General features: G+C 47.6%; 1 protein-coding gene, 1 long non-coding RNA gene and 1 pseudogene across 27 annotated transcripts; 2 read left to right on the forward strand and 1 right to left on the reverse strand.

The window, feature by feature from the left end:
• Nucleotides 1-16,734: 16,734 nt before the first annotated feature.
• On the reverse strand, nucleotides 16,735-26,434 carry LOC114680177 (uncharacterized). The gene is made up of 3 exons (XR_003732253.2): nucleotides 26,329-26,434; nucleotides 22,741-25,541; nucleotides 16,735-17,376 (listed from the first exon to the last, which is right to left on the reverse strand). It is a non-coding gene; the product is annotated as an uncharacterized LOC114680177 (long non-coding RNA).
• Nucleotides 25,757-226,584, forward strand: NFASC (neurofascin). 26 transcript variants are annotated; one of them, XM_015119315.3, is made up of 33 exons: nucleotides 25,757-25,887; nucleotides 118,290-118,398; nucleotides 142,106-142,286; nucleotides 148,477-148,494; nucleotides 149,935-150,040; nucleotides 151,798-151,994; nucleotides 152,441-152,563; nucleotides 161,874-162,044; nucleotides 166,323-166,373; nucleotides 172,455-172,566; nucleotides 173,004-173,188; nucleotides 174,803-174,934; nucleotides 177,421-177,564; nucleotides 178,261-178,372; nucleotides 178,739-178,905; nucleotides 179,354-179,501; nucleotides 180,749-180,873; nucleotides 181,757-181,801; nucleotides 183,065-183,166; nucleotides 183,460-183,657; nucleotides 184,465-184,535; nucleotides 185,893-186,115; nucleotides 188,126-188,241; nucleotides 190,036-190,240; nucleotides 191,548-191,670; nucleotides 192,768-192,941; nucleotides 195,377-195,391; nucleotides 201,574-201,804; nucleotides 205,574-205,690; nucleotides 206,996-207,148; nucleotides 213,938-214,069; nucleotides 217,185-217,254; nucleotides 220,649-226,584. In XM_015119315.3, the coding sequence occupies exons 1-33, from the start codon at nucleotides 25,781-25,783 to the stop codon at nucleotides 220,878-220,880; spliced, it is 4,395 nt and encodes a 1,464-aa protein (XP_014974801.1). In that variant the 5' UTR covers nucleotides 25,757-25,780; the 3' UTR covers nucleotides 220,881-226,584. The 26 variants fall into 26 exon arrangements, with proteins under 26 accessions (XP_014974801.1, XP_014974878.1, XP_077860027.1 ...); XM_015119392.3 differs by lacking the exons at nucleotides 166,323-166,373; nucleotides 188,126-188,241; nucleotides 190,036-190,240; XM_078003901.1 differs by lacking the exons at nucleotides 166,323-166,373; nucleotides 188,126-188,241; nucleotides 190,036-190,240; nucleotides 195,377-195,391.
• Nucleotides 144,399-145,245, forward strand: LOC144341255 (large ribosomal subunit protein uL13 pseudogene; annotated as a pseudogene).
• Nucleotides 226,585-244,469: the final 17,885 nt, after the last annotated feature.

Consider the following 244,469-nt stretch of genomic DNA (forward strand, 5'->3'; position numbering starts at 1 on the left):
TGGGAAATTTGCCAGGATATAGTTACAGAATGCATTGTGTGGTGTGACCGTGAGTGTTCTGGGAGGTCAGGGAAGACAGGAATGACTCTTTACCAAAGGCAGATGGCATTCTTGGTGATAGAAAGAAGTACAGCACAATTCTAATGGTAGATGTAGAGAAGCAACCAAGGCACAGAGCAGCAAAAAAAGAAAAGAAGAAAGGAAGGACAAAAAAGGAAAAAAGGCAAGAAGCAGGAAGAAAGCAAAGAAAAAATAAAAAGAAAGAAAGAAAAGAAAGAAAGAAAAGAAAGGAAAGAAGGAAGGAAAGAAAGAAAGAAAGAAAGAGAGAGAGAGAAAGAAAGAAAGAAAGAAAGAAAGAAAGAAAGAAAGAAAGAAAGAAAGAAAGAAAGAAAGAAAGAGAGAGAGAGAAAGGGAAAGAAGGAAGCAAGGGAGAGAGGGAAAGAGGGAGGGAGGGAAGGAAAATTCCACAAGCTACATGTTGACAGCAGGGAGAGGCCACCGCTACAGGCTTGACAGAAGGAGTCAGAAGCTTGAACGAGCCTTGAAGAAAAGAAAGTATTTAATTAGGGAGAGAAGTGCAGAAGCAGCAGGGCAGATCCAAAGATATGTGGTTCACTGAAGGAAGAGATGGGAATGTGGGTGCTTGGTCAGTGCCTAGAGACTTGCCGCCCTGTCAATGAATTTTTTGAAGAGTTGGAGTTAATGCATGCACAACATAAAGAATTAAAATAGTGTAAAAATAGTATTGATTGAAAATCTAAGCTCCCTCCCAGCCTGACTCTTGGCCCACAGTTCCCTTCTCATGTTAAATTGGTACCTGTCTCATGGGTTATCTTTCCAGATATTTCTAGGGATATAAAATCTTGTATTTTAATGCAAATGGCCACATACTACACACAGTGTTCTATATCTTGTTGGTTTTTTTTTAAAGAGATGGAGTCTTGCTATGTTGCTCAGACTGTAGCACAGTGGCTATTCACAAGTGCAATCATAGGACACTGTGGCCTTAAACACTTGGCCTCAAGCAATCCTCCCATCTTGGCCTCCCCAGTAGCTTGGACTATAGGTATGTGCCACAACACCCAGCTTGTTGATCTTTTCCTTATTGATTGGTAGGAGCTTTTATTTATTAAAGTAACCTTTTGTTCATAATGTTGCAAATAGTTTCTCACTCTGTCATTCATGCTTTTACTTTTTTACGGTAGTTTTTGCTACCATAGTAGAAATGTGTGATCTGAGCTTATCAGTTTTTTTCTTATATGACTTCAGGGTTTGAACCATACTTAGATTGTGCACACAAGATTATGAAAATATGCTCCCAGATTTTCTTTCAGTACTTGTATAGGTTTAATTTTATTTTAAAATATTTGATTAGTGATCTAGTACTAGTTTTTCTTTTTGATTTTTGCTTTTTAAAATTTTTTATTTAATCCTAAATTTATTTTTAATTATTATGGATACATAGTAGTTGTACCTATTTAGTAGTTTCAATTTTAGGAATGACTCTACTTTTTTAAGTTACAATGTATCTTGGATTTCATCCTTACCATTTTATGAAAGTCATCTCATTCTCTTAGTTACTGTATCACATGGACTTACTATAATTTATTAAATGTGGTGACTCGTGACTGTAATCCCAGCATTTAGGGAGGATCACTTGAGGCTAGGAGTTTGAGGTCAGCCTAGGCAACATTAAGACCCCCATCTCTAAAAAAAAAAAGAAAATAAATTAACCAGGAGTGGTGGCACATGCCGTAGTCCCAGCTACTCAGGAGACTGAGGCAGGAGGATCACCTGAGTCCAGGAGTTTTTTAGTGAGTTATGATCGTGCCACCGTGCTCCAACCTGAACAACACAGCGAGACCCCACCTGTAAAAAAAAAAAAAAAAAAAAAAAAGAGAGAGAGAGAGAATAAGGCTGGAAACATCACACTATCTGACTACACTACAAATGTAAAATGCACTACAAAGCAATAGCAATCAAAACAGCATGGTACTTTCTGGCAGAAAAACAGACACACCAAACAACAGAACGGAATAGAGAGACCAAGAATAAATCTATGCTCTTACAGCCAACTGATTTTCAACAAAGGCATCAAGAAAACACACTGGGCAAAGGCCAATCTCTCCAACAAAGGGTGCTGGGAAAACTGGATATTCATATGCAGAAAAATGAAACCAGACTCCCTATCTCTCACCACAGCCAAAAATCAAATAGAGATGGATTAAAAATCAATGTAAGGCCCAAAACTATGAAACTACTAGAAGAAAATAGGGGAACCCCTTCATGACATTGGTCTGGGCAAGGATTTTTTGAATAAGACCAAAAAAGCACAGGCAACAAAAGCAAAAGCAGGAAAATAGAATTCCATTAAACTAACAAGCTTCTGCACCACAAAGGAAATGATCAGCAGAGTGAAGTGACAACCTACAGAATGGGAGAGAACATTCCCACATTTCGCATCTGACAAGGGGTTAATATCCAGGACACACACGGAACTCAAAGAATTGTAAGTCTTAAACGATGGCTTTAAACAAACGGCTTGCAAATTTTTTGAAAATTTAACCATCAGGTCTGGTGATCCCGTACCAGCCAGCTCCAGGACACCACTGGGAGAGTACCTGTTTTGGAAGTTGGACTTCCTCCTCCTGGAGCCCTCAGAGAGAGCAAGAGAGGCTGCTCTGTTCTGGAGGCTCTGTGCCCCTGAGGCCTTTGACTCCTTTACCCGCGTTCCTCCCCGTGAAGCCTGGCCCCACTCTCCCAACACCAGTGTTCTGCTGCCCCCTAATGGCAGCTTCTGCCATCTGCGGCTGTCCGGGAGCTAGAGCCACCGCAGAGCCCACCAGCTCCGCGCCAGGATCGGAGACCCCTAAGCAGGTGAAACAATCTTCCCCTTCCACTCCAGACTTTTGAAACCCAAGAAGGGCCAGGTCAGAGTACCCCGGACCTCAAGCCCCGCTGCCCCTTGTCCATCCCAGAATCGTGGGTTCCCACTGCTCTCTGCAGTGCCTGCGGCGTAGTGATGAGCCTGGTACTGTGGCGCCACCTAGTGCCTCTGCCGCGTCAGTGGCACTTGCACCTGCACTGCCAGCCCCCGCTGCTGGGCACCCGTGAGAATTCCGACTCAAGAATTGTAGTTTGTTGTGTGTTGTTTTTGCTTTGGGGCTCAGTGGGAAACTCTCACCAGTCACCTGCATTAGAGCTTGGGGCTTCCTGTCACTTTAGAGCAGGTAAGAAGAGGAGAGAAAGAGAAGACCTCAGCAGCACAGCACCAGACCTTCCTCCACTTGGTGGGGCCTTCTCACCGCGAATAGTGAATCATCCAACTAACCACTAGCTCCAGCTAGGAGGACCCTGGAGCTCCCCTGAGCCTGCGGCCTTCAAACGGTACTGACCAAGCCCATCAGTAAGCAGTGCATTTTACAACGCAACAGCCCAGGACACCCCTGCGTTGAAAAGGCTCAGGAAGCAATACTTACCTTTATTATGCGTAGCGTATTTTGACACTTCCATTATTTTCGCTTCTTTCTTAAAAGAAAGAAAGAAACTTGCCACAACTTAATGACTAGAATTCACAGTTCATTAATGGGTCACCACCTACAGTTTGCAAAACAATAGTCTAGCACTCAGTTCACTGAGAAGAAACAGAGGACAAAGAAAGAACAAATTTGCCCGATAGCAAATTAGGGGCAGATTCAGATCTAGGATCTAGAATCCAGGTCTCTGATGCCCAGTCTCATCACTTCAAGGCCTCCTCTGGGCTCTGTACCAAGTTCCTTTTGCACTGAAGCACAGAGCTCTGTCTCGCTCTGTGGCCCAGATCTATATAGGGCAGACTGTCAGGATCTGACTGCAGGCACCTCTGTGCCCTGGAAGTAAGGGGTTGTCAATTGCTGTTTCTCTTATAACGAACTTCTCCTGTTCCAGCACAAGGCGGCAGCAAAGAGAAGCAAACGGCCTTCATAGTTGGGAGGAAAAAGGAGAAAGTAGGCTCTGGACAGTTCCAAACGGTAACCTAATAAGTAAATGAGTAACATTAGCGTTTTGCTTGAGATCAAAAGCCAAAGGGCAGTATTTTGTCAAAGACCTTTGAAACTTAATTTTAAAAGTTAAGGAGGGCCAAGCGTGGTGGCACACACCTGTAATCTTAGCACTTTGGGAGGCCGAGGCAGGTGGATTCCTTAAGTCCAGGAGTTTGAGACCAGCCTGACAACATAGCCAGATCGTGTCTCTACAAATAAAAAACAAAAAATTAGCTGAGTGTGGTGGTGCACATCTGTGGTCCCAGCTTCTTAAGAGGCTGAGGCACAAGGATGCCTTGAGCCCAGGAGGTCGAGGCTACAGTGGGCTGTATTCACACTGCTGCACTCCAGCCTGGGTGACAGAGCAAGACCCTGTCTCAAAATAAATAATGGCTAAAGGGTGTTGGGGATACTCTAGTCTAAACAATACCTGATGCACCGTTTCTTGCATGAGTGTTAATTGATAAAAATATAAATCCATATAATCTTCCTAAAAAGTATATGCATTTTATTTTAAATTTTTTAAATATTCAAACCCACTGATCCAGAAATTCCACTAAAAAGAATACATAAAGTGCTGATTTTATACATACAAAGTTGGTCACCACAGCATTTTATATTTTTTGACAGAAAGAGCTAAATAACATCAACATGGAATTAGTTTTAAATCTTGTGTACACCAAAACCAAAAATGTAATACTATGCAGCCAGTAGGTAGGATGATGTAGAATGTGAAAAGCAGTTTACAAAATACTGTGTGTAGTATGCTCCCATTTGTGTAAAGTGCCCAGGGATTCTCTAGGTACTGGGGTGAAGGTGGGGTGCCTCTCTGAAGAATGGAGTCATCATTCAGAATCACCTGGGGAGATTTTATAAACCACAGTCTTCCCCAACCACTCACCCCAGGAAAGTGTGATATGCCCCTTTGGGAGATGTGGTTACATTTGAGAATCATTTCAGGAAGCGAAAAGGTTAGAGAACTGCTGGAGGTGTACACATATCCATTTGTGTGTATATGCGTGTGAGATGACAGTGGGATGCTCACCAGAATGACAGCATCGGTCTTCTCTGAGTGGTGAGATTTTCAAATGTTTTTCAAGATTTCGATAATAATAATAATAATACTTGTAATAATCATGATAAAATAGTTTGTTTAATCATCTACCTGTTGAAGGATATCTGGGCTATTTTGAATTTTCACCTATTACAAATAAAGCTGCCATGAACACTTGTGTACAGGTTTTGGTGTGAACGTGAGTTTTTATTTCTCAGACATAAATGCCCAAGAGTGCAATAAAGGCTTGTTTTATGGCCTAGCATATGGCCTATCCCAGATGTTCCATGTGCACTTGAGAAGGATGTATATTCTGTTGTTAGATAGAATATCTATGTTTCATAGATGGCTGTCAGGTCCAGTTGGTTCACAGTGTTGTTACAGTTTTCTACTTCCTTGTTGATCTTCTGTCCAGTGGTTCTGTCTATTTTTGAAAGTGGGATGTTGAAGTCTCCAACTGTTACTGTTGAATTGTCTATTTAATTTCTGTCAGGTTTTTCTTCATGTATTTTGGTGCTCTGATATTAGGTGCATATATGTTTATAATTGTTACATCTTTCTGATGAATTGAATTTTTGTCATTATAAAATGCCCCTGTTTGTCTCTAGGAACATTTTTTATTTTGAAGTGTGTTTTGTTTTATATCAGTCAGTATTGCTGCCCCAGCTTTCTTGTGGTTGCTGTTTCCATAATATACATTTTTTCTACTTTTCTACTTCCTATTTGTATCTTTAAATAAAAAGCATGTGAGATAATCTCTGTCTCTAGGAACAGGAAAAGATTTCATGATGAAGACGCTGAAAGCAATTGCAGCAAAAGCAAAAATTGACAAATGGGATCTAATTAAACTAAAGTATTTCAGTGCAGCAAAAGAAACTATCAACAGATTAAACAGACAACCTACAGAATGGGAGAAAATTTTTGCAAACTATGCATCAAAGATCTAATATCCAGCATCTACAAGGAACTTAAATTTGACCTTTGTCTAATATCCAGCATCTATATATAAGTTCCTTATAGATACTCATTGTATAAAGGAATTCTCTAGGTCATGCACATGTACCCCTGAACTTAAAATAAAAGTAAAAAAAAAAACAAAAAACATCTACTGTAGACAACATATAGAGTTAGATGATGTGTTTTTTTCCCCCAGTCAGATAATCTGTCTTTTGATTGAACTGTTTAATCTATTCATACGTATTGATATGGTTGGATTTACATCTGCCATTTTACTTTTTGTTTTCTATGTCTCATGTCTTTTCTGTTGCCCCATTACAAAGTGGGTAAAACATGAACAGACACTTTTCAAAAGAAGACATACATGTGGCTAACAAGCATATGAAAAAAAGCTCTACATCCTTGATCATTAGAGAAATGTAAGTCAAAGCCACAATGAGATACCATCTCATACCAGTCAGAATGGATATATTAAAAAGTTGCCGACAAGGTTGCAGAGAAAAAGGAATATTTATACCAAGTTTGTCCAACCTGCGACCCCAAGCCACATACAGCCCAGGATGGCTTTGAATGTGGCCCTACACAAATTTATAAACTTTCTTAAAACATGAGAGATTTTTTTTTTTTTTGCAATTGTTTTTAGCTCATGAGCTACTGTTAGTGTTTTGGGTTTTTTTGGGGTTTTTTTGTTTTTTTTTTTTTTGAGACGGAGTCTTGCTCTGTCATCAGGCTGGAGTGCAGTGGCGCAATTTTGGCTCACTGCAACCTCCGCCTCCTGGGTTCAAGCGATTCTCCTGTCTCAGCCTCCCAAGTAGCTGGGACTACAGGCACATGCCACCACGCCTGGCTAATTTTTTGTATTTTTAGTAGAGACAGGGTTTCACCATATTAGCCAGGATGATCTCAATCTCCTGACCTCGTGATCTGCGCACCTCGGCCTCCCAAAGTGCTGGGATTACAGGCGTGAGCCACCGCGCCTGGCTAGTGTTTAGTGTTCTTTATGTGTGGGCCAAGACAATTCTTCTTCCAATGTGGCCCAGGGAAGCCAAAAGATTGGACACCCCTGGCTTATACACTGTTGGTAGGAGTTTAAATTAGTTCAGCCATTGTGGAAAACAGTGTGGCTATTCCTCAAACACAGCTACCATTTGACCCAGCAATCCCATTACTGGGTACTTACCCAAAGAAATATAAATCATTCTGCCATAAAGACATATGCACGTGAATGCTCATTGCAGCACTGTTCACAATAGCAAAGACATGGAAACAACATAAATGCCCATCAATGGTAGACAGGATAAAGAAAACGCGGCACATACACAGCATGGAATACCATGCAGCCATAAAAAGAATGAGATCATGTCCTTTGCAGGAACATGGATGGAGCTGGAAGTCATTGTCCTTAGCAAACCAAGGCAGAAACAGAAAACCAAACACCGTATGTTCTCACTTATAAGTGAGAGTTAAATGATAAGAACACATGGATACATAGAGGGGAATAACACACACTGGGGCCTCTCTGCGAGTGGAGGGTGTGAGGAGGGAGTGGATCAGGAAAAATAACTAATAGGTACTAGGCTTAATACCTGGATGATGAAATAATCTGCACAACAGACCCCCATGATACAAATCTACCTTTATAACAAACCTGCACATGTACCCTTGAACTTAAAAGTTAAAAATAAGGATGTCTTTTGTAAACAGCGTGTATAGTTAGATCGTGTTTCTTTTCCCAGTTGGATAACCTGTTTTTTGACTGAATTGTTTAATCTCTTCACATTTATTGATATGGTTGGATCTACATCTGCCATTTTACTTTTTGTTTTCTGTGTCTTGTGTCTTTTTTTCTTTTGCACTAAGTGCATCTTTCTGATGTAGCATTTTAATTTCTTTTCTTTTTTTAGGAGCCACAAGCCAAGGAAATATTTTAATTTATTAATAATTTTTTTCACTGTATTTTTGTGCTATTGTTTTAGTGGTTATTCTAGGATTTGCCATACACTCTTTTTATTTTTTATTTATTTATTTTTTTTGAGATGGAGTCTCGCTCTGTTGCCCAGGCTGGAGTGCAGTGGCCGGATCTCAGCTCACTGCAAGCTCCGCCTCCCAGGTTTACGCCATTCTCCTGCCTCAGCCTCCCGAGTAGCTGGGACTACAGGTGCCCGCCACCTCGCCCGGCTAGTTTTTTTGTATTTTTTAGTAGAGACGGGGTTTCACCGTGTTAGCCAGGATGGTCTCGATCTCCTGACCTCGTGATCCGCCCATCTCGGCCTCCCAAAGTGCTGGGATTACAGGCTTGAGCCACCGCGCCCGGTCTTTTTTTTTTTTTTTTTTTTTAAGGAGTCTCACTCTGTCACCCAGGCTGGAGTGCAGTGGCATGATCATGGCTCACTGCAGCCTTGAACTCCTGGGCTCAAGCAATCACCCTGCCTCAGCCTCCCGAGTTGCTGGGACTACAGGTCCCAGCTACTTGGCCACCATGCTTAGATAATTTTTAAGTTTTTTTTAGAAGTAGGGGTCTTACTATGTTGCCCAGGCTGGTCTCAAACTCCTGGGTTCAAATGATCCGCCTACCTTGGCTTCCCAAAGTGCTAGGATTACAGGTGTGAGTCACAGCACCTGGCTGAGGAGCTTTTTAAACATACAGAATTCTGGACTCCACCCTAGACCTACAGAATCAGAATCTATATATATTTAAAGGTCCTGGGTGATTCTGATGATTGGCAAGTTTGGGAATCTCTTTTCTAGAAGGTGAAGAAACAGGCTGAGATGTAGCACCAGCTTTACTCCCAGGGGATGACCAGCCTGTGCCCAGGGCCCTGACCTTCCAGCTCCCAACCCATACTCTTCCCTGCAGCCCTGCTGCTTCCCCATGTGACTGCCCTATGACCTCTCTGTTGGTTTCCTGCTTTTGGCTCTTGCCAGCTTCTCAGACAGTTAAAACGGATTAGGAGGGGAATCGAATGCCTTGTAGATTATTGTGCCTTCATGGAGATTTGAGGGGAAAGTTGGAGACCTTGTACAACCTTGTCCATGATGACCAACAAGGACCTGGATGAGTCATTCCAAGAAAGGCTTACTCCCCTTTGTTACCTATGAGGAGCTAATATAAACTAAAGAATAATCCACCCACTCATTCATCATTTATTAAGCGTCTAGTATATGCCAGGAGTTAGGGCAGGCACTATAAATAAAAAGATGAATGAGATGCAATTCCTGTTCTCAGGATGCTTATGAAGAACAATGAAGGAAAGAATGCATGGAAAATATTTAACCTACTCAAAAAGTTTTGCAAACAGATTTTTTTAATGATAACTTGTGTGGTAGCAACAACTAATTAAACCTGAAAATATTTGGTGGGAAAACCTGAGCTGAACTGACATAAGTTAAGGAAATGAATTATAGCTTTATTCATCTCACTTCATGTGAATATTCATACATTTTACTGCATACATATTAATGTGTTTGATTTACAAAGTTATGCCTCAGACCTCACTAGAGTTGTGACATAATGTATAGTATCTGAACCAAATAATCTGCCTAAAATCTGAAAAATTATGAATTCCAAAATACATCTGGCTCAAGGATTTCAGATAAGGGATTGTGTATGTGTATTTTTTAAGTTCCTTTTGGTTCAGGAGGAATTCCAGAGCTTTGAAGTTCATGGCCATGGTATAAGGCAAAACTTCCAGAAAGAGCCTCTGAACGACCACTGAGATACACATGTAAGAGCTTCAGCATTTCTGTGTGCGTCCGTCAGGTTACAGCCCTTTATCTTCTATTGCTACAGAGCACTGGACTAAACTTGACTGGTGAATCTTCTACAGCATCATGCCATAACCTTGGATATGGTCTCACCAACTTTGGCAAAGGGCCAGAGAAACAACTGGGACTGTACTGACCCCACAAAGCCAGGGCGGACCCCTCTGCAGGTGCTGGGCAGTGACTCTGAGCCTCTGTCCAGCAGTCAGTGCCCAAGTCAGGTTGGGGTGTGACAGGAGGGAACAATTTCCCCAGCAGCTATATGCAACTCAGCAATGGGAAATCCAGGCATGAAGACACGGAGAGTCCAGGCTGAGAGGTAGGCAGCAAGGTGCAACCCCAGACAGGGGGCTCAGGACAGGACTTCGGTCCCAGAGAAGGGGACAGGCAAAGGCAAACAAGGACTCAGTCTGAGAAGCTTCCAAGGCAAGAGCTCGGTCAGTGGGGACAGTACAGACAACCAGTTACCTGCCTGATTAAAGCAGGGACTAGGCCTCAGAAATGAGGCTGGGCCTTCTCAGCATCAAGGCTGCCTGGATCTGAGTTGCACTCTAGAGAGCTAAGTCTTTCCCTACTAAGGTCTAGTTCGACCCCTGAGACTGAACATGGACCAGATTCAAGGAAGTTTCCCTCTGCAAGCAGGGCCTGGCACCAGAGACCAAAGTTCCAAGGAGAAGAGAGATTAAGAATCCCTCCAGTCCTAGATACCATAGTGACTTGATTGGGTCCCTGTGCAGTAGAGAATGACCTTCTCCACAGAGAGGTTTGACCGTTGCCCAGATGCTGGGAGGTAACCCCTAAGCCCATGGAATATCCTGCCTGATAGGGTGTATTTGTTTACCTGCAGGTCTATGACCATGCCGGGTAGTTTGAATGCTAACAATGCAGTATATGGAGTTGGGGGCAGGAAGAAGGTGTTAAACCACCCAGTATCAGTTTGGTTTCTGGAAGGGCTGGAGACTAAGATGAGCCATGTGCGCGATCAGCCACACCTGCATGATTGACTCCCAGTAAAAAGTCCTGGATCCCAAGGCTTGGGTGAGCTCCCCTGGCTGGCAGCACTCTCCGTGTGTTGCCCCATATCACTGCTGAGAGAAGTAGGCACTGTCCACACATCTTTCCCGGGAAAGGACAACTGGACGCTCACACCTGTTCTCTCCTGGCCTGGCCTAATGTGTGTAATGGTTTTTCTGAGTTCTCCAGGTCCTTCTAGTAAATCACTGAACCTGCAGGCGGTCTTGGGGACCTCCCAAACTCCCAAATGGGGCAGTCCCATTTTCCTCCCTAAAACAGACCCCAGATGAACCCTGAATGCCAGGACTCTTCGTGTCATTCTTACTCCTCCAGGCGCTCCCCCATCTCAAGTGCCTCAATGACCTGCTGAATCCCTCTTCAGATCAGTGCGCCATAGCAGTCAGTCTCCTCATCCCCACGGCTGGGGCCGGGGGAGACAGTGCAGCTATGTGAGTGTTCCATCTGCTCCTGGTCACAGAGTTCCGTGTCTATTTCTGGCTTCCAGGTCACTTTCCAACAAGAAGTCCAATTATGGAACTAAAATGTGATTTAAACATTGTATATTAGCAATTATTTTATGAGTTCCTATATAAATAACTCACCCTTAATGCCCCGCTCAGTGGAGGAGCTGCCTGATCATGGTGAGATCTCCAGCAAGTCCCTTCTCATCTCCAGGCTTCAGTTTCCTCCCTATAAACTAATACCTGCCCTGCCGACTCTATAGCTCACGAAGACTAATTATAACCTACTGTCTGTAAGTGCTTTGTGATATGCAAACTTCAGGAAAGGACATTTTCAGAGGGAGCACAGAGGGCTCTGCCCTGACTAGCTTTGGGTAAAAGCCAAAATTTTGGTCTATGTTTCCTATGTCTCCATTTTCCTTAGAAAAAATATTTTATTACCAGCAAACTAAAATAACAACCTTCAAGTAAATTTTAAAAATAGAATGTAGAACAGGAGAGTACATTTGCTCACGCTTTGTGACTTCCCCGCCCCTATTTCTTTATAAGCATATTTTTGATTGCCTATAACATAGAAAAAGGCTCTCTTCCCTTCACATTTTCACCTAAACCCCTCCTTTTCACCAAGGGAAGTCAACTTTAGTTGTGATTTCACTTTCACTGTGATCCTTACCCCAATCCCCATAATTCTGAGGGCTTTCCTGCCCGCTGGTCCCCTCCCTTGGTTGTCCCAGCTGATCGCTGCGTGGCACAGACATGGCGTTATCATTGGTGAAGCGTTTTTGCAGAGCAACCACAGCCCAGGTGGTGAGATAGGCGTCATTACCCTGTGGGCTCCCGCAGGTGCCACAGCCTGATCTCTCTCAACTTCTCTAATGAGATGGAAGACAGGAAAAATAACCTCATGAATATGCAGATGCCATTTCCTGAGATTGGGATCTGTCCTCATCTCTTCTTCCTAAGACATCCTTGCTCCCTCTTCCATTTCTTCCCCACGTTGCTCCCCACCCAGAACAATCAATGGAGACCACAAGGATGAAAAAGCCTTCTCACCACCAACCCCCAGGAAAAGAAGCAATTCGCAAAAAGCTAAAAATCTAAAGTTTTAGCTCAAACAGTCATGCAAACTTCGCTTTCTACTTTAAAATGTATCTACATTTGCTTAAGACATATGCAATTGGTCCTTGAGCAATGCAGGGTTAGGGATCCCTGCACGGTCAAACATTTGTGTATCTTTTGACTCTAAAAACTCAATTACTAATAGCCTGTTGTTGACTGAAAGCCTTACCAATGATGTAAGTAGGCAATTAACACACATTTTATGCATTAATATGTTATATATACATTATATATAATGTTATGTGTATTATGTACTGTATTCTTACAATAAAGTAAGCTAGAGAAAAGGAAATGTTATTAAGAAAATCTGGCCAGGCGCAGTGGCTCATGCTGGTAATCCCAGCACTTTGGGAGGCTGAGAAGGGTAGATCACCTGATGTCAGGAGTTCAAGACCAGCCTGGCCAACATGGTGAAATCCCATTTCTACTAAAAGTAGCCAGATTTGGTGGTGGGCACCTGTAATCCCAGCTACTCCAGAGGCTGAGGCAGGAGAATCTCTTGAACCCGGGAGGCAGAGGTTGCAGTGAGCCGAGATCACACCACTGCCCTCCAGCCTGGGTGACAAGAGCGAGACTCCATCCCCACCCCACCCCCCAAAAATGAAAATATTAAAGAAGAGAAAATACACTTATTTACTATTCATTACGTGGAAGTGGATCATTGTAAAGGCCTTTATTCTCTTGTTATCTTCATGTCGAGTAGGTTAAGGAGGAGGATGAGGAGGGGTTGGCCTTGTTGTCTTGCAGGGTGGCAGAAGTGAGAGAAAATTCACATATAAGTGGACTCACACAGTTCAAACCCATGTTATTCAAGGGTCAGCTGAACAGCCACATTTCATTTTATTGTGCTTCATTTTATTGTATTTCCCAGATACGAGGAAGATGCCATCTAGGACTGTCACAGCTATGGAGGAAAAGTCAATGCTTGGCTTCAAAGCCTCAAAGACTGACTCTCTTATTATGAGCTAAGGCAGCTGGTGACTTGAAGTTAAACCCAACACTCATTTACCATTTTGGAAATCCTAGGACCCTGAATAATGATGCAAAATCTACTTTGCCTGTGCTCTATCAATGGAACAGCAAAGCCTGGATGACAGCACATCTGCTTACAGCATAGTTTACTGAATATATACGTGTGTGTGTGTGTAGAGAGAGAGAGAGAGTCTCACTCTGTTATCCAGGCTGGAGTGCAGTGGCACAATCTCAGTTCACTTCAGCCTTGACCTCCTGGGTTCAAGTGATCCTTCTACATCAGCCTCCTGAGTAGCTAGAACTAGACACACACCACAACACCTGGCAAATTTTGTTTGTTTTTGTTTGTTTGTAGAGACAAGGTCTTACTATGTTGCCCAGGCTAGAGTTTACTGATTATTTTAAGCCCATTGTTGAGACTAACAGCCGAGAAAAAAATTCCTTTCAGAATATTATTGCTTATTGACAATAAAAGTGGTCACCCAAGACCTCTGATGGAGATGTACAAGGAGATGAATGTTGTTTTCTTGCCTGCTAGCTCAACATCCATTCAGTACCTCCTGGAACAAGGAGTAATTTTGACTTTTGAGTCTTACTATTTAAGAAATATGTCTGTTCAGGCTATAGCTGCCAAAGATAATGATTCTTCTAATGGCTTTAGGTAAAGTAAATAGAAAACATTCTGGAAAGGATTCACCATTCTAGACGCCATTAATAACACTCATCATTCATGGGAAAAGGGAAGAAGTTGGTTCCAACCCTCATGGATGACTTTGAGGGGTTGAAGACTTCAATGGAGGAAGTAATTGCAGATGTGGTAGAAAGAGTACGAGAACCAGAGTTAGAAATGGGGCCTGAAGATGTGACTGCATTGCTGCAATCTCATGATCAAACTTAAACGAATGAGGAGTTGCTTCTTATGAATGAGCAAAGAAAATGTTTTGTTTTGTTTTGTTTTGTGACAGAGTTTTAGCTCCGTCACCCAGGCTGGAGTGCAGTGGCACAATCTCAGCTCACTGCAACCTCTTGCCTCCCGGATTCAAGCGATTCTCCTGCCTCAGCCTCCTGAGTAGCAGGTACCACAGGCACCTGCCACCACACCTGGCTAATTTTTGTATTTTTAGTAGTGATACAGTTTCACCATGTTGACCAGGCTGGTCTCGAACTCCTGACCTCAAGTGATCTGCCCACCTCGACCTCCCAAAGTGCTGGGATTCCAGGCGTGAGCCATCACGCCTGGCAAAAGTCGTTTCTTGAGATGAAATCCACTCCTGGTGAAGATGCTGTGGACATTGTTGAAATGACAATAAACAATTTAGGATATTACATAAACTTAGTTGATAAAGCAGTGGCAGCTTTTGAGAGGCCTGACTCCAATTTTGAAAGAAGCTCTACTGTGGGTAAAACGCTATCAAACAGCGTCGTACACTACTTTAGTAAAAGGAAGAGTCAACTGATAAGGCAAACTTCATTGTTATTTTACGAAATTGCCATGACCATCCCAACTTTCAGCAACCACCACCCTGATCAGTGAGCAGCCATCAACACGAGGCAAGACCCTTCACCAGCAAAAAGATTACGCCTCAGATGACTGTTAGCATTTTTTGGCAATAAAGTATTTTTAAATTAAGGTATGTACATTGTTTTTAAAGATGTGCTATTGCACACCTAATAGACTACATTATAGTATAAACGTGACTTTTATAAGCAGTGGGAAACCAATAAATTTGTGTGACTTGCTTTATTGAAATATTCCCTTTATTGTGGTGGTCTAGAGCCAAGCCTGCAATATCTCGGAGGTATGCCTGGTAGTTTTTGGTTAAAAGCACAGACTCTGAGGCCAGGCGTGGTGGCTCACACCTGGAATCCCAGCACTTTGGGAGACAGAGGCAGATGGATTACTTGAGGTCAGGAGTTAGAGACAAGCCTGGCCAATATGGTGAAACCCTGTCTCTACTAAAAGTACAAAAATTAGCTGGGTGTGGTGGCACATGCATGTAATTCCAGCTACTCAGGAGACTGAGGCAGAAGAATTGCTTGAACCCAGGAGGCAGAGGTTGCAGCAAACCAAGATCGCACCACTGCACTCCAGCCTGGGCAACAGAGCAAGACCCCATCTAAAAAAAAAAAAAAGAAAAGTACAGACTTTGAACCATACCACATAGGTTCAAATCCAGCTCTTTAGTTTCCTAGCTAGGAGACCTTGGGTAACATATTTAACCTGTCTTTAGCCTAGGTTTTCTCATGACATTGTAATAATGATTCAATGTGTTTTATCTGTTATCAAGTTCTTAGAGACACGCATAAGGTAATCACTACTTGCCTTAGCTATTATTATTTCAGTATAAAAAAACATAAAATTACCTACTAGCTAGATTACTAAACTTCTCCCATTCTACTCATGTTCTTATTAAATCTGAGCCAAAATGATGATCCATGAAGATATTTCACGTTCTAGAACCCTTGGTATAGCACCGATACCCCATGTTGAAATGCATAGAAGTAGAGAAAAGTTGGCCCCAGAACAATCCCAGCCAAAGTCCCTGTAGCAGGGTGTTTGATGACAACCAGACCAATGCTAAAACCCATTTGACGGGTGCCAAAGCCCAGCCCAACCTCGTGTGACTGCAGATTTCCATCTCTTACTGCTCCTGAACACAGGCCTGTTTGTCAGCCTTGGTACTGTCTTTGCTCATGTTGAGTTCAATTTGGTGCATATTTACTGAGGAAGGGAATGTGGAAAGTAGGATAAAGGAAGTTGCCAAGCCAGGATGTGTCCCAGGTAAAGGCACATCAGACCTTGGCCTGATTCACAGATACTCTGAGTGTAAATCCTCCAAAGAATAGTCCTCCTTGAGGCAAGGAAAGGGCTTTGTGCCCCTTGTAAGTCATCATTGGTCACTGCAACCTCCATGCATTTCAGGAGAGGCGGGACCTGCAGTGGGATCAGGGCTTCAGGGAGGGACACAGGTGTGACCCCTTCCCCATTAGCTGCAGCATTCACAGCAGCTGGGGGATGGGAGCACCGGCTCTAAAGTGGATACGGCTGGGTCACTAGCAGTGTCTACGACATCTGATTTCTACTTTTTCAAAACACGCATCATGCATCATGAGGTTGCTGTGGGAGCTTTGACACAGAAACTCCAAGCCGGAAGTGGCAATAACAACAGGGACACAGACATGTGACTGAGTGGCTCCAGGGCAATAATGTGCTGGAACCAGCTTATGCCAGCTCATAGGAGCCGATTGTTAAATTTTCAGGAACTTTGCAAGCCAGCTGTGAGAGACAGCCCTCAGGAAACATTAAATTACATAAACTTACAATTAAATAATTACATTAAATGAAAAAGTAGAAATAACTCAAAACCCATCATTTTCTGATGATTTTACTGTGTTTTACTATTTTCTATGATCTTGAGATTATTTACATTCACAGTAGCTGTATGGTAGAAATGTGATATAATAGTCTGTCCTTCATCACATTGAGTGACATCGTGTTGTCGTCTTGAAATTGACCATGGTAGGGGAATTTATACCACAGAAATCAGAAAATGCTACACTTCTGAGTTTTTTTTTCTTTCCAGTGAACCACTTGTTAAATATTTACCAGCTCACCACTGATTCTGATGATCTCCCCTTAATATGCACCAACACACACAATAGTCAAATGCTTATCCATGGACAGGTTCTTCCTGGGCAAGGATGGATGAGCAGCTTTTGTTTGCTCTTGGAGTTTTTTAAAGCTAAGTGTGAACAAGAAAAGGGGTTTCTTTTTTCTCACTCCCACATCTTTGCAGGCAGGATTCACCTGGTCATAGCACTTGGTTCGTATGAAGCAGAGGGAACTTATGGCCCATGAAAATGTCTCAGGTACTTTTAATATTTTCCTTAAATGACTGTTCATCAATTTGTTTAAAATGCTCTCTTGTGTCTGAGAGGATGTGGCACCACTTATTTCAGTTCCAGCTTCAATGACGGGGTGAATGATGAGGACTTATTACAAGTCAGAAAGTCCCTAAGGAAATATAAGGAAAATATCATTTACTCCAGCTCCTAACACCTAAGAACTGAAGGAGTGAGTCCATTTGGAGCCCTGAGAAGAAACAAGATTTAATTATTAAGGCTATGTTATTTATAAAGCTTAATAGAGAAATTCTTTGTTGCTAACAAAGTCTTGGAGGACTCTTAAAAGGAAACCTGCACAATTACATGTAAAACTGTGACAAATCTTGTATTCAGAAGCATACACCATCCCATCTGCCACTGTCAGATCCGCTCTCCCAGGTCTACCCAGAGGAGGTGGGAGGCAGGAAGGCCACCCACCTCGGGCCTGGCCTCTCCCCATGAGCTCAGGTGTGCAGTTTGCAGACCTGAAATATAAAAGCTTATTTTAAACAGACAGCTCCTCCTGCCCACTTCCCAGGGGTTCTGTGCTAATAAATTGGCATTAATAAGATAAACTAATTGGGGGTGTCCAGGCCCACAGGCTGGGTTCTCAGCTGCGACCTCCTGGCTCCACGCCCTACTCCTGCTGATCCTGCCAGCCAGCAGAAGTTGTGTTGGGGGTGGAGGCAGGGGCAGGACAGGATAGAAACAGAAGGGTCTGGGGTCTTGGGTCTAGGGTCTAGAGACTGGAGCACAGTCCCCCTGACTTGCTACAAAGTGAAGGTGAAGTCTCCCTTCCTTTTCCCCAGCTGGGTGGGGAACTGACAGTTTCTTTGGCAGAATAAAAAAATAGCCTACAGGAAGTGAAAAAGGCCCTCAAGATACAGGGACCACATTTCCTGATAGAAAGCTGAGGTAGCTTAAAAAAAGAAAACTGAGACACTTGGTGTGACAAAGGATTTTCAGACATTTGCTATGTGCAAGAGGCAATGTCAGAAAGACAATTTAGAGGCTGAAATGTTACAATGGATAGGACATTTCCATGGTTTATTGAAAACAACAGAAAGACCATCATAAATCTTACCTTTCCCAGAAAAATCAGTGATTGCCGTGATGGAGAGCTTCCGTGGTTGCTACGTGAAGACAAATATTTTCTTTGGCTATATTTCAATGGCCGGCATGGTTATTTCTGTCTAATATGTTTATTTCTCCAGGAAATAATTCTAGCCAAGTAATGTCCATTTCAAATATAAGAAGGGAAACAGACACTAGTTTTTAGGCTATGAGGACAGCCAAACTTCTTTATGTTTCCCTTCTTCGGTCTGTTCATTCCCTATATATTTGATGATACCTACCCATAGTCTGTTTACTTCATTTGGCCTGTATTTACTCATCGAGGGACCATTCTTTACAATGTGTTTTCTGATGTTCTCATGCCTATCTTAGACTACAAACGTCTGTGTAATTCTTTGATCAGCAGCTAGCACAGCACTGCACATAGGGAGGTACTTCATTCATACAGGCCCACTCTGAACAGTTATGCAGGTCACACACTGCATAACTTCAGCTGGTGCCCATCATAATGTAGACCAGTGCTGTTCAATAGAACTTTCTGCAATGATAGCAACGTTCTTTCATCTTTGTTGTTCAATACAGTGGCCGCTAGGCACATGCTAGCTCTTGTACACTTACAATGTGGTTAGCTTAACTGAAGAGCTGAATTTTTAATTTTAGTTAATTTAAAATTAAATAGTCACATGTGGCTAGTGGCTACTGTCATTAGATAGCACTGTCTATATTCATAGCAACTCTGCTTTTATTCATACTTTTATTCATACATTCACTCATTCATAGCTTCAGCTATGAGCAGCGTATAGTGCAGGACCCTGTAGATACACTGAGAGGAAGATGGTCCCTGTTCTAGGAAACTTCCAGTTGGAAACGCAGTGCAGTAAATGCTATGAGGGAAGCCCTTACTGTGTGCACGGCTGCACAGATGAGAGGCTGAGTCTGGCAGAATAAGAGTTTTTGTTTTGTTTTGTTGTTTTCACACGAGAGATGTTTAAGCTGAGTCTTCAGAAAGGAGTACATCACAAAGATAAAGTGAGTAAGGGCTTTTCGGAAAAGAGATTGTTTTAACATATTTTGTTTTTTTTGTTTTTTTGGTTTTTTTTGTTTTTTTGGGTGGGTGGAAGGGACCAGAATGTCTCACTGTGTTGCCCAGGCTGGAGTGCAGCAGCTATTCACAGGAATGATCATTGCACAATGAAGCCTCCAATTTCTGGGGTCAAGCAGTCCTCCCACCTCACCCTCTCAGGTAGCTGGGACTGTAGGCATGCACCACCGCATCAGGCTTTTAATTTGTTTTAACCATTTGATTAAGATGAAATGAATGCCTTTGTGGTTAGCAGGGCACAATCACTCTCAAGACTATTAGCACAAATATGTCTGCAAGACAACTGCAAAAGGAAAAGCTCTTTTGATAAAGGTTTTCCAGGATTCCCAGCTGGGGAGGGACCATATTTCCCTGTCTAGGCACAGGATTATGATGCAACCTACCTAGAAGATCAGTCCTCAAAACCCTCCAGAAAACCAAGGTTTCATATGTTTAGAGAGAGAGTTTGCAGTTGGGCTTTTCTTGCTGGTTGGCTCATTGGAGGAACGAGAGAGAAATACCTTCTTTTTTTTTTTTTTTTTTTTTTTTTTGAGAAGGAGTCTTCTACCGTTGCCCAGGCTGGAGTGCAGTGGCGCAATCTCGGCTCACTGCAAGCTCCACCTCCTGGGTTCACGCCATTCTCCTGCCTCAGCCTCCCGAGTAGCTGGGACTACAGGGGCCTGCCACCACGCCTGGCTAATTTTTTGTACTTTTAGTAGAGACAGGGTTTCACCATGTTAACCAGGATGGTCTCAATCTCTTGACCTCATGATCCACCTGCCTCGGCCTCCCAAAGTGTTGGAATTACAGGCGTGAGCCACCGCACCCAGCCAAGAAATAGCTTCTTTTACTACTATTGTTAATAAACAGGTATAGGCCTGATATGGTTTGGATCTGTGTTCCCACCCAAATCTCATGTCAAATTGCAATCCTCAATGTTAGAGGTGGGGCCTGGTGGGAGGTGATTAGATCATGAGAGTAGTTTCTCATGGTTTAACATCATCCTCCTTGGTGCTGTCATCATGATAGCGAGATCTGGTTGTTTGAAAGTATGTGGCATCTCCCCTTTACCTCTCTTCCTCCTGCTCCGGCCATGTGAAGATGCCTGCCCTTCTGCCATGAGTAAAATCTCCCTGAGGCCTCCCCAGAAGCTGATGCTGCCATGCTTCCTGTACCACCTGAAGAACCATGAGCCAATTAAACCTCTTTTCTTTGTGGATTACCCAGTCTCAGCTATTTCTTTATAGCAATGAGAGAACAGACTAATACAAAGCCTTTCATCATGGTAGAGAAAGACTCCAAAAATTCTACTCTTTCTAATATATTTATGCAGGTGAAATTCAAAGGTAGTCTTTAAAGGTGGAAATATGCTCTGTATAAAAAGCAGGCGGTGGGGCAGTTCCACCCTTTGCCTCCCTCACTCTTGGAGCAGGGACAGGTCTGATACCCAGGCCTAGAGTCAAGGCTGGTTAATGGCTGTTCCAAAGCTTCTCTCTCCTCCTCTCTAACTTTCCCATTCACTGCCCCATCTCAGCTAGGAATGGGATCTCACCCACGTACAGTGGAAGACTAATTCTATGTGCCTTGGGGAGGTCTCTGCATCTGGAAGGTAAAAGTTCTAACATAGGCATATGACCGCATAAGCTCAGCTCTATGGCTGGCCCTCAGCAGTGGTGGGCAAGAGGCAACTCCCAAGGAGATTTTTATTTTTTAATTTCAAAATGGGAAGTAAGAGAGCAGATGGAAAGATGCTCTCCAGCTTGGAGCTGGGCTGAGTGCTTCCTTTCTTCCCAGCATGGGGGGAAGAAAATTCTAGGCATTTAAGAATGTGACAGGTGTTGGGGGTGATGGGGACCTGCAGACCGCATGGGGTCTCCACATCTGCCACTGCTTTGGATTACCAGCATGTGTGCACTGGCCAAATGGGAGAAGGACCAGAGCCCCGCTCCTGGCTCCCTCCCTCCTTCCCTTAATCTGTGTGCAAATTGGGATGCAACCTTCCCTCTTGGCCTAGGAAGAGACCAGAAGATGATGAGGGAGAGATGAGAGAAGAGATCAGAGTCTAGTAGCTTCTCGGGGGACCTACGGTAAATTCCTAGTGGCTTTTCCCATTGGCTTTCACTGCACCTACCTTCCTGCCCTCCTGCATTATGGGGGGGGGGTGCTATATTCCTGGAACTTTCTAAAATTTGCCCCTCTACATTCCTTCTGAACATGCTACTCTGACTGCTTTTCTGCATCTTCATCCACCTGCTTTGCTAGAGCTCAGCGTGACTATCACTCTGCTCTTGTTCTTCCTCGTGATGGTGACACAGGATTGTTCCCTTGACCCCCTTTGTGGGCAGGAACTGGAGTGGTTCATTTCACTCAGCCTGCCGATGGCCACTCCTGGCAGAAGGGAGTGTGCAAGTGAGTGCGGGAACCAGAGCGAACGAATGCTAGAACTGGCTGGTCGCTCCTCTCTGGTGGGAGCGCTCTGTGCGGGTCCTGCAGCAGCATCCAAGTGTGTTACAACCAATGCTCTTTCAGCTGTGCTGTCCAGAGATAGCCAAGTGCCCACCAGCTCAGTGTAGGGTCAGAGTGGCAACCGCTGCCCTCTTGGCACCCGGGTTCTTGTCCAGTGTCCAGGAAGAATCAGGTCACATGAACTGTTTGAAAGGTGATGAGTGTGGAAGACTATTGAGTGGTGGTTGGCTCTCAGTGAAAGGGAGGCTGGAAAGGGAATGGGAAGATGGTATTTCTCTGAAGCCTGGCCGTCTCCATCTGGGCCCCTCTCTGAAGCTGTACTGTCTGAAGTTAGCTATGTCTATCCATACTCTCTGATGTTCAGTTGCTTCTCTGCTCACCGCTCAGCCACTTGTATCCTTGCCACTCAGCCACTTGTGTTTCTCTGCCAGCTAAAGTATTTTATGGGCACGGGATAGGGGCCAGGCAGGCCAAAAAGGCAACATTTGGGAGGAAAAATGGGGTCAGCTATATCCACTTAGGGCCACAGTTCCAGGTTTAAGGGTGGGGTTTAGCCAGGAGCCCAGCCCTTTTGTATCAGTGGCAGAGTTTCTGTTCTTTGGCAATTGTTATACAATGGGTCGGTGTAAGGGAGTGTTGTGCAGTGGGAGAGGGCACACCCTGGAGGCTCTAAGATCTTTGTCCAACTCCCAATTCCACCACTTACCATCTAAGAGTTAGGAAGCAGTCCCCGAGACCATCCTTACTTCTGACCAATTGCAAGCTCAAGCATTCCCAAGACCCCTCTTAGGTCAGTAATTTACTAGAAGGACTCATAGAACTCACTGAGAGCTCATAGGCTCATAATGGTGGCTTATTACAATAAAAGGATACAGAGTAGAATTAGCGAAAAGAAGAGACAGGTCAAGCGGAGTCCAGGAGAGTTTCATGTGCAGAGACCGCAGTTGTTCTATCTTGATGAAGCTGGGGACAGCACTAAAGTCTCCGAGGAACAATGTGTGACATTACATGCAAAATATTGCTAATCAGGGAAGTTCTTTCCAATCCTTAGTGTCCAGGGATTTCACTGGGGCTCAGTCATGTAGTCATGGCTGACCATCCAAGTGGTTGACCTTAGTTTCTAGCCCCTCATGTAGTCATGGCTGACCATCCAAGTGGTTGACCTTAGTTTCTAGCCCCTCTGGAGGTTGAGCTGATACATGCCCAAAGACCCCACCATCCATCATTGTTAGTATAGACTACCTGGTTTGGCCCAAATCCCCCAGGTAGATAAAGGCACTCTTATCAGGTGAGATAATCCAAGGACTCAGAGATGACCTCCCAAGAGCCAAGGGCAAAAGTCAGATCTCTCTTGGGGCAAAGCTAACACTGTACCACACCCCATCTGTGCGATGTTGTACTCTTATTAACCTCACCAGGCATCTATTTTCTCATCAGTAAACTGGGAACAATGATCCCCACCTCATTGGGGTTTCTGAGGATTGAGTGACATAATATATGTGAAAGGCTTCAACAAAAATTAGATCCCTCCTAGCATGCTTGAGGGCCTTTGCTCTCACCTTCTAAACTAGCCCAGGGCATCATCCCTCTCTCCTCTTCTTCCAACCCTGTCTCCCAATTTGCTTTCCCTCTTCCCCCAGAAAAGGATAATACCTTTCTTCCCTGCATGCCATTATTCACTTGCTTTTTAAAAAACAAATGTGTGTGTGTTATCATTGTTAAAACTGTGTTATTGCATGGATTATTATAATGCATGTAATCATTGTCCTCTGGATGAGCCACACTGAATGTCCTTGTGAATACACATCTTTGTGGATTGGGCCAGTGATTCTGCAGGCTGAATGCTTCGAGGTGGCATTGATGGGTCAAGTGTATAAAGTCTTGATGGTACTGCTGTATTGCTCTCCCAAAAAGGCCATACCAAGTTAAACCTCCACCAGTAATGCACGAATCTGCCAGTTTCCCCACACTTCCTAGGGACCAGTGTGGAAGAGGATGGCTTCAAGTGCCTGAGACTCATGCCTGGGGCTTTCTCTTGGTCTGAGCCCAGGATGAGGCAGGGCTTATGGAATTTCGTTGGGAGGAATGAGACATTAGGGAATGTGAAAATCCTGTGACTTGCCATTCACTATGACAGAGGACACAGTGAGTGGGGTTTCAGGTCTGGGTTGAAAGTCCATGCCTGCTGAGGGTTCCAGCCAGAACTAGAGGTGCAAACCCAGGGAAGAAAAAGGAGCAGGAAGGCCAGATAAATGTCAGGAAAGAAAAAAAGCAACCACTTTCTGCCCTCGGTCCTGAGTGAGTCTGTTCCTGACACAGCAGCAGAACAGCCTGCAAGGTGCCTAGGCTCCTCTTAGTCCCCAGAGTCTATCACCGGCAGGGGGTGCCTCTCCCTGCATCAGGACTTGCCTGCAGCTCTAGGACACCACCGAGCCCAAGGAAACACCTTCACCCTCAGGACCTCTGGGGGTCTCCATGCGCCCTTCAGGCCCAGACTCGATTTCTTTATACTAAGGCCATGAAACTTGAGTCCCAATTCAGTTTCAACCACCAAACCACTGTGTGATCTTCTATCTCTCTAGGTCTTCGTGTATTTGCTGTTTAAAAATAATGAAGAAAGGGGAGGGAAGGCTGAACAATAATTAACATTTGTAAAGAGCATTTTGGTTCAGTGCCTTATCTCATTGATGCTCACTCTAACCCCATTTTACAGATGGGAAAAAGACGACTTAGAGAGGTTAAGTGAACTGCCCAAGTTCAACCTGCTGGTAACCCAGGACTTTCTTGGCAAATCCTGTGATCCTTCAACTTGACCATATTAGAAGATTCTAGTAGTGGTGAAATCCAAAAATCTTAGGGCCCATCTTAAAATAGCAAAGTAGTTTTAACTAGGCACTGTCAGATGCATCTGGGCTTTCAATTATTACTTGGGCAGGTTCCTTGAACTTTGGTGTTCTCATCCAGAATAAAGGACAGTGGTGCCAGGGTAGGAGCTATGAGCACAGAGAAAGGAACTAGTCCTTGAATGGGGCCACAGAGGGGTGCTGCAGGGCACTGTAGTTTTGGATGAGGAGCTGAACTAGAAGCTTCCAAGTACTCTTCCAAGACTAAGATTCTATGATTCCCTAATTGGGATCTTTCCACTATTTCAGGTGATAATTCTGAGCTCAGGTCCTGTGCACATTAGTCAGGACCTAATGTAGTCTTCATGTCAGAGCTAGAAGAGACCTTGGGCGACCACCCAATCAACTTTTCATGGTTCAGTTGTGGAAACTGAGGTCCACAGAGAAACGTCTTGCTGTCATGTCAGATAGTTCTCCAGCCAAGACTGAGGCCTGAGTCCCCCTAGGACAGAGGAAATCTCTCATTTTTAAAAGAAAGCCCCTCACTGTTAATAGTAGTCACAACCTCTCACATCCCCGAATCAGGATCCAACGACTTGCCAATCAACAAACTTTACTGGAGAGTTTACCACAAATAAGTCTCTGTGCTAGGCCCTGAGAACACAAGCTGTCCAGCAACTTCCTGCTCCCTCAAGTCACAGTCTGTGGTGGAGGGACAGACACGCGATCCTGCTGGGGCTTCAGTGTACCTCCTCCTGTGTGTTGTGCACGTAGTAGGTGCTCAGCGAACGGAAACGGGGGAGACGAGTTGTTATCACTCTCAAGGCGAGCCTGCAAAGAGAGCTCAGGTGAAAAGAGAAAGGAAGATTTTTTTTCCGGCCCTGGCTCTGGGCACCCGCTCCCCAGCGCGCCAGGCGGGGCTGCGTCCGGAGCATCCTTCCCTCCGCCTCTGTCCTGGTCCCCGCTCCGCGGCCGCTCGGCGGGCGAAGGGAGGGGCGTGGGGGCGCGCACGCAGGCTGTCGGGGGCGCGCCGGCCGCCCGGGGACGCGCACGGGCTGGTCTCTGCCCTAATGCGGCGGCTGGCGGCGAGAGGCGCTGCAGGGGACGCGGGGGAAGTGGCGGCGCCGGCAGCGGACAGCTCAGACAGCGCCCAGGGCCGGAGCCCGAGCTCTTGGAGGTAGGCGAGCGCGAACACCGGAGAGATGGGGGTAGAGAATCATGGAAACCCACCTAGCGACACCCCCTTGTTCCCGCCCTCCTCTCTCTGTCTCCATCCCCTGACCTGTCCCCCTCCCCCTCCGTCCACATTCCCATCCCTTCCCCTCTCCACACTGTCACCTGCCCCGAATCCATCCGATTCTGTCCATATACCCACCCCATCCCCGTCCAACTACCAGCCCCTTGCCCACCCCAACACCCTTTCTATCTCGTTGGCCGCGTCCCCTCCCCCTTCCCGCATCCTCAACCCTTTCCCTTTCCTGTCTGTCCCCGCCTCGTCCGTGAGCCCTGCCTGCCCTTGTACTTCTGTTTACCTCGACACCCCGCTTTGGATGACCCCATGCCTCCTATTTTTCCTACCGCACACATCAACCCCTTATTGCCTCCCCTATTCTCTTACCCATCTCATGCCCCTACCAATTGGTGTCCTGTCTCTCCATTCGCTCCCTCACAGTTCCTGTCCTCCCCCAGTCCCCCTGTGCACGCCCTGTCCCAGCCCCTTCCCAGCTGCCTCTTGGTGTCCTCCCGCATCACAGTCCCTCTCAAGAACCCCGCCTTCTCCCTGTTTGGCTGTTAGCTGGCCTGACACCCGTCACCTTTCCTCACTGCGCTTCCTGGTGCTGTATGGAGCCACACAGCCTGTACTCAGCCCTCCCTCAGTGGTCCCTGGACCCTCCTTCCCTGCATGGAGATCTCAGTTGTGGAATATAACCCCTTTCTGCGTATTTGATCCTATTTGTGGCTTGGGGAAGAAGAATGCTGGGGGTTAGTAGGCCTCTCTCTTATGTTCCTCTCCAGCCATGCAGCTGCCCCGGTCCTCTAGCTGTTCAGGTTTGTTTCCTAGATGAATTGGGGGAGGGGGTGCTAGGCATTGGGAAACTAGGATGGGGAAGGGGCAGGGTCCAGGGGAATGACTGAGCAGACTCCTCCTAGGGCTTGGCCTGAGCCCTGATGTAAGGGCCTGAACGAGGAACCCTGCTGGAGGGCTGGAGAATTTTGGATTTTAGAAAAGATTCTGCTTCAGCCTCCAAGTCAGCACTTTGGCATCTGGAGCTGTCATGAGTGTGGCCCATGGGCTGGGCCAAGAGTGGGCAGAGTGCTGAATCACCTAGAATCTGGTCCCCATGGCAGCCCCCATCCTGTCCCCAGCCAGGTTCTGCTCCTGACTCTTTCCTTGGCATTTTGGCATGTGGTGTGTGTGTGTGCACATACATGTGTGTGTGTGTGTTGAGCAGAGATGCCTCCTCCCTCAGTGTGGGGGAGAGGACGACAATACGCCTTTTCTGCCTGCCTGTGTCGCTGGCATGAGGGCCTAATATGTCTCATCTACCCTTGGAAATGTGTTGGGCCCTGCTGGGCCGCAATCAAATCTCCAGCAAGGCAAGGGCAAGCCACAGGGCTTTGAGACCTGGTTAGACAGGAGTTTAATTGTTTGTGTGGATCCAAAGCCAGGCTCAGAGCCCACAGAACTTAAAGCAATAGGAGAATAGCCCAGGGAAAATGTGTGTGAAGATTGGAAGCCTCTGGGGATAGGGGCCATACCAACTGTGAGGTGGGGGTAGTGGAGGAAGACAGGCAGAGATCTATCCTCCTTCTGGTTTGGGGATGATTGGATGTGGTGGAATTGCATTGCAGGAAGAACTGAAGGAGATCAGGGGCCTGCTAAGCAGCTAATACATTTCACCTTTTGTCTTGACTGAGCTGGCACTTCGGAGGGAGTAATTTCTCCCCTTGTCTTTGGATTCAACTGAAGGGGTGTGTGTGTGTGTGTGTGTGTGTGTGTGTGTGTGTGTGTGCGCGCGCGCACGCGCGCGCGTGTGTGTGTGTGTATATATATAGAGAGAGAGAGAGAGAGAGAGAGAATTATGCTGCCAATAAGGAAAGAGGCTCACTCCCACTTAGCCCCAGAAATTGTGGTTGCCACTGTGAAACAGGGAATGGCAGCCCAATTCCTGTCTTGGGGGCCTCAGACGAAACCCAGAGGCTTAAATTGGGGCATTAAGAGCAAATTGCAGACAGACCCTGTCCCTTCTCTGCAAGGCTTTCTCACTTTAGGAATCCAAGTGGTTGGACTCCTTCAGCTCCTATGCAGTAAACTCTGAAGGGGCCTCAGGCAGTGCCGGCAAGGGGATGTGCTGCTGGGACTGGCTGCCCCTTGCTTTGTCACCCTTCTCCGTCCCCTCTCCAGCATGAGTTGGGGTGGGGCTGGAAGCTTTCCCTGGCATCAGTGCCTCAGGGCTGCCAGCTTTTCCTGGTACAGGGAGAAAGCATCACCTGCAGCCGTTGTTGAGAGCTGATTGGGTTAAGATTCTGATGTTGAAATGCTTGATTGGAGCTCAGGTGAAGTGGGGGATTCTGATAACAATGTACATATTTCCCAGTTTTGTGCAATGAATCTCACCCCTCACCCCCTTGTTTGGCATCAGAAAGACTATGGAGAAATAAACCAAGGCACATGGAGGGAGGAGCTAGCTCCCCAGAGAGCCAGAGCAAGACCTTCCAATTGTACCTAGCCAGCTCCCTGTGGGCTGCACTGGCTGCATTCACAAGGGCTGGTTCTTTCAGGCACACATTGAAGAGGTGGCTGAGAGCTGGGGGTGGGGTTCTGGCTTTGCATTTCTGAGGTAGGTGGGTCAGAGGAGGGTCTGATTTCTGTGGTGAGTGAGAGACAGGATACCAAGGCTCTGATCAGTCTATTGCAACTTGTTTCCTACCTCTGGCTCCACTCTTCTCCCTCATGCTTTTTTGGAGGCCAGAGGCACTCTGAGATCTTCAAGATCATGCAGGAGCTGTGGTGTGAGAATCATCCCTTTGTCTTTAGAAAAAGAAATTCTTAGGAAGTCAGAGAGGGAGAAGTAGAAAAATTCAGTTCTCAGTCTGTTTGACTGGGGTGATGTTTGGGGTGGGGAGGGGAGAAGTGAGGGGAACATAAGGCCAGTTTCATATTTACTCATTTAACGAAGATCCATTAATCCCTACAGTGTGGTGCTCTGCTAGGTGCTGAGACCATAGAGATGAAAAGTAAGCCAGGGTCCAGTCTCTCCGAGCTCCTGGGCAATGGAAGAGGAAGACAGGTGATCAGACAAATAACATAGATAAGCTTGAGCGAGAGCACCTGGATAGGGATGTTACACAGCCAGGTCTTTAATTCCGGTGGTATCAGCACCCTGTCCTCCACAGCTATGAAGAGGGCTTGGCTGATGCTATCCTGGATGGTAGCTCAGGGCTGACCCTGAAGTTGACTGTCAGGAAAAGGTAGGAGACAAGATGAGGTTCAAGGTGTTGTCAGATCCCCAGCATGAAGGGCTGGAGGGGGGATGTTCTGTGTGTAGCTGAACCCAGCTAGATGCAGCTACAACCTGATAGGGGAATAACCGGAGGGAGCTCTGCAATGAGTTCAAGGCTGCTTGACTTTCCCAATCCCATCTTCTAAGCTCTTGGATTTTAGGGGTAAAGTGTGGCTGGATATGCTTAGAGTGTCAGTGAGTCAGAGGAAAGAGGCTCTGGGAGCTATCTGTGTGTAGGGAAGACGCACAGGTATATGCTCAGACGCAAGGCAAGGAAAAATATTGTGAGCCCTGCTGTGTGTGAAAGGATTTGACATTATGGGAAGGCCAGAGTCAGGTGGGAGCCATTGACGGGGAGGGGAAGTTGTTGGTAAGCTGGAGAGGTCCTTAGAAGCTATACACTTGACCACAGATTCCCACAAATATCGATAGCTGAACTGGGAAATTAGCTAAGGAGAGAGACTCTCAGTTTCATCTGTCTGAGTAGCCCCTCTTTTCACCCACACACCCATATTTGTTCATTTCATCAATGTGTCCTGAGCCTTTGAATCTGTTGGGAACTGTGCAAGCTATTGGGCGTGTAAGTCAAGTTGGAGACACAGAAATGAAACGAAATTAAAACTCAGCACAAGAACTGCTGTAATTGAGGTTAGATGAATTCCTGGCATTGTAGGAGCATGGCTGAGGGGTCATAGTGGGCAGTAGGATCTGGAGTGATTGCACCAAACTGTCTGGACAGACCCCTGCCTTGGCTTGAGCAAGTTGATGACAAACTTTGGACACTTACAATGCCCAGCCAAGGCCCAGGCCTAGCTGCAAGGGCCCAGGCCCAACTGTAAGGGCAGATGTTGGATGCATATGGCCTGGTCCCTGGACTGCAGAAGAGGGCCTGGGAGTTAATGGTTCTGCTGGGTGCTTGAGCAGGCACTTCCACAGCTTTGCTGACCCAGGATATTGGTTAGATTGTGCCAGCTTGAGAACTCTCAGACCACTCTTTTTTCATTAGGACTTGAGGCAAGCCGGAAAAAATAAAAGTGGCATAATAACAATAGTCATCATTATCAAGTTCTTTCTATGTGCTAGGCACCCCACTCTGTGCTTTCTATGCATCATTTCATTTCATCCTGAAAGGGTTACCTACAAATGAGATATTGTTAGGCTCCTTGTTTCACAGAAAATGGCAGATTCAGAGAAGCTGTTACTTCTTGAAGATTACAGAACAGGTGAGTCGCAGAGCTAGAATCTAAACCTTTATTTATTTGACTTCAAAGCCTATGCTCCTCTCCCATATATTGTACTGAGCCCCACCTCCCACCCCACCACCCAACCCCAGGTAGAAAAATAAAAAGCTGCATGTTTTATCCACATGCACAAGGCTTTCTAGGAAAATCTGTTAGAAGGACTCAGTTAAAAAGCATTTTAGAGTGCCTTACTTTATTCTGAAAGATACAGAAATGTGGTTCCTGCTTTCAGATAGAAGAAATAAGACTGAGACATGTAAAACACCTTGAGAACAAGACAATACAGGGTCTAATTAAATCTTCCTTGGTGCCTCGGACCCTGGACAGTAAAATTCCAAAGAAAAGCATGATCTGTTAGTTGGATTCAGTTGTTGGAGTCACGGAGGTGACACGGCATAGTAGAAACCATTCAGCCTTTGCGATCAGACAGATCTACATTCAGACCCTGCTTCTTCCACTTGCTAGGTGCATAGCTGCAGCTCATCTGCAAAATGGGGATATTAATATGAACCTTGCAGGGCTGTTACAGAGATTAAATGTGAGAGGATAGTGAAAGGCCCAATGTAATACTTAGCTGGCAGTAAATATTCATCCGATGCTAACTGCTGTACAGAGGTGGTGGGAATGGAACTGAGTCTCGAAGAATTGGCAGAATTTGGATATGGAAGAGAAGCAGAGAGTATTCTAGATGAAGGAATCATCAGGTGTATAAGCAAAAACTTGGGTTCAGATTCTCTGGGAAAGAAGTGACCTCCTCATCCTGCCTGTTCTTTTCTACCCTCACCCCACCTTCTCCCTGGTCCATGCAGCAAAGTCTTGCAGGAAAAGGACATCATCATAAAAGGTACGAGGGGCCTTCAACTTCTGGCCCCATTGTTAGATGGATTTCTTTCTCTGTAAAATTAGAAGATTGCTGCAAGTTCCTGTCCCACAGTCCGTGTTTTTGGGATTTATGTCATTGATTAATTTCTTGTCCTGGCTTTCCTCTCCCACATACAGTGCCATGAAAAAGCTGGAGTGCCTGGGGCATGGTGGGGTCATCCCCTCACGTCCCTATCATCCCCTCCCAGCTCCTGCTGCTCTCTTCCTCCAGGAAGCAGCTGTCTTAGCATCTGCCTTCTCCTCCTTCACCTGCTCCTCCTCACGCCTCCCCTCCCAGACTGGCCCGGCCCCTCCTGAAAGGCCTCCCTGGCAGCCCCTCTCCCCCTTATTATGATGCTAATCATGTTGTTAATTTTTTTGAGATCCAGAAAGAAAGCCCCAATCTGTTCTAATGAATTTAATTAGAGAGGGGCTTGGAGAGCTTCAGAACCTCTTACCGGGATCACAATAAACAGAGTTAACGAGATAAACACCCTGGGATCAGCCGCTCAGGGGTTGGAAGGAAGGATTTCCCAGTCAGTCCTAGAATAAAAAAGTCCTTGGCACCCAGAGTTGGAGGAAGGCTGCGTGGACAGTGGTCCTCCAAGTGAGTTCCCTTTTGGCCTGTTTCTGCTTGCCCCACCCAGCCCCACGTACTTAGCTTCATACGTAGTTCTGACTTGAGGTGGCAGATGAACCTCCTAAGAAGGTCTGATTATTCTTATCATTATCACCAAGCACCTGCTATTTGGGTCAGGGGTACCACATCTTCTTCTGGAGCAATGTGGAGGCTTATGAGACCCTGTCTCCTGCCCTATAGGTGGTAAGATATGTGTGTCCAAATATAAATAATATTTGCTAATTCCAGAAAGTAAGTGCTAGAAAGCTGACAGAAGATCACATTGGGCCTTTTTTTTTTTTTTTTTTTTTTTTTGAGACGGGGTCTTGTTCTGTCACCCAGGCTGGAGTACAGTGGCGCGATCTTGACTCACTGCAACCTTGCAACCTTTACCTCCCGAGTCAAGTGGTTCTCCTGCCTCAGCCTCCCAAGTAGCTGGGACTACAGGTGTGCCCACCACACCCCACTAATTTTTATATTTTTAGTAGAGATGGGGTTTCACCATGTTGGCCAAGCTGGTCTTGAACTCCTGACCTAAAGTAATCCACCCACCTCAGCCTCCCAAAGTGTTGGGATTACAGGCGTGAGCCACAGCGCCTGGCCGATGGGTCTTGAGATATCAAGACTTGAAGACTTCTTCCAAGACTACTAGAGAAAAACCATGTGCAAAGGCAGGACTATGCAGAGGATCTTTGATTTATGAAGGTAAATGGCATGGTTTGGGTGGTGGGTGCATGTAATTCAGTAGTGAGGGATGTGTCTGGAGCAGTATATGGAGACAAAATCATAGAGAACCCTGAGTGCTAGTCTTTACTCTTCTAACCTGGTTGCACTGCCGTCTCCCTGCTTTGCTTCTCTGAGCACAAAGGATGCCCAGCTCTGGGAAAGGCCTCCTAGGATGGGAGAGTTCTGGCCTTCATGCTGAAGGCCAGTTTAGGCCTTTCCTGGATCCAGTTTAGGCCAACTGGAGTGGATTGACCAGATGCTAAGTTTTGTTCTCAGATCTTGTGATTTTCTGGGATGAGAGTAAATGGCTGGCAGAGCAATTCCAAGAACTTTTCCCAGTGATGAAAATTCCCTTTTTCTTTACTGATGCTGGCCAATTTGCTTTGGCAGTAGCATTTTAAACAACTATTTGGTGAAAGCTCCAATTTCAGGGTCAGAGAATTTCATCACTCTTTTCTTTATATTACTAAGAGTTATCTGAGTTGTGTATTTGGATATGTGTGTGCATATGTGTGTGTGTGTGTGTGTGTGTGTGTGGTGCCTATGTTAGTAGAATTGTTCCAACTAGGTCTGTTTCTAGTTTTATCTTTATTTGCAATGTAAAAGTTATTAAATGTTTCTAGGCCTTTTTTCTTGTTCAAAGATGGAAGAATCTCCCCTATATCTTACTGTTTATTGACCATAAGCCAAATTATTTGAGAATAACAGGATGTTAATTATGAGGAGGTATTATAGCTATCTATCATTTTGACAGGAAGTATAATATTGAGATAAAATTTTAAGTCTGTCTCCCTGCCACCGGACTCTTGGAACATCTTGATTCGTGAGACAGCCAAAGTTTTGTTTGGGGGCACCACCAATGTTTATGCTTCTTGTTACTTTTCCTAATCTGTCTGGGCTTGTGTGTAATTAGTAAATGAAGTTAGTACATTGCTGTCAGGTGTTGGCTGACCTATATAAGAGATATTTATATGCAAGACATTGTTGTCACTCCCATTGTTATAATACCCATTGTGTGGTATTTTTCCACATGTTGGAGGTGAATGCCTTTGTGGAGGAAAATGCCTCCAAGGCCATAGATGATTTTCCTATGCTGACGTAGGTAAGGACAGAAACTAGATATCTTTCCAATTATCATCACACACTGAGTGGAATTGAAGCCTTTGTCATCCACATTGGGAGCTAAACCAGGATTCTCTGCCTGGCCTCAGCCCTGGGATGTGCTCTGGTTTTGTTTTTGTAAGATATTCATTGCATCTGCAGTTATTATTTGAAGACCCTACTACGTGCATTGCACTCTTCTAGGTGGAAACTTGTTCTGAGAGAATCCTCAACTCAAAAAAATGTTAGAAATGTTTTAGTTCAAGGTGGTTATTTTACTAATCAAGAAATGAAGACTCAGAAGTGTGGCATGACTGACTTGTGGCTGCATGGTTGGTTGCTGGCAAAAGCTAGTTCTGGCAAAACCCACATATGAACCTGGTAATGATACAAGATGATTGGTAGGTAATTAAGTTTCTAAAGCATGATCTAATCTAGAAGTGCTTTGGGATGTCAGAGAACAGAGGAAATCAGTGTAAATTAAAGTCTTTGGGGAAGGTTCTGAAGAGAAGTGGGGGTTGGCTTGGGCGTCTAGAGATGGGTAGGGCCTGAATAGGCAAAGATAAGAAAATGGCATTTCTGGTGGGGAAAGGAGTGCCCACTCAAAGGGCTAGAAGAGGGAAACAGCTAGTTTGATCAGACATGATGAATTGGCCAGGCTGGAACAGTGGAAGGAGCAGTCTGGGGCCAGACTGTAGCGAACCTTAGCTTGCTAACTGAGGAGTGACTTTTCTTGGAGTTGGTGAGGAGTATTTGAAGCTTCATAGCTGAACACTCTCTTGCTCTGAAGACAACAAGATTGTGGTGTTAAAAGAAGTGGGTGGGAAGTCCCTTTCCAGGCACCTGGTGGTTTCTGAGGGGATAGTTCCTTCTGAAGGGGCCTTTGGGGCAGAGGGAAGTGCTGAAATACACTAGGAAAGAGCTTGTCGCTGTCCAGAGTGCTGACCTGACCTGAGAGATTTTTCTCTTCAGTGATGCTGAGTTGGAAAGTAAAGCTGGGGAATGCTTAGAACCAGCCAAGGGATCTGGAGAATGATTCTGACTAGGACTAGGCAGCATGTGGGCTTTTTGTAAGTAAACTAGTTACAGTATCTGACTTCATAGTCCTTGTGACAAAAGCAAAAGTATGGAGAGACTGTGTGTCCACGTATACATGCTAAGATGACCCAATTTATAGCCTTGTGTTGCCTTAGAACGTTTGTGTTTACATGAGAATCCCAGCACATTGCTTCTTTCATTATGAAAATGCACACCCACTATTCAACATTCCACAGAACACCTAAAACCTACCCCAACAAACCAGGGGAGAACAGCAGAACTTCCCAGAACACCCTACTCATTACTTCACATGAAACATCTAAATGCTTTATATTAGTGCTGTCCAATAGAACTTTCTTTGATGATGGAAATGTTCTGTATCTGCACAGTCTAACATGATTAAGCCACTAAGTACATGAGCACTTGAAATGTGGCTAATATGACTGAAGAATTGAATTTTGAATTAAAATTAAATTTAAATTGCTACATGTGGCTAGTCTACTGTATTGGACTGCACAGCTCTACAGAGTCAGAATCTTTGACCTTTGCCACTTACATCTCCTTATTGATCCTCATACCTAAGTCTCTTTGACTTAGAGTAAAGTGGACTTTTGAGTGGGGGTAAGTTTGACAAATTGTTGGAGAAAGCCCCATACTGAATCCAAGCTGAAGTCTGCGTCTGGCTGTGAGTTTTGCCCTGACTTTCTTGTTTTCAAAATGAGAACAACCATACATGATGCCCTGCAAGTTTTCCATTCAAAGACAGAGAGAAGGCTCCTTGCATTCTGGCTGGGGTCTCAGGGACCTGATCTAAGACTTTTTGGAGCCTGGAATGGGAAAGTTATGTGGTGTTTATGGCCCTGAAAAGCTGGCTGTGGGTTGAGGTGGGGTACAAATAATGTGCTGTGGTGTCAGATGTTTGCAGACATCTCAGCAGGGAAAGGCTCCCAGTCCTGATCCATCTCCCATTGCAACTCTGTGTATCTTTACTGTCATCCCGTTTATCTGATGTAGTGGACATGGCCCAGGGTGGGGGTACAGATGAACCTTTTTCTGTTTTGCTTTTGTTTTTCTGAGCCATTTTTGCCCAAGGAAGAGTGAGTGTTAGAAGTATCAAAGGGTGATAAATGCTTACAAATGCCAAGCAAGAGGTAAGTAATAATAATCTGTCAAAAGACTAGAGCAGAAAATTTCCATGGTGTTGGCACATGCCAGCCTCCGTAGGCCTGCCTAACCTTACCATAAACATGCTTGATTTCCTGTGTCTCTGGTCTTAGGCTTGCTATATATAAGTCTGATTTCCTAAACCAGAGTGCATGCTTTTTGAAGGTATTTCTTATTGTCTTCTTGTTTTCTCCAATAGAATCTCAATGTGCTGATGGTAATCCCTAATAAATGCCTGCTTGTGAGTCACTCTTTGTTAGCATGGAGCAGTGAATTTGACCCCTAGAAAATGTGTGCACATGAATACAAATAATATTTATTGAGCCCCTGCTGGGCATAAGTCTCTGTGCTCAGTACTGTGGGCAGTGACAAAGGAGGAGCTGAAGATGGTTGCTCCCAGTCTAATGGAAGAGCAAAGGCAGGCACATATGAAACACACACACACACACACACACACACACACACACACACACACACACACACACACACACAAACTGATAGGGAAAAACAAAGACAAAGGCGGTACCAGGGATCCAGAGCTGCGGGTGGGGTGTAGGGTGCTGGAGGGGCCAGATTACATGTGTGTCCCTGTCTGGCCTCTCAAGGATTCCCTCCTTCATGAGGGAATGGCTTAGCTGGTACCAGCCACCTCCATGCCTGCAGTAACAGAGCTGCCTTTATGGTTGGTCAGGCAGCTTGCTCTCTCACTGGGCTATACGGAGGCAGGGCTGTCCTGAGCTCACCTCTCCTCTTCCATGGTGAAGAGCACTTTGAAGAGAGTAGGGACATTGAGGAAGAGGACTGTGGAAAGGGAAGAAACTTGTTTTTCTTTTTGTCACTTAAATGGTGACAGAGCCTTGCTCTCAGACTTCCTTTTAGTCACAAAAGAGGTTTGTTGGGTCTCCATCAGCTCTGGCACATGGAGCCCCATGATGCAGCCCCAGGTGCAGCTCTGGAGGAGCAAGAGAAGCAGAGCTTGGTGATGTGGCTCCCCATGATCACCCAGGCCCCTGGCTCTACTGTCTTGGGGTGTGCCCTGCCTGGTGGGGAGTGAGTGGGCTGCATATCCCAGCTGGGGTTGGGGAAGGACTTTTCTGGCTGACTCGCAGGGAGGAGTCTGCCCTTCACCGTCTTCCACATAGTGCCCCTCAGTCCTCCACATGCACACAGATCACCTGGGGTCTTGTTAAAATGCAGATTCAGAATCAGCAGGTCTGGATTGGGTTTGAGATTCTGCATTTCCAACAAGGTCCCAGGTAATGCCAGTACTGACAGTCTGCAAACTGCGCTTTGATGTACAAGGCCCTAAACATGGGTTCTCAACCCTGCCAACATGGTAACATCGCTTGGGGAGATCTTACAATATGTCAATACCTGAGACCCACCTGTACCAAATAAATTGCAATCTCTGAGGGTTGGGTCTAGGTACTGGGATGTTGTAAAGCCTTCCAGGTAATTCTACTATATAGCCCAATCTGAGAACCACCGGACAGTTTTTCTCCTCCTTCTGCTGTGCTTTTCACCTGGCTATATCTTCCTTACAACTAGAGACTGTAAGTGGCTTGAGGTCAGAGAGTGTCTTACAACGTATTACTAACACCTGCACCGCAGTAGTAGTAGTTCTCTGATGTGTGAGTGGTTCATTCGGTTGACTACAACATGATGCCAATGGCTCTGTCACTTGGTGCCATAACTACCACCTGCACTGGTGGCCCTGGCCACCACTCCTGTAGATCCACCATCACCCATGAGGGATCAAAGAATGCGGCTGGCTTAGAGCAGGCTAGCTCTACTCTTGGAATAGCGACTCTAAGTGGGTGTCCAGTGCCTGGAACTAAGTCAGCTTTCAGTAAATATATACCAAATGGATGATTATTCTGGTGGCGGCGGGTAGGGGCAGAGACTGAATTAGGGATCAGAAGACTGGGGCTAAAGTGACTAGCACAAACTGTTCAACCTTCCTTAGCTTTCATTTTCTCAGTTGTAAAATGAGGATACTAATGCCCACTTAATAGGGTGATTTAAGTAGTCGTAGAGAAGTGGCCCTGTAAATGCTAGTGTTGTACAGATAAATGGTTGTATAAGAATTCATTTCCAAAGTGGCAGGGCTAAGCTATAATGTTAACCCTCTGACTCATGTCCTAACAGACCCTCTGGGGTCTCACTCACTATGTGTGCCTGCATCTACAGAATAGCAAGAAGGCCATGGGACATGCAATTGACTGGACACCTACTCTGTATCAGCGACTGTCCTAGATGCTTGACTTTGTCATCTCGTTGACTCATCACAACCCTGAGTGGACGTTATTGTTCCCATTACACTGAGAAAATGGAAGCTCAGAAGGGGAACCACCTTGCCCCACGTAGCACATGGGTGTATCTGATTCCAAAGTCTCCTAATCCCAGCTCGTTACCTATCGGGAAACTCTGGGTTCCAGCACAGGTTGATGATCCCTTTGTTTGAGAAGCCTCTTTGTTTGGCTATTGCTTGTATTAATTAGTGAGATAAGAGTCTGAGTATCACAGAGACTCCAGTCTTCTATTAGGGAATGTTAGGATCTGACAGCATGGGAGCTTTGTGAGTCTCGGCTGACACCATACCATAAAGCCACTGTTCAGTGCTCTTGAGGCCCTGAGGCTGAGGCTGTGACATCTTCCCCATAGAAGAATCACCACCTGCCACCACTGTCCCCTCTCTGCTAGACAGAGCCGTTGAACCCAGCATTGGTCTGTTTCACTTACAGGTTTACTTTTGGTTGTGATACTAAAAGAAAATGGGAACATACAAGGGGGACAACCCCATGAGCCTTCCCTAACCATCTTACTTCCAGGTGTGATGTCAGCAGAATGTTTGCATCACCTGGTGCCAGTCCCCCGATCCTGAGGGGTCGGTGACTCCTCTCCTCCAGTAGATTTAGTACTGAGAGGAGGCCTGATGTCTGCTTTCCTCCTATCCACCCCTTTGGCTTCTGCAGTGATGCTATTGCAAGGGCACTTCCTGGCAGAAGTCACCCTAGCTAAGCTCTTCAGTAAAAGAAAACAGGGAGGGTTGATTTGCATGGTCTGACCAGTTAGCGGGTGGAGCCCCAGTCCAGGTGCTTATCCATCTATACCTGGAGTAGATCTTTATCTCAAGACCTTATCAGGTATTTGCTGAGGCTAGCTGAACCCACACTGAAAAGAGAACAAGATATAGCTCACCAGACTGGAGACTCAAGCCTGATTACCTAGGAACTGCAGACATGCAATGGGCTTCCAATATACATTTCTAATGCTTCTCCCTGAGGTCTGACTAAGCATATCTGGTCCACATTTGTTCTCTTGATATCTTCTAATTTGGCTGATTCTTCTCTTATGTATTTCATGAAATTCTTCAGGGCCAGTTTTACACCACCCAGAACTTTCTTAAGCTTTGCTTATGAATTGTTCAAAGTTTACTTAAAGTACAGAGGGTTTAACTATTGTTTTGCTTCAATTTGTGCTCTGCTAAGTCCCCGCTTTTACACTGTGGCTTTCTCCTTCTTCTTTCTCTTTGAATGTCCCTAAAGCTTTCTCTGTCTGAAAACTCTTTTTCCCATTTTTGAGTGTACATGGTCAGTATGTTACCCCTCTGGTTGGAATAGAAACTTCCAGTTAGGCTTGGGCCAAAAACAATCCTGTCACCCAGAAGCCTTGCCCATTCTGCGTAACACCATTAAATGCTCCATCTGACCACAGAGGCCTGGGGTTTTAATGCTTAATCTTTTTATTCCCACTGACCTGTGGTTATTCCAGCACAACCTGTCCTTTTATTTTAGGAATCAGCATGAAGCCTAGTGGGCTTCTGGGACATGGATGGGCTTCATGAAGTACCGGGGCTTGGATGGCTTTGGCTGGTGGGCCCCCAGGATCCTGCCTCCTTTCCTCCTCCATCTGGCTGCCCTCAGCAGTGGGGCCATCAGTGTGTTGCCTTGCTCAGACACATGGGATGGGAGTTGTCTGCCAATGGTGTGGAAGGAAGCTGAGGCTTAAAGGAATGAATGCTGTATGCTGGGCCCTCCTGGAAGGCTGATGTGGGAGTGGGTCAGGGCTGGGTCAGGTGCTGGCTCCGTTCTGAGTCAGACTAGGAAAATCCTCTCTGAACACATCCCATGGTTCCTCTGTGTTCCTGAAACATTGACAAATAAAGAGGGAGCTTTTATATGGCACCATAAAAAGTTGCAGCTGGGGCTTCTGAGAGCAAGAATCCTTTGTTTCTCAGCAGGCTGGTGACATCATCCAGGGCCTACCCAGATGCTGGTGTGTTGGGGACAGACCAATATAGGCCAAGGACTACTCAGCAATGGCTAAAGATATTTTGCTTGCTGGGACTATTTCCTTTTTTAATTGAACATGTTATTGAGATGGTTAATCCACTTAAGAAATAATACAGAGAGATCCTATGTGCCTTTACGCAGTTTCTCCCAAGGGTAACATCTTGCAAAATCATAGTACACTCTCACAACCAGGATATTGATGTTGATACAATCCACCAATCTTATTTTGACTTTTCTAGTTTCACTTATACTAATTTCTCTGTGTGTTGCTCGGACTGTTTTTGCTCCAAATCATTTGTCTGCCTTCTCCCCTTTCTTCCCTCCCCAGGTCGCCCGCCTGCCTGCCTGCCTGCCTGCCTGCCTTCCTTCCTTCCTTCCTTCCTTCCTTCCTTCCTTCCTTCCTCCCTTCCTTCCTTCCTCCCTTCCTTCCTCCCTTTTTCTCTCTCTTTCTCTCTTTCTTTCATGGAGTTTCACTCTTGTTGCTCAGGCTGAAGTGCAATGGCACCATCTCGGCTCACCTCACTGCAACCCCCACCTCCTGGGTTCAAGCGATTCTCCTGCCTCAGCCTCCCAAGTAGCTGGGATTACAGGCATGCACCACCACGCCCGGCTAATTTTGTATTTTTACAAAGTTAGTAGAGGCGGAGGTTTTTAGTAGAGAAGGGGTTTCTCCATGTTGGTCAGGCTGGTCTTGAACTCCTGATCTCAGGTGACCCGCTCACTTCGGCCTCCCAAAGTGCTGGGATTACAGGCATGAGCCACCTTGCCTGGCCCCAGGTTTGTTTCTCTAAGGCTATATTGTGCAATGCCAGAGTGCATGCATCTGGTCTTGGAAATAGAATACGGAGCAAGAACCAGGGCCCAGAACCACACTGCCTGGGTTTCCATTTGGCTCTTTGTTCATCAGTTGTGTGATCTTTGGCAAATGACTTACGTCTTCTCTAATTTTCATTTGTAAAGTGGAGAGTTAAGTAGGGCTTACCCTTCATGGGTTGTTAGGATTAAAACAAGTAATGCACATGAACCCCTTTGCCTAGTGCCTGGCAAATTAGAAGTGCCCTGTGAAGGTTAGCTGTTATATTCTTGCCCCACTTCCCTTCCTGAGGGTAGCTTCATGCTCTGCCTTATTCAAGGACTCCTGATGGCTTTGGTGAGCAACCGTGAAATGTTTTTGGCCTCAAATAAGTGCTCAGTTGTATGCTAGATACTGTGGGTATTACACTGAGACAAACAGGCAGTTTTTGCCTTAAAAACCTTGTATTCCAGTAGAGAAAGTATGCCAGGCATCCATGCATGGTAAAGATAACTACACAGGTACTAAAGGACAACTGCAGGCCGGGTACGGTGGCTCATGCCTGTAATCCCAGCACTTTGGGAGGCCGAGGCGGGTGGATCACTTGGGGTCAGTGTAAGAATTAAAGAAAGAGGAGAGAAACACAAAGGGTGGCTTTTCAGTCAACAGGGACAGGTTTATTTTAAATAAACTTGAGAGGGGCAGCTGGCTGAGTTAGGTCAGAACCACACTCAGAGTTTTTAAGGATTCTGATGGGAGTTTTTAAGGATTCTGGATGGGAGAGTTTATCAGAGGCTTGGACTGCTTCTGTGTCTCTTTGTTGTGCTTATCTGGGAGGGAGAGTTGTGTGTCTGTTCCCATATATCTTTCTGTAGCTGCAGGCATATCCCTCGAGTCTGCTTTTAGCTTCCCTATCTTAGTGCACCTGAAGAGCAAGGAATGTACTTATTAAAGCCCACTGTTTTACTGGGGCCCGTTGTATGAGGCTGAAGTTTGGTGGTTACCCAAGGGACTTTCCCCCACTTCCCTCTGTGCCTGAGTTGTCTTATCTGTGTTTTACTGTCTGCTCTTTCTGGCTGCTTGTAGTTAGAAGAGAAATGATTTCTTTGAAATGCATGAGGCTAGAAAGGGAGCTGGAACTTAAAGTGGCAGTGTATGTCCAAGATGACGGTGCTTCTGCTCTATCAGTCAGGAATTCAAAACGAGCCTGGCCAACATGGTGAAACCCCATCTCTACTAAAATACAAAAAAAAATAGCTGGGCGTGATGGTGAGCACCTGTAATCCCAGCTACTCGGGAGGCTGAGGCAGGAGAATTGCTTGAACCTGGGAGGCGGAGGTTGCAGTGAGCTGAGATTGCGCCACTGCACTCCAGCCTGGGCAACAGAACGAGACTCCATCTCAAAAAATAAAATAAAATAAAATAAAATAAAATAAAATAAAATAAAATAAAATAAAATAAAATAAAATAAAGGACGACCGCAAATGGCTGGTTCAGACCATAGGAGCTCCTGGAGTTTAGGAAAAGGAGAGGATATTTTAATGTGTTGTACCTAGAAAGACTTAAAGGAGGAGATTTGGGGTGGAACCTTGAAAGATGGAGCTCTGGCCAGGCATGGTGGTTCACACCCATACTCCTAGCACTTTGGGAGGCCCAGTCAGGAGGATCCCTTGAGGCCAGGAATTTGAAACCAACCTGGGCAGCATAGCGAAACACCATTTCTACAAAAAATTTTTAAAAAATCAGCTAGGCATGGTGGCACACCTATAGTCCTAGTTACTTGGGAGGCTAAGGCAGGAGGGTCACTTGAGCCCAGAAGTTTCAGGTCACAGTGAGCTATGATTGTACCACTGCACACCAGCCTGTGTGATAGGCTGAGACCTCTGACTCTTGCTCCCAAAAAGCTCATGAAGTTATATCTCTATGGGAGAAGGGGCTGGAATTCAGAAGAAATGGACAGTCCAGTTATCCTCAAGCCCTAATTGCCTTCATGCTGGCCACACTTACAGGGACACAGGATGGAAGGAGGAAGAGATGACTTCTGATTTAAAAATGAGGCCCGTAGCTGGGCACCGTGGCTCCCAGCATTTTGGGAGGCCGAGGTGGGAGGATTGCTTGAACCCAGAAGTTTGAGGCCAACCTGAGCAAGACAGTGAGAAGTGAGACCCTGTCTATACCAAAAAAAAAAAAAAAAAAAAAAAAAGGGGGGCCATGGAGGGTAAGGAGACTGACACAAGAAGGTTAGTCAACAAAACAGGTAGAAGTGAGGTGTTATGTTTCAGAGTAGGGAATTGGAATCCACTTCTCACAATAAGCCATTTTCCTGTGATCTAATTGTATCCTTATACCCTTGTTCTACCAGGTTAATACACTAAGCCAATATATTATTTCCTCCATAGAGATGGGGAAACTAACACACAGAGTTTGGTGGCCATTTCAGGGTGCGGCATGAATTAGGGTGGGGCCATGCCATGGTATCCATCTCTTGACTTTGGCCTGTGGATTTCTAGCCTAGTTCTCTCCTGGGCCTCTGTGACTCAGGTCTCAGCTGGTGTCTAGCTTGGGGCAAGCTCTGGATTCCTAGGTGGGGGATGGAGAGTGATCCACCCAATGTAAGACCTCTTTAGATCAAGCAACCCTGGCACAAAGCACCATGTGACCATCACTGCACCCTCCTGGCTTTGGCAGGGTTCCAAGCCCTGGTCTCAACAGCCACGGGACTTGGTGGCCCAGCCTGGGAAGAGCCCATTGTCCTCTTGCATCACCACTGGCTGTGTGGCTGGCTGCTGGCTAGCTTGCTTGTTCATTATTTGTTTTGTGGAGGCTGCCCTGAGTCCTATATTCAACCACAGCTGGGCAGCTGGCACTTGCTCAACTTTTGCCCCAGTCTACCCTAGAATCTCAGTGGTGCTAACGGAAGACTGCTGCCTGTGTGTTGTGTGTGTATGCGTGTGTGTGTGTCCGTGTGTATGTGTGCATGTGTGTGGTATATAGAAGAGGGAGAAAAGAAGGTATTAAGCCCCCTGAAAATGTAAGAGATTTCTGTCTCCACTGGGGGCCTGGTTTTGGGTTGAGAGAACTCAGATGTGTATAAATTGACCGTGGTCATTTGCCTTAACCACCAGTGGGAGGACACATGGGTGGTCACGGGGTCTAAATGTGAGTGTCCTGTGACTGCCCCATCCTGGCTATTGTCATAGCAGCAGCAACAGTAGTAATAATAATAGTTAAGTTAAAATAATGGCAGCTACCAGATATTCAGAGCTTACTATATGCTAGACAATGTCCTAAGGGCTTTAAGTAGATACTATCTCACTCCATATTCTACTTACGAGATTTTTTCAGCTGCCCTGTTTTCCAGGCAAGGAAGTGAAGCACAGGGTTACCTTTCCATCTGGTAGCCCAGGGTTCTCTAGCCCTGATCTATTTGTAGGATACCTTTGCTTCCCCATGCCCTTCCACCTGCCTACCTAGGCTGCCTACGTGAGACAAAGTGAGGAAGGAGGGCCAGGTCTACTTCTTTTCTTACCTTGGGGCTGCCAACTTGCTCTGGCTGCAGAGACTCCTCCTGGCTCTTTCCCAAGGCTACCAGCCTCTTTTCCTTTATGTCTGCTCACTCATTGGCTATGCATTTGGGAAGTCAGGGGGTTGCAGAGGACTTGACTCTCTCCTGCCACTCCCCCTCCTCTACCTTTTTTCTCCAGAAAATTCCACAAACCCAGTGGGTTAAAAGTGGCTCCTCCTTGGCCCTGTGTTGGATCCACCGCCATCTCTGTTTGGAGACAAGCCACTTTATATTTTACTTCTTTTCCCATGAGCAGTGGGCATGGGTGGTGAGAGGAGTATTGTTCAGTTCCTCTGTTTGTCCCATTCTGAAGTTAAAGCTCACAGGATCCCTCCAGGGCAGAGGAGTTCAAGGACATTAGTCACAGTTAATGATGTCGATAAGAAGATGAATACAAAGAGAGGGTGGAGGGCAGTATGGGGTGCCAGTAGGGGACTCACCTCTGGCTCTGCTTTTGTCTTCCCGTTACCCTTTTGTACTGGAGACAGTGATAATTCCCCTATTTCCCAGCAGGAAATACTGAGACTTAGAAGGGCCACAGGAGGGAAGCCTGGAGAAGCGTCCTCTCCCTCTTGTCCGTTCTCTGTCCAGGAGCTGACACTGCCTCTTAGCAGGTACTCAGGTGGTCAGGTCCAGTGAGTTGGATGCAGTCCCCTTTGTAACCACTTTTGGCAATTTTGTATTTTTTGAAATAGGATCTTGCTCTGTCATTCAGGCTGGAGTGCAGTGGCGCAATTACAGCTCACTGTGGCCTCAACCTTCCCGGTTAAGTGATCCTCTCACCTCAACCTCCTGAGTAGCTAGGACCACAGGCATGTGCCATCATGTTTAGCTAATTACTTTTTTTAAGAGACGGGATCTCCCTATATTGCTCAGGCTGGTCTCAAACTCCTGGGTTCAAGCGAACCTCTTGCCCTGGCTTCCCAAAGTGTTGTGATTACAGGCATGTGCCACCATACCCAGTGCAAATTTTATTAAAGTAAGACATATAGTAAAGTATACAGATTTATACTTTTTACTTTTTGAATGTTGTTTATCTGATTATAAAGGTAAAAATCATAAAATTTGAAAAATAACAATCAAAAAACCCCAGTTGCTTGAGAATAACAACCATTAATATTTTATGTGTACTTTTTCAGTTGGTCTTCTAATTTGAGAGTTGTTGCTAGAATCTGGCTGTTGGGAACAGAGCAAATAAGGACGGGGTCATGGAGGACCCGTTGCCCTCTTCTCAGGATGTTTCCCGGCTACAACCCAGCTTCTGATCTTCACCTGCAGCTTAGAAGCAAAGCGTTCATTATCACCCCTGCCCCAGCTGTTAATAAGTTAAATAAGCTGCAATAATACCACAGAGGCCATTATTTATTGAACAGCCTGCTTTGTTCAAAATACAAAAGTCAAGTTTAACATGTGGAATGAGATTCCTAGGGCTTGGAGGCAGGCCTGTCCCCAGGGACACCAGTTGGCCTAAGTGAATGTTGTGTGCTCACACACATCTATTAATAGATTGGTGTCTACCTTCAGTCTGCTTCTTGGGCCTCCCTTTGGGGCTTGTGATCAAAGCCAGACGGTGGGAGCCCTGAATGGGAAGATGTGGCCCCATTCATGGACTTACCAGCCTCAAACATGTGTGTCTGAGCCTCCCTACCAAAACTGGTTTCTGCTGGGGCCTTGAGTTATTTTATGTGAAGTGCTCACAAGAGTGCTCAGCACATTTTGAGAACCTTGTGTTAGCAAATACCATCACCATCAAGGTCACCATCATCTCCTCTTCCAGGCTGGAATAGAAACTGTCAGAACTGCAAGAGACGTTAAAAACAGTCTCTTCCGTGGTTCTCATGCTTTAGCCTGCATCTGAGGTGCTGGGGGTGCTTGTTAGAACATGGATTGCTGGGCCCCACCCACACAATTTCTGAAGCAATAGGTCTGGGGGTGGGGGCCAAGAATGTGTGTTTCTGACAGGTTCACAGGTTCTGCTGATGCTGCTGGTCCAGGGACCATACTTTATAGAGCCACTAGTCCAATTCCCTCATTTTGCAAGTGGGGGCTTGAGGGAAAGAACTCAGTAGGGAGCTTAATACTATTTGGTTTCAGAGCTGGAACCAAACCCAGGTCTGCAGCCCAGTGCTCTAACCACATGACGTTCTGGTCATCCATCCCCCTGGAAGTGCCCGCAGTCAGGTGGTAAGGGATTCCCTTCCCAAGACTGAAATTGTCTCAACTCTGGAAAGCAGGCAAGAGCAGGCACAACAGGCCTCTGAGGGCCAGGAGTCCCAATCCTAACCCTGCTGTGGTCTCTCTTTTATGATGTTTGGTCATTCATCGATGTATGTATCCAATAAACATTTACTGATTAAGTACCTTCTATGGGAAGAGAGCTGTGTCTGGCGCCGTGAGGGTACCTAGACAAACAGGGCGCAGCCTGAGTTCTGTGGCAGGTGTTTCACATCTCTTCCTGTTCAATTCCTTGGCACTGCTGTTTCCTGTGGTGTGCTCTGGAACCTTCTCCTGAGGGGCACACAGTGAGAAGAGAGGACTTGGAGGTAAGGAGACTGGATACTAATCCTTGCTCTGCTCTGACTTAATGGGTGATCCCAGCTGACCTCTCTAGGCCTCAGTTTCTTCATTAGAAAGTTCAGTGAGGCAGTGAGTGAAGTGATGGTGAACAGAACTCCTTTCCCAGCCTGAGATTTTACAACTCTGGAGGCTTTCAAATAGCTTGTAATGGCAGCTGTCTTGGTTCCAATTTTTAATCATTTATTTATTACCTTGTCCCATGTTTTCTTCCTGATATGGAACAGACTGGACTCTCCTGGTGTATATGCTGTGAGGAGCTAGAGGAGACAAGATACCTCGCATGCCTCCACCTCTCAAATGTCTTGTTATCTGTTGAACACTGCCAACTGCAGTGGTGGTTGATACAGCTTGGCTCTGTGTCCCCACCTAAATCTCACCTCAAACTGTGATCCCCACGTGTCAGAGGAGGGGCCTGGTGGGAGGTGATTGAATCATGGGCGCAGACTTCCCCCTTGCTATTCTTGTGATAGCGAGTGAGTTCTCACGAGATCTGATGGTTTAAAAGTGTATGGCACTTACCCTTTTGCACGCTCTCTCTCCTGCTCTGCATGGCAAGACGTGCTTGCTTCCTGTTCACCTTCCGCCATGATTGTAAGTTTCCTGAGGCCTCCCAGCCATGCCTCTCTACAGCCTGTGGAACTGTGAGTCAATTAAACCTCTTTCTTCATGAATCACCTAGTCTCGGATAGTTCTTTATAGCAGTGTGAGAATGGACTAATACTGTGGTTTTGCCCTCATAGTTTTAATTTGCTTTTCTTCTTAGTCTATTGTTTATTTTATCCATAATGAACCAGGAAACATACAGAACTTCACACAGTTAACGAGGAGCACAATAATAATAATAATTCTACAAATTTGTCTGAAGATGATGGCTACCAGATTGTATTCATTTCACTAGAATTTTTACATGACACATCAAGATGTTTCAGTACTAAAAAAAAAAAAGTGATAATTATATCTGAAGTAGATTTGCATTTACTGGGGATAAACACTATCTACAACAAAGAAGTGCATGTAAATCAGTCTGAAAGCTTCTCATTTTTAGAAGCAAAATTTAAAACTGACAAAGCACCAAGTGTATGAATTTCCAACTTCAGCATGTGAGAGCAGCTTTCGACTATTTTTAAACCTTAACGTTTGATGAAATTATTGTCATATAATTTGACCCCCAAGTCTGATATAATATGACATCTAAAAATGTGTTAACAAATCATGCTTTTCTTTTTTTTTTTTTTTCTTTTTTGAGATGGAGTCTCACTTCGTCACACAGGCTGGAGTGCAGTGGTGTGATCCTGACTCACTGCAAGCTCCACCTCCCAGGTTCAAATGATTCTCATGCCTCAGCCTCCAGAGTAGCTGGGACTACAGGTGCATGCCACCATGCCCGGCCAATTTTTGTGTTTTAAGTGGAGATGGGGTTTCACCATGTTGGCCGGGCTGGTCTCAAACTCCTGACCTCAAGTGATCTGCCCGCCTTGGCCTCCCAAACACTGGAATTACAGGCATGAGCCACCGCACCAGGCCAAATCATGCTTTGCTTTTCTTATCTAGTTAATCTGAAATAAATTGAACAGTATGTGGCATTGCTAAATGGGGAAAAAGTTGAAATTTGCCTTTATGCATATAATAATCAACATTAAATATTGTGTTAAAACTATACTTTATAAAAATTTTCATAGTAAGCTGATCTAAAATTACATATTTTAAAACTTAAAATAACCACCGTTAACCAAATATTCTAATATTCCCTTGGGGTAATCACAAGATATAAAAGATGAAAGGATTAGAGAGAACGATCTCCAGGATTCTGGCTTTGATGCTCTGGAATTCTAAGATGGTACAGTGTCTGAAAACCATGAAGAACAGGTGGGTATAGTAGTTTGCTAGGAGTAAGGGATGTAACGTGCCCCCCCTCCCATGCCCTAGGATTGTTGTTGGAAACAGAATTAGACACAGTCTTTGAGAGTCTAGATAGCAGAACTGAAACCAGAGAGCAGCTTTCTGTCCAGTTTATCCAAGAACTTTCTAACCATGAGAATCATTGGATCTTAGAATCGGAAGGAGTATTAGCGATCAACTGATCCCATTAGAGCTGCCCCCAAATAGAAAGTCGAGTAAGGCTGGGCATGGTAGCTCACGCCTGTAATCCCAGCACTTTGGGAGGCCGAGATGGGTGGATCACCTGAGGTCAGGAGTTCAAGACTAGCCTGGCCAACATGGCGAAACCCCATCTCTACTAAAAATACAAAGAATTAGCCGGGCATGGTAGCACGTGCCTGTAGTCCCAGCTGCTTGGGAAGCTGAGGCAAGAGAATCTCTGGAACCTGGGAGACAGAGGTGGCAGTGAGCTGAGATCGTGCCACTGCACTCCAGCCTAGGTGACGGGGTAAAACTCTGTCTGAAAAGAAAAAAAAAAAAGAAAAGAAAAGAAAGTGGAGTGAGAAGCCTTGTGAAAAGTAAGTGCTGCATCTTAGGATGTGTTTAAGCAGAGACTGGTTGACCCATGCCTAGGACAATGGCCTCTGTTTGGTCCTTCATGTCTGGAGCCAGGGGGCTCAGAAACGAGCATGGCCACATGGGCAGTACTCCCTCCAATCCTCTCCTACCAGGTAAGAGTTATCTTCGGCAAAGTTCAGCCCATAGATAGGTGAGCTCAGGGCCTGGTCCTGGGACTCCAGGGGTACTGCTGTGGCATCATGGAGCTCTCACCAGCCTCCTGGGCTTGCCTTATCTGGGTGAGCTGGCTTGTGGGTCTTCAGTGACATCAGAATTTTAGGTACATGTTTTGGGGGCGGGGGCAGTGGCCTTTGAAAGAGAGGCTGACAGCCTGGTCTGGAGGCAAGTCCCATGGACTTGAATTCAAGACACACCTGGGGCCTTGCCTAGCCCACAGCATCTGCTGCCTTGTCAGTAGACACTGTGTTCACATGCCACCTCCTCCCAGCCTGGCTTGATACTTTTATGACCCCACTAACAGATGGGAAGCAATGCCATGGAAAGCCCAAACCCCAGATAATCTACAACCCACATTTGGTTTAGGAATGATCTACTGGATGTCATTTCTAAAACAGATTATCCTTCCTAATTTTTATTTAGTTGAGGCTGAAAAAAATGTTTTAATATACTTGGAGTCCCTATTAGAAGTGGCTAGCCTAGAATGTGTTCAGGCTCAGAAATAAGCTGTCCTAGACCTGAACATTTGCTGCAGATAATTGAGGATTGCTTTTAGTTCCCCATAATCACATTAGCTCATATTTTTGTATGTTAATCCTCTTCAACTTTGGTTATTTCCTCTGTGTGTATGTTTGTCCCCCATGTCCCCCATTTAGACTTGACTGGCTTCCCAGAGCCGCAGCCTAGAGCCTTCTTTCTGCATCTCTTTTTACCTAGGGCTTAGTCACTGGCTGTCGTAGTACTTTGAGGTATAGTTAAGCGGAAGCATAGGGTTTATAACCTGAAGCCAGTGCTTTATGTTCTATTCCCATCTGGGGAGACCTTTGTTAGATATATGTGCATGTGTCCTAAACACAGCTGTTCACACAGCTGCTATCTCTTGGTATTGTGCCAAACCCATGCCAGCCCCCTAGATTGCACTGAACTGAGAGAAGACTTGATGCTCTTGGCTTGTCCCACTTGGAGAGAGAGAAAGAAGGGAGTCCCCATGGTGAAGGTGTGAATGAGTTTCTCAGCTGGGTTTCTCAGAACACCCCCTTTCTGCCTGCTATTCCTACCCATCGGGGCCAGCTAGGCACACCCCTGGGTCTCTCCTGGCAAGGCACACCCCTGGGTCTCTCCATCTGTAGGGGAGAGAGGGGGAGGAAAGAGACAGGCCACAGGAGAGCTGATTGTGGGGGCTTCTGCTTGGCTTCTTTTCTGCTCTTCCTTGGGAAGGGCTCCAGGAAAGCCTCCTGCCTGTCTCACAATCCTAGATGTAGCCATTAGCATAATCTCATAGCTAGATTGTTCACTGACTGCCACTAGGCTGCCCATTCCCCACCCCCACCCACCAGCCTTTTTGCCTGACCTATTCATAGACTCAGCAAGAGCCAAAACTCTTGGCCAGTTATCAGTGTCTCTTGTTAGCTCTGTTCCTTGGGTAGTGGGCTCATCAAGGGGAGGCACGAGTTGGGGGCTGCATGGGAGTAGCCTTGCCTACTTCCATCTCTGTCACATCAGGTCCCTTCATTTTTGGTTGATGCCTAACCCAGTAGGTGAATGCCTGTCTTGCCGGTAAGGGAGCTGGCACCTGGGAACTTGGCATGAGACAATAGATCCCGGTTGGGTTGCCTTCCCCCACCCTTCTGACCTGGGAAATCCTCTAAGCTGACCTAATTACCTGCAGTAGGGAAAGCATATGGATTCCCAGCAGATGCTGCAGTTTGAGGAGGGAGGGGACCCTGGGACAGGTGGGTGTGTGCATGACTCTGGGATTAACCCTTTGGCTGCTGCCTCCTTAGGACAGCATCTCCTTTCACTTTGCCATCCTTGTGGGAATGAACCACTCTGGAGTTCTTTCAAGCTGGTTAGCCCTCTCCAGGGCATTCATCTCTGGGACACAAAGCATCAACTTAGTGCCAACTTAGCACTGACTTGGGGACTTTCTGCTCCTTTCATTTGGCACCGATCATCAGGAGATGGGTCTATTTAGCCAGAAGCCCTAATCTGTGCTTCTTCAGAGTTCCCTGTTCAGTCCCTTGGCAAGTCCTTAGTAAGAAGTAGTTTTCCACTGAGCCCTCTCCTGGCCTCACTCTGGGCTAATAGCTGCTTCTCCAGACCCAATACTATCAAAGAAGCTGAGATACTTGGGAGTGGTATGCAAGGTACCTTTGCTCAGCTCATCACGCAGTGATTGAGTGTGTGCTTTGCTAATAGGGTCTTACATTGTCACAGTACTCTTTTACTTGCATTGGAGAGCCTCCTTTGAGCTTCCTGACAGCGTTGCAAGGTACTCTTGGGAGCCCTCACAAGGACTCCTGAGACTTGGGCTCCATCAGTGAGTGAGGGGTAGAGCCAGGATCTATCTGTTGTCAGTCCACCTGACTCCAGCAACAGTGCTCTTCGCACTATCAGTGCTGCTGCATTCGTGTAGATAGAGCATATGTATGATGAGACTTAGCCTCTTACCTCAAGGGCATTATCTTAATTTGGAAGCAAGGTTTACTCATGCAGAAAAAGACTCAAGAATACTATTCTATGCTCAAACACAACTGACTGTATAATGGGAACCAAGAGACAGCAATGGGATTGGGAAGGAGAAAGGCCACTATTGACTGGAGTCATTGGGGGAAAGCTTTGTGGAAAAGGCAGGCTTTAAGCTAAACCTTAAAAGATCAATAATATTTTGATACGTAGTGAAAAAAGGAAGAAAGACTTTAGAAATTAGGACCTAGGAAAGACTGTTGTGGGAATGGGGTGGGTGAGGTATGGGGAGGAGGAATAGTAAAGAGACCTCTGAGCACAGGGCGAGGTCTCTTACTGAGCAGGGGAGCTCTGAGTGAGGGCTGAATTCCAGGGTCAAGTCAAACCCAGTTGGACCCAAGGGACTGAAGGAGAAGAGGCCAGGGCTGCCTCACACGAGGACCCTTAGAACAGGGACACAATTCTAAAGCATTGCCTTGGACCTCACCCTCCAACCCTTGCTGCTGTGGTCCCACCTGCCCTCCATGCTCCTGGAAGCAGTTTTAGACCCAGAACCTCTGCTTGTTGACACAGCTAGAGATCTGGCACATATTTTCAGACCCACTGAGTGAGGTCTCTAAAGTGGAAACCATGTAACTGGGATTGGGCAGGAAAAGCTTATGGGGAGGAGAAGCACAAGAAAAATATTTATGAAAGACCATCCTGTTGGACCTTTTATATATGTTTCATTAACCCTCATGATGACCCTATGAAGCAACTATTATCATTACCCCCAGTTCACACAAGAGGAAGCTGAAGCTCAGAGAGATTAGAGTAACTTGCCCTTGGTGACACAGCCAGTCCATGGCTAGGGCCTTTTGACTCATAATTGCGGTGCCCTCCTGCCTCCCTGCTTGTAAAAATAATGAAAAGGTGTGGTCTTTGCCCTTGAGAGCTTGCAGCCCAATTGGAAGAACAAGCTCAAAAGGCCAAGAAGACCCCTAAGAGTACTGGGCAACAGGGTGGGGAACGTGAATATACAGACAGATGGGAGAACCATTGTAAACTGTTGCAGACAGAGCTTCCCAAATGAAGCTACACTTTGGGACATCAGTGAGGTTGGTGGACAGGGAGAAGGGCAGTTCTGATGGAGATGGTCACAAAAGTGCCAAGGAGAGATGCAGAACAGGTGTGTGTGTGTGTATGTGTGTGTGTGTGTGTATGTGTAGTTGTGTGAAGAAACGTCTGCCAAACATATGTAAAAAAAAAAAAAACTAGAATGATCCCCCGTGTACCTAATATCTAAATTTTAAAAATAATTTATCGAGGTAAAATTTGCATGACATAAAATGAACAATTTTCTAGTGAACGATTTAGTGACATGTAGCAGTTTCACAATATTGTGCAACTATCTCCTCTCTCTAGTTTCACAACTGTTTCATCATCCCAGATCATCCCATACCCACTGAAAAGGCATTCCCCATTCTCCCTCTCCCTATCCCCTGGCCATCACTAATCTGCTTTCTGTCAGTATAAATTTGCCTCTTCTGGATATTTCACATTAAAGAAATCATACAATATGTAGCTTTTTATAGCTGGCTTCTTTCACTTGGTTTTCACTAATGTTTTCAAGGTTCATCCACATTGCAGCATGCATCAGTACTACATTCCTTTTTATGGCTGAATAATATTCCGTCATATGTATGTACCAGAATTTGTTTTTCCATTCACCTGCAAATAAATTTTTGGACTGTTTCCACCTTTCTGCTATTATGCATAGTACTGTTATGAACATGGAAGTACATGTGCTTGTTTGAGTACCTGCTTTCAATTCTTTGGGGCATATATATCCCTAGGAATGGAATTGCAGGGTCATGTGGTAATTCTGTGTTTAGCTTGTGGAGGAAATGCCAAACTGTTTTCCAGAGGCTGCACCATGTTATGTTCCCACCAGCAGTGCATGAGGACTCCAGTTTCCCCTCCTCCTCCCTGCTAGTGCTTGTCTTTTGACTTGAAGATCACCCCTCACAGTTTTACACATTGAACTCAGCACAGCAGGTGCCACCTCTTCCTCAAAATGGGCCCAGAGCCCACCCAGCTTGGGCCAGGAGCCTTGGCTGCTTCTCGATTCTGCTTCCCATACTCACTCTGCCATCGTCAGCCCTGTCTTCTCTTAGGTTGGGAGACTGGACTTCTAGAAGTTGGAATATCCTGCTGTGATGGTCATCAGAGCAGAGAAACCCAAAATACATGCAGTTTCCTGCACGGCGTGCCCCTGCCTGCCTAGCAGCAGGTCGACTGGCAGGTTTCTGGGCTGGGCTGTCCTACCTGCCCCTCAAGTGCCCTCTGTCTCCCCTGTCGCAGCCCCCAGAAGCCCACTGTGTGACCACGTGGGATCTCAAAGTCCGCTGACCCTGCTGCTGGGATGTTTTCAGTCCTGCTTGGGTGCCCCAGAATGTCAGCTGGCTTGAAGGGGTGTACACTGCTACCAGGGTGGTGTTTTTGTTTGCTAGGGCTGACAAAACAAAATACCACAACCCTGGTGGCTTCAACAATAGAACCTTATTTCTCCATAATTCTGGAAGCTGGAAGCCTAAGATCAAGGTGTCGACATAGTTGGTTTCTTTTGCAGGGTCCTCTCCTTGGCTGCAGATGACCACTTCTCCCTATGTCTCCATGTGGTCCTCCCTCTGCAAGTGTCTGTGTCCTAATCTCTTCTTCTTCTTCTTCTTCTTCTTTTTTTAGATGGAGTCTCACTCTTGTCACCTAGGCTGGAGTGCAATGGTGCGATCTTGGTTCACTGCAACCTCCGCCTCCCAGGTTCAAGCAATTCTCCTGTCTCAGCCTGCCAAGTAGCTAGGATTACAGGCGCCTGCCATAACCCCCAGCTAATTTTTTGTAATTTTAGTAGAGATGGGGTTTCACCATGTTGGCCAGGCTGGTTTTGAACTCCTGACCTCAGGTCATCCACCTGCTTGGGCCTCCCGAAGTGCCGGGATTATAGGTGTGAGCCACCGTGGCCGGCCTAATCTCCTCTTCTTATAAGCACGCCAGTCATATTGGATTAGGGCCCACCCACATGAGCTCCTTTTACCTTAATTACCTCTTTAAAGGTCATGTCTCCAACTACTGCACAGTCACATTCTGTGGTAGTGAAGGTTAGGATTCGGCATATGAGTTTGGGTGGACACAGTCCCGCCCATACCGAGATAGAAGACCAAATGTACATAATGATAAGGGAGGGGGAAGGGCATCTGGGAGAGGCCTTGTGGTTCCTCTGGGCTCATGTTTTGTCTGAGTGACTCATCCAAGCAAATACAGAACAGGTGGAGGGGAAGAGAGTCATGATGGCAACGAAGAGGGCACTGGGGGCTTCCGGGAGGCGGGAGAAGCAGTGTCCGTCATCAATAATTTATTCCTGGATACGAGACAGGAGGGCGTTGTCATGGCAACAGGCGGCTCCAGCAGGGACTCCTCTAGAGTCCCCTCTCCTGACTCCCTCTGCTCTCCCTCTTGCCTTCCCTGCTTTCTCTTGCCGCTTCCCTTCCTCACCATTTTCCTTGACTGTCTCAGGAGCCTTTTTGCGGGGTGGAGACTGCCTGCACCTGCTCAGTGTAGGCGCTCTGAGGCTCCCAACAGCCATAGCAGCTCCTTCCCCACCAGGGTAGTAACCCTGACTCTTCTTTCTGGAAAGACTCCAGTGAGGGGCCATTTCACTGGCTTCCCCACCGCCAGGCCTCTTGCTTTAGTGGAAGCACATGGGGCACTCCTTTATCTCACAGCCGGTTTTACCATCCATCTCTCACCCTCCCCTAACCAGTTGAATGCATTGACTTTTTTTTTTTTTTTTTTTTTTGAGACAGTCTTGCTCTGTCGCCCAGGCTGGAGTGCAGTGACGCAGTCTCAGCTCGCTGTAGCCTCTGCCTCCCGGTTGCCAGCGATTCTCCTGCCTCAGCCTCTTGGGTAGCTGGGATTACAGGCGCATGCCACCATGCCTGGCTAATTTTTGTATTTTTAGTAGACACGGGATTTCGCCATGTTGGCCAGGCTGGTCTCAAACTCCTGACCTCAGGTGATCCGCCCACCTCGGCAAATGCACTGACTTCTAACCTTGCTCTGCTTACTGTGCCAGGTGCCTCTGTCCTCAGAGAGATCCCCCAAGCCAGGCAGCTGGGCGGGGTCTTCCCCCACTTTAGCCCCTAGATGGGACCATCCTTGGGACTGCTCCTCATTGACCACAGCAGTTGGTCCTTCATCTCTTCCTCCCGGCCTCAGTGGATGGGAAGATGCCAGGAGCATATGGCGGACCAGAAAGTCTGTGTACCTCACTGTACTGTAAGCTCCATGGCAGTGATTCTGTCCTTAGTGCCACATAGTGGGTGCCCAGTAAATTATCTGTGCTATGTTGTGGAAAATATGAGACAGGTCTGAAGGATGTTTGAGACAACAACTGGGTCTTGGGTCTCTAAACCAATATTTCCGGGAGACTGGGTCTTGGGTCCCACAGCTGCACTGAAGGAACCCATTGAATATTTAAAGTTGTTTTTTACGTGCATTAAAATTCACTGCTCCCCTGATTTACTGGCTGTCACAACTAGTAAGGGATCTGGGCCTAAAATAACCATTTAAGACTTAATGTTATTAGTCTTGTAATTGCTGCTAAGGGTTTTGTATCTTCTCTGAGTTTGTAAATCCTCATGCACAAAGATTAGGAAAACATACCCCTAAGCTGGAGGCCGCCAAGGGGGCTGGGCAGGTGGAGACCAAACTCAGCTGCCTTCCTGATGTGTTGGTTTCCTAATAAAGCCTTGAGCTGGGGGTGCAGATATAGCTGTGGAGCATCTGTGAGCATCCTTGGGGAGTCAGGGAAGAAAGGGAGGGGTTACCCGGCAGAAGAGTGTGGCGTGGGCTGCCCTCATGACAAGCAGCTGCCGGTGGAGAAAAGAGCCTTATCTCTAGGGAAGGGACAGCTCCTTCCCAGCCTGCAGGCTCGCACCCTGATGGCCCAGAAGAGATAGCAGTGATGTTGTAATCAGATGGCCATGATACTGCAGGCAGGGATTAGAGTCACCGAGAAAACTAGCTGTATTGGAAATGTCTTCCTCTGGCTTATCTCAGGAACTGTTCCTGCTTCTCCCTGCAGGGGATCATTTTCCAACATGCCTCTATCTAGTCCTCATCAAAAAGCATTTATGAAAGGCCTGATAAGTTTTGGTGTGGTGAAAGGTCAGGACACATGGGCTGACTGTCACTGGAGCATGGGCCAGTGTCTCCTGTGCCACCCTCACTTGTCTGCCACCTGTGAGGGTCTCAACACTGCTGCCTGTGAGAGCTGCCAACCAGAGCCAGCAGCTGCTGCTCTCCCATACCAGAGCTCTCCTAGTAGAATTTAGCACAGGAAATTCTGCCCACTTCTTTTTTCTTTGGGGAAAAGGATAAAATACACTTAACATAAAATTGGTTAAAATGTACCATTTTAACCATTTTGAAGTGTGCAATTCGGTGGCATTTGGTACATTCATAATGCTGTGCAACCACCACCACTAATTCCTCAAGACTTTTATTACCCTAAAAGGAAGCCCTCTACCAATGAAGTGGTCACTCCCATTCTTCCGTCCCCTCAGCCCCTGGCAACCACTAATCAGTTTTTTCTCTATACACTTGTCTATTCTGGACACTTCATATCAGTGGAATCATACAATATATGGCCTTTTGTGGACTTAGTATCATGTCTTCAAGGTTTATCCACATTGTAGCATGGATCAGTCCTTCATTCCTTTTTGTGGCTGAATAACACTCAATTATCTGTATGTGGTACATTTTTGTTTCTCCATTCATCCATTGAGGGACCATTTTTTTTTTTTTCCTACCTCTGAGCTATTGTGAATAGTGTTGCTATGAACATTTTTGTGTACAAGTTTTTGTTTGAATACCTGCTTTCCTTTTTTTTTTTTTTTTTTTTTGGAGACAAGGTCTCATTCTGTCACCCAGGCTGCTGGAGTGCAGTGGCGCGATCATCTGTCCCTGCAGCTTTGACCTCCTGGGCACAAGCAATCCTCCCACCTCAACCTCCTGAGTAGCTGGGACTACAGGCATGCACCACCACACCCAGCTCATTTTTGTATCTTTTGTAGAGATGAGGTTTCTCCATGTTGCCCAGATTGGCCTCCAACTCCTGAGCTCAACTGATCCACCTGCCTTGGCCTCCCAAAGTACTGGGATTATAGGCATGAGTCACTCCACCTGACCTGAACACTTGCTTTCAATTCTTTTGGGTATATACCTAGGAGTGGAATTGCTGGGTCATATGGTAATTCAACATTTAGCTTATTGAGGAACTGCCAGACTCATCTCACTTCTTGACACATGCCAGTCTCTGTCCTCTTTTGAGCGAGTGGAGAGCCTCCCTGCACCCACGCCAGACTCATGAACTTTGGCAGCCACTTTTGATTAGTTTCTGGTTCCTGGCCCCAGGTCAAGACACAGTGACATGGGTGGACACAACATGGGGATCTAGCAGTAACAATGGGGTGATTTCTAGTTATTTTTAGTGGCGTTACCAGATCTTATTTACTCATACATGTGCTGTACTCTGAAACCACCATGTTGGGGGCTGCATATTTGTTCCTGTAATGAAGCCAGTGCTCAAAACCTTGTTTCATCCTGTGTAGGAATAGCCTTCAGAGTTCTTGCCTTGATTATCATTCTTTGCTTTTGACACTAAACAGTATTCCCAACTGCATCACCCACCATCTTTCCCATTCTTGGCTCTATCTTTCAACTTAAGAAAAAAATTACCATCCACCCTCATAGGATAAAGATTTGCCACCATGGGGTCCCATCAAAAGAATATACTGCAGGCTTTGAAAGCAGTTCCAAAAGAAAAGCTTCTGAAATGTTCTAAGCACTGGCGGGTGCATTGTTGGAATATGTATATAGCTTCCCAAGGGGACTTCTTTGAAGGAGACAGCACTAATTTAAATGTATAAATTCTGGTGTGTTCATTTAAAAGATCAGCTGGAAGGCTTTATAGGCATATAATAAAAAGTCGATGTGAATGGTTATTGAATTATGTACACCTCCAGGAAATCAAAGAAAGAGTTTTATTTTAGGAGTTTTCGAGAGATCAAGTTTAAAATATAACCTGGGAGTTTGGTGGGATGGTTAACACAAAATAGTATTACCCAGCTGCTGGCGAGAAGGGTCAGTGGGGAGACCAAAGGCTTAGAACAAGCATCTCATCTTCGTAAGGGTTAGGAGGTCACTTAGGTAGTCTGGCTAGGAAGGGAACATTGCTATTTTTATTATTCTCTGTCTTTGGAGGGCAGTGTGAGGAGGGAGGCTGATGAGAAGTTCAGGTGAACTGGAACTTGGTGAGTTAAGTTTTTAGATTTTTTAAATAGTACATCTCTTGCTGTAGCCTAGACTACTCAAGGCTTCCCTGTAAACTTTAAATATTTTAGCCAGCTTTGGAAGCCTGGCAGAGAAGCTTTAGACCAAGCACCTAAGCCAATATGCTGGGCATGTTTGACCTACTGGGTGTGGTGTTTTTCCTCCTTGTTCAAAAAACTAAAGTCAACAGAGAATGGGGTAGAAGTAAAGTCATCTGGAGAGTGGACTGGAAGGAAGTGATGGGTCAGAGTTTAGTCTGGTTCTTTCGAGATTTCAGAGGTACACTGGAGACTGGTGACACTGTTCCCATTTGACAACCAGGCCTGGGAAGTGGATGACAAGGTCAGCAGAATTTCAGAGCCAAGAATAGATCCCCAGCTCCATGCCATCACCACAGTAACTCACTCTGGGGTTTGAGGAATATCGCCTTCTGGGGAAACAGCACTTCTGAAAACTGTTTCGTGCCTTTGTCCCATGTATCCCAGCAATCATTTATTTGGGGTCAGATATTGATGAATTTGACAGCAAAGCAGGGAAAGATGTTGCCGTGATTTAAAAAAAAAAATTTTATTTTGCTAAAACACAGTTGTCTATATAATATAAAACTTGCTGTTTCAACCATTTTGTAGATGTACAACTCAGTGACATTTAATATATTCACAATGTTGTGTAACCATCACTGCTTTTCTGTCTCCAGAAGTTTTAATCACCCCAGATGGAAACTCTGTAACCAGTCAGGCGCAGTGGCTCAGGCCTGTAATCCTAGCACTTTGGAAGGCTGAGAGGGGTAGATCAGCTGAGGTCAGGAGTTCGAGACCAGTCTAGCCAACGTGGCGAAACCCCATCTCTACTGAAAAATACAAAAATTAGGCGTGGTGACGGGCGCCTGTAGTCCCAGCTACTCAGGAGCCTGAGCCAGGAGAATCGCTTGACCCCAGGGGGCGGAGGTTGCAGTGAGCCAAGATCATGCCACTTCACTCCAGCCTAGGCGAAAAAGCAAGACTCTGTCTTAAAAAAAAAAAAAAAAAGAAAGAAAAAAGAAAGAAAGAAACTCTGTAACCATTAACTTCCTATTATCTACTCCTCCCAGCCCTTGGTAACCTTGAATCTACTCTGTCTCTATGAATTTGTCCATTACATTATATATATTTCACATAAATGGAATCATACGGTATTTGTTCTTTTGTGTCTGGTTTATTTCACTTAGCATAACATTTTCAAGGTTCCTCTATATCGTAGCATGTATCCGAACCTCATTCTTGTTTATTGCTGAATAATATTCCATGGTATGAATGTACACCATTTTGTTTATCCGCTCATCTTTTGAGGACACTTGCATTGTCTCCATGTTTTGGCTATTGTGAACAATGCTGCAATGAATATTGTATATAAGTACCCATTTGAATTCCTATTTTCACTTCTTTTGGGTATACACCTAGGAGTGGAATTGCAGGGTCATGTAGTAACTCTATGTTTAACTTTTTGAGAAACTACCAGGTTGTTTTCCAAAGTGGCTGCACTATTTTACATTCCCATCCAGCAGTATACAAGGGTTCCAGTTTCTCCACATCCTCACTAACACTTGTTATTTTTCATTTTATTGATTATAGCCATCCTCTACACATCCTATAGTTGGTGTGAAGTGGTATCTCACTGTTTTGATTTGCATTTCCGTATAATGATGAGTGATATTGAACATCATTTCATGTGCTTCTTGGCCATTTGTGTATCTTCTTTGGAGAAATGTCTGTTCAAAGTTCCTTGCTGTTTTTAAATTGGCCTTTTTGGTCTTTTGTTGTGGTTATTGTTGTTGGGTTTTAGGAGTTCCTGATATAGCCTGTATTAAACCCTTATTAAGTGGAATAAGCTGTATCTTCACAGCATAAACCCTCAGCCTACCCTAGAGAACCTTGGGATTGGCACCTGTTTTCTTCTGTTCTGTAGGTTGTCTTTTCACTTTATTGATAAGCCCAATTTATCTCATCCTTGTTGCTGGTGCATTGGTGTTACATCTAAAATTCCATTAACAAATCCAAGGTTATGAAGGTTTACTTCTAGTTTTCTTCTAAGAGTTTTATGGTTTTAGCACTTATATTTGGGTCAGTGACCCATTTTGACTCAGTTTTTATATATAGAAGTGCCCCTTTATCCACGAGGGATACATTTCAAGATCCCTAGTGGATGCCTGAAACTATGGGTAGTACTTAACCCCATATATACTGTGCTTTTTCTTACATATACATAGCTATGATAAAGTTTAATTTATAAATCAGACACAGTAGCAGATTGACAGCAATAACTAATAATAAAATAGAAAAGTTATAATATACTGTAATAAAAGTCATGTGAATGTGGTCTCTCTCTCAAAGTATCTTAATGTACTGTATTCACCTATTTTCAGACCACAGTTGACCTTGGGTAACTGATACCTCAGAAATCAAAACTTTGAATAAGGCAAGGGGGCTACTGTAGTGTGAGGTTTGTACTTTGGGGTACAACTTCATTGTTTTGATGTGGAAATCCAGTTGTTCCAGCACCATTTGTTGAAGAAACTCTTCTTTCCCTTTTGAGTGAATTTGGTACTCTTGTCAAAAATAAGTTGACCGTAGAAATAAGCATTTATTTCTGGACTCTTAATTCTATTCTACTGGTATAAAAGTTTTCCTTTATGCCACTACCACACTGATTTGATTACCATAGCTTTGTAGTATGTTTTGAAATCAGGAAATGTGAGTCTCTGACTTTATTCTTCTTCTTCAAGATTGTTTTGCCTCGTTGAGGCCTCTCGCAATTTCGCATGAATTTGAGTGTAATCATTCTTGAGCGTAGTGCTGGTTTCTGTTGGCTGAATACTCAGAGGTAGAACTGTGGGGCCACAGGATAGAAGTATGTTCAGCCTTGGTACCCACTGTCAGTTTTACAAAGTGATTGTGCCAATTTACCCTTCCACCAGCAGTGTATGGGAGTTCCATTTGTACCACACCTTATCAGTATTTGGTATGCCAATCCTTTTGTAAAATGTTAACCTTTCTGGTAGACTGCCCTAAAATTATGAGTCAAACACTGCTGTCTCCTTCAAGGGGCAGCCAAAGTGCAGGCATCCACAACTTTGTTCAAGTGGACTTTCTTTTAGCACTGGGTCTTGGAGAGTGCTTCTTGCTCCCTTCTCCATTAGCAGCAATCAGGGTCTAGCTCAGCTCTGGAGGCTGGAGCTCTGGCTGGTGGAAGAGGCAGAATAAGCTGTATCCTCACACTGCCAAACCTCAGCCCACCTGAGAGATCCTTGGGATTTGGAGTGTGTGCATAGTGGGGGCAGAGAGGATGATCAAGGGCTGCTAAAGGAAAAATGGTAACTGGATGCCGTCTTGGCTGCAGGAGTTGGATATGATTCCAGTGTGGATGGGGCTTTTGGAGCTATGCCGAGCCCTTGAGAGGTCAGTTCTCAGGTAACCAGGCTTCCAAGAATTAAGAAGCTGGCAAACCTGTCTCATTTGACCTTGAAAAGGCTCTTTCAGCCACCGATCCTGAGTCCAAAAAGGGTAAAAGCTTTTCCCAGCCCTACAGCACCCCAGGGCTGGAAATTCTCAAGCCTGTGCCTTATACTTGCTCAGCTCTAAAGGCCCTGAGACAGTGAGCGCTCTTTCCACTCACAGCTTGTTGCATAGATGAACTCAAGTTCAGTAAATGTATACTGCAAGCCTGTGTGTGCAATACATCAGACTAGGCACCTTGGAAGCTGCAAAGGACATAATATGAACTCCCTGACTATAAGTTTTTCATCTTCTGGTAGAGGGGGAAATATTTGCAGATATCACTACAATGAATCTTTGCTTAGCGAGGGAGATACATAATGTCCTTTGGAAGCCAGGGCAGGAGAGTTCATGTTCCACCTTGAGAGGTCTGGTGCACCATATCCATGGTTGGTGCATGGACATGAAGGGTTGGATTGGCTTCCTGGAGGAGGTGGCATTGGTACTGGGCCTTAGAGGATGAATAGGATTTGTTAGGCAGAGATAGAGTAAGGGAATTCTAGGCAAAGAAACAAACAAACAAACAAAAAAAGCAGGAGTGTAGATGTTACTATCCTGAGCATTTGGAGAAAAACAGGTGCAGTCGGATTACTGAATGCTGACGAGGGAGACCCCTAGATGTCAGCTTGGAGGAGCTAGATTTTATTTTGCAGAAACAGGGAGTCCCTGTAGAATTTGCACATGGAAGATTTATTTAGTGTTGCTCCTAACTGGAGAGCATTCTGGTAACAACAGGGAGACCATGGGACTGCTCCACCCACGTAGAAACAGAAATACAATACACATATCCAGATAGGCATATGTGCCCACAAACACACATGCAAGAGCTAGGACAAACAAACACACTGAGACCTAGAGACCCACATATCAAAACACATAGCCATACTATCAGAACTCACCCCCCCCCACACACACACACACACTCTACACAATCTGTAAACCCAAGAAAACACACATTCAATACCACACACATGTCCTGAGATACCTATGAACACTTGAAAGCTGACAGGTGCCCACATGTACTGAGTCACACTAAGGCACACACATACAAGTCAGATAGATCCCTGTGCCTGATATACACAAATGCCCACCAAGCCTGACAGGTATATATGCACATTTTGACTTATACATACACCAAGACACTTATACACACACAGCCAGAACATGCTCACACTCACTGAAGCCGCTCCCCAGAGACACACATGCCATCCACACACTCACAGTCACACGCTCATGCGTAGGCACAGCCACAGGCAGACCCACACAGCAGTCACTCTAAGCAGAGACAGAGATAGGCCCTGGCGGGTACCAACTCAGCCCACGGCTGCCCGGTGGCACCTCACACCCTCCTCCAAGGCTCCCTTCTAAATTACTTGCTTCTTGGCCGCTGATTCCAGCCCTGGGTCATCCTGGGGTCTCAGCCCTGGACAGGCCCTCGGGGCGGTTGCGTCCTACCCCCGACTCAGTGCTGAGATTTCTAAATTCCTCTGACAGAGTTACCTACCCAGCTTCTGCTTAAATACTTCAGACAAAATACTTTGTGGTGGCAAGTTTCCCGTTGTGATAGCGTTCACTTTCCACGCTGGGAAGTGGGGATTGTACACCCAGGGATGAGACGGGACCTTTTGCTGCAGCAGTTACAGTCAGAGAGCAAATCCAGCTGGAGGGCCTCTAGCCTGCTCAGTCCACCCTGTCCCCGCGTCCTGAGGTGGGCTGCGCTTGGCCACAGGCTCAACAGTTCCCCTAAGTCATTGTGTTGCTGATCTCTTCTGGTATGGGAGAGCAGGCGGGCTGGATGTGGCGCACCAGACCTCTTTGGAGGGAGCTGTGGCTGGCAGGGGAGTGAGCCTTAGGGAATGGGGGAAGCACGACTCAGCTGCCCTGCCTAGGATGCCTAGGACGTGCTGGTGCTCTCCCCCAGGCAGGCCAGCTGTTACTAGAGCCACTGCATTGGCACGGGCTGTCCTCTGTGAATGTGACCCACATTCAGGCCTGCCCAGCAGCTGTCTTCCCCCACCACATTCCTCCTTTCTGGCTGCCAACCCCTCCTGGCTTCCTATTCCCTACCAGCATTAGGCTCCCTGGGTTGAGAAAGGGGCTGCTGTCCACAGGTGGCTTTGGGAGATGGGCTGGGCTGGTGTGGCTTCCTCTCTATGAGGAGAAAAGCCACAGGAACTGCAACGTGATGGCTTCCAACACTGAGCTGAGCTCAGAGCAGGCAGAGAACAGGAGGCAGGAGGCAGGAGCATGGGGGCAGCTACCCTCTTGGTCTGCCCACCCCTCCAACCCCCAGCAGGGGGTCATCTGGATGCCACCTGATTTTCTCAGCATCTTATTCCCTTTTGTTCCTCTTCAATGTGGGATCGATCTGATCTGTCCATTAATCCGTCTGTACCTTGCTGATATGGAAAAGGGCTGCCTCTTCCTGGGCAGGACTTTGCCCCTGACCTGGGCTGCTCACTGTGTTCTGGCTCTGAGTCTTAAGGCCAATGCCTTCCACCCTGATTGTGCCTTTCCCTTCTATCCTTCCCATCCCCTTACAAACTCCATTAGCCCTGTATTCATCGTAGGCAAGGGAAATGGCTCAACAGGAGCCCCTGTGAAAAGGCCGGCTGGGGGCTAGATGTGGGGCTGGAGGGAGCCAGGGTGGGAGTGCAGGTTGTTGACTTGAAGCTCAGTAAGAGCCAATAGTGGGATGTGGTGGTTGAAGAGGCATCACAGCATAAGCCTGTCCCAAAGGGCTGCCCCGTGCGCCCTGTGTGGGGAAATTGTGCCCTGCTCTGGGTGCCATACCACAACCAGTACTTTTTCATGTTAGCAAAAGTGATTTATGTTTACACTGCAGAACACTTAGAAAAGATAAATAAGCACAAAGAAAAAAAAAAAGCAAATTATCCGTAATTTCACTGCTCAAAGGTAGTCATTCTTCTCCTATATTTGTAATCTGTTTTTTACTAAATCTTCCATTTGATTAAAATATTTTACTATATTATCATTTGGATAAAATATATCATATTTCATTGCTTATGAGAGTATTGAGTACAGGCCAGTTTTTTAGCAATTACCGTACGTATTAGGCACTGTCATTTAGAGAATCTTTGTAACTCGAGTTGATACTGTGATCCAGTTATACAAATAAGGAAACGGAGGCACAGTTGCCCAAGGCTTGCCTGCACTAGGTAACTTGCCCAAGGCAACACAGCCAATAAATGGCAGAGCCACATTTTGAACCCAGGTCGCCTGCTCCAGAACTATTATAATCTCCACACTGTACTGACTTTCCAACCATGGGCGTGCCATAGTTTATCATTTCCACTAGTGATGGTTGTTTCGGTTGTTTTTAACTTTTTTTCATCATTATAAACAACATTCTGCTGAATATTTGTGTGACTTAAATATTTTAATTATTTTTGATTATTTAAGATCCATTCCCAGAAATGGAATTTATGGAATGAAGGGTATAAACATTTTTAAGATGTTTCCATGTTTTTCCAAACTCCCTTCTGGGAAGTCTGGGAGGGGTGATGCCTCCTCCAGGAGGTTAGGAGAGCTGAGCCTTACCCTCTAGGAGAATCTCTGACCCAATGAAGTTTGTCCATCTCAGAGGAAGCAGGACAATGTGGTGAGTGGAAATAGTTTCTTGAGGGGAGGTTGAAGGGACTGGAGATATTTAGCCTGCAGAAGATAAGAGACAAGGGCCACACGCATGGCTGTAATCAAATGTGTAATGGGCTGTCACATGGAAGAGAGAGGTTTGTCCTGAGGCTCTCAAGCAGAAGTGGACCAGAGGACCAAAGTTGCGGAGAGCCATTGTCCTTTGTGGGGCCAGCACACAGCCCTGGATGGAACAGGGTGGGTGTTACATAAAGGTTACACGACCAGCTGCCATCCCTGCCTTGGGTTCGTGGAGGATGTGTGTATGGGGAGGGCCAGGACCACCCCCGCCACACTGAGCTCCCCTACAAAACATGACGTCTCTGAATCTTAACAGGGGGATCTGCTCCCCACCCCACCCCCGCCTTGGGAGCCTGGCCCAGCCTGGTACGTCCCTCTGTCTATCCCCTCAGGAGCACAGCCTGGCTTGTGTCATGGGCCACACAACTCTTCCATTATGTATGAGGGGGACCCAGCGGTGAGCGAGTGAGCAAGCCGGCCGAGGGAGGGGTGAGTGGTTATTAATAAACAAGTGTATTGTGTGGTGTTCCATTCATAGCACTCTCGGAGGACGTGGTGGGCTTGAGATAATAAAGCCCTGTTTATGCCATGGAGGGCTGGGGAGGTGGCTGGTGTGGGGTGACAAGGAGTAGGGAATCCAGGAATTATTTTGATTCCACCCAGGGCAGGGCTGCTGTGTTTTCTCTGAGGCCAACTTTCAGGGAAAAGAAGGATCTTGCTGGGATTTTGCTCAGGCCTAAGTCTGCCAGTTGGGATGGCCTGGGGCCTAAGAAATGCCTAGCTTCCCTCCCCACCTGTCCCCATGGAGGGAGACTGAGAAGATGCTGGATGAACTAGACGATGGCTCCTTCAGGAGAGAGGTAGGATGGCCAACTCTGCCCTCCCTCTCGGCCTTCCATTCTCACCCCGTTCCTCCTGCTTTGGCCTTCAAAGACTGTGAAGCTGTGTGTGCTAGGATTGTGCATACTTTCCCAACAAAGCTAAGACTGTGTTTGTGCACAAGGGCTGCAAGAATCTTCCTAGCCCAGGGAGTGGATTGGTTGGGTGTTAGGATTTGAAATATGAAGTAGGCAGGCTTGAAGGGGAAGAGGTGGTGGTACTGGTCTCCTATCCTAAATGAGCTAAAATTTTAGGAGGAAGAGAGGCCAAGGACACGGCTGCAAAGCCCCTGTATGGATGGGCAGGGGACCTTTGATTTGAGGAATGAGGGTGCCTGGCAAAGTGAGATGCTGGAGAGCATTTTGGAGGAGGGAGAATCAGTGTTGCGCATCTAATTGTGAAGCCTGTGTTAACTCTGTGGCGTGTCTCTGTTCTGTGTTAGTCTTCTCCTATTCCCTCCTTCAGTCGTTTGCTCTGGGCTCCACCATCTCAAACCAGCTGTCTCCCTCCGGCCAGGCGTGTCTGGCTGAGTCTTGGCATCTCTGGATCTCAGGATCTCAGGCCAGGAATGCGGAAGCTGCTGGTTGGGAGGAAGTGAGAATTGTCCCTTTTGCTCTTAGCTGGCTTCTAGGGATGGAGAGCAGTTTCTGGGTCAGGGGAGCCTTGGTTTCCTGTCACTTCATGCTAAACCAAAACAAGAGTGAAGACAGAGCCCACACAGGCTTATGGTATCTGGCCTGGCTGATGATGTTCACTTTGACCTTTGGAAGTGGCTTTGGTCCAGAGCTACCCTGAGTCAGAAAACTCTTTCATGTCAAGACAGCTCTGTCTAAAGAGATGTGTACTGGTTTGTTGTTGGTTGGGAGGGAAAAAGAAGGCTGGTGGAAGGGACAGTCTGTGCTGTCCTTTTGGGTACAGGGCTCCCTGAAGCAGGGGTTTGGATCCAGTGACTTTAAAGTTTTGTTTGGGTTGATGATTCAGTGACCGTATTTAACCCGGGAAGGTTCGAGGCTGCATTAGGGCCAGAATGAACTGATGATCCCTGATTATTGGAGTATTGCCTCCCTGGCTCAGACCAATTCAACCTTCCCAGAGGCAGCCAGACCTCACTCCAGGGCAGAGTGTCAGCAACATCGCAGAGTGCTCCCTCAACCCTATGCACAAAGCAGACGGTACAGTTTTCCCTGAGCATCATGCATCCCGGGCCTGAGTGCCGTGGGATGATGAGGAGGCTCTACAGAGAATTGCAGCTCCTTCCTGGACTCTCCTTGGCTCCCACAGGCACTGTGGACACTTGCTCCCCATCTCCCTCCCACAGTCTGAAGGAGCAGTGACTATTTTTAGAAGCATCTGCATGCTCCTGGGAGCACTGTTTCTGTGGTTTATTGCCAGGCTGAATGCACAGGAGCTGGTGAGACAGCTGGGGCTGGGAGGTGCAGGCTTTTGTATGGTCAACTCAACTGCAGTCAGCCGGCTGGGCACCTGGCCTGGAGGAATGATCCAGTGTCTTCCACCAAGCTTTTGGGGGCTCCTACTGGCTCTGTTGTAACACTGTCATTTGCTGTGGGAGGCTTCCTGGAAGATGAGGGCCTTCATCATAGAGTTGGGCAGGCTGAGTCATCCTTGGACAACCCCCACTCTGAGGTGATATGTTCAGGGTGCACCAGGAGGAATTGGTGAGATGGCCTCCCCCAGTGATGGCAGCACCATCAACAACCGTAATCACAATGGCTTCTGTTCACTGAGAGCCTTCTCCATGGTAGGCAGTGCTCTAAGCACTGGATGTCTGTCCTCATATAAACCTTCCAACAACCTATGCTATCTTCATTTTAAAATCAAGGATGCTGAAACCCAGAGAAGTTAAGCATGTTGCCCGGTGTCACACTGTCGGTGACTGAGCCAGGCCCAAGAATCTGCTCTCTTACAGCCCCTATGCTTGGAGCCTCTTGGAGCCTGCTGCCATGTTGCCTCTCAGTAGAAGGCAATAAAGTGGGTTAGATGCAAGGAAATACTTCCTGACGGTGAGGGGAGCTGTGTGAAATGTTCTCCCTTCCAGATCTTTGAGATGCATCTTGCATTTCAGAAGGGAGCTGTCTTGCAGGCTGGACTCTGGATTAATGACCATGCAAGAGATTTTCTCTGTTGGGATTTTGGCAGCTCTGTTTTCTGGACCCTGGGCCAGCAGTGGTCTGCCATGAAAGATGCTGGACCATGTGTCAGTAAGAACAGGGAGCAACCAGCCAGCAGCTCTGGGTACATCGAGTACCTGGCTGGGATTTGGAGTCCTATGAAAAACAGGGAGGCCAGAGAATCCCCCAGGCTTATAGAAGAAGCCCCAGAGAGATAAACCACTCCCATGGTTTAGTGGACATTTCATTTCTGCCTTTGAGTCAGATGTGCCTGTTCACCCAGAAAGAAGCTTTTGGCTTCTGCTGGGGCCTCTGTTCCTGGGTCTCCCACCACAGAGCACACAAGGAGCTGGACAGATCCCAGGGAAGGCTTCGTTCTTTACCTAGGACACAAGCATCTGTGGGTCATGTGTATTAGGGACAGCTGCTGGGGGCCCTCCAAGCTGAGGCAATGAAGAAGCCAGAGAAAAGAGCCCCTCAGTGGGCTTGGTGAGCCATCTGGATGGGGATGGGGGAACTCTTCTTTGCCAACCAGCTGGGCTGCTGTAGCTTTTACTTCCCCTCTGTCACCCTGATCTGTACCATGGCAGCAGCCTCAGGAGAATGTTCTGGGGGTGTATAGGGGCTGTTTCTTCTCTCTCCAGGAGCTGCAGTGGGGAGCAGGGCAGCTAACACCCTGCAAGTAGCAGGGCACAGTGGGCAGATAGGTGGGGGTGGAACAAGACTGCTGGGGTCCAGTCCCAGTTCAGCCCCTAGCTGGGTGACCCCTTGTTTCATCATGTCAGGTGTGATATTAATAGCACCTGCCTCTTGGATTTTGAGAAGATAAACGAACTAATCCATGAAATCATTAGCACAGAAGTAAGAAGGAGAAGGCTCTCTCTGTCCAGTCCCACTCAGCCTTCGTTCCCCTTCGTTCCTACCCAGCCGAACCCTTCTTCCACTGGGGGGCAGGCCCATGTTGGAGGTGTCCTCACTGTGTCTCCTGCCGCTCATCTTGGCTCAGGTTAAATAACCCATGGTCTCCACATTGCTTCCTGCTGCCACTCCCTTTTATCGTAGGAGCCAGTGCAAGGCCACATGCTCAAGTCCCAGTTCTTCTGCCCCCTGGGCTGCCTTTGGCCCCATTTTGGGTCTCTGGAGGTGAGCATCATCTTCTGGTGTACACCAGGCTTCTGACTTCCTGGATCAGCTAGTATCTGCTGCCTGGGGGCCTGGGAGTGGAATCATGTGGCTTTATTCTACCCACTCTGCCCTGTGACAGGCTTTCCAGGGCCCTGCCCCCGGTTCCCATTCCTGCACTTCCAACCCACCATCCTGAATCTACTTCCCTCCACCCTCGGACCCTGGGTCCTGATGGCATCTGCCCCCGATCCTTCCCGCCTCTGCCGGTGCCCTTCTCCCCTTCCCACCTATGCTTGGGGCCTGGTCTGAATGTCATCTTGGTTTATACTTCTCAGGGATTCAAGCACACTTTGCATGCCTAAAGCAAACTTCTCTTGACATTTAAAGGAGGGCCCCGTGATAGAGTCAGCCCCACGTTTATAATCACTTTGGAACAGGAGAGGTAACTTTCCACTTTGCTCTAGACTGAATAAGGTCAAAATGAGAAGGGTGGGTGGTGGGGGCAGGTGGCATCATACTTTCTGGCTACCCTCAGTCACTGCTCCGTTCTTTGATATGTCTTCATTAGTCCCTCAGTAACCTAATGAGGCAAATACTACCATCCCCATTTTATAGATGGGACATAGGTTAAGTGACTTGCTTAAGGTCAGGCAATTAGGTAGAAAAGTCAAGATTTGAGTGTGGGTCTGCTTTGTTGTTGTTTTTTTGTTTTTGTTTTTGTTTTTGTTTGAATCATTCAGCCTCTAGAAGAAGGTAGGTTGGATAAGGTGCTCATATTGATGTAGACACATCTGCATTTTGATTACCCTTAAGCTGGATTTCTGACTATGAACAAATCCAAATCTTCTGTTCACATTGCATCTTCCTCACTCCCCATCCCTTGGCTATGGGCCTTTCTCTCATAAAGAGGCCTGGGAGGCACCGAAGGGAAGCGGGGAGACCCCAGCCTTCCACTGTTTTCTGTCAGCCTCCAGGTTAGACCAGGAGCCTGGGGACACTACTGAGGCTGTCTGCCTCCCAGAAGTCACATGTGCCTAAGAGGTGACTATATTTTGCTGGAGGAAGTGGAAAGAAGAACAGAGTAGGGAATCTGGAGGTGCCTGAGTCATACAGGATTAGAAAGTTAAGGTGCATCTTTTCCCTAAAAACAGTCTAGGAGGAAACATTCTGCAAAATGACTGCAGATTGTCGGGAGGCCTCCAGGGCTGGAGAGGTGCAGTCCAGTGAGATTGCTTGGATCTCCAGGCCAGGGTTCTTTTCTGAGCACTCCCCTCCCACCGCCCCCTCCACCACACCCCTCAGGTCCCCTGCTGTGGGTTCTTTGTAGAAGAAGATGTAAGTGACAAGGTAATGGCCCTAAGCACACACCAGAAGCCAATGGTAGATACCAACCACCCTGTTCCTCCCGACTCTCACAAATCTCAAACCAAGACAGGATGTTATTAACTAGTTTTTGAGGGAACATTTGGAACTCTGACTTCTATCAGCCTGAAGAGAGGTCTGATAGGGTCTTTGTTTGACTGACTCTGAAATTCCAGGGTTGGTGGGGAAAAGTAGAAGGAGGAGGGGTCTGCAACCCTCTTAGATTCAGCCTAGAATTGCTGGTAATACACAGTCATTTGGGATGTATTGTCTTCCTTCCTGAGCCTTTAATATTGGCCTCCTAAATTACTAGTAAGGCATGGGGCTCTCTTGCTTTATTTCTTAAGGATTTTTTGTTTGTTCATTTTTGGTTTTTTCTCAACTTTGAAAATCAGCTGTATTGAGCTGATTTTACACTCAATAAATAATTTACACTTAATAAAATGTACTCATTTTACAGTACAGATGTGTTTTGACAAATGTATATGCCCCATGTAACCACCCCTCCAATCAAGATGGAGTATATTTCTATTGCTCCCTAAAAATCTCCTCATCCAGTTTACAGTCCACCCCCACCCCACAGCCTCTGCATATTTTAAGGATGCTTTCAGCTCTAGGGAAAAAAGAATAAAAACTAAAGCCAAAATGTTGCCATTATAGTATCTTTCTTTTCTTTCCTTTGTCATTATTTTCTTATTTCATCATGGTAAAATATGCACAACATACAATTTACTATTTTAACTATTTTTAAATGTACAGTTTGATGGCATTAAGTACATTCACGTATTATATAACCGTCATCACTACACCCGTCTTCAAAACCCTTTCATCCCCCCCAACTGGAATTGACCCTTAAACACTACCTCCTCATTCTCTCCTCCTTCCAGCTCCTGGCAGCCGCCATTCTACTTTCTCTCTCTATGAACTTAACTACACTAGGAACCTCAATAAGTGGAATCATACTGTATTTGTGCTTTTGTGTCTGGCTTATTTCACCTAACGTAATGTTGTCAAGGTTCATTATATTGCAGCAAGTATCAGAATTTTATTCCTTTTCCAGGCTGAATAATACTCCATTGTGTGTGTTGTCAGCTGAAGAATCAGGGACTCATAAGTGTGGAGAGGAGAGCTTTATTTCTTATGAAGAGTTGCAGCCTGCAGGCTAGGAAGCATAGCCTCTGGTAGAAACCAAAAGCAGGCACTTTGATGGAGGGACGGGTAGAACAGGAATTTATACCAAACAAGTTGGCTAAGTATATATATGATATATTTATTTATATACTTATATAAACAACATTAAATATTAAAATATTAAATAATATATAAATATATATTTAATAGATTATAGGAGGAGCTATGAATATTCACAAAGCAGGGGATGCACACATGCACAGTAAGCAAACATGCGAGTTCCATACATCTCATGTTCACTTTGGAATGGAGACTTAACATTTAAACGCATTAAAATTAGGCTCTGTACAGCCAAAGGTGAAACGGAAGGCACAGAGGCATCCTATACACGGCGTCTGTGAAACAGCCAGAACCATTGCATGGTCAGTGGGCTCCTATTGGGAAGCAATGCTGGTCACTTGTATCAAAACTGCAAAATGGAACAAGCAGGCAGTTGGTTGAAATCAGGGATGGAACAAGTCTTTGGAAAGGGCTCGTTTCTATTTAACCCTTAGGAAGAAAACTCTAATAGTGGTTATTGAGGTGGGAGGTATAATGAGCAGCATGCCTGACCTCCCATCCCGTCATGGCCTGGACCTCAATTTTTAAGGTTTCTATGGGGGTCCTCTTGGCCAAGAGGGGTTCCATGCAGTCGACTGGGGGGCTTAGGCTTTTGTTTTTATTTATCAATATATACTACATTTTGTTTACCCATTCATCCATTGATGGACATTTGGGTTGTTTCCACCTTTTGGCTATTGCGAGAAACACTGTCATAAACATTGGTGTACAAATATCTATTTGAGTCATTATGGTATTTGAGTGCTCAGCAGCTCCTCCTAGCAACTCCTCCTGGTTCAACCTGCCCTCACACCAGGACCCGGAGTGGAATGCGTTTCTGCTCCTCATCTGCTGCCCTGTCTCCTCTGACTTAGTGCCTGTGGCAAATGATGTTTCAAATACTGCAGTCCTTAATGGGTACTCGTGGACCCAGGCTTCCTAGGCAATGGAGTTTGGAGTTCCTTTCCCCAGAAGCTTTCTTTTCAGTGTGTCTAGGTTTCTCCTAGCCAACAGCTAACTTCTGGAGTTTGATTCCGTTAAGTTTCTTTCTTTCTTTTTTTTTTTTTTTGAGATGGAGTCTTGCTCTGTCGCCCAGGCTGGAGTACAGAGGCGCAATCTTGGCTCACTGCAAGCTCCGCCTCCCGGGTTCACGTCATTCTCCTGCCTCAGCCTCCTGAGTAGCTGGGACTACAGGCGCCCGCCACCATGCCCGGCTAATTTTTTGTATTTTTGATAGAGATGGGATTTCCCGTGTTAGCCAGGATGGTCTCGATCTCCTGACCTCGTGATCCGCCCACCTCGGCCTCCCAAAGTGCTGGGATTACAGGCGTGAGCCACCGCGCCGAGCTCCATTAAGCTTCTTAATGCAAGAATACAACAAAACATCTTTGTTTCCTCAAGGGAAAAAAAAGAAACCAAATTTTATCAAACATCTACACTAGGTGCTGGTTCAAGGTGTCAGCACAGCACTAGGAGGTTCACCTTCTTTTATACGGCAGCCCTGTGAGATAGGGTCGAAATTTGTTTCCAGGGCAAAGAAACTGAGGAGAGTCTCGGAGACGTTAAGTCATTTGCCCAAGATCACAAAAGCCAACACTCTTTCTCTACTAAATATTAGTAAATGCAGTTTTCGCCATTAAAAAAATGTAATGGCAAAAACCGCAATTACTTTTGCACTAACTTAATAACTCCCTGGTCTTATAAATGCAAATGTGCTAGAGAAATTTCCTGGACATTTTCTTTTACAATAGAAATCAGGCCTGGAGTTCCCCTGATAATTTGGAAAGAAAACCCCTTAGGCTTTCTTGCCCTAGTTCTGGTAAAATATGGAATTATAATTAAAGTTTTGTTTTGGTTTTCAAAATATACAAAAGTAAAGAGTATAGTATAATGAATCCCCACGTACCCATCACTCAGCTTCAGCCATGATCAACACTTGGCCAGTCTTGTTTCATCCAGCGGATTCTTCTCTTTGATCTGTGGGATCCTCCCAATTCATGTGGTAGCAGTTGGTGTGTTTTGGAAGAGGGTAGGAGACTCGGCAGATCTGGGCACCATGGAGCTAAATCCTTCCCAGCTGGAAGAGTGTTAATTGCCACCGGTTGGAATCCCCTCTGATGGTTCATTATTCATCTAGTTGCTGAACACCATCCAGGAGGCAGGGGGACAGATCTTTGGAGAGGCCTGGCCAGAATTGGTGGGGTGGGATGCAGAGAGGCTTCCCTTTTGAAGCGCAATTTCTTCCTACAGTTTGATTTTTATTGGAGATTCTTCTGAGTGGAAAAAAAGAAGGTTATTTGAGGATAACCTCCCCCTTAGGGGAAGAGCACTGAGCCAAGTTAATCTGAGGGCAGAAGTAGGGGCCAACCAGTGCAAAACAAGTCTGTGGCCTCTTCAACTAGATTTAATGAACACTTTTATTTTGTAAATGAAATTTAAAATATCTGCAGCATGCCAGACACTAGGTGCTTGGAATGCAACTATGACAAGTTGGTTAATCTACTCTCAAAAAGTTTGTGGGACAAAAAAATAATAGCAAATAATTAACATTTGTTGTGTGCCAAAGTTCTTTATGGAAATGTGTACATTGTCTCATATTACTACTCGTCTCCCCCGCAAAACAGTCGTCTGTAGGATAGGGTACAGTGATCTCTGTTTTATAGACAAAGAAACCAGGGCTCGAGGGGGCTCACTGAACTCACACAGCTAGCAGGGGTGGAACCCACGGACTTTGCTGCTGCTGTCTGTGCAGGGTGAATGTAGGACAGGGAGGACCAAGGGGTGGGAGAGAGGAGAGATGACGGGAACCGTCTCTTAGGCTGCAGAAATGTGGTTATGTAAAAATCCCACCAGATGTGCTTTCTCATAGGATTTGGGGACAGCCAAATGGTACATTTTTCTCTTGACATTATAGAGGACTGTGGGATTTATTTTTCTTTCGAAAACAGGGCAGTTCTTTTGGAAATGGGAAGGCGTGAAGGCTGGAACTTGAGAAAGTGTTCTATCCTGAGACTGCAGAAAGCCATGGAGAGAAAGGAATTCAGTTGGGTTTGTTTGTTCTGCTTTTATTTAAAAGAAGATTTAGCATCTTTCAAGGGAGAAGAGCTGTGGGAATAGAAGGGGTAGTGTGAGGTACAAAGGGCAATTTCTGATCTGGTTTGACCTTGTTCAGTGATCAGATGGTTTGGGGTTCTCATGCTGTAGGCTCTCAGCTGTGGGCGCGGCTGGTGGTGTTGACCCTCTGATTCTGGGGTGAAGCGGCTTGGCAGGCTCATTTTCTGCACAGAGGCCTACTTTGTGAGTGTGAACACATTTTCTAGAGCCAGAACATTGACTCAGCTACTTATCTCAGTAGCAGGGTGAGTGCACAATTTATTTTAAAAGAAAACCTGTGAACCTCTTTTCTTCTCATGCCAGGAAGCCCCTCATCCCTGTCCATGTTTAAGCCATCACCTACAGGGTTAGGTTAGACTTAGACAGCTCTGCCTGCGTGAGCTAAGAGGGAGTTGAAACACTGAAGTGAGGCCCAGTATGGCTGAAATCTCGTAGGAATGAAGAAAAAAGAAGTGTAGTAGTCGGCATTTTAATTTAATTTTTTCCCATTGTAATGTTTGTTTGTTTATTATTTATTTATTTTTGAGACGGAGTCTCACTCTGTCACCCAGGCTGGAGTGCAGTGGCGCGATCTCAGCTCACTGCAAGCTCCGCCTCCCGGATTCACACCATTCTCCTGCCTCAGCCTCCCGAGTAGCTGGGACTACAGGCGTCCACCACCACGCCTGGCTAATTTGTTGTATGTTTAGTAGAGACAGGGTTTCACCGTGTTAGCCAGGATGGTCTCGATCTCCTGATCTCGTGATCCACCCACCTTGGCCTCCCAAAGTGCTAGGATTACAGGCATGAGCTGCTGTGCCCAGCCTTGAGTTTTTCACTGTGAGATGGGAAGAGGTTTCATCTGGTTCAGAAGTAGGGGAATGAAACCTCTCAAGTTCCTTCCAGCTGTGGCATTTGGGGTTTTTGATTTTTTCCTAGTTGACCCCACCCTGAGTTCCCAGGTATTTTAAAAGCAAAATTTTGTGCAGAATCAGCTTCAGAGAGAACCCAAAAGAAGATCCTGTCTTTGAATGGATGTATCATGTCCATTTGAACCTTGCTGACTGAGACAGGAGACAGATGAAAGTGGATGAGGACACGTCTTTCAGGAGTTTCAGGCCTCCCAAGCTAGCCAGAGAAATGCCTTTCTCTTTTCAGAATAAGTGAAGAGTGCAGCATCCCTCCTGTCCTCCCTCCTGGGACTGCAACTCACAAATGTCAGTTCCTATGGATACAGGCAATTGAGGCTCCCCTGGGGCAGGGGCAGAGGTGGAGGCTGTTTGTGGCAGTGATGTGGGGTGGTGTCGCTGTGTTCCCCACAGTGGTGCCTCAGCGTGGCAGGCAGGGACCAGCTTTGCTTGAGCCTCCACCTTGGCCCTAGGGACCCCAGGTTGACCAGCAGGTGCATCTGTTGAGCCACCCCTGGGGGCGTGTGCACCTGAAGTAGGTGACACCTGTGCAGAGCTGCTAGGCATTAAGTGGCGGGTAGGGCACAGTTCAGGTTGGGGAGGCCTGTCTATTGGTGATAGATGCATAGCTCCCTCCTCTTTTTCCTAATTGTATTAAAAGTAATGGCAAAAATTGCAATTACATTTGCACCAACCAAATAGGGCCTGCCAGGCTAATGCTAGTAGTTCCTCCACTCCCTGGAGCTCATTTCTGGGTTGGAGTCACTACCCAGTTGAGCTTTACTATGAGTGGGGTCTTGTCCTGAAGGCAGAAGGCAGCAGCAGAAGGTAGGAAGAGCTTCTGGTATGAGAGGGGAGACACAACCCCTGCCCTCAATGAGCTTCCAGTCTGATGGGGGAAACCATGGGTTCCTGAAGAACACAGGATAGTAGACAAAAGACAGAGAAGGAAAAACCCATCAGTCCCTTGTTTCTGACAAAGATTCTTTGCTTGACCAAACTTTAGCCAGGCTCCTGAACCTTCCGCTAGGCCCACCTCGGCACTTCCCTGTAAAATCCAGTTTTAGCAAGAACCCTGCTAAGTCGGTTTGACAAGAACCCCCCACCTTGGATATCTGATCACCCTTGATATCTGACCAGGTTCCTCATCCTCCACCACTCCCCAGGTGATGTCTGATCACCCTGGCCTGTTTGCAGCAGGAATCCTGTTCAGTCTGTTTAGCCAGAATCCCCCTTACTCCTGATGTTTCCTCTTGGTAATTTTCCATCCACCGACCCCCACCCTGCTTCTTGGCTAGAAATTCCCCCCTCACCCATGCTGTATTCAGAGTTGAACCCAATCTCTCTCCCTGACTGCAAGACCCTATTGCATGCTCCCTGTACCTATCTGGATGGTCCTGAATAAAGTCTGCCTTAATGCTTTAACAAGTGGCATTGGATAATTTTTTTCTTTAACATTTCAACCCACCCCAACCCCTGGCCATGCCTCCCTTCATGCTTCCCATAAAGTCAGAGTCATCTCCATGGCATACAAGGCACTACGTGATCTGGCCGTCCCTACCCTGCCCCACAGTTCCCCCTGTTCTGCCAGGCTGTCTTTGGGCTTTTCCTCAATGTTCCAGCCAGCTCTAGCCTTGGGGCCTTTCCTTTTTCTTCCCTCTGCCTTAAGCTGTTCCTCCCATCACCTCCCAGTTCACTCCTTTATTTTATGTAAGTCTCTCTTTGATATCACTTCCTGACCACCCTATGTAAAATCTGCCCTTCTTTTCTCCCCACACTCCTTTCTGCTCTTTCCCCACTGTGTATTTCTTCACAGCACTTCCCCACTACCTGCACTTATGTCTCTGTTTATTGTTTCATGGCCCGTCTCCCCCACTGGAAGGTAGGCTCCGTGAGTGCTGGGTCAATGTCTTGTTTACCCCTGAATCCCACTGCCAAGAGCATTGCCTGGCACCTGTGAGGACCTCGACAAATATTTGATGAATAAGTAAAAACTGTAGCTCAGTGTTTCTCACTGAATTCTGGGAGAATGTTTACCATGTGCTTTTCTATTGTTTTACCAGTTAAAAGACAAAACTTCTCTTTGGCAATTCTAATTTGAAATTGAAAGATGTTTTTCATAAAAGCAGATTTTGGTTTCTTAGCATAGTGTATCTCACACTGGGGTATGTAGACCCCCGGGGTTCTTGGCTATGCTCATGAGAGTCTGGGAGGATATTCTTTCCTTTGGAATATGCCTACATATGAGTCAAGTTTGGGAAAACCCGTGTATAGCTGCTGGAGGCCACGGATAAGGGCTGAAGGTCAAGCATAAGGGCTAGAGGTAGGGTGTGTTGGAGGTGTCTCCAGAGGACTTTTTAGAAAGCCGATCTTAAACAGTAGTTACAAGGAAAGGGTGGGCCTCAACTCAGGATAGAATGGCACTGGATAACTTGCACCGAGAGCCCAGCTTGTGTGAATGCAGAGAAGTCCTATGTGGCAAGCACTATGGGCCATAAGGGGCTTGGCTGAAACGCAGCTGCCTGGTTGAAGAGGAGTTTCAGCTTGGATAGAACAAGGTGCAGAGTTAAGTTGAGGGCACTTTATACCCCAAAAGTCAAAGTTTGAGTGACAGCTGTGCGGGGCTGGGACGGCACTGGAGCAGTGACCCATAAACTCTGCTTTCTATCCCCTTCCCCATCACTTACATCCCATTGAAGTCGTGTCAGCATGAAGGTCCCTCCAGGGAGCATCGACCCCGCTCCATGGCCTGTGCAGCTGGGCTGTGGAGTGTGTGTGTGCAGAGTCAGCTGGCAGGTGGAAGATGACCCAGCCCTCCGGAGGATGGTCCCCAGCTCACCAGCTTGCAGTCCTTTGTTTAACTGGGAACCTAGCAGGCCAGAGGTCAGCATTTTTCTTGGAAGACTGTCAAAGCATGCCTGTAGCTGAAGAGGAGCAGGGTCAGATTCCCAGGGAGTGGGCCAGGATAAGGTCCTATCACTGCTTAGCTCTGCACTGTCTGCAGTCTGGCTGGTGCCAGCAGCATGGCATTGGCAGGGCAGCTTCCATAGTCTGGCCATGGAATCACAGGCCTGAGCCGCTGGAAGGCCCTTTACAAGCCACACAGTGACCTCTGTGCTGCAGGGATGAGGTTCCTGAAGCCCAGAGAGTTACTGGGAGATCTGGGACCTGAACCCGGATGTCCTGACACCTAGCGCGATGCTCCCTCTGCCGTCTCCTGATCAGGACAGGGAACCCAGTGGGGAACCCAGCATAACAGTGCCTCCACACCTTGGTTTTTCTCTCCCCTGCGTCTCACACAGAAGTATTAAGGTGACGTTGGGAGGTTGAAATAAATGCATCCCACTCTCTGCTGGAGTGACAGTGATTCTCCGTGGACATGTAGCTATAATATGGCTCTCTCACCCTGTCAGGGCCTTGGGTGCTTTCAGGGGTGAGGGGGGTGTGTGGAAGGACTGTGACTCAGGGACTTTCAAGCCTCAGGGTAGCATCTGTATGTAGGGCAGCTTGTACAGAAAGGCTGCTGGGCCTGGGGAGAAGGAGGTCTATGCCACTCAAGGCGCCACCTTTTCTCTGTCAGCTGCTTTTTCCACCTCCCTCTGGTTCTTCAATGGTCAGCAATCTCACTGGTGGTCGCTGAAGTCACCCCTTGGGTATTGAGAGCCTCTTCTTCCCTGGCCCTGGAGTTTAGGAAGGCAGGCGAGGGAATGGAGCTGAGGTAGAGAGAACCACCTGCGGTAGAAGATAGGCTGAGGGTGTGTTCTAACTTCTTAACTTGGCAGGGAGTGATGTCTGGATGTTAAGACCTCTGCTTTTGGAGTCCAGGACACCTAGATTTGTACCTGAGCCCATCCCCTGACCTCAAATAGGCTACTTACTTAGCCTTTGTGAGCCTCAGAGCTTGAAAAATGGAGTTAATAGCCCCTAGCACGTAGTACTGTTCTGAGGATTAGCTGAGGTCATGCATATCAGCAGAGTACTTGTTTGAGTGCCCAGCACACAGTAGGCATAAGTGATCATGTGATAACATCACCATCACCGTCACCATGTGATGGCTGGGTGCCTGCACTGCACCCACCAGCATGCTGGGTGCTATGGGAGATAAAGAGAATGCCACACTTCAGCCATAGAGCTCATAGTCTTACTAGAGAGAGAATCACACAGGAAAGAGAGGATGTGCCAAACTAAGGTTGAGAGATTTAGATTATGGGATGCTGGGGAGAGATCCATAAAGAAGTAGCTGGGCACAGTGGCTCACACCTATAATCCCAGCACTTTAAGAGGCTGAGGCAGGAGAATCACTTGAGGCCAAGAGTTTGAGACAGGAGGATCACTTGAGGCTAAGAGTTTGGGCAATATAATGAGACCCCCATCTTTTTTTTTAATATGTAAAATAAAATAAACTGAAAAAGATGATTTGAAAGACCTTTTGAGGAGCCAAGGGTGGGAACAACTTGATAAATATTCAAAATAATATTTCACTTTTAGTATCTCCTCTCACCCACCCCTCACCCCTAAAGTGGACATTTTAGAATAACACAGTGTGGAACAAGAAGGAAATTGTTCCAGCCGTGGGCCAGCAGAAGTCCTGAGTGGCCCGGAGCCCGGGTTATAGAACCCTTCACCTTCACCCTCCCCTTTGCCCTGCGGCGGGGACGCGTGGTACACTAGGCACCTCCTTACCAAAGACCAGAAAGTCTGTGTGGCTAAATGGAGAAAGAATTTTCCACCCTCTTTGCCCTCACTGGACTCTGCGGGATGCTAGAAATATTTTGCAACCCACCATCAGAGAAAGAATTGACCACGGCTGGTGCCAGAATATTCAGTACATTCAAAAGCGTCTTTTGTTTTATGAAGAAAGTGACTGGGCTGGGAGCCTCGTCTTCTGATTTGACATTACAACCTGGTGGGTGGGGCCTTCCACTGATCCTGTCCCCACTCCCTGGTTCAAAGTCCCTTAGCCTAGTCAGGATTCTTTAGGAAAGCTACGTTTTGGTTCCATTTGTGAGTTCCCGTAACCTTAGACACATTCTTCACCCCCTTTGGCCTTCACTGCTCATCTGTGAAATGGTGAGACTATTCCACTCCTGTTGAAGGGTGAGTCTTGTTCCCCAAGAATGATCTCTTGTTCCATTTCTAGCTCTCAGGTCTGAGCTTCCATGAAGTGAGTGTTGCCCCTTTCCAGATGGGCACTCTGTGATGTCAAACATGTAATTCTGTCATTATTCGAAACACGTCTGAGTTATGCTTGGAAATCGCTTTCAAGGCTGCAGCACATTCTTTGAATATCCTCAGGGATGGGCAGTCTTCTTCCTTTTAGACGGAATTTGATTTCTGCAAGCCGTCTAATCAGGACAATAAGTCTAGGCTCAGGCTAAATGAAGACACTTTTAGTTCCAAACAAATGAAGCTGATTTCGTTCAGCTTCTAAACTGACTCAGCAGTCGGTTCCAAATAAAGTTTCAAAAATGCTTTAAGCAAGAACTGCATCATTAAAACAGCAGGTGGTAAACTATTATAACTTTTAAGGGCAGCACTCATTTGGACTTTCAAAAATTATGATTTTTAAAAAAAATTAATTTGCTACTTTATATTTACATCTCATTTTTGTAAAAAGTAATTATCCTCTTTATTCCTATTCATTTGCTAATGTGTTTTTATGTGTCTGGCTGTTTATGCTTTTTATTTCCATAAAAATGTGGCTTACTCAGATCCCTATTAGCTAAAAAAACATAAAATGTCCTATCTCAGTGGTTCTCAAACCTATCTTAGCTTGTTCAAACCTAGATTGCTGGGCCCCCATGCAGAGTTCCTGATTTGAGAAGTCTTGGGGGGGGCCCAATAATTTGCATTTTTCATATGTTCCCAGATTCTGCTGCAGGACCACAAGTTGAGAACCCCTGGTCCAGCTGAGGTGCTTTGGTCCTCTAGTTCAACCCCCTTGTACAAATCAGTAAACTGAGGCCCAGGGAGACACGACTCCCTTGCGTAGTGTTATAGAACTAGTTAGTGACAAAGTTGGAACTGGAGCCCGGGGATTCCATATGCCCATTCTAGTGCTCTAAAATGACCATTTCTTGGTTGAAGACTTGTTAACATGACTGTAGGTTCTTACCATTTTGCAGGACCCTATCGAATTCAAATATTCCAGCCTGTTATCCTTTTTAGTACAACTGTGTCATGATTTTTATTTAATCACAGGAAGAGCCTGTGTTTGATTTGCCTCATTAAAAAAAAATTGTGATAAAATATACATAATATAAAATGTACTGTTATAACCATTTTAAGTGTACAGTTCTGTGATGTTCAGTACATGTATGTTGCTGTGTGCATCTACATTGCCATCATCCATCTCCAGAACTTTCTCATTTTCCCAAAACTGAAACTCTACTCATTATACAGTAACTCCCTATTCCTTCCTCCCCCCAGCCTCTGGGAACCATCATTCTCTTTCTGTCTCTATGAATTTGACCTCTCCGGGTCTATCATATGAGTAAAACCATATAGTATTCATCCTTTTGTGAGTGGCTTATTTCACTTAGCATAATGTCTTCAAGGTTCATCCAGGTTGTAGCATGAGTCAAAATTTCCTTCTTCTGAATACCAAATAATAGGCGTTTATTTGCATGGATATACCACATTTTGTTTATCTATTGTCAATGGACATTTGGGTTGTTTCCACCCTTTAGCTTTTGCAAATCATGTTGCTATGAACATGGGTGTACAAACAGCTCTTCAAGTCACTGTTTCCAACTCTTTGGCATATCTATACCTGGATGTGTTGTGGAATTGCTGGATTATATGGTAATTCCATGTTTAATTTTGTTGAGGAGCCTGAATTTTTTTTTTTTTTTTTTTTTTTTTTTTGAGACAGGGTCTCACTCTGTTGGTGTCAGCCAGGCTGGGGTGAGATCATGGCTCACTGTAGTCTCGAACTCCCAGGCTCAAACAGTCCTCCCACCTCAGCCTCCCAAATAGCTGGGACCACAGGTGTGCACCACTACGCTCAGCTAATTTGTTATATTTTTTGTAGAGACAGGGTTTTGCCATGTTGGCCAGGCTGGTCTCCAACTCCCGGGTCCAAGCAATCAGCCCGCCTTGGCCTCTGAAAGTGCTGGGATTACAGGCATGAGCCACCACACCTGGCCCCTGATTGGCTGTTGATTCTGGGAGTTTGAGGCTGGAAATATAGACCTGTTATTAACAAATTGGTGGGTAAACAGAGCCTGAACAGTCCCTGGCTCTTATCCATCTGGTGCTACTTTTGGTGCTCCCCTGAGGCCTTGTGATAAAAGAGACCCTGTTATTCACAGTTCATGGCCAGAGGCTGCAAATGGTCTCTAGGGTTTTCTCTCTTCTCCCCCTTGGCTCTTTCTGATTTCTCTGTCACCAGTTTCCATTCATATTTGTCTCCTTCTTTGCCTTTGGGTAGTTACCTGCTTGTATTTGTGTCTACCAAATCTAGCCAGCCCTAAAGCACTCCCACTGCAGTGCAGAATCAAGTCTGGAACCAATGGGTCAACCTCATTACACTTGCCAAAAGACAAAATTACAACAAATTTAGTTAAAGATCGAATTGGCTTTTATTTGTGATCCTAGAATTGGGCAATACCTCATTCTTGAAAATAGAATGAGTGTTCCCATGACCTGAGCAGAGGAGGTTGACTTTATAGGCAGAAAAACGCTGAAGAAAACAGTCACAAAGAACAAAAAGCAGATTAATCATTTCAAACTAACTGTCCTTCTAGGGTTAAAACAGAGGGGACTTCCTTATGCTGACTCAGGTTGGCTGGAATCTTCTGGAGTTTTGAAAACTGGCCCATTTCAAAGTTCGGTTTGATTCCATGGCACTGAGCACAAGTGACCTCGCATAAACTTTGTTTAATATACAACACCTTAAATTCTCTAGCTCAAATGGGATTGTAATCTAAGGAGGCAGTATGCCAGGTCATGGAGTGGGAAGACCTCCTGTATAGTAGAGATTTAAAAATGCTTACAGAATTAAATGAATGAGTATGACCAGACAGCGAGAATGCTGTCAGGTGGAGCTCTAGGGCTCGCCATTTTGTAGGAAATAGCCAATTCCATGGGTTGGTTTTCACCACAACCCAGCGTTCTGGGGATCCACCACTTCCGGGGAACCCTGTGCTGCCCTAGAGTTAGAGGAGACAATGGGGAAGTCTCCTGCTTTCTGCTTCTGAATGATCCCAGCTTGAGAGGTGGAGCACGAGTCTTCCTTGGGGTTCACCCTGGTTGGGATGTGGGTCCCATGGGTTGTCAGGCAGTGACTCCAGGAGTCAGCCGTGTTTCAGGGGCTCGAGGGGAAGAAGGACCAGGCTTTGCTTTTGTTGATTCGAGGTTCCTGCCTAAGTCTGCAAACCCCCGAATTTCTCTTACCTGATTCCAAGGAATATTGTGAAACTCTAAAACCAAAATTATTATTTTTTACATTTAAGGACATTTAAAATGATACACTATTCTTTTCCTAGGTGATTTACAAAATCCTCTGTCAATGAAGTTAAACTAATAGCAGCCAAGCATAGAACCCCCATAAGGCTTGTTTCCACATCACCGTGCCAACTTTCCCAGGATCAGATAACTGAGTGGATAGGTTACTTTAGAGAAAATGTTTTGAAGCAGCATGATGCCTATTATTGATGTCATCAGAAATTACCCTTTTGGTGATAGTACAAGCGCTTCATTATGCAGGTTAACAGGAAAAGTGAAGCAGGTGTGATAGTTAATCCACAAAATCCATGTTGGCTCAGAATAGCATCATGTCAGGTTATTTTGTGACAGCAGAAGCTACCACCTTTCTGAATAGTCTTACAGTGTTCACTTTTACCCACACATTGGTAAATATCTTCTCAGCCCTGAGGACTTTGTGTTTCCCTTTCTCTGGGCTATGTTCCCTGAAGGAGGTAGTCTAGACATCCGTCCCCAGTGTGCAATATCCTTGTTTCCTTTCCTCAGTTAGAATGGAGGCTTCTCAGAGATCCCAGATCCCAGAAACAGTCCGGGAAGGCCAATGTACTGGGCGGTAATTGGTGAGATTTATCTGGCGGCTGGGAGCTGTCGTCAGGTTTTCAGAGTACAAATTTGTATTAATAGAATCCATTAACATCAGTGCTTGCAGCAAATTATAACCAGACTCCGCCTTATCGCAGCACCATGCTACTGCTTCAGAGGGTAATTTCCCTCCGGCAGCCGACTTCTCTTTCCTGCTGTTCTGTGTGTAAAAATGAGAGGATATTTATTTCCTTGGGGCTGTAACAAAGTCATCAAATGAGACCAAAAAGGTCTTTGTGGGCCTCCCCTATCTCTGAGAGCTGCCCTGGTGCCATCTGCTTAGGGTGAGGCTGAGCACACAGGCAAATTGGTTGACTTGCCTGACAGAAGATGTAGGGGAAGAGTTGTTTCTTATTTAAAATCCCCTGAGATGGAGGCTGTGCGATGACCCCTGGGTAACACCCATCCCTTCCTCCATCCATCCATTTATTCAGGTCGTGTTGGCTGCACATGTGCTCATGCTAAAGCAGCCCAGAGTGCAGAGCTATGAGACCTGGTGTGTGCCTGCCCAGAGCCCCGGTGTGATTCAGGAATCCAGAGTGCAGAGCTATGAGACCTGGTGTGTGCCTGCCCAGAGCCCCCGTGTGATTCAGGAATCCAGAGTGCGGAGCTGTGAGACCTGGTGTGTGCCTGCCCAGAGCCCCCGTGTGATTCAGGAATTCAGAGTGCGGAGCTGTGAGACCTGGTGTGTGCCTGCCCAGAGCCCGTGTGATTCAGGAATCCAGAGTGCGGAGCTGTGAGACGTGGTGTGTGCCTGCCCAGAGCCCCCGTGTGATTCAGGAATCCAGAGTGCGGAGCTGTGAGACCTGGTGTGTGCCTGCCCAGAGCCCCCGTGTGATTGAGGGACCTAGACTACGCTACGTGAAAACCTAGGAAGCAATACAGAGCAGGCCTGGGGCCAACCAACCCCATCCTTTTTTATAGGTAAATAAAGTGGGCACAGGAAATTTAGCTTTTTCTCTTGAACTTGGTATGAAGAAAAATCAGAAGGCGAGAAAGGAAACACTTTCAGTAGCTTAAGTAAAGGTCCTTGAGAAAAAGTATGCCTGGTGTCCTTGGAAAGCAGGGAGGCACTTTTTTTTTTTTTTTTTTTTTTTTGAGACGAAGTCTCACTCTGTTGCCCAGGCTAAAGTGTAATGGCATGATCTCTGCTCACTGTAACCTCTGCCTCCCAGGTTCTAGCTATTCTCCTGCCTCAGCCTCCCGAGTAGCTGGGATTACAGGTACCCACCACCACACACGGCTAATTTTTGTATTTTTAGTAGAGATAGGGTTTTGCCATGTTGGCCAGACTGGTCTCAAGCTTCCGACCTCAGGTGATCCACCCGCCTCGGCCTCCCAAAATGTTGGGATTACAGGCGTGAGCCACCACACCCAGCCAGGGAGGTACTTTTCTAAGAAGGGGGTGCTAGAGGGAGTGACAGTGGCATGCATCCCCTGATGCTCGCCCAATGGTCTCACCCTGGTAGTGGGCCAGGCCTTCTCCCGAGGATGGTGGGATAGGCCAAGAAGGTATTTATTCAATTGAGGGCCAGCAATTTGGGTCTCCATTGAAGCAGCTAGACATAAGGTGCCTAAAGTCATACTTGAGAGTAGAATGTAAAGGTCTCTTCCCTGATTGGGTCCTAGGTCACTTGGCATCTTGGCCTGGAATCCTTAGAAAGCAGAACCTCAAGCAAGGCTTATGTGTTACAACTTTATTAGGGAGTGCAATCCCAGAGAACAGAAGTGAAGGAAAAGGCAAGAAGGGTGAAGAGAGGATGAGCCAATATGAGAATGCCCCACTTCCTGGTCTCAAACCCAACCAGTGGCTCAGGCTATCGGAAGTGTAGAGATGACTGTTCCTAGGGACAGTGCATCAGGAGAAGGGCCACCCTTTCCCACTGGTCAAAGGTTCAAACCATGGGATACTAATTTCCCTGAATTTCTGGGTTGTACATGCCTGGGCTCACTGAATAGGTCCTGCTTTATCTCACCCTTCAGTGTCAATAAGAGGCCCTAGGGCTAGAAGCAAGAGGTGCAGGAAGCTAGGCATGTCTTGGCGCTGTGGGGTGGTGCCTGTATGAAGTGGGTAGCTCTTGCAGAGATGGTCACCACAGCGGTGTTTGGAGCCCTATAAACATGTGCCCAAGAGCATCTGAAATGGCACTGGACCACACACCTGTGCAGCACTGTGGACAGGCATCAGGCTAGATTTTCTTTCAGTACTGCCAGGAGTGTGGGGCACAGAGTGGGGCTGGAGTAGGTTGGTCCAGGAAACATTATTGTTTTCCTATGGTGGACTCCTTGCAGGCTTGATGAAATGCCTGGCAAGTCCAGGGAAAGGACACAGAGATGATGAGGCAAGTTGCCCAGGCAGGCAACAAGCATGGCTACCACTTACCTGCTGCAGCCAAAACTTACGGCCAAACTAACCCAGTCTATGAGGAAACCTAGTACCATAACCTTCTCCAGCCCTAGCCTCCATGGAGCCCTGCACCTAGCCTAGTGAAGAAGATACCATGGGCTCCTCTGTTCTTACTGAGCATCAGAAACGTGCCTTGTACGCTGTAGGCATGCATTTTTTCAAGTAAATGAGTAAGCCCCATAGCAAGCAATTTTAAGCATAGGAAGATGGCTCAGAGTTGGTAAAAAGGAAGTATGTTAAATGAAAGTGAGTTCTCTGATACTGACTACACATTCGAGGACTGTTTTTGCTAGGTTAGCTTAACCCTTCTTTATCCACCTTGAATAGTTAACCCCTTCCTTTCCCGAACTCTTAATGACTTTCAGTTCCTTAGCAAATGTAGCAACACTGTCTGCTATTGTATCTGCTTTCTATTGTTGCATAACAAGCCACCCCAAAACTTAGTGGCTTAAAACAACCATTTTATGTATTCACAATTCTATGAGTCAACAAGTTAAGCTGGGCTCTGTTGGGAGATTCTTCTGATGGCCACGTCAAGTGTCACTTATGTAGCGACAGTCATCTGATGGCCCCAATACAGCTGGATGATCTCAGATGGTCTCACATGGCTGACATGCGCTGCTCTCAGCTGGTTGGTCTAGGGCTGTGCTGTCCAAAGTGGTAGCCACTAGCCCATGTGACTATTGAGCACTTGAAATGTGGCTGACCTGAACTGAGATGAGCTGTAAATATAAACTCTCCATGTTTAATGTAAACTAGCTCATTAATAGTTTTTATGTATTGATTAGAAGCTGATAATATTTTGAATTGGGGGTTAAATAAAATATATTATTAAAATTGAATTGATTTCACCTGTTTCTTTTTACTTCTTTAATATGACTATTAGAGAATTTAAAATCCCATTTGTGGCTTATACTATCATATTTCTATTGGACAGTTAGTGGGTTGGGCTAAAGCACACCCACCTGACATTTGACCCAAATGTTCTAAGGTTCTAAGGAAGTCTGCATCATCCATGGCTACAGCAAAGCAAAACTGTACCATGTGTCTTGCAGAAACTCAAAGATGAATATTGTTAGGAAGCAAAAAAACAATGACTAGTTTTCATAGTAATCCCATGAGACTTGAACTAAAGAATCTGTAGGAAGCAAGAATATAAGGGACAGAGTAAACAGATACTTTGGAGCCAAAATATAGGAGTTGGGTGTGGGAGGCTTGGAGAGGGAGAAGAAGCTGCTTTTCAAGTCTAGCTGGTGAACATGCTAGATGGTGTTATTCACTGATAATGTGACTGTAAGGAGGAAGGAAGGTTTGGTAGAGATGATCATGGGTCTGGTTTTAAATATGTTGTTTTTAAGGTCCTAGTGGAGATCCAAGTGGAGATAGTTACTGAACAGCTGAAAATATAGATTTAATGGTGGGAGAGACGCTTGGACATGAGAAATCAATATGGGAGTCATTATTGAGCAGGAGGTGATTGCAACCATTGGTGAAGATAAGATTCCCCAGGGAGATTGTGGAGACGAAGAGCATCTCTGAGAGTGGCACCTGGGAAATGCCCATGTTTGAAGTACAGGGAAAGGAAACAGAACCTCTGCAGAAGACCAAGAAGTGATCTAGCAGCAGGGCCTAGCACCCGATCTATAATTGCTAAAGAAAGAGAGGAAGCGAGATTCCATTGTGGGTCACGTGCTGTTCATCTTTTTATTCCCCAAAGGGCGTTATACAAAGAAGATGCACAACTAATGTTTGTCGAATTAGATTAAATTGCATCGTATTGCACTGCACTGTATTGTGCTAAGTCGAGCTCTGCTGCCTCCTGGGCTGCTCTGGCAGTTTTAGGCTTTCCCCCACTCTGTCAAGCTTCTCCCCCTTTCCCTATCTTAGTCACTAAGTCCATTATACAGTAAAGCTTTGTTGCCCAACTAAACGTTTTAGGAACTTAGTAAAAGCTGGTATGAATTATCTCACCAGTTCCCATTTGCCTGCCTTTAGATGGCTAACAGAACGCCCAGATAGCAGAGGCTGAAGGAAAAGGACATTAAAGACCTCTCATAACAAGCAGTCTGCATGTAGGTGCTTTCAGGTTTGGGGCAGGACTTAGGTTATAAAGGACCCAGGCTCTTTTTGCCTGGCCACTTTGGAATCTTCAGCTTATCAACTCTGTCCCTGGATTTATCACCTCGTAGTTATAAGGTGGCTGCCATATTCCAAGCATAATGTCCTAAAATAGTCAACATCTTGGTAGGAATAACATATCAGGCCTCTGCTGTATCTTTGGCAGAGATAAAAAAGTCTTTGTCAAAAGTTTCCCCAGCTGACTTCCTCATGCCTCATTGGCCAACTTGGCCATATGCCCATCCTTAAACCAACTACTGGCAAAGCAGAATGTTATTATCATGCTTGGCTTAGCCAAATCATGTCTTATCCATTGGAGCTCGGGAAGAAGATGGGAATGGCTATTGGGTAGGAGACAAATTTTGTCTTCCATACTCATTTTTAGGGGGTGGGATTCCTTGTAATTTAGTTTCAAAAACATTCAATTCAACATTTATTGAGTACTTACTATGTATCAAGAACAGTTATTTTACCATTGAGGCAAATATTAATTGCAAAGAGCTTAGATATTAACATGCTGAGTAGATCCTTCTGCCTACCACCTCTTGTTGGCCCTCTGCTATTCCTTGAAATTCTACTTGGGATGCTAAACCGGTCCTCTGCGCTCCTGGCCTCCCCTTCAGCTCTTCCCTTTAAACCATTTTACCACCTATTCCACTTTTGATTTTTAATCAATCTCCCTCAGTCTCACTTTCCATCAGTCAACCTCAGCGTCACCTTCAAGCTTGTTTGCTTACTGTTTTCTTCCTGCACCATCCACTGTTTTCGGAGTCATGCCTTGCATTATGCCATTCTCAGGAGTCATCTGCTCACCTCTGCTGACTATTCCCAATTTGGATGCCGTCCCTGGCTCCAAAAGTTCTAGTGATTCCCCATTGCCTGTTACATGAGGTCTTTAGCCTGGCAGAAGGCTATCTACCTAATTACTAACAGTGTTGCCTCTAAAAGAGACTTGGGTGAGAGAAGGGAGCACTGAAGGGTTTATTCATTTAATTTTTATTCTTTGAGTATTTTTACTGCTGGAATGTTTCTGTGTTGCTTGCATAGTTAAAAAAAAAAAAAAAATGAAAACCTCTAGCCTAGCATTCCAAATGTTCTATGTTTTTTCCAGTTCCTCTCCCACTACTCTTTTACACAAACTTTCCTCTCCATCCAAACTGGTATCCTTCCTGCCCATAAGAACAGCCTTGAGTTATTATTGCTCACACCGCAACCCAATATCGAATGAACCCTGCCTGTCCCTCCTGACTTACCTAATTTCTGTCACTACTCAAGCTTTCAAGACCCACACTGTCTACACTTTACCCAACAGCCCCCTCCCATTTCCTGCCAGCCCCTTCCCACCACCACCAGCTTCTTTTAATTTCTTCCTTGTCTGAACTCATGCTTCAGTTTTGCTGTAGTACATCAGGGATTGGCTCCGAACATGTCTGCCCCTTTGTGTCATTCAACCTTGGTTTTTTTTTTTTTTTTTTTTTTTTGAGACGGAGTCTCGATCTGTCGCCCAGGCTGGAGTGCAGTGGCCGGATCTCAGCTCACTGCAAGCTCCGCCTCCCGGGTTCACGCCATTCTCCTGCCTCAGCCTCCCGAGTAGCTGGGACTACAGGCGCCCGCCACCTCGCCCGGCTAGTTTTTTGTATTTTTTAGTAGAGACGGGGTTTCACCGTGTTAGCCAGGATGGTCTCGATCTCCTGACGTCGTGATCCGCCCGTCTCGGCCTCCCAAAGTGCTGGGATTACAGGCTTGAGCCACCGCGCCCGGCTCAACCTTGGTTTTTTACTACTGCCTAATAGAGGATGTGCATCCGTTCTCAAGCTTTTACTCATTCACCCCCTGATTTTTGCTGATGGCCATGAATGTGGCTTGACCACAACAGTGGGCAGGCAGGATTTCAGCTTACAAATATGGGCTTTAAGATGTGGTCTCCAGAAATGCATTGCCTATAAACTGGAACACCTAAACTATTCATGTCACTTTTAGATGTTTACTTCCTGGTAATATCACTGATATTGTAACCTTGAAGCATTATTTAAATACCACATTGTTACTTTTCAGGGCTGTATTTCCAAACCAGTACTCACAAACATCCTCATTTTTTAAATACTTAAGACCCTATATTTGAATTTGAGCATCTATGTTCCCAACCCCCTTTACATAAGTGACTCCTCCAACATCATAATCACCTTCTTGGACATATAGGATCTTCAGTCTTGGGTGCCTTCTTCAGGTTTCTACTTTCCTCCCTGATCTGTAAGAGGTTGAGAATGAAGGGAATTGGTTCTGCAAAGGGGATCGGTGCCCAATCTATTGGGTTCCTTGAGATTATTTTGTTTAGGCCTGGAACAAAATGGCCTGGCCTAAAGGCCTGTCTGGCCTGGAAGAGATGGCAAGGAGAAAGCCAAAATGAACAATCTGGAGGAGACGAAGTGGGGTGGGGTAATCAGAAAAGCTGAATGCAGAGAACTGAGGTGCACTGCCTGAAGCTGCCACAAAATCAGTGGGAGGGGGAACATTGCAGCCCCCGCCTGTGGCTGCTGCTGGTTGGGTTTAGTAATTGTATTCTGAGTAGCATTTAGACTGGCATTTAGACGGGTCTAGAATGTGAATTCTTGCAGGGGAGGCAGCCAGCACAATCCTGCTTTGTTCCAGTTCTTTGAGGACTAAGGAAATAATTTTTAAAACAATAACCCTCCTTCCTGGGCTGTCACTTGTTTGTTTGCTCCGGGGACTGCCCAGTAACTCTTCGGTCTCTGTTATTTGTGTTTAAGCTCTGTATTTCTACCCACAAGTAGGAATTGGTAGAAGGAAGAAGGTTTGGGTCCATAGGAAAGGCTGGTGATATATTAATTGTGCCATTCCATGTATGTTGTACACTCAAGAAGGGCCACAAGCCAGGGTCTCTCATTCACTTGTTCCTTTAGTCATCCATTCATCAAACACTTTCCAGGTCTTGGTTTTGTGTCTAGGCCATTGTAGGAACTATTTGTGGCAGCAAAGAAGTAAAATATATGGGTTTCGACCCAAGAAACTATAATCGGCATATAATAAAATTATTATTATTAATGGCAACTGATGCCATTTATTGAATTCCTTTTACTCTGATCAGAAACCAAGCTAGAGACATTATAGATACTGGTCGGTCAGTTTAATCATCAGACATTTCTTGAATGCTTTTCGTCTAGGCACTGTGCTAGGGACTGGGATAGGGCAAGAAGCAGCCGGGGGGCTTGAGTCTGGCAGGAATTCCATGAGTAATTGTAGGTACGCAAAGGGGCCTTTCCATTCTCAAAGGTGCTCCTTCTAGCAGCATTAGATTACCTGGAGCTTGTTAGAAATACTGACTGTAGGGCCCCCCCGACCTAGACATGCTGATTCAGAACCCGTGCATTTTAACAAGGTCACCAGGTGATTCATTCATGTGTACATTGAAGTTTGGGAAGCACTGGTGAGTAGCCTGGGATGTAGCTTGGTCTAGGCTAGGATATCAAGGAAGGCCTTTCTGAGGAAGTGACTTTTAAGCTGAGATGTGACAAATGAGCAGGGACTAGCTAGACAAGGCAAGGACAGATGGAGGGTGGGGTGAGTTCCAGGCAGCGGGAGCAGCCTGTGGGCAGGCTAAGACTGTGAGGTCCAATGTGATAGTGATGGCAGAGCAGAGGAGGAACCCCTGGAGGAAGGCCTTGTAAACCAGGCTGGAGTTTAAACCCAGTGATATGGAGAAGGGATTGGAGAGAAATCTTGTCCCCAATTTATAGACAAGGATGGGCTGAGAAATTTGCCCAAGGTCACACAGCCAGTACTCACTGGTAAACTAGTAAGAGCTGGAATGTATATCCAGTGCTCTAATTCTAAAGCTTATTTTCTTTTTCCTTTTTTTTTTTTTAAGATAGGGTCTCACTCTGTCACCCAGGCTAGAGTGCAGTGGCACAATCATGGCTCACTGCAGCTTCAACCTCCTGGGTTCAAGCAATTCTTCCACCTCAGCTTCCCAAGTAGCTAGGATTACAGGTGTGTACCACCTTGCCCAGCTAAATTTTTTTTTCTTTTTTTTTTTTTTGGAGACAGAGTCTCACTCTGTCACCTAGGCTAGAGTGCAGTGATGTGATCTCAGCTTAATGCAAGCTCCGCCTCCCAGGTTCAAGGGTTCCTCCTGCCTCAGCCTCCCAAGTAGCTGGTATTACAGGCACATACCCCCAAGCCTGGCTAATTTTTGTATCTTTTTAGTAGAGACAGGGTTTCATCATGTTGGCAAGGCTGGTCTTGAGCTCTTGACCTCAAGTGATCCACCCGCCTCAGCCTCCCAAAGTGCTGGGATTTCAGGTGTGAGCCAACACACCCAGCTGCCCAGCTAATTTTTTAAAATTGTTTGTAGAGATGGCATCTCACCATGTTGCCCAGACTGATCTTGAACTCCTGGGCTCAAGCAGTCTTCCCACCTCAGTATCCCAGAGTGCTGGGATTACAAGTGTGAGCTACTGTGCCCGGCCTAAAACCCATTTTCTGAATCACTGCATTAAGGTCATTAAGAAGACAAAATATGTAGATGATATAATTTTGAATGCAGTTTTGTATTATTTAGGGTTTATAATAATCTGGCTTAAATTTAAAAGATGATTAAATTTAGAATAAAATAATAAAACCCATGAGAACCCAGGAGGAAATGTAAGTTCCACTCGAGCACACTTTTTTCCCTGAGTCTCTTAGGAGATAAGGTATAAAAGGAAACCCTCTCTCTAGATCGCTCTTGTTATCTGAAAGAATGAGGTAGACTTCTCTCTCAGGAAGAACCTTTTTATTTTTCCTATCATTGCAGTGTAAGAGGAAGCATGAAGCAGATTGTGAGGGCAGAGCACTGTATGGCTGATCTGGGGTCACTTCTTTCTCTAAAGCTGCTGGGCTGAGTGAGTCCTGTATCCTTTCTGTCTGTCTATTCCCAGTGGGCCAGAAGCCAGGCAGGGAGAGAGTGGGGAGCAGAGACCCAGTGCTGTCTCATGTCCTCCACATCTCAATCCAGACATGTGAGGGTTGAGCATTGGCACCAGCTCAGACACACAGATCTCCTTTCAGGAGACTCACAATGTCCCATGTGGTTCACTGATTTCTAAAAGGACTAATTGGCCAACCCAGCCATTTTGGAGGAGCAGTGAAAGCAGACCCCAGTCATTGGTGTTGGAGGAGGTTAAATGAGGAGATAGGAGCCCTCAGGTTCTAAAGCTATTCTAAAGCTATTGGAGGATATGCCCTTTAACCTTGAGGAGCTGCCAGACTCACGGCAGAGACACAGCCCCTGCCTTCAGAAAGCTCCAAGTGTGATGGGGGAGGCACAGCTCCTGCAAAGTCCAGACTGGAGGGTTGAGAAACAGACCTGCCCCAGGGAGCTCCTAGGCTGATGGGAGGAACAGAGTATAGATAGAGAGTAAACAAGCACATACATATCAAAGGTACTGAAGCTATTTTTAGAAAGTCATAGCACCACTGGCTCCATGCAGCCATCAGAGGACTTTGGAACTTGACAGTTTGCTTCTTCTTGCCTTTTCCTGAACCACTGCAAAAGCCGTAGGTGCTCATTGCATCTGCAAAATCAGAAGCCAGTGGAGACAGTAACATCCTCTTTATTAAGTTGATTTTCTCTGCCCAAGGTTTATTTGAGGTTTCCGCTCATAGCCCTGGCAAGAGAGGAAAAGCTCCTAGGGCTGAGGCCGGCAGCTGGGCAACACTCAGGCATCTCTCTTCTTTCCCCCAGTCCAAGCGCCAACTCCACTGCACAGCCAAGGCCGGCGGTACCAGTAGGCGAGACATTGGCCGGTTCCTGCCTCTAGAGAACAGCTGTGCTTTCCAGCAGACGTTCCAGAGCCCTGTCTAGCATACAGTATATGTGTCTGGCCTTGGCAGAAATGGAATCCTTCTGTCTCCCTGCCCTTCCTTCTCAACAGCTCCCCTGGCAGCCATGACTGCTGATGTCAGGGAAAGAAAGAAAGAGAACTTGAGGTCTACTGAAAGGGATGTTGGATTCATTAGGAGGCACTTGCTTTTGTCCCACAAATGACTTACACATCACCTTGAGCAAGTTCTCCATTTTCCCATCAGTATTAAACCAAGGAAGCGTGGCAGAGAAGATGGTCACGTGATCTGAAATCCTGAGACCCAGGTTCAACTCCTAGCTCTATTACTCCTAGCCACATGAGCTTGAATAAGGGGATCCTATTTGTCCGGAGATAAAGGATTTTTAAAAATCATTTGAGCTTCAGTTTTCTTATCTATAAAGTGGGAGTAATGATAATCTATAACGAACTAGGTGGTTAGGATGATCCATTACAGTAAATGTGTTGAAATGCTTTGAAAATCTTAAGGCATTTAATAACCAGTGTTATTGTTGAGGAGGAGATGGCTACCCTTCCTTTCCTCTGCTCATGGTATGATGTTGATAATATTGAAAAAAGGATCAGACATGAAAATGAAAAGTTTATTAAAATATAAGATTAAGACTAGCCAAAATAAATACTCTGAGAGCCTGAGCAGTAGGAACAATTAATTCACGGTCAATACTGTGCTTGGACTGAGGGGGAGAAAGGATAAATGGAAAACCAGATCTCAGGTTCAAAGAACTCACAGCCTACTGAGAGAAATAAGAACTAAGAATGGGAACAGTAATACATAATATTAACTGCTGCATTTCAAATTCCAAGTGCTGGGAGCTTCAGAGGTGTCAGGAAAGGCCAAATGGAGCAAACACTTTTTATTCTAGCTGCATGTATAAATGTATTCATTTGTTCAACAAATATTTTTGGACCACCTTCTATAGAGTGAACACTATTCTAAATGTAGGGAATATAGCAGTAAACAAAACAGATAAAATCCCTGTCTCTCAAGGAACTTATTTTCATGGGGAAAGACAGATAACAGGGAAAATAAGTTAAATATGTAGTACATAGGTGGTGCTAAGTGCTAGGGAAGTATAAATTAAGCAGGCAAGGGAGACAGAGAGTACTTGGGGAGGTGGTTTGCAATTTCAGATCAAGCAGCCAGGGAATTCCTCACTGAGATGGGGACACTGGAGCGAAGACCTGAGGGAGAAACATAGGCTACCAGGCAAGAATGGTGGCTTAGACCAGGAGAGTAGCAGTAGAGGAAGTGAGGAGAAAACAGATTCGTTTTTTTTTTTTTTCCAAAGTGGAAATGGGATCTTGCTATGTTGTCCAGGCTGGTTTTAAACTCTGACCTCTAGCGGTCCTCCCCACTTGGCCTGCTAAAGTGTTGGGATTACAGGTGTCAGTCACTGCATCTGGCCCAGATTCCTTTTAAAGGTGAAGGCAGTAGGATTTGCTGATGGCTCGGGTGTAAGGTAAGAGAGAAAGAGAGAAGGCAAAGAGCACTCTTGAGGTCTGTCATGAACTGAAATGGGAAAGGCTGTGTGTGGTGGAGCAGGGAAGTGCAGGGAGGAGCTGTGTTATAGTTAGCAGCTCCGAGATGCCTGTTAGAAATACAACTGGACATGTCAAGTAGGCAGTTGGACATGTGGGTCTGAAGCTCAGGGGAGAGGTCTGGGCTGCAGATGTAAAACTGGGAGTTTCCAGTATAGAGATGGTATTTCATACTGTGAATCCAATAAGATCACCAAAGCAGAAGATCACCAAAGCAGAAGAGATCCTGGGAGGAGCCTGGGGCACTCCAACCTTAGAAGCTGGGGAGAAGCAAAGGAACAGCAATGAGAATGGAGGAAACCCGGGAGGTGGCAGTATTCCGGATGCTAAGTGAAGGGTATATTTCAAGGAGGATGGAGTGCTCGCTTGTGTTAAATCAAGAATGATGAGAGCTTAGAGTTTATTTATTTACCATTGGACTCAGCACATTGAGGTCATAGGTGACCTTGATAAAATTTGATTGAGTTGTGGTGGGGGAAATCTTGATTGGAATGGATTTAAAAGAGGTTTGGAGAAGAAAAATGATAAGCCGTAAATGTGGGCAACTCTTCTGAGGCCTTTCCTTGTGAAGGAAAGAGAAATAGGGCAGTAGCCGAAGGGGAGAGTGGGGACAAGGGAGGCGCCTCGGGTTGGGATAAATCACAGCATGTTTGTAAGCTCTAGGAAACAGCCAGTGAACAAGGAAAAGTTGAGGAGACAGAAGGTAGAGAAGGATTGCTGGAGCATTGCCCCAGAGCACTATGCCTGGAGCAGATAGCTCACCCGCGGTAATGGAGAGAAGGCAGCCAGAGGGGCAGAGGCAGGCAGGCAGATGCGTGAGGGGGCGGCACCTGTGGAGGTTCTGTTTTGGTGACTTCTGTTTTCTTAATCAAAGAATAAACAAGGCACTTGCCCAAGAGTAAATGAAGGGAGAACCCCAGTTTCTTAAAAAAAAAAAAAAAAAAGTGTGTAATCCCAACACTTTAGAAGGCTGAGGCAGGAGGGTTGCCTGAGCCCAGGAGTTCGAGACCAGCCTGGGCAACATAGTGAGACCCCATCTCTACAACAAGTTTTAAAAATTAGTTGGGCGTGGTGATGCACACCTGTAGTCACAACTATTCAGGAGGCTGAGGTGGAGGATTGCTTGAGCCAAGGAGGTCAAGACTGCAATGAGCTGTGATTGCACCACTGTCAGAGCCAGACCCTATCTCAAAAAAAGGGGGGGGAGGTGTAAAGAAAAAAAAGAGAGACAGAACTTATATAATAAAATAAAAGAGGCCTAATACACATATCAACTAATACGTTGGCCTTATTTGGATTCTGACTCAAACAAACAGTAAAAATAAAAAGGCATTTATGAGATAACTGGAAATTTGCACCATCAGTGGATATTTGATCCTGTTAAAATGATTAATATTGGAGGTGTAATAATGTTATCAAGGTTACATTTTGTAACAGGGTCATTGTCTTTTAGACAGAGATGCTGAAATATCAATAGATGAAATTAGACAATGACATGGATTTACTTCAAAATAATCCAGTGGAGGGGTGGGAAGAAGGAAAGGTGGGTGTAGACAAAGTATGATTGCCTTTGGGTCAATGATTGTTGAAGTTGGCCGATGTGCAAGAGTCATTATGCTTTTTCTACTTCCATAATGCAAATTAAGACAGAGGAAAAAAGAAGAGGGAAGGAGATGCTGGGGGCTTAAGAGGGAAAGGGAAAGTTGGAAGTGCCATCTGGGACTGCCGGTGAGGGGGAGAGGCATGTGACTGTCAAATGCCACGAAGGGCCCACTTGAGATTCAAGAGCATAAATTAAAAGTGAGTCCAGACGGCAGGGAGGTATGTGTGAATGTGCTTCCCCAGCCATGTCCAGTGGCACATGCAGGCACAGAGTAGGTGGAGGGTTAGATTTGACCAGAGTTTTGAGTTTAGCCAACAAAATATGAGCATTGAAAATACCATTCTCCCATCATATTGATGATGTCTCTGAGGACCAGAATTATGTCTTTGCTTCAGTTACTTTGGGCTAATTTGACTAGCTGATTCCCAAGTCCCCCTTGCCCCCACAAGTTTTGACCAAATTTAATACTCTGTCCTTAGCACTTACAAATGATTTATTTGGTTGCATGAGCAAGACAAAAGGAGGGTGGTGGGTAGAAGTGGCTCTGATTGCCTTGTCTCTCATTTTTCCACCCTTCTTTCCAAAGTGGAGAGTGGTCGTCTTGGTTTGAGTGATCCTTCCCAGTGTGTTTGTGGCTGGGCCAAGTGTGACAGTCATGTCTCTTCTGAACGATGACCTCCCTGCCTTGCATCCCCGTTTTCACTTGTTAGCTTGGTCTGTGGAGGAAATCATTGAGGTCCAGTAGGGAAACAAAGTACTGCCTACAAAGGCCAGGTGTCTCCCATATCCCTGATTATGACTGGGCCTTTGTGGGGTGTCCCCCTCATCCCCTCCTGTCCATCAGCTTGTGATCTTTCCCAAGACGACTATTCCATGTGAGGCAGGAGCTTGGCTCTCATTGGCTCCTTTCTTCCCAGGTCCTACTTGCAGGGCTGGGGGTCCAGTTGCTATGACTTACCTGCTCCAGCTTCCTTGGAGAGAGGTGTTTCATAAATCAGAACATGTCTCTGGCCAGGTCATGTTGACCGGTACAAATTTGTCTCTGACTCATGGCATATTTTAAAACAAAGACATATTGAATATGTACTAAGTATAGCCGGTATGGTTTTTATGCCAATTTTTCTTTTGAGAATTATAGCAGTTTTCTGAGATAATCACAAGGGGAACTTTTTAAAGAAATCCCTGTGTCGTTTGCACATCTTTGTATCTTCCACAGGGTCATTCACCAAGTATTGTTGAAATTTTGCTATATTGCCATGAACTAGGTTTCCGCATGGCATAAAAGGAGTGTAGACTTGGGAACACCAACCTGGGTTTGACTTTGGCTTTGCCACTCACTAGCTAAGAAACCTTGGAGAAGTAATTTAATATCGCTAGGCTTCAGATTTCTTCTTCTTCTACTTTTTCGTGTGTGTGTGTTTGTTTGTTTGTTTGTTTGTTTGTTTTGAGACAGGGTCTCCCTCTGTTTCCCAAGCTGGAGTGCAGTGGTGCAATTTTGGCTCACTACAGCCTCCGCCTCCCAGCCTCAGGTGATCCTCCTGCCTCAGCCTCCCGAGTAGCTGAGATTACAGGCACATGCCACCACGCCTGTCTAATTTTTGTATTTTTAGTAGAAATGGGGTTTTGCCGTGTTGCCTAGGCTGGTCTCGAACTCCTGGGCTCAAGTAATCCACCCATCTCGGTCTCCTAAAGTGATAGGAATACAGGCAGGAGCCACTACGCCTGGCCTAGGCTTCAAATTTCTAATGTGTAACATCAGGATAATAGTGTTTTCCTTGTTGGAATGTTGGAAGGATTCAAAGGGATGGTTACTCTAGAAATGGATGTCTGTTCTTAACTTTCCCTCACTGTTGTTGCCTTTTTTGACAAGCATGGCTGTGAAGAGATTAGAATGTAGATATCTCTGTGACCTTAAAGAGATCATTCCTCTCTGAGCTTCATTCACGTTTCTTATCTATCTCTGCACCACTTTTCACATGACATTGAACGATGGAATCCAATTAGAGATTTCTGAGATCCCTTTCAGTTTAGATAATCTAGGTTTCCTTTGACTTACTGGAACAGATTTTCTTTTATTTTTAGAGCTCAGGTGCACAGCGTTGGGTTAATCATAATCGTTGGTTCATGACTCACTCTCATCATTGGTCCATGCAGGTCCTGCTCTTTTTCTTTCTCTTTTATTTGTTTCTTCCCTCCCTTTCTTCCTATTCATCCATCCACCCATCTGTTTGCTTATTTATTTATAATAATATAATAAGTATCTACAAATCTACCACCCCCAACAAAAGCTAGAACCTTGATAATTAGCAAATGTCTAATCTTATGATTCCCTCGCCACCACCAGTACCACCAATCTATCCTCATTGCCTCCTCCACTACCAGAAGCAGTTGTTATTATTTTATTTTATTTTTAATTAATTATTATTTTTTTGAGATGAGGTCCTGCTATGTTGCCCCCTGGAGTGCAGTGGTGCAGTCATAGTGCATGACAGCCTAGAACTCCTGGGCTCGAGTCATCCTCCTGCCTCAGCCTCCTGAGTAGCAGGGACTGCAGGTATGCACCAGCACACCTAGCTTGTTTTTAATTGTTCGAGAAACTGACCTGCTGTTTTCCTTAGAAGATGCACCATTTTACATTCCCACCAGCAGTGCACAAGGCTCCAACTTCACATCCTCTCCAGCACTTATTTTCTGGGTTTTGTTTTGTTTTGTTTTGTTTTTTTAATAGTAGCCATTCTAATAGATATGAGAAGGTATCTCATTGTGGTTTTGATTTGCATTTCCCTAATGATTAGTGACTTTGAACATCTTTTTATATGTATGTTAGCCATTTTATACCTCCTTTGGACAAGTATCTATTCAAGTCCTTCACTTTCTTTGTTGTTGAGTTGTAGTAATTATTATCTTGAATCCTGTTTTCTTTTTTCTCTTTGCTTATATTATCGCATAGCATTCTAATTCACATTTTGACTTCTATATAATATTTCATTGTCTGACTGTACCACAGTTTCGTTATCCTTTTTTCTGTTGAACTTTTGAGTTTTTCCTAGGTTTCTGCTGTGAAGAATAGGACTCCTAGGAACGTTTTTGTACCTGTGCAAGAGTGTCTCATGGGTATATATCTAGGAGTAGATTTTCTGAATCAGTTTGTGAATGTTCAACATTAGAGGTAATACAAAACTTTTCCCAAAGTAGTTGCAATATATAAGAAATATATAAGCAACAGGTAAGAAATCCTTTTCCAACACTTGGTATCATTAGACTTAGTAATGTTTTCCAATTGGATGAGTGTAAATTGGTATCTGATAATGGTCTTCATTTGCATTTCCCAGATCACCAATGTGTTTATTAGCCATATGTATTCCTCTCTGACTCCTGCCTAGATGTCTGTGGGATTGTTTATCCTCTTATTAATCTGTGAATGTTCTTTATAAAACATTTAAAAATATTTTTATAGTAACCTATCGTGAGGTGTGTGTTTCTCCATTGTCTTCTAGATTTTAACTTAACTTTTCATGTATCTTAAGGCTTTTTTCTTCCAAATGAGGTTTACTGAATTATAAGTTACACAGAACAAAATTCATCTTTGCTAGGGGTGTGGTCCTGTGAATTTTGCCAAACACATAGAGTTATGTAACCACCACCATAAGCAAGATACAGAACATTTCCATCATCCCAGAAAGTTCGCTTGTACCCTTTTTTGGGTTAATTCTCTCCCCTTAATCCCAGCTCTGGATAACCACTCATCTTTATTCTGTCCCTGGGGTTTGCATTTTCTAGAATGTCATATAAATGAGGTCCTACAGTATGTCACCTTTTGAGACTGGCTTCTTTTACCTCATGTATTTGATATGCCTCTAACTTGCTGCGTGTATCAGTAGAACATTGCTTTATATTGCTGTATAGTATTCCATTGTATTGCATACCATGGTTTATTTACTCATCTGTTGACAGACATATGGCTTGTTTCTAGCTTTTGACAATTATAAATAAACTGCTATAAATATTCTCATGTAGATTTTTGTGTGGACATATATGCATATTTTCATTTCTCTGGAGTACATACCAGAAGTAGGAATCCCAGGTCATATGGCAACTGTATGTGTAACTTTTGAAGAAACTGCCAAACTGCTTTCCAAAGTGGATGTGCCATTTTTTATTCTCACCAGCAATGTATGTGAGTTGCAGTGGCTGTACATCCTCACTAGGACTTGAGATTATGAGGGGTTTGTTTGTTTGTTGTTTAGCCATTCTAACATGTGTATAATGGTACCTCATTGTGGTTTTAATTCACATTTCTGCGTTGAGCATCATTTTGTGTTTGTTTGCCATACATATATCATCTTCGATGAAGTGTCTGTTTAGCAAAATGATCTTTTGCTCATTTTTATTAGATTGTTTGTTTCCTTACTATTCCACTGAGAATTTCTAAATATATTATGTAACAAGCCCTTTATCAGGTTATCAAATATTTTCTTTCAATCTGAGGCTTGTGTTTTCACTCTCTCAGCAATGTCTCTCAAACGGCTGTCTTAGACTCCCCCAGTGTGGACTGCCCCTCACTGCCCCCTCACTGTGGGGCAGGCATACATACCTTCAGATGTATGCTCGACCCTGGGTTTCCCAGTGTCACCAACAATCACTCTGGCACCTTGCAAAGATATTGGCTCTCCACATTGCTTACTGTCCTGTTTGGACTGGTCTAATTGATGAGAGTGCTTACATCTGTTTTGAACTTTCCAGAGAGAATCGTTCAACTCCTTTGCATTTCAAAAAACTTCTCCTCTTGCTAATGGCTTCAGAATGCAGGTCCAGTTATACTGAAATAAGTACCCGTTTTAGCTGAATGTGAGATTCACTTAGCAAAAGAAGTTGTCAAGGAAGGTTAACACATCTCCTTTCTTGGAAATGTCATTATTGGACCCTCATGACACTCTTAGTATTTGGGCAATTTATTCTGAGGAGAAATGGTTTTTAAATATACCTGGGAAAGTGTTTTAGTTTTTAGAATCTATAATACTTGCTAACACATAATGAGAATAAATGTGTGTGTGTGTGTGTGTGTGTGTGTGTGTGTGTGTGTGTGTGTGTATGGGTTTTTGTTTTTTTTGTTTGTTTTTGAGACAGAGTCTCACTCTGTCACTACAGCCAGAGTGCAGTGGTGCAACCATGGCTCACTGCAGCCTTGACCACCTGGGCTCAAGTGATTGATTCTCCTGCTTCAGCCTCCCAAGCAGCTGGGACTACAGGCACACACCACTATGCCTGGCAAATTTTTGTATTTTTGGTAGAGACAGTGTTTCACCGTGTTGTCCAGGCTGGTCTCAAGCTCCTAGGTTCTCAATCTGCCCTCTTTGGCCTCCCAAGGTGCTGGAATTATAGGCATGAGCCACCGTGCCCGGTCTGAGACTGTATTTTTACAACATTTTCATCCAGTTTGTATTACTTTATGTGGTAGTAGATTTTTTTTCCTAATTTGTTTTTGCTTTAACTAACATTAAATTGATTCTGCCAAGAGAAAAATATAAGGTATAAAAATTGGAAAAGAAAATATATTATGATTGTTTACAGATTATGTAACTATTTACATGGAATACAAAAAGAATCAACTGAAAAACTATTTTTAATCAAACTTTTTATTTTGAGATTATTATAGATTCACATGCAGTTGTAGCAGATAACACTATACTTTGCCCAGATTCCCCCATTGGTAACATTTTGCAAAACTGTAGTACAATATCACCACCAGGGTATTGACATTATACCATCAGGATCACCAGAAGGCTTTCTCAGGTTGCCCTTTTATGTCCACACCCATTTCCTACTACCACCTCCCCCTTCCTTAAACCCTGGCACCCATTAATCCCTTCTCCATAATGTTATCATTTCTGCTATATAGCTATATCATTTATATCATATATATCATTTCTGCTATAAAAAGTCACACAGTATGTAACTTTTGGGGATTGGCTTTTTTTAATCAGCATAATTCTCTGGAGATTCATCTAAGTTACTGCATATATCAATAGTATCAATAGTCCATTCCTTCTTATTGCCGAATAGTGTTCCATGGTGTGGCTCTACCACGGTTTGTTTAACCATTCACTCATTGAAAGACACCTGGATTGTTTCTAGTTTTTGCCTATTATGAATAAAGCTGTTATAAACATTTATGTGCAGGTTTTTGTGTGAACATAAGTCTTCATTTTTCTGGGATGAATGCCCAGAGGTATATTTGCTGGGTCATATGATAGTTACATGTTTAGTTATTTAAGAAACTGCCAAACCATATTCTAGACGCTGTACCATTTTACATTTCTACCAGCAACACATGAGTGATCTTATTTCTCCATGTCTGCACCAGCCTTTGGTGTTGTCACTATTTTGTTTTAATTTAGTCATTCCAATAGGTGTGTAGTGATGTCTCACTATTTTTTTCTCATTGTGGTTTTTTTTTTTTTTTTTTTGAGACGGAGTCTCGCTCTGTCGCCCAGGCTGGAGTGTAGTGGCCGGATCTCAGCTCACTGCAAGCTCCGCCTCCCGGGTTCGGGCCATTCTCCTATCTCAGCCTCCTGAGTAGCTGGGACTACAGGCGCCTGCCACCTCGCCCGGCTAGTTTTTTGTATTTTTTAGTAGAGACGGGGTTTCACCGGGTTAGCCAGGATGGTCTCGATCTCCTGACCTAGTGATCCACCCGTCTCGGCCTCCCAAAGTGCTGGGATTACAGGCTTGAGCCACCGCGCCCGGCCTCTCATTGTGGTTTTAATTTGCATTCCCCCAGTGGCTGATGTTGAACTCCTTTTTATTTGCTTATTTGTTGTCTATATTTCTACTTTGATGAAATGTCTTTTTATGTCTTGTGCCCATGTTCTAGTTGGATTATTTGTGCCTCTACTGCTGAATTTTGAAAGTTCTAGAACTAGTTCTTTGTCATATGTGTGGTTTCTCCCACTTGTCATCTTCTTTCACAGATAAAACCTTAATTTTAATGAAGTTCAGTTTGTCCATAAATTTTTCCTTCTATGAATTATACTTTTGGTGTCAAATTTAAGAATTGTTTGCCTAGCTCCAGATTGCAGCAATTTTCTCCTATTTTTATTGTACAAGTTTTATAGTTTGACATTTTATGTGTAAGTCTGCCATCCAATTTGAGTTTGTCTTTGTATAAGGACTTAGGTTAAGATTCCTTTTTTCTTTATTTTTGCCTAAGGATATCCAATTATTTCAGCATCATTTGTCGAAAAGACTATCTTTTCTCCATTGAATTGCTTTTGCATCTTTATCAAAAATCAGTTGAGTATATGTGTGGTCCATTTTTATTTTTATTATGTTCCATTGATATATGTGTCTCTTCCTTCACCAGTACCATGTAGATTTGGTTACTGTAGCTATATAATGAGTCTTTAAATCAGGTAGACTGATCCTCCTATGTTTTTCCTTCTTTGTTGAATTTGTTTCAGCTATTCTTGTTCCTTCTATTTCCATATAAATTTTAAAATAATTTTGTCTAGCTGTTAAAAATTTTGTTTGGATTTTAATAAGGATTGCATTAAACCATCAATTTGGAGACAATTTGCATCTTTACTGTGTGAAGTCTTCCAGTTTATGAACAAAGTAGGCCTCTCCATTTATGTAGATATTTGATTTCTTTAACCAGTTTTGTGTAGTTTTAGCATACATGTCCTATGCATGTTTTGTTCATTCTATGCCTAAGTATTTTTATAGATTGTAATTTATTTAAAATTTGTTTCCATGTTTGTTATGTGCATATAGAGATAGTTGATTAATTTTTATGTTTGTCTTGTATCTTGCAACTTTGATGTATTCATTTATTAGGTTTAATTTTTTTTTTAGTTTGAGAAGCAAGAGCTTACTCTGTTGCCCAAGCAGGAATGCAGTGGCACCTTCTTTGGCATCTTCTTAGCTCACTGCAGCCTTGAACTCCTGGGCTCAAGGGATCCTTCCACCCCAGACTCCTGAGTAGCTAGAACTTCAGGCGCAAGACACCACATCCAGGCTTGCATCTGGATGTGCCAAGTTGCACCTGCAGTCCTAGCTCCCTTAAAATCTTTTTAAATTTTTTTTGTAGAGAGTGGGTCTTGCTATATTGTCCAGGCTGGTCTTGAACACCTGACCTCAAGCTATCCTCCTACCTCCAGCCTCCCAAAGTGCTGGGATTACAGGTGAGCCACTTTGCCTGGCCTTGTATATTAGTTCCAAGATATATTTTTTTAATCAGTTCTTGGGATTTTCTATGTAGACCATCATATTATCTGCATATAGGGACAGTTTTATTTCCTTTCTGGCCTATATGCATTTTATTTCCTTTTCTTGCCTTATTCTATTGGCTAGAACTTTCAGCACTATGTTGAATAAGTGTGGTGAAAGCAGACATCCTTGCCTTATTGTTAATCTTAGAAAGAAAGCATTTGGTCTTTCCCCATCAAGTATAATGTTACCTGTGTATTTTCTATACATTTAAAAAAAAAATCACACTGAGAAAATGTCTCTTAATCCCCTCTTCTCTGGGTTTTAAAAAAAATGAATGAGTGTTTAAATTTGTCAGATACTTTCTCTGCATTGATTGACATGATTGTGCAATTTTTCTTAATTAGCCTATTAGTATGGTAGATTATGCTGATGGATTTTAGAATATAGAACCAACCTTGCAACCCTGGAATGAACCACAATTGGTCATGTTGTATAATTCTTTTTATTTATCGCTGAATTCTGTTTGCTTATATTTTGTTAAGGACTTTTTTTTAAAAAATGAACGTTAACATTTTAACTTTTTATTAAGAAACGGAGGTCTCAAGATATTGCCCAGGCTGGTCTGGAACCCCTGGCCTAAAGCAATCCTTGTGCCTCAGCCCCCCAAGTAGCTGTGACTACAGGCAGGTACCACCTCACCTGGTCTGTTAAGGATTTTTGTGTCTGTATCTGTGAGAGATTTATTGGTTTATAGTTTCATCTTCTTTTTAAAATTTTGGATGATCTATGTCTGGTTTTGGTATAAGGGTAACACTAACTTCATAAAAGTAATTAGAAAGTGTTTCTCCTCTTCTATAAAAGAGATTTTATTGAATTGGGGTGTTAATTCTTCTTTAATAATTTGGTAGAATTCTCTAGAGAAACCATCTGGCCTGAAGTTTTCCTTTTTTGAATGTTTTTAAATTATTAATTTCATTTTCTTAATTATAAAGCAATTCAGATTAGCTATTACATATTGGGAAATGTGGTAGTTTGTGTTTTTTGAGAACTTGGTTCTTTTCACCTAAGCTTTAAAAGTTCTGTGCGTAGAGTTTTCATGGTAGTTTCACATAGCCCTTTTGTTGTCTGCAGGGGCTATAGTGGCATCCCTCATTCATTCTTGAGAATGATAATTGAATCATTCCTATTTTTTTGTTTTTCGTTTTTGCTAAAGGATTGTCAATTGAATCGATTTTTTCAAAGAAGCAGCTTGTTTCATTGATTTTTTCCTATTGTGTTTGTTCTCTCTTTTATTGATTTCTGCTCTTTATTATTTCCTTCCTTCTGCTTGCTTTTAGGTTTTTGGGTGGGAGGTTGGCTCTTCTTTTACTAGTTTCTCAAGGTGGGACCTTAGATGACTGATTTGAAGTGTTTCCTGTTTTCTAATGTGTGGATTTAGTGCTATAAACTTCATTCTGAGCAGTGCTTTAGCTGTGTCCCTCAGATTTTGATATGTTGTATTCTCATTTTTGTTCAGTTCAATGTACTTTTTATTTTAATTGAAACTTTCTCTTTGAATTATGGGTTATTTAGAAATCACATTCAAGCCAGGCATGGTGGTTCATGCCTGTGATCCCAGCTACTCAGGTATCTGAGGCAGGCAGATTAGCTGAGGCCAAGAATTCAAGACCAGCCTGGGCAACATAGCAAGACCCCATCTCTAAAACTATAAATAAGAATAAATTCGTTGATGTGGTGGCATGCACCTGTAGTCCCAGCTGCTCAGGAGGCTGAGGCGGGAGGACTTTTTGAGCCCTGGGATTCGATGCAGCAGTGAGCTATGTTCACGCCACTGCACTCCAGCCTGAGTGACAGAGCAAGGCTCCATCTGTAAAAATTAAAATTAAAATAAAAAAAAAACCTGTGGTCTAGGTACAAAGGCTCATGCCTATAATCCCAACACTTTGAGAGGCTGAGGTAGGAGGATCACTTGAGCCCAGGAGTTTGAGACCAGCCTAGGAAACATAGTCTAGAGACCCTGCCTCTAAAATAATAATAATAATTTAAAAATTAGCTGAGCATGGTGGCATGTGCCTATAATCTCAGCCACTGGGGAGGCTGAGATGGAAGGGTCACTTAGGCCCTGGAGATTGAGGCTGCAGTACGCTATCATCATGCTACTGCACTCCAGCCTGAATGACAGAGCAAGACCCTGTCTCAAAAATGTTTATTTAAATTTAAAAATAGAAAAATAACTTTCAGTATGGTAGGATTCAAAATTAGTATGCAATAATTATTTAAAATAGCTTAATGAGCGATCAAATGCATAGTAATAAACATAACAAAAATGTTCATAATTTGTACAATAAAATTTTTAAATGAAAAGCAAAGAAAATTTGAACAAATTAAAATTCATATCACATTCTTAGAGTCAACATCATAAATGTCAATTCTAAGTTAATTTATAATTTTAATATGACTCCAATAAAAACATCATTTGATTTTCTTTAAGAGAGGAAAAGTCTGATTCTAGAGAAATCTGTGAAAAAATTGACAAGCAAGAGTAAACAGAAAAATTTTTTAAAGACTATAAACTCAATTATAAAACTACAGTAATTAATATGGTGTGATACCCGCACATGAAGGGATAAACAGATGAGTGGAAGATAAAGTCCAGAAATAGACCCAAACACATAGGAGAATTTAGTACTGTGTATGATTGAAGATGACATTTCAAACCATAGAATAAAAGGTAAATTTTTAAATAAATGAGGTTAGGATCATCACCATCTAATATACAGTTAGATCCCTTCTTCACATGATTTCAAAGTAAGTTCTAGATGGATTAAGATTGAAGCACAGTTACCAGCCTGGGCAACATGGTGACACCCTGTCTTTACAAAAAATTAAAAAATTAGCCATGTATGCACCTTTGGGCCCAGTGCTTGTGGTCCCAGCTACTTGGGAGGCTGAGATGGGAGGTGGGAGGATCACTTGAGCCTGGGAGGTCAAGGAGGTTAAGGCTGCAGTGAGTCATGATCATGCCACTACACTCCAGCCTGGGCAACAGAGCAAGACCCTGTCTCCAATAAAAAAGAAAAAAGAAAACAATTAAACCATAGAAATGTTAAATAAAAACATGGAAACGTAAAAATAATCTTGAAAAAAAGAAGGTGTAAATATGACACAAAATATAGTGAAATAGAAAAGATCCAATCAACTATGAAAAAAAATTTCATGCATAATAAAAACACCACAAATAAAGTCAGGATAAAAATAATGATGTGGTCAATTTGCAGCCCCTCTTATAGGGAAGGCATTTCCTAATAAAAGTTCCTTCAAACTGATGAGAATCAACCAACTGCCCAGTAGAGAAATGGGCAAATAATAGGAATATTGAAATTGATATGGTTTGGCAGTGTCTCCACCCAAATCTCATCTTGAATTGTAGTTCCTATAATCCCCACATGTGGTGGGAGGGACCTGGTGGGAGGTAATTGAATCATGGGGGCAGTTTCCTCCATGCTATTCTCATGATGGTAAGTTCTCACAAGATCTGATGGTTTTATAAGGGGCTTCTGCCTTCACTCAGCTCTCATTCTTGTCTCTCCTGCCACCATGTGAAGAAGGACATGTTTGCTTGCTTCCCTTTCCACCATGATTGTAAGTTTCCAAGGCATCCCCAGCCATGCTGAACTGTGAATCAATTAAACGTCTTTCCTTTATAAATTACCCAGTCTTGGGCAGTTCTTTATGGCAGTGTGAGAATGGACTAATACAGTAAAATAAAAATACTCAATCTTACTCATAGTAAGAAAACCACAAAGGCGATACCAATTTCTGTGTGTCAGATTGTCAGAGATCAAAAAGATTAACAACACAACATATTGGAGAAGGAATGGGAAACAGGAACTCTCATACATTGCTGGTGGTAGTGTAAACTGTCACTACATTCATGGAGAGCAACTTGACCGCAATATCTTTGGATAAATTATTATCCAATAATTTATTTGAAAAACGGTCTTGCAAATATAAGAATCACATTTACCCAAAGATACGTATTGCGGCAATTTTCCATATGGAATGATTACAAGCAACCTAAATGCCTATTGGTAAATAAATTATGATATGTTTATACAGTGGAATACCACGGAGCTGTTAAAATAACAAGGTAGGCCGGGCACAGTGGCTCACACCTGTAATCCTAGCACTTTGGGAGGCCGAGATGGGTGGATCATGAGGTCAGGAGATCGAGACCATCCTGGCTAACATGGTGAAACCCCATCTCTACTAAAAATACAAAAAAAATTAGCCAGGCATGGTGGCGGGCACCTGTAGTCCCAGCTACTCAGGAGACTGAGGCAGGAGAATGGGTGTGAACCTGGGAGCCGGAGCTTGCAGTGAGCCAAGATAGCACCACTGCACTCCAGCCTGGGCAACAGAGCGAGACTCTGTCTCAAATAAATAATAATAAATAATAGTAATAATAATAAGGCAGTTTTATATGAACAAATATAGAAAAATATGTAAGATATTTGTTAATGGCAAAAAGCAAGGTAGGGGAAAATATATATAGTATGCTAGAATTGTTAAAAATACATGTATATGTATATGTGTCTGCATTGACTCTCTGGGAGAGTACACAAGAAACTAGTAAATGTGATTGGCCAGGGACAGGGGATGAATGGAGCTTGGGAAGCTGTGGGACAGGGTTGAGAGGAGGATGTTCTAGGCTCATCTCAAAAGTATACTGTGTATACTTTTGTATCATTTGAGTTTCATATCATGTGCAGGGATTAGCTATTAAAAAAGTAAATAAAATAATTTTTTAAATGTTTAAGTAAGAATCCCGAGAGACAGAGACAGAACGATCTTTGTGCCCTGAGCACAGACTAAATATTCATGGGGTAGAGGCACATGAACCACGAGTCAGGAGAATTTTGATTGTGTGCTTCTTTAGAAATATGCCCTTATGGAATTATGGAATTCCAAGATGAGAAAGTATAAGAGATCCCCGGACCAGCTTATCCTTTGTGGCAGAGGGAAGGACAGTCTGAGAATAAACATTTGCTAAGGAAAGATCTGTAAAGAATCCCCAGACATACATTAAGATATGAATGCTGAAAGAGAGAAGTGTTGGAGCTGGTTAGCAACCCCAGACACTCCCTGTCATCAGTCCAACATGCTGGATCCTGCCTTTGTTGCTGGTGAGTGTCTTCCACACCTACTCTCCTCGCTTCCAGCCCAGACCTCATTCAGAGGAATCCAGCAGGTGTCTGCAGTGTGGCTGCTTCATCTGACCTTCTGGAATCTAGGGACAGTGCCCAAGGGCCTAGCAAACTGACCGTGGTCTCTGCCTTGCTGTGACCCAGAGCTGCTCTTCTTGCAGGCTGCAGGATATCAGGTACCTTCTTGGTCCCTAGTCCTCCCTGGAGTATCAGGTATCCTTCCTGGAACCTTCCTATGCCTGAGTCAGAGGGACAGTCTATTTCCTGGATTCTAAGTTTCACTTTTAACCAACCCTAAAGTCCTATGACTGATGATTAAAGCAATGGTGGTAATTGCAATTTCATTCATCTTTAAGGATTATCTGTCTATCTGTCTATATATCTGTCGATCTATCCTCAAATCACAGCCCTCATTTGATCTCCACAGTAATCCTATAGGTAGATCTGATCTCTAATTTTTAAATGGCAATAAAATATTTGTATGGAGATTTTGTTTTCTGAGTACTCTCCTCTATCTCATTGCAGTCCCTGACACTCTCATATAGGTAAGGAAGGTTTTATTAACCCAGATATATCAATGAGGGTATTGGAGCGGCAACTGTGGAATAGTGGGCCTTTGAGATAAGAACATGTGGGTTTGACTTACATGAATTCTTTTTCGGTTTTTTGTTTGTTTGTTTGTTTGTTTGTTTTTGTTTGTTTGTTTTTTTTGTAGAAACAAGATTTTGCCATATTGTCCAGGCTGGTCTTGAACCCCTGGGCTCAAGCCATCCACCTGTCTCAGCCTCCCAAGGTGCTGGGATTACAGGCATGAGTCACTGTGCCCAGCATCACATGGATTCTTTACACCTATTTCCTCAGGTGTAAACTGGAGATAATAATATCCATATCAGGCTGGGCATGGTGGCACATGCCTATAATCCCAGTACTTGGAAGCCAAGGTAGGAGAATTGCTTGAGCTCAGTTCAAATCCAACCTGGGCAACATAGTGAGACCTGACCTCTACAAAAAATAAACAAAATTAGCCAAGTGTGGTGACACATACCTATGGGCCCAGCTACTTGGGAGGCTGAAGTGGGAGGATCACTGAAGTCCCGGAGGTCAAGGCCGCAGTGAGCTGTGATCGTGCCACTGTACTCCAGCCTGAGTGTCAGAGCAAGGCCTCATCTCTAAAATAATAATAATATCAATATCATGTGATACTGGATTACTGTTAGGATTGAATGTCTATAATGTCTGTCATTCAGAAGAGTTCCAAGAATTAACATTCCAATGACTTCCTATTTCTTGACCTGTTCTATCACTTAAAATATTTTTTACTTTGAAAATGTTTTATGGAAGAGGAGAGAATAATATAATGAAACTTATGTATCCATCATCCTTGTCAATAATTATCAATATAAGGTCAATCTTGTTTCAGCTATGCCCCTACCCACTTCCCCCTTTCTTTTGTTAAAGAGTTTTCAAAATAGCGAGGCATTTCCCTGACATCCTTCAAATGTGACTAATGGCTTATTTAGGATTATTTAAAAATATTATTAGGAATTCGTAGATTTAAACACATTTGTTATATTTCTCCCTGTTGCAGTTATTATCTTTATTGATGCTCAACTTGACCAGGGAAACCTCATTCTTCTTGGTTTCTGAGTCCTTCTGACATGACTCTCGTAGTCTTCGACACTCTGTTTGCTTTTTTGGTATGACAGGATGTTCTAAGCTTATCTTGTATGTTTGTGACATCAAATTTGGAGTCAGTCATTTCTCCAAGGAGGCCCAACTCCTCCTCGGGGAATGATATTTAGAATTTATAATCTGATTGCTAGAGGTGCTCATTCCTACTAGGATGGTCATTGTTTCTAGGCCTTACAGTGAACAGAGCTAGGAAATGTGCATGCACACATGTGTGTGTGATTAACCTAAAACATTTGAAGGACATACTGATACTCCCAGTTCACAGCCAAGACTACAGAATTTGTACCCAATCTCATCAATCTTACTTTTGTATCTCCTTTCAACCAGCAAATCTTGTTTCCAAGCAAGATCAACAGTAGTACTCATTTGATTTATTCACAATGAACATATAAAAGTCTCACAGTAATAATATTATAGTACCATCAATAATATGATTATTGAAAACAGTTTAGGATTTCTTGTGGGACATAGGGCAGTTCTTTTTATCTTTGTGGTACATCCATCTAAGGCAAGCTTGTCCAGCCCACAGGCCACATGCAGTCCAGGATGGCTTTGAATGTAGCTCAATACAAATTCATACACTTTCTCAAAACATGAGTTTTTTTGCAATTTACTTTAACTCCTTTTAGTGTTAATGTATTCTATGTGTGGCCCAAGACAATTCTTTTTCCAGGGTGGCACAGGGAAGCCAAAAGATTGGACACCACTGATAAGGATACACAGTCAAATTACTAGTGTTTTAATCTATGTGTAGTATGCCAACCAACTGGACTCAAAGGTTCATTTGTTTCATTTTATATTCATTTTTACATAATTCTTTGAAACTTTTTTTTTTGACATAAGGTCTTGCCCTGTCACCCAGACTAGAGTACAGTGGTGTGATCTTAGCTCACTGCAACCCCCGCCTCCCAGGTTCAAGCGATTCTCATGCCTCAGCCTCCTGAGCAGCTGGGATTACAGGTGCCCACCATGATACCCGGCTAATTTTTGTATTTTTAGTAAGGACAGGGTTTCACCATGTTGGTCAGGCTGGTCTCGAACTCCTGACCTCAAGTGATCCACCAACCTTGACCTCCCAAAGTGCTGGGATTACAGGCATGAGCCACCGTGCCCGACCTCTTTGAAATTTTTTAATTATGTTTGGTAATTAGGTCAAATAATTACATAGTCCAAAGCAAATCCATGTAACAAGGTCTATTCACAGTCCAGCTTCTGTCTGTCCCCTGCACTTCATGTCTCCCTCTCTCTGTAGGGTGTTTTTTTGTTTTTGTTTTTGTTTGTGTTTGTGTGTGTGTTTTGTTTTTTTGTTTGTTTTGTTTTGTTTTTGTTTTTTGAGACAGAGTCTCGCTCTGTTGCCCAGGCTGGAGTGCAATGCGTGATCTTGGCACACTGTAACCTCTGCCACCCGAATTCAAGCAATTTTCATGCCTCAGCCTCCCAAGTAGCTGGGATTACAGGTGTGAGCCACCACACCTGGCTAATTTTTTGTATTTTAGTGGAGACGGAGTTTCACCATGTTGCCCAGGGTGGTCTCAAACTCCTGAGCTCAGGAAATCGCCTGCCTCAGCCTCCCAAAGTGCTGGGATTACAGGCGTGAGCCACTGCGCCTGGCCCCTGTAGGTCTTTTAAAACGCATTTTGTGCTTCATCATTTTATTGCCTTTTTAAAAAAATATAAGCAAATGCATATATATTTTTGCATTCCTCCTCTCTTTCCTAAATAAATGGTAGCATATTAAACATTATTTTCTATCATGTGTTTTTCACTTAATGAGAACCTTGGAGATTATGGGCATATAGGATATATTTTGAATAGATTCCTGGAATTGGGATTTTGGGTCAGAGTAAATGCATACTTATTTAGATAGCTATTGGCACATTCACCTCTAGAAGGGTGGATTACACCATTTCCTGCAGACAATTTTTTGGTGAGGGAGATGGAGTCTCACTCTGTTGCCCAGGCTGGAGTGCAGTTGCACGATCTTGGCTCACTACAACCGCTGCCTCCCGGGTTCAAGTCATTCTCCTGCCTCCGCCTCCCAAGTAGCTGGGACTACAGGTGTGCCTGGCTAATTTTTGTATTTTTAGTAGGCACAGGGTTTCACCATGTTGGCCGTGCTGATTTCGAACTCCTGACCTTAAGTGGTCTGCCCTCCTCGGCCTCCCAAAGTGCTGGGATTACAGGTGTGAGCCAACATGCCCAGCCTCCTGCAGATACATTTTAATGTTATAACAAATGTCTCAATGGAATATGTTATCACTACCTAGAAAGGTTATACGATTGTTCAGAACTGGACTTGAACCCCACTAACTAATGATCTGATCCACTCTGCCATGCCTTCTCCCCATGTTACAGTTTAAGAAATTGAATCACACATAGAGAAGTGTCCTACTCTAAATGACAAAACAAGCTAGGATTTAAAATTCGCATCTCCTGACCTTAAAATTGGATCCCCTTTCAATATGTTATGGATTTATTTATGGTGAACTTGGTTTGCTTATCTGTAGACAGGGAAGAAAAACATAGTTCTCCTAGGAAGCTAAAACATTAATGAGATGATTATGGGTAAATTCTCCCCTGGTGTAGGAGAGATTCTTCGAGATACGGCTGAACTTCTTGGGGTAAATAGGGAATCAGCAAGTAGACTGTGGTGTCAGGGCACTAAGAAATGGTCTTACAGATGAGAGAGACAATCACCCTTGCAGGATCAGTTCTTTTTTTTTTTTTTCCAGAGTGCTTTGAACTTCTTTGAACAAAGATGGTGTTATGCTGTGCAAAACTTTACAAATGGATGTGGGCAAAGATGTAATTTCCCCAGTGAATGAGCAAGCTGAAAACCACAAAGCCTTTTTTTTTTTTTTTTTTTTTCCTTTTTTCCTTTCTTAGAGTAACCCCGGGGTTCTCCTTTGTGCTTGCTTGAGACAGGTTGATTGACTTATGCGCAGTTTGGGACGCTGGAGTTTACCTTCCCTCTGCAGCCTGGAACGGAGCCTCCTCTGGTGTTGCAAGGAGGAGGCTGAATGAGGCAGAGAGGGTAAGTAGGACTTGGGCCTGGGGTATGTGTCATTGGAGGGGTGAGAGTGAGGGGACATTCTTGCCTCCTGCCCCTTGTCTTTGATAAGGGCCCCAGGAATCTTCTGAGAGGCATCTCCTTTTTTCTCCCCAGAGATAGAAGCCCTGAGTTGCCCCAGAACTGCATGCCAAGGTTCTCCTTGCAAGGAGGCTGGTAAGGGTAGTGTTTAAGCCTTCCCTGGCAGGGACAGTCAGCCAACATTAGTGCTGGCATTGTCCCAGTGTCCACCTAATTGAAAAATTGGGAAACGACTTTGTTGGTGGCCCATACCCTACTTAGCCTGGGCCTCCACCACCTGGGAGCTCCTGAGTGACAGCCCTGGCATATGGGAGACAGTCCGAGAACCCCTGCCCTGGGCAGGGCATTGGGCCCAGGCAAATGGACAGTTGTCCAGGCGCAGTAAGCAGCTGAGGCCCACAGCACTAAGTCATGCCGTGTGCCCAGGGTCTGCCTTGTTCCATTCCGGGTTAGATTTTGCTGCTACTCCCAACAACTCCTGTTTTACTCTCAGGTCCCAGTAGCGGGGGAGGACACATGACAACTGAGGGCTGGAATTTTAACAGAGCAGTAATGGGCAATAGTGACAGAGTGGCCTCCTGGAGGCTGCTGGGCTAGGAGGGTTGGGCTGGAGGCTTGAGCAGGGCAAGATTTCCTTATTCTTTGAGTTTGGGCATCTCTACCTCATCGAAGGTGTCTTTCTCACTCCACCTCCCTCTCTTGGAGTCTTTTGTCCTCCCAGAAAGAGTTGAGACTTGGTGGGAGGGGCATGGAGAGGGTTGAAAAGTGGAAGCTGAGAGTGCTGATGACATGGACTTGGGATCCAGACACATCTTCTGAAATTCCAGATCCACTTGCTTTGTGACCTTGGGAATGCTGAACCCCTCTAGACCTCCGTTTCCTAGTTCATACAATGGGGATAATAACCAACATTTTGTGTAAAGATTAAAGAGTAAATATATAAACAGATAGAGAGCCTGCAGAGTGCTTGGCACGTGGTGTTTAATCAATGAGGGTTATTATTTCTCATGTCAGTGGCAATTCAGATATACTTGTTTTATCAAGGTAGTTTCTTAGGTGGGCCCTTTTAGGGCTACCACTTATCTCAGAACAGTGTCAGGTTTCAGAGCCCACCTGGGAAATTCATCTGACTTAGGGCTTTTTCCCCCTGTCATTGTTAATAAACCTTGAACTTGAACATACTGACTTAGTGTGTGTTTGGCAGGGGCGGCGGGGGCGGGGTGTGGCATGCCATTCTTTTACTGCACGTGAAGGAGTGTGATTGCAAAAGCGGTGCACTCGTTTATTTAAATGGTACGAAGTATATATGAAACTGGACGGAGTTAGTGCAGCTCTGTGTCACCATGCCCCCGCTCTTGGCACTTTCCCATGCACCCTCCCCACTCTCCATCCCTGTCCTTCCACAGCTCTCTCGAAACATTCACTCTAGGTAGCCTGACCAGATCCCCACCTAAGGAACCCCGGGGGCTGCCTTCTCTGATGACAGCAGCCCTACCGTGTGACAGCAGACATGGCTGCCACAGAGTCATGCCCTGCCACCTCCTGCCTGACCAGAATAACTTCATTCTGGCTTGTGCTTCTGGACACCACCAGTCTAACCAGCAAAATCGAATATCAGTTCTGAGCTTAATCCTTTTAATAGTGTTTCCATTTACATTAATTGTATCATTTGACTGTCAACACGATTCAGTGATATGAGCAAGGCTGCTGTCATCGTTCCCATTTGATTGATGAATAAACTAAGGCTCTCTGAGAAGTCATTTCCCCCAAGGTTTCGCAAAACTAATTAGCAAAAGAGCCCCTACTGGACTTGGATGCCCTGAATTGTAGACTGTTTTTCTCGCTGTGACGTCACACTGCCTCCTCCAGTCTGAAGCACCCACAAATCATGAAGGAGGAGTACCTATCTAAGGACCTTCAGACACACAGAGGAACCTTAAAAAAGAAATAAGAAAGACTGCAGAGACTCCTTGCCAGCAGGACATATGGCTGTTGAGGGTACAGTAAGTTCTGGGAGAAGGGAAGCTGACCCAGGCTTCTGTAGATGATGATAACAGTCGTCATTATAGTAATCAGCATCTCAGCACTCCCCGTGCACCAGGCACTGTGCCCTGCACTCCATCCTCCCACAGCGGCCCCATGAAGTAGGGCCCATTATTACCCGTGTTTTACTGATGGCAGAATAAAAGTACACAGAGGTTAAGGAACTTGCCCAAAGCCCAAAGGGCCAGGATTCAAATCCTGTGGTCCAACTCTGGCACCTGTGTGGCAACCATTTGGGTTTGGGGCTGGCTGTGTATTTAGGGTGGCTCATTCCAAGATTCACTGGAAACAACGCACAGTTGTTTCTGTGCAAGTGTTCCCTGGGGCTCCAGGTGTGAGCTTGGAAACCGCCTAAGGAGGAAGCCCTCCGTTTTTCTGCGTCTTCTCCCTTTGTTGGAAACCACTGCCATATGGAGCTGCCCCAGGCGTCTGCTCCTGAGCCGCCCCTCCCTCTTCCTCCCACTCCTGCATGCAGCACCCTCCACGCTCAGGCCTCCAGGCTTCATCTCTCCCCTTCCCTCCTGCCACCCGCAGTACGTCCACTCCTTGTCACCTCCCATCACAGGAAGCAGACACTGGCCCTCCGATGCAAGGCAGAGAAACCACTGAGCTTCCCCAGGCCTTCAATTTCCCAAACAGGTCTATTTGGTTAATTGCACTCACACTCCTAAGTCCCTCTGCCTGTGAGAGGGAAGCTGGGCTTCCTCTCTCCAGAAACATTGACACAGGCCCCCTCGGACAGCATGGGCCCAGGACACACAGCTGTGGATCACTGAGGGTGGGGCCATGGAGCTTCATTAGGAACTGTCTTGCCCACCTGCTGTCCCCAAACTGATTCCAGGCACCTGAGGCAGTCCCCGTGCTTAGCCCCATTTTCCTATGGGCACCGAGACCTGCAGGGTGAATGTGGGGGACATGAGTGAAAGCTACTGCCCTAACAGCTTGTGCTGTTTACTCCCTTCTGCTGCAGTGATGCAATCACGTCTAGACCCCTCTCAGCCTTTCCTGCTACCTCGCTAAGCCCACCTTTCCACCAGAGGCTGGACTGTGAGGTTTGAAACAGCATGTCACCTGTGAGTTTCTAATAAGAGGACCATATGCTCTAGCAAAGGGAGACCCTTCCAAGGGCATAAGACACCAAGGTTTCCTCCACACCACTGGAGCTAAGAGTCTTTGGCATAAGCACTTGTAGCCGCCAGCGCTTTGCAACCAGACTTCTAGACAAATGGTGTATCTTATAACTCAGGAAAATCCTCATTCTGTCTGCTGCCTTCCCCTTTTTGCTCCCACCTCCCCTCCCCCATGCCTCCTGTATTTTCACATCTCCTCCAGCCTGTAGAAGCCTGCCAGGATAGCAGTTGGATCCAGACTGATGTCTGTATGGGATGTAAATGCAGAAGGCTGCAGGGAGGGAGGGAAGGAACAGGTGCTGCTCCCTCCTGCTGTCTTAGTTCTTTCCTCCCTATGCTCCCGCTTATCACATCAGACAGGAATTTTAAAAATGCAACCGGGGATGTGCTATCCTTGGAATATCAGCAGCTAAACCAATATTGGCAGCCGAATGGATGTCACTTCAGAAGACCCAGCTCCCTCTCTGGGGCTGACTCCAGCTGTTTGGTTGATGTCAGAGCTTGTGGGACATTGGTGGAAGAAGCTGGTGTGGAGTGCTTTGCTTGTAGAAACCATGGCAAAGGCAGGAGAGAGGGGAGCCCAGAGGGGATTTGGCTGGCCTGGGATTTTATAGGAGCCTCCCTTTCTCTCTGGTCTAAAGTAGACTGCCTGTGCAGATAACCATCTGTTGGCTCTAAGAGTAAACAATAATTCCTTAGGTATAGAGCTAGGGTATGGTGTCTGCACAGGCATCGTCTACACTATAGATCTACAAAGTAGATGTGAAACCCCTTCTTGTCCAAAGCCTTATCACAAATCAGTATACCAGCTATAACCTGGGGGAGAGGAGAAAGAACCAATTGTTTATTTTGTTTGCTTTGTTTTGTTTTGAGATGGAGTTTTGCTCTGTCACCCAGGCTGGAGTGCAATGGTGTAATCTTGGCTCCTTGCAACCTTCACCTCCCAGGTTCAAGTGAGTCTCCAGCCTCAGCCTCCCGTGTAGCTGGGATTACAGGTGCCCACCACTATAGCTGGCTAATTTTTGTATTTTTAGTAGAGACAGGGTTTTGCTGTGTTGGCCAGGCTGGTCTTGGACTCCTGCCCTCATGATCTACCTGCCTCAGCCTCCCAAAGTGCTGGGATTACAGGCAAAGAAAGGACCAATAGTTTTTGAATGCCAACTATGTGCCAGGCCTTGGATTAGATGCTATTTATGTACATCATTTAGGAATTGTCACAGCAACCTTGTAATAAATAAGTGCATTTATCTCACTTTTAAAGGCAAGAAAACAGACTCAGAGACAGAGAATAAACGCGGAAGACCATGTAGCAGGTAAATGGCCAGGTGGGATGGAAACTCAGGTGTGTGTGGCTGCAAGTCACATGTGCCAGCTGGATTAAACACGCTTCCTTATGACACTAAATCTCTGCATCTTGTCTGGTATGTTTCCCCTGGTCTGCATGGCTTCCTAGCTAGTTTGTCATTCACCAGTTTATTAAGCCCAGCCCTGTTCTGCTTTGAGTTAATACTCGCTTCTGTCGTGGGTCAAAGAAAGAGTAAAAGACTCTTCCTTTGCCCTCAAGAAGCTCGTAATCTGGTGAAGGGACTGAAAGTCAGTTCTCTTTTCCCCAACCCAAGTTTCTTCTGCTGTAGTCTTGCCCCTCTTTTTTCACCTGCTCGAGCTCAGCCTATGGTTTTCAAATGGCTTTAGGACTACGGTCTGTTGAAACTAGGCTTGCAATCTGCCCAGTAGAGGACAGAATAAGCAGCTTGATTTGAGTGATGTCATGAGCAGATGTGTCCAGATGGTGGGTCCTCAGATGGACAACGGTCTGGATTTCAAATGGACACCCCACTCAGGGAGCCTGGCAGGGCCCAGGGTGAGGAAGCTGGGTTTGGAAATAGTGATGGCTGGTGGGGTTGCACAGATACCTCTTGGGAAAGCTGCTCAGGGAGGGAGAGGTTTCTGGCCATTCTAGAGCCTCCTTCCTTTTGTACAGCAATTTATTATTTACTATGGAGATAGAGACCGACCAGACAGTTTGTGACTTGCTCAAGGTGACATGCAAGACCTTAGCCCTAGGTCTTTTTTTTTTAAATTAACTATTCTTCAGTGTATTAAAATTACAAATCCCCAAACCTAATTACTCCTTAAACTTTTTACTTCAATCAACAAGTTTTACAGTTTTCTTCATGAATCTTACAGATTTTAGCAATCACTTGTTTGGTTTCATCAATAAACTTAGTTAATTTAATTCCTTTGAACATTTGAAACTGTATGTATAAATTTATCCATTTTCCTTTTCAAAGTATCATAGTTTTTTTTTCTAACAAAGCCTTCCAAGTCCTTATGTAATTCTTTTTTCATATATATGTATATATGTGTGTATATATGTATATTATGTGTGTATATATGTGTATATATGCGTATATATGTATATATGTATGTGTGTATATATGTGTATATATATATTTTTTTCTTTTTTTTGAGAGCGGGTCTCACTCTGTTGTTCAGGCTGGAGTGCAATGGCACAATCTCAGCCCACTGCAGCCTCAGCTTCCTGGGCTCAAGTGATCCTCCCGCCTCAGCCTCCTGAGTAGCTGGGACCACAGCCACACACCACCATGCCCGGCTAATTTTTGTATATTTTGTAGAGGTGAAGTTTTGCCTTGTTGCCCAGGCTGGTCTTGAACTCCTAGACTCGATCAATCCACCCACCTCCACTTCCTAAAGTGCTAGGATTATTACAGGCTTGAGCCACAGTGCCTTGCCTTATTACTATTTTTAAATGACAGCTTTATTGAGAGACAATTCATGTTATAATATTTACGAGCCACAGTGCCTTGCCTTATTACTATTTTTAAATGACAGCTTTATTGAGAGACAATTCATGTTATAATATTTACTATATAAATTAAAGAATTCAGGCTGGGCACAGTGGCTCACACCTGTAATCCCAGCACTTTGGGAGGCTGAGACGGGTGGATCACTTGAGGTCAGGAGTTCAAGACCAGCCTGGTCAACATGGTGAAACCCTATCTCTACTAAAAATACAAAAATTAGCTGGGCATGGCAGCGGGTGCCTGTATTCCCAGCTACTCGGGAGGCTGAGGCAGGAGAATCACTTGAGCCCTGGAGGCAGGGTTACAGTGAGCCAAGATGGCACCACTGTACTCTGGCCTGGACGACAGAGGGAGACTCCATCTCAAAAATAAATAAATAAATAAATCGATAGATAGATAGATAGATAGATAGATAGATAGATAGATAGAATTCAGTGATTTCTAGTGCCCATAGACTTGGGCAACCATCATCACAATGGATTTTAGGACATTTTTATCACCACTCCCAGCCCCCGCCCCCGCAAGAATCTATGCCATTGTTAGTCACTCCTCTCCCCACCTCCATCCCCAGCCCTAGGCAACCACTAGTCTGTTTTCTAGAGATTTGCCTATTCTGGACATTTCCTATAAATGGAATCATACAATATGTGGTCTTTGTGTCTGGCTTCTTTTCCTTAGCAAGGTGTTTTGAGAGTTCGCCACATCAGTACTTCATTTCTTTTTACGGCTGAGTGATATTCCTCTGTATGGATATACTGCATTTTGCTTATTCATCTGACGGAATTACTGGGTCATACGGTAGCTCTGTGTTTGACCTTTTGAAGAGCCCTAGACCTTCCAATGCTAATTCCAAGGCCCCTTTCTGGACTTCTACCTTCAGCTGCTTACTCCCTCCCACCTGGGTCCCTCCTCCTTATCCTTTCCAAATCTTGGGTCCCCGCCCTTAGGGACCTGTCACACAAGATTATCATGCCCCACCTCACCATCCCCCTCCCTCTGACCACTCTTCTTTAATGACAGAGCCCCTGGAGACAGCTGCCACCTGACGCCTTGATACCCCACGCCTTCTCCCCCCACTTGGAGCCGGGAGGGTGTCGGGGAACTTCACAAGCCTCTCCCTCCAGCTGTGAAGAAGGATGTGTGTCTAATTGCTGTGAAAACTTCCTCCCTGAGGGGAGCAGACAGGGAGCCAAGGCAAGTGAGAAGCTGGCTTCTTGAATTGTAGAGAGGTGGGGCTCTTCTCCGTGGTGGTGGAGTCAGAATTCCTCCCCAGAGGAGGGAGTTGGCATCTTGCTTTTCAGTGGGTGGAGGCAGGCAATATACCCCAGCAGTAACACCTTAACTTTTGTTTTCTTTACATCCTGTTTTACCTGCTAATCTTTTTATGGCAGGAGGCTGGTCAGGCTGTCAGTGACTAGCAGGGCCAGGGAGTAGGGCCTGAATACATCCACTCACAGACAACCACAAATCTTATTGAAGCCAGCCCTTCACAGGGTGTTGGGTCAGCTAATCAGGAGAGTATGCTGACTAAATTTGAGCACCTTTTCCATTTCATGCATGTTTCCTAGTCCTGCCCCTCAGAGCATGAGTGAGTAAGCAGTAATAAGGAAAAACCCCACAGCCCCAAAGACCGTAAAAAGCTGGCTGGATTGTAGCATCGGTGATTGTCCTCCCCAGTGTACCCAGTGACTGCCAGTCTATGTGGTGTAGGTGTCAACGACAAAGCTGGGCTGTAGACCAGGGACACCTATGCACCTTGGGCTTCCTTGCTGTGCCAGGCTGCAGTGTGCCAAGCTCCAGTTAATTAGCCTTGGGTCAAAGAGACAGCATGAAGCAGCAACCACACTTTCTCCATATTGAGGGATATAAATGCAAGGACATGAGTTGTAGCGTTGTTGTAATGGGGGAGGAAATAAAGAAAAACAACTCAAAGGTCCATAACAAGTGGATGGTTAACAGATTTGTGGCAGTCCCACACAGTGGAGTTACAACAAAGAGCACCGGCATCTCTGTGTCCAAGCTATGTGGCTTGATAGCCCAGCTAGTTGTGGTGTGGCAGTGAGATGCAGGCACCTCCCACCCTAGAAATGGCTGCGCTTTATTGGTGGGTTCAGGCTTCTTGTGGGGCTCTGGTCGTGCTGGTGGCTTATGAATAACACGGTGCCTCATAAAGAGCTTTCGCCCCTAGAGAGCCTGGTGTGAATCCGAGGTATTCACTGGATCTTCATGGTGGTCACCTGGAGGGAAAAGTCCCTTTCTTCTTTCCCAACACTTCCCTCTTCCCCAGCTTAATAATAGCCAAGAGGTTTAGGTTTCAACCTATAGATTAGTTCCCAGTGTTGAGCAGGAAACAGCTGTTTTTCAGCCAAATCCTTAATCCTAAAACCAGGTGTCCCCCTCCACCCCCTCCCCAGGAGGGAATTAGGACCACCTGATACCGTTCCCCGCACCCCGCCCTCCACCCCTTCCCCCTGACCCATGTGAACTTAGCCAAGGCAGGGAGAGGCAGACTAGGCCTGCTGAGTGCTATCAATGGTTAAACACACAGCCCCTCACTCCTCCCAGATCTCTCCCCCTGACAATGAAAGGGAGCCAAGCGTGAAACACAGCCACCAAGCAGATGGAGACCACCCCACTCCAACCCTGAAGAGGGAGGAGGGGAAAGCGGGGAGTCAAATCCCATATACAAGGTTTCCTGGGCTAAGTGAAAATTCTAGAAGATGACGACTGGTTGACCCGATACCAGCCAAGAACTGGGTTTCTCTCTCTGAGTGTGGGGGAGGCTGAGGTCCTGAAACAGGCTGGTGAGTGCTTTCCTCTGCTGCCAAGTCCTGCCCTGGAAAGTTTGGTATAGTTACTGCCTCTTCCAAAAGGGGAGGCAGGAGGATTGTGTGGGCAGACTGACTTTCTTAGGAGATGCTGAGACATGGGGTCATTTCGTCTGGGGTAAAGTAGGAGATGCGGTGAGATGTCATTTTGTGGCAGGTGCTCTGGGGAGTGGGAGCTGTGGAGTCCCTCCTTGCCTCTTCCCCTTCTAATCTTATTTTCTTCCAGAGATCCCTCTTTCTCCACTTGCTTGGTGTTCTGTCTCCTTAGGCTAGGCATCAATAGGGGACAGTTTGAGTTTCCTAGGAGACTCACAGCCCTGGCCTTCAGATGCCTGTGAGCTGGAAGGAATGGAGCACGGCTGGGTCTCCATCTGTTGTATCGTTCCTTCCTTAGGATGGGAGATATGGAAGGGAGGTGGCCACGGGGATCAGAGGGCAGGAGGGGAAGCAGGGGACGGCAGCCCTCAGTCATGCCCAGCCGATCCCTGGGCTGAAGGCAGATTTCAGAACCCAGTGCAGCTAAGCCAGAGCCTCAGGATGAAAAAGAAAGGAAGAGACTGAGAATGGAGGTGTTGGCGATTCTGAGGCTGCTGCCTGGGGTGTCTGAATCCCTCAATTCTGAGAGTCGTGGAGTGGAGCAAATAGGGTGACACTGAGTGTGGCCCTGACAGGTTAGACAGAAAGCTCTGAGAGTCAGCAGGGGAAGATTTGAGAAAGAAAGATGAGCATGTCTGCTGAGCCGGGGCAGGCTCTGCTACAGGGACAGGATGCTGGTTAGATGTTATTGTTAGGTTATTGCTGCTGCTGTTATTACTCAAGCTTATACTGTACAACAGATCTATGCAGTGTTACAGCAACCAAGGATTTATACTGATTCATTGATGAGCTATTGAAATATCTCCCAGTAATAGGAAGTATCTGATAGGATGGCTGTTCACTCATCCCATGAGTATTTATTGTACTGTCTCAGGGGAGACAAGACATGGACTCTGAGCTTAACCTCAAAGTCCGATGCAGGAGATGGATTTGGGAATAAACTCATCCCATGAGGCAGGAGGAAATGACCACTGGAACAGAGCATGGGGCATGCTAGGAAGCACAAGAGAAATTGCCACTTACTTTCAGTAGGAAGGCATGGACCCTGTTATGGAGGGGTGGCCCACTTAGGGCCTTGGAGAAAGGCAATTTTCACTGTGGAGAAGGAAGAGAATAGCATTTCTGGCATCAGCAAATTGTGAGCAGAGATGGCAGGAGGTGCAGAAAGCACATGGCCTATACAGGGTGGTCCAAGGTCTGGAGGCTGGTGTGGGGATATAGGAGGGCAGATGCTGGGAGAGAAGAAGCCACACGGGGGTCAGGAGCTGGGTCATACAGGGGCTTGAGGGCTGCTCTGAGAAGGCAGATTTTATCCCTCAGATTCCTGGATGACTTTTTCTGCCAGGACAAATGTGATAGAGGCTAGGCCCAGGCAGGACACACACTGGTTCTTTATTCTTAAAAAAAAAAAAAAAAAAAAAACAGAATATGAGTGAGAATGTAGTTATTATAGTGTTAATAAGATCTTCTTTTTAAAGAGGAGTGAGGGGCTGTGTGTTTAACCATTGATAGCACTCAGCAGGCCTAGCCTGCCTCTCCCTGCCTTGGCTAAGTTCACATGGGTCAGGGGGTTGGGGTGGAGGGCGGGGTGTGGGGAATGGACGATTACAGATGTTTCCCACCTTTAGTTTAAACATAGCTTTACTGCAGTGTGCCACGTGCCCCAGAGAGGCAGGTCTGTGGTCGAGTGGCACAGCGGGAGCACGGGATTCTTCACTCGGCAGATGTCTGAGCAGAGTCTTGAGACTGAGTAGGAATTGATCACATGCAAGAAGGAAAGAGCCTTCCAGGAGAGATCTGAAAAGAGTTCATGCATACTCCTTAATTCTGTATACTTCTATTTCCTCCCATTTCAGCTCCTCTCTCTCAGTCCTGAACAAGTTGTTTCCAGGCAGCTGTAGTAATAAGCCCTGCTGCATTTTTTTAATCCAATGCAGAATGGCTGAGTTTTGCATTGGCTCTGTTGGGCTTTTATTATCTCTTTGTTCCCCCACAATTTCCTGTGGCAGTGATGTGTGAATGTGTCTCTCAGTTGGTTCTTGTAGTACTATTCTAGTCATTTGATTAGTTTATTCTAAGAACTAATTGCTGGCATGCGGCCTTGGTAGCAGCAATCTATTGGTGTATCCCTAGGCAATAATTCATGCGCACAACCTTGGAATACCTGAACTGTTTCATTCATGGCTCTTAGACATTTCAAACTGAATATATTCTGTTCCGCGCTTGTGATCTCCCTTTACCCCAGTGACTACCAGATTTACTCTCCCTTCTGTATTCTTGGTGTCAATTATTAGAGTCATCCTAGTCCAGTTTCCCAACCTAGAAACCTTGATGCCATGCTTCTTCTTGTATCTACTACCAGTCAGTCATCTGATCCTATTCTAACACAAAAACGGTCCTTAACAGGCTTTGGAGAACATTAAACCATCCTTCTATTATGATATCCCCTTTTCTCTCTCACTCTGACCAGGGCCACCTGAGGAATCTGGAAGAAGGCAAGTGAAGTGAAGTGGGAGAGGAGACATGGGCTGAGCAACCTCACTCTGGGCTTCAATCCCAGAATAAGGGGATACTATAAGGCAGAGTGTGGCCTGCAGCTAAGCCCCAGAGCAGCCCCTGACAGGCAGAATATAGGCGTCCCTTGGGTCAGGTTTACCCTATATTCAGAGAAAACATAAAGGTCTTGCTTTTAGTGACGTCACTTGAGTTTGTCAGGAAGGAATGCAATAAGAAAAAGTAAAAACAGCTTTATGTTCCTGTGCAGTATTTCACTTAGTTCTTATAACAACCATCTGAAAAAGTCAGTAATGCAGTAATATTTGTTTCCATTTTTGAGATTTTTTAAAGGCTTGGAAAACAAGTAAAATGTAAAAGATAAGTGGCAGGATTGAAACCTTTACTTGGATCTTCCATTCCGTAAATATTCCTTGCCAGGGACTATGCTGGCCACTGGGCACACAAGAATGAACAGGACACGATGTCAGCCTCAAGAATTTCACAAAGATTGACAGTGTTTGCGAAAGGCATTTAAAAAAAAAAAAGTATAATTTCACGAAGTGGGGAGAAAGATTAAGTCAGAAGTTAGCAAACTACAGCCTCTGGGCCAAGTCCAGACCAGTATCTGCCTGTTTTTGTCAGTACAGTTTTATTGGAACAGAGACACGCCTGTTCACTCACTGTCTGTGGCTGCTTTCACACTGCGAAGGTGAAGTTCAGTAGTCGTGACAGAAACCGCGTGCCTCACAAAGCCTAAGATAGTCACTATCTGGATGTTTACAGATGTTTCCCACCTTTAGTTTCAACATAGTTTTACTGCAGTGTGCCACGTGCCCCAGAGAGATAGGTTTGTGGTCGAGTGGCATAGCGGGCGCGCGGGATTCTTCACTCAGCAGATGTCTGAGCAGAGTCTTGAAGACTGAGTAGGAAGTGATCACATGCAAGGAGGAAAGATCCTTCCAGGCACAGGGGATCACATGTGTAAGGTATGGAGGCACAGATGGTGTGCTACAGCGTGCAGTTAAAAAGCATTTGGGGTTGGTGGTGGGAGGGTCGGGGGGGTGGTTGGACAGACCTGCAGGAGCCTGATCTCCAAAAACCTTGAGTGCTGCTCTCAGAAGCATGGATCTGATCTTATAGATTAATGGGATGGTATGGAAGGGTTTTCGGAGGAGCACTGACATGATCAGATCAGGGGTTTAGAAAAGTCACTGTAATCGCAATATGGAGAATGGATTGGATGGAGGAGACCAACTAGGAGGTTATTGCCACAGTGTGTGAGACATGTATGCGAAAGGTGAGATGGAAAGAGTGTGGGGGAGATGGAATGAGCAGCATGGGGAAGTAGGCAGTCTGAGGGCCTTGATGCCTGGGTGTGGGCTGTGAAAAGGGGTGGGTTTTAAAGGCAGTTCCCAGGTGTCTGGCTTGGATGACTTGGGTGGGTACCACCAGCAAAGATGGGGACTGGAGATGGGGGCACATGAGCCCAATGGAGACACTGAATTTTAGGCAGAAGAAGAGAATAATCCAGCCATGTGATCAGTGCCACCATGGAGGCTATAAATGCCAGACGCAAGACGGGGCCTCAAAGTGATGTCTCAGAGGCCAAGGAGGAAAGAATGTTAGGATAGACGGAGTGGTTAACAATTTTTGATACCTCCAGGAGGTGTGGCAAAATAAAGACTGAGAACACTAGACTCACCCGTGGGAGGTCAGGAGAAGAGAGTTAGAGGAGCATGAGGAGTGAATGGGAAAGGAAGAAGCCAACAAAGAAAAAGCTTTCAGAAGAGAAGAGATGGAGAAAACATTCAAATATGCATATGTAGGGAGGCTGTGGGATACAGAGAAGGATCTTTTTGTTATAAGAGAGGCTGGGCATGGTGGCTCATGCCTGTAATCCTGGCACTTTGGGAGACCGATGTGGGTGGATCACTTGAGGTCAGGAGTTCGAGGCCTGCCTGGCCAACATGGTGAAACCTTGTCTCTACTAAAAATATAAAAGTTAGCTGGGCATGGTGGCAGGTGCCTGTAATCCCAGCTATTTGGGAGGCTGAGGCAGGAGAATCACTTGAAACCAGGAGGCGGAGGTTGCAATGAGCTGAGATCACACTATTGCACTCCACCCTGGGCGACAGAGTGAGAGTCTGTTTCAAAAAAAAAAAAAAAGATGGGAGAAACTTAAAGAGGTTTCTCTGCTGAGGCAGAGAGCCAGTTGAGGAGAGTGTGGAAGTTCTGGAGAGAGCAACATTTTATGGTCAAGGGCAGATCCATGCGCAAGCTGGGGCTGGGGCTGGGGCTGGGGCTGGGTCCAGGTAGAGGTGGGCAAGAGGAAGGACGCTTTTTTTATACAGAAAGTGGCAGCAAGGTAGGCACCAACCAGCATTCTAGGGGCATTTCTGATTCTGAAAGCACTGCCAGTTGCAAGTGATAGAAAATTCAACTCTAATTGGCTTACAAATTAAAGAGAATTGTTAATGTAAATATGTATGTAATTAAAAACCCACAGTAAGGCTTGTTTCAGAAAATGCTCAATCAGTAACTCAAATAAGGACATGAGGGATCGAGTCTTCCTATGTCTTCTCTCTGCTTTCTGAGTCATCCTCAGATTCCACATGGAGACCCCCGTTCCCACCCCCAGCAGCTCCAGCCTCTCCTCTTACTGAAGATAACACAGGGTCTTTTTCAGAAGAGAGGGGAAGCTCCTGTTTCCCAGAGGTCTCAGCAGAAGTCTTCATGAATCACACTGCTGCTGGCTAGAAGAGATGCCCAGTCCTAAACCAGCTGTGGTGGTGACAGGCTAGTAATTGGCTTAAACTAATCAGGTCCTAGCCCTGGAATTGGTGTAGGATTGCTCTGAGAAAGGGGTAGACATGAATTCTCCAAAGAAAAATGTGGGCACTGTGGATGGGAGGAGGATAGTATGGGTGCTGGCTAGGCAGCCAGTAAATGTGTATTAGGGTTCTCTGTGTGCTGGACGTCGTGCAGGTTGAACAAGACACTGTCTTAGCCTCAAGGAACTCATGATGCAGTTGGGGAAACAATTAATTGACACTGAAATCTGGCACTCATTATGGTGATTATATTCCAGAATGCTCTAAGAGCACATAGGACGAGGACCTAATCCAGCTTTGGTGGGAAGGGATGGTGCCGGGAAACCAAGGGAGACTTCCCAGAGGAGGTGGCACCTGACCTGAGCCTGGAAGATGCCAAAGAATTAGGAGAAATAAGGAGAGCAGTAAAGTCAGACTAGGAAAGAAGAGTGATTGACGTAAAGACAGTGTGGAAGTAAACAAAGACCACCCACATGAGAACAAGCGGAAGCTATTTATTCAGAGCTTGCTACAGCAAGGGAGTCAGCCACCATCATCTGCATTTGACAGAGACTCAGAGGCAGGCAGGGGAGTGGGAAAGCTTTGTCATGAGTGAAAGGAAGGCTCCAAATGTGTCTGGGAAACTGGTGATGGGCTAACTAGAAGTGGGCATCTTATGTGATTGGTTTGGGAACATATTTGGCTTTCTGGTCAGTTCTGAGTTGAAAGTGGCAGCAAGAAATAGGGGAGCTGACAGCACTGAGCAAGCCTGACTGTCCTGGGCTGGGTGCTGCAGAGCTTGTGAGTCAGGACTATACTGTCATCTAGAATCTGGCCAGTGTCTGATCTATTCAGTCTGCAGGGGGTATAAGTAGGAGTAATCCAAAATGGGATAGGGGAAGATGAGACTGGGCACCCCAGGCCTCAACACAAATGCGAAGGCTAGCATGGGACGCCTGGGGGATTTTCCAAGGCCAGCCCTGCAGCCTTAGCCTGGTGTGTTCCTCCTCATGCCCATGCCTTGCCATTGCCCCCATGCGTCACGGACCCTGGGCACAGGGTTTTTGAACATGGAACATTAGGCTGCTGCACAGGGTTTCCAGTTCTTTCCTCCCACACTGTCTTTATGCCAGTCACTCTCCTTTCCCAATCTGCCTTTACTGTTGTTCTTCCTTCACTCAACAGTCTTTTCTTCAAATAAAACCTTATATGAAACCCCAGTATAAAAACAGTGGCAACTCTGGGGAGAGTGGGAAGGGGGTCCTGAGTCCCACCTGTTCTCCTTCCACCTAACCCTCCTTGAAGAAGGCCCCTGAGTCACTTTCAGAAAACCCACCAGCTCCTCTGGACCCAATGTGAAAATCCAGCACTAACAGATTCTTCTTCTTTTTTTTTTTTTTTAAATGGAGTCTCACTCTGTCACCCAGGCTGGAGTGCAGTGGCACAATCTCGGCTCACTGAAACCTCCACCTCCCAGGTTCAAGTGATTCTCCTGCCTCAGCCTCCCAAGTAGCTGGGATTACAGGCGTGTACCCTCATACCTGGCTAATATTTTATATTTTTGTAGAGATAGGATTTCACCATGTTGGCCAGGCTGGTCTCAAACTCCTGACCTCAAGTAATCTGTCCACCTCGGCCTCCCAAAGTGCTGAGATTACAGGTGTGAGCCACCGTGCCCAGCACTAACAGACTCTTAAGAAATCTTTAGCTCTGTCCTCACCCCTCTGGGTATTTTATGTTTTACCCCAGAGGTGGCCATGAGGCTGGCTGCACAGGGTGGGGGTCTTGTTGAAAGAGTGTGGGGTGTCTGGAGTGCAGACTGAGGGCTGGCCTCACTCAGAGGCTGTGGAACCTCCTACCTGGCCTCCCTGCTTCCACCCTGGCCCATCGACATTCTCCCCTCCATGTGGCAGCCAGAGTGGTGTTTACAAGCAAATTTCACCCTGTCACTCTGGCTTCAAACCCCGCCGCCACTTCCTGTCATGCTTAGAATGTGCTTTAAGCTCCTTCCTTTGGCCTTCAGAGCTCTCCATGAGCATGTCTTGGAATCCGTCTCTCTGATGGTCACTTGTTCATTCTTCTCCTTGTGCCCTCCAAGCTCCAGCCATGCTGGCTTCTCTCAGTTTCTTGCATGGGGCAATGTGATTCCTGCCACAGGGCCTTTGCACAAGCAGCTCTTCCTGCCTGGGATGCTTTTCTGACCTGTCTTTGCAAGATTAGTGCCTTCGTACCATTCAGGTCTTGGTCAGGTGTCAGCTTCTCACAGTGAGGTCTTCCTTGACCACTCACTTCACTTTATCACATCATATCAATCACTACTGTGTTTTTTTTCTTAAAAAAAAAAAAATACTTTTAGAGCAGTTTTAGGTTTAAGGTACAGAGAGTTCCCATGCACCCCATCTTCACACGTGCACAGTGCCCTCCATTATCAACATTTCTCACCATGCTAACATGTTCGTCACAGTCAATGAACCTCCATGGACACATCATTATCACCCACAGGCCACAGTTTATGTTAGAATTCACTCTTGGAGTTCTATGGGTTTGGACAAATGTATTACATAATGACAAGTATCCACCATTAGGGCATCATACAGAGAAGTTTCACTGCCCTAAACATCCTCTTCTGTGCTCTGTCTATTCATCCCCCAACCCGCACCCCCAGCAGTCACAGATCTTTCTACTATCTCTATAGTTTTCGCCTTTTCCAGAATGTCATGCGGTTGTAACCACACAGTGTGCAGCCTTTTCAGACTGGCTTCCTTCACTTAGCAGTGTGCCTCTCCTCCATGTCTTTCCATGGCTTGGTAGCTCGCTTCTTTGGGGCACTGAGTAATGTTCCATTGGATGTACCTCTGTTTCTCCATCCACTGATGGGAGGACATCCTGGTTGCTTCTGTCTGGGTTTTGGCAGAATTATCAACAAAGCTGCTAAACATCCATGTACAGGTCAGTTGTGTTTTCTCTGTTGCACTTATTGCTACTGGATTTTTTGTTCAACATTTATTTACCGTCTTCCCCACTGGGATGGAAGCTCCATGAGAGCAGAGGGGCTTTGTCTCTTGTCCACGTGTGTGTTCTTTAGAATAATGCCTGCCACCCGGTCGGCTGTGTGAATGAATCCCTGCTGACTGCAGCCCGACACTGAGATGGCTTCCGCTCCAGGAGATGAAGAGCTGCCAGCTGAGCCATGTCTCGATGCTGCCAGTGTTCTCTCATCCCTGTCACTTCAGATGTGTTGTGACCACCAGGACAGCCTGCCCAGAATGTGGCTGCGGGAATGTGAGGAGCTCCCAACGGCGACAGCTCGTGGGAGCCACGGGCATCTCATCCGTCTGCCAGGGACAGCTTGTGGAATCAACACCAGGAGCCCCCAATATGGGGAAAGAAACCAGGGCCAGGAAGAAAAGGAAAAACAGCAAAGCGGGCTGTGACCGTGGATGCGTCATTATTGCAGCCACTTACTACTCACAGTGGTCATGTCCTGGAGGTGGACAGAACGCTTCCCTCATCCATGTGATCTCAGACCTACTCAGGGGCTGCAGCTGACATTTGTCGTGTTCACTCTGTGCCCCATGCTTTGCCAAGCGCTTTACATAGGAATTGTGTGATAAATCCTCACAGCAGCCCTCTAGGATCGGTGCTGTTGTTATCCCCATTTTTCAGATGATAAATACAAAGCTTTCAAGCTCAGTGCTTGCCCAAGCACCGTCCCCTCCCCGCTGCCCCACACTTTTAAGCGGGAAGTGGCCTCAAATCAGGCGGTCTAACCATGCAGCCAATGCTCTCCAACTAGACAAGATACCACCATGTCCAGGGGTCTTTTACCAGGCGGATCATTAGCAAACTCACATGTGTCCCCCATCTTGGACATTTTGAATCTGAATCTCTCACAAGCCTTGCAAATTTAAAGGCCTTGTGTTCAGGCAGGTTGCCCATGTGTGTGGACCATCCCTGTGTGAGATAACAGGTTCTAAGGGCATTAAAAAATAATCTACAACCTGATTTGGCCCCTGCCTAGAAGATTGAGGGCCCGGGAATCTGCATGTTTGAAGAGTGTCCAGATGGTTCTGAAAAGCATCCAGCCTTCCTCCTGTGTGGGAATGTTGTCAGTAACTCGCCTGACCAATGCCATGGAGTTTTTATGAAACAGTACTTAACATGGCAGAACATTTCACCTTCAGGTAGCTCTATTCTCTTTTCTTCCTGTATGGATGAATGTGTGTGTGCGTGTGTGTGTGTGTGTGTGTGTGTGTGTGTGTAGGGGGATTGGGAGACCTCAGATATGCAAGAGCTGAATTAATCATGTTCTCCAGTACTTAGTATACCATCCATCCACAAAGGATTTATTTCTTTGTTGTATTTATTTTTGTTCTTTTCTGCACTCTCCCCCTGCCCCCCACAATGAGCCCTCCTCTCATGTATTTTATATCCTTACAACCTACCTCTTGTGTTGTTATATATAAAAGGATCCTTCAAACATATCATATTTAGAGTATGTTTAATTTTCACTAATGGTATTGTGGCACGGCTGCATTTATCAGACAATTCTTCCTGTGACTCAAGGAAGCACCTGTCTCTCTGAAACATCCTCCTGTTTGGTCCTAGCTTTGCCCCTGTGGAACTAAACAGAAAAATTCTACACTCTCTCCCAGCATGTGAATACAATCACTGTGGCCCCTCTTCTTCAGGCTCAACCTACCCCCTCTCCTTTACTTTCCCTCCTGGGATGTGGGAGTTTCCTGGTCCTCCGCAGGGTGATGTCACTAAAACCAACCACCCCCGCATCTGGATGTTGCACTTCTCTGCACCTAAGCAGTCACCTCTGGTGTGGCTGGAACGCCTGGGAGAGGAACCTGAGAGGCGGCATGACTGAGCCGTAGGGCAAGACTGTGTAATGACTAAGGTTGAACAGGAAATGTGGACTTGACTGCTGTAGGCTAGCAAGCCTGTCCCTTTCACCTTTCTTCCTGGTCATCGGGACAGGGGAACTGTAAGCCTTGCTGATATGGGGGTACCTTCAGGCAAGGGATCTCTGCCGTCACTCTGCATTGGGTTCTTTGAACTCAGTACTAGAACTCTCATACTCAGAAAGATGGTGGCTTCACTCCTTCCTTTGACTTGGATGGAAATTTCCTCAGAATGGATGGAAAGGGCTGCAAACCATGTGCCTGTCTTCCATGCTGAGTGAGCCCAGCCTGGGGAGCTGAGGGCCCTTATATGCTCACATCAAATAACCTGCCCTCTTCATCCTCTGTCCCATCTTTATGAGCACATAATGGAGACCAATATCATACTTTTCTTTTTTATTGAGGTGAAACATAACATAAACCATTTTAAAGTGTGCAGCTCAAAACTGGGCACGGTGTCTCACACCTGTAATCCCAGCACTTTGGGAGGCCGAGCTGGGTGGATCACCTGAGGTCAGGAGTTCAAGACCAGCCTGGGCAACATGGTGAAACTCTGTCTCTACCAAAAATACAAAATTTAGCTGGGTGTGGTGGCACGTGCCTGTAATCCCAGCTACTTGGGAGGCTAAGGCACGAGAATCACTTGAACCTGGGAGGCGGAGGTTGCAGTGAGCCGAGATGGTGCCACTGCACTCCAGCCTGGGCAACAGAGTGAGACTCTGTCTCCAAAATAAATAAATTAAATAAAGTGCACAATTCAGTAGCATTTGGTCCATTCACAATGTGTACAACCACAACTCTGTCTAGTTCCAAAACATTTGCATCTCAAAAGGAAACCTCATACCCACTAACCAGTTACCCGCCTTCTCCCTTCCCCTCTGCCTCTGGTCACCAGAGACAATCCGTGTTTTGTCTCTATGTATGTATCTATTCTATAGATAAGACCTAGAGATGTCATATCTATGGGATCATTCCCTGTGACCTTTTGTGCATGGTTCTTTCACCGAGCGTGTTTTCAGGATTCATCCAGTTGGAGCATGTCAGTATTGAATTCCTTCCTATGGCTGAGTCATATTCCAGGGTATGTACATACTGGAGTTTGTTTATCCATTCATCCCTTAGAGGACATCTGGGCTGTGTCCACCCTTTGGCTGTTGTGTATGATGCTACTGTGAACATTCGTGTACGTGTACTTGTTTGATGCCTGTTTTTAATCCTTTTGCTCATATACCTTAGGAGTAGAATTGCAGAGTCATATGGTAATTTTGTGTCTAACTTTTTGAGGAACTGCCAAGCTATACATTCCTTTTTTAAATAACAACCTTACTCTGGTACTTTTCCTGTACATAAAAAGAGAAAAATGGATGGAAAATCCCTGGACTAGGAGTCAAGAAACCTGGGTTCTTTTTCTAGCTTTGCCACTAACCAGCTGGGTAAACTCAAACCAGTCACTTCCCTTCTCTGGGCTTTTGTTTCTTCATCTGAAAAGAAAGGGGACTGTATGAAACTCGTTTTCTTTAAATTCTTTTCATCTTGTAAGATTTTGTTGGAAAAACTGGGTTCCAGAGAGGAAAGGGGGAGAGAATTGCTACACAGCTAAATGTGGTTATCTTGAGATTCTTTTTCCACTCTGTTGTTAAATAGTGAATTCAAAATGTCCCGTACAATTGGGCTTTTTTTCTTGCCAATGTGTATCTGTTTTAATGAATAGCTTCTGGCTTCCCAGTTCTATCAAGATTACCAAAATAAAATATCCTTCTCTTTCCCTTCACTTCCTACTGCTTGGCAGCTCCTAAACCAAACACGCTGGTCATGGAGCCCTGACGGGCACCATCCCCGCCGCCCCTGCTGCGCCTTCCCTGCCGCCCCTGCTGCGCCTTCCCCTAGCGCAGGTTCCCTCAGCACTAAGGGTTCAGCTGCCTCATCTAAGTCTGGCCTTTGGAGATGTATAAGCCAAGGAGAGGCATTAGTGGATTCTTTCTGCGACAGTATAAGGACCATCTTAGAGAGTTGGGAAGATGAACCAAAGACCTCCTGTGATGCCTTCTAGCCAGAGGATCCCTCCTTGGGAGATTTTCTACTTTCTCAACCCTCCTTCAGCTTGTTGGTTTCCTCTCCAGAAAGCACCGTCTGTGTAGAGACGGATTTTTTTCTTCCACTAGTGAGTAGCCTTCACAGTACGCCACCCAGGTCCACAGCATGTGCTCTCCTGCGCCGCCTGGTGGTTTTCTGGGGAAACGTGAGGTTTTAAAAAGCACATGATGGTCCAAATGGCTTATTTCATCGATTTAATCATTCGTTCATTTTTTCACTCATCCATATATCCATCCATCTCACGGTTTCGAAGATCTGCTATGTTTTAGGTACTATGATCGATTCTAAGATTAGAACAGTAAACAAGACAGAGTACCTTCCCTTATAAAGAAGCTTTCATTTTCATAGGGGAGATAGACAAGTGGCTTTTGGAATGAATACAAAGTGAAATGTGCCATAATGGGGGAAGCAAAGTGTGTGCAGGAGCACAGATGAAGGACACATATGTCATACCTGGAAGATACTAACGAGAGAGGGCAGACAGAGTGTTCTAGACAGAGCTTCATGGTGCAAAAGTCAGTAAGCAAGACCAAGCATGAGGTACTGAGGGAGCTGGTAGAAGAGCAGTCTTGGCTGGAACACAGGATGCAAGGGAGGGATGAACAGTGAGCTAGCAGAGGGGGCACATTATGCAGGACCTCTGAACCATGTCAAGGACACTACCTTTAACTCCCAAGCAGCAGTGAGCTATTGAGAGTTACACTAGGGGAGTAGCACATTTCTGTTTGCCTTTAGAAATAACAGCTTTGGTTATGAGTAGAGAGTAAATCAGAGGGGCATATCACACTGCCTCCCATAACTGTGTACAATTATATGTGTCAATTAAAAATAATAAAGTAAAACACAAACCACAGAGGGGGAAAGTGGATGTGGAGAGACCACTTAGGAAGCTGTTGCAGTAACTCTGGCATGAAATGTTGGTGATCAAAACCAAGGTGGTGGCAGTGGGAAAGGAAACAAGTGGATGGAGTCCAGAAATATACACAGTTGAGGGTTGGTGCTGGGCCCAGCTTCCAGGATAGAAACTGCAAAAATGTGAATAAGAATCCTTTAGTTTGCCCCATATCCTGGCACAGGGGAAGTCCCTTGTCCTATTGCAATAATCAGTGACCTGCTTTCTGCTGCAGGTCTCTAGAAGGATGGCCTTGTTTCCCAGGATCTCTCACCCTCCCAGAGAGCAAGCACTGGAGTCCTGTTCTTATCTTCTGCACCCTCAGTCAGGGTGGATGGGAGATGGTGCATGTGCACAATTGAGAGTGGGCTTCAATTTGCTGCCAAATAAAATAGGAGCAGGAGAATGATGTGTCCATCTGATAGGTAGCTATGAATCTAGGAAAACTGGAGGAATTCTGGAGAAGCCACCTCCTGCCTTCCTCTTTGACTTGGCATCCCAGTAGAATAGCCAACTGGACCAATTTTTTAAAGTGTATGTTTCAGAACCTCAGGTAATCTTGAGCACTGTATTTGAGTCTCAGCTGTAGGCCATTCTTGCTCTTCTCTTTCTAGAGGAGGAGAAGAAAGGTTTGACTCTAAGGATCCATTCTAGGTTCCTTGGACAACCATTTTTAACACCATCTCTGTAAGCCCTGGAATGATTTCTTGTGCTTGAGGATGAACACTGAACCATCTTAAATGTTGTTTACCAGCCACCTGAAGCCCACTTCTTTCTGGTCATCATCTTACCACTGCCATTATCTATAAAAGGACAATATCAGGGACCACTGTTCCTTAGCTGCACAAAATAGTTGCAGAAATCATTCATTTTTCTGCAAAAGTGACAAAAAGTCCTTTGTGCAACCATGTCTTCACCTATCTAACCCATGATTCCCCAGGCCTGCCAGTGTCACCCTGCCCCCTTCATCCTGGGATCAAAGGACATCAGTGCGATCTCATCTCTGTGCCTCTACTGCAAATATGCTCATCCCCAGGCATACTCAGCACATGTGGTTCAGAGAGGCTGTAGATTGGTGCATTTCTTACCAGATCGGTGCGCGGCATCTTCTGGTTGCTGGGCGTGCAGGCCAATAGGCCAGTGTTTGTTTTCATGACTGTTCTTTGTGGAGTTGCCCTTCCTTCTCTAACAGTAGTTTTCACCTGGGGGGGTTGCCCTCCAGGGAACAATTGCCAATGTCTGGAGACATTTCTAATTGGTTGTGGTGAAGGGGGTGGGCTGTACTGGTTTCTAGTGGGTAGAGGTCAGGGATGCTGCTAAACATCTTACAATACCCAGGACAGTTCCCCACACCAATAATTTTTCAGTCCCACATGTCAATAGTGTGGAGGTTAAGAAACCCTGCTCTATCTAGAACATGACTCTGTGACCAAGGGGGCCCTTGGGTCCTCCAAAGCCCTGTAGGATTGCTAGAGCAAACTGCAAGTTCATGAAAAACCCACTTGCTCTTATGTTTCTTTCCACAGCTGAGCTCTGTCCGGGAGGCCCAGTTAAAGCGGCTCAAGGTGACAAGACCCCGAGTGCTGGGGAGCAGGGAGCGGGGCCGGGTGCCGAGGATGGCCAGGCAGCCACCGCCGCCCTGGGTCCATGCAGCCTTCCTCCTCTGCCTCCTCAGTCTTGGCGGAGCCATCGAAATTCCTATGGATCGTGAGTCCTGCCCCATCCTCTTCTCTTTTTCTCCTGATTTTGGGCAGAGCGGTGGGAGGGGAGGGATGGTCAAAGTTCAGATCGTTCAAAGAAGGTTGAGGAGAGGGGAAGCAGTGGATTCTGAGATTCAGAGCTGGGTTTCTCTCCAAAGACCTGACACGGGCTCATGTTTGAAAGTTTGAGACTGTATGTTGCAGAGCCAGTTTCTCAGGGCTATGGCTGAGCTGATGCTTGGGGACGCCTGGAGCCAGCTGAGTGGGACCAGAGGTGGCGGAGTTTGGGATTCTGAGTGCCACTTGGGTTTTTCCCTCTGCTCACCTCTCCAGGTCCTCTGTGGTCTTGACTTGCCCGGAAAAGCAGTTTCCAGGGTCAAGTATGGTGGAACAGTTCTTACTTGCCTTTCTAATGTCTGATATATTCAAATCCACACCCTTTGGGCCCTCTTGGCTGGAGGAATCAGGAGGACACAGGCCTGGGAAGGGCTGGGAGCAGAATTATCTTTGCAAAAGATATGGCTAAAGGAGACATTAAAATAGAGCCCCATTATCATGCCACATGGGAGAACCAGGCATGGATTCCTTCTCATTGTTTTCAACTTTCCCGCAATAAAATAAAAAGTAAAATCGCTGTCATTCTGTTTCTCATGGAGGGGGCATTATTTGACCATCAGAATCATAAAGTAAGGGGCTTAAAATGCAAATCTAACGGCCATGTCTCCACCAACCATATCTGTTGCTGCATTCATCAATGGCCCATTTATTGGCAGCCAAGTTCCTCGGCCCTGCCGTTAGGTGTGTGCCACCTTTACCACAACTCTGACACTTCCGGCAAACTGTCTTAGCATCCCCAGGCTAAAATGTGAGCACGCCATCTCTGACCCCTGTTCCTTATGTCAAGGAACAGAGGGGACCCACATGACACCAACACTGGCTTGGGCTCTCTCCAGTTAACAGATGTCTGGGGAGGGGGCGGGAGAGTAACACAAACTCCAAGAAGTCCTCCCTGAGCTTTCCAAAGCCAGACCCCTGGTCCTGGAGTTAGCGTAGTTTGGAGAAGAGTTGGAGGTATCTCAGCCCTCCGGGCACCCTACTTCACCAATAATAGCTGCCCCAGAGGAGAGGATACTTCGGATGATAGAACACCAGTAGTAACTCTAAGTCAGACCCGGAGATAAGATGGGCAAAGCCCCTGCTGCCCTCCCAATACCCCCAGGTATGTGGACTTGCATGTATGTGAGCGTGTGTATGCATGCCCACACACGTGTGCACGTGCACAGGGAGGGAGGAGAGGAGAGTTGTGAAGGGACCTGTTCCCATGGTAACTGTCTGTGCGGCTGGCTCAAGGAGAGTTTCTCATTAACAGTCCCAGGCAGACAGTCTAATAAGGAGCCTGGTAAGGCCAAGTCCCTGGTGGGAGGGTGTGCAGAGGAAATTGGGTTATCAGGGAAGTGGTGAAGGCTCCTTTCTCTTCTGCCGTTTCTCCTCACTCACTCACCTGCTGCTTTGATCCCCCAGGGTCAGTGGGTGAGGGGTCCCTGCAAGGTGAGCCTATAAATAGATGGCTTTGGTGTCTATCTTAAGAATCCAGAATTCCAAAGCTCTAAGGAAATGGAGACACAGCAGACACCCCAAGGAGTCAGGCTCTCTAAAGCCCCACCTGTAGGGTAGAGCTGAGAGTGTCCTGATCTCCCACCATCTCCCCATTCCAGTGTCCCTGGGATGACCCCCACCCCGTGTTGTGTTCCCGGAAACTCAAGCCTTTACTAGCTTAGAGTCACATAGCAAATGGGTGGTGGAATCAAAAAAGAACCCGAGTCTCTTGACCCCCAAATTTGGGACCTGATATGTCCCACCCCCACCTGCCTCCTCTGAGTCCTTCTCCTTAGAAACCACTGGAATCGCAGGTGTCATGCACCAGGGAGAGAGCTAAGTGCTGCAGGTGCCTCATCGCACATAGTTCTGGCAGCTAACCCTCAACATAGGTGTTATCCTTAGCCTGCGGGTTAGAGACAAGGAAGCGACAGAGCCGCGATAGGACCACAGCACCTCTCTGATGGACAGGGAAGTCCTTCTGCAGTGCCATTCCAGGTGCCCTGGCTGTGTCGGGGCAGGAGACCCAGGCTGCCTGGAGCGTGCCCCACACACATGACACCTCCCTGGTTGCTGCAGGTCCAGTGACCCTGGCAACATGTCCAAAAAGAGTCTGCAGAAACTGAACACACTTTCCAAGCTGACCGCCGAAGATGACAGGGGATGAGGGGGCAAGTCCTGGCACTGTATGGCTGAGACCATCCCCTGGGCCTCCTGTACTGCTGGGCTGGAAGGTAGTGGTCATGCACTGCAAGGGCATTGGCATTTCTGGCAATTTCAATGGAAACAAGTTAAAGTATCTGGCCTTCCTCTGCAAGTGGATGAACACCAACCCTTCCCGAGGCCCCCACCATTCCCAGGCCCCCAGCCGCCTTTTTTGACAGACCCTATGGGGCATACTACCCCACAAGACCAACCGAGGTCAGGCCACCCTGGACCACCTCATGGTGTTTGATGGAATCCCACTGCCCCTGACATGAAAAAGTGGATGCCCTCAAGGCTGAGCATCTGAAGCCCACGAGAAAGTTTGCCTGCCTGGGGTACCTGTCTCATGAGGTTGGCTGGAAGTACCAGGCAGTGATAGCCACCCTGGAGGAAAAGAAGAGAGAAAAGACCAAGATCCACTACCAGAAGAAACAGCAGCGGAAACAGGCCCAAAAGAACGTGGAGAAGAAAATCGCAAGTCCACAGAGGTCCTCAAGATCCATGGGCTTCTGGTCTGAGCCCATAAAGACTTTTTAGTCCTCAAAAACAAACAAACAGAAAAAAGAAGCTGAATGCAAAACAGCAGGCAAGCCCTTCAGAGAGGCCCCGGCTGCCCTGGGAAGAGGCTGTCCTCAGCGGGTCTCTCCATCTCACTGGGTCCAGCACCACAGACCTCCTATGTGTGCTGAGCTGAGCCCACTCTCCATCCAGACCTGGGCTGAAGGAAGATCAGGCTTTCTTAACGTTCTTGCCCTGCCAGGTGTTCCTTCTACTCGTTTGCCCCTTCAGCGGACATTATCTGTGTCTCGAGGGCAGAGGCACTGCTTCTATTCTGGAGAGGCTGGGCGCCGCAGCCTCCTGGAGCAGAGCCCCGGACCACTGCACAATCCCTTATTGAAGGCCCAGCCTCCAGCTCCCACTGCTGTGCCAGCAGAGTCACACGCACCCCTCCCACCCGTCCCCTGCCTCCCTCCTTCCCTCCCTATCCAGCCCCAAGGAGAACAGTATGACCTTTGAAAAAAGCCAAGGGTCGCCTCATCAACCAGAGTGAGTTTGCCAAAAAGTGAGTCTGCTGGCTCTTCTGTCCCTGGCCCTGCATCAGGGGACAGCATTTTCCTCCCAGGAGTGGCAGAAACAATTCCCCCCCACCTCCATCACAAATAACGCTGCAGGATGGCCTCAGCTCACATGCACTCTCACACATACATGCACATTCACACATACACTCACACCACACTCACACCTGCTCACTCATGCACACCCACACACCCACTCACACGCATGCCCTCGCATATCCTCACATGCTCACACTCATGCACACTCACACATGCCCTCACATACCCATATGTGCTCACACTCCTGCACACTCACTCCCACTCACATACACCTCAGTCACACGCACTCACATGCTCCATCTCCTGAGGGACGGGTGCCAGAGGTCGTAGGTATCAGAGCCAGGGAAAGAAAAGAGGCACATGAGTAAAGAAACCTCGCGGACCGAGCAGGCATCTGCCTCAGTCCCTGCAGAGCTGAGCTGGAACAGCTGTGGAATTCACTTTCCACTGCTCCATAGAAGGCGAGTGGTGTGACACTGGGTGGGAACTTGGTCACCCTCATCCCTAGACAAGCTGTCCCCACTGTCTTCTCCCTGTCGCAGTTTGTCTTCTGGGTCAATTCTGTCCCTGTAAGAAATTCCTTAGTAGCACAGTGGTGGCTGCAGATGCCATCCCTTTAGTCAAGTAGATTCTCCAGAGGCCCCTGGCCTGATAGTATGGGAGCTGGGGACAGCATCCAACCAGCTCTTGCTGCCCGGAGAGTCTCCAGCACCCACAGTCTCCCCTCTCACTCACCCTTCTCCAGAATGTCAAGGAGAGCAGAGTCCTGAGGCCCCAGCTGGCTTGCTCACCTCTCTGGCCAAGGATGGATTTGTTTAAAAAAAACAAAACAAAACTCTGGACCAGGCACTGAGAGAGCGGGTTCTCATTCTAGCTCTGCAGCAAAATTCCTGTATGATATTAGCCAAGAGACTTCTTCCTTGGATCTGGAGATTCCCTGGACAATGTCTAGGGCTCTTTCCATTGAGTCAGCCTTTGATTCTATAAGAGAGGCTTGAAGTCTTGTATAGGCAAAGGACGTCCCTTGTCAGGCTTGCTACCCAGGGTGAGACCCCAAAAATGTCCTGAATGAAGAAGCCAAGGGCCTGGGCTAAGGGCCAAGGGGAGTGGGTCCCAGTGACAGCCCTGCCTCTCCTAAGAATGGCCCCTTCTTCCCGCCCAAGCCAACTGTCATTCATCCTTCTAGAGTTACCTTTCTTGGGGCCCTGGCAAGAATATCATATATGGGTGAAGATGCCACAGAGACGAGCTCCAGGGAGCATGTGTTCAGAAGCCATAGATTTTTGCTTTCCCCCTGGACTTTTCAGTCCTTTGTCTCCTGCCCGGGCAGCCCTGGGCAAATGGTGAAGCAAATGTCTCTTCAGTCCTCCGGGGGTCACACAAAATAATTATTTTGGATCTTTTCATGAGTCTTCGTCTCAAGACTTTCCTTCATGCACAGCACGTACAGCAGGGCCCTTGTCCTGCCACACTCTGCCCCTCCTCTGGGGTCTCCCTTCCCTCTCCTGCTGTGGCTCTTCCTGCACCCCTTGTTCTGAGCTTAACTCTGGCCTCTCCAGGCTGCCCTCGCTAAGCCCCCAGAATCCTCGCCACGTCTCACTCAAGTCAGGTAGGAAGGCTTCAAGGTCACCATGACTTTGCCCTGATGCTGGCAGCTCGCAACTCCCCACAGAGAGCCCTCACTCTGAAAAAGTCAGCCTGCAACAACAGTACAATAGTCTGCACCTGCATGAAATGAGAATGTCATGTTACTTTCTGATATAATCATCAGGAAAAGACATTTTAAAGTCGCAGCAACACATGTTCTCTTTTCTGCACATTTTAACCAAGACTTTGTCCCCACAAAAAGCACACCATCTAAAACCTTCCTATCCGGAGTGTGGTTCACACACCACCAGCGTGGTGTTGCCCGAGCACTTGTCAGAAGGGCAGAGTCCCAGGCCCCACCCCAGCCCAACTGAATCAGAACCTGCATTTTAACCAGCCCCCGGTGATGCATATGCATGTTAAAATTTGAGAAGCCCAGACCTCAGATACATACACCCACCTGCACAGGAGCACACCTATACGAGCACATGCATACTTCAGGTAGGAGCTGGGGGAGATTTGTGCCACCTGCCTCCTTACGTTCTTTGTGAAAAGCACAGAAAGGAGCCGTAGACTCTGCTTCATCCCTGGAGCCTCCCATTGAGAAGCATGATTTCTATAGGGCAATGTACCATGAAAGGGGCATTTGTCTCTAGAGTCTTCCATAGGATGGCAAAGGAGGAGATGCCAAGGAGAGAAGGTGTTATGGGAGAAGTGAGACCTTGGAGTTTTGCCCTGCAGCAGTGGTTCCAATCCACTCCCTTCCTGGCACCTGTCTTGCCCTCAGCTTCTCCTGTTCACTGTCGGCTGAGGAACCCACTTCCCTCAGTGGCATCAGATGGAGGGAAATACCTTCAAGGCCTCTTTCAAGCAGCATTGTCACCTTGGGACATGTGGACTTCCTGGTGACACTGTCCTTTGATCAGAGCGTCTTTCTGCCCAACTCCGTGGTTTTGGTCCCCCAGGGGAGGCGTCACCTTCTCCATAAGGCACTCTCTGGGTCCGTTCCCCAACTCTGCTTGGTTCTTGCACTGAGCTCTGCAGCCAGGAGGAGACAGCCCTGTGCTCAGCGCCCTCCCCGGGTGCACCCCGCCCACTCCCTGTGTGCTGGGGCGTGAGGACGCCTGGGCGGTTGTGTGCATAACGATGTTCTTCTTTTCTCCCTCTCCAATGCTAACCCGTCGGAACTAACAGCAAGCATTCAGAATGAGCGTAAGTGCCCTGCGTGGCTCTCTGTGCCTGTGCCTCTGGGAGGTGGGAGGGAGGAATGAGGCGTGAGGCAATACCTGGGGATTAGTGGCCTGCTGAGACTTCTGCTGGGGCCTCTTCACACCAGAGCCCTGTAGTGGGGTCTCTTACTGAGCGGGAAGGAAGGAGGCTTGCCTGCAGCACTCTCTTGCTGGGAAAAACAGAGGGGCATGTGGTAAGAAGAGGGTCATTGGATGGAAGCTCATGTGTACCACAGCTGTTTCCCTATCCTCCAGTGGCTGGCACAGGACCCCAGGGTAGACGGTTGGCACTTGGGACCTAGATGGGGAGGATCTGGGAAGTTCTTGGGGACTGAAGGCCCTCTCTGCCCTAGCCTCACCATAGTTTGGCCATTTGTTGAGCCTCCGGGGCTCAGAACCTCCATGACCCCTAAGTTCTGAAAATCTAGCTGCTTTTTCTTCCTTTATTCATTCAACAGACATTTATCAAAAACTATTGTGCACTGTATGTCGTGCTAAGCATTGTAATGTAAGGATGAGTAAACTAAAAACCTGGCCTTCAGTTTCTCCTTAGGATGCTATGGAATTTTTTTTTTTTTAAATGGAGTCTTGCTCTGTTGCCCAGGCTGGAGTGCAGTGGCGCAATCTGGGCTCACTGCAGTCTCAGCCTCGTGGATTCAAGTGATTCTCCTGCCTCAGCCTCCCGAGTAGCTGGGGTTACAGGTGCTCACCACCACGCCCAGCTAATTTTTATTTTTTAGTACTTTTAGTAGAGATGGGGTTTTACCATGTTGGCCAGACTGGTCTTAAACTCCCGACCTCAGACAATCCACCCACCTCAGCCTCCCAAAGTGCTGGGATTACAGGTGTGAGCCACCGTGCCTGGCCTATGGGTTTTTGTTTGTTTGTTTGTTTGTTTGAGACAGAGTCTTGCTCTGTTGCCCAGGCTGGAGTACAGTGGCACAATCTCAGCTCACTGCCAGCTCTGCCCCCTGGGTTCATGCCATTCTCCTGCCTCAGCCTCCCGAGTAGCTGGGACTACAGGCACGCTCCACCACACCTGGCTAATTTTTTGTATTTTTTAGTAGAGACGGGGTTTCACTGTGTTAGCCAGGATGGTCTTGATCTCCTGACCTCGTGATCCACCCGCTTTGGCCTCCCAAAGTGCTGGGATTACAGGCGTGAGCCACCGCGCCCGGCTGCCTATGGGATCTTTTTAAAGGGATTCTTCTTCTGCTTAATATTTGACACTCACCTTCTTTCCTGTGGCACCATTTAAGGAGCTGGGTCTCTAGAATGGGGCCCTGTTCACCGCCCCCCCGCACCCCACCCACTTGCCTGCTTGCATGTGTGGCTTCTGAAGCTCTTCATCTCAGCTGTTCCCCAAGCTGGACCCCAGGGAAGTCCCTGCAGCCCTGACCGTGCTCCCTGTGCACTGTTGCAGTGACACAGCCACCGACCATCACCAAGCAGTCAGTGAAGGATCACATCGTGGACCCCCGTGATAACATCCTGATTGAGTGTGAAGCAAAAGGGAACCCTGCCCCCAGGTGAGTGGAGGGGAAAAGAACGCATTGAAACCACCCGCTTGCTTCTGGGCCTGATGATAACTAAGGCAAATGAGGCAGCTAGAAAATTAGACTCATCCATTCCAAAAACTTTCCATTAGGCACCTACTAGGTGGAAGGCACAAGTGAGGTAACAGGAAATTTTGCCTATAAGGAAACTGGAGACCAGAAAACAAGTGGCTTGAGTTCACACCAAAAGCCAGGACTGGATATTCAGTTTTCTGAGTTTCTGTTTAACATTCTTTCCTCCACTCTGCCCCACCTTTAGCTTATAGGAAGTTCCTCTTCCAAGCCAACTCAAGTCTTTCATTCTGAGCTTACTTCTACCTGTTTATGTGCTCATTAAGACCAAATGAGATGACAACAGACATGAATTAAAAGCCTGTTGTGTGTGTCCAGGCTCTGGGTTAGGTTCTGTTACTCACATTGTCTTGTTCGACCACCTAACAGTGCTCTGGGGAAGGACAAATGCCCGTATGAAGAGGAGGGGAAACAGAGGTACAGAGGTCCAAGGTTACCCAGCTTGAAAGGGGCAGAGCTCAGATTTAAACTCACGCTTCTGATCCCCCAAGGCCAGATTCATTTCTATCAAATGATAAGCATCGGAGACATGGCAGACGTTATTACCCGCCCCCATCCCCATCCTCAAAGTAGCATCCACAGACTGAGCCCTTCAGGAGCCTCATGCAAGATTCAGACCCAGATGTGACAGGACCCCATCTAGGGTGTGTCTGTCAGCAGGAGACATGAGGCCAAGCAGAGGCTGCCAGGTATGCAGCAGCTTTATTCTGGCCCCCCAGGTTCACACAAGACAGTCTCGAACCCAGAGCTGTGAGCCTGGGAACCAGCAGGGACTCCCTCACTGGCCATGTGAGTCACCCTGAAGGGTCAGTCAGGGTAGTGGTAACCTTGCTTGCTTCTGAGGTTTGGTTTTTTCCCCCCGCGGTTCCTTTGCAGGGACAATGATCCTGTGGCACTGAGCAGCCCCTGCTGTTCCAGCTGCTCCTGCTTTCCCTGCTTCTTTTACAAGTTAGATTGTGGGCATCAGAGGATGTGAAGCCCTGGCTGCAGCTCCCAGGACGAGCAGAGGGGGCCATTCTAGTGCTCTTCAGCAGGGGCTCAGTTCTACTAGGCTGCCATTTCTTTAAAAGCTGCCACTCTTGGGCTACAGGGCGTGGTCACTGCTATGTAATCTATACTCACTGAGCAGGGCACAAATAAGCTAAGCCAATTCACTTTGGCTTTAGAATGGATTGTAAAATTAAGGCGGTAGGAGGAGCAGGGCCAGCTCCCTGATGTGTTTAGGTTGGGTGGAATATGAATTTAAGTTTGCCTTGCTAGTAGGAGGTTGGAAATGTCCTGGGGTGGAAGAAGCAGCAGACTCTAGATTCTAGAAATGAAAATCTCTCCTCGATGATGTGTTTAACATAACCCCCGAGTAGCTACTTGAGTATCTAACACTTAGAGCCACGAGTCCCAGTCTTAGCTGGGTAGAAATACTAACGCCAGGCCCCTGCCCTGGAGAGTCACCTGAGTGGGACCTGGGACTTTGCTTTTTATTGAGCTCTCCAGATGGTTCTTCTGCTCGGCCAGGCTGGTACCTGTTGGTATAGGGGTGCCACGATGGGGCTGCGAGAGGGAATTTTGGTACTGAGTCAGGAACTAGGGATCTGAGATCTGCCTGGAGCCCAGAGCCCACCCCATTCGTCTTGGTTGCCCCTGCTCCCCACTCTCCACAGCTTCCACTGGACACGAAACAGCAGATTCTTCAACATTGCCAAGGACCCCCGGGTGTCCATGAGGAGGAGGTCTGGGACCCTGGTGATTGACTTCCGCAGTGGCGGGCGGCCAGAGGAATATGAGGGGGAATATCAGTGCTTCGCCCGCAACAAATTTGGCACAGCCCTGTCCAATAGGATCCGCCTGCAGGTGTCTAGTGAGTAGCGTGGGGCAGGGCTGAAATGCCCTGCTCCTGGGTAAATGGAGAGTGGGGGATGTGGAAGGCCATTCCAGAAGGGCTGCACTTGCCCTTGGCCTGCAGATGCCTTGGTGTTCTCTATGCATCTTCCCCAGCTCAGAACGATTCCTTGGAAAGGAAGCTCCCAAAGCCTTCCTTTTGAAGTTGTTGTCTGCAACAATTTCACTGGCCACTGTGGGCACAGGAGAGGGGAAAGGAGGGGAGCCTTTGAAGATGCCTCCCTTCTCCTGCCTCTCAAGGGCAGCCCCTCGAGTAGGCTTATGTGCCCTGTCCCTCTCTCTTGCTCCCTCCTTATCCAGGTGCCCTTTCTGTTTCTCCTCTTTGCATGCCTGCCTCTGACCCTGCTCCTTGCCCTGGGCCCAGCCATCACCCTCACTTTGTCCTCTTTGTCCACTTCTCTCCAGAATCTCCTCTGTGGCCGAAGGAAAACCTAGACCCTGTCGTGGTCCAAGAGGGTGCTCCTTTGACGCTCCAGTGCAACCCCCCGCCTGGACTTCCATCCCCGGTCATCTTCTGGATGAGCAGCTGTGAGTCTTGGGGGCCTGGTGTGGTGTTTATATGTTAACCTTAGGGAGCGGGGTGGGTGTGTTAAATGAGGAAGGGCTTACCCGAGCTGGAAGACCTTGATTTGTGAGAAGCAGATGCAATGTGGCAACCGGGCTGAGAACACAGGCTCTGCAGAGAGAGGCTGCTGGGGCTTGTTTTCTAGCCTGGCTGCTGTGTGATCTTGAGCAAATTGCTTACATCTCTGGGCCTCAGTTTCCTCTTCTGGAAAAAAACAGAGCTAATCATAGTGCTTCTCTAATAGGATTATTATAAGAACAAATGAGTCCATACGTCCAAAGTGCTTAAAACAGGGCCAGACACACAGTATGCACTTGGTAACATGATAATGAAAATGAAGAGTAAGACAGAAGGGATTAGGGGAGAAGATGAGAAATGGTTTTTCCAGTTGGCCAATTGAAAGCAGTTGATACCAAACCACCTCTTTCAATTATTGGCTGGTCTGGATTTACTCTGATTCGCTCTTCTGGTAGGAGGAAGGGTGAATGGGGAATTGAAACCTTTCATAAAGGAGTGATGGGGAGATAAGGTATCTGGAGCAGGGACAGAGTAACATCTTTCAGTGATTGTTCTGGCTCAATTTTCGACTGAGGCTCATTCAACCTTTCCGGACCTCAGTTTCTTCCCATGTTTTCAATTTAAATAAAAGGAGAAGCATTAATAAAGGTAAATAGAAAGCTGTTATCTCTCTGTGTGTCTTTCTGGCTTCCTGTCCTCCCTCTTTCTGCCTACCTGTTTGCCCCCTCTCCCCATCCTTCCATCCCTCCTTTCCCATCTATCCAGCCATCCATCAACCTATATCCCCACCTGCCTACCTGCCAGTCATCCATCCTTCTATCCATCCCTGAATTCTTAGCAGCCTACTTTGAAAAGAGGCTGCCCTGTTGATGAGGCAGCATTGTAATTTGTTTTGCAGGTTGAGGATGGCTTTGTGCTCAATCACTGTCTCTCTCCTCCCCCATCACAGTGCACATTTGTGGGGAAGGCTGCCTGGCCCCAGGCTGCTGGCCTCATTTGTTAATTCACAGTTCAACCTCCCCTCTCTCATCTCTCCCACATCACATTCACCACCAAATGGTGTTTACTCTGCCTCCCAAGTAGATCTTAGACCCTTGTCTTCTTTCTGTCCTCATTGACATCCCCCCTGCCCCAGCCACCATCAGTTTTTCCCTGGGTAACAAGAATTATCCATACAGGCCTCCCTGGTCTTTCTAAAAATGTGATAGTTAATTGATAGTTTCATTCATCTGCTTAAAGCCCTTCTTTGGCTCCTCCATCACCTCAAAATAATGGTCCAGAATCCCTTTCCCTGGCACCCAGTCCCATTCCAGATCTGGCCCTCTGCCTCTGCAGCCCTTCTCCCACCTTATCGCCCTACGCCACTGAGTGGACTGTGTACTCTTAGCCTTTAGCACACACTCTTCCAGCTCCTTAGAAACCTCAGCTCCTCTCTCTTTTCTGCTGGTATAAGATATGCAGCCTTTAAGGTCCAGCTTAGGACCCCCTAGAATGCACTGGGTTCGTTTCTGCAGTTCATCCCCTTCTAACTGGTGTGTTCTGCTCACCATGGTGCATTGCAATTGTTTATTTATCTGCTGCCTCTTCTACTAAACTGGAAGTTATTTGAGAGCGGTAACAGTCTTGCTCATCTTTCACCAGCACCTAGCACAGTGCCTGGCACATAGTAGGCCTACAGTAAATCAGGAATGGTTAGAAGAGCTGACCAGCCCATTGTGGGGAAGGTGTCTTCGTTAACCTTGTGCTTTAAGAAATGGTGACTTTAAAAAAAACAATTGTGGGGATAGAAAGGAGATAGCTGTGAGTAGTCAGCTTTAGGTATATTCTAACAAACCTAACAGCCTGGAAACGTGGTCTTTTGGGTTTACATCAGATATAGCACTTGGAAAAAAAAAAATATAGTCAACATTTTCAGCCACTCCAATGATATCATTAATCAGACATTTTCATATTTTAACACCTCTAAAATTGAAAGGCCTCTTAAAACTGATGACGTACATCGTTGATTAGTATATATCTTACAGTTATAATCAGTAGTGCTTTCTTCTTTTTTTTTGTATGAACCTTTTTTTTATTATTACACTTTATGTTCTAGGGTACATGTGCACAACATGCAGGTTTGTTACATATGTATATATGTGCCATGTTGGTGTGCTGCACCCATTAACTCATCATTTACATTAGGTATATCTCCTAATGCTATCCCTCCCCACTCCCCCAACCCCACGACAGGCCCTGGTGTGTGATGTTCCCCTTCCTGTGTCCAGGTGTTCTCATTGTTCAGTTCCCACCTATGAGTGAGAACATGCAGTGTTTGGTTTTCTGTTCTTGCAATAGTTGGCTGAGAATGATGGTTTCCAGCTGCATCCATGTCTCTACAAAGGACATGAACTCATCCTTTTTTATGGCTGCATAGTATTCCATGGTGTATATGTGCCACATTTTCTTAATCCAGTCTGTCATTGATGGACATTTGTGTTGGTTTCATGTCTTTGCTATTGTGAATAGTGCTGCAATAAACATACGTGTGCATGTGTCTTTATAGCAGCATGATTTATAATCCTTTGGAATGTAATGGAATGGCTGGGTCAAATGGTATTTCTAGTTCTAGATCCTTGAGGAATTGCCACACTGTCTTCCACAATGGTTGAATTAGTTTACAGTCCCACCAACAGTGTAAAAGTGTTCCTATTTCTCCACATCCTCTCCAGCACCTGTTGTTTCCTGACTTTTTAATGATCACCATTCTAACTGGTGTGAGATGGTATCTCATTGTGGTTTTGGTTTGCATTTCTCTGATGGCTGGTGATGATGAGCATTTTTTCATGCGTCTGTTGGCTGCATAAATGTCTTCTTTTGAGAAGTGTCTCTTCATATCCTTTGCCCACTTTTTGATGGGATTGTTTGTTTTTTTCCTGTAAATTTGTTTGAGTTCTTTGTAGGTTCTGGATATTAGCCCTTTGTCAGATGAGTAGATTGCAGAAATGTTCTCCCATTCTGTAGGTTGCCTGTTCACTCTGATGGTAGTTTCTTTTGCTGTGCAGAAGCTCTTTAGTTTAATTAGATCCTGTTTGTCAAATTTGACTTTTGTTGCCATTGCTTTTGGTGTTTTAGACATGAAGTCCTTGCCCATACCTATGTCCTGAATGGTATTGCCTAGGTTTTCTTCTAGGGTTTTTATGGTTTTAGGTCTAACATTTAAGTCTCTAATTCATCTTGAATTAATTTTTGTATAAGGTGTAAGGAAGGGATCCAGTTTCAGCTTTCTAATTATGGCTAGACAATTTTCCCAGCACCATTTATTAAATAGGGAATCCTTTCCCCATTTCTTGTTTTTGTCAGGTTTGTCAAAGATCAGATGGTTGTAGATGTGTGGTATTATTTCTGAGGGCTCTGTTCTGTTCTGTTGGTCTGTATCTCTGTTTTGGTACCAGTACCATGCTGTTTTGGTTACCGTAGCCTTGTAGTATAGTTTGAAGTCAGGTAGCATGATGCCTACAGCTTTGTTCTTTTGGCTTGGGATTGTCTTGGCAATGTGGGCTCTTTTTTGGTTCCATATGAACTTTAAAGTAGTTTTTTTCCAATTCTGTGAAGAAAGTCATTGGTATCTTAGTGGGGATGGCATTGAATCTATAAATTACCTTGGGCAGTATGGCCATTTTCATCATAGTGATTCTTCCTATCCATGAGCATGGAATATTCTTCCATTTGTTTGTGTCCTCTTTTATTTCATTGAGCAGTGCTTTGTAGTTTTCCTTGAAGAGGTCCTTCACATCCCTTGTAAGTTGGATTCCTAGGTATTTTATTCTCTTTGAAGCAATTGTAAATGGGAGTTCATTCATGAATTGGCTCTCTGTTTATCTGTTATTGGTGTATAAGAATGCTTGTGATTTTTGCACTTGATTTTGTATCCTGAGACTTTGCTGAAGTTGCTTATCAGCTTAAGGAGATTTTGGGCTGAGATGATGGGGTTTTCTAAATATACAATCATGTCATCTGCAAACAGGGACAATTTGTCTTCCTCTTTTCCTAATTGAATACCCTTTATTTCTTTCTCTTGCCCGATTGCCCTAGCCAGAACTTCCAACACTACGTTGAATAGGAATGGTGAGAGAGGGCATCCCTGTCTTGTGCCAGTTTTCAAGGGGAATGCTTCCAGTTTTTGTCCGTTCAGTATGATATTGGCTGTGGGTTTGTCATAAATAGCTCTTATTATTTTGAGATACGTTCCATCAATACCGAATTTATTCAGAGTTTTTAGCATGAAGGGCTGTTGAATTTTGTCAAAGGCCTTTTCTGCATCTATTGAGATAATCACATGGTTTTTGTCTTTTGTTCTGTTTATATGCTGGATTACGTTTATTGATTTGCATATGCTGAACCAGCCTTGCATCCCAGGGATGAGGCCCACTTGATCATGGTGGATAAGCTTTTTGATGTGCTGCTGGATTCGGTTTGCCAGTATTTTATTGAGGATTTTTGCATCGATGTTCATCAGGGATATTTGTCTAAAGTTCTCTTTTTTTGTTATGTCTCTGCCAGGCTTTGGTATTGGGATGATGTTGGCTCATAAAATGAGTTAGGAAGGATTCCTTCTTTTTCCACTGATTGGAATAGTTTCAGAAGAAATGGTACCAGCTCCTCCTTGTACCTCTGGTAGAATTCAGCTGTGAATCCGTCTGGTCCTGAACTTTTTTTGGTTGGTAGGCTATTAATTATTGCCTCAATTTCAGAGCCTGTTATTGGTCTATTCAGGGATTCAACTTCTTCCTGGTTTAGTCTTGGGACAGTGTATGTGTCCAGGAATTTGTCCATTTCTTCTAGGTTTTCTAGTTTATTTGCATAGAGGTGTTTATAGTAGTTTCTGATGGTAGTTTGTATTTCTGTGGGGTCAGTGGTGATATCCCCTTTATCATTTTTTATTGCGTCTATTTGATTCCTTTTCCTTTTCTTCTTTATCAGTCTTGCTAACGGTCTATCAATTTTGTTGATCTTTTCAAAAAACCAGCTACTGGATTCACTGATTTTTTTGAAGGGTTTTTTGTGTCTCTGTCTCCTTCAGTTCTGCTCTGAACTTAGTTATTTCTTGCCTTCTGCTAGCTTTTGAATGCATTTGCTCTTGCTTCTCTAGTTCTTTTAATTGTGATGTTAGGGTGTCAATTTTAGATCTTTCCTGCTTTCTCTTGTGGGCATTTGGTGCTATAAATTTCCCTCTACACATTGCTTTAAATGTGTCCCAGAGATTCTAGTATGTTGTATCTTTGTTCTCATTGGTTTCAAATAATGTCTTTATTTCTGCCTTCGTTTCATTATGTACCCAGTAGTCATTCAGGAGCAGGTTGTTCTGTTTCCATGTAGTTGAGCAGTTTTGATTGAGTTTCTTAATCCTGAGTTCTAGTTTGATTGCACTGTGATCTGAGAGACAGTTTGTTATAATTTCTGTTCTTTTACCTTTGCTGAGGAGTGCTTTACTTCCAACTATGTGGTCAGTTTTGGAATAAGTGCAATGTGGTGCTGAGAAGAATGTGTATTCTGTTGATTTGGGGTGGAGAGTTCTGTAGCTGTCTATTAAGTCTGCTTGGTGCAGAGTTGAGTTCAATTCCTGGATATCCTTGTTAACTTTCTGTCTGTTGATCTGTCTAACGTTGACAGTGGGGTGTTAAAGTCTCCCATTATTATTGTGTGGGAGTCTAAGTCTCTTTGTAAGTCTCTAAGGACTTACCTTATGAATCTGGGTGCTCCTGTATTGGGTGCATATATATTTAGGATAGTTAGCTCTTCTTGTTGAATTGATTCCTTTACCATTATGTAATGGCCTTCTTTGTCTCTTTTGATCTTTGTTGGTTTAAAGTCTGTTTTATCAGAGGCTAGGATCGCAACCCCTGCCTTTTTTTGTTTTCCATTTGCTTGGTAGATCTTCCTCCAACCCTTTATTTTGGACCTATGTGTGTCTCTGCACGTGAGATGGGTCTCCTGAATACAGCACACTGATGGGTCTTGACTCTTTATCCAATTTGCCAGTCTGTGTCTTTTAATTGGAGCATTTAGCCCATTTACATTTAAGGTTAATATTGTTATGTGTGAACTTGATCCTGTCATTATGCTGTTAACTGGTTATTTTGCTTGTTAGTTGGTGCAGTTTCTTCCTAACATTGATGGGCTTTACGTTTTGGCATGTTTTTGCAATGGCTGGTACTGGTTGTTCCTTTCCCTGTTTAGTGCTTCCTTCAGGAGCTCTTGTAGGGCAGGCCTGGTGGTGACAAAATCTCTCAGCATTTGCTTGTCTGTAAAGGATTTTATTTCTCCTTCACTTATGAAACTTAGTTTGGCTGGATATGAAATTCTGGGTTGAAAATTCTTTTCTTTAAGAATGTTGAATATTGGCCCCCACTCTCTTCTGGCTTGCAGAATTTCTGCCGAGAGATCCACTGTTAGTCTGATGGGCTTCCCTTTGTGGGTAACCCGACCTTTCTCTCTGGCTGCCCTTAACATTTTTTCCTTCATTTGAACTTTGGTGAATCTGACAATTATGTGTCTTGGAGTTGCTCTTCTCGAGGAGTATCTTTGTGGTGTTCTCTGTATTTCCTGAATTTGAATGTTGGCCTGCCTTGCTAGGTTGGGGAAGTTCTCCTGGCTAATATCCTACAGAGTGTTTTCCAACTTGGTTCCCTTCTCCCCGTCACTTTCAGGTACACCAATCAGATGTAGATTTGGTCTTTTCACATAGTCCCATATTTCTTGGAGGCTTTGTTCATTTCTTTTTACTCTTTTTTCTCTAAACTTCTCTTCTCACTTCATTTCATTCATTTGATCTTCAATCATTGATACCCTTTCTTCCAGTTGATTGAATCAGTTACTGAAGCTTGTGCATTTGTCACGTAGTTCTCGTGTCATGGTTTACATCTCTATCAGGTCATTTAAGGATGTCTCTACATTGGTTATTCTAGTTAGCCATTCATCAAACCTTTTTTTTTTTTTTTTTTTTTTTTTTTGAGACGGAGTCTCGCTCTGTTGCCCAGGCTGGAGTGCAGTGGCCAGATCTCAGCTCACTACAAGCTCCGCCTCCCGGGTTCCTGCCATTCTCCTGCCTCAGCCTCCCGAGTAGCTGGGACTACAGGGGCCCGCCACCTCGCCTGGCTAGTTTTTTTGTTTTTTGTTTTTTGTTTTTTTTTTGAGACGGAGTCTTGCTCTGCCACCCAGGCTGGAGTGCAGTGGCCGGATCTCAGCTCACTGCAAGCTCCGCCTCCCGGGTTCACGCCATTCTCCTGCCTCAGCCTCCCGAGTAGCTGGGACTACAGGCGCCCGCCACCTCGCCCAGCTAGTTTTTTGTATATTTTAGTAGAGACGGGGTTTCACCATGTTAGCCAGGATGGTCTCGATCTCCTGACCTTGTGATCTGCCCGTCTCGGCCTCCCAAAGTGCTGGGATTACAGGCGTGAGCCACCGCGCCCGGCCTCATCAAATCTTTTTTCAAGGTTTTTAGTTTCTTTGCGCTGGGTTTGTACTTCCTCCTTTAACTCAGAGAAGTTTGATCGTCTGAAGCCTTCTTCTCTCAACTCGTCAAAGTCATTCTCCGTCCAGCTTTGTTCCGTTGCTGGCGAGGAGCTGCGTTCCTTTGGATGGGGAGAGGTGCTCTGATTTTTAGAATTTTCAGCTTTTCTGCACTGCTTTTTCCCCATCTTTGTGGTTTTATCTACCTTTGGTCTTTGATGATGGTGACGTACAGATGGGGTTTTGGTGTGGATTTCCTTTCTGTTTGTTAGTTTTCCTTCTAACAGTCAGGACCCTCAGCTGCAGATCTGTTGGAGTTTGCTTGAGGTCCACTCCAGACCCTGTTTGCCTGGGTATCAGCAGCGGAGGCTGCAGAAGAGTGAATTTTGCTGAACAGCAAATGTTGCTGTCTGATCATTCCTCTGGAAGCTTCGTCTCAGAGGTGCACCCAGCCGTGTGAGGTGTGAGGTGTCAGTCTGCCCCTAGTGGGGGATGTCTCCCAGTTAGGCTACTCGGGGTCAGGGACCCACTTGAGCAGGCAGTCTGTCCGTTCTCAGATCTCAAACTCCATGCTGGGAGAACCACTGCTCTCTTCAAAGCTGTAAGACAGGGACATTTACATCTGCAGAGGTTTCTGCTTCCTTTTGTTTGGCTATGCCCTGTCCCCAGAGGTGGAGTCTACAGAGGCAGGCTTCCACCCAGTTCGAGCTTCCCGGCCACTTTGTTTACCTCCTTAAGCATCAGCAATGGTGGGCACCCCTCCCCCAGCCTCACTGCTGCCTTGCAGTTAGATCTCAGACTACTGTCCTAGCAATGAGGGAGGCTCCGTGGGCATGGGACCCTCTGAGCCAGGCATGGGATATAATCTCCTGGTGTGCCATTTGCTAAGACCCTTGGTAAAGCACAGTATTAGGGTGGGAGTGACCCGATTTTCCAGGTGTTGTGTGTCACAGTTTCCCTTGGCTAGGAAAGGGAATTCCCTTCCCCCTTGCACTTCCCGGGTGAGGCGATGCCTCGCCCTGCTTCAGCTCTCGCTCGTTGGGCTGCACCCACTGTCCGACACACCCCCATGAGATGAATCCGGTACCTCAGTTGGAAATGCAGAAATCACCCGTCTTCTGTGTCGCTCACGCTGGGAGCTGGAGGCTGGAGCTGTTCCTATTCAGCCATCTTGGTGCCACAGTAGTGCTTTCTTCTTAGGGATAAAAAACAAAGGTATACATTATAATTGATGATTACATTTTTACTAAATACAGCAAGGCCAAGTTCAATTTCATTTAATTCAGCAGACAGTTGAGTGCCTCCTATATGCCGAGTCCTAAGACAGGTGCTGGGGCATAAGATGAACAGATCATGGTCCCTGGCCTCAAAGTGCTCTCGCTGCTAGCTTGAGAATTTGAGCCTTGGGGAACACCTGAAGGCTTGTGTTCCTTCTGCTGGCCCCACAGCCAGTGAGATCTTTTGTGGCGTGAATAGGAGAGAGAAAAGTGTGGCCACAGAGCATGGACATGGTGGGCAGACAGGTCTACGTCTAAACTCCTGCTCTCCTCTCTGCCTTTGCAATGCTGAACGTATTACATCCTCTGCTTTCTGATCTGTAAAATGGGAATAAGCCATACTTCAGAGTTGAGAGGACTAGACCAAGTGATGTCAAGCTCCTGGTCGCCACCTGACCCTCTGTAAAGTATTCTGTTGCCAGGACTGTGGTGGTGATGATTACTGTTATTACTACTAACCTGCTGCTGTACCTCTGTTTTCTTATAGCCATGGAGCCCATCACCCAAGACAAACGTGTCTCTCAGGGCCATAATGGAGACCTGTACTTCTCCAACGTGATGCTGCAGGACATGCAGACCGACTACAGTTGCAACGCCCGCTTCCACTTCACCCACACCATCCAGCAGAAGAACCCTTTCACCCTCAAGGTCCTCACCAGTAAGTGCAGGCCCCTGCCCAGGGGCTGTGGGCCAGGGAAAGAAGCCCACTGACCCCACCCAGCCCTAGGTACCTGAGTCTAGAGGGAGACTTCTCCTTGAGGCTGACCTAGAAATCCTTCCAACTCATGGTGCCTGAGCCACTTCAGCTGCTCTTAAATGATCTCTCTTGATTGTGAAACCTTGAGTTAAACTTGGTCCTACCCTAAGTCAATTCTTCTTAAATTCTGGTGGGAATCAGAATCACCTTAGAACTTGGCAGCGTACCCAGAACCAGCCTATTGCACCTCAACAGCCCTAAGCCTCTTTGTTCTTTATGAGCCCTCCAGGTTATTCAAGTGCACCCCAGAGTCTGAGAACCACTGCTTCCAGTGGTCATCTAGAACCCCTCTCCGGACCCAGCTTGATTATTTCTTTTATTTCTTCTCATTGCTTGGGTATCTTTATTTCTACAAGAAATAGCAGAAAATATGAAAATTAGTGGAGACACCAAAATAAATTGTATTTGATTCTGTAATACGTATATGCTGAACCATATGGAATTGCTATGTTTGTAAGTTGCAGGCTTATGTTTTCGTTTTATTTGTTTTCATTTCTATTCCCTGATTCTGTTTGACTGGTACAAAAGCAAATCAGCATTTCCTGACCCATTATAGCGTTGGTGGCTCTCCCTTGAGGAGAGAGAGAAGCTTAGTCAGAAATGTTCTTCTTGGCAAGGACAAAGCAGCCTAGAGCTTTTGCTGCAAAGTCTCAGCCCACTCAGGACGTTGGAAGTTCTCTATGTTGCTGCACACCATGGATTTGTAACACGTCTTCCATAAAGGAGCCCCCCAAAGAATAGACCTTAGTCTGGCTCATGCTGTGGGTGTTGTTTTTGATGCTCTGGACAGTGAGGATGGTCGGGGAGGCCAGTAGAGATCACCATGTAGGTGCTGGCAGTTTGCAAAGGTCAGAGAAAATAGGCTGACCCTGGCTTCCTGGAGCCCCTGCAGAGGTGGTGGACAATGGCTCCCCGGGTGGATGTGGGTCAGGAGAGGTTCGGGCGACATCACTTCTCATTCTGGACAGGTAGGGGGTGTGACCATTAGCATTCTGTTTCTTCCTCCCCGTCCCTGCTGATGATGGAGGCAGGTGGTCCTGAGAGCTGACACAGCCCCATGCTCCATTTTCACCATGGCACAGAGGTGGATCCAAAAGGAAGCAGCTTCCTTTTTTCTTCCCCTTCTCATGGTTTTTTTTCTTTCTTTCTTTCTTTCACCTTTTCATTTTCTTCCTGTTTCTTTTTCACTTCCTTCTTTATTTCTCCTCCCTCTTTCTTGTTCTTTCTTCTTTTCCCTCTCTCTGTTCTGTCTTGGAACTCCATTCTGCCTCCCTCTAATCACTGCCTCCTGCCTCTGCAGTGTCCCCACGCACTGATCTGCGTTGGTGCTGGGCTGCCAAAGGTGGTAGCCGGCAGGGTTGCCTAACACCTGCAGCAAGCCCCTCGCGTTACTGGCAGGGTGACCTGGCTTCACTCTGCTTGCTCCCCTGTCCCTGGCTTTCTCATTCCTGACCCAAGCCCAGGGAGACCCCTTGGAGGAGGAAGTTGGTTTGTCTGCAGTGTCTCTTCGGTCCTGCCAGCTGGCTGGGCTGGGGAGGACACTGTGGTCTGCCCAGGACCTCGGAGTGGCCTCAGCAGTCAGGACAGGACTAACAGCATTGGCAAGGGGAGGAGCAGGGATGTCAAGAACAAGATAAGATGCTCGCTGAGCTGAGACTGGACAGCCATCAACATCACCGCCAGGGCCCCTCTCTCCCTGCCCGGATGATGCTGGAAGTCAGCCTGCTGCTTTTGGAACTGAGTCAGTTGACCTTCTGCCATCCTGGGCAGAGCCCATCACTGTCACTCAGAGTAGAGCAGTGGCCAAGAGATTGAGGTGGTGAAGAGTCTTCCTCTGTAGAATTAACTAACTTCCTCTGCAGTTAGAGATTTAAACAACATGTTGAAGTTGGACTTTCCAGAAACACTCTTTTCTCTACCAGAAAAAGTAAGGGATGTTTGTTAATGCTTCATTTCTTGGTCCTCTATTCCACTGAAAACTCTTTCCTCTGAATGGCGAGAAACCCCCTAGGTGATTGGAACAGAGCCCCGTCAGCTTCCTGGAGTTCTCCCAGGGGCAGCTCTGGCTAGGAGCAAGTTCTGGGCATCTGAGCCAGCCCAGAATTGGGCACAGTTGCTTAAAATAGCACAGTGGTGCTCTCTCTACTTTCCTGTCTGGAGAGGACACAGGCTTTCTCTTGTACCTTCAGAACCAGGTCTGGGGTTGGAGGCAAAGCAGTCAGGCAGGGGCCGCTTCAAAGGCCCTATTCTCACCAGGCGCTCCTGTCACAGTTTGCCCATTTGGGAAGAAATAAATCTTATCATGTCCCATTTTTATTACCTGCATTGAAGGAAGTTGACAATGGTATGTAATGCAAAATACTGGGTAATCTGAAATCATTTTTAAAACCTGGGATGCAGTCAAAGATAAGCAGTGGAGTTGGGCTACAAAGCTGGGCCCATCCCACTTTGCCCATGCTGTAACAGGTGCTGGGTGCCTCCTGATGCAATAAGAGGCAACTGTGGTAAGCGAGGAGGGTCCTCCCTGAGGCAGACACCAGAGCACATCCCTTCTTCTCCCTGATGTCTAAATGACCTTCTTGGAGCAGTCAAATAAGTTTCCCTGAATTTCTCACATGTGCTCCAGAATTCACAAACCATGAGGTCAGTTCTGGGGGTGGGCTACTTCTCTGGAGAGAGAGAGGTTGCATTTCACCTGGTGACATGGGAGCATGAAGGAAGGGCTGTGTCATCTGTGTTTGCCACCGTCCACCCCCAGGGGAGGAACAGAGTTGCCTCCCGAGACCAGCTGCAGCCCCAACCTGCCCTTGGGCCAGCCCATCTCTTCGTTGCATTGTGGATTAGTTCCTGCCTTTAGCTCCAGATGGATCCAAGCAGACTTCCCAAACAGGCTGGGTCTTTATAACAAACCCTATCTTAAGAGAGAGTTTTGAATAATGAAAATCTTCCTACCAGGTGGTAAGCAGATTTGGGATGCAATGCAATGCCAGGCCCAGAAAAGGACTCTCATACCTCTTGCAACTAGTTGTAATGGGATTGGATCTGTCGTCAAATATGCAAATGTTTTGGCAGAGCCCCTGTTGTCCCTCAGGCAGTTGGATCGTGTTCTGAGCTCCTCAGGGCCATCTGCTTGGCTTCCAGTCAGCTGCACCCCACCCCCTTTTAGTACTGTCACAGTTTGGACCCAGTGGCTGGGAGGGACCGGAGGTAGAGAGGGAAAAGCTCCTTTAGGCCACTGGTGTGATGATGTGTCCTCTTCTGAAATGTCTTTCTCACTAAGGAGTAAATGCCACAAGTTTGAATTACCTAACATTGGAACTGAAGCCACTGATCTTGCTCCATAAGGAATGTCTTCAATCCTGCATAGTCTAGAGAGCTTCGAACCTCCAGAATGTTCAGCAGGACTTTCCTAGTCTGAAGTGTAGAACTCACAGCTTGCACTTTCTCCTGTCCCAAGCTCCATTTCTAAATTCTAAAGCCTGAACCTCAGGGATGCTCTCCCCACCTCACTGAACCACTCCCGGCATCCTCTTACAAGGAGGGCTTTCTGCCAACAGAGACATCTGCAAGATCATAGTGGTACCCACCTGGTCAGACTCCAGTGACACATGTTGCTGGGTGTGGCCAGGGCCCCTTGGCCCCACTCTTTTGGTCAATGACCTCCTCCCATTTACCGCCAACCCCCTGCAGCTTAGCTTCTGCCCAGGCAGGACTTTGCTCTTCCCCGGAGCTCACTAACACTCCTTTCTCTTTAGCTGCTCCAAGAGCTGGCCTGACCCAGAGTCCTGGGAACTGAGGATTTTGATAAGAAGGAGTTGTTCAAAAGACGGCTACAGGACACCACTAATCCTTCTCTCATTTGTTTGAAAATATAGCAGGACCAAATAATTAAAGTTCAAACCTAATTTCTTTAATTAAAAAAAAAAACATTATTTTATTATTGCCTTCTTTTGCAGGATTTAACCTTTTTTTTTCCTCCTTTTGTGGGCTGTTTTGTGTTGCTTGTTCTTCACTGAGCGTGTTGCCTTTCCAAATATGCCGTGTCTTTCCTTTGCAAAAGACCACTGCTGCCCTCCTCGGTTGTTTTTGTGGCTTTGCATTTGTTTTTTCTCTCCCCGTTTATGCCTCTGTGACTTCTCCGTGGCCTCCTGTTTGCTCACCCTCTTTTGTTTATTACAGACCACCCTTATAATGACTCGTCCTTAAGAAACCACCCTGACATGTACAGTGGTGAGTCGCAGCGGTAACCTTGGGAGTAACCTTGCCTGTGCTAACCCCAGTTTGCCTAACTTGACTGATACCACGTCATTAACTCCTGCTGGGTGGCAGCTGGCCCAGCCAGGGTGCCAAGGTGACACCTCCAGAAGGCTGCCTGCCAGGAGGCAGTGTGGGGGTTTGAGGTGGCCCACCTGGTGGTGTGGTCTCCTCTAACAGGCATGCCTGAAGTTGCTGAATTCTCAACAAGTTGTTCAAACCAGGGTAGGACTTCAAAAAAACTTCTTGAAAAGCAGAAACTTTTACTGAAAAGTAGAAGCTTAGGAATCAGGGATGGACGGATGGAGAATATCTTAGAATAGGTGAGTTCCATAGTGAAGAGGAAACAGGAAGTCTGGTTCCTTTTGGTGGCTAAAAGAACACAGAACGCTTGTTAGTATGTTCAGTTAACTCTTATGTGTCTAGATAGGAATTGCCTGCTTTGTAATCTCAACTTAGTTACCGGGAGTACCATTTCACAGCGAGGTCCCATGTCTCTTTAAAATCCATCTGGAGTAAGAGCCCAGCTCTGAGTTCTCTTTCAAGATGAGTGTAAATGAGGTGAAACCATCCACTGTACCCTCTCACCTGGGCCTCTCCCCTCCTCTGGTAGTGTATGCAAATCCAGTGCCCACCAGTCCACACTTGCGAGATGTGGAACAATTACAGTGAGGCATGGTTCTAACTCATCACACAGCTGGTTGCTCAGTCTGATTAATAAGGTAATTGGCTGTTTCCACACCTGAGTTACCCCTCACCATGGCTCAAATATGTGTTATTTTCCCTGAGCAGCCAGAGGCACCATCATTTGCTGGCTCTGGTGAGGCAGCTGGCCCCCATCATTAGTTATGCCTCAGAAGCTGAGGCTGCAGGTCTCCAAGGGACATCACTGTGGGCTGAAACAGATAGGAAGTGTCTGCACTGCGATGTGCTAATATAAAGGATGATGAGTGACTGGAGTAGGGGATGGGATGAGGGAGCGGGAGTCAGGGAGAGAGGCAAAGGCTCTAACTTGGCACCAAGCAGCTAGAACCACACTGAGATCCTGCCAAAGAGATTTACTACCCAAGGAATCAGGGGACCTTTGTTGGATTCTAAGCATTGTTTGTTTTCAAGATAATGGGGCCATCCACTATTGTGTTAAGAGCCCCAGAGCCCTGGTATGGAATGGGCCTTGTTCTAAATTAGATTCCAGGTAATCTGTTATAGGAAGTATTCTGTAAGCCAGAGTGTATCAGAGCCAGAAGGTCCCTTAGAGACCATCTGGTCTAAGTTCCTCACTTTATGTAAGATAAGTCATGCAGGCAACATACGCATAGAGTTGTTTCATCAATGGAATAAGTTCGAGTGATTCTGGTCACCTAAACCAGTTTGTGACCGTTGATGAAACTATTCTTGCACGAGAATGAGTGGGAGTTATGAGACCCATCCAGGACTAGGAAACAAGCAAAGCTTACAAGAGTTTATGTGGAGATTGACCCCTTGTCCTCAATCCAGGGTAGGATGGAGTTGACCCAAGTATGAAGCTGCTGGAAAGGATATAAAGTCAAAGGGAGACATATTTTGAACACAAGGCAGCTAGGCTGATGCTTCTAGCAAGATATCAAAGGGAAAAGGAAGGAAGGAGGATGACTTCTTTCTGGAGTGCAGGCATCTGGACAGAGAGACTTGGTGAAAAGTGCCCAGTGCATCTGTTTGGCTCTGAAATATGGCATGTCCCTTTTGTAGCAGGAGGGCTACCCCATACTTCTATTTTGTTTTAGTGATTTCTAGAGTGGATTGGTATCCTCTGAACGTTGCCAGGTGCCCCCTGACCTGCTGAGTGGCAGGAGATTCTGGTCTGAGATTGTAACTTACCACTTAGGGTTCACCCAGGTGAGGAGATTAAGGAGGTGGTTAAGAGTGTGTGCTCTGAGGTACACTGCCTTGAATTAAATCCAAGGTCCGGGACATACCATTGAGTGATGCTAGGTAAGTCATTTAGTCTCAGAACTTTAATGTTCTCATCTGCCAAATGGATGTATTACCTGTCTCATAGGATTGTTGTGAAGATTAAACAGGATAATGTGCTTATGGTTCCTAGCATGTGTTGGGCACATTCTCGATACTTAACAAATGTTACCCATTATTGGTTTTAAAGGGAATGGTTTAGTGTTGACTGTATCCTGGATAGTTCTTCTATGTTTCTGAAATTAAGAAGGACACAGAGAACTTAAAGAGAAGCCAAGGGGGAGAAAAGCAGGCGCAATTATAGGAAGAAAGTACCATAGAGGGAGAAATTGTAGGGCAGACCAGAGAGACAAAAGCTGTTCAGATCCTCAGCTGTGCTGAGAACTGCATAAGAAGAAAAGTTCCAACTACTGCATATGGGATTTGGGTTAGACTTACAGGAGAAATTTCCTGGCACTGAAAGGTATCAAATATTACTAGACAAAGAGTTTTTCCTATCTTCTGGGGTTGTTTGGTCAGCCATTCCTAGAGTGAGAGAGGTGGATGAGATGCCAAGAATCTGGCCCTATGAGTCTCTGGTTCTCAATTCTGAGAATCAAAAGCAGCAAAGTGGTCTGGATGTAGGATCCAGATGCTCCTAAAAGCTGTTTTTGGCAGAGGTCCTCAGATACGTCTGATTCATTGAACTATCTTGTCCTGTTAACACATAGCACTTGACAGAGGGGGGCAACTAAGATTGTCAGCAGTCTTGGTGTTTCCTCCAAAGAGATGATCAAGAGGCATTTTTCACTGGACCTTTAAGGCCAGCATGATCAAGGCATTGTCATCTGTTGTCTGCTCGCTGACCATATTCCCCCAGAAACCCATGAGCCCAGTCTGAGCCACAGCTTACGAGAGCAGGAGAGGACTGGCTGTCCCTGGGCAAGAAGTCAAATGGGCCTGTGAGGGAAGCTCTTCCTGAATCCACACAGATATGAGCTTTAGCATATGAACTCTGAGTTTGATCAGGCATTAAGTCAGACCCCACTCTGAAGATCAGGGCGAATAACTAATACTCTCCAGGGACCCCTGCCTCCATGATGAAAGAGGGTGTCCCATGATAAGACGAGATAGTCATCTGCCACCATTTAGAGTTTCATCTAGTAATCACTGTTGTCTTAGAGTTTTCCTGTCTCTACTTCTGCAGGGAAGGAAATTAGGCACCCTCTTTGAGAACAGTGGCTCTCAAAGCCACCAGCTATATTATCCTTCCTAAATTTTCATATGAGTTCCTCTTGCTGCAATTGACTGCATTTCTTCATAACCTTTCCTTTAGGGCCATCCATCTCATTCCTTAATGATATCGTGTCCCCCAAATCTTCTTCAAGTTTCCATGCCTTTAAGAATCCAACTGAGGTGCCTTCAGAGCTGCTGAATTCCCTCCTCAGCTTCTTTTTCTCCACGTTGGGCCTGAGTTTTTTAATAGCCACTGAGGAGAGATGGGATCTTAGCTGAGATAGTGAGAATAGTAAAACACAGTGGAAGAGTTTCACCAGAGCACCTCACCAAGACAAAAATATCTTTCTCCTTTACCTCTTTTGCCCTTGGGTTTTCTTTGGTTTGAATAAGAAAGATATTCCTGAAGCTGACTGTCAGAAGTAGGAACAAGTGGGATGCCCATCTTTAGACAGAGGCAATGTAGAGTGGGTGGAAAGCACAAGTTTTTGATGCTAAATGGCACATAATCAAAAACATAACTAGCTTGTAACCTTGGGCAAGTCTGTTGACTTCACTGAGCCTCAGTTGCCTCTGCTGAAAATGGGGATACAACCCTCCAGGTTTGCTGTGAGGATTAAGCATAAATGGTGGTGTGGTTGGAGCTGTCAGCACAGTGCATGGTCCCTAGCAAACGTTCACTGAATGGTGGCCCTGATTATGACCTCTGGCTTTTAGGATGCTCTTCCCTTTTTTTGAACTTTGGCTTTTTTCCAGTAGCTTCTCCTTCTTTAGGGTAATTCTATTGTTGCTAGCCCACATCCTACAAATGCAATATTGCTATAACCTTTTTATAGTGACAGTTACAGCATGTCAAGGCACCCACAGCGGGACTCTGTGCTAAATTTTCCTCCTTCCCATCATTATTGCTTTGCTGGGTTGTGTGTGCTCGTGGTGTCACATGTTATGGTGTAAATTAAATGTCCATAGGGTCACAGATTAGTTTCTGCAGATTTCGTCCCGGTGTGGAAGGAGTATGATGACTGAGCTGGGATCTCTTCCACATAATCCCAGGGTTCCCAGCTCTCGACGGATTCACCAACCTGACAACAGAGCCTTCTGCCCTAGAATCTCCTTTCCTCATAGTGCCCCTGTGTCTTGGTTGTTTTGGGGATTCCGTGACGGTGGGCGGGAGGAAGCTGTTGGTGTCAGGCTTCCTTGGTACTGAGAATTGGATGCTACAAGAGTTATAGATATAGATGATAACCAATTAACCACATAATGGATTAACCCCTTCAGTAGTCACTATTGTAATGTGTGTGCTGGTGGGACAGATGAGGCATCTACAGAAAGAGAAATAATATGAGTTAAATTGCTGCCTTATTTTTTGTTCTCTTCTTCCCCTTCAGTCCATTCCCCTCATAAACCTTTGTTGAGCATTTGCTGTATACTGTGTATTGTACCATCAGCCTAGTTACCCTCTGCACATGTTTCATCCTTTCTTCTTTTGACAAAAAGATAAAATAGAAGCAAACTCTATGAATTGCACTCCACTGGTACCAAGGGAGAGAGTTGAGTGCCCCAGAACAGGAGCCCCACTGGTGCAGCCAGGCCCCAGCAAACCCAGCAAGCTCCTTTAGGAAGCGCCAGTTACATGGGGATAAAGTGCCCCCGCACTCTGTCCTCACTCTACCAGCACCCATTCACCCATTAAACCCTGGACAACCGTCTTCATCCTCACCCCAGGCGTCTCTGAGGCCTCCCAGCTCCTGGCAGCCCTGCCTTCCCTCCACCTCTCCCTTGTCCAGCTGAGTCTAAGACTCCGTTAAACCCATGGGTGGACTCAGCTTCTATTTTTGTTTTTAGCCATTCTTGTGTATGATCGTACACCTTGGCCAGGGGGTACTTCCTCCAGTTTCCCTTTTGCCTTGGGGTTTCCGGATGGAAAATTCTTATTCTTTTGCCTTCCATCTTACCCATTCCCCTACAGCTATACGAAGAGCTCTGGGGGAAGAGTTGAGGCTCGGGGAAGGTGGGATTCACTCTGTCATGGGTGGATCCATGCTGGCACAACCCTTCTACAGAGAAACAACCATCCTGAAAATGCCAATCTCTGCGAGCCACCTGGCCTTCAAGACCAGTATGAATCTCATTGATTTCAGACCCATGACTGTTCCGGCCTAGTTGAATTATAGATCACCTCCTCCAACTTGGCAGCCACTTTTCTCTCACCCTCTCCCTGAGCAACTCACATGTAATTACTATTCCCCTCCCCAGCCGTCTTCCCAAGTCATTAGTGAGGAGGCAGAATGGTCTTGGCCCCAGAGTGATTTCCTGTCATCTCTGCTCATTAATTCTCTCCATGTCTTTGCTAAGCCATTAATAACTCCCCCTGCATTTCTGATTGTTTGTGCAGGCTTTGTGACTCCATCCCAGCACTTTGTTTTCAGGGTCCCAAAGAGCAGGTTGTCTGTCCTGTGGCCCCAGTACATGCCTTCTCTGCTTCCAGATCCCTGCCTGGGGAGAAGGACCGCTGCTGAGATGGCCTGCTCTGGGGGCCACACAGTGGCCTCTGGGATCCCAACACAAGCTGCTCGGGAGTAGATCTCGCACTGCTCAGACAGCCCCTCCCCGTTTCAGGGAAGGGGAGATTCCCTGAACCTGAGGGAAGCTGGGCTCCTCCGGGCAGATCCTTTCAGAACCTAGAGCTCCTCTCCCTCATGCTGGTGGGGCTAAGGAGCCCTGAGCTTCCTAACACACCTCACTTAATGAGGCCCAAGTCCTTGGGGTGGTTTCAGCTGGGAGGATCCGGCAGGGGCGGTGATGCCATTTCTTTCTAGCCTGACAGCGTTGGCCTAGCGGGGTCTGCCTTCTGGAAGGAGGCTCACAGGAGTTTGTTCTCTCCTGTTTCAGCCCGAGGAGTTGCAGAAAGAACACCCAGCTTCATGTATCCCCAGGGCACTGCGAGCAGCCAGATGGTGCTTCGTGGCATGGACCTCCTGCTGGAATGCATCGCCTCCGGGGTGTATGTGCAGTTTGCAGCCCCTCTTCTAACCACCCTCCAGGAGGATGGGGATAGGAGCTTGTTCATGATCTTGTTAATGCCACATTTAGTGCATACCAGTAGCACAGCGTAAAGAGAAGCAAACAGGCCCTAGTAAGCAGGGTGTTGCAAACCATAGTCATCTCCATCCCATTCTGGCCATCTCTGTTTTGGATAATGAGGAAAGGTGATTAGGCATCCCGTATATGCGTTAGAATCTCGCGGGACGTTAGCTAAACCTTCAGGTTCTCTGTGGCTGAGCATCCTCCTCTGTACAGGAAAGATCAGCTCTTAGAGGACATGCATCCCCTGGGCCCAAGTATACTTTTAGGCCACCTGGGTGTCCCCAGCTCTATAGAAGAGGAGAAGGGCCATGTTTAGTGATAACTTCTTTGTTTCCTGCTTGGCGCCTCTCCTAGCCCGACACCAGACATCGCATGGTACAAGAAAGGTGGGGACCTCCCATCTGACAAGGCCAAGTTTGAGAACTTTAATAAGGCCCTGCGTATCACCAATGTCTCCGAGGAAGACTCCGGGGAATATTTCTGCCTGGCCTCCAACAAGATGGGCAGCATCCGGCACACGATCTCGGTGAGAGTAAAGGGTACGTTGTGTGTATTTCTCATTCTGATTATTTTGCCAACCCTGAACACCATGCCCACCCTTCCCTCTGAGGGTGGTTGGGGACAGAGTGAGTGGGGGAGACTTCCAGCCCACTGGCCAGTGGCTATGGCGATCTGCTATGGATGGTGTCACTCACTGGACGTGAGAGGGTGTGTGCATGCCCGTGCATGGGGCAGAGGGTGTTAAGGGAAGGAGATCCACCCTGACCATCACCCACCTCTCCTTGGTGCCAGCGCTCCCTCAGCAGGTGAATTTCCTCCCACGGCCCATTTGAATCATTCCCAGAGCCTTCTTTTTTCCTTTCGTTTTGCATTCCCGTTTGTGATGTGTCGCGTGAGCACGTGCTGTCTGTGTACCTGTGCATGATGCTGTGCTGCTTTTTAAAACTGGGGAGTGCTTATGGTCAAAATTATTTTTTAAAATCCCTTCCTAACCCCCAAAGCAAAGAGTGATTGCAGGCACCAGAGCGCATGTCGCCATGGGTCCCAGCCATGTGTGGCAGGCTGCACTGGTCACTGTTTGGCCTGGGACTGCACGGATGGTTGAGATGATGATGTCCGAGACCAGAGTACAGGAACTTTCTTAGCACATGGTCGATTGATCTTGTGACCTTGGTTTCAGCACCATACACAAATTAGGGAGTTCTTAGACTTTAGGGGGTGGGGGTTGGGTATCAAGATCTTTAAGAATCTGATCTGAAAGGCTCACTTCTCAGAAAAACCCACATTTCCACATATTCACAAAATTGTCCAATCAATTGAATGAGGTGGCCAGCTAAGAACTGCTCTAGCCAGGCGCGGTGCCTCGCATCTGTAATCCCAGCACTTTGGGAGGCCGAGGCGGGCAGATTACGAGGTCAGGAGATCGAGACCATCCTGGCCAACATGGTGAAACCCCATCTCTACTAAAATTACAAAAATTAGCTGGGCATGGTAGGGCGTGCCTGTAATCCCAGCTACTCGGAAGACTGAGGCAGGAGAATTGCTTGAACCTGGGAGGCGGAGGTTGCGGTGAGCCGAGATCACGCCCCTGCACTCCAGCCTGGGAGACAGAGCGAGACTCCATCTAAAAAAAAAAAAAAAACTACTCTAACCAAAGTTCCATGCATAAAGGCATGAATATAAGACTTTTCCTAAAGGGTCTGATCTTGCAAAACACAGATCCAGAGGGACCAGCACGGTGCCCGCTTTACCACCTTCCCTGGCAGTGGAGCCATCGGATGCACACCGCAGACACTAGTGACCTCGGAAAGCATTTGCACCCAGGCCTCCTGTGAGGATTCTGATTTAGTAGGTCTGAGACAGGTCCTAGCATCCCTTTTTTTAAAAAAGCTCTTCAGGGGATTCTAATGAGCAGCCCCAGTTTAGAACTATTGTTCTGTGAACTCAAAATAGACAGATCAGCATCTGTGCAGCCAAGCCAGCCAGATACAGGCTGGGCCAAGTTATCCCTGTGAGGACAAGCCCTGGGGCAGGTGGTGAGTGCCTGGTGCTGGGACTCAGGGGCTCCTGCCACACTAGAGGGAGACTGCTTGGTTTCTTGTGCCTGTCCCATGCCATCTAACTCCCCTGCCTGTGCATGTCTTGTCTTCCAGCTGCTCCCTACTGGCTGGATGAACCCAAGAACCTTATCCTGGCTCCTGGCGAGGATGGGAGACTGGTGTGTCGAGCCAATGGAAACCCCAAACCCACTGTCCAGTGGATGGTGAATGGGGAACCTTTGCAATGTAAGTAGTGAGCTGTTGTCCTATCTGACTCTCATCTCTCTCCTATCAAAGGCTTCAGATTCCTGTCACTGTGCCAGCGTTGGTCACACTAGAAGTTCAGGAAAAGAGAAGCCCACTGGTGGCTGCTTCTCAGTTGCCCATCTTTTTGGACATCCCGAGAAACCTACCCTCTCTTTGTGTTACAGAACAGGAAGCCTGGAACTCTGTGGTCATATTCCCATGCTTAAGGGATTTCTGCTGTCTTGGGGTTTTTTAAATCTCTGCTTTCTTCCCCTGAAGAAGCCCAGTTGATGACCTGGGGACTGTGGCTGCATCTCTTGGAAGTTGGGCTCTGAGTGACAGCTGGGGCTTGGAAGGTAGAGGAGAGTTCAGTAACCCCATTGTTGGTTACTCAAGTTCTGCTCTCTGCTGAGGGCAAAAGAAGAAGCAGGGTTGTACAATGATGTGAAATATTATGGTTAGATATGAGGAAGAACTGCCCCAGAAGAGCAGATGCACAGGTGCAGTTTATTGAGTAAGCTTAGACTTTGGGGACATTTAGTCCTGCCAAGGTGGGTGGAGTAGATGACTCCAAGGCCCCTTATAATCAGTGGCCTTGGTCAAGTTTTCACGTCATAGACTCTCTGATTGCATTTACTTTTCAAAATGTCCTGTCCTTACTTTCTCTAAGTGGTCAGAGGAAATGTAAACAATGGTGTCAGCCAAATGGGGAAAACGCAGATGGCAAGAACTCAGAATCTAACTCAAGAACAGCAGCTGGTAGAAGCAAGTGGAGAAGGGGGGACACAGGTAGAGGAGAGGGTAAGAATTTACCTTTTTAGATATTTATTGTGTGCCACATTCTGTGCTAGATGCTGCACCCCTGTTGTTGCTTACTCTCAAACATTTAAGGTGAGGAAATAAGGTTCTCGTCAGTGCAGTGAGTTGTCCAAAATCGCATGGCTAAGAAGTGGTGAAGCTCTGGGTTGCCGTGAGTCTGCAATACAACTGCACCAGCTAGTACTGAACCTAGTTATCCCCAGCAAATGTTACTCCCCCAGCTACAAGCAGAGATATGAACACTGCCTGCCTTCTGCAGTTCTCTCCATCTTAATAGGACTTTGGGGGTAAGGCAGGCAATTGTGCTAAACTTTATAGCACCATTCAATAAAGGCAGCCCAGGACTTGCAACTGAGCCTCAGCCCTGGAAAGGTCACCTGTCACTCTCCCCAGGGAACATGTAAGGGGAGTGACTGGGAAGAAAATTGGTTGCACGAGAATTTGCCAGGCAAGGAGATGTACAAGTTGCTGGCACTGCCTTCCTTGGCCCCTTTTCACTGACTGGTGACCCCGGCATGGATGATAAGAATGCTAACCTTGTCTTCCTTTCCCATCTGCTGATTCCCCGGTTCTGGGCTCAGACTGGCTATCTGTGGAGTGGCGCCTGCAGGGCGACTCCTGCATCCTCCGCTGACTTCCCCTGCAGGTCTGAGTGATCTTGAATGCGTTTTGTAAGCTAAGTCATCAGCTTCCTAGTCCAGAAATCTTAGGAAGAAAGTCACTTTCTAGTGGTTAAAGATGAGAAAAGTGGCAATTCTTTGGTTTTACACCTCATCGTTGTTCTCTTATCTTAGCCTTCCTTAGAGTAGGGGAAAGTAGAAGTGATTCTTCCCATCTTACAGATGAAGGAAATGAGGCCCGGAAAGGTTTGTTGATTTACCCCAGATCCCAGAGTGAAGTGTGGGCAGAACAAAGACCCTAGCCCTCTCCAGCCTCTGCTCTCTGCATCCCAAGCCAGCAGCACTAGAACTGTGGGCAAGAATATCCTCTCTCAGTTTAGGACCCATTTTTGGGGAGGAGCTGTGAGCTTAGGCAAATATAAGGACTCACGCCATTTTCAAGAGGCTTTGGCTTATGGGTTTAACTTTGTGAATGTTTGGAGCATGCTCTCTTTAGAGGATGGGAGGGTGGTAGGTTCTGTCTATTGTATATTGCTTTGTCCTTTTCAAAACACATTTAAATATATGCACACTTGATTCAAATGGTAATAACAGTATGTGTTAGACCTTCTGTTCATCACTTTGTACATGCATAAAATCTCAGGTTATCTTCACAAAAACCCCAAGAGGTGATCTGTTATTCCCATTCTGCAGACAAGGAAACTGAAGCTCACAGAGATTGAGTGATGCTGGTAGTAAGTGATGTGGTTAGAACCCAAACTGCTTTCTGTTTCCAAAGCTAATGCTTTCAACCACACCTGCCCAATGGGTATGTAGGTTGAACAAGAATTCATATTCCATACTCTAGACTAGATTAGAAATAAACCCCACAGGTTCAGAGAAGGGCTGAAGGTCACACACAGCCCAGCAGTGGCGAGGCCAGAAGCCCTGTCATCTGGTGCTCCCCACAGCACCCCAGTTGTTCCTGGGAGCCCTGGCCAGAGCCCCAAGTGCCCTTCACCCTGCCCTTCCTATCTCTCATGAGGAACATCTCTTTCTTGTCTGTAGCGGCACCACCGAACCCAAACCGTGAGGTGGCCGGAGACACCATCATCTTCCGGGACACCCAGATCAGCAGCAGGGCCGTGTACCAGTGCAACACCTCCAACGAGCATGGCTACCTGCTGGCCAACGCCTTTGTCAGTGTGCTGGGTGAGTGTGCCCTTCGCAGCCTGTCTCCCCCTCCTCCCCACTACTGTGCAGTCTCCCCTGGGCTTGGTTATGTCATGGGGCACACTTCCTTCTCCGGGGATTGGCCAAGCTGGGTGAGGTAAGAAGATGGTGGAGAGTGGAAACATGGAGACGGGAAAAATTTTGTAAGAGGGATGGAGGACTTAAAATTCACAAAGCTGGATAAGCAGACAGTTAATTCCATCAGAGCAGTCAATCTTAGTCTTCTGCCTCCCCTGATGAGATAGAGTGGGACTGTCCCATCTCCTTGCTGTATCCATGTCGACTTCCCCTGGGTTTGCAGCTGGATCTCACGGTGGGAAATGGTTCCGAGTATATTTGCTACACCCCTTGGGCAGGGAGAGGGTGGTGGGAGGGGTAGCTAGGAAATGCCTTAGGGCTGTGGTGGGGCAGCTATATAACCTGCTGGATAATTTGGGGAGACCCTTTGCAAAAGCTGGATTTCAATGTAGGGTAGGTTGAGGGCACTGGAAGGAGTAAGCTTCTTCTTCCCCACCTCATCCCTAGGGGCTTCCTGAAGGAGGGAAGTTTGATAGGGGAAGGTGCCTCAGTGCTTGGGAAGCTGCTGTAAGTAGAAGGCATGCAGAGGTGAGACTGAGGGGGAAGAAATGGAAGAGTTAGACTCAGTACTCGAGATCGGTTGTCTGGGAATTTCAGATGTGCCGCCTCGGATGCTGTCGCCTCGGAACCAGCTCATTCGAGTGATTCTTTACAACCGGACGCGGCTGGACTGCCCCTTCTTTGGGTCTCCCATCCCCACTCTGCGATGGTAAGTTCCAGGAGACCAGGCCTTCCACAGCAGGAGTCACTTGTCTCATCTTCTCCTTCCCATCTGGCCCATAGTAGGTGTTCAGCAAGACCTAGGAATCTTAAAGAGTCAAAGCTGGGAGGAAGTTGGCAGATCATCTGGATCAACCCCCTCATTGTACAGAATGGGAAACCGAGATCTAGAGAGGGATGGAGGCTTGCCAGGGCCACCTGGTGGTTAGAGGCAGACCCTCTGAGGCTCAGGGCTCCAGACTCCTAGCATGGGGCTCCTTCCACAGCCCCCACAGTCTCTCTTGATTGGCTGCTGCCCCTGCCCTTGGGCTGGTCCTGTCTCAGGATGCTGTGTGTTCTGCTGCTCTGTTGTGAGGTTTAAGAATGGGCAAGGAAGCAACCTGGATGGTGGCAACTACCATGTTTATGAGAATGGCAGTCTGGAAATTAAGATGATCCGCAAAGAGGACCAAGGCATCTACACCTGTGTCGCCACCAACATCCTGGGCAAAGCTGAAAACCAAGTCCGCCTGGAGGTCAAAGGTAAAGGAGAGGGTTCGCCAGTGGGAGTTTGGAAACGGGCGAGGAGGCCCTGCTCGCAGTCATCCACATGCAATATTCACGTTGAAAATGCACCACACCTATCTTTAACTTGGAATGGGCTCCCCAGTGTGCACCTGTGGAGTCCATTTAGGATCCATGTGGTCCAAAGAGAATTAGGGAAGGGAAACCTTCTGCTCACAGCAACTCCCCACTACCACCCCAGAAATTATATCATATATTCCTGAGCCAGATGGAGAGGATTTGGGGCATTACCTGCTTTTGGGATTACCCACCCAGAACTCTGCTCCATTCATACCACAGCATACTGTTTGTGCCCCGCTCCATAGTTGGCCCGAGGCCTCGAGGGCAGGCATATGCCATTGTGTGGCCGCATGGGGATGCTGGGCAGAGAACAGGCCAGTGGCGAGTGCTCTGGGCTTCTCCACAGACCCCACCAGGATCTACCGGATGCCTGAGGACCAGGTGGCCAAAAGGGGCACCACGGTGCAGCTGGAGTGTCGGGTGAAGCATGACCCCTCCCTGAAACTCACCGTCTCCTGGCTGAAGGATGACGAGCCGCTCTATATTGGAAACAGGTTTCTCTTCCTCCCTTCCCGCTTCCTAGTGCTAGTCTGAGGCACATTTTCTTTTTCTTGCTGTTGGTGACACATGGAAGAACACAGGGACAGGGAACCCGTGTCATGCATGTCACCAAGGAGCTACTGCAGAGGGGGTGATGGCCTTGGCGACTCCCCCACTTCAGGGGAGACCCCCTCCCCAACCCTGCACAACCTCCCTCTCTCCCACCAGCTCCCTGCTTCTCTCTCCTACACCTCCTCTCTCTCCCTTTTTTCAATCTCTTCACTTCTCTCCCTCTCTCCCCTCACTCCTCCTCTTTTCCCTTTCCTTTTTGTCTTCTCTTTTGCTCCTCCTCTGCATCCCAGGCTCCAGCCTTTCAGCCCTATTTGCAGTACCCCTAACCTTCAGCAGAGGGCAGGGTTGATCTGAGCCAGCTCTCAGTTCTCAGACTGAAGCTGGAATGCTTTTACTACACCCATGCCTGCCCCTCTCCTCAGATCCTGATTTCACTGGTGTAGGGTAGGACTTAGGACACTGGCGGTGTTTAAAAGTCCCCCTGGGGGTTCCAGTGTGCATCAGGGTTGAGAACCGCTGTTCCAAGCCTCCCTCCCCAGGGCTCACTTTGCTTTACCTTCTTCCATCTCGGGGGAGCAAAATTGTGCAGGGCCCTGCAGTTGGACATGGTACCAGTGGTTTCTAGCCATCATTTGACTCTTTGCAGAGGGTGTCCCCCTCTGCAAACCTTCTGGCACTCGGTGCTGACAGCTCTACAGCCCCATCCTGCTCTGCGGCCTCCCCTCTCTATGGGAGACAGTTCCGAGGAGCTAGGGGTCAGGCTGGCCTGAGCCTGGGTGCAGAGGAGACAACTCTGGGCTGAAGACAGATAAAGCTATAAGTATGAGAAGAGAAGGAATACCAACCTGCCTTTGGGGTCATGGGCCTCATGGTGCCCTAACCTGGGAGGGGGGCACAGCACAGTAAAGGCACAGGGGCAGGCACACGTATGGCATTGGAAGGTGAAAAACGTGATTCACGGCCACTTGAGCTCCACTCACTCTCTGTTCCCCTCCATTAAGTATGATGAATGCTCCAGGTGACCGTGAAGACCTGGCCTCTGTCAAAGCATTGAGAGGGAGCCTCATATCCCCCAGAAGGAACTTCCCTTGCCCTCCTGACTCGAGAGCCCCCTCTGGGGAGAAAGCAGTGGGCAGCCCTGAGCACTCCCCTAACCTCTCCTCCGAACCCTTCTTTGGTACCTTTGTAGGATGAAGAAGGAAGATGACTCCCTGACCATCTTTGGTGTGGCAGAGCGGGACCAGGGCAGTTACACGTGTGTTGCCAGCACCGAGCTAGACCAAGACCTGGCCAAGGCCTACCTCACTGTGCTAGGTAACTGCCGCTGCTCACCCTGGCACTGACCAGCCCCACCCCCTCCCCAGCAGCCAGAGAGGCAGTGGCCCAGGACAGTTCTGAGGGCAATGCCTGCAGTCAAGTGGGCAGGTCAGGCGTGGTGATCTCTTCTTGCCTTTTGATGTCAGGGTTAGGGAGCTGCCAGTTTCAGAACAAGCTGTGCAGGACAGGTTACCTCCTGAGTGGAGTGTGACTTCTCCACGTCTCAACTGAAAGGGACCTGAGTGATACGGAGAAAGTGGAGAAGGGTTTCTTGTTGTGATCATTGTACCTTCCTTACAGCTAACTCCACCACTAAGTCAATTAAAACAATCCATCCTTAAAGCAAGACTGAGTTTGTGTTTGTGCTTCCAATGACCTCCGCCAGCCTTCCTTTCCCTCCCGCCCCATTCCTGGGTTTTGGTGGCATTTCATCGTGTGCTATGCACTGAGCAAGATGATGCCGTGTCTTCCTGGCCGGCACCCAGGCTGGACTGTAAATACTAAGCTAACCCAAACCAAGAGGAAGGAGGCCTCTCCCTTCCAGGGAAGCAGGTCCTCTGTCACCTCTGCCTCCCTGTGGGTGCCCTACTGCCACTAGCGTTGGTGCAGTGGAGAGGCACAGTTGCAGGGAGCGTGGGCCCAGGCACGAGAGTCACATTGGGATGGGAAGGAAACAGAGGTGCAGCCCCCAGATGTGGAGGAAACACAGATGGCCTCTATAAGGGTAGGGGATTCCCCATGGAAGGACAGGGAAAGCCCTGCCTAGAACACCTCAGCCCAGGGGCAGCTGTCTAAGCCTCAGCTGCCTACCCCCATCCTTCTAGAACACCTTTAACCCTGGATAACCTGCTAACCTGGATAACCCGTCTTACCTTTGCAGCTGATCAGGCCACTCCAACTAACCGTTTGGCTGCCCTGCCCAAAGGTAATTCCCACTAATCACAGTCCCCTGCCAGTGCCCTCTCTTGGCACCCCGGGTGTGGAATCTAGGAGAAGGAAGCCGCTTTGGGAAAGGGTGACAGTGTATAGGTTTGTGGGCAGCACTCCTGGCTACATGGGACCTCCTTTCAGTTGCCCACATCCACCTCCCCAAGCCCAGGGCACAGCCCTATGCTGGGCTTCCTGCTCCCTACAGGGTGAGCTCGGAAGTTCTCGGCTGCTGTTTCACCCCATCCCTTGCCTCTAGCCACACTCACTGCTCCCTCAGGGTGGCCTGTCCTCCCAGCAGTCTTTCAGGTCCTGTTTGCAGGGAATGCGAAAGCCTGCTCCCTTCACATCACCTGGAAACTCGTTGTTCAGCCTCCCTGCATCTGCTGCTTTCTATCCATTTATAATCTACGCACACATGCCACACACACACGAACATGGGCCTGTGGGACTTGCCTTCCAGGTCCTTATAGTGACCATCTGAAAGATAGAAATCTGGTTCAGGGAGTCAAGATGGAGAGAAAATCTTGCCTATCCCTACCACTCAGTCACCGGATGTCTTTATCCCAGGCCAGGATGGCACTTAAACCCACTAAAGCAGTCCCAGTGAGATTCGTGCCCCCAAAAAGGTGCTGCCCTCACCCCTGTTTGCAAACCTGCTGGGCCCCTCTGTCCTGCTGTCCATCGGGGAAATTCTGAGACCAAGTCTCCATCTCCTCCCTGGTCTGGTCCCCTCTCTTTGTTGCCCCCACTCCTCTAACCTATCTGCCCTGTTCAGCAGGCTAAGCCCTCTCCTGGGCTCCCATCTACTCAGAGCGTTGGCACACAGAGTAGAGGCCAATTATTGTGAGAAAATGGGACAGAATCCCACACTCCCTCATCAGCCTTCCTAAGTGCTGTGAGCGTGGGTCTGATGATGGGTGGCATTCCTGAATGCTTGCACTCTCAGAAGATCCACCGAGACGGGATGGCATTGGTCCCAGTTCTCTCTGTGCCCTGCATAATCCCCTTTATTCCTTGTTCCACACCCATTGATATTCTTCTTGGGGAGCTGGGATTTCAGGAGTCTCCTCTTTGTTTTTCCTTGGGCCCCTGTGGGAAGGGAGTGGTCCCGGTGTTCACCCCTCAGGGCAGGCTGGGGTTGGATCCGGCTGGTAGCGTAGACCTAAACCCATCAGGGAGCTGTCCAGGGCTAGGACCGTCACAAGGGTGGACCTGCTCTAACTCAGGAGCCCTGCGTGGTGTCTTCTTCTGCCACCAGGACGGCCAGACCGGCCCCGGGACCTGGAGCTGACCGACCTGGCCGAGAGGAGCGTGCGGCTGACCTGGATCCCTGGGGACGATAACAACAGCCCCATCACAGGTAGCTCAGGGGCCCTGTGCTCCAAAGCTGGAAAAGAGGGATGGTAACGCCCTTAAACCGAAGGCCTTTCCTGGTTTCCAGTCCCACTTCTGCCTCACTTGATGTGTGCCCTGGGCTATCCTCAGAATGTACAGAGGCCTTGGTGTCTCTTCCTGAGCCTTGGGAAGAATTCTCCCTGTGCCTTTGTGCGAGAGAGATTATAAAGATCAACGGAAGCCAAGGAGGAAGTGCTTTTAAAGAAGACCACTCCTAACTGAGCTCCCGAAACAGCTCTGTTTTCCTTGCCCACTCAGACTACGTTGTCCAGTTTGAAGAAGACCAGTTCCAACCCGGGGTCTGGCATGACCATTCCAAGTACCCCGGCAGCGTTAACTCAGCCGTCCTCCGGCTGTCCCCGTATGTCAACTACCAGTTCCGTGTCATTGCCGTCAACGAGGTTGGGAGCAGCCACCCCAGCCTCCCGTCCGAGCGCTACCGAACCAGTGGAGCACGTGAGTACCCCAGGGCTGCCAGAGGAGGCTCCAAAACTCTGCACCCCAAACTCACACTGAGTTCCCCCCATCCCCAGCCATGTGAGCTTAGGTTACTTCTCCAAGGCCTGGCCTCCTCATCTGTAAAGCAGAGAGTACTAACACCTACATCACAGAGCTGTTGTGAACATGTGAGAATGTGTTTCAGGTACTTACCATGATGCCTGGCATGTAGTAAGCACATGATAAATGCTAACTTCCAGTTTTATTATTAGTAATTCTTGATTATCTGCTTTAAAGGGGAGAGCTATGGCAAAGAGGTACAGCAGAAATACATAATTCAGTGTGAGAAATATATAAATTGGTATTACATCAGATTTCTTTTCCTAACACTCTTGGGTAGTATTTGGATTTCTGAAATCACACCAGCTCATAGGGGGTGGAGATGCTGCCCCCCAAAAAAATGTTAAATGCCAGGGATAAGCCAGTCTGGTATGAAACACATTTAGTGGATAATCCACAAAGGAGCTAATCCACACTGAGTTGGCTTACTGACCACCCACAGTGTGGAAAGCCTTATGATAAATGCTGTCTGGTAGAGGATTAAAATTCACAAGAAATTAGCCCTGCTCTGGGAGTTTAAATCTCAGCTCAGAAGGCACATCATGCACAGAGTAAGTTCATTTACACACTAGACCCAGCGTGTACATAGATGCTGAAGAAACTCGGAGCGTAGAACAGACCCATCAGGTGGGACGGAGGAAGGTTCCTTACCTTGCCCTGGTAAGGCACAAATTGGACTTGAACCTGTGTCCGTTTGGGTTCCAGCCCCCGAGTCCAATCCTGGTGACGTGAAGGGAGAGGGGACCAGAAAGAACAACATGGAGATCACATGGACGGTAAGAGGCCCTCCCAGCCCCGATGGAGCAGCTCCCCTTGCCGCAGGCACCAGGAGCCCCTCTGCCTTGATGCCCCAACACTACGAGGCCACGATGCGGTTCAGACTCTCTGGCTGGTCTTGGTGGCCATTCTTCTTTGAGAAACCAAGCTCCTCTCTGAGTTGGGCATCTAGAAACCAAACAGGACAAATGTCTAAGCATAAGATTTCAGAGAGGAGACGAGAGCAGAGGGGACCAGGGTCCACCGACTGCCAGTCTAGCCAAACGCCTAGAGGATGCAGCAAAATCAAGCGGACTTCTCTTGAAGGAGGAGGGACTGGGGTTAGACTTTAGAAAACATCTAAGCACAACACCAAACCAAGTTTTGGTGTGTTCTAGGGCCCTTTCACTGGAGATTTGTGGGAGCTGAGGAGAGACCAACATCTGAGATGTGTCCAGTACAGGCTTTCTTTTGGTCAGAGAATGGAGTGGGTCATTCCAAAGACTCCCTCAGGTCTTATAAAATCCCATCTTTATGCCGGCTCACTGACTACATTTTCCAAACCGAAGTTGGAGTACGTGGTCTCAAAACGACTTTTTTCCCAAACCACTTCCCAGTCTGAGAATGCAAACACAGCCACTGAAATATTAACATTTCTGAACTTCTGCCACAAGTAATGGAAACAGGGAGATGCAGTGTTTGGGATCATGACCTTCCCTGTCTTTCTGAAGGCTGCTCCCACAGCAGCCTTGGCCAAACAGGGCAACAGCAGCTGGACTGAGCCCAGATGCAGGACCCTGGTCTATGGCTCTGTATAGCAGGCTCCCAAGGGACTGACTCCTGGGACAGGCCCTTAGAAAATAAAGAGCAGAATCACACTCATGCTTAAAGAACTCTGACCTCTTGGGAAGGACAGGACAGACACACACAAATTTGGTAGAACTAAAATCCATTCTGGAATTTTGAGTTCATTAGCAGGAGCCATGCTGTGGTTAATCACAACTCATTTCCTCTGACTTTGGAGAAGTTTACCTTATTGTCTATATTTTGATTTATTGTTGCTCCTGTCACAGGAAGGTGTTTTGTTGAAAATAAAACCTTTGCACCTGCAAATGTGGGTGGCTCTCAGAGTCAGAGTAACTGGGTCTCAGGCGAAGCCTTTGTCACAGAAAATCTGCATGCTGCTGGGTTCACAGGACCTTCGCCTTTTGGGGGACTCACTGGGGTGGGGGATGTGGTCTCCCCTACCCTGCAAGGGGGCGGGCCAGTGTTGGGCATATCTGGAAGGGATGCCTGGCACAGCAAGAGAGGACAAGCTGTGGGTGGATCTGGGCCCCTCTCCGGCAGCCTCCCCAGCCTGTCTGTCCCTCTGCCCAGCCCATGAATGCCACCTCGGCCTTTGGCCCCAACCTACGCTACATTGTCAAGTGGAGGCGGAGAGAGACTCGAGAGGCCTGGAACAACGTCACAGTGTGGGGCTCTCGCTACGTGGTGGGGCAGACCCCGGTCTACGTACCTTATGAGATCCGAGTCCAGGCTGAAAATGACTTCGGGAAGGGTCCGGAGCCAGAATCTGTCATCGGTTACTCCGGAGAAGATTGTGAGTAGTCTCCTCCCCATCCCCCTGCCAGGACCCTTGTGGCTAGGTCGCACAAGGCCATGCTGACAGGCCAAGAAACCTGGGGTGGGTATGGGAAGACAGCCAGTTCTCGGGAAGGAGAAATGTCCTGTAGTGACCTAGAGCAGACAGGCACCCAGTCATGTCAGGCGTGGAAATATCATCATCCGAACATAGTTGGAATTACTGAATGTCATCACCCAGTCCAGAGCTGTCATTTCACAGATGTGAAAACTGAGGCCCAGAAAATGGAAAACCCTCAGCAGTGTTCCATAGTCGTCAACATCTGTCTTGAGAACAGAGCTCAGGTCTTCCAATCCCCTGGCAGTGTGCCTTACTGCTGAGCCATGCTAGTACCAAGAAAAACGTCAAGACTACCCATCCTAAAGAGGTATGATTAGACACCTCCACAGGAAGCAGGGCGGCAGGCCAGAGGTTCCCCCAGGGAAGGCTTGAGGGATTGGGAGGCCTCCTCAGCACCAGACAGGAGCGCCCCAACCAGCCCCTGCTGGTGCTCCCGCTGCGGCTCCCAGCCCTGGGAACTGAGCACAGAAAGAGAAGGTCTTTGGGGGCTGGCCTCTGGTAAAACAACAAGATTCTGGTCATATACAGGGACATATATGCCTGGCTTCCCAGACAATGGTGGCCTCGCTGTCCCCAGCACATCAGTCCCGTAGGCTGCTAAACAAAGCAGGGATGTCAGGGAGTCCCCTCCTGGCTGAGGGCCTTTGCGCCCTGTTGGGTCTGGGTCTGATGGAAGAAGAGATCATGTAGGTGGATGGAGTGGGCAGAAGGAAGGGAGGAGGGACAGTCTTGGGTGGGGGGAATTTAGAAGGAGCCGTCAAGAGTAGGGCCCGTGGCGTTCCTAACAGTGAGATGGAAGAAGGCAGGGGTGGGCCCTGGGCCCCACTTTCCCAGAGGTGATTATGGATTGGACTCATAAGGGAGATGAGCAAAGAGGGTCAGCAGGTCCTCTGTCCATCCCACTCCTCACCTCCATGGTGGCGGGCACTTCAGACAGGAGCCCAGTGGTACTACTGGATGGTAAGTGCAGAAAGGGTGGCATCTGGTCATGGATTCCATGGACCAGCCCACAGTTTCCATTGCATGCTCCTACCCTGCGGCCCATGCTCTGATGGATTAGAGGGGACGAGGCAGAGCTGCTTTTGCAGCAGAGTGGAGAAAACAGGGACAAGAATCAGTTATAGGGGAGGGAGAGGGCTTCCCTTTCCAGGGAGTCGCAGGGTCAGAATCACTTCCTGAACTAGATTAGGGCATCTTCAACCTGTGGGTAATGTTTCCTGCCAGGAAACAGATGCACTCTCAGAAGGTACTATTTATCACGTGTGGACAGAGTTAGAGGGAAAATGGCAAGATATGTGATCCACCTTAAAGGCTGGCAGCAGTAGGAAGCCATTATACCACTCTGAGCCTCCATGGACGGGGATAGATGAGTCCACAGCCTTGCAAGGACCACCCTCAGGAGCCATGGCCTTAGGTAGAAGAGTACAAGGCTGTCAACCTGTAGCCCAGGAAAGAGGAACCCAGGGGAATTGGTACCCACCCTTCCTCTCCTCCTGCCCTGGGGCCCTCCTGTTGGCACCTGCTATTGGTTAAACCCATCTGGCAGCCTGAGAACATGGGAGCCCCACTGATAAGGTCCAGCGAGGGCAACCTCCCAGGACACGGAGCAGGGTGAAGAAGGGTGGAGGATGAAATGAAGGGGCAGATGGAAACTACCCAGCACAGGAGGGGGCAAATGACTGCCCTCTAAACATGTAGGCAGAGTCGCTTCCACCTGGACTGCCACCCTTTTGTCCTGAGCCTTCCCCACCACCTTTTCAAGTACTGTCTGATGGAGGAGACATGGCCCCTGCCCTCATGGAATGCTCAGTGTTGAGTGGAGTGCAGGTCCAGGCCAGCAGAGAAAAAGTCAGAAGCAACCCTAGAGTCCTGCCTGTATAACCAACTCTCTGTCCCGACACATTGCAGATCCCAGGGCTGCGCCCACTGAAGTTAAAGTCCGAGTCATGAACAGCACAGCCATCAGCCTTCAGTGGAACCGCGTCTACCCCGACACGGTCCAGGGCCAGCTCAGAGAGTACCGAGTGAGGAAGCCAGCTCTGGACTCACCTAACCACCCAGCTCACTAACCAGGGCCAGGGGTAGCAAATGTGGGGCATAAGATATTGGAAAGAAATCCTAGGGATATTTATTGAATCCAAGGTTGACTTAAAAAGATAATGTCTAGAGTTAGATGTTCAAAAATATACCTAGAAAAAAAATTATATACATGATATATTTTATATACACACACATCTGGATTTAAAATTAAAACCCACTAAATTTAAATTTTAAAAGTTGCATATTATATATATTATATATGTATAATATATATATACACACACACACACACAGATGTGTCCAGCAGATATGCTGAGAGATTCTGCTCAGCAGAAAATCACGTGAAAGGCGGTGGGTTGGGGTTGGTGTTGCGTAGCACATTGCGTTTGGAATACATGCATGAGTGGGCAAAAATGTATCTTCAGAGCAGTGTTGAGGCACCGCTGAGCTACACCCCTCCCCTATCCCAATGGCCCCTACTGGGCTCCTTATCTCCTAAGCCACAACTAACAGGCAAAGCCACTGAAAGCGTGCAAATGCCCTCCCTGTTGTCGCAGCCAACTCCAGATAACCCAGTATATGGAATTTCAAGGCCCTTGGCTTCTCCCTGCCTGAGAGCAGTTTCTGCTCAATCGTCCATCCTCTTCAAAAGGGTGAGCTCAGATGGGAAGAAGAGAGAGAGCACCCAGGGTATACACGGCGCTCCCTTCTGAGTAGCACTAATTAAAAGTTGGCTGGAAAGTGAGGGAGGGAGGCAGTAACTGTGATTAATGCAGTTTCTGTGGCCTCAGAGGCCATCAAGAGTTGGCTGATGGACAGTTGGAGGCAGAGCAAGAGAGGCTAGTCTCTTCCTGGGAAATGAATTTGGCCAGTAGGGGAAAGAAGGCAATGTGATGTGTACACTTGAATGAGCTCTTCCCCACAGTTGACTTGTACCCTTAACCTACTTGCTTAGAGATTTTTCTGGCTAAAGCTCCCCATGGGTCCCCCTCTAAGTCTGGACTCCTTCCTACCTTGCCACGGGCAGCCTGGGAGACACTGGCGTGGCCACCTGACCTATGGCTTCTTACCCACTGCTAATTAAAGACCTCATGTTGCCCAAACTCATTCCACTGTCCCCTCCAACACTACCATCTTCCATAGCTGTCCCTTCCCATCCAAGCTCTGCTACCATGCAGCCTGGCATCCCACTGACTTGGACATGTGACTGTCTCATCCCTAAAGGTCTTTCAACAATATGAAAAGAAATCATTTTACTTCAAAGGATTAAATCAACCTTTCTCATGTTCAGACTTCCGGGGGTAACTTGTTACCTTTCAACTGCTGCCTGCCGTCAATCTAAACCATACTAATCCAATTCAAGGTGATGTGGTCTTTGAGCACAGAGTGGAGCTTTCCATGCCTGGACCCTTGGCTCACTATTTTTGGTTCTGGCACGGACTCCCTGAGCAACCTGGTACCCACCTTGGAAATCAGTCTCATGATGGAGCAGCTCAGATGTAAGTTTGGCCAACTTGCTCTTTCCCCAAAGACGTGGCATGGATCAGAAAATAATTGGAACCAAAACCCTTATTTCTTGTTTAATATAAATTCATGTTCATGAGTGGCTGATGAGTGGGGATTAAAAGGCTGCTTCCTCAGCCTGGATAGGACTGATGAGGTCATTTGGGACTTGGAGGCTGTAGCAAGCAAAGGAAAGACCGGTCACTACCACCACCACTAACAACTAACCTGGCCCTGCCTGCCTGACCCCTCACCAGCCTGCCTCTGTCCCGAAGGCCTACTACTGGAGGGAGAGCAGCTTGCTGAAGAACCTGTGGGTGTCTCAGAAGAGACAGCAAGCCAGCTTCCCTGGTGACCGCCTCCGTGGCGTGGTGTCCCGCCTCTTCCCCTACAGTAACTACAAGCTGGAGATGGTTGTGGTCAATGGGAGAGGTGATGGGCCTCGCAGTGAGACCAAGGAGTTCACCACCCCGGAAGGAGGTAGGTCTGGCCTGCAGCTCTTCAGGGTGGGGCAGGAGAAGGGTGGCACACACCTCGGGCCTGGAGAAACTCCAGCGTGGCTCGGCATGGATGGCACAAGGCGACTTCTTCGAGGCCTCCAGGGGCAGATGACCTGCAAGCTGAGCCTCTACAGCCATTCCCAGAGCACCATCACCAAGGTGACCTGCCCTGCCAGGAGGTTGTATCTCAAGAGAAGACCTGTGAGGTCTGCTGACATAATTCCAGATGGACTATGCAGACTGATCCCCAAGGGCACGGCGGGCGCCTGGGCCGCCCCACCACCTTCCGAGGCAGAAGGCAGCCGGCAGCCGTCCATCCTGACTGCCAGGAGCCATCTGATTTGTTTGCCAGCACCCAAGGCCTTCACGGTTCTCCCCACATGTTCTCAAGAAGCTGTCACTGAGATAGTGTGTGTGTGCGGTGGCTCTGCAGAGGGATACCCAAGTGTAGCCCCGCCTTCTGCAGGCCCATGGTTTCACAAGGCCCTGGAGTCAAAACCCCTGTTTTTTGTTTCACATAAATTCAAGTTCATGAATTAAGAGATGACTGCAAAGTTCCTGGTTCATTTCCCTGTTCTTGCCAGTCTTCTTTTATCTGCTTTGCATCTGTTTCGTCCTCCTCCATTTCTCCTCCCTCCTCCTTTAATTTTTATTTTCCCCATTTTTCCTCTTCTCTTCCTCCTGTCCTCTGTTCTTCCCTCTTGTTCTCTTTATCCTTGTCTTTCCCTTGCCTTGGTTTGGTTTTCATCATTGGCCTCTCCCTAACACTCCCGCCCTCCCACCTCTTCTGGATGTTCCACCCTGGGTTTCTGTCTCCTTAACCCTGAACCCAACATTCTCAGCTCAGAAGCCTGGGCCTGCTGCCTGGACCCAGTGATGAGAATCCTTGTCTGAGGATAGGGAACTGCAGCCTCTGTACAAAACAGCTGTAAGTGGTTGTCTACCAAGGAATGGTTCTGCCCAATTTAGAGGTGTCTTTGCAGAATCAGAGCCTAATGTGTGCTTAATCCACGGTAGTTGCTAGAAGAAAACCTGATTTACCTCTTCCTCTCTTAAAAAGCAGAGTCTGAGCTATGTTTGTCTTCAGACCTGGAGGAAATGGCATCCTGGATGGGGCAATGGGCTCCAGTCGTCTCATGGTTCTCCCTGGCTTCAGTTTAGCAGTGTCCAGCATGGGGGTTGTCCAGAGGTCAATGCCTTCATACTTGTGCTTTGTTTTTTTTGTGTTTTCCTCATCCTCCCTGCCCCCTCCCCCTCATCTCCCCTGCTCTCTCCTCCTTCCCCAAGTACCCAGTGCCCCCAGGCGTTTCCGAGTCCGGCAGCCTAACCTGGAGACAATCAACCTGGAATGGGATCATCCAGAGCATCCAAATGGGATCATGACTGGATACACTCTCAAATACGTGGCCTGTACGTTCTGCCCTTCCCTTTCTCTTAGATAATCTAGGAACCAGAAACCCCATTCTCACCACTTTTCCTAAGTACTCAAGGTAGATAGCCTGTGGGTGCAGATGGCATTGTGGAGGGATGGAGGGACCAACGAAACAGTTCCCAATAGGATTAGGGGAGGCAGGTGGGACTCAATCCCTGCTCTCCTTGCATAGTTCTGCCTGCAGGGAGCTTCTAGTCTCACTGATGAGACAAAGGGAACTCCAGTCTAATGAGGGAGACAGCCATGGCCTTTAGGGATCTTTCGTAGTCTCCAACACGTACAGAGTCTAGGAGAGAGAGTTCCTCAGCCTCTGGAGCTTCCACCTGATGGGGTAGACAGTATACTCACAGGAGTCCACAGACAGTCAGGACACCCCTTGACAAGGTGTCATTTATGATAAGGCAGTTGCATGTAGAGCTGCCTGGTGACTGTGGGGTGACCCGAATTGGGAGCCTGGGTTGGAAAGACCCCACCTCAAGAGCTCAGCATCACCATGCAGGGACAGGAGTACCATTACATTTGAAACACGTTAGGCCTTCAAAAGTAGGTAACATACCTCGTTGGGAAACTCAAAGAGCCAAATGATGTGTTGTTAGCAATTTTAATAGCCAACTGTGTGCTTGTATGCTGTTCGGCATTGATCTCTGGACCAGACCCTTTCACCCTTTGAGGTCCATTGAATAGGCATTTTACAAAGGAGACATTAAAAATCAAAAGGCCTAGTGGCGTTGCCCTAGTTCTGTTTGAAAGGAAGAAAGAAAGTGAAGAGTTTTGTCCTTGTTGAAAGGGCTTAAGAATATAAACGGAATCTTTCTGAATCAGCCACATAACTCTTCAGTGAGCTAGAGACAACAGGATCAGTGAAGAAGGATTAACCCTGGGTGTCATCAAAGAGCCCAGAGGGAGTTCTCGCCCAGCGCTCTGCCTTTGAACCAAGCCTTTAAGATCACCAGGCAGGTGCTATCATTTCCCTTTCCAGCAAAGTCAGGAAGGTGTTCTCCCTCCAGCTTGCAGATTATATAACCCATCAATAAACGTTGCTAAAGTTTAATTCCACTTACCTCTGTTTCCCCAGTTAACGGGACCAAAGTAGGAAAGCAGATAGTGGAAAACTTCTCTCCCAATCAGACCAAGTTCACAGTGCAAAGAACGGACCCCGTATCACGCTACCGCTTTACCCTCAGCGCCAGGACGCAGGTGGGCTCTGGGGAAGCCGTCACGGAGGAGTCACCAGCACCCCCGAATGAAGGTAGGTGCATGGCGGCAGCCCCTGGGGTAAAAGGTCCTGGCTAGTTCAGAGGCCTAGAGAAACACACTGAGGTCTGTAGCTGGCTGCCTGGGATGGAGAGGAAATGGGGCTTGCAAGTCCTCAAGCCCTTGGTAGGTGAGAACCCATCTTAATGTGTGAGAGGTAGGTGCTGGTGTTGGATCTGGAGCCCAGCTGTCCTTGGACCTCTGTGATCACACCTGGGTCCCCACTTGCCCTGACTTGCTGAGTCACTTGACATCTATCATCTTTCCTTCTTGTAGAGGAATAAGGAAGAGAGCATGAGTTGAGAAATGAGAGAAAGCATAATGAACTCCAAAGAACAGTGAGTGTTCACCTCTTGAGGGAGGCAGGAATATGATTGTGAGTGCCCCATGAGGGCTCTGGGGACAACCTTCTTTCTTCGAAGGCACATGGGTTCAAGGAGGTAAGGGAAACCATCATGATGACGCTGCTTACTGGCATCGTGAGTAGACCAGAGAATGTGGTCCCTCCTTGCAGCCTGAATCGGATGCGTTGTCAGGCTGCAGAGAGGAGGAGGAGTTAGGAAACAGCCGTTTGCCAAGCCAGCTTCACAAAGAGCAAATGAGTTCTTCATCTCCTGGGTCCAGGCGTCATCTGGCAGCATTTCATCCCCCACCGGAGCTGCACCTGCCTGAGGACTCCACTAGAGGGGGCTCCAGGCTCACCCGCACATACGCTGGCGTCAGGCGGAATGTGCAGCCTGGGACCTCTGGAGGAGGCAAGGCTGCAAAAACCTCAATGCTGGCTCACCCCTAGGAAAGGCTGGGGACCCCTGTGTGTCTCCAGAGATACAACGGTCAATTCAACAGCCATTTCTTGAGCGCCCACAATGTGAGGTGCCAGACACTGCCACACACAAGGGATATATAAAGGTAATAAGAAGCTCACACCATCTAGAGGGGGAGCCATCTATAAGAATATCTAATTGCATGTCTAAATGAGGGGGCACAGTGCCTGGGCAGAGTGGGGGATTCAGTCTTCATGGGAAAACTCCAGAGAAGAGGTGATGTGAGTGGGCACCCTGGAATCTGAGAAGTCATTGTGTCTAGTGCTTTCCACAGAAGGGTCAGGTCCTGCCGCCTGGCCCAGGCCCAGACAGGGGTCTCCTGAGTGCCACCCCCACCTGCATTCCAGGAGAGCATCAGTGCTGCCTTCTCTGGGGCTACCAGGCCTGCTGCGTCACCCCGGGCTCCCAGGCAGCTTCACAAGTTGCCCACATCCTTCCCCAGCCCCACCACTCTAGCCAGCACACCAGCGCTGAGGCGGGAGAAGAGGGGCCAGGCAGAAGCAGAGAAAGGCTGACAGCCCTCTCTGCATCCCTCTCCGGGCTCAGAAACCAGGAGTGAGTCACACAACCAGCTCTCCCTGCCACTGTGCTCTTCTGCACTCTCCCAAGCCCCTGGGCACTCGGGAAATTTATTAGGGCAAGAGGACTTAGGTTAGTGACTGATGTGTGTCTGTTACCAAAGGCCAGGCCAGGCTGTGATGCACTTTCTTGATTACTCAATTCTGCAAGTAGATAGATAGAGAGCCCCTTCTTCCCTCCCTATGTGCACCCCAATACAGAACATCAGATAAACAAAGCCCCATTGTCCAGCCCCAGTAACCACCACAGAGAATGTTCTGCAGCCCCGGGGGACAAGAGGACAAAGAGACTTTGTTCTTAACTTAGGGCTTTGCAGAAAATTCAAGAATTTCACTTAGGGCTCTCAGTCCAAACTTGGGTTTCTAACTTCATAAAGTCCAACTGGAAGGGAAGAATTGGAGGGACGGAATACCAGGAGAGGGGCTCCAGGCTCCGTCCTTCAAAGTTCCTGCCTTCCAAGGTTGCGATGGTGTGGAGTGGGTGCAGCTGAACACGCTCCCTCTCTCGTATCCATCCCACTATTCAGCATCTTCCCCTGAAGACAGAAACCATCCTTTTGACTGGAGTTGATTTCCTCCCACACCACCTACTCCTTATCCCCTCAACCGCTGGCATCATGGAGGGTCACCCAGCCTGCTCAAAGGTCATGCCAACCTAGCCAGAGCAGGATATGCTATTGAGGACAGAACTGGGAACATAATCCTCTGAGTGGACTGTCTCTGCAGCCACCTCTTAGATGTCCAGTCCTTGAGTCGAGGTAGAAACAGCGTGTTAGAAAGGTCTCCAAGGCCCAGGTGGAAAGGTTTCTGTAGGAACATGCCTGACTCAGGTGGAGTTGACCGTGAACCCTGAATACCAGTTGGCATCCTCAGGCCAGCAGCCAGCACCTGGCCATGCCGTCTGCATAAGGTTTGGGCTGGAACCTTCTCTGCTTGCTTGTCCTGTGGTTTCACTTGTGCTCTGTTTTCTCTTCCCTTTTCCATCCTTTCTCCCTCTGTCTGGCCATCTTGGGCGCTGTGTTCTGAAGCTACTCCAACCGCAGGTACCGTACCAGCATCGGAGGTAATGGGCATGGCATGGGGCAATGCAGGCGGAGCCCAGCCAGGGTGGACAAGGAGGGAGAGGCTGAGGCTGAAAGCATGCTCCAGACTCACCCTTTCAGTGGCTGGGAAGCCAGATTGTCAAGCGGGATGTGTGTGGAGGATGGGACCAGAGGAGAGCAAGCCCGCTTTCCCCCCTTCCCAAACTATTTGCCCCCTGCTGAGAAAGAGAATGGCTCAGCAGGGGTCCCACACACACGGGCCCTGACCTGCTCTCTGGAGCTGCAGTTTGATTCTGACACTGAGTAGATTACTTCCCGTTAACCACCTGAGCCCTTGCCTGGACTTGACAGCTCAGAGCAGTGTCCCCAGCTGTGGCTCTAGAAGGCGTGCTGCAGCAGGAGCAGGGACAGCTGGCTCCTTGTGGGGCTGCCGTCTCCTGAAAGGGTGAGCGCGGTGTGCATGCCGGCTTTGCATGCTGCATGGGGGCCTGGCACCGGCTCTGCCAGCCACCACGGGCTCTGCTCAGTGAGAACAAGCAAGCACGTCCATGGATAGGGCCAGGTGCTCCAGTTCCTGGAGTCTCAGCAGGCACTGTGGGCTGATTATCTCCTCACCCTTCAGAAACCCAGCGTTTCCAAGTCTTTAGCATTAAGAACAGTCTCCACTCTCGGGGTGTGGGAGGTAGATCTACAGTGGACTGAGGTGCTGGGCAGCTCTGGGCTTAGGACCTGCTAATCAAGTTACTCCTCTCTAGTCCTCATGTCATGGGTTTGAGGGCCATCAAAGGGCTCTTCATCACAGGAGGCCAGTCCCCAGGCTGGAGAAACGAGGCAGGGGACCCCAGGGTTCCTTTCCAGGCCCTCCTCTGAGCCTGAATTACATAGATGGGAAATGGGAACAGGATTCACCCTGGCAGAGCAAAGGCTACGAGCAAGCGCTCACCAGAGCCTCCTTACATGCCAGGCAGTGGAGGGAGAACTGAGGACCGGGCCAGGAATCTGAGGGTTGGCTTATGAAGGGGATGCCACCTTGCCCGATTTGATTTCCTCCTCGCCTTTGCTTATTCATCCGCACCCCCATCCTATGTTGATTCTATTTCTGTTGCACAGCTGCTTCCTTCAGTTTGTGTATGTTTTGTGGTCAGATCTGTGGATGGTGAGCTGCCATCATCCTTCCCTCTCTCCCTCAGTCCTCACAATCACCACCACCCCAGTGCCTCCCCACAAAGTCTGAACACCCCTGTGAAGATGTGAGGCAGAGAGGTGATCCTAAGCCTGGGGACCAGGGTGAGAGCCATCCTTGCCACACTGGGGCCTCCCTGACTTCCTGCTTGAAGTTTACATAAGTCTCTCCCATGACGAAGAGGAAACGCAGGGAGGGCATCAGGCGAATCAGCTGCAAGCTCATTGGAGAAGCAGCTCCCCGTCCACCTCCCCCAATCTGGCACCCTAGGACCCAAGGCAGGTGGGCCTGGTGCCAGGCAGTCTGTCTTGTTCAGTGGGCATCTGTGCTGGCCTGTGCTGCCCCTCTACTGAGTGGGTGAGAGGTATCTTTGCAATCACCCTGCTTCCTACTTCCCACTTAGAGAAGATCTACACTCAGGCAGCATGAGCTCATGGTCTCAATCAAATGTTTCCTGGGCTCCGGCTTCCACGTGACATGGCAGTGGAGGCAGATTGCACTTTTTGGGAAATGAGATGTGCTGATAACATCAGCTGTTCTCAGCTTTAAATGCGTAAGAACCTTCTGCACAATGAGCAGGTGCCAAGCAACAAAACTCGGGTTCCATGTTTTTGACGTGGACCTGGCGTCCGGCCCACTGCTGTCTTCCCTCTCGTCCTCTCCAAACCTGGGCACTGTTTCCCCAAACTGCTCTGTTCATCTCTCACCCAGTGAAGATAATCCCTCTCATCCACCTGTATCTGCAGTCTCTTAGGATTGCTGCCCATCTGTCTGACAATCTGTGATTTGGCCGGGGTAGTCAACATGCCATGTGGACATTTTTGGACTAAACCTTCCACCTTGGAATGTCTAGGAAGTGCTGTCCTCTTCTTTGACCCAGCTTAGGTCTGCAGATGTTTGGTGGGCTCTTGATAGGTGCCCTGTTCCGTGGCAGGTTCTGGGACAGAAAGATGAATGACACATGTCATCTCTCCTCAGTGTTCTCCATCTCATGCATGGTGCTCCCTGAAACCCTCCTGGAAAACCCTTGGTTGTGGCCAGGGTGCCTTCCAGTGCGCATTAGGTGACAAACCTGTGAGGTTGATGCTGCTGTCTAGGAGGGACCTTGTGCTTCCAGCTCTAGCCCACTCAGGATCCCCCCTTAGCTAACAGAGGGTCTCTGCTGCCCCTTCTCCTTGGTCGCCAGGCTGATGGTCTCCACTGAGCACTGGCCAGGATTGCTTCCAAACCTGTAGCTCCTATTGTGGCAGGAAATGACATCTTAGCCCAGTCATATGTCTTCCCAGCCTGGTGCCACTCTGTTGGTAAGCCCTACTTCTTGGTTTTCTTTTGAAAACATCACTCTTCTATTCTCTCCCCAACCTCAGCCCCAGGGGATGAAATAATCTGAATCTCCTTGGACCTGAGCCGTAGAAGGTTTTCCCCATGGAACACTTGCCCCTTCGTTCCACCTGTACTAGCCCCCTGACAGCTCACTGCCTGGCTCTTCTGCACCTTCCCTCAGAGGCTTTTCTTCTTTCCTCCACCCTCCCTAGCTCCCTGGGGGCCCTGTCCTGCCTTGGGACAATAGACACAGCTAATGAGTGGGTCGGAGATGTGCCAGCAGTGACCTCAGCCCGCTGAGGTTGTATCCTCTATGGTAACTTCGATGGTGGGAGCCCTGGGAAGGCTGCCAGAAAGTGACCCCTTTTCTCTGTGACATCTCTCGCTCCCTCTTACTAAGCCTGAGCCAGAGAGGAAGCAGCTAGGTAGCCATCATCAGAGAAAAATGCTTCCTTTCTGCCACACTTGGCGAAGTGGCCATCAGGGGAGGGGACAATGCAGTGTAGGAACATCTTCAGAGCCATCTCTTATCCTTGCCTCTGCCCAGCAGGGCCGGTGAGGAAAATGCTGTCACCTGGGCTCTTTTGACATCCCTGTCCTCCAGCTACTCACTGGAACATCCTGGGGGAAATGTGTGCCCCCAGCTATGGCCGTGTTGGGGTATGAGTGTGTGTGTGTCTCTGTGTGTCTGAGGGCCACGGGGCCACATGAGAGAGTGTAAAGCTTTGGGGAAGATTGACTTAGTTTCTGGGGCCTGGGGAATGTAGTAGCCACTGCACCTGTAGGAAGGGAGCCCAGGCCCCTGCACTACGCAGTGTGATGATTCAGGTGAATCATCACAGTGTGATGAAAAGGGAGTGTTTGCTTTTTTGTTTTGTTTTTTTGAGGCGGAGTCTTGCTCTGTTGCCCAGGCTAGAGTGCGGTGGTGCGATCTTGGCTCACTGCAACCTCCCCTGAAGGGAGTGTTTTCCAACGATGCCTTTTAGATAGTCATGAGAAGGGCTACCTTGTGAGCATTTGATTTGTCAGAAATTATTAGAAAACATACTATTTATAAAGAACTCCGGCAGGTGCAGCACTTTGGGAGGCTGAGGCCAGAGAATTGCTTGAGCCTGGTAGTTCAAGACCAGCCTGGGTTCCATGACAAAACCCCATCTCTACAAAAAATACACAAATTAGCCAGGCATGGTGGACCTGTAGCTGGACCTATAGTCCCAGCTGCTTGGGAGGCTGAGGTGGGAGGATGGCTTGAGCCTGGGAGGTCGAGGCTACAATGAGCCATGATCACACCATTACACTCCAGCCTGGGTAACAGAGCAAGATCCTGTCTCAATTAAAAAAAAAAAAAATCAGAGCAGTCCTGCCCAAGTAGACCAAATAATTTCTCCAGGTCCATCCCAGCAGCACAGAGCAGCAGGAAGAGCCCATGTGTGTCCATGGCCATGAGAGCTGCAGGGAGCAGGCCTGGGAGAGAACTGACCTTTGCCGCATGGGTCTCTCAGGCTTTCCCATGTATGTGTACACAGTGTGTGTGTGTGTGCGCGCGCACACGTGTCGGTGGGTGGGGATAAGTGAATCCCTCATGTTGAGTGTTTATAGTGCTAAGCTTGTATTCCAGGCCTGAGGCCATCCTGGACTGAGCATGGCCCTGAATAAAGAATCTGAGAGGGAGAGTTGCCCCGCCGCTCACCCCTCCCCACACCACCCTGATGTCTGTGGGTTGACCAGGGTTTGGGGAATATAGCATTGTGAGCTTTGAACTTGCCCAGGAACCTCTGGAACATATGGGGCATAGTCAGCTGCCCAGTGTGACTTGGGTGGCCAGCACCCTTGGGGCACAGTAGTACCTCTGATCTTATTAGTAGGGAAGCAGGAGCATTGCCTCCTTCTCCAAAGAAGGACTTGTAATATTGGAGACCCAAGGGAATGAACTGGCTTTTGTTGGGCAGGCTCTGGCTGGGAAGGCTTAGGATCGCTTCACTCTCCCTTTAAAAAGCTCTCTGGCAATTCTTTTTCTGGCATCCCTCCCTGCCCTAGCCCCTTTCTTGGGGATATGATTTTCCTGAGAGATCTGAGGCTGGGTGGGATTCCTTGGGAGTGAGAGTTAGCTGCCTTTGTTTTAAAGTCCCTGCCTACTGGCCGGGCGCGGTGGCTCAAGCCTGTAATCCCAGCACTTTGGGAGGCCGAGACGGGTGGATCACGAGGTCAGGAGATCGAGACCAACCTGGCTAACACGGTGAAACCCTGTCTCTACTAAAAAATACAAAAAATTAGCCGGGCGTGGTGGCGGGTGCCTGTAGTCCCAGTCACTTAGGAGGCTGAGGCAGGAGAATGGCGTAAACCCGGGAGGCGGAGCTTGCAGTGAGCTGAGATCCGGCCATTGCACTCCAGCCCGGGCAACAGAGCAAGACTCCGTCTCAAAAAAAAAAAAAAGTCCCTGCCTACTGCCACATTAGCATCAACTCTAGAAAGTGAGCTGCGGTCAGATCACAGGAGATCGAGTGCAAGGAGGAGAGGTGGCTCTGTCTCTCTCTGCTTGGCCTCATTATTCTCATACTCTCGGCTTTAGCAAAAATTAGATCTGCAGGGAAGGATAGGGCAGCCCTTTCCATGACCTTCTGTATCAGGAAAGAAGACCTGTGAAAAAGTTGTCACATACATAAGCTTAGTCCTCCCAAGCTGACCAGTATCCAAGGATCACTTTGGGTGGGAGATGGGTGTCATGAGAGGGTTAGCCCAGATCTGAATGATTCTGTGCCCCATGAAGATGTATGCAGAAAAGAAGTCCAGCATGTGCCTCGCTGTGCCTGGGACGACTCTGTCTACTGTGGGCTGGGAAGGTGGTGCTGCTGAGTGTGGGTCATACTGTCATTCCATTAGCTCCCTCTTCCCATGTTCTCGTGTGAACAGAAAGCACTTGTACCTGCACCCAAACTTCCTAGAGAGAAAGGCATTTATAAGAAGTCACTTTGGATTAGGGTGGTTGCAGGAAGGGCCACCATTGAGCAGAGAAGGGAAAGAGAGGGAGGAGAGGCAGAGGAATGACTGAGGAGAGCCAAGACTGGAGGAGGGCAAGGGTAGGCAGAACGCCGTGCGAGGCTTGCCCGCGCAGAGCGGAGACTGTTCCCTCTCTGTCATCAGGTTCGGGTGGCTGTTTGGGCTCACGCAGGCATGACAAAGGGTGATTTTGGAGTGAATGGTTGGGAATGGCAGGCCGCCCTAAGACTCTGCTGGACAGGGCCCCGCCTCCTGCCCACCTCTAGGCTGGGGCTCCAGGGCTGGATCCAACTGGTGCTGCTTGGGCCTGTGTCTGGGTGGCATCTGGCCAGTGTTTGGCCTAGGGCTCCATGCCATCCCTGGGGTCTGAGCGATTCAGCGCGTGCCCCTTTCCCGTCTCATCCTCGTGCATCCTTGGCTGGGTGCATGCTGGGTGCTTCAAGCCACGCAGACCATGAGAAGAAAATGAAACACACACAGGGCTTCATTCTCTTCCTCTCCCATGGTTGTGTCTTCTGTTGCTGCGACCTGTCTGACCCAGCCCGTTATGCCTGGGGAGGCTCCTGATGACTAAGCCCCATCTCCTCACCGGGCTGCCTGCCTTGCACGCGGGGGCCGTGTGTCCAGGCTGGGCACAGCCAAACCAACCAGACTCGGGTGTTTTACATTTCCCTCTCAGCTCCTCCCACATTGCCCCCGACTACCGTGGGTGCGACGGGCGCTGTGAGCAGTACCGATGCTACTGCCATTGCTGCCACCACCGAAGCCACAACAGTCCCCATCATCCCAACTGTCGCACCTACCACCATCGCCACCACCACCGTCGCCACAACTACTACAGCCACTGCTGCCACCACCACCACGGAGAGTCCTCCCACCACCACCTCCGGGACTAAGATACACGAATCCGGTACTGCGCATCGCCCATGCTCCCCATCCCCTCCTGGCCCGCCTCCCCAGTGGTCTCCAGACGAACCCACAGGCTCCCCCAGCTAGGAGGTGGGGTCTGGGATGGTATTTACCACCACCTCCTTTTGTGTTTCCTTTGGAAACTCACCCGTGACTAGATGCTCAGTCCCATAGCCTGGAGGTCCAGATCTCCCCCAGCCTGGCCCTGACACACACAAACTCCTTGGGTGGTCCTCCACCACTCAGTACCCCCCATTCTAGCCTCAGATCCCTGTTCCTTAACAGATGGCCAAGCTCCTTGGGCAGGGCCCCCAGGTTCCAGATGTCAGGACTGCCTCCAGCTACATGTCAGGCAGTCAGCTCAGGGCCGAGCACTCTGGAAGGAAGACTGTGTGAGGAGGGGAAAAGGACCAGCCACTGCACGACTGGCCTGAGGGAGTTTCCTGCCCTGGCCACATCTGCATCTGGCCTAGAGGCTGAGCAGCAGGGAGTGGCTGTGCCAGGCAGCTCTGTTCCCAGAACCCCTGGTCCTTCCTTGCCTCTCCTCCCACAAGGAACACTTAACAGACTTTTCTTTTACAAAGTCAGAGCTTCCAGGAAACTGTATTGCCAAGGAGTCCCTTAATGCCCACTCACGTTCCCCAAGCCCTCAAATGCAGGCATGGAGGGAAAATTACGGGCATTCTCAGGGCCCCTGGTAAGAATCGATCCCAGGGCTGGTATACTGAGCCAGGAGAATGCACTGTTCCTGTATCATGCAACTAGGCCAGGAAGCTCTGTTCTTCCAGTTCGGGGAGACCCCAGGGGAATTCAGCGATGCTTCCAAGCACTGAGCATCAGTCTTTTATTACCAACAAGGGGAAGGTTTGTAGCTTCCTGAGCCCACAGGCCAGCTCTAAAATCGGTGTGAGGCAGCCAGCAGGGCTGGCAGGAAGCATCCAGAACTCTTCTGCCACAGTTGTAGAATTGTAGGCCCCAGTGGGCACCCCTTTGTCTCCTGGGCAAGTCCTTTACCTTCCAAGGCCTCCTTTCTCCCATCCTGCTCCACTTTTCTCGGCCTCCTGAATGAGGATGGAGGCTTAATAGACATGAGAGGATTTTGTTTTTAGCTCAATGACATGGAGTTAAGTGAGCTGTCAGGGCAGATGAGAGGCACAGCTGCCGTGAGCTCCTGAGACCCTGAAAATGCTGGTTTGCTTGACAGGTACCATCTAGAAGTTAACAGGCACTTTAGGAAAAAGTTGGCTGAGGAGGAACCTACTGGGGTATTAGAAGCTGCCACCAGCGGGTTGGTGACTGATGTCCTTTGGGGCCACGGCGAGGCATCTTTTTCATTGAAGTGGGGCTCTTTGTCCTACAAGTGCTTTGAGTTTGGAGAAAAGATGAATCAAAAATGAAGAAAGGAAGTGGCTCTTGCTCCCCAGCAAAGAGTTACTTGCCTTCTGAAATATAGGCCTTGTTGCCACGTAGGACCAGCCCCCGCAGCACTCCTCAAGTTCTGTGAGACACTGCAGAGGACCTGGCCATGGCCTTGATCTTATCTAGACCTTGGGAACACTCCTCAACCATCCTCACCTCCTTAATGTAGCAGAATGGCTGTCTAGGACTTTAAAAATGAATGTTTACCTTTTTCGTGCCTTACATCTTGGGAAAACATGTTTCATAAGTTTACTCTTCTCAGGGTGAAATAGGCCTTTTTATTTGTCCTTAGCCTGTCTTTTTCAGATTTCAAGGGAGATTCCCTAATTCTTACATTCCAGGAGTCAGTGAGACAATCCATGCTTCCCCTCCCTGACCCTTTTTGTGTTTCTAGGTGTTGATATCTCACATGCTTGGTCCTTCTCTTTGAACTTTTTAGTGCTTCCAGGTCATGATCCTGATCTCTCTGTGGCAATGCCTTCCTCCAGCTCCCACTTCTAAATCATCTTGGCTTCCCATTGCCTAGCCTTTTCTAAAAGAACCCCAATCTTCATTGCCTTTAAAACAGCCAGATTTGAGTCAATTTCATATTGGTGGCCAAACTGTTTAAACACAAATTCTCTAGCTATTTACAGGGCTTAGAGCTGAGGAGAAGGAAACTCAAGTCCCCAAATCATGACTAATCACAATTCATTCTCACCAGCAAGAGCCATGAAATTCTAAGGAGCTAGAATTTGGGATGGCTTCAAGCGGCCAGTACAATTGAAGCATCTGGCAGACAGGCAAGGAAGCCTACCTTCTGCCCTCCCCATGGTGCCATCAATGGAATCACTTTCTTGGCCCCTCACTTAATATGAATCATATCCACCTGGGGCAACCAATGCCTGACAAGGTTGTAGTGCAGAAGGCACCTCTTTGAAGTGAAAACCAGGAGATCTTTTATCACTTCCCCAGCCCTGCAGGCTCAGTCACATGTCAAATAGATAATGAATAAATGCATCACCAATGTACTCTATTCATTTATTTTTGACAAGTGAGTTGGTGACAGTGCCCCCTTGCATGCTAATAAAATATACAGGAGCCACACTTGTAAAGTCTTTGAAATACAAGGCTTCATGTGAGTACTCCACTATTAAATCTTTGCTGGAAAATGGGGTAACCAGACTGCTGGGACTCTTGAAAAATGATTACGTTTGAAGATTAGTGCCCTTCTCCTGTACACAGGCTATGGTTTCAGACAGCACCACGGCTTTGATAAAGTGGCTCCCAGCTCATAAGAACTTGATAATTAATGTCCTCTGTGTTGCATAGAGATCAGGCATCAAAAACTTGGCGGTGCTGAGAAGCCAACAGAACAGGATTCTTTGGTATCTGGACCACTGAGGGCTGGTTGTCAAGGAGTTATCTTCTCTTGGTCCCACCTAGTTCACGCGAGGGAGAGGAAGCGTTCACACTGCCTTTCTCAGGCCCCTGAGATTCTAGGCTTTAGACAATCTGAGGCTGTTAGACACATCAGTCAGGCTCTCTCTGACCAAGAACAACCCAAGAGGCTCCCTAGACCAGCCTCACCTGTCTGGATCACCATTCTCCTCCAGCTTCAAAAGTACGTCCTTCCTGCAAATTTCATCAAGACTCTTGGCTCTTAAAGATTACCCTCTCCTTCCTGCAGCACTTCTCTGCTTGAAGGGCAGGGGGCTGGCACACATCTCCTCTGTGTGGCCTTCTGCTCCTGGACACACGGCCTTTTTCCTGGGCCCTTTCCTTACACTGTTGACATGACAAGGGATCTGAAAAGGGAATAAGTCCAGGTTAGAGCCTCAAATGGCACAGATCAAAACCCACTCTTTCTACAAAAATTAGCCGGGTGTGGTGGCGGGCGCCTGTAATCTCAGCTACTTGGGAGGCTGAGGCAGGAGAATCGCTTGAACCTGGGAGGTGGAGGTTGCAGTGAGTCGAAATCACGCCACTGTACTCCAGCTTGGGCAACAGAACAATACTCCGTCTCAAAAAACAAAAAACAAAAACAAAAAAAAACACTCTTTCATTTCTAACCCTACCTATGTGGACACAGTCAGTTTCCAGCTCTCCCTCAGAAGTCCTCCCGACTGCACCTGCTTGTCCCTGGACAGTGACCTCTGGCCTGGCCACCAAGGCTGCAGCTTGGAGCTCTGTCAGGCCCTGTGCACAGCCATTTCTGACTCTCCCCTTTCCTAGATGACTGTGTGTACGTGTGTGCGTGCGCGAGCGTGGGCATGTGCGTGCATGCACACGCTTGTGTGTATGTGTGTGTCTCCATGTCTCTGGTGCCACTCCCTCCTCATCACTAACTCCTCTTCTAACCCGTCCACCAGCCCCCGATGAGCAGTCCATATGGAACGTCACGGTGCTCCCCAACAGTAAATGGGCCAACATCACCTGGAAGCACAATTTCGGGCCCGGAACTGACTTTGTGGTTGAGTACATCGACAGTAAGCATTGCTGTGCGGGGTGGTGGTGGCGGCAGCGGCGTCGGCAGCAGCGGCGGGTAGCGGTAGATGCCATTAAAGAGATCCTGTGAACTCCCCCAGGCTCAGAGAGGCCTTTTAGCCTGGCTTAATTATGGCTTAATGAAATCGATATGCACTCAGGCAGCAGAGAGGTGGGAGGAACAGACTCAAGGAGAAGGAAGGGGGCTTCTCAAGCCATTAGTGGAAGTCTAGGGTTGCATGTCTGTGGAGGACCTGTGTAAAGGGGTCCTTCATTCATTTCCTGCCCAGGATGAGGGTTCTGAATAGCCCCCAAATGAGCCAAATCTCTGCATTGATCTCCTTAATTCAGGCTCCACTAGACTGGGTGGGCCAGTTCACAGACTTGGGCTACAACCCTGCTTTGCTCCAAAAGGAATGCCAGCGGCCCCTAGTCAGAGCCACAGACCAGAGCCATTTGTCCCAGCTGGTGGCTTGAGCTGAGTTGCTCACCCTTTACTGGAGCTTGGGACCAAGGGTACAGATTCGTTGGACTGCAGAGTGTGGCCCCTGAGTGAAGGACCCTGTGGGTCAAACCCACCATCCTGGCCTCTTTAGTATGTGCTCTAAACAATTAAGCCAACTAACCCAGCCAGCCAATCCACCTGGGATAGCCTACCCAAAGAGCTCTCAGGAGAGAGCAAAGCTGACTTAGTTCTCTCTGGTTGGAGGAGGAGTTCACATCCACGGCACCTGGACTCCATAGTTTGGTCCATACTTTTGTCCATACTTTTTCAGCCTCCTACCACCCCTATTCACCCTACAGCGTACATGCACAGGCACACGCTTTTCCTGATGTGGGAATTCACCACATGGTGAGAAATGAGAGGTGAAGCTAGGAATGAGAGCCAAGAGTCAGAGTCCCAGCTCATCTTGTTTTCATGAGGGATGCTAACTGGCTTTCTGGCCCTCACCAGTCAGATCCATGTGAAAAGTCAATCGCTTCTAGGGCAACAGAGCATCTGCTGACAAGCTAAGAGTGTAAGGAAGTAGGTTATAATATGTCTAGTGTGAAGACTGGTGAGGAAAGAGAACTTCAGGAGAAGGAACGGTGTCCCCAGCTGAAGGGCTGTTTAAAAGAGTTAGTATTGCATGGACAGGCCTGGGGAAGCTGCCTGGAAACCTCCCGGTCTGTACAATGGACTGGACCCGCGGTTCTCTGGTCCCTTCCCCCACACTTTCTACCTTTGACAGGTGACCAGGACCTAAGCACTGGCTCTCCAGCTCCTGGTGCCTGGCTCTAGGCTGATTGAGGTTTCTGTTCCCCAGGCAACCATACGAAAAAAACTGTCCCAGTTAAGGCCCAGGCTCAGCCTATACAGCTGACAGACCTCTATCCCGGGATGACATACACGTTGCGGGTTTATTCCCGGGACAACGAGGGCATCAGCAGTACCGTCATCACCTTTATGACCAGTACAGGTGAGAGGGGACCTGGCCTGGCCATCCCCTGCGAGCATGGGACATTTCATTCTCATCCTCAGCTTCCTGCTTGCCTCTCTCCTCAGAAAGAAGACTCATCCCCACCCCATTCCCCACCTTGCATGGCGTGTCTCAGCTCTTATTATGCATCAGCTGAAGGCTCTCAGGAAGCCTAGAGGAGCCCAGTGTGCATGCGTGGTAGACAGGAAACAGTGATTGTGGCCCGGTGGGGTCAGAAGGAAACAAAGGGTTGTTTAACGACAACAGAGAACACTTAGCCCCCTGCTCTGCCTGGTGTGTGTGCACATTTGGTCACTGTCTGTGGGTCTGCGGGCTGCAGGAGAGTAGTGCAACCTGGCCTGTGTGCACATGGGCTGGCTCCCTTCATGCAGGGTCAGGGGATAGGGCCATCACAGGGCCTTGATCTAGAAGTCGCTCCAGGAGATCAGTGCATTTGTTACTCCCTTGCCACCATCATCTATTGTTCAGAATTTCAAAGTGAGTGACACAGCTTGTTTGGGGCTTTGTTTTTGTCCCAAGTTTGTCTTGGCCTAAAAGTGGGCAACTTTTTGGCATGCAGGGAGAGGGGAAGAAGCTCTCCAGAACTGGAATGGTTCTGGCTCTATAGTGGCTTCAGCTGTGGATGAAGAAACGTCTTCCTTGTGCCAAATGAACAGGCCAACTGGGGCTCAGCAAAGGGTACAAGGTTCAGCAGTCTCTGTGCTGGTAGGGTAGCTGGCAGTCCGGATACTTACAGGGCACTCTCTGGTCTGTGTGTGTGTAGCTTTAAACTCAGCCGAGCAGGCTGCCAAGTGGCCTGTATGCTAAGCCCCGGGGCTAAGGGTAAGGGTAGGGAAAGAGATTAAGAGAGAAAAGGATCAGTACCTTGCCCCCAAGGGATATCCTAATCAGATGCGGGTCATTAGATACACAGGATAGGGGAGGGGAAAAAACACAGTGATTTATATGAACTTCTGAATGTTGACTTAAATATTCATTACTCCTCCTGCACCTGGCCTGGTGAGGCTGATCCTGGTAGCTTGCATCTCGGGAGTCCCTGCCCATCTGTGTAAACGTCTCACCCAACCCCTTCTTTCCTAGTCCCTCCTGGTCTGGCATCCTGTCTTCCTCCTTGTGTCTCTGCCTGTCCTGCGCATTTGCATGCCATCAAGGCTCAGAGGGTCTGAGAGTCGGGCTCCCTGATTGAGGCTAGCCAGGCCGACTCAGGCAGGATGTCTGAGTGAGTGGCCAGCCTGTCCTGTAACAAGGGGAGCCAGGCCAGGCAACTGGACAGTGGACCGAGCAGAGCAAGTGGCTGGACTCTGTGTAGCTCAGATGAGGTCCCAAGCTGTTGCTCACTGGTATGTGCATTTGATTTTGCTTCATTACATACTTGAGTCCAGCACAGCAGCAAAAAGCAAAGATGATATTTGAAAATAGGGTTCCATCCTAGGGAAGACTGCCAAAACCAGGACAGCCTGCTTTGAGAGTTTGACTTCTCCAGGTGCTAAGCCCTAGGGCTGTGGGTGAGGGTTCAGGCCCTGCCCTCAGGGATGTCCTAATCTGATTTGGGGTATTAAGCACACCATAGAAAACCGATTGATACCGGGTATGCTTCTGAACCTAAATACTTGTTTCTCTTTTCCTGTGCTTGGTGGACAGGCTCATTTTGATAGCTTGCTTTACAGTGATGAAACAATCAGCCCTGGCAAGTCTTCCCAGGCTCCTCCCAGCGAGAGCTGGAGTGGGCAGGTTGATGAGCCCAGCTCTGAGTACATATCGTCCACTTCTCTCACAGGCTGGCTGGAAATTACTGTCTGCAGACCACATAGGGAAAGGAAATATTTTCACTTTCTGAAGTCTGTGAGTGTGTGTCCATATCCTTCAAAAATACACATTGTCTTTCCTGTGGATGGACTCCAGAGCCAAGTCCATGCAACCCACAGATCCCTGTGTTTCATTAAAGCAAGAACTCATGAGCATCTCTGGGCCCTGACCACTGGTCGTTTAGACAACCACAGGCTGTCACTTTAGTCAGCAGACTTGAATGCACTATAGCAGTTCAGGAAGGAAATGGAAGGAAACCACTGGAAAGGCTGACAGCCTCTCTGACCCTCACCAAAAAATCCCAATGGGAAGTTAATCACCTCCTTCAAGTGTTTGAAGCCAAAGAGACCTGAGGGGCTACAAACACATAACCCTGGACTCCAAGAGGCCCATCAGCCCTTCTGTACTGGGTGCGGGATTGGGAAAGGCGGGAGGATGGCGGATGCTGAGAGTGGGCCAGCAGTCAGATAGCAGCCTGCCTCGGACCTCAGGAGAACAGGGAGCAGGGCCTCAGGGGACCTGAAAGCAGTCAGCCTCTGCTGTGTTTGGAAGAAGCATCTCTTCGGTCGACCAGGATGGGGCAAGGTGTGGAGAGGTGTCAAACGGTGCTTAAGTGAGAACAGCCAAGCCAAACTGTATTTGGGGAAAATCTATCTCCGTTATATTTGTTCATCTATCCCTATTTCTAGGACATAATTCTTCTGCAGACTTTGAGTGACTGGCCTTTCTTCCCTGGCCAAACCCAATTCCTCTCAGTTAGAATTAGGAGTCATGAGAGCTGTCTGCTTTGCAGGTGTATTGCCCGTTTCTGAGTGGGTGTTGCAGGGGGAGGTGTGGAAGGCACACAAAACATGTCTTCTAGTCCAGTGTAAGAGGTGTGTGGCCTGGACGAGAGGATGCTCTTCTGGCTCTGGTCAGTTACAGCTGAGAGTGGCGAGTGTAAACGCACCCTGGTCTTTGCACACTGATATTACTGGATCCGTTAGGAATCTTGAAACAAGTTTAACAGACCCATTGAGTATGGTGTTGACAGTCAAATATAATTGCTCTGAGGACTTGCTAAAATGCCTTCCTCTCGGAGTCCAGGTCATGGGGTCCCATTATAAGTGTGATCATTATGTCCTCAATTTCTTTTGGTCCTTGAGAAACTAAATCACTTTGATGGGATGTGGTCGAACCCACCTTATCCCAGATCCCACTTGATTGTGAACAGCCTTCTGTGTCCAAACTTCACAGGAAATTCTTTGGCCTTTTCAGTAAAGATGGAAGGTAACATTTGAACTTCACCTGGTACATCAGGAATGAAAAGCCGTATTTGCTTCCTAATTGCTCATGTGGCCCCTTTCTCCTGGAATGATGACTTTCTTTCCCAAGAGGAAGGAAGTCTTGTGGAGAGAGCTGTCAGGTGCATCAGAACAAGCACTAGGAAGATGGTGGTGCAACTAGGCCGTTGACTAGGTCGTTGCAGACACACAAACCAACCTCCTTGCAAAAGGTGGGTACAACTATCCAAACACATGTTGAAGTAATTCCTTCATCCCAGTGCCCAGGTCCCGCACATGGGCAAGCCAGTATCCCTATGACCCCTAGCTAATATCAGGGGAAAAACCTAAATCAGTATGCCAGGTTAACTGTATTATAGTAAGATTAAATTGACCCATTAATCAATAAATAGTCACTGACTACTTGTTATGTGACCAGCACTGTGCCAAGTACTACGAGGCTAAAAGAGATCCCCCATTCTCAAGACTTTAATAGTATAATTGGAAACCAGGACCCAGGAAATAGAACAATTAAATGTTCCACTGCATGGAGCAGCTGACGGTGAAATCGGAGTTCGGAGATGGTATGAGTTGGAGCAAGGGGAGATTCAGGGAGGAGGGGTAGAGTGTGCAAAGGTGGCAGTGAGCTAGGAGGGCGACAGCCTGGGCTTTCTTGGGCAGGAGGGGCAGGATGCACGGAAAGGAGACTGGCGCTCCTGGAAGGCCAGGCTCAGAAGCTGAGCCCACACAGTGGGGAGTAAGGAAAGGTGGCATCATTGGAAGTCTCCTAGGAAGGTGGTAACAGGATGTCTCATTGTATCCACAGGAACTGACAGGCACACATGAGGGGACCCCTGGAATAGAATGGAACAGTGAGGGGAATATGGGAGGCGTTTTGGAAGATGTGGCAGCTCTTAGAGATGGGCACAGTGGTGAGGCCTCTGGCAGCAGCAGGAGAGCTGGGAGAACCAAGGCAGGGGGCAGGAAGATGCAGGTTGAATTTTAAGGACACACATCCAAGGAGAGCTGGAGGAGGAGGCTTACGGTTGTGGAGGTGGCTGGAGGGATGATGGAGATGAATAAAGGATCACTGGTGATGATGAGAGTCAAGGAGGTGGAGATCAGCCTGGGAGAGGCCCACTCAGTGGTAACAGCTGAAACGCTAAGAACAGAGGGGCTTAAAGTCAGCTTGCTGGGGGTGCAGAGGAGTTGGCAGGAACTGGAGGGGGCGGAAGAGTATAGAGTGTACCAATAAGAGGGCAGCATGTGAACTGGAGCTGAAAATTCTGGTAAGTTCCTCAAGGGTTTTTGTTTTAAGACACAGGAACACTTAGGACTTTGAGACCAGCCTATGCAACATAGCAAGATCCTGTCTTTACTAAAAATAAAAAAAATTAGCTAAGCGTGGTGACATGCACTTGTAGTCCCAGCTACTTGGGAGGCTGAGATAGGAGGATCACTTAAGCCCAGGAGATTGTGGTTGCAATGAGCTATGATAACACCACTGCACTACAGCCTGGGCAACAGAGTGAGGCCCTGTCTCAAAAAGAGAAGAGAAGAGGAGGGAAGGGGAGGGGAGAGCAGGGAAGGGGAGGAGAAGGGGAGAGAGTTGTAGGGGAAGAGAAAAAAGAAAAGGAGGGAGTGAGGGAGGGAGGGAGGGAAGGAAGGAAGGAAGGAAGGAAGGAAGGAAGGAAGGAAGGAAGGAAGGAAGGAAGGAAAGAAGGAAGGAAGGAAGGATTAAATAGATAATGACAGATCTATATATATTAAATGGTTATAAATGCTATGAAATAGAGATAGTGGCTGGGTGGGAGTTGGGGAAAGGGACTTCGTTTAAACTGGGAAGGTTCAGGAGGACCTCTCTGAGGAGGTACCAGTTGCCAAGGCAGCCATTAGAAGAAAAAGCAGCAGATGCCAAGGCCCTGCACTAGAATGAGAGCGGCCAGCATGGCTGGGGTATAAAGCATGAGGACAGGGTGGTGGGAGGTAGGACTAGAGAGACGGCCAGGGCCTGCTCTGATGGAGTCTGACAGCTCAGGATAAGGAATGAAGAGTTTTCTTCAATAACAATGAGAAGCTTTGGAGGGTTAAAGCAAGAAAGTGATTCAGTCCTACGTGGGGGGTTGGAAAGATCACTCTGACACTGTGGCGGGGGCCTGCTGGGAGCAGGAGTGGAAGCAGGGATGGGACTGTTCTCTGCAGCCTACCTACATCATGGTACTCACAAGCCTTGTTCTCACAGGCCTCTCCTGCTTTGCAGCCTGGGGCTGCCCTGGGCAACCAGAGTGCAGAGGACACTTGTTCATCAGTCTTCACCCTGTATTGAGAACTTTCTTGGTGCAATGCCATTGCCTGGGCACTGGGAAGCCTGTAAAAATAGTTTCTGCCCCCAAGAGGAGCAAAGGGTGGGCTTGCACCCAGATAATGTCCCCACAAGTGGCATGTGCTGAAGACCTGGGGGCGCACGTGCTGTGGCCCTCATGCTGTTCCCCGTGCTCCTAGAAGGAGGCTCAGTGCCTTGGCGCCAGCTCCATGGTTCTTGGGGTGCCTGCTGTTGTGTGCCTCTCCCCAGGTGTCTGTGGGCTGGCTGGTTCCAGGGTTACTTTGGGTGTATTAAGTTCCTTTGATCCTTCCCTTCTGTCACAGAGTCTCACGTTCTGTGACAGGCTGCATTTCAAGAGGGGTCGCTTTTGTTCTCCAGCCAGTAGAAGGGAGAAGGGCGAGTTGGTACTGACCACACCCCCCTCCCGAACCCAAACCCAGCCATTGGGCCATCAAGGACACCCTCAGATGACTCCTGAGCACCTGTTCTTCAGGGCCTCCTGCAGGCCTTTCAAATCACAAAGGGATCTGCCCACTTTGAAACAGGTCTCCACATATGCTGGGCATGGACAGAGAGGGACTCACTGTCACAGGGGTTGGAGGAGGGGGCACATCGGCTTGTCACAGACCATCGGGGGGTCACCCTGTGTGGAGTAGTCTGGAAGTGTCATGGAGTGAGCAGAAGGCACAGCCCCAGCCCCACGTCGCTGCTGGCCTGGCTAGGGGTGCCCACACCAGGATTGCCTTTGCTGTCAGGAAGCACATGATCCACTAGAGAGATGTGAAAAGACAGGGCATCCTGGGCCTCCACTTGGTCCAGTCCCCACCCTCAGGAAGGCTGGATGGCTTCAGAGCCATGCTGGTGGGCAGGGATGCTGCTGTGCGCCTGTGCAGGCCTGCGAAGGTGTTCTCATAGCGGGTTTTTGCAACATGGCCACGGCCTACACTCCCTGAGGGTAGCTTGCCGGCTCCCATTTCTCCACCCTGGACTCATCCATGGGGAATCATACTTCCATGGCCAATCCGTGGCCATCCCTCAGTCCCCACTAGGCTGTGACCAGCCCTCTGGTTTCCAAGAATGCCGTGCTTCGTTCCTAGGATACTTTCCCTTCCTAAACGACCTGTTCAGCCTTCTGCTTCTTATTTGCTCCTTGTACCCCTTTCCTTTGCCTCTTTTCTGATCTTTTGACCTTGGCTCTTTAATTATTTTCTTTTTGTCCTTTAGCGGGGTAGTTTGGGCCGGGGGGCTGCTAGGTGGTAGCGTTAGGCTCCAGGAGAAACATCCATGTGAAATAGCTGAAGTTCTTCCCTCCATCTCCCTCCTCACCGTCTCCCCCATGAAATCATTCACGGGTTTGCTTCCGGCCCTCCCCGCCAGCTTACACCAACAACCAAGCGGACATCGCCACCCAGGGCTGGTTCATTGGGCTTATGTGCGCCATCGCCCTCCTGGTGCTGATCCTGCTCATCGTCTGTTTCATCAAGAGGAGTCGCGGCGGCAAGTACCCAGGTGAGCCGTGCGAGAGGCGTGGGCTTGCAGGGCGGGGCACGTCCGCTTTCCCGTGAGTCTCCAGGTCTCCAGCCAGATCCGGGGACTGTGTTCTCTCAGTGAAGCCAGCCCTTGCCCGGCTTGGAAATACAATCCTCTTGCCTGTGCATCTTCGGGCTGCCAGCAAGCACTTGAGTTAATTAAGTTCGCCTGAGTTGGACGGATGGCACAGTCCAGGCAGCCTCAGAGAGGGGATGGAAGGAACCCTGGCTCCTGTTAAGAATGACCTTTCCTCCCCTTGACTCACCACCCATCTGCTCTATAAATTGGCTTTTTTTCAGCCTGAATCTCATTAGGATCCTGGGTCCCGGGGAAGGAGAAAGGAAGAGAGGCATTTTCTCTAACCGTGTCCCAGAGAATGGGGAGAGGAGGGGTCTGGGCAGAAGCAGCACACCCATGAGAGAGTTCCAGAGGTGGGCACTCAACAGGATGATGGTGTAACCACCAATACCACTAGCAAGGGTCAGAAGCTCCGATGCGAGGAGCAGGGAGAGGCTGAAGACGGGTGGCATTGGTAGGGGCCCCCGTGGTCCTAAAGCACTTTGGGCTTCCCTAAAGTCCCAAGGAGACCTCAAGATCCTTCAGCCCCTGGCTAGGCACAGTGACTCACACCTGTAATCCCAGCACTTTGAGAGGCCAAAGCGAGTAGGTCACTTAAGGTCAGGAGTTTGAGGCCAGCCCAACCAACATGACGAAACTCCGTCTCTACTAAATATACAAAAATTAGCTGGGCATGGTGGCAGGTGTCTGAGGTCCAAGCTATTCAAGAGGCTGAGGTGGGAGGATTACCTGAGCCTGGGGAGGTCAAGGCTGCCATGAGCCATGATCGTGCCACTGCACTCCAGCCTGAGGAACAGAGTTAGACCCTGTCTCAAATAAATAAAAAAAAATTTTTAAAGATCCTCCAGGCTGGGCACGGTGGCTCACACCTGTAATCCCAGCACTTTGGGAGGCCAAGGCAGGCAGATCACTTGAGGTCAGGAGTTCAAGACCAGCCTGGCCAACATGGTGAAACCCTGTCTCTACCAAAAATACAAAAAATTAGCTGGGTATGGTGGCACGTGCCTATAATCCCAGCTACTCAGGAGGCTGAGGCAGGAAAATTGCTTGAACCTGGGAGGGAGAGGTTGCAGTGAGCCGAAATCGTGCCACTGCACTCCAGCCTAGGTGATGGAATGAGACTCCGTCTCAAAAAAGGGGGGGAAAAAAAAAGATCCTGCAGCCCAGACATACCAAGGTCAAGGACAAGGACCTCTGGCATTCTTGTTTCTGGAAATATTGATTGTTTTTTACACAGGAACAAGAGAGCCATCTGTCTGTGATGGGGTGAGTAGGGTGACAGGAGACAGGATAATGGATGACCCTGAAAGCAAAAATCTGGCTGGACTACAGAATGAAATTTCTCCCTGCCCCAGAAAGCCCCATCACCAGACATACCCCACGCTCCCCAAATGCTTCCTTCTCCCCATGTCTTAGAACAGGTCCTCCCCCAGGATCCCCCTAAAACTCAACACAAAGGAAATAGAAGGGAGAGGAGACTCGATTCTTTTTCCTTCCCCATGCCCAAGTACCCACAGACTAGGACTCTGAAGAACTGTGCCTTAAGTGAGGGAGGGCAGGAAATGATCATTCCTTACTGGTGAGCGATGTTTGCTTTCACTCTCTTCTGCTGTGCTGGGCTTATCTGATTCTGTAAGAGAGAAAGCCTCAGTTAGGGAAAAGGCTGCCTCCTCCATCTGACAGTAAGACTTGGGTGGACTGAGTTCACGCCCGTTCCAGGTGGAAGTGGAATACCAGAAGAACCCAGCAGATCAACTCTGAGCCGTCCTTTGCCCTTTCAGAAAGTATCTCATTCCAAACAGTTCTTCAAAACTAATCTCTTGCCCTCCAGCTACAGGGTAAGCCCCTGGTCCCTTAAAAAGATGAGTGAACCAGGAGCCACAAGGCCTGGGTGCTAGTCTTCCCTCCGGTCTTCATTCAGTCACTAATTAGTTACGTGATATGCTCTTCACCTCTCAAGGGTTCAGTTTCCCTCATCTAAAATGAGGCTGATTATCCGCCTTGTATCTCAAAAAGGACACATAGGTCGGGTGCCGTGGCTCACGCCTGTAATCCCAGCACTTTGGGAGGCCGTGGTGGGTGGATCACTTGAGGTCAGGAGTTCGAGACCAGCCTGGCCAAGATGGTGAAACCCTGCCTCTACTAAAAATACAAAAATTAGCCAGGCGTGGTGGCAGGCGCCTGTAAACCCAGCTATTTGGGAGGGTGAGGCATGAGAATCGCTTGAACCCGGGAGGCAGAGGTTGCAGTGAGCAAAGATAGCACCACTGCAAAAAAAAAAGATACATAAAGAGGCTTTCATGTAAGTGCCCGCTGTGCATCCACCTCTGTGCTGTGCACTAGCAATACTGGAGGAAAAATGATCTCTCCTCAAGGGCACCGTAGCTGACACCGAAAGAATGAGCACAGCACAAGACAGGGCCTCGGCTGAATGCTCACACATCACAGAGGATGTGGAGGAAAGGGGGCATGCCAACAAGGGGGAGTCACAGAGAAGAGACACTTCCCATCCCATAGGTGTGTCTGGCGTGTCTTCTCTGCTCAGGGCACTCTGCTAGGAACTGTGAAGAAGCACACAGACCCCCACTCTTGAGGAAAGAACTAGCCTTCTGTGATAGGCATGAGAAATGTGCACAAATAGTTACACCACAGAGCAGAATAAGAAAGGTGCAAACAGTGGAGTGTTTGCCTTTGGCAGAGGAAAGGATCACATCTGTTTGATCTTTTGGGGAGACTTCATGGAGATGTGGTTGGGGGAGCTTGGTAGGAGGGGATTTCAGTTGTCAGTGGAGATGTAAAGAGACCTCTGGGGCTGAGAGGGAGGCGGCAGAGTCAACTTGGCAACTGATTGAGTACAGGAAGCAAAAACAAGGGAGGCGTGGATGGTGCCTTGTTAAAAAAGAGTGTCCGTGAGCCCAGGGCGGTGCCTTCTGGCCCTGCAGTCAGTGGAGCCCTGGAGAACAGGGGCATGTACTTAATCATCGTGTCTGTGTCTTTGCTTCTCTTGTTGACCAAGTACGAGAAAAGAAGGATGTTCCCCTTGGCCCTGAAGACCCCAAGGAAGAGGATGGCTCATTTGACTATAGGTGCGTGATCTCCCTCCTCCTCTCTCAGGCAGGCTGTCCTCCATGTCCCTGAGGCACCACCCTCACCTCAGAGCAGCTCCACTTGGCTGAGAGGCCATGAGTAGCCGTCCTTGCCCCTTGGGCCGTCACCCTGCCTCTCTGGCGGCGCTGTGGTGGAGAGTGCGTGCTGCTGAGTTTACTCAGAGGCTTCTCATCCTAAGAGTGCCAGATGAGGCTGCTCCCCCAGGAGACACTGCCTGACACATGCATGCATTAGTTTGACGAACAGCATTTCATTCATTCAACCGCACAACTCAAATGTATCAAGCTTGCTATTTATATCTTTCCACCTTTTCACTCTGAACACGAGCCCCAGGACCCTCTTGCTGTGAGATGAGCTCAGCCCTCAGGCTGATTCTCTGCCCACACTCTACTCCTAACCCTGAAGATAATGACCCTGGGAGGCTGTGATGTCTTAAAGCCTCAAGGAATGAAGGTGGGCTGATTCCAGGTCGTTTCTCCTTGAACGTGGCGATATCTTTGGGCTCTAGACCGGAATGGGCCTTGGAAAGGTATCTAGGTCCAGTGCCCTATGCCCCAGATGAGAGGACTGAGGCCCAAACCGGGAAGCGTATTGCCTAAAACTCTTCCTTGCTCCCCACCCAGTGAGTTAGTGGCAAAGCTGGAAAGTCCGGGGCCGGCTGGTGCTGCTGGTGCTGCTATTCTATACTTCTGTACCCGTGCTCCTGTCCTACCTGGATGCATCTTCGTATCTGGGCTTAACAATGTCGTTGTTTGTCCATGGAGATCACGAATATGTTCTGAGCTGAGGGATGATGCAGAGTGGGCTGTGGAGTGTCATTCTCAGACCAAGTGCTATGGAGGGAATGTCTGATCAGAGCCCTGCCTGCCCACGCCACCCAGTTACTGCCTGGGCCCAGGCCCTTGTCCTCTGCTGCGGTCTCCTTTTCCTGTCCTGGGCCTCTGCCACTCTGCCCGTCAGCCTGGCAAGCATAATCAGATCAATGGGTGGTGGAGCCACTGCCCACACAGGAGCCTGTCTGTAGGCTTATGGGCCATAACTGTCCATCTAGTCCCAACATCCCCACAAGCCCCCTGAAAGGGCAGTCACAAGAGCCCCCTTCCCATCTTCCCTGGCAGGGCCCAGCTTCCCTGTGGGCTGAGACTTCCTTGGCTTTTTGTTCCAAAAGCCACGGGGCTTCTCCTCCCCCAGACTCTCGGTACAGCCAGAGAGGAGGAGCGTGGACCTCCTCCAATACAGGGCTGAGCAGCCTGCACTGTGAGGAGATGGTTCCTCATGCACCTCTCCTGCCCCAGACACCAAAGCTGTCGGGCAAAAACCCCTGCCTCCTCCCCACAGACACTGAGGCTGAGTCTACACACACAGGGGCATGCCTAGGCCTGCACCCCTACACACACACACCCCTCCGCTTTGGCTCTGGAAGGTCTGCAGCATCTGTCCTAGAGTCCTCCCTTGGATGAGTCTAAGAGCCCTAACCTGGGAAAAGGCTGAAATGAATACATCAGAGGAAGAACTAAGTTTCCAGGGGGGATAGGCCTGGGGGCGAGGAGTACTGTTCCTCTCACTCCAGTCTGTGGCTAAGTGACTGACCACCTTTCCCATGGGGCGTCCTTTGTTTTTCTCCTCCATGTCCATCCACCTGGACCTTGAAGATGTCTCAGAAGCGAGGCCAACAGGTGGCCAGACCAAGGCCACCCTTAGTCATTCTGGTTTCTTTCAAGCTTCCATTAGGAGAGGTCTATTCGGTCTGTTCTTTTTAGACCTAGATCCCCTGTTCCCTCAACAGCCTGGCATGCTACAGACCTCTCCCCCTACCCCTCCCACTGGCTGGGCTGTCACTGTCCAGTGGCTGCACTTAGCTTAGCTGCCTGGAACCAGAGGAGGAATTCCCACAAATCGCATAGCACAGTCCTCATGCCCCTGCACATGGGGTGGAGGGCCCTGGGAAGGAGTGCATGCGAACAAGACCTGCAAGTGGGGTGAGGAGCCTGGCAATTCCCCTTCTTCAGTTGGCAAACAGTGACTTCCACTTCCTGCACAAACTCAGCACAGCCCCAGAGAGCTGCCTCCCTCACAACATCTCCCAACGCACGGCTGTCCCAGAATACAGTTAGGCTGTATTCATGGGGCAGCACTGCAGGGAGTGAGCTAATAGCTTTCCGTCTTCTAACACAGCCCCAGCCCTGGCTCGCTGCCCTCTTCTGACAGCTGTCTTTGCCCGACACTGCTATTAGAAGTGAGAACGCACTGCCCACTGTAATGGCAACTCAGCTGGTTGTCTTCCCCATGTCCAGGAAGGACTGGGGGTGGGTGGGGAGCTGGGGGCAAGGAAGGGTGTGGTGTGTGTCTACTCAGACCGCCTGGCACCGCTATGGTCCCTGAGACCCAGACTCCCACTGCTCATCCTGAGCTGCTCCTGCCCAGGAACTGGGCTCACCTCTGAAGTGCAGCCAGCACCACCTGGTGCCTGCTCTGAGCCTTTTCAGCCAAGGGAAGGGACATGGTGCCTGAACAGACGCTGGCTCAGGGAGCAGCCCACGCCTCCTCGGGAGTGCAGCAGACATCCTGACTGGGCAGCTGTTCCCAGCGGCCCATGCAGCTTTATTTGGCAGCCTCCCAGCTCTCCCTGCACAAGGGGAGCTTAGGGCCAGGGCTTGTAGGCCTCAGAGGGGCTAGGCATGATCCTCTGAGCCTTGCTATCTTCTCACGTTTGCTGGCATCACCTGCTTACCTGTGTGCGCCTCCCTCCCACTACTCTTGCACACCTGTACTTGCTAGGTCCAAAGTAATAACATCTTTTTATAGATCAACCAGATAGCTCAGCGAAACACACTAAGACAGAGAAGCAGAGAGGCAGGGGAGAGGTTTCTTCCTTTAAAAGCCTTGCTTTTTGTCAAGGTGAGAGTGTATCCCTACAGAGTCATAGGTCCTGGGAGATCAAAGCTGGGCCAGCCCCTCTTGATGACTGAGGCTTAGGTCACAAAACCACACAGTGACACACTCGGGACTAGAACCATCCCATATGGTCTCACAAGCAGTGGCTCTGCCTCACCATGGGGTGGCCATCCTCTATCCACTCCCACCACAGACAGGGACCCAGTCTCATGGAAGGGACCTGGACCAGGAGCCCAAAAGCATGGGCTCCACTCCCTGCCCTACCTGACTTGCAACCTCACCTTAGAAAAGGTGCTTGTCCTCTCTAGGCCTCCATTTCCCTTTTGTAGAGCAGACTGGACAGGGGAGGGTGAAGCGGGGGCTGGACTGGGTGGTCTCCTGGGTCCCATCCTCTCTGAGCTGTGTAGGACATGTGTTGGCAGGAGGCCGGCTGCCCCATCCCACACCACCTGAGATTCTCTGTCTCTCTTTGGCCAGTGATGAGGACAACAAGCCTCTGCAGGGCAGTCAGACATCTCTGGACGGCACCATCAAGCAGCAGGAGAGTGACGACAGCCTGGTGGACTATGGCGAGGGTGGCGAGGGCCAGTTCAATGAAGACGGCTCCTTCATCGGCCAGTACACCGTCAAAAAGGACAAGGAGGAAACAGAGGGCAACGAAAGCTCAGAGGCCACGTCACCTGTCAATGCTATCTACTCTCTGGCCTAACGGAGCCCACCCAGGCACAGCCACCACTTTGCAAGTGGGAGGAGGGGAGAGGGGGAAACTAAACCACTGCAGACCTACCACAAAGCCACCACCTTCAGTAACAAGGGTACGATATGGGGGTCTGCCAAGCTGTGAGGATCAGTGACCACCAAGCCACCCATAAGCCCCCTCCCAATGACCCCCCTTCAGCCCCGGGTGCCACCAGTGTGGGAGAGCTGGAGCCGTGGCTGAGCTCAGCTAGAGGGAGCCTGGCCCCTTGCCCAGTCTCACAGCCACCCCTGAGCGTTCCACCACACTGCCCGCCCTTGGCCTCGGCACATGCTCACCGTTTCTGTTGGTTACAGGACTTCTCATTGTCTTAATTTTGCTTTGTGCATCTTCCCCTCCAGACCCGATGTCTCCGTTTTCTTTTCCTTTTGAAAAAGTGTTCCTGGAAAAGAAAGAAAAAGTAGATTCTCCCCCAGGAGACCACAAAGATAGGCAAAATGGATTGAATCCGTACCAGAACATGTAGACAGGCTGTAATATTCAAACCACCTCTGGGCCAATGCATTTCCGAAGGATGCCTTTCTCGCCATATGCCTCCCCTGGCTCCCAACCCCTCTGCCTCGGCCTTGTCAGTTGCTGAGCTGGGCTTGGCTCTTTTCTGGAAAATGACAGTATTTTTGGCAGGGAGAGGGTGTGCAGGCCTCCTTGCTGCTCTCTGGTTCGGTTGGGAGGTGTGTTTACCTCTTGCTCCTCATTCCCCCCCTGCCCTTTTCTCTGGAGTATCTAAGATGTGAGCTGCACTGACTCTGAAGAAGTTTGAGGAACAGGAGTGAGCACTGATAGGAAGGACTTCAACGCCAGTGACTGTGTACCTCAAGCAGAAGAAAATCAGGTGTCTGGTCTTGGGGGAACTCTGCTTACCTCTAGAGAGAAGAAAAAGGCTGGGTTTGGACTTCCTTCCTCCTCACTGGTGAAACCCAGGATGTAGATAGAGGGCCACACCCACTCTGTCCCAGAGGGCACCTGTCCACGTGGCTGGGGCCCACGCTGCCACCCTGGAGGAGATGGAATGCTGTGACGCAAAAGCTTTGCTGGTGCGTTTGGGGCATAAGGCGCTGCTCCCCTTCCACCTCTAGCAGATAGATATCATCTTCTCAGCCAATTCTGTAGGACACTGAGGCTTTTGTTTGACATGGTATGTGGATGGGGACTTGCCCCAAGACTGAGCCAGTCTGCCCTTTCATTGGGGTGTATACATATCAGGGGACCTGTGGTGGCACCGTACTCAGTGCTGTGATGCCCCCACCTGGGGAGGACTCAATGCTCATTGTATGCCTTATGCAGCGCTGATCTGCCCCTGGAGTTCCCAGGTTCCCAGCCCCTCCCTGCAAGCCTTGAAGCCTCCAGCGATGTCCGTGTCCAGGAGAGCAGGGCAGCCCATGCAAGTGTTCCGGCAGGACCAGAAGCGGCCACCCAACACACGTCCTCACCAGTCACCCCAAATGGAGACACTCGCAGACCTGCAGTTGTCAGACCGAAGGTGCTGCCTTCATCCTCCCCACCTAATGCATTTTTGAAACCAAAGGTACCTAGCCTCAGAGACAGAGAAGGAGAGGGGGAGATCTTGAGTCTAAGAGGAACCCTTTAGCTGTTTCTGTAGCTCCGGTCAGTTTCAGGAGGGTGAAGCTGATCCCCAGGAACGAATCAGCTGCCATGGGCACAGCCTCTGATTTGAGCCTCCAGCTGCTAGCCAGGGGGCCTGGGCCAGACCAGGGCTCTGTCCTTCAGTGACTTTATTAAAGCATCATTTGCCACATGTTTAAGCCGCAAAGGTATTAGCAATGCTTGCATCATTAATAATCATTCAGTTGAAGGTCAAGCCCATAGACACACACTCTCTGTCTGCTGGTAAGAAATCATAGCCCAGAACTGAGCCAATAAGGCTGTTTGAACCTGAGAGTGTGTGATGGTCATTTGGGCCAAGCCTCAGCCAGGGCTGCTGCCTGGACGCCTGAGGGGCAGCTTATCACAGTGCAAGGGGACAGGGTAAACAGCAGGGGGTGGGGCGTGAGCTTGGAGGGCCCCTCCCCTAGCTTTCCTCCAACACCTGCTTGGATACTAGGCCCACTGTCCCTGAAGGGAATGTCAGGGAAGTGTGCCTGTGAGCTGAATTAAAGGACTGGCCTTTCCAGAAAACGCTTTGGATCTGAGCAGAGTAGTCAGTTTCTCAGACGCTCATTCCATACTGCACCGTACATGCCAGTGAACTCACTGCACTGAAAGCAAGCTCTTAGGGCAGGAAGGGACGGTGAGCAAGTCTGCCACACCACCTGGTGACTGGGAAGGCTGCTTCCCTCGTAAGGGTCTTGGGGAGAAGTAAGCCCACAGCCTGCCTCTGCACCTCGTTCCAGTGTCCTGCCAGGCTCTGCACTGTCCTTTGTGTATGAAGAAAATGCTATTAGCCCTCTCTCAGGCTACTGTTCTGTGGGTGCTGAGAGCTACCCCCCATCACCATGCAATCACACCCGTCTGAGCAGAAGCAAATCTGAGGCTGAAGAATTAAGTTTTCCCCAAGCAAGGAAGGCAGGTGGTCAGAGAGATCAAACGCTGCTGGCGTGGGGATTGCAGGATACAGGAGGCAGCCCCTTTGGGGAAGAGGAGAGTGCGTTTTCCATGGAGCCCGTGTCAGAGTCCAGCCCAGCTCAGCACGAAAGCAGAATTGCCCAGCACTCCCTGCCAGCTGGGTCTCCCAAGCAACTACCCCAAGACATACCAACAATGAAGCCAGGACAGCACCATTACCATCGGCACTCCAGTTTGGCTGGCTGGGAGGAAAGTGCTGGGCATCTTACAGTAACTCTAGAAGTTCCTTTGACTGGGCTGCAATCCCACCTGTGTGCTCAGCCCTAAGAGCTGTAGTTTCCTGTGCTGTCATTTGTCCATTCATTCATTCATTCATTCATTCATTCATTCATTCATTCAGCAAATACTCTGAAATCCAGTCTGAACTAAGGCCTGAGCTGTGGATACCATGGCGCGTGAGTTAGATGTGGTCCCTGCCCTCACGGGGCTGACAGTCCTGAAATCAAGTGCTGGGACACAGTGGCCATTGAGTTGGGAGCATTCTTCCCTCTATTGCTTAAGCCACTGATGGCTATGAGCTTGAAGAGAGGGATTCTGAGGGAGAACTTGGTCCATCTGGTCACCAAGGCTGGGCAGGACAAAGCAGTCAAGAACCATGGTGTGGCTTGAAAAACAGTCCTGCTTCCTGAGCCTCTTTGCTCTGCCTCTTGGGGCAAAGGGTTAGTCCACATCCAGGTTGCATGAGATGAGATGCAAAGGGCTCTGTGTGGGTGAGGAATGCAAGTTAGAGGAGCGGGAGAGGCCACCAGGGTTGGGACCTATTTAGGTAATTCCTGTTGGCAGCACCTAGAGAGAGCATCTGAGCCAAAGGAGTGGGAAACTCTGCCCCAGCAATGGCACGGGCTGCGGTCTCTTTCTGGCGCCCTGTGCTGGAGCAGGGCCAAGTCTTAGGGCATCACGAACAGCCCATTTGATGGAAGGAGCAGGGACGTAGCACATTTTTGTCTGTCTTTGTGAGGCTGCTTTGCTAACTCTCTGAGGAGAGGAAGCCTCTCAGGCTTTCCGTGGGCTGGGGCTGGTGCCAGAGAATCCCTTCTCAGTGGGAGGGCAGCAGGTTCCTGGGAGGCCGGCACAGGGCACCGCTCCCCGCTCCTGACACCTTGGTGCAGACTGACTTCCTGCCCAGTCACCACTCCGGCCAGCCCCGCCAAACACACACAAGCTCATGGTTGCGGTTGGGTCTATCCCATTAGTTGGCAAAGGATCCTGCTTGAGCTCTGCGTAGTAGCTGAGGAGTAGCATTGAGGAGGGCCCTGATTGTTTAAAAAAAAAAAAAAAAAAAGGCCTCAAAACAATGAAACAAAGAGCTTGATGTGTCAGGAGGAGACCAAGGCCCTGGGAGGCATAGGCAAGCCGGGCAGAGTCAGACCAGCGCCCTCCCTTGACCATCTCCTAGCCTTCCCCTCCCTTAACCTAGACAGGGGCTACCCCATGTGAGTTCAAGCCAGACTTTGTGGCTGTCCCCAGCCTGCACAGCCCAAGCCCAGGGAAGTGTCCTTTCTTTCCCTTCCTTACTAATAATGGGCCTTCCTGAGACACATTCAGAGAGGGATCAGAGAGAAAGGAGAACCATCTAGGAGAGCCACAAGCACCCACCAAACAGTGTCTCAAGCCTCACCTGAAACTGCTGTTCCTCCTGTCAGCATACTAGTATTAAATGGGTGTTCCATAATGAGAAGAATGGAAATGAAATACGTACAAAGGCATCTAGCTTAGGACCAGAATCGGATTTCAGCATGTGAAGGAATCCCAGAGCTGATCTCATTGAAATGATTTATTGTACAGACAAGGATATGCAAATCCACAGAAGTGAAGGGATTTTTGCTCAAGATCACATAGCTGGTAAACTAAGGTAAGGTTAGGGCTTGAACTTGGGCCTTCTGACTCCTTGTCCAGTGTTCTTTCATCTCACCACAGCTGCCTCCTTTGAAACAGAGGTATTAAGATCTGTCCTTCTGGTTCACCCTCTCATACCTCTTTACTGCCTCTCCCACATCCCCTACATGCCCCCAAAATGAAAGATGAACAGGATTTTTTCTTAGACCAAGATCAGTCTGTCTGTTGATCAGTCTGTGGTTCACCCAGCCATGCAATTAAGGGCAGACCTGGGCCAGTGGAATAGAATAGCTGATTGGTGTTTGTTACTGTGAACCCTAGACTGTACCCCCTAGAATGGTGTCTCTTGCTTTGTAACACATCGGGCCTTCAGCGTGCTGTATTCCTCAGAAGTGAGGGCATCTCTGTCCATTCTGCCCATGGCCAGAGGGTGCAGAGAGGCAGCAGGGCCCATGCAAGCTGCCACCCTGGGATTTGCTGGGCTGGAGTTCAACAGATGTAAAGACTTCGGTGAAGCAATAAACACAAAACTCTGGGAGAAGATATCCAGAATTTTGTGCACTACTCTGTTTCTTTTTCAAAAATGAGGCAGATCAGATGTCCCTGAGCTGCCCCTTTTTTTCTGATTCCCCACTGCAGTGTCCTCAGTCAGTGTTGTCCCTCTGCCCGGCTCCCCAGCTCTTTGCCAACCTCTTCACACTCCCCTTGAGCTGAGCATCAGTCACCTGTGACGTGGCCACCTTCTGTCCTGCTCCCACTCCCGACCCATGCTGGACCCCGGAGGACCTCCTGCCCTGCCCCTACCACACACCCATATCCCCCACCATTCCAATTTGTTCTTTCCCGTGGGGAATTTTTTTCCCCAACGTCTCCATCCATTCCTTCATATCCACACACGCACAAATTGGTCTGATCTTTTTTCCATTGGTTAAACATTTAACTCCATGCCAGACCTTGTTTTAACCCCTCTCACATCATGTTCTTTCCTTTTTTGCGAGTTATTTTGCATTAACCAACTTTGTCAGTGACAGATGCGTATCTGAGGGTGTCACGCACGACCTTCAGCAGGGAAGACTTCTGGGCCATGGAGGACCGTCTAATACATGGACTTATAAACTGACTGCATGAGCAATGAAAAGGCCAAATTATTCTGAATTTTTTTTTGAATCACTGTAAAAAAACTGATTTCTTTTGTATAGAGAACACTAAACGTATAATAAAAGTTGTTCAAAATGTACTCTTGCCGTGTGATTTGCTCATTTTCTTGATTTGTTCTTGTTAGTGGATAGAAGAGGGATGTCAAAGGGCTGATGGCAAAAGTGGATCAAAGGGTTTTTCATGGGTGCCAGACAGCACACTCTTCCAGAATTCTACCATACCATCCCCCCTCTAGAAGTTGTCCTTACTCTGGAAGACTCACTTGCACAATTTGTGTTTTAAACATAGTGTGACTGATATAGGAATCTGTAATGTGTACAGTCGTGGAGACACCCTCTGACTCAACGTGATGAGTGTGCACATCCACCATTGAACAAGTGCCATGCTAGGGAAGCTAGGAGAATGAGAGAAATCTGCCATGATGCCCCGTCTTCTATCCTTCTGCACCGCTTGCCCTTAGATCGAATGTCAGCGTATGCCCAGCATTGTGCCTGGCACAAGGTAGACATTTCATATTGTTGAAAGAATAAATAAAACAACTTACTACAAACCAAAAACTCCTCTCAGTAGACTCAAAGGAATCTTGACCAGCAACCAAATAGGGGCCTGGCACGGTGGCTCACACTTGTAATCCCAGCACTTTGGGAGGCTGAGGTGGGTGGATCATTTGAGGTCAGAAGTTCGAGACCAGCCTGACCAACATGGTGAAACCCCATCTCTACTAAAAATACAAAAAAAAAAAAAAATTAGCTGGGTGATGTGGCACATGCCTGTAGTCCCAGCTACTCTGGAGGCTGAGGCAGGAGAATCACTTGAACCCAAGAGGCGGAGGTTGCAGTGAGCTAAGATCGTGACACTACTCTCCAGCCTGAGCAACAAAGTGAGACTCCATCTCAAAAACAAAAAAATGGAAAAGAGACAGAGGGGGCCGTGCTGATTGAGAGGCAGTGCCTGGCTCTCTCCATGTCCCCTGGATAGCACCACAACATATCCGTAGGTGTGCTGGTTCTCACTGAGGAGTGGCCAAAGAGCCTCGCCCAGGCAGGATAAGACATGAGGGACCCCCAGACATTGTAACCTCCGCCCTCCCTTTCCTCGGGGTGGTGTGGAGGTTGGAGTGAGCACTAAGAGGTGGTTCTGCTCTTGTAGAAAGTTAACGGATAGTTTCTAGGAATAGGCTATAATGGGGAATGAGGGCAAATGAATTCCCCTAAAAATGCAAACCCAAGTCTCTGACAAAGAACCACTGAGTAACTGTCCAACCCACCTGTGTTTACTCTTCCTTCAAAGTCCTCAGAACTGACAAGGTGGGTGCAAAAAAGAAAAAAAAAATGTCCTCAGAACGGATCATTGACTTGAGGGATTATTGCTTAGGCTAAAATGGGACCTTATTTCCAGGTCCAGCTCTTCCTGAATTGTTGGGTAACTCGGGGAAGTCACACACCTCTGAACCTCCCTCTTTACTCCTTGAAATATGAGAAAGAATCTTTCTCTCTCTCTTTTGTTTCTGAGGGGTTTTTTGTTTGTTTGTTTTGAGACAGGGTCTTCCTCTGTCACGTAGGCTGGAGTGCAGTGGTGCAATCACGGCTCACTGCAGCCTCGACCTCCCAGGCTCAAGCTATCCTCCCACCTCAGCCTCCCGAGTAGCTGGGATTATAGGCACCCACCACCATGTCCAGTTAATTTTTTTTTGTATTTTTTCTAGAGACAGGGTCTCACTATGTTGCCTAGGCTGGTCTCAAACTCCTGGGCTGAAGCCATCTACCCTGCCTTAGCCTGCTAAAGTGCTGGGATTACAGGCCTGAACCACCGCGCCTGGCAGGAATATCCTTTCTCATCATTCTCAAGTTCACACGCTGTCTTTGAAATTTGTCCCTCACATCCATATGCACTGTCTCACCCTTAGTCCAAGCTCTCGTGGCCTGAATTGAGTGTTCCTGCTTCCTGTGTTGCCTACTCCCTCACGAAACTGTAGCCAGAGGGAGCTTCTAAAATACAAATCAGATCATGTCATTCCTTTACTTGAAACCTTCATTAGCTACACTAGATAAAATCTAAACTCCATGATTTGGCATGTTAGACCTTTGGTGATCTGACCCTCACCTCTCCATCCTCATTTTTTCACCACTCCCCACAAGTACCCCAAATTCTATCCATTCCAACTATTTCCAGCTTTCCCTGACAGCAAAAAATTCTCACACTTCCCAGGGTTTTCGATTCAATTCAAAAGTATGTATTAACAACCTACTCTGTGCCAATTAACAGCATAAGATAAGTAGAAATCCCAGACTGTCATGAGAGAAAGTCAAGTAAACAAAAGCAACATTAGAGTGTCTTGGGCAAAGGGCTCAATAAATATGGGCTCAATGGATAAATTATGGTCCAAAGGTGGGTCCCAAAAGGTGGGACACACTCTTCTCTTGACCTTCCACACCACTCCCCAATCCTTCTGAGTTCTTCCTCCTCTTCTTCTCCTTCCTCTTCCCCATTCCAAGCCCCTCTAGGCCCTTTTCTCCTTATAGGCCGTTCCTCCGAGACTCCTTGAAGGCAGCTCAGGGAACACTCTCTGCCCTAACAGCCCTGCACACACACACATACACACACACACACATTTGCAGTCTGGTTTAGACCCCCTCACTGTGCCCCTAGAGCACCTATTTTATGTCTAATGGGGTCTGGGATACGACGTTCATTGTCTTTTTCTTTTTTTTTTTTTTTTAATGATAAGGTCTCATCTGTTACCCAGGGCTGGAGTGCAGTGGTACTATTACAGCTCTCTGCAGCCTCAAACTCCTCAGCTCAAGCAATTCTTCCATCTCAGCCTCCCACGTAGCTGGAACTACAGGCACTGCCACTTATGCTCGGCTAATTTATTTTATTTTCTATAGAGATGGGGTATCACTATGTTGCCCAGGCTGGTCTTGAATACCTGGCCTCAAGCAATCCTGCCACCTCGGCCTCCCAAAGCCCTGAGATTACAGATGTGAGCCACTGCACCCGGCCTCATTATCTTTCTTTCACTAAACTGTGAACATCCCCAGTACAAAAGAGTTTTTCACCTGCATCCACAGTTAAGTGCTCGGCGCGTAGCAAGTGCCAACTGAGGGACAAAATGAATGAATATGAATACATGAGTGAGACAACATTCCTTTGAAAAATACTGGCCGGGTGAATTCAAGCTTTTCATATCATCCTCTTTGGATACTGGATTCTTGGATATGACACGTGGGGGCAATCCATCGGCTCAGTTTCTAGAATAGGCACCTCCACTCGATGGAGCGGAAGTGGAGAGATAAGGCAAGCGTGTTGTTTGAAGAAAGCCAACCTCGATGCAACTGAGGCCAGACAAAGCGCCCGCCTCTCTTCAGAGCCCCAGGGACCCACCAGAGTATCTGTCATCCCTGAGTCTCCTGAAGGCTGCACCTCCCAGCCCATTAGAAATGCTAATCTCCAGCTTGGAGTGGGATTAGCAGACCCAGTGGGGAGGGCACAGGCCATCTTCCCATCTTTATTAAGAGTGAAGGCTGTGCCCCCTTCTGCCCAGCTGCCCACAAAGGGCTGGAATCTGGGAATTCATTACAGCTTTTCTCATCAAGGAGGTCTCTCCTGTCCAACATTATTTTAGGTGGAGAAAGGCGGGGGAGGGGGACCCATTTCAGCATCCGCCTCCCCACTTAATGCATCAGAGCCCATTTGTTTGATGTCAGTTTCTGCTGGAGCACCGACCAGGCAGCGGGCCTCAGAGCAATTTGGAGCCACAGCTGCGGCCCAACAGCCCAGCCCCCAGATCCCAGCCCCCAACCCTCACTCCCATTCCCACCCCAGAATTTGCTGCTGATTAGCCCCAGCCACACACTCCCTCCTTCCACACCCTCCCCACCACCACCACCAAGAAGCATGCCTTTGTGTAGACCTGGGTCTCGGCTGAGTCTGCACACAGATCGTCAGCCCTGGCTGGAGTTCACTGGAAACTCACTTCACCCCCACTGAACCCAAACAAGAGTTCTGACTGCTCAGCTTCGCGCAGAGACCACTGCAGAGAGTGAGCAGCTAGAGGACAGGGATTCTCCCACACTGAAACAAACACACGCAAGGACATCTCCTGTGCTTAAAACCCCAACTGCCCTCTCAAAAGGCTGAATCCTAGTACATGAAGGGTCCAGGCTTGATCTGGGTAGAGAGGTTGCAGATAGCATCTGGGGAGAGCTTTGCATAATAGAGAGGGTGAGATTTTGGATCTCCAGGGCAATCCAGGGGGCAGCAAGTGAGGAGCAAGAAACAGCAGAAGGGAGATTAGAGGAGTGGTTCTCAAAGGGTGATCCCTAGACCGGCAGTATCAGAACCACCTGGGAACTTGTAGAAATTCACATTCTTGGCTGGGCACAGTGCCTCATGCCTGTAATCCTAGCACTTTGGGCGGCTGAGGCAGGTGAATCACTCGAGGCCAGGAGTTCAAGACCAGCTTGGCCAACATGTTCAAACCCCGTCTCTACTAAAAAACACATTATTGGGCCTCACCCCAGATTTACTGTATCAGAAACTCTGGGATTTGCGTTCTCACAAACCCTCCAGGTGATGCTGATGCAGACATCATACTTGAGGCCCCCAGATGAGAGGGACACACTGAGAAAGCTGTGTATGCCTGGATGTGACCCTTCTTCAAGTCCCCCGAATTGGCAATCAAGCCTACTACATTTGTGAATTTGCTTCTTGTGAATGGATGTTTTATGCAAGCTAGCAAAGTTGCTGGATTTTACATCCAAATTGATGCGGGGCATAGAGACTGCAGAAGAATAGAGGGATCAGAGCATGAACCAACTCCCAGGAATTAGCAAAATTTGCAAGGGGGGCTTGGACTTTCACAGTCCATGGAATTGGCAGGGAACTGAGCTGTTTATACATTGCTGTCAAAGAGGCAAGAAGGCAGCAGATGGTATTTGGGTCACAACACATTTACATTTAAGTGACTTAAGAGGAGAAGGGAAATGAATATTGTTGAAACCAACTGCGTGAGGCACAGTGATGTGCACTTTATGCAAATGCTCTCTTTTAGCTTGCACACCAGCCCTTTGACGTAGGTAGCTTTACATCCTGTTATGCATGAGGAAACTGTGACTCCAAATAGCAGAATAATTTTTTTTTTTTTTTTTTGAGACAGAGTCTCACTCTGTCACCCAGGTTGGAGTTCAGTGGCATGATCTCAGCTCACTCCAACCTCCGCCTTCCGGTTTCCAGCGATTCTCCTGCCTCAGCCTCCCAAGTAGCTGGGATTACAGGCGCTCACCACCATACCTGGCTAATTTTTGTATTTTTAGTAGAGACGGGGTTTCACTATGTTGGCCAGGCTGATCTCAAACTCCTGACCTCAGGTGATCCACCCGTCTCAGCCTCCCAAAGTGCTGGGATTACAGGCATGAGCCACTGCACCCCAACCAAATAGCAGAATAATTTGCCCAAGGTAAATGACAAAGCCAGAACTAGCTGCCAGTTCAGTCTGACTAAAAAACCTCCACTTTCACTACTGTGCTTGGGGTATGAATGGGCCTCCCTGTGAAGAACCAGCCCTGGTGCCTGTGTCTCAAAGGCATCATGCCAGAGCAGCCTCTGCCAACTCTCCAACATGCCTCCGCAACCATTCGCCCCCTCCTCCGCTCTGGGTAGCAGGACGTGCAGGTTCCTGAATGTCCCAAGAGAGCCCAGGAGAAGGTTGTAGGTGCCAGGCAGCTCGTGGTCACGTGATGAGGGGGCAGCAAAGTCACAGGCGCTCAGCTTTCTCCAAATGTGTCCTAAGTACCAAGTAAGAGCCAGGTCTCTGCAGACAGGTCAGGCACTAGCTGTGTGACCTCAGGCAACTGACTGAACCTCTCTTTGCCTGAGTTTCCTCATCTACAAAATAAGGGTTGTCATTGTAGCTACTTTGTAGGTTGTTGTAAGGATCAAATCAATTGAAATGTGAAAAGTGTCTGAGGCATAGTAAGTACTATATAATAATGTATTAAATTTAAATAAATGAATGAATCACTTTACACTTTCCCCTCTGCTGTCTACCCAAATGTTCTTCCAGACTCAAAACCCTCCTTCGAAAATCCTCCCCATCCTTCAAAGCAGGCTCAAATCCATTTCTCATAATCCCCTTGGCCCATAGGGCTGTCTCTCTTGAGAGCGTTTCTCAATCTTCTTGCTCCTCCAGCAGGGACTTGTCTGATATTGCAGGAACTTTCTCCTGTATCTGGCCAGGCTGCAAACCTGTGGAGGGCGGGGCCAGTACTTCATGCCTCTTGTACCTTTGTGTCCCCCAGTCCTGTGCCTCACACATGGTGTGGGGGGGTCCATAAATACATGTTGACTGATCTTTGGGACCCAGCGGTCCCTGCAGGGTAACCAGATCCCATTTGTACTCAAGCTGTCTGCATTACTGTATTTATTGCCCAGCTAGTGGTTTAGTCCGTGGAGTATTGGCGTTGGGGCGCGGAGGGGGCAGGGAATATTTCCCATCCTAAAAGCAAGTTTACCAGGTTCCAGGTGGCTGGATGTAAGGGCCAGTGATAAGTGTTGAGAGCTGGGGTTCACACTACAGCCCCATTAATTAACTTTCCCCAAGTCCCCTAAGTGCTCTTGTCTCCCGTTAAAGCCCAGCAACCCACCCTCATTCATCAGAAAGGACAGTCCATCCTTCACTTCCCTCCCTCCCGCTCCTTCTAGCTCCAGCCTGGCTGTTAGGACACAGCATGACCCTCAACTCACCCGACAACCCATGTGGCAGAAGAGGATAAGGCTGGATGTCCAAGGTCCTGGGTTTGTCCCAAGAGAGAATGACCCCAGGACAGGACTCAGCCAACGTCCTTTCCACAAGCCCCACAGCACCAGTCCCCGTGGACGTGGATGCAGTTACCTCCCTGGGGTCATTTTACTCCAAGATATGGAGCCTGACTCCCAAGCTTAGAGCTTATTCCAGGCCATAGGCATTCGGGGTTCCTTCCTTCTCAACGCTGACAACACCCCTCCTCAGGGAAGGATGGTCTGGTGAAGACCAACATCAATGCAGTCAGCCCTGAGGCACAGAGAAGCTGACGTCTTCCATCCTTCTCCCTACCAAGTCCCAGCAACAATCTCCATGAAAAGCAAAAAACACACAGAAAATCTTTCCTTCCAAATCACTGCATCAACCTCCTTCCCAAGTTTTCTGCAGGGCGTGCCCTGGCGTGGCTGGCGTGGGTGAGGCTGCCAGTTGACTGCGGGGGACGTGCACAGGGCCCACCCAGGGCCCCAGGAGAGCCCCCAGTCCCCTCTCAGTTATGTGCCTGTGGTTCAGACCCATGGAATGTCAGGGCTGGAGTGAGCCCAGGTCCACTCCCCTTGTCTTACAGATTCCACACATCAAGCGCTAAATCCAAAACTGGCTCCCACAGCGCACAGCAAATGTACCACCCCACCTTCCACATGAGCTAATGCGTCCTCAGAGAAAGCAGACTCACATTTCAAATGACAGCCACCAGACCGCATCTGAAAGAGCTGAGGGCTTTTCTGGGAGGAAAAAATACACAAACTTAGAAATAGACTCATTCCAAAGCCAAAGAGCAATCATTTGGGATTTTCAGCTGCCCCAGACCCTCCACAGCCCCCTATCCTCCTATGAAAGCGGGCAGCTGGGGCTGTGGCCAGTTGGGGAAAGTTTAAGGCAAGCACAGGCAGGAAGGCAAATCTCAGGCAGTTCATCCAATGCTAAGCTGAGGAATATGTAGGTGTGACTTTGGTTCCCAGAAGCAGGCAGACTCCAGACCAGGGCCTCTATGCCCCCTTTCCTCCCCCTCCCTAACCCCGACGTGCACCTCCTTCCATTTCCCATTCTCCAGCCCCTCCTCAGAGCCCTCAGACCACTCTCGCAGGTCCATCAGTGGCTTTTCAGTGAGCCCCCAGCTTTCATCCTATTAGTGAGCCCGGGAGTAATTACGACTTCATTAGCCAAATAGGTTCTTGGTTCAGAGACTCCCTCCTACAAAACAAAACACACACCCGCTCCCCTCCATCTGAAGTCTGTCCCCAGAGGCCTGCAGCTAACAATGCAGCGGCTTCAGGGAAAGCCAGCAGGAAAGGGGGTAGGAGAGAGGGGAGGCCGGCCATGGGGAGGAGGCCCCCCGCTCTCCTCCAGGGCGCATCTGTCAGCTGGCCCCGGAGAGACCTGTGACAGGGAGAGGGATGACACTCCAGCAAATGAGGCCATGAACCCTCCGAGCTGTCTGCTGTCCCCTGCCCTCTGGCCTTGCCCACCCTTCCAGTTATGGGCTTAACCCATAGCCAGTGCACTTTGCAGACAGGCAAGCGGCCTCCTCAGCTGAAGGCTCTCTGGGCTAATGCCCAGGGCCTCCAGAGGGCAGGGTAGTCCCGGCTCCCCCGCCCCATCTCCCACCCCATACTTCAGCTGCTGCAGCTCCAGGAGCAAGGAAGCTCTGGGTCTGCCAGAAAGGACAAAGCTGTGCCCCCAACGCCCCTGGCCAGGGGAATTTTAGCCAGCCCGTGGCCACCAGACCTGGCAGGCAGGTCCTGGGAAAGATGCCACAACTCCCGGCCTCCTATCTGTCATCCCACATCTCAGCATTAGAAAGAGTTTTCTTTGAGTCTATATGAGTTCTGCATTGCAATTAAAACCATCCACACGGGCAATCGCATATCCTCCTTCTCTTTTCCTATTCTTTTAATGGATTTTAGGAGCATGGAGTCTAATCCTCCTGCCTCTAAGTGGGACCCAGCTAGCCTAGTCTATGCCAAGTCTTCCTGAGTTTCTCTAGCCACACAATGCTAATCACAATGTCCCGCCTCTCCTCCAGGTCATTCAGGATGAGGCCACACCACTTTCATCACTTTTTTTTTTTTTTTTTTTTTTGAGATGGAGTCTCGCTCTGTTGCCCAGGCTGGAGTGCAATGGCATGATCTCAGGTCACTGCAAGCTCCACCTCCTGGATTCACGACATTCTCCTGCCTCAGCGTCCCGAGTAGCTGGGACTACAGGCGGCTGCCACCACGCCCGGCTAATTTTTTGTATTTTTTAGTAGAGACGGGGTTTCACCGTGTTAGCCAGGATGGTCTCGATCTCCTGACCTCGTGATCCACCGGCCTCAGCCTCCCAAAGTGCTTGGATTACAGGCGTGAGCCACCGTGCCCCGCCCCCATCACTCTCACTGCCCACTCTCCGCTAGGAGAAGGGGCAGGCTCCCTGCAGAAGCCTCCCGCACGTGCCTCTTTGTCCATGCAGCTTCCAAAGAGAACTGTCTGCTTCTTCTGGGGGCTTTGCATGTAACAGCTGATGAATTCTCATTCCTGCTGAGGGCCCCTCTGCTTGGGTCCTCCACCGGCAAGATGCCATCTGCTGAGGCTGGACCCAGAGGCAGAGGGATAGATGAGACTACCTCCAGACAGCCTTGCCATTTACGAGACTCCAAGCTATGTGCAGCCTTGGGCCTGGCTCTGGCTCTAACTTGACCCCATTCTGTCCCCAGGCCCGATGACTCGGCCTCCATCCTCCCTCCCCACCACCCCAATCTAAACCAGCCCAAAGGCCAGGCAAGAGGACCCCTGCTCCTTGCCCTTCAAGGAAAAGGAGTCCTCAGAGGCCAGCCCAGCTGTACACACTGCACCCCTGCTTGTGTTCCCTGAAAGCAACTGTCCTTTTGTTAATTCTGCCATTTCCCAAAGTACCAGGAGCATCTCATCTGACAGCCACAGCATCTGTTCTTCTTACTCTCCAGAAGGTTGGGTGGGAGCCGTGCCAGCTTTTCCTCAAGGCTCTCCCAGCCTCACGCTCCTTCCACCTGAGTTGGACACCCTGCTCACCTGGTCCCCTAGGGGCACCTCCAGTTCCCTCTCTGCATCCCTGGCTCCTGGCACCCCTTCCTAGGACCACGGTTGGCAGCCTCGATAACCATCTCCCCTCCCGGGGTCAAGCTCACCTGGCCAAGCAGACGGACACCTATCCTGTACCTTAGGAGACTGCAGGGAAAGTGGCTGTTTTCCATTTGAGGCCTGCCCAGGGCCCCTAGCAGGTATAGGAACCACAAGGTGCCAAGGAAGGGAGAAGACTCATGCTTGGTCCTTCCCAGGGCCCCCTCCCTCAGTGCACACACAGTCTTTGCAGTGCTCAATTAATTCCAAAGCAGAGAAGTTCTGGCTGGTCCCCCAGCCCATAAGACCCACTGGGAGTCCGGCCTGGCCCTACCCTAAGCCTTAGCATGGGGATCCTTCGGGCTGGGTAATTCTTAGGTGGTGGGGGCTTTCTTGGGAGCTGCAGGATGCTTAGGAGCATCCTCACCTCTACCCACTAGACATCAACAACACACCTTCTACCCCACACACACTCCTATTGTGACAACTACAAATGCCTCCAGACCTTGCCAAATGGCTCCCTGGTCGACAACCACTGAGCTAAGGCAAAAAAGAAACCCAACACCTAAGTGTCAGTGACTGGCATCCCCCTGGTTTCTGATTCCTAGGCTGCAGGTGACAGAGGGATGGCTTAAACCAGGGATCAGCAAACATTTTCTGTAGAGAGCCAGATAGTAAATATCTTCAGCTTTGCTGAATGAATATCTTCATACAGCCTCTGTTGCAACTACTCAACTGCCGGTGTGGCATAAAAGCAGCCACAGACAATACATAAATGAATGAGCGTGGCTGTGTTCCAATTAATCTTTATTTATGAACACTGAAATTTGAATTTCATATGATTTTCGTGTGTCACGACATCTTCTGATTTTTTCAACCATTTAAAAATATAAAATGCATTCTTAGCACACTGTATGCCGCTGGCTTACAGGATCTCAGAGGGATCGAAACACCTGGGGCCCTGTTGACCGGCTCCTAGGAGATTAAGAAAGCCAAGGGCAGGGTTTGAAGTTGCGAATGGAGGACTGGTCCTCTAGGACAGGGAGGAGGATCATTCTTTGGCCCAGTAACTCCAGGTACTGTTTTCAGTGGGGCAACCCCACTGACCTCAGCAGGACCAGCAACATAACTTGCAGTGTCCAGTGCAAAGTGAGAATACTAGGCCTCTTGTTCAAAAGTTATTGTAAATTCCAAGACAGCGGCAGAAGAGCATTAAACCAAGCATGGGACCCTTCTGAGCACAGACCACACACACCCTGGGGATCCAGAAAGGTGGACCTGGACCTCAGTCTACCTCCCAGGGAGGTCTGCATCCACCTCATAGCCTCTGCCAGCTCGGGCTCATCCTCTGACCCTGGTGGACAGCTTCTCCGATGGGCCCTGCATGATGACACCTGGCTGAGGTGGTGAATAAAGAGTGAAACCTGGCTCATGCTCCCCTCTCCATGCTGTGTGCCCTGGTGCAATTCTGCATCTGCTTGGGATAATTGGTTCTACTTAGGTTGGTACTGCTCCTGCTTCCAGGGCACCCAGGGTGGAGACAGAAGTAGCCAATTGTGCCCCAACATGGACCTGTCTACCTCCATTGTGAACCCCCAGAGAGGAACAGAATGACGCACTCATCCATTCATTTAACAAATATGTATTAGTGGGCGGGGTACAGTGGCTCATACCTATAATCCCAGCACTTTGGGAGGCTGAGATGGGTGGATCGCTTGAGCGCAGGAGTTTGAGACCAGCCTGGGCAACATGGTGAAACCCTGTCTTCACAAAAAACAAATTTCTTTACAAAAAAACAAATAATCAGCCAGGTATGGTGGTGCATGCCTGTAGTCCCAGCTACTTGGGAGGCTGAGGTAGGAGGATGGTTTGAGCCCAGGAGGCGGAGGTTGTAGTGAGTTGAGATCGAGCCACTGCACTCCAGCCTGGGCAACATAGCCAGACCCTGTCTCAAAAAACCAACAGAAAAAAACCCCAAATATATATCGGGCCTTTGACACTTTGCTCAGGGTACAAAGATATAAGATGCAGTGGTGGAGACACTCCATCTGCATAGAGATTAGTAAGCAGGATGCCTAGGAAAGGATAAGGGCACTACAGAGGGTCACTTACCATCTACAGGAAGAGCCGAGAGCGTGTCTGGAGAGAGACTGCTGGCCTACATCTTGAGAGCCAGGGGAATTTAACCAGGTATACATAAGACAGAAGAGTGCTATTACAAGCAAGGAACAGCACAAAGAGCGTGAAATGAGAGAGTCCAGCCCCTTCCAGAAATGGCAAGTGGGTCAATCAGGCTGGAGTAAGTCAGGAGAAGACAAGAGAAGAAGGTAGACTGAGGAAGGATCAAACTACACTATCCCAACGAGCCCTGTGTGGCATGGGAAGGAGCCTGGAATCTTACCTGGAGGCAAGAGATGCTGGAGAATTTTTAGCAGGAGAGTAACTCGATCTGATTTGCATTTTTGGTAGCTCATTCTGACTGCAGATCTGGAGAGTGAATGGGAGTGGTGAGACTAGAAGGCCTCGTGAGGACATAAGAATGCAGGTGAAAACTAGGCAGGGCCAGAACTAAGACTGGGAGGAAGGCTGGGAAGGCAGAGGATGCATAGGAGAGGCCTTTCGGGGGCAACAGAGTCAGCAGGCCTGAGTGGTTGGCAGGACTTAGGGGTGGGGTTGAGGAGAGATCGGAGCCACAGAAGATGGAAAAGTCTGGAGGGTGCCACTCATGGAGGCAGGTGTCCCCCCCAAAATAATATGTTAAAACGTAAACCCCTAATGTGATACCATTAGGAGGCAGGGCCTTTAGCAGGTAATTAGGTCATGAGGGTGGACCTCCTGTGAATGGGATCAGTGCCCTTATAAGAAGACACAAGAGAGCTTGCTCTGTTGCTCTCTGCCATGTGATGATCCAATGAGAAGACGGCCATCTGCACACCAGGAAGGGAGCCCTCACCAGACACTGTCTGCTGATGCCTTGATCCTGGACTTTTCGGCCTCCAGAACTGTGAGCAATACAATTCCATTGTTTCAGCCACCCAGTCTATGGTATTCTGTTAGCAGCCCAAGTTACTAAGACAGCAAGGAACCCAGGAGGAGCAGATAGACAGGGTGAAAGTGTGTATCAATCAGGGTTTATGATTGGGCTTATGAAGTTTATTTCAAGAATTTGACTTACAATTTGGGGGCTGGCAAGTCAGTTTTCTGTGGGGCAAGCCAGCAGCCTGGAAACTCTCAGGCATGAACTGATGCTTCAGGCTTGGGGCAGAACTGCTTATGTCTCAGGGAAACCTCTGTGCTCCTTAGGCCTTTTAACTGATTGGATGAAGACTACCCCCATTATCGAGAATAATCTTACTTAAAGCCAACTGACTGAAGATGTTAACCATGTCTACTAAATGCCTTCACAGCGACACCTAGATTCATGTTTGATTAAATAACCATGTACTATATATAGACTTGCCACGTTGACCCATAAAACTGACCATCACAGGTGGGAGTTCGAATATCCTGTGGTGACATGAGAGGCCCATGGACATCCAAGTGAAGACCTGTGGCTGGCCAGCACAGGTCTGAGCTCCATGTCGAAGGACCCTTCCAGGTCTCTGTCACCTCATCTACCACCTGCTGCAATGCCTGACTCGTCAGGCTTCCCACTTCCAGGTAGGCGTCTGCTCTGTGCACTCCACCCTCCCTGCCACCCCACAGTAGACTCTTCAAAGCACAAGTCTCAGCCTTGCAGGTGTTGCTTACATCCTCAGATCCTTCCAACAGTTCCCCATTGAGCTTAATAAAGGCCCCAAGGGCTTATAATGCTCATTATGGACTGGCCCCAGCCTACTACTCCAGCCTCACCCCTTCCTTGCACCCTCAACACCAGGCATGCTGACCAACTCCCTTTCAAATCTGCCACGCTGTCGTCACCTTTGCACAAGCTGTTGCTTCTTCCTGGCACCATCTCTTCCCTGCCTCCTCCAGCTCGTACCACAAACACCTGGTCTACCTGATAAACTCAGAGTCTTCCTTCAAGACACAGTTAAAATGTCTTCTCACTCCCAAGCCTCACTAGGCCAAGGCTGATGCCCCTCCATGATGCTTCGTGCCAACTTGGGTTAGAGCATTCACAGGATTGGATTCTGATTATTTGTACACGTCAGTCCCACCATTAAACTGTGAGCTCCTCACGAGTACTCACTGTGCCTTATTCTCCTCTGTATCCCCAGCACTTGGTGCGATATCTGATACAATGTATCAGGATGGATGAATACAATATTTTCTAACAATTTCTGGTTATCGTTTATTGAGCACATCTTTTGTGCCAAACACTGTGCTAGAAGCTTTCAGTCCTGAATCAGTCTAGGTTCCCAGTTGCAGGCAGCATAAATAGACTTTGGCCATTGTAAACAGAAATGGAATTCACCAGAAGGCTATCAAGTCGATCATAGAATCAATGGAAAGACTAAAGAAGTCGACTGAGAAATTGGCAGGAGCCAACACAGACCAGCCAGCAGAGACAGGCTGAGGTCACATCTGGGCAACGTCCAGCCAGGACGCCACTGCTGGCATCACCCACACTGGACACTCCCTCCACTGATGCCAGAACCTTGAAATGCCCGCTCCCTCCTCCACTACTGTCCAACATGTATGTGTACCCCACCATGGCTGATCCACACAGCCTTTTGAAGCAGAGCCTCTCCTCTACTTTACAGACGATGAAATTGAGTCTTAGAAGCCTATGGTCACACAGCCAATCAATAAGGTGGGTGGAATTGGAATCAAGATCTGTCTGACTCCAAGGCCTTCCAACCACTCTGCACTGTCTCCTTCCTGGGGGCACCACTGACATTGCTCTTCATGGAGGAGCTCCTTGTGTAACGCTATACAGCAGCCCCGAGATTCCACACTGACGTGGGCTGATTGAAACTGCTTCCAAGAGGTTGTACATCAGACACCCAGAGATCCTGGAAAATAGGGGTCTGGACTAAGGCTCAGGGAGGCCTGCAGAATCTAGTAAAGGACTCCAGTGTCCCCGCCTACCCTTTCCACCTCCCATGTTCCATGGCTCCCTATTAGCCACCCTGGGCAGGCTTAGTAAAGGACAGACAGAGCCAAAGGTTATCTGCTCTTCAGCCCAGGCCACTTCCAGGGTCATAGGTGCCCCCAAGACTGTTCTCTCATATCCTCTGGATGGCATGGCTCTTACCAGGTCCAAAAGATGCCCCCACCAGGAACATCTTCCTTAAACCCAGATGACCTGGGGGAGTCAAGGACAGAGCTCCAGGCAGGGAACCCACAGACCCAGTCCTAGCCCAGCTCCACCCCCACTGCTCTGTGCCCTTGGCCCAATCATTTCACCCTTCTGGCTTTGGTTTCTTTGTGACTCAGTCCCTCTCTACTGCCCTGCCCTCCTGCCCTCCCACCTTCCACACTAGCCAAATTGTTTCATAAAAAAAAGAACTCAGGGTTCTTTGAGCTCTTTGGAGAGACCACATAAATGCAGGGCATTATTAGCATCATTACTATTAAATATTAATAATGACATTAGCATCATCTATTATAAGCCTGAAAAAGGAACTGCAAGAGCTCCAGGTTGAAATGGCAAAGAGAATAATTAGGCCCCTCCGGGCCACAGACCCCTCTGGGCCCTCATGTGAAATTAGGAAGGCAAATGCAGACAGGGCATTGAGATCTTCCTTCCAGCACCGCTGCTAGGTCAACTGGGCTCCTCCAGGCATTACACAAATCATGCTCTTCCCAGGCCCCACTTCTTGGCTCCTGCAACACCACATGCCCCTATGACAGAAACGTATTCCCCACCTCCTCTCCATCCATCCAGGCTCAATTCAAGATGCACCCACCCACCCCCACTGAAACCTTCACCCACATCCTACCTCCCTCTCTCCTCATCCTCTGAATGTTTACTATAGCTATTCTCTTTCATTCATTCACCCAGTCAACAAATATCTATTGAGTCTCCATTATGCACCAGGCACAGTGCTAAGCAGGAGGGTGGGGGACTGGGAGAATATGGAGTGATGAGATAATCCCTACTTTCTGAATTGCATAGCTGAGGGAATGACCATCAGTATTTGATATGGCACCTTGTAATTCAAAGTGCTTTTAAAAAACCATTATGTTTAATTCACATATCCTCACTACCATCCTAGATAGGAGTAGGGTCATTCCTATTTTACTGATGAAGAAATGGATTCTCTGGGCAATTAAGTGTCATTCTGTTACCTGCCCAGTGTCATCCAGGTAGGAGTGACAGAGCTGAGACACAGTCCAGTTCTCTTGACTACAAATCCAGAGCCACCCCAACTACTTGCAGCCCTTCCTGTTCTGCCTCATATCCTTGTTTTACAGGAGGGGGAGGCTAAATCCCACAAGGGAGATCCTGGCATTTTCCGAGCACCTGCTGCGCTAGATACTTCACGTGTAATTCAGCACTCACATCAGCTCAGTGAGGTGTGTGTCTTCATCCCCACATTCTGGGTGAAGAGGTATGCAGCTCGCCCATGGCCTCACAGCTGCTCGGTAGCAGGACTGGGTGTCAAACGGGTCTGTCTGCAGAGCTTTGCCTCACGGCCATATCAGTCTTCCCCAGAGCTGTGGATGGACGGTCCTGTTACCACTGTCACACTGCTTCCAAAAAGGTCACTGGCACTTCGAAGACTGCATCCCCTGGCCCTTGGATCCCTACATTCCAGGCAGAGGAGCTGCTCCATAAATACATGGCCTCCCGGGAAAAGGGTCTGGGCAAAGATGCTGGTGGCTGAAGAGGCCAGGAGAGGAGAGGTGGGGCGGGGACTGGTGAGGAAAGAGCAAAGCTGCAGCATCCTGGGGCCATGGCAGGGTCTCATCTCCTTCCCACTTGTCCCCAGGGACGGGGCCTAGAGGTCCCTTCTTGATCGATTAGAGACCCACTAGACTCCATTACTATTAATCTTGTGCAGCTACAGTAGGAAGAAGCTGATGGTCGGGGCAGGGTTGGGTGGCCCTCAAAATGCCTTCTGACCCCCACTCACCACCACCAAGGGAACACCACATGTTTGCAGACAAATTTATAAGCCATTTGATTAGCCATCTGATTATCTTCAGCTGGCCCTTTCTTGCCCTCCTTAAAAGTCTGTGGGGACTCAACTTTGAGATATGGGGTCCCAGTACGACATGGAGTCATACTGATTGGCCACAGAAAGGAGAGGCGGCCCTTATGGTCAGCTGCACTGAAGATTCTAGGCTCTGGCTGTCATCAAAGAAGAAGAAACTGTTCTGCCCCCTATTTTGCCCACCTCAAAAGAACAGACAGTAGGTAGCTGGAGTCCACAGCATGGTGGCTAAGCCAGGATGCTGGAGGCCGATCCCAGCCCTCACTTTGTCATCTAGGCTGGAGTGCAGTGGCACGATCACAGTTCACTGCAGGCTCACCCTCCCAGGCTCAGGTGATCTTCCTATCTCAGCCTCCTAGGTAGCTGGGACTATAGGTGTGTGCCACCACACTGGCTACTTTTTGTGTGTTTTTTGTTGAGATGGGGTTTCGCCACAATGCCCAGGCTTCCACTCGTTTACTGTTTCCTTTGAGTAAGTTCCTTACTCTTACTGAGCAGCATCTGAAAAATGAGGATAATAAGAACATGGACCTCTTGGGCAAGTAATTCAGATAACTCATTTAGCACAGCTCCTGGCATATGGGAGGCATTCAAAACAGATATTATTTCTGTTATTATCAAGCTAATGGGCCCCACGAGCAAACCTCAGCCTGCACCCCCAAATGCCCACCCCACTCTCTCCTCAGGAACAGGAGCACCTCAAGGCCTGGCGGTGCAGATCCCCCTAATCCCCCCAGACTCATTCATACCAGACTTCACCGAGAGCTTCAGACAAGTGAGAAGATGAGACTTTGGGAACTGTCTCCCCATCCAAGTCTAGGCTTGGCAAATGTTCTTGTTTTCACTTATTGTGTCTGCCAGCGTCCACATGGAGCATGCTGGTTGCATTGAGATCTGAGTCTTTGAGACCCAAGTCACCTGTGCTAATGACCCTCCCCAGAGAGCCAGCTCCTACCACAGGGTAGCAGCTGTCCTAAAATAG

This window comes from Macaca mulatta, chromosome 1 (assembly GCF_049350105.2).
Source record: "Macaca mulatta isolate MMU2019108-1 chromosome 1, T2T-MMU8v2.0, whole genome shotgun sequence".
In the NCBI taxonomy this organism is placed as follows: domain Eukaryota; kingdom Metazoa; phylum Chordata; class Mammalia; order Primates; family Cercopithecidae; genus Macaca; species Macaca mulatta.

Coding starts and splice junctions, on each gene's coding strand:
- NFASC (XM_015119315.3), top strand. CDS start 25,781: ATGCGGCGGCTGGCGGCGAGAGGCGCTGCAGGGGACGCGGGGGAAGTG. Junction 179,502..180,748: donor CCGCTCTATATTGGAAACAG/GTTTCTCTTCCT, acceptor GTACCTTTGTAG/GATGAAGAAGGAAGATGACT. Junction 191,671..192,767: donor CACTCTCAAATACGTGGCCT/GTACGTTCTGCC, acceptor CTGTTTCCCCAG/TTAACGGGACCAAAGTAGGA.